The 288358-nt window shown below is 40.3% G+C and overlaps 10 protein-coding genes across 16 annotated transcripts in view; 7 read left to right on the forward strand and 3 right to left on the reverse strand.

The window, feature by feature from the left end:
* Positions 1-1826, forward strand: part of LOC119732229 (phosphatidylinositol 3,4,5-trisphosphate 3-phosphatase and dual-specificity protein phosphatase PTEN-like) — a 26844-nt gene extending 25018 nt beyond the window's left edge. Inside the window, exons 8-9 of the mRNA XM_038205664.1 lie at positions 791-997; positions 1497-1826. Coding sequence (XP_038061592.1) covers positions 791-997; positions 1497-1658 — 369 coding nt within the window. The 3' untranslated portion in view covers positions 1659-1826. The remainder of the gene's footprint in view (positions 1-790; positions 998-1496) is intronic.
* An 8837-nt stretch (positions 1827-10663) lies between these two features.
* Positions 10664-58854, forward strand: LOC119732047 (phosphatidylinositol 3,4,5-trisphosphate 3-phosphatase and dual-specificity protein phosphatase PTEN-like). Its single transcript, XM_038205413.1, has 9 exons — positions 10664-11535; positions 31345-31429; positions 35257-35301; positions 40623-40797; positions 42272-42379; positions 46707-46907; positions 55669-55770; positions 57280-57489; positions 58334-58854. Exons 1-9 carry the CDS (start codon positions 11457-11459, stop codon positions 58511-58513), a joined length of 1185 nt encoding a protein of 394 aa, XP_038061341.1. The 5' UTR covers positions 10664-11456; the 3' UTR covers positions 58514-58854.
* Positions 58855-68332: 9478 nt separating this feature from the next.
* LOC119732046 (nucleolar and coiled-body phosphoprotein 1-like) lies at positions 68333-74374 on the reverse strand. The gene is made up of 5 exons (XM_038205412.1): positions 74131-74374; positions 70614-72860; positions 69813-69962; positions 69296-69379; positions 68333-69103 (listed from the first exon to the last, which is right to left on the reverse strand). Exons 1-5 carry the CDS (start codon positions 74233-74235, stop codon positions 68945-68947), a joined length of 2745 nt encoding a protein of 914 aa, XP_038061340.1. The 5' UTR covers positions 74236-74374; the 3' UTR covers positions 68333-68944.
* Positions 74375-75573: 1199 nt separating this feature from the next.
* Positions 75574-88041, forward strand: LOC119732048 (ATPase family AAA domain-containing protein 1-like). 2 transcript variants are annotated; one of them, XM_038205415.1, is made up of 10 exons: positions 75574-75662; positions 77557-77793; positions 78667-78886; positions 80158-80315; positions 81910-82059; positions 82802-82891; positions 84381-84431; positions 84974-85110; positions 86027-86208; positions 86610-88041. In XM_038205415.1, the coding sequence occupies exons 2-9, from the start codon at positions 77620-77622 to the stop codon at positions 86166-86168; spliced, it is 1122 nt and encodes a 373-aa protein (XP_038061343.1). In that variant the 5' UTR covers positions 75574-75662; positions 77557-77619; the 3' UTR covers positions 86169-86208; positions 86610-88041. The 2 variants fall into 2 exon arrangements, with proteins under 2 accessions (XP_038061343.1, XP_038061342.1); XM_038205414.1 differs by having other exon boundaries at positions 86617-88041.
* An 11202-nt stretch (positions 88042-99243) lies between these two features.
* Positions 99244-106114, forward strand: LOC119732526 (transcription factor 7-like 2). The gene is made up of 3 exons (XM_038206082.1): positions 99244-99868; positions 99984-100074; positions 105876-106114. Exons 1-3 carry the CDS (start codon positions 99650-99652, stop codon positions 106097-106099), a joined length of 534 nt encoding a protein of 177 aa, XP_038062010.1. The 5' UTR covers positions 99244-99649; the 3' UTR covers positions 106100-106114.
* A 65050-nt stretch (positions 106115-171164) lies between these two features.
* Positions 171165-199860, forward strand: LOC119732565 (transcription factor 7-like 2). The gene is made up of 7 exons (XM_038206132.1): positions 171165-171327; positions 173700-173805; positions 174543-174743; positions 175098-175272; positions 176802-176967; positions 193424-193496; positions 194647-199860. Exons 1-7 carry the CDS (start codon positions 171198-171200, stop codon positions 195335-195337), a joined length of 1542 nt encoding a protein of 513 aa, XP_038062060.1. The 5' UTR covers positions 171165-171197; the 3' UTR covers positions 195338-199860.
* A 144-nt stretch (positions 199861-200004) lies between these two features.
* LOC119732567 (UPF0728 protein-like) lies at positions 200005-202472 on the reverse strand. Its single transcript, XM_038206134.1, has 3 exons — positions 202216-202472; positions 201260-201379; positions 200005-200768 (listed from the first exon to the last, which is right to left on the reverse strand). The coding sequence occupies exons 1-3, from the start codon at positions 202307-202309 to the stop codon at positions 200704-200706; spliced, it is 279 nt and encodes a 92-aa protein (XP_038062062.1). The 5' UTR covers positions 202310-202472; the 3' UTR covers positions 200005-200703.
* A 90-nt stretch (positions 202473-202562) lies between these two features.
* LOC119732566 (NFU1 iron-sulfur cluster scaffold homolog, mitochondrial-like) lies at positions 202563-212512 on the forward strand. The gene is made up of 7 exons (XM_038206133.1): positions 202563-202653; positions 204148-204281; positions 204829-204967; positions 206128-206312; positions 207582-207685; positions 209133-209267; positions 210038-212512. The coding sequence occupies exons 1-7, from the start codon at positions 202586-202588 to the stop codon at positions 210113-210115; spliced, it is 843 nt and encodes a 280-aa protein (XP_038062061.1). The 5' UTR covers positions 202563-202585; the 3' UTR covers positions 210116-212512.
* A 6234-nt stretch (positions 212513-218746) lies between these two features.
* LOC119732640 (tyrosine-protein phosphatase non-receptor type 13-like) lies at positions 218747-262818 on the reverse strand. Of its 3 annotated transcripts, XM_038206261.1 has the most exons (43): positions 262630-262818; positions 256131-256284; positions 255381-255562; positions 254438-254596; positions 253954-254049; positions 253381-253510; positions 252553-252678; positions 251260-251973; positions 250607-250884; positions 250172-250246; positions 249584-249758; positions 248747-248909; positions 247826-248117; positions 247008-247193; positions 246483-246556; positions 245878-245969; positions 244577-245419; positions 243888-244055; positions 243165-243401; positions 241899-242668; positions 240808-240901; positions 240124-240384; positions 239283-239686; positions 237987-238845; positions 237050-237261; positions 236010-236102; positions 235092-235424; positions 234791-234946; positions 233798-234312; positions 231787-232024; positions 231407-231592; positions 230340-230738; positions 229933-230100; positions 229651-229742; positions 228999-229201; positions 227226-227348; positions 225624-225763; positions 224639-224911; positions 224107-224197; positions 223405-223613; positions 222404-222538; positions 221534-221812; positions 218747-220621 (listed from the first exon to the last, which is right to left on the reverse strand). In XM_038206261.1, the coding sequence occupies exons 2-43, from the start codon at positions 256276-256278 to the stop codon at positions 220565-220567; spliced, it is 10428 nt and encodes a 3475-aa protein (XP_038062189.1). In that variant the 5' UTR covers positions 256279-256284; positions 262630-262818; the 3' UTR covers positions 218747-220564. The 3 variants fall into 3 exon arrangements, with proteins under 3 accessions (XP_038062189.1, XP_038062191.1, XP_038062190.1); XM_038206263.1 differs by lacking the exon at positions 252553-252678; XM_038206262.1 differs by lacking the exon at positions 227226-227348.
* Positions 262819-271309: 8491 nt separating this feature from the next.
* Positions 271310-288358, forward strand: part of LOC119732150 (rho GTPase-activating protein 24-like) — a 27024-nt gene continuing 9975 nt past the window's right edge. Inside the window, exons 1-2 of one of the 4 annotated variants that reach the window (XM_038205558.1) lie at positions 271310-271377; positions 276703-276806. Coding sequence is in view for 1 of the 4 variants with exons in the window: in XM_038205556.1 (XP_038061484.1) it covers positions 281701-281946 (246 nt within the window). In the remaining 3 variants the exon portion in view is untranslated. Of the gene's footprint in view, positions 271493-276702; positions 276807-281685; positions 281947-288358 lie in introns of those variants that run through there. The other 3 variants (XM_038205557.1, XM_038205559.1, XM_038205556.1) reach the window with 3 other exon arrangements.

Consider the following 288358-nt stretch of genomic DNA (forward strand, 5'->3'; position numbering starts at 1 on the left):
ATTACCAAAAAAACAGCCCCCGTCATTTCAATCAGTCTTCCTACTAAACTTAGCCCCAACAGCTTGAGAAGTCGGTAAAGTGAAGTTTCTTTTACTGTATCGTATCTTGTGTCTTTTAACCTCAACTCTCCGTGCATATTTTCTGGTGGTGTTTGGAGGAACTCGGACAGTTAGAGCTAAAAGTTGGAAGTGGATCGATCGTAACTTACACTTGAACCAAAAGATTTTCTGCCAGAAGTTCGGAACTGAAATGGTTCATGCATTGGGCTTTGTGCGCAAGCAACAGAGGGCGCTTTTTAACAATTCTGGGAGCTCTGTGGATGGGACACACTGAATGTACGTAGTGGTTTCACGCGCGTATGGCGCGAAGTACGCACGCCCAATATAATTCTGAATGTGCACAAAGCCATGACGTCTTTGCGTGAGCGTTAGACGTCGTCGACAATGCGTTCAAATGTCTCTCCAAGTGGTCTCCCCAAACTCTCCCTTTCTTACCGTTGAGGGGGTACTTGTGCACGGAGCCCATGTCGCATGAAGACACTTTTTCAATACAAGAGGCAAATTTTACGACTTGTTAAAATCTTTGGCAACTAATCACATAACCAGATAACACCAGAAAAATATACCGTTTAGAATTAAAAAATGTGTTCTTTCTTTCAGGACATTTTCTATTTGAATCAAAACCTAGTTTGACGTTATGCCTATTGAGAGTCACAACAGAGTCAGTCGAAGTATTGATCAGCAAGAATGAATCTTAAAAATTGTCCACAATTTGTTGTCCCCGCATCAGGATAAGCTGTACCATTTCTGGTTCAACACGTTCTTCGTGCCGAGGTGCAAGGACGTGGGGGCGGACTCCAACGGGCGGAGACCGTACCTGCCAGACGACCTCAGCCAGCTCAGCTCCCGCTACACAAGGGTCCTGTCGCTGAGGAAAGACGAAGTGGACAAGGCCAACAAGGACAAGACCAACAAGTCGTTCTCTCCAAATTTCATTGTGAGTCAGGGTGACTCTTCCACTAATCTTAGTCTGAGCGTGGATTTTGATTTTGTTCCCCCTAATGGTATGCAGCTGGTTCTAATGCTTAACAAGCTGGGTCAAGCCGCAGTGGAGGCAGAGGGCGCTACCAGCAAGATAAATCAAAACAAGGCTTGGGAACTTTGGCACCCCAACCCAAAAAAAATTTCCGGCAGAACATTTTGGCAGAATTCCAAATTTTAAACCTTATACATTCCTAGGTTTGATTTGTTTCTGTTCCAAGGTAGAATCAGGCTACTTTGCAAGTGTAGAACTGTTTGTTTTAAGTCACTTGTAAAAAAAAATTCCCCCAATACATAAAGAGGAAGATTTTGTATGGATACAAAAATCCATTTAACCCAACGTACTGTCCTGTAAAGTGGGTGAATATCAATTGAAATATAGATTAGACTGTTAACACAGCTTTGTGATATGGAAATATTATAAATTTAATGTGTCCTTCATCGTTTGTCCTCAGGTAACGTGTATATTCAGCGACGTGGCCGGCGAGAAAACGCGACGGACGTCGGCCGACAGCGGTCAGTCGTCGGGCACGGGAAGTGACCACAGCGACACAGAAGACATCTCGGACACCGACTCCGAGTCCGAGTGGAACCCGGCCGATATCACCCGCGTATGATGGCCCCGTTAGAGGAAGTGACGTCGCCCCCACCCCTCTCGAGTTGGCAGGCAAAACTGGAGGAGGGTTTGAGGAGCGCATCGTTGCGACAATAGAGGGCCTCATGGTGCGAGAGATTGAGTCTGTGAGACGGTATTCATCAGGGTACAATTTTTTTAATTTTTTTTATTTATTATTTGGTTTTTTTTTTTTTTTCATGTTAGCATCATTCCAAAATGCAATGTCATCATCCAAGCAGTATCTGACCAATAGAGGGCGCTGTCCAATTAAATATTTGGAGGTTCAAGCTATTTAAGGGTCAGAATAAATTCATATTTCATATTGCCAGTTTATAGATATTGGGATACATTTTTCTAAAACCTGTAATTGTATAATTGAAGTAAGTTATGTAAGGCGTCATATCATGGTAAATTTTTTCTCAAGATTTACATTTTTCAAATTGTTTATTTGGCCTCAGGCGCATTGCATTTTGTGTCGTTCTTTTCAGAAATAGTTGTGGTCTATCGGAGTTGTTTGCGAGTGAGAGTTGGCCACTACAGTGTTTTGTTTGTGGTTGCCATTGCAAAAATAAAACAACGAGTGAAAAACTTTATTCCTGGTTCAATTCTGGGGTAAAATGTAAACTGAACTGCACAAAGTCTGGCCGAGGTGCCTGGAGTTTTAGATTGGCCGTTTGCAGTTTCGAACAACATTCCTTCCGTGGTAGGGTTTGTTATACTGTCTGTTAGTCCCCTGGGGATTTATAAGTGGCAGAAACATGTCTGCTGCCCTCATGTGATTCACAATAAAAACTTTGCTGACCAACGTAATGAATTAATGTGTTTATGATGCGACGACATGGGCCTAACTGAAATCCGTATTGTGGGTAAATTGTTTTGCTGATATTTTTTTTACATGGACTTGAAGGTAGAGCAGATCATTTGCAGCTATCCAAAAAGTAGCCGACCAAATTATCGTTAAAGAATCTTACTTGGTTTAAAGATAGTAATGACACTAAACTCCCTGTGAATTTATTCCTTCTGGCAAGCTTTCATTTTGAAGAAAATATAAGAAGGTCATTTCCAAGGATGAGTCCAGTGATGCATTTTTGGAACTTTCTGTTAGTAGTTGGTGTGTAATAGGACGAATCTGTGAATGGGTGCGCGCAAGCGTTGACACGACGCACACGCATGCGTGCTATTATTCGTCGGTTCAGTGCGTGACATCGCGTAGCTGCAATCGGCTGAATGAGAACATTTTTTTAGATGCTGATTTCGGGCGCAATTCAAAATGAGGCATATTTTGAATTGAAATCGAGATCCTAGAATATTGTTTTCTCGGAATATACAGCATTCACAGAGCTAAGACTTCCTTAGGTTAGCTGTTAAGCACCCATTTTTACATTTTGAGCACTTTTGTTGCTTCAAACGAAACAAATGACAAATGATCTACTTTACCTTTAACGATGAAACCCAATAGTAGATTTTAAAAAGAAGACTTTAAATCATTTTTTTGTGAGGCCTTGACTTGGTTGTGAAACCACTTACTTAATTTCAAGTTGATTGGCAGTTTTATCTTGCATATACTTGTCCAATATGAATGCGCAAAACTGAAATCAAAGAGATGTCACGTTGTCTTTTTTTCTGAAATAGTAACATTTGTTAAATGTATGCTAATTTCTTGCGAGTCTTAACTTTCAAATTACAAAAAAAAAATACAGATATCTTAGACTTCACACAGTTTATTCGAAGAATCCAACGTCAGTAAAGAACGTTTACAGAGATATATGCAATTTTAAGGATACAAATTGTAAAAAAAAAATGGTGCTAGATGCATGTTTAAAAAAAAAAAAAAAATGTGGTACTTCATTGGCGTTTGAAACAAAACCACTAGGAAAATCTGATTCATGGTGCATTGATTTTAAGCAGTATGTTCTTTTTTTTGTATCAAATATTGCTTCCATGGAATTCGTAACATTGTCTTTAACTTAAGTTTCCATCAAAATAATTCATATCCTCCCCACCGAATCAACCATTTTTTCAAAGTTATGACCAAAATATCTCAGGAACTGATTTTTCCCACTTTGGTGCACCCTTTATTCCGGTAAATTTTTGTTCTGTTCCAAGAACGGTGTTGTAGTCGCGTCTGTCACAAGTCTTTTGATCGCAAGTCAAGTCACAACACTTTTCCATGTACATCTTTATAAGCCTAGAAGTAAAAGTGCTGACTTGGGTCATAAGTCCATTGGACATCTTTCGACCCTGTAGTTTTCTCATCTGGAATCGATCGCATCAAATCTGTCGCTGATATTAACGGTGCTGCATTTAAGCCTTCCTTTAACTTGTAATACTCACTGTGTTAAGTAAATTTCGGTGTCGGTTACCGTACTTTCTCAGCACCAGTTCCTGATTGTATGAGCATGGACACCAGTTGACAATGTGGCATATTTTTAACTGGTAACCTGTGGTGGACTTGATCAATACATGTCATTGCTGTCTTTAGGTTTTTTTTTTTTTAGCTGCATGCAGATTACCAGTTTCAGTCGCCACCTAAGTTCAGACTTTGTCGTAATTTCACTGTTTCAGATTTGTGTTGTAAAAAAGAAATTCTTCAGACTCTGTCAAGAACTGTGGTTTTTGTTAAACTCAAACATTCTTGGCGAAGGCTGATGATTGCTACTCAGAATGTTTGACACTATTAATTACTCAGATTTGTTGATATATTTACACTTTTATACCCAAAAATGAGCGAGTTCAGGGTGGCGAAAAAAAGGGAAAAGGGACACAATGAACAAAGGCACGTGGCCACTAGTCACAAGGACTTTTCTTTAGCCCACCCCCGCCCCATTCAGGGAATGGAGTGGTATCTCCCCTCGAGCCTGCCCCACCCCCTTTCCCCGCCCCATTCAGGGAATGGAGTGGTATCTCCCCTCGAGCCTGCCCCACCCTCTTTCCCCGCCCCATTCAGTGAATGGAGTGGTATCTCCCCTCGAGCCTGCCCCACCCCCTTTCCCCGCCCCTTTTCCCCGCCCCATTCAGGAGTGGAGTGGTTTACCCCTCCCCTCGAGCCTGCCCAACCCCTTTCCCCGCCCCCTTTCCCCGCCCCATTCAGGGAATGGAGTGGTCTACCCTCCCCTCGAGCCTGCCCCGCCCCCTTTCCCCGCCCCTTTTCCCCGCCCCATTCAGGGAATGGAGTGTTATCCCCCTCCCCTCGAGCCTGCCCAACCCCCTTTCCCCGCCCCCTTTCCCCGCCCCATTCAGGGAATGGAGTGGTTTACCCCTCCCCTCGAGCCTGCCCCACCCCCTTTCCCCGCCCCACCCCTTTCCCCGCCTCGGTCCTAATTTGCCTAACAATAAATAAAACTCCCCATAACGCAGTGACGACCTGCCCACCATCATTTTTGCAGTACACATACAGTGTATTTCTTTTTTTTTAAAGTCGAGCATCATTGCAGCGTTTTTACAGAGTGCTAACAAAACTCTGTGGTTTATTCTTAGTGTCTTCTGGAATTGCATAAATGAAAAGACAAGTGTTGCTTTCAGTTGAAGTATTTTCTGAACCGCAATTCCTTTTTCATCTGTGAGGCTGATGTACCATATTATAATTTTTAGTGTTGTAAATTGAAGCATATTTTGTTTTTTTATGTTAAAAAAAGAGTTAAAAAAACAAACAAAAGTTGTACGCAGAGTTGTTAACTGTAAATAGAGGTGTATTTTTGGTCTGCACCCATTTGTATATGTATGTATACATAAATATTTATCAAGTGTTGCAGAAATCAGTTTTAAAAAGTCTTTGGAAAGAACGTCTGCACTTTTGTAAATGAAAACACTCTTTAAGACAAATTTTACACAGTTGTTGCAATGGTGCTGTATTTTATATGCCCCGTTTTTGTGAAATTGAATTTTAAGGGAGTTTATTTGTCAAGATTTTTGCTATAAGGACTCAATTAGAAATCTTTTGTTCAAATTTCATTTCAGAGCTGAAAAATCTTAACTGGAATCACTTCATTTAAGACCAAGAAATTAACGTGACATCTTTATTCCTGATGTTTACACTTTTTTTATGTTGACCAACTATAAGTTGTCATAAAAGGAATAACCATTAAAACAACAGTGGTATTTATTGGACAGATCACAATCTGGCTTAAACAAAAGCTAGGCAAGTCTAGTAAAACTGGTCCTAGACCAATCGGATCAAAGGAGTGTACGTAGTCATAAGGCAAATTTTTGGCAAATTCTAAGGCAAATTTTTGGACTAAGCTTAGACTTTGGCCAGTCTGATTCACAAAATCAACATTGCTGCTTTTATGCAAAGAAATGAAATGAGGGAAAAAATACCAAATGTGCACAATTTTTTGTGTGAATACTTAAAACTAAAGTTAAATAATGAAGATTTCTGAATGTTCTGCCTTAAAGTGATGGGGTTTTTTAATTTTTATTTTTTTTAAAGATTTTTCCAATTACAACCAACTCATTTCCAGTGATTTCTATTTGTTAATTTGCAGGATAATTGCCGAGATGATTTTTTTTTAAGAAGATGAACAAGTGATTAAACAAAAGATGTTGTGTGATATACAATGGATACCTTTAATGTATAATAATATATTTTGTGGGAAAATAAAAGAGGATTTAGATAGAAATATACGGGGTTTATTGCTGCCTTTTATTATTTCAAACTGAGTAAAAACTGGATTTAACTCTTATGGAAATTGAAGTGGAAAAATGGGGGGGGGGGAGGCTGTTTTTGAAAAAAAAAGTGTTCCTGTAGTTATTACCACATGGTGTTACCGCAAACCGAAACTATATCGATACTCCGCAATGCAAAGCCTAAAACCTTATATGTATAATACACATTCGCAAAGTTGATTATACCCCGAACATGAATTCATATTCAAGACTGCCCAAATTGCCTTTGGTTTTCATCCCCTTCTTCCGCATCTTTTCCCAAACCAGAAATTTAAAAATGTATTTCGCAGTTGTCCCCATGTCCCCAGCCCCCACCCAAGTATTGCACATTTTCAGTTTACGTTGGAAAGGATAACCTTGGGTTAAGGGTGTCTGAGTTCCATACAATATCGGGGGATGATCCTACTTACTTTCAACCGTTGGCGGGAGGAAATATACCCACTCGCGTCCCCGTAGACCCCTGGATGCGTGGTGCCCCCCCCCCCCCCCCCCCCATCCCGCATCCCCGTGTTGAGACCCCTGGACGCGTGCCGGTGGTGTGCATGCTATTATTACTAGCTGGGGTAGTGAAGACCTGTTAATAGATGCTTTTCACCCTCGCCCCGCCCATGGAAGGGAAGAGGATACCGTTTCTTGCACCTTTGTTGTCCTTAACAAAAACAAAGATGTGAGATACTCGCGAAGTCGCGATGCATCCTTACCTTCAAGCATTTTTTTGTGGGCTGCCAAATAGTCAACGCATAGATGGACACCGAAACTGTTTAGAAATACAATCAGATGAATCAGTGACAGCCAGTCAAATAAATAATTGTCCGCAAGTTTTACCGTGATTGATTGTAATGTCAGCCTCAGGTGAGATGATTTTCATTTGCATGCATGCATCCTCGACTTGGTGTGGACTATGCGGTTTGACATCTTTCTCGTTCTCTCGACATTGCACACGTCATTCGCTCCTATGCCGTGATGGCAAGGTGCTAATTTTAGTCGCTGCGGCCCCGGCCCCGTGCGGGGAAAAAAGTGAAGATGAATTGACGTCACTCGGTGGCATTGCAATGCTCGACCTGGCCTGCTGGCTACGTATTTCTTTACAAAATGCTGACGATTCATGAGCTCGACTGACGTCATAATGACGTCAGCCCGGTGACAGCCCTGGATGTGGGAATCATTATGCTATTTTTTTTCACGCAGTATATGAATGAATGACTCCTTGTCTTTCGTGATTTGGGAGTGAAGACATTTTGAAATATGCAAGTCTGTCTCCCAATATTTTACTAAACAGAAACTTCGATTACTACCTTTAATTGTGCCCAGAATCCATAACCACATTAATTTTAGAGTTAGCGACGTTTTCCTTGCGACATTGCGGATTTCAATATTAAAACATTACAGATGCGTTTCACTCCGAAAAAAAAATATGATTATCTTTCCAGTTGCTATTTCTCTGAAAATATAGTAGTAATGCACTTTTGAATGAGACATCGAACGAACAAAATCCACCAACGTTTAGTTATTGAACTATTTCTTCACAAAAATCGAATTATTGGCTTCAAGACAATAACTCGGCTCATATCTAATTTTTTTCGACCAAGTATGTTTTTGACCAAATTTTGCCTGCATTAGACTGTGTAAATTTTTTTCAGTTACATTTTCTCATGTTGCTTCGCCGGGGCGTCGTCTGCAGCTACAGAACAACCATCTGCAGGAAGCCGTACTATACGCATGCGCATTTTCAAAAACTAAATGCACGTGACGTTGGCGTGGCCATCACAGGTGCCCTTGGCCTTTGGACAGCGTGTGGGTGTACGTTACGAGCGGGAAAAGGCCGCCAAATAATTGCGACCAAAAAAAAAATCCCTAGAAATGGCTTCCGTATCCAATTGTTTCCCGGGTTTCAACTTAATGAGAACGTAGCGTTGGTTTTAACAAGGTAAAAAAATGAAAGTGGGCGTATACCCCCAGCGGCGCGGCACACTGGGGGTGGGGGTGGGGGCTTCACAACCTCGTACCCAGGGCTTCGAGCAGTACGCGCCCATCACTACCTGCTCTCTCACCCTGATATTGGATCATTTTGCATGTGCAAGATTTTTGAACACGTATGCAAATGAGGAATAGTCTGGTGATGAGTTACAAAAACACGATTTTTATTCAATTAAACTGTTACGATCTTAACGAAACAATATGCAGTATCACATTTCATGTTAATATTAACAAACTGGAAAGGAAATTAATATTTTCGAGAAGGCGTGGACGAATGATCGCGAAAACACGTACTGCACGTTGTGAATAACAACACCAAGTACACGATAAAAATCCATTACTAGCCAATTGCGGTATCGAATCAGGATACAGGAAGAAAGTTTCCTATCCAGGGTTTACTATTGGAAACCGTGTTGGAAATAAAGTAAGCACTGGGGACGAGGTTGGGGGCTTCAGGCTTGGATGAGACGGGGGGGGGTATTCAGACGAAATTCAGACGGGCTGTGGCGTATGAAAACAATGCACACTAAAGTACTACGTCAGATTAAGTGCAGACCTCCCCTATCGAAGTTACCACGCCCGGCTGAAATTACCAGCGCTCTTGTTTCTTGAAAGCATCCTGTCTTCCTTTCTATACACCGAAACAAGATTGTAGAAAGGATATCGGGCTTTAAGTCCGGGTAATTTTCAAACATAAAGTAGGGGCTCTTAGTTGGGCAGTGGCGTTTGCAGGATTCTGGGGAGGGGGGGAGACCGTTCGTCCTTTTTCTTCGACTGTCGCCGCTTCAGTGCATTGCACAGTCCACTGACTCGTGCGCGCTAAAACATCACACCTCGCGCTAAGGACGATTCAAGATTAATAAGACTAGACCGGGGGCGTAGCTTGATCCTGAAAAGTCACATTCATTCGCGAGGTCGATCTGAGGGCCGGCTTTATAATGAGGCTATGCGTGGGAGGAAAACGTTTCCAGTATTTCAAGAAAGATTTTTTTCAAATTAATTTTGTTATAATCGGTGAACATTTAACGAATATTTATTTTGAGCGCCGACTGATGCCGATCGTCTCGTCGAACTTTAATGCACTACTCGGGTCGCAAAAAGAAAAATTCCGACTGAAATGTTCCCGACAGTTGTAGCTCAGGCGCAGCTTGATCCTGAAAAGTCAGTCGTCGACTGTTCTGTGTCGTTGCAAGGTCGACCTGAGGGCGATCGACTTAATGAGGTCACGCAAGGGAGGAAAACATTTTCATATTTCAAAAAAACACTTCCAGATGCTTCGGTGCAGTCATTCCGACAGTGCTTGGTATGCCCTGCACGCAGAAATATTTTGGATTCTATCTTGGGGTAAGTTTTTGAATTTGTAAATTTCCTTCTTAAAAAAAAATGGCGATTTTTTTTGTGTGTTTTCTGATAGATTTCAAACTCACTGCATGGGCCACGGCTGTGGCTACCATTACAAGTACACTTGCGCCTCGGCCCAACACCCTTGAACGCTAGAGGGCGCTATTTAAAATATTGTTAGCCGCTCGCGAGCCTAGCCGTCAACTTGCCTGAAGAGCGATTCAGGCAAAGTCGCAGGATCCTATTGAATTTTCTCCTTTTCTGTGCCAATAAGGATCGAGCAATTTTCTTACATGTAGCTTGCCTATTCTATAGTTCGCGGTCAAGTGATAGAGTTAATGACAGTAACTTTACGCACATCCTCTTTGCCCGTTTGTTTTTTTTTTGGTTAAGAAGAATATCAAAAGATGAAAGGTGCCGAAACTTTTACTGCACTTTCCTATACGGGATTGTGCCTGCATTTACACGTGTGCGCTACATTATAACACAGTACATTTTGCGGTTTCAGTCCGCCGGAAAAGTTGACCACGTGACCATAACATTGAATAGTGTAACTAAATCAGACGTGTAACCTTCCGCTACAGGTAAACTAATTCCTTCAGTTTCTTTGGACTCACGTTTCTTAACCTACGATTGGTTCAGAAACCAGCACAATCACGTCCGACTAAAAATCATAATGTCCCATATCAAAATATGGCTTTTTGTCATTAAAACTTGTCATTCCGAAAATGCAGGTCAACTCTTGCTTCGGGAAAATTGTTCCGGTAGCTAGTCTTTTTTCGAGGCAACTCACGGTAACAGTTTTGAAATGCTTCCGATTCACATCTCTAGATTTAAGAGGAACACTGCTAAAAAAGATGATGTTATGGTGTCAAAATACTAAATTATGATTGGGCTTTTGAAAAATATGGCAAGTTAAATTATAAAAGAATACAGTATTTGAGTACAAGTTAGTTTTTGAACCATAAACGCCAAGTGCGAGGCTAGCAATCCTTTTTACATGCGGAGCGATAATAAAGGGTGAAGGGTCAAATCAGAGAGCGAGCTTGACTTCCTTGCTAGCTAGCGGTGCATTGAGATAGTGGCGAATATCCCGGAAAATACCACTTTTTATTGAGAAGGAACCACAGGGAAGTCGTCTTCTTCCGGCTCTGCATAGGTGTGGTTGTTCTATGGGCTTCGAAAGTATCAAATGGTGGTGTAATTCCTCGGTAAGCGTGATTTTGGAGCTGCACGGGCCAACACACTCTCACTGGCCTGGGAAATTTTAACCGTGCATGGTGGATATGGAGGGCATGAAGCCGAAGCAGTGTGTTCGCTACAGCGGCGCTGCTGCAATGCTGCATCAAGTCTAAAGCCTGCAAATCGTGTATGCAAGGATGCATTGAATAAAGTTCTTCTTACTTTCTAGTGTGTTGCCTTGGAACTCGTGAGATGTAGGTGCACTACTCATCCAGTGTGACTGACAGGAAGATATTAGATAAATAAAAACAGGTCCATTTTGGCGTAACGTTCAAAGTGGTTATGATGTCTCTACCATACTCTCTTGATAAATTGACAGTTTTAAAATAACCATCGAAATTTGATTGGCTGTAGAAAATACAACATGGTGGGTTTGACATTACAGACTGGATCAGTCTTGACCAACACAAAACTCAAGGATTAGTCACCAGCATTGGCCCGTTTCAGGGTCCCTTCGGAAACGTGACTGCATTTTTTGTCGATGATGTGACAATTTTTCATTATCATCCTGCAGTCAGTGACTTTTTTTTTAGCAAATCATTTTTCAAAATCCCCGAGTGCCGCCGAGGGAAACATGGCGGCTAAGCTACGAGAACTTGTCAGCAAGAACAAGACCCGGTACACCGATGGAAACTTCGACCTGGATTTGACCTGTATCCTTTTTTTTTCTTTTATCATCTTGAATTTAAAGGAAGAGGGTTGTGTTCTGTGAGTTGTTAAGGTCGGTTCATACTTCATGACACATTTGCTGCAAAATTCGCCAGAGTTAAAAAGTGCTCAACTTTTGCAAAATCGCAGCACTAACACTTGTCGTGACGTCACAAAGTAGCATTCGCATTCGCTTTCGCACTTAGTATGAACCGGCCTTTAAACTGTGTTAAATTTTATTGGCTGTCAATGGAATGAGTTGACAAAGGTGTGACTTGCAGTGCCGGAACTGGCTTGCTACAAATAGGGGGGGGGGGGGGGCGGAGCAAGAAGAGAGAAGGGCCAAGAAATGGTGGCATGGTGTTAATAGATTTCCGAAATGCTTCTCAGTGGCTACAGAAGAGAAAAATGGGAAAGGAAGGGGGGGGGGCGGGAACGGGAATGGAAGGAGGTACTGGATATCATACGTCACGTGAGAGTGCTGTTGTACACACGTGCAATATTTGTACTCAACAGCCAATGTAAGTCCCTGCCAAAACAGTTTCTACTGTTAAATTTACTGCAGTATATAGTTGGTATTGACATAGGGTGAGTATTGAACTTGGGGAGGAAGGGTAAACTTGGGGGGGGGGGGGCAAGGGGAAAAATTATAGGGGACAAATGCCCCTTTGCCCCCAGTACAGTAGTGCAGCCATAGGGTATGAGTAGGTGGGTGTGTATGTTGGGTTAATCATGGGTCAGTATACATGAACGTGGTGTCCTATTCTGTCTGGAAGATACTGGACTCCCTTGGTTTCCGAGGCCCAAGATGCAGAGGGACACCATGACTATTGCACTTTGGTTTGAGTGGTGCAGAGGTCACGTGTAATTTTTTTTAGCTTGTCCTCACATTACCTTGGCCCTCAAACCCCATATTATTTAACCTTCTATGCAAACATACATTCTGTGCCAAGTAGTCCTTTCAGTCAAACTTTAAACAAGTGACTGTTTTCAACAGTTAAAGAATTCCCAGCCTACATAAAGCAGGATTGACTTTTTGGGACTGTTTAAGTAACTTGATGCAGCCGTGCTTTGACTCCGGGTGAGTGATAAAACAGCCGTGACCGCAACCTGCCTGCTTTGTCTGTTGACCCAGTTTGACTAGCCACAGTGCTTGCTAGACATATGATCTGACTGCTGGTGACTAGCCTGTGTTAAATGTATAGCAGGGGAAGTGGATGGAAATTTTGACTGTCTGTGACTGTTAAATAGTGGGAGGGTTAACGCCCAAACATCCCCCACCCAAAAAAGGGAGAAATTCTGTAACTCAGTGGTAAGGTTTATTTAACTGAGAACGCGATATTTAAACAGAAAGTACACTCATGGTGTCTTCTTTCCCAGAAAATTGGGAAGAAATCTGACAATACAAAATACACAAGTTGGTGTAGAAATGTATGAATATGTTGTATGTTTGACACATTGCAAGTCTTGTTTATTCGGATGGTTTCTATCCCTCTCAAAATAATTTTATTTTAACTTGTGGTTCAAGTATCTTTGGTGTTGTAAATCGTATTCTTCATTTGCTCATGATAGAAATTAAAGGTCACCTAGTACACAACCAAAATTTAAAGGGGACCAAAAAAAATAGTGTGGACTACGAGTTACTGGGAATTGGATCAATGTGTGTAACTCCATACCGTAGGTCTATTTTTGGTTTTTAATTTGGAGCCTGCGAGGCGTGTTTATTCAAAAGCATTTGCAGTGTACTGGAGTGCAGTAAGTTTAACCAGTTCGCGTCGGAGGACGTGATAACACACACTGGCTGTTTTTATACACGTCAAGATTGCCTCGACTTGCCTCCGGGTGACGTCTAAACACGTTTATCCCTCATGACTTTTGTACATGCACAGCAAGCCTGTGAAGTCTGTGGAGGCGGACCGTGTGTTGATCTTGAATTGGCCGTTGTGCACTGCCTATTGTACAATTTACGCTCCATTTCACACCCCGGAGTATTGAAACATATGAGGTTTCGACAAGAAATATCGTACAAATACTGTTGAAATGACTCTTGCGAATCAGTATTTGTGGCTTTGGATGTATATCAGAAGTTGGCTGGAAAATTTTGTCAGTTGCGAAAATCGAAATTTTTGGCAAAAATAATCCTGGCGCAGGCTCAATCTTGCTTCGGAAGGGAAAATCAAAGCACCCGTGTTGGGCTGCAGTGCAGAACCCTAGAAATACAATCATAGTGAGGACGATGCATTCAGCAAATTTGTAATGAATTGCCTAGTGACAGGCACTGTTTTGGACAGGGAGCTTTTTATTCTCATACTGTTTTACCAGCTAATTTCACATGAAGTGGAACAGATTTTGCCAATAGATTCACATGTGGTTAAATTTTCGGTGGTAAAACACATATTATCCTCCATAAAAGTACCGGAATTACATATGTTTGATAGATTGTCGTAATGATAGAGGGAACCCATCATGTGAATATTAAAATTTTTGAATATTTACCACATAAACCCTAACTCCCTAGGCCTTTTTGCTAGGATGTAGCCTCAATCCTGCAAAATCCTTCAATTGGCCTCATGAAAAAATAGCATACATGTATATAGCCTCAATCCTGCAAATTCCTCCATTATTTCTTGAATGTGGCCCGTTGAGGAGTGACCACTGCCTGAATCCTGCAAAATCCTGTAGCAGTGAGTGACTGTCAGTATGTTGAGGCTTGGCCAGTGACATCCTGGAGAAGTACAGGGGATTTCAAGCATAATCAAGGCCTATATTTATGCATGGCTGAGCAGAAACAACACAAGGTCGGGCCCAAGACCTTGACAAAGTGCATCCTACGAAATTAGTAACACACTTTTGCCATGTAACCTTAATCCTCCAAATTCAGCCACTTTGGCAAAGAGGATGTTGAAGGATTCAGGGCGGTTAGGGTTAAACTTCTATTGGGATGAACATATCAATAGCCACATTGCACATTGCAAATGTGGTTATTGGTTAAAATACACCATGAGACGGGTGTTTTTATGGTGACATAGTCAATGAAAGCGTTAGAAAAAAAATTTAAATAAAAAATGGAAAAACATATCTTGATATTTTGAACCCTTTCCATTTGATTTGGTACAAACATGTACCGGTACACATCATCTGTCATTAAGATGGGTGCAAGCCAGCTAGTCTGGTTCGCTGACCCGGCAATTCCCTGACGTTCTATAAATTGCTCTGTTTCGTCTGAAGGAGGGTCAGGGAACCAGACTGCAAGAACAGCATTTTTTCCTTGGTTTTTCCCAGCATCTGTAAACACAAAACTTTAAACTAATCAGTGTTACAATATTTGCTATAAAATACTAACCCCCATATCCATCCATTTCTGAAAATGTTAGCAAAAACAAATGTTGTTTATAATTATACCTTTTACTCAGTATAAGTTTATGTACATTTTTTTTAGGGAAATAGGATGCAGCCAATAGCCCCAATTATTTCTGTAATTAAGAAAGAAAACTTGACTTTCCTGATCCTGTGTATGTGCCTCATAATATAAAATACGATCGAGTGCAAAGAAAATGTGTATAAGTACACAGTATTGCACTATCCCGCAGTAAGTTAGGCCATGTAAAAAAATTAATCAGTTTCTCGTACCCGCCCACTTCCTTTTTTCATGGCTACCTTTTTTTTTTCTTTTCTTTTCTTTGTATAAATTCAATCATTTGTAATATATTTTGCTAGTATGTACATACATGTAGATTGTCTTTTTATTAGTTTCCAACAAAACTGTGGCTATGTAGAAATGGGTAATGGCTCCCTTGGACACAATTTTGTATCAGCAAAATAGTCTAGAAAAATGAAGAATCCATCTGCCATCTTGCAAAATCCGCCATCTTAAAAAAAAAGTGCCTGCCTCCTTCATTATTCAAAAATTCAGGACGAGAAACTACTTATTTTTGTCCTTGGCCGTATGCAAATAAACATACACATTGATTAACATCGACTCAAAATTTGAGAAAAACAGAAAAGTTAATTTGTTTGCATTGCCAGAAAATATGTAGAGGCTTCTCCCAGCAGAGCCATATTACAATTCTCTGAAGGAATGCCAAACAGAAAGACAAAGCAAAACTCCGAGGAAGTTCTGGAAACTGAAACTCCATTTGTTGCATTTCCTGCAAAATTGGCCAAGTCGAGTTTTCGTTCCTAAAAATAGGCAGCATGTCCACACAAAGTGGCGAAGTGCCTGTCTTTAGGGGCCTCCGAGGTTAGATTCACCTGTGATTTGAGAAGCAGATTGAGTTATAATTTTAGTTTTAATTTAATTTGATGTACCGAGTACGTGTGTGATTTAGCATTTGGTAAAACCATGCACTTCTGAGGCTAAGGTGTATTGTCATAAAGTGATTGCCATGCTTTTGCCGTTAGGCTTTTTCTTGGGAGAAATTTAGCTTGAGAGATAAACGGAATGCTCTTCAGCCTTTTTTGATGTTCTTGTTTTTTCACAAAAGCATCTGTCTAGTAAACGATAATATGTCATGAGTGTACGTGTACATGTAGTCCAGATATCACGATGGACCGATGGACTGAATTATTTGCTAACCGTGGATTATCCTGGTCACGAGATTAGACCATCAACTAGGCGAGTGTACTTGCATTCAATTGTGGATGACACTCTGTATTTCAGTGTCTTCCTTGCATGAGAAACCCGGGAGGGGGGGGGGAGGAATGGTGGATCTGTCAAGTTGAACTACCGGGTAGATCGCATATTATGGAGCTGCTTACGGGAAAATATTGTAAATTGTGAGTTTACATTTATTGTGCATTTAGTGCTACATGGATGTAAACATTACCAAAAAAAATCCAGTCACAAGTATGGTAGTATACATTGTACATGTATACACATGTACATATAACTACATGTATGCATCCCATGACATAATATAGTTCTCAGCTATGTTACAGTGTAGCAACTTATATCAGCAGGACTTGATCACATTGTATCTAGGCCTAGATTACTTCAGAATTTATTATATTTCTATGTATTAATATTTCGTTCTTACAGTGTAGCAACTTACAATGTACACATCAGCAGGACCCAATCATTGCATTTAGCCTAGATTACTTCAGAATTTGTTTTACTTCTGTGTATTTTAATGAACATAACACATGGATTTAGTCTTCTTTTTGTTTCTTTTTTTTTTTTTTTTAGATAAGTCAGATTTCTGGTCAGTCAAAGATACAATAATTATGAAAGATAGTTGTATATAACTTGTAAGGTTTTTACATTTTTTATGGCCTATTATTTATTAACATAAGTCAAATTTCTGGTCAGTCTATGTTACAATTATTATGATACCGGTAGCTACATGTAGTCATACGTATAAAGGTTTTGTAGGTTTGTTTGGGAGTGGGCACCAAATTTCCAATAGATTCAATCCACTAAGATGGTGAACGCAGTCCTCGCATTATAATTTTTAGTTGGACGGGTGCCTGGGCATCTGCTGGACACACTGTAGCCTACTTTTTGACACCCGCCTTGTTATGAACATGTAAAAAAAATGAAAAAAAGTAAGACTGCTGCAAACTGCTTACTGACTGGATGGACCTGAAATATATAAATCTAAAAATTGATGTGGCCTGACGTTGCGAACTTAGCAAGTTCTTCTTCAGAGGCTAAAACAGAAGAAGAAAAAAATTGTAAAAAAAATCACCAAAACTTGACACTTTTTTTCTGCCTCAGTTCCAGGTATAAGTGAACAACCTGCATGCTGACCAAAGCCTTCCTGTCAGTGGGAATGAGACGCAAGTTTTTCCCTTTTATCCTGAACCATCAACGTGTGGGCGTTGATGTCTGTACAAGGGAGGGCAAAATCAACCCTGCTACATGTATAATATCCAATGTAAATACGGAGCCTCCCCGAGCATGCTTACCCTCATTAGTATGTATGTATAGGGACTCCCAGCAAGAAGGATTCAGGATGTGCACATCTTTATCACGATTTCCTCGTCCCCTTTGTCGATTTCCTGACCACCGGGTGCCCTTTTTCTTCCATTTACAGAAGAAAAAAAATCAGGGGCCTGTCCCTTCATGTAATACAATCCATCACCAGCATGCTAAATAATTAATTAGATAGTACATTTACGAACATGTTGTTTTTAATACATACATGTGGATTTTATACATGTACATACCGGATATGTACATGTAAGCCCCATGTAAACTACATGTACATGTACCGGTACTTAACATAGAAAAATATACCAATTAATGTTCGCATTACTGCTTATAAAATTTTAAAAGGCAGGAAACATGTATCATGTATGTAATTCCAGCCGTGCAACTTTTCCTCAGATCGGCTGATTTCCTCTTTCTTTTATTTTCCATTTCTGCCATTCAAAATTGAATATCACTGTACAAAGTCTTCGGGATTTTAGAATTTCCTCTTTTTTGGGGGGTGAAATTTAACTGTTTCATAATGCCTGTCATTTGCACAGAATTCTGTGTGAATTCAGAACTTAAAATAGCAACAAGGGTTTAGCTGCCCTAGCCACAAAGATAATAAAACCAATCACATGTAAATATTTATAAAGTATCATTTTGGATTTTGATCATTGTGGTCAAGTTTTTTTTTCCCCATTACATACCGGAACATTGTGTGTACTGTACATGTACGCAGTAGTGAATGGTGCCATCACAGAGCACATGTTCCATTCAACATGTAAAATTGTCATGTTTGTGTACAATAATAGACCGCACACCACCAAACATGAAGCAATGGTACCCATCATATACCGTACATACATGTACTGTACATGGGTTACTCCATGAAGTTGGAATAATAGCTGATAATGCTGAAATTACTCTCTTTGTTATCAATTTGTAAAAAATTTAGTCTTTCAAATCCTTCAAAGTAACATTTTCCTCAAAGGATATGATGTTACTTTTAAAAATAAAATCAAATTAGGACTGTATCTGTCCTCAAATAATTTTTATTGGGCAATATGTGTGCAAAAACCACTAAAAATGTCAGTAAAAAGTGTGACATTTAAATTAACAGAAACATGTGTTTTTATTGTTTGTGTTTTGTTGCAAAAATGCCAACTGATCAATCCTTTTAAGTAATTTACTATTAGATTGAAGTCATATTCACCCATATCTATGCATAAAATTGTACAAAAGCTGCTCGTGTTGATATTACATGCATGTGAAAATTCTGTTACCTATGCTACATTTGGTGTCCACACTTTTTGTTTCCTGTAGCATAGGTACTAAGGCTTGCTATCTCCATACAGTACACTGTATCTGAAAGATTTTGATTTAAATATGTTCAACTCACTCCAAGTTGAGTTTTTAAAAAGTTGAATTCTCCAAACTTGCTGCTGTTTATAAGATGCAAGAAGAAAAAGTATCATTTTTTGAAATGGTGTCCATGTAGCATCGGTATTTTCAAACTAAAGAAACCCCTCAAGCAGAAATACCTCCACACATATTGACACATCTTAACCTTTGGTAAATAGTAATTGGATGGATATTCAAAATAAAACATGCTTTGGAAAATTGTTCTTCAGCAATTAAGATTTATGTTCCAAAATATAGCGTGGTGTCCAAATGTAGCATCGGTAGAAAATGTAGCATAGGTAAGAGAGTATTCCTTTAGTTGTGAAGCTATGATTGTAGACAAATTATTTTTTTAATGTTAAAACCAAGAAAGTGGTTAATTACAATAAATTAATAACAATTAGATACAGATGAACTCTATTTTACATAAGGGTTTGCTCCTCTAAAGTGAAAATTGATAAATAGGACACGGTGTCCATGTAGCATAGGTATTGTTCAAAACTCTATAATTCATACATACATCCAAATGATGTATCCAAAATTCAGCTTCTGTATTCGGTTTGCATGTCCACTGCCATAAAACATGATTAAGCCATTTTTTGCTTAATTTTCAATTAATTACTGGATAAATTGTGCTGTTTTCTACCTATTTACAGGACATGGTGTCCATGTAGCATAGGTAAAATTGACACATTGTCAGCCATATTTCTCAGCACGACGAGCAAAGGCTTACATTTTGAACATCATTTTGGAAAGATGGTTCACTGACTGTGTCATTTAAGTCAAACTTTTACTCATAAATGCTATTTTAGATCTCTTCTAGCTGATTTGGTTACTTTTCCCAAACAAGCACAATTTTGTCAAAATTACACAAAAAGCCTTAATTTACAATGGGTTGTATCAACTTATTTTGAGCATCTGCTGAACCATTTGTTTTTTCTTTGATTATACCCTAAAAGTTAATCTTAAACAACAAGAAAACTGACAAATAACCTAACCCATTCAAAAATGTTCAGAGCAATTGTTCAGATTTGGTGTCCATGTAGCATAGGTATTTTGAATTTCCCATCATGAATATAAAGATCAACCACAAATTCATTTTTATGTTTTGGGGAAAAAGCATACTATTTCCTAAAAATATAGTAGTTGAGCTATCAAAAACAATATTCAGATCAACATTTGGGAACTTTGACCCTATGTCACACTTTTTGCCCGAACTTCATGGAGTAACCCACATGTACATGTATGTACCGGTACCATATCTTGCTTTGGTTGCATTAGCATAAATCTCTTGAAATAAGTTGCTTGTGTACTTTTTTTTTGCATTTGAGTGATATTATAACACTCACAAGAAATACATACACGTACATGTACATGTACCACTTGTTCATGGCATCTGATATGTCATAATAAATACATACTGGTACATCACCCATGCTGCTTTGAAAGTTACTAGAAATTTGCAATAATCGTATTGTAATTTCCAACAATCATATTGTAATTTGCAGCAATCATATTGTAATTTGCAACAATCATATTGTAATTTGCAACAATCATTTTGTAAATTGCAACAATCATATTGTAAATTGCAACAGTCGTAAATCTGCAACTTAATTGTATTGTAATTTGCAACAATCATATTGTAATTTGCAACAATCATATTGTAAATTGCAACAATCATATTGTAAATTGCAACAATCGTAAATCTGCAACTTAATTGTATTGTAATTTGCAACAATCGTATTGTAATTTGCAACAATTGTATTGAAATTTGCAACAATCGTATGATAATTTGCAACAATCGTATTGTAATTTGCAATAGTCATATTGTAATTTGCAACAATCATATAATTAGGGAGTTGGGTTAGTGTAGCGGTACTTTCCACTGCTCTTGACCGAGGATCGATTCCTGCCTGGGCCAATAAATGTGGATTGGGTTTTCAGTCCCTACTTGATTCCGTGGGTTTGCCTCAAGAATATTCTTCTGGGGTTTTTCTCCCCCATCTCAATCTGTAATTTCTCCACGATTGTCTTCTCTCTACTTAGCCCCATGGGAGACCAGTGGATTCCAGTGAATGAGATACGCAGTTAAAATAAGAATTCAATAAATAAATAAATGCATGTTGTAATTAATGTCCTTTTTGGTTGGCCTCATGACCGAATAACTTTCATGACCGAATAACCTTCATGTGTACTATTCATTTACCTGTTATTCTTATTAGGAATAAATGAGGCCCGCAAAGTTTGTTTAACTTACGGTAACACTCTATCCTGGATCTTTTTTCTCATTTACTGCATGTACAATGTACATGTACTCCATCGAAAGGGAAAGTGTGGAAGTGAAACAAAACCTCTGATGGAAGTTTTATGTCATGTGATTGTCATGTTTGTACGCGTACATGTACCGGTACATGTACATGTACCGGCATACTGTCTGATTTTACATTGTACTGTACAAAATGCCATATACTGTGTACATGTACGGTATGACACTGTAGGTAACATATTGTACATGTGACACTGTAGGTAATGTACATGTACATGTACACTACATTTGTAATGCATTATAAGAAAAAAAATTGTGATTTATTTACAAATCGTTTTAACCCTCATACTGATAGAACTGTCACAAACTATAAAAAAAAAAAATAAATAAATAAAAAAAAAGACAGAAAAAAACCCCACTTCCTCTCCTATAGCTTGTGTACAGGCTGGTCACCAACTGCCTGAACCCTTATGGATAAACCACAACTGTCAAAACCTGTTGAAGGGGTTTGATAGATACGGTAGGGTGTCCTGGAATACTGCAATTCTATAGAACTTACATGCGTAGCAGCCATTGCCCTCCAATAGAGGGCAGCGCCTTTGTTTTTGCTTGGAGATGCATGAGTGAACATTTTGTGCCTTCATTGTTAATGAATTAAATTAATCATTGCTCAGCAGCACTTTGCCACAGCCTGTCAATTGTACCAATATGAGCCCAATTTACAAAACTGTTAAAAACTGTCACTTGATAGATTTTGACAGATAGGGTACATGTATTTCTCTCAATTTTGTCACTGAGAGAGGGAGGGTCAATTAAAACAAAATAAGTACATGCTTGTACATGTATCAGTAGTAGATTATGTACATGTATACATGGCCTCTACATACACATGTACGGTAGGCACATCAATTCTCATCAAATAAACATGGAAAGGTTGCATTCAAGCCAGTTTGTTTTAATTAGAGCATATCGAAAGTGAAAAAAAACCCAATAACTAAGTTTTGTGTGTACCTATTTAAAGTAAGCATAGAGACAAAAGAACAAAATTAACCGTTCATGTACATGTATGTCAACACTGTCATTCGCCATTGACACAATGCACACGCGGTGGTTGCTATAATTCCGTTGGTTCAGAACGCTGCATCGCATAGCCGCAATCGGCTGAATGAGAACGTGTCCCGGAACGCTGATTTCGGGCGCAATTCAAAAACATGACTCGGCAACTTTTTGATTGAAACCGAGATCCTAGAATATTATTGTTTTCGCGGAATACACAGCATTCACTGAGCTAATCCTTCATCAAGTTAGTTGTTAAGCACCCTTCTTTAGATTTTGAGCACCTCTTTTGCCACAAATGGAATGACAAATGATATACTCTACCTTTAAAATAGCAGAATTTTAAACCTGTCAATTTAACTGCAGCTTGAGTAGAGTATGTAAAAGAGAAGCACTTTCCTCTTAAATAATGTACAGTTTTTTGCATTACATGGTATAGTATAGTATAGTCACTGCATGCAATGTGCATGTCGGCTACTTTTCATGCACAGAACATGAAACCTGCATCTGCATACGTGTACAAGAACATAAGGTTCATATACCCACTAATTAAGGCTGCTATTCTGTAATGCAGTCCACAGAAACGAACTATATGCAGTGACACCTCACTGTTGAAAGTAGGCAGTTTCGTTTGACGGTGTGGTGAAAATTGCATTTCAGACTGCGTGGTGTCCATTTCACCCCAAAGTGTAAAACTGAAACCGCCCGGTTGATACCTGGGCATTAAATGATGCAGGTGCAATTGGTGTTTTACAGGTGCAAAATACTCGCACGTTCCCGTTCAGTCTGTTAAAAACCAAAAAATTCAGCAGTGATTTTTTTTTTTTTTTTTTTAACTGGTGCATATGAGAAATTGCCGAACAGCAGGTCGCACTGCAAACTGTAGGGCGACCTGCTGTTTTTTGTTTTTTTTAAAGTGACGCTTCCCTATCTTGTATTTGTGCCGCATTCTTCCAGTTGTTAATTCCCCGCGACCCAAATTGCAATGAACCGTTGGAACAAGGTTTTGAATAGCCCTCAAAGAACTCCACAGTTTTCAGATTTTTTTTCCCCCGACGAATTTGCCTTTCCCTTGACATATTCTCTTCCCTCTGACATATATTCCCGCACACGTTAACATTTTCTAATGTATTTGCCCTTTTATAAGGAGACGAAGGAAAAAAAACACACCTTGCCGTGTTTGTCTGCGAATGAAATTCAAGGCTTGTATGCCAAGCGACGGAATGGTTTTGTCAAAGAAAGGGTTGCTTTGGTATAAAAAAAAAAAGGAGGAATAGAACAAGAAGAAACTCGTTATCAAAGGTCTCATCATTCACACATATTCAAGATGAGGTGGGAGTATCGATAATCATATGAACCCAAAAGACATGTACGTGTACGTGTTTTTCTGTACTTTAGAAATTGCAGGGATCCTTATAAATAATTACGTAAAAAAAACATGGATGCAATTTTTGCTATAAATTGACAAGACACTACCAATAATTATCATGTGCATGAATTTACCCAAATGTCATCTCATTTATATTCCTAACCCATTTCAGATTGCTTTCGGCCAAAATAAACACAACTACCGGTACGGGTATCTTGGTCATTAATTTAGACACTAAAATGTGGACAGAAATTTTGCAACAAATTTCTGTCCATGTTAGGTGTACACGTAGGATTCTGAACATACATGTGTAAGACTCTGTGACGTCTTATTCAAATATTCAGTAGATTGTCTTGATTTTAGACAGGTAACAATAATGTGGGGAACAAGTATGAAAAGGTGCAATAATATTGTACAGCTACATGTAGTAATAACTTTCTATCAATATTAACAAACTTTCTGTCCATGTTACGTACTGTGCTGTACGTAGCATTCTTAGCATACATATCTTGTAAAATCTTCCTGGAAAGTCTTCAACTCTTGGCGAGCACATCCTCAACAATGGGTTGAGAATGTACAAGGGGAAAGTGGATTAACCATTAACTTGATATTATCTTGCTTCATTTCCCAATCCAACATATCACACTTTTGTACCCCTTTAGTGTGTCTAAAGATCTACATATACGTCATCAAGAATAGAAACTACATCACCCATGTACATGTATGCATTCACATTTATTAAAGGTCCAATTGCAAAGCCACTGCGCTTCCCACACGCATCAGTCCGAGCCTTTCATAATGGAGTGGTATATTCGTTTCACGCTTTGCGAACCGTAACACCCAAAAGCGAAACTGGAGATAAAAATATCCCTGTCTCCATGATCCTTGCAAGATGATACTAAGTTGCTCAGGGCACCAGACCAAGGAATACGGAGAAAGGACAGAAAAAATGGCAGGTTTTGAAAGCTTGTCAATCATTATGCGATATTTCCTTAAATATACAGGGACGTGTTCTTCTGAAGCCACGTTGGCATTTTTTTTTTTTTTTGGATAGTCTTGCACATTTAAAAAAAAATTCAAACTTGGCCTTTTGTGGAAGCAATTGTAATAAAAACAATTGAGCAAAATTGCAAGTGCTTCATTTTATTTCAAATGTAAAAATTGCTTGATTTGATGTCGTGTAATTCGTAGAAGATACCGGTACCATAATTTCAGTGTTTCTGTAAGGCCAAAAACAAAAATTATTCGGTCTCTGGTCAGACCAAAGTTCCGGAATTGACGTGGCGACGTGGCTTTTTTTTTTTTTCTTCAAGCTTGGATTGTACAGACAAGGTGGGGTACTACCGGTATTTTGCCTTTTTGGTGTCCTCATGTACATTGGTGTCCTCCATAATTTGCCTTGATGTGCTCTCGATCATATGCCTTGGTGCAATTTCCCATTCCTTGGTGCTCTTTGGTAAAAAAAATTGAGGAGGTGCCGCAATAGAGGGCGCTGTTGGAGCTACCGCGGAACATTTTGGGGAAAAAAAAGATTGACGCGCATGATTAAAATCGACGCGCGCGCTGACCAGAGACCGACTTAATTTTTTATTGGCCTAAAAAGCAAAATTTATGTTCGTCTTTTCAACTTTACCCATCATACTTTCTCCAGAATACAGTCTTAATTTAAAAGTAGCAGGCTTTAAAAAAAAGTATTACAGAAATATTCTCTGTATTCCAGACTGAATTTTGAATTTCTTTTAGTGAAAAGAAATAATTTTAGTGAAAGTACATGTACATGTAGAAGTGAACTTCAATTAAGTAAAGATGAATTCATAGTTCACGATTTCATGTACCAGAACATGTATGTTTTACAAAGTGTACTTCAGAATATTATTTGGGTGTTTATGTTGCATACATACAGAAATATTCTCCTTAATACTTGTTCAAACAGATATGTATACAATGTATACATATCTATACAAAGTGTGTATAGTAAGTATACACAAGTACATGTAATATATTTTAATGTTGATTTATTGTAATCATAAGGATGTGGGGTGTTAAATTGGTTTCCTGCTTTGAAATGGTTTCCTGCTTTTGAATTTGAATTTCAGAACCTCCTGGCCATTTTTCTTTTAAAACTTGGATTACAGATTTTTTGGGTCCCCGGTGTCGGGCGGCGAGCGAGGGGAAATTTTTTTTTGTGGGGGCGCCCTTTACAGCGCGCCAATAATGGTGAGCCCAGTATCAAGACAGGGTATTCGGACACGAAGGTGCTCAAACGAACCAGTCCAGTGCACGAAAACGTACAAAGTATGTACTCGAGGGCCGAGTGTGGATCATGTTATTCCTCCATGCATGGATCAAGTATCAAGGCGCGCGCTGTGCATAGGCCTTAAAAAGGACGGCGATTCGTTTCTCTATTTTTTGGTGCTAGACGCCGAGATTGCGGTTAAAAAGTGAATCAAAAGCTTGTGATTAGCCTACTTCTCCGACGGCAAGATTTTTGTTTGATTTAAAAAAGAAAACAATTGGTCATTAAAAGTGGAATTTTTGGGCGGCGATTTTTGTAATTTTTTTTCCATTTCCTTTTTTTTTTTCCGGCAGCGGATCCGTAATCCAAGTAATTTTAGTTCTTAAAAATGGCCTGAAAAAAGAAACAAGTGCAAGTGCACAATAAGCTCTGGCCGTGTTGCAAGAAGTCTTGCTTAAAAGTCTTGCATGAAATCGATCAAAATGATCCCTGCCAGAGCTGAAAAATGCGACGCCGATGGCCCATATGAAATGCCACACTTTTGGTCAACTTTCGGGACAGACAGACAGACCGACAGACCGACCACCAAGTGACATGTAGAAACCCCTGCCAGAGCTTAAAATATATAGTGATCAGGCGTGAGATTTTTCACACTTTTGTCTGAAATCAGACTTTTTGAATCGGAGAGGAGGACATTATTAGTATAGAAAGATGCGTGCATCTTTCAGACATTTTCATCAATTTTTTTCCCAGACGTTTTTAAATTGACAATGCATTCCCTGAGTGACGTCTGCTACATGTACATACAAACGCATTTTAACAATGAACATGATTATTATTTTATTCAACTAAATGAGAATCCCACAGAACCATCAACATCAAGCTCCGACCTGATCAATTTAAACTCAGGTTTTCCGTTTTCACTGCGCATCAAAAGCAAGCCTCGTGTTAATTCTCGTCCGAGCTTAGATTTGCTTTGTGTTTTCTACTGCGTTTCAGTCCCCAGTCCCACATCTCGTCACCTTGTGACATTCTCCCTACTCTCGCCGGTAATCGAGGCACGATCACGAGTCCATTGCCGAGCACCACTCCAAACAGGTCACCGGCTCCCCGATCAAAATTGAAGTTTTTTTTTTTTTTGTATTGGAGTGGCTGATGATGTGCTCACGTTATTGGGGGCTCGTGTGCAGTTCTGCATGCCGTGGTATAATGGAGAAGCCGCTTTGGGTCTGCCTAGGACGGCACGTGTGGCTTCAGATCAATTTGCCTGGGGGGGGGGGGGGGGAATAGGAGAGAAACCATGAGATCCTACCATGGATGTGCATTGAGAGTATCCTCGCAGTACGGGGAAAATGAAACATGAATTTTTTTTTTTACAGAACTGATATGCTTCTCTTGCTCTACGTAAAATGTCTTGCCAGTTTGGTTTTGTATACCCGGTAGTTTGGGTCACATGCAAAACCAGATGTTTTGAATATACCGGTAGTAAAAAGAGAAACGTAAACTTCTTTTCAGAACACTGCAAAAAAACCAAAACTTAAGACAAATTGGTCATGGTATCGTGCCCAATGTTGGTCAACAAACCAACTGCCGACAATCGTGGGCAAGTTCTTCCCGATAGTTGGTCAAGTTTTACCCGAATCAAGGAACAGTGAGGTGGTACCCGGTAACTCGTGTTGGGCAAATAAATATTGCCCAACAATGTTTTTTTTTTTTACCCATTTGCTAGTTAGTATCAGGGAAACAGTAGCCAGTGAGTTGTAGAGATGATTCCACTGGCAAGAAATGAGAAGATTAAAAAAACGCTGTAAATTGATGAAAAGAAAACCAGTTCACGTAGTCAGTTGGCTTATGACGCTTTGGATACTGTACCGGTAGGTTGGAGAAGTAGCCTTAGTTGCATATGCGCAACGTCAAGAACGTCAAGAGACTCTCCTTCTCCCAACCCATTATGGCATCAGGAAATTAAATCGACACCTCTGGTCTTCCACCGGTGTGCCTCCTGCATCACCCGAGACCTTCCGTACAGCAGACTTCTTGATTCGTCTCTCCGTCATCCCTCCCCTCCCCCCCCCCCCCCCCCCCCCCCCCCCCGGAAACTCAGAGCGCCACCGGACGGAAACCACCACCCTTTGTGTTTAGTGATTAAATATTGGTTCGCTTGTGCAGGGGCCGGATGTGAGAGCGTCGACTCGACGTAATTAGGCCGCGAGGCACCGCGCTTCCAAAAATATATAACCATTTGGGAATGATAATACAATGGAAAGAGGATAGTAGTCCTTTTGTTAATGTTACCGGACGCAAAAAAAAAATAACAAAATTAGTTTGATCGGTACTAGGCAGTTTCCTATGCTGTCCTGAAAGTCAGCATACTATTTCCGTAAAGTCATAATTTCACTTTCATGTTCTTTTTCCCGCTGAGGTTGAACTGGCCTTAATTTGAAGAGAGGAGAGAGATCGTAATTATTTAATTTTTAATTTTTAATTAAAGAGCATTTTGCCTATTTACCCCTGAGATTTACCCAATGTTTCCTGTACCGCCTAAACTTCGGCAAGTTGCCGAAACAGCCAAAAAATTTTTTAAATCACACACCGGTACATGATATTTCAATGGAAACGTTAACTTCCCCGTGTTGGGGCCCTATTCCTAAAGACCCTTTGACACTTGACAGATATGTGAGTTGATTCATAATCTATAAAAGAACCTCTTATTGAAAGTACCGGACACGATGTACGTCACTGGCGTTGGCCTGGGAATGACAGCCAAAAAAAAAAAAATTGGAAAAAAAATCCTTTTCAGTTGGCGTTCGGCAGCGAGAGATTTAATTTTGTCCCATTGTAATCGCATTCAGTAGCTTTTATTAAATACAGTTGTTAGTGTAGATTCCCCGGGAGAAGACGATTGTGGAGAAAAGCTTGTACGTAGTTTACGTGAGTGTAAGCTGATCATTGGGATTAGAAGTGCTGCGGGAACAATTTAGTGAACTTACAAAGTTTATTTTAAAATGTTGCTAAAGTACTGTTAAAGTTCTTGAAAGGGTTGGATGTTGAAAAAGGTAATGCATAGTACACACATGCACATGATAGAACACAATTTGATGATAGTACAGAGTTTGGGGGGGGGGGAAGCCATTATAAAATGTACCCGATATGTCAATGTGCTTGTTTTCATACATTATCTTTTTTATTGGACAAGTAACGACATTAACCCTCCTATGCAAAACATACATTCTGTGCCAAGTAGTCCTTTCAGTCGAAATCAATCAAGTGACTGTTTTCAACAGTTAAGAATTCCCAGCCTACATAAAGCAGGATTGACTGGCTGGGACTGACTTATGCTTTGACTCCGGGTGAATAATGAAACAGCTGTGACCACAACTTGCCTGCTTTGTCTGTTGACCCAGTTTGACTAGTCACAGTGCTTGCTTAACATTTGATCTGACTGCTGGTGACTGGCCTTTGATAAAAGTATAACAGGGGAAGTATAAGTGAATTTTGACTGTCTGTGACTGTTGAAATAGCAAGACGGTTAAAGGTAGAGTTAAACCGTATGCGTTTATCCAAAATGCAATTGACCAAATTGTTGTTACAAAGCTTACTTGAATTGCAGACAGTAATGGCACTAAACAGAATTCCCTGTGAAATTATTCCTTCTGGTATGCTGTCATTTTGAAGAAACCAATAAAAGGTTATTCCCAAAGATGTGTCAAGTGACGCATTTTTGGAAATTTCCGTTGGCAGAACGTTGGTTTGTAACTTGGCGAATCGGCAAATGGGTGCAAGCGCGTTGACTTGACGAGCCCACACGTGCGGTTGCTATTATTAGCGAGAATCGTCGGTTCCGTTGTGACATTACGTAGCTCGACAATGGGCTAAATGAGAATGATTCTCATTCGTGTCCCGAATGCTGATTTTGGGATCATTGTGTCATGACTCAGCAAATTTTGAATTGACATCGAGATCTAGAAAATAGTGTTTTCTGGAAACGCGTAGAGATAAACACGCTTCATTAATTCTTAAACATATTCTCATATTAGTTCTTAAACATCCGTCTTAAGATTTTGCGCACTTTTGTTGCTTCAAACGAGAAAAAAAATGCACCAATAAGGCCAAACAAAATAAATATTCGGTCTCTGGTCAGACCAAAGTTCTGGAATTGATGCGGGGACGCGGCTTTTTTTTTTTTTTTTTTTTTTCCTTCAAGCTTGGATTGTACAGACAAGGTGGGGTACTATTTTGCTTTTTTGGTGTCCTCATGTACATTGGTGTCCTCCATAATTTGCCTTGGTGCTCTCGATCATTTGCCTTGGTGCAATTTCCCATTCCTTGGTGCTCTTTGGTAAAAAAAATTGAAGAGGTGCGGCAATAGAGGGCGCTGTTGTAGTTTCCGTGTTAATTTGAAAAAAAAAAGAAGGTTGACGCGCATGATTAAAATTGACGCGCGCGCTGACCAGAGACCGAGTATTTTTTTTTTTTGGCCTAACAAGTGGTCTACTCTACCTTTAAAGTACAATGGAAACAGTAGAGTCCTAATCGAGTCAATCAAATGTCAAATTACAGTCAGTTAACGGGAAATGAATTTGAACATTGACAAATAGAGTTGCATTTTATATCACAGGTCATTGAATAGCTCAATCCTTGATTTGAGGCTGGACGGGCGTGTGATAGACTCTGATGACTTGTGGTGGCTTGTGTGATTGACTTTTGACGACTTGTGATGGACTGTTTGAGGGATTGTCATTAAGATGGCTTGCGATTGACATGTGATTTCTTGTGATGGCTTGTTATAGCTTATGATGGACTTTGGACTGACTTAATTTAATAATTCTTACTATAATGGGGCGACACTCCCATAGACTTGCACGCAAACCTAAACTGTCGCCTAACCCGAGTTTACCTGATCCTTTTCCATGAAATTCGGTATTTAGGCTAATTGGACAAGGAATCGATCTGAAAGGGTCGCGACAATAAAATTCCTTGTCCTAAGGGTCGTTTCATCAATAGGGCGACACCAAATTGTCACCCCAATGAGGCGTATCGCCCTAATCGAGACGACACTTGAGAAATCTGTCGCCCTATTGCAGCAATTCTAAATTTAAAAGGTATTTATGAAGTGCTTTTTAGCGGGGTATCAAAGCGCTTTACAATTATTATTACCCCTGTTCAACGGGCAAAACTCCTGAAATCTTCTCAACTCTCCAGGAGCCGTAATCAACCTCTCACAGTCACAGTAACCAACTCTGCCCTTGGAGGTCCCCATCTACTCCTGGGTGGAGAGAAACAATGAGTGACAAAGCGCCTCGCTCAGGGGTATACACACGATAACCCCGGACAGGACTCGAACCCACAGCCTGCAAAATTACCCGCAGACCACAAATTCAATGCTCCAGACCACTCAGCCACGGTTGATTGATTTGCAATTGATTTGTATGATTGATTTGCAATTGTTTGTGATGCATGTACCTTGTGGTATGGTATGAGTTATGATGACTTGGCGAGTAAGTTAAGATGATTTGAGGGTTTTACTTTTCCTATCCCTGAACATTTTTCCCCTTAACTTGATGACGGCCAGATATCTGTAACAATGTCATTGCGATGGGATTCCCCGCACAGAGTCTGGAGAGCGTCTACAGGAACGACATGGAATCTGTGGTCAAGTAAGTGTAACATGTGTACTTCTTCATACGTGTACCAGTACTTCACCCCAAATTTGTCCCTCATTCACTAGCTAGCGAGGAACACGTACCCCTCTCCAATCTTCTCCTCTGCTCCCCTTCCCCCCCCTCCCCTCCACCTTCTCCACACCTTGAAGAGAAAGTGTTTTCTTTTACAGTGTATATGTTTGTTTCACACTGGGTGATTATTACGATTGTTTCAAAATGTGTGATAATTGTGAACAAAGTGTTAAAACCAAGTGCATTGTGCGAGAGCGAAGGTTGACACGTTCTGTTTGACCTCGCGTCAACTTTTCGTGCACTGCAAATTTGCAGAAGTTGAACACATTTTGCCTCTGGCGAAGTTTTCGTGACATCAAATTGGCTTCACATTCGCATAATTTGCTCTCTTGCCAAAGGAAACGGAGCAGTTCTCGTCTTTCACCTTGAGCGAAACTGAATGTGGGCAGCGCAGCCCAACGACACGGATGTAATTAGACCTTCTAGAAAAACCTTCATGGATGAGATTATAACCTTGCGTTTACCTTCCTTCGTGTCTCATTTCCTTGTAGCAGTGCCATCGCCGATCAGGGCTCGTTGTGTTTTCCCCTTTCTGTTTTTGTCATTCAGAGATGCAAAAGTTAAGCTGGGAAGCGCTTTGTCTCTCATAGTGTGAGACTCACACCTGTAAAGTGTGTGCATGATTGTATAGCAGCGGACATACAACTGGTATGCGTAGGCATACGCACATGTACATACATGTCATGAATAACAGTGGCCAAGTACCGGTAGTTCTGGCATGGGCGGTTCCAGAAGAACAGTGAATAGGATTTGCAATAGGTAATCTGCTTTCTGGGCTGAATTTAGAACTCTTTCTGGAAAATTCTGGTTGATAAAGTTTGTTTAACAATTCTTGACTTATGTCATTCCTTTTAACCTGGAGGGTATACGTGTATGCTTGGCTAGATTTATAATTTCAACAACTCAACTCAATATTTTACTTTTGTTTATATTTTGTTTTAAGCAATTTTTGGTACATGTATATAAATTGTGATTATTCATTTTTTTTTATGGACAGAATGCTACATGAATGTATAAATTTGTCTATGTGTGTTTTTTTTTTAATGGACCTTGCATTCCCCCCCCCCAAAAAAAATTGAATTTGGTTTGACACTAAATTTTGTTTTTATAGTAACAAAACGACTTGCAGAACAAAACGGTTTATTTTTGTTTCCCCTTTTTCATAACGTTGTGAATTAAAATTGAATTTGAAACAAATTTTGATTTTCAAAAGCATAATATCTACACAGTGAAAAAAAAACTACATGTAAAAAACAACGCCAATTCGGAATTAAACACGTCCAATGTGTGTAATTAATTTTCCACTGAGGTTTGGAAAAAAAAAAATGTTATGAGTTCAAATTGAATTTGAAACAAATTTCGATTTTCAAAGTTATAATATCTACCCAGTGGGAAAAAAGGATACGTAAAATAAAAAAATAAAGCAAATTCTGAATTAAACACGTCCAACGCTTGTAATTCAGTTTCCACTAAGGTTGGGGGGAAAAAATCAAAAAAATCAAGGGTGTTTGGTTTCATATGTAAACATGTCATTTGTCAAAAACCAACGTACAGTGTACGGCAAAAAGGAAACTCGATACGTATTCGTGTCAGCTACGTGTGTGTGTGTGTACGCAGCGTGCATTCCACTGTGAATTGCGAAGTTTGCCCTTCCATGGGGGAGAAAAAAAAATCGCTGCTTTCGTATTTTGCAAGGATTTCCGTCATTGTCTGTGTCCGTGTCTGTGTGTGCGTCCTCGGTTTTCTCTCGGAAAATGTCACGGCCGTGTAATGACCTATCCTCAGTGCCCTGAGGTTCCGAGAGGGGGGGGGGGGACAAATAAGGCAACAGAATAGAAGCCCCTAGGCCAGGTTCTGTCTTTTGTACGAGGGGAAACACTGGCCTTTTGCTCTATCCCTGCACCATCTGCAAAAAAAAGATGACAGTAAGAGAAAAAATTATTCTGAACTAGTCAGATTAGACCTAAAAGCCTGGGTGCGCGTACGTATGTGATCTGCTTAATAAGGGCAAATCTACATGTACATGTACTAAGGTTGTGAGAGTGTGCACAATACAGTACATGTACATTTACATGTATTTATACCGGTACGTAAAATGTATGTATACATGTACATGTAGATTTTTTTACCTTTGCAAATGCATCATTGAACAATGTACATGTAGGTGTTCGCTACAAAAGAAGATACGGTGCGTGCACAAATCAAACGAAAGAAGTTGCAGAAAAAGTTACAGCACTTTACAGGAGAACAATGTAAAATGCGGTTAACTTGCTATACAATGTGTTACCATGCAGCACTCCAGACTCACGATCCATTGAGTTTCAAGAACATAGGTCCGGGAGCTAGATAAGCCAATGTAAAAGATTCCCAGAAAAAAAATTCTAAAAATAAATTATAAGATTTGAGGCTTTGCATGGTGGGGTATCGGTATCGTTTCGGTTTGCGGTAACACCATGTGGTAATAACTACTGCTTAGAAGATATTAGTTCTGAGAAGAACTTGTCCTGCTTATTATCAACTTTGCTAAGTAGTTTTTTGTTCTGTTAAGAACAGTCCTGCTGTAAGTTCTAAAAGAACTTGTCTTTGGTCTCCTGACGATGACTAGAGCAGGCTAGTCGAAACGTTGAGACCAAAGACAAGTTCTTTTAGAACTTACAGCAGGACTGTTCTTAACAGAACAAAAAACTACTTAGCAAAGTTGATAATAAGCAGGACAAGTTCTTCTCAGAACTAATATCTTCTAAGCAGTAGTTATTACCACATGGTGTTACCGCAAACCGAAACGATATAAAAATAAATTGTTCATCAAACACACACATTAACATGAAGACATGTACATGTAAATTGTTACACATGATACCTACCGGTACATGTACATGTATGTATACCTGAGAAAAATTTGTGAAGTAAATGTAACTGCGAATGTTCTTTGTTTAAAAAGTGTGGGTTTCAGTTTTGGAAGAAATGTTCAGGTATTTCTCATTTGTTTACATCTGTAGTACAAACATTTTGAACAAAGTACCATAGGTTTAAAGTTTCATGCTACTTATATTTCCTTCTTTCTATTCATTAGATGCATTTGCGTCGGGGTGATGTAAATCAATATTAGGTTTTGCCCTTCACCGACGTATAAACACTGTATACTCAGTGTGTTACATGTACCTCCCGAGTGAAAGTTCGAAAAAATCAATCGGGTGGGACTCGAACCCACAACCTCCTGCTTTCTAGTGCAGACGTCTTACCACTCGACCACCGAGCTTGCGGGATCGGTTGGCTGGTTCGAATCTGATGTGCATGTAGCAGCGGGTACCGCTATTACATGTAAACTGGTTTGCGTTGGGGTGATGTAAATCTATATCCTTCTTTCTAGTATGCCGCGCACGCTCGATCGCATAAGTCTATTTTTGTCCAAGATGTGGCAGTTCTGAGCACCACTCACGACTTTCAAAGCTTCACTTTTTGACCTCCCCCACCCCCACATTGTTCGTGAGGTGATCAAAATTGAATTTTTTTTGCTCAATTCTTGCAATTTGTCAGCTAAATAAGTTTCAAATCTGTGTCATTTTGAAGTATGTCACTTCCGGTACTTTCTACATTAACCAACCGTGCCCACGTTGATGCAAACTCAACTATTTTAGCATTCTTGCAAATCAACGAAACATACTTGGTTACTTTGTAGTCAAGTAAAAATGTAAAGTTTTGAAAACGAATTTCAACATTTTGCTCTCCTTTCCTTTGTCTCCCCACAGATTCCTGGACCAGAAACACCCACATCACTACAAAGTCTATAATTTGTAAGTACTGTCTGACCGAATCATTGACTGACTGTCACTTGCGACTTTGCCTGGGTTTGGCTGGTGAAGAGTGCAGGGCAGTGCTATTGTATAGGATCACCGTGTAATGGTCTCAATCTGGCTCATTGTTTTCACCATATGCATGAAAAGACTTCCAGTCTGAATCAGTTGAATAGGATTTTGTGCACTCTGGGACCACCCTTACCAGCTTGCCCTGTCTTGCTTAAAGGGAATGTACATCCTTGGCTTTTGCTGTAATTTTCAGGAATGAACTATTTGAGGGGTTAGTATAATAGATCAAATATTGTTACACTGACATTTTTGAAGTTTGGTGTTCGAAAAGGTTGGAAAAACCAAGAAAAACAAAAATGTTCAAGTAGTCTGGTTCCCTGACTCCACAAAAGATAAAATGGATCAATTTATAGATGATGGAAAATTGTAAGGCAAGGGAACCAGTCTAGCTGGCCTGCACCCGTTCATGAACATGTAACCAATAGCAAACAAAATTTGGACTGGAAAAAATGGTAAATTTGGAGCAGTAGTTGAAAAATAGTTAGGTTTTTCCAACGCTGGTCGGCCGACCACCGTTGGAAATGTTTACAAAAATACCATTTTCTTGAAAATGACTTCACACCAGGTGCCATAATTTTACAGGATGCTTTAGACTTTTATTTACCAACATCCTAGTAAGCTATTTCGTAAAAACTTGGTAGTTTTATTTTTCGATGTTTGCAAATGTTGTATATTCCCTTTAAGATTTGTTTCGCGGCCAATATCATTTTTTTCTTTTGAGTTCCCTGTCGTGTTCATTTTTCTGTTAGATGTTTCCTCACTATAATAAATCATTTCAGCCATGACAGCAGGTTTTTTTTTTTTTAAGGACTACTTGTACATAGTTGAAAGATGGAAAAGAGATTAAAAAGATGAACCTTCATTACTTAGGTACCGGTACATGTTCTGGTTACTTTGTGAATCCGTGCTCTCGACATAAAAAAAAAACCATGGCAGTTGTACTTGTATTTCATTTGATTGATTAAAAAAAGTAAAGGTAAAGTGGACGAACCTGTGTTCACAGGAACGGAGTGCCCATCTCTCTTTCGAAGTGATTGGGCCAGACTCGAGTCCATGAAATGCTGCTGTGGGGGGATCGCCACACCTCCTCCACAGCGAGTCTGTTACCTTCCCAGCATTGAATAATGCCGGTACCCATTTAACACTTGGGTTGAGAGGGGTAATTGAGGTAAAGCGCCTTACTCAAGGGCACAACATGCATGGCCACGGCGGGGCTCGAACCCACAATCTCACGATCGTGAGGCCTGTGCTCTACCGCTAGACCACACACGGCCTCCACTGTTTGACTGAAGTTTTTGAAATTGATCGTGTGTGAAATGGATCATGTGAAATTTGTTGTACATAAAAATTGGACACAGGATGAGTGTTAAAAAAGTGAACCATTTTATAAACAAAGAAACAAATATATAAAAATGAATAAGGCCAAAAAGAAAAATAAGTCGGTCTCTGGTCAGCGCGCGCGTCGATTTTAATCATGCCCGTCAATCTTTTTTTTTTTCCAAAATGTTCCGCGGTAGCTCCAACAGTGCCCTCTATTGCCGCACCTTCTCAACTTTTTTACCAAAGAGCACCAAGGAATGGGAAATTGCACCAAGGCAAATGATCGAGATCACCAAGGCAAATTATGGAGGACACCAATGTACATGAGGACACCAAAAAAGCAAAATAGTACCCCACCTTGTCTGTACAATCCAAGCTTGAAGGAAAAAAAAACAAAAGGAAAAAAACAAAAAAAGCTGCGTCGCCGCATCAATTCCGGAACTTTGGTCTGACCAGAGACCGAATATTTTTTTTCTTTGGCCTAAAACTGCTGCAAACAGCTTGCTGACTGGATTGACCAGAAATATTTATACAAATATGAAGAGAAAAAAAAATTGACGGCCTTACGTTTAAATCCTAGCAGAATCTTTGTCAAAGGCAAAACATTTTTAAATAAATAGATATTAAGCAAAAGTTTTGCCGCAGACAAATGTGCGCTTATGTTTGTTTAACGCCAGCACATCCTGACAGCATTAAATACACGTGCCCATTCATCCACAGAATGCACATTGACATGTGCACACACGTACATGTACATGTACATGTACGTTCTGTATACTCAACACACACACTTCAGGAAGCTTGCAACGACCCCGCGCATGTGAGTCTACATGTACATTTCTAAAGGTTATCGCAGGTTAAATAAGCTTATGCCGCTCTGTCGCGCTCACTTCCAGTCAGGCCAGTTCCACATTTATAATTTTGTAGGGCAGTGCAGGATTTATAGGATATGTGTCTCGTTTGTAGTGTAATTGACTTTGAGCGAATGTTGATTATGTGGGACATGTTCCTGTTAAAAAAAAATTAAGCGGAACTACAATGTACATATAGACGAGGATGTCGAATGTGATTTTATATACACAATGTACATGTACGTATTTTTAGGTTATTATGGGGGAATTCATATGAATTCATTGGTTTTTGTAATTGAACGGTTGAACGTTATGAATTTCAAAAGTTGGGATTTAATGAATATTAATGTTATGAATTACGATAGTGAGGAAGTATTTTTTTTAATTTTTTAATTTAGACCTTTTTTTTCATATTGAAATATTTGAGTTTCACATTTCTGAAACCCTAACCTTCTAGGGTGCGAAAAAAAAATTAATAATAATAATGAGAATGGAAAATTTGGGACTTTCAGGGTTAATGCTCAAATTCTGAAAGTAATGAAGATTGTGAAAAATAAATTTAAGTCATTAAACCCCGACCTCCTTGGCCTTTTGGGGTAGGGTGCATCCTCAATCCTTCAAAATCGTTCATTATTTCAGGGGTGGCCACTGCCTCAATCCTGCGAAATCCTCCAACAATCGCTGCTAATACCGGTACATGTACATGTACATGTACGTTGCGGCAGGGTAGATGATTTCCAGAAGCAGTGTGAATGATTTCAAGTATTATCTAGGCCTAAATTCATGCATGGCAAAGTATAAACAACACAAGGTACAACCTAATAAAACCTTGACACAATGCATCCTCCAAAATCAACTACAAATTTTGGTCATACAGCCTCAATCCTTCGAAATCTTCCACTTACATGTATGCAAAGAAGATTTTGGTGGATTTTGAAAGGCTAGGTTAAAGTGATACATGTACATATACAAGCCCAATTCTGTCCAATTAAAAAAAAAAAAAAAATTCTACAAAACTTTTATGAGCCCATTACATGTATCTTACATGAAGACGTCAAATAATGAAATACGATAATTCTGCAAATTAAAATTCATGAAGCATCTTTTTCTAGAAATTGATACCTACAGGGGAAGAATTATTCATGCGCAGATCAGCATCACTTTCAAATGCCCTGTGCCTGGGAACTAAGACTCCGTAGGGAAGGATCTTACAATGCGTGGCACAGGTTGTTAACATGTGAAAGACCTTTTCGCTGTCACTAGTGATCACAATGTACTGCAGTAGTAGTGGCAAGACAAGTGGCAAAAAGTGGCCTGTATGAGGGCACATGTGAGCGCGCCAGGGATATGCGACGTAGATGCCGATTAATTTGATCTTGCAGAGTGGCCTGTTTGGCTTGTGCGGTATTGGATTTTGAGAGTCCCCAGTAAACTGTCACAATAAAATCATGGTTTTCGGTATTAGGCCAAATAAAAAAAAACATGTTTAGCATCCACGCCCGCTTCCTTTTTGGAGGCGGCCGGCTCTTTTTTTTTTTCTTTTTTCTTTTTTTTTAAACCCAAAAAATTATAAATTTTAAACAGTGACATCATTTTGGCCTCTTTGTCTGTTGCATCTAGCCCATGGGTATAAAGCTGGCATGTCATTTCCTGAGTCAAAGTGACGGCCATTTAAAAAACAAAAAACCGGCGGGCATCTTGAAAAATAGCCCGGTCGGGCAGCCATCTTGGAGGGGGGGGGGAAGGGTCGCCTCCTTCCTTTTTTTCAAAAAGGCAGGACGCTAAACTTTTTATTTTGGCCTTATCAGGTACTTTTCTGGGCAGATTATTATGTATTGACAAGGGCGGATCCAGAACACAATTCTGGGGGGGCCAAAAAAATTTTTGGTCCCCCCAAAAAGTGGGTCTAAAAAATTACGGCATGGGGTTTGGGGCCCGCTAGGGCCTCGAAAAATTTTTGGATTCTAGATGCTCTGTGGTGCGATCTGAGGCAATTTCTGACCACTTTAACCAATTTTTTTGAGGAAAAGATGGTGGTGTACTCATTGCCTGCCTTTATTGCGATGTCACATTAAAAAGAAAAAAAATTGGTTTCGTTTTGGGGGGGGCCATGGCCCCCTTTGGCCCCCCCTGGATCCGCCCTTGTGTATTAATACAATAAGAAATGTGTTGATAGAGAAACTGCAGACAGGCAGTGTGGGCAGAACCTCAGAGGCCCTGCTGGATGTCTCGTAAGCACAATTTTCACCGTGACCACAAGAAATTTAACCCTCCTATGCAAACATGAGAATTAGCCTGTTTTTTGGCTGGTGAGGAGAGCCGGGCAGTGCTATTGTATAGGATCACCCGGTAATGGGCTAAATCTGGCCCGTTGTGTCCACCGGATGCATCACTTCCAGTGAATAGCCATTCAGAATCAATGGAAGAGAATTGTGTACACTCTGGGACCACATTTTTAAGGCTTTCCTAGTCTTGTTTCAAGTAGTATGTACCGGTACATGAAATTGTCTTACATTTTATTCAGTCTTTGAGTGTGTGTGTATTCAAGCATCATCATTGCCAAAAGGCGAGAACTTGATAAAATGAAAACGTTGTAATTGTACAAATGTACGTATAATTTATAAGCCAAATCGACGTCTGGTGCTAGCAAAGAATTGTCAAATTGAATTTAGGGTATAAAACCCTAGCTGCGGCTGTAAGCTTGTCTGTCATTGAACTAGGATCTGCGGCATGCACATGTATGTCTATGTACTGGTGTCCAAAAATGCTTTGTAAAGGAGAATTGGCACACATGCGCGGGTGAAACTTCAAATTGGCTTGGGCAATTCCGGCGTTATGCAATGTCCATGACAGAGCTGTTAAGAGCTCAGTGAATAAACCTGAAAATGTGTTTTTCAAATTGTATACATCCGTCATCTAGTAATGGTCAAGGAGATTACAGACTAGGAGTTTTGGATCATTTCTCTGAATCATTAATGAGATATCATGGTTAATTGGCTCTGTCGCAGAAATTACACTTCCTTTCGTAATGCTGGAATTGCCGCTTATTTGTTTTTGCTTTTGTATCTTTCCCTGCAGATGTTCAGAGCGCAATTACGACACATCCAAGTTTTACAATCGGGTGGCCCACTACCCGTTTGACGACCACAATCCGCCGAAGATCGAGCTCATCAAGCCGTTTTGCAACGACGTGGAGAGATGGTTGATGGAGGACAAAGACAACGTCGCGGTCATCCACTGCAAAGCAGGAAAGGTAAAAGTTGCTTAAAGGGCCCACGTACCGGTAGTGTGATTTTTTTTAATATGCAATCCAAAATGCACCTTTGAGTTTCATTTAACTTATTTTCAGTTATATTTTTGCCATTTTCAAGGGTATTTTGCTGCCTTTTGGGTATTATGCTAATGAAAATTTCCATATTCATGTGCAAAAGTGTGATGTCATTTCAGGCGAAAACCTCAAAAAAAACAACCGTTACAGCTATTTCGGCACCAAAAGTTGCCATACCGCATATACCCAATATTTGATCATCAACCGAATATTCGAAAAGCTTTTTGCCGGTTTGAATATTCAAAAAACAAAAGAACTACGCCATTTATACACACACACACATGACTGTGATGTTACTTTATCGTAAAGTTGCGGCACTTTCTTGTCAGGTGCCACTTTTTTGTCGATGGCGGTTCATTGTTCCCATCCTTTTAGCAGGTTAAAGCCCTTTACAGTTATAAAATACTTACTGCAAAACACTCCAGTGCCCCATATCGCTCACCGTACGCAAATTTTTTTAATGGGAATATACATCATTTGCTTTTGCTGTAATTTTCAGAAATGGATGGAATTGGGGGGTTGGAAATATAGAGCAAATATAGTTACACTGACTTTTTTGAGGTTTTGGATTCGAAAATGCTATAAAAACCAAGAAAAACAATCATTTTCCTGTAGTCTGGTTCCCTGACTCCATTTAAGAAGAAACAGAGCAGTTTACATATATTGGGGAATTGGAAGGTCAGGGAACCAGTCTAGCTGGCTTGTACCCGTTCATAGGTGTGTAATCGAATGCAAACAAGTGCGATGGTCAACTGAGGCCAGTATTTGGAAAAAAAAGCCAGTTTTTTCCAACGCTGCTCGGCCGATCAGCATTGGAAATTGATACAAAAATACCACTTTTCTTGAAAATGACAGTTTACCAGGTGCCATGATTTTACAGGATGCTTTACACTGTCATTCACTAACAGTCCAGCAAGGTATTTCAAAATGATTTGGTAGTTTTATTTTTTGATGTTTGCAAATGTTGTATTTTCCCTTTAACTGGCGCACTCTTCGTGCAACTTTTTTTTATGGCGCAGCACGTAGTTGCAGCTGGCAGTTCGAATATATCCGAATATTCAGTCAAAAACAGTTTCGTGTAATGGATACTAAATTATTTGAATATGGACAGTCCTAATTTCCTTGAAGATTTGATTCCAACAATTCTAAAGACGAGATGAGTTTGAAGGCTAGGCAAGTCTGAAGGAGGGGGAAAAAAACATATTTTTTCCCCCAGTTCTTTGAATTAGCATAAAGTACATGTAATCTGCATTGTCTGTGAAAACAGTTCGTCAGGATTGATGTACATAACCATGCGCTTGACAGAATATTCCCTCCCGTCATTTTTTGGAATGAATAGCAAATTTGCACTTCTGGCTAGGGCTATATTACTGTTTTTGTTTTGTTTTTGCACTCGAAGGGGAGAACGGGTGTGATGATATGCGCGTTGCTCTTACATCAAGGGAAATGCAAGACGGCCGAAGAGGCAATGGAGAAGTACGGGGAGAAGAGGACACGAGACGGAAAGGTGAGATGACTTCCCAATCTGACTACCAAAATGAAACCTCCACGTGTCCTTAAGCTGGACGCTTTACAGTAACTTTTCTTGAATCCTCTTCTTTATTAGTCAGTGGAATATCCCCTTGCACAGCAAGGGTCTATGATATGTGAGCAGATTCGGCGATTAAATATGCAAAACAAGACTGCGTCTTGACTTCGAGATTCTGACCATTCAGCGGGTTCTCCTTTTGTCGGGTCTTCCGTAACCCATTGTTGTATTACAAAAACATGGCAGCCAAAATTGACCAATCAACTGCTTAGTCCACATTTTTGATCGAAATGACGTCACAGTTTCTAAAGTCGACTCTGATTGGCTGGCGCGTGGGATCGCATAAAACTTGCATTGCTCACATGTATCAGACGTTGGTTACGTAGAGGGCTCAGTTTGACAACGGGTGATATGCAGACTATTCTTATTATGGCCTCAACAGAGAAAAGAGAACACATTGTGGTTAAGAGGAGAATATCCTACAACTTAAAAGAACGTGGTTAACGGTTACAAAGTCTGTGTCCTTAAGCATGATACTTTACAGCAATATTTTCCCTTCCTTCCCCGTCTGGGTCCGTAAGACGAAAAATGAGATTGTTTGTAGAGGTGATCATTGCATTCCAAGAAGCATTCCAAGAATCCTATGTCCCTAAGCAAGCCACTTTGTCTCATTATTTTGTAACTACATGTATACACAGTCATCATGCCCCTCTTTACATGGTTAAGAATTTGACATTACACTTTTATTTCATTTTTGTATTACTTCATTTATTTTCTTTCTATACATTGCGACAGTTTTAACCATTTTCCCACTGAACAGCACGGATTTAGCAAGTTTAAAAAAAAAAAAATTTGGTTTCGGAGGTTATTTTCCCCCGCGAGTTGACCAAAAAAAACCCCTTACTTTTGATTATCTTGTCGTTACACTTTGCTATATCGCATTGCACCATCCTATTGATGCACATTGATCTTCTCCAACATTGTTTCCCTTTGAAAAGGAAAAAGCAAATCCCTATTCCCACGGTTTTTCTCCCGCTAAAACGGGTCGCTCACCCCTGAAAGATTGCAGCATTTTTCATCTGACGCGTATGAATAGTCATATTCACAGGTGCAGACTCGGATTGTCTGTGTGGGTGCCTCTCATTCAGGCCCAGATAATAAAAAGGGACAAAAAGCTACATGTGAGGGAGAGTGTGCATGGTTAAAAATAGCAACAAAAGATGTGTCTAGGGGCAGGAAAGTTATTTTTAATTTCTTAAGTGTGCGTTGGTACTCGATGTGATCATCTTGATATTTCTGTCCAGTCAAGTTATGTAAGCCTGAACGAAACGCTTACGTGCAATATTAATAATTTAGCCATAGGCAGTTTTACTCTGTTGTATTATTTTCGGTTCAAAAGTTTGTTCTGAAGATTAGATTACTGCATCGTGCAGAAGATTTGAAAATCACGTGAAAGATACGTTTTTGATAATCTAGAACTTTGCCTGGAAAGTGATTAGAAAAGTGATTTTTGCTGTATTTCAATTGTAAATGCCGCCATTGTCATTATTGATGAGGTCAAAAATTAGCTTTTTATTTTTTTGACTTTGTTGGATTCAGTAGTAAGGAGAAATGTTGTTATTGTTTACATTGCACTTTGTTTCTTCAGTTTTCTTTTGCCCGACCCTTTATTAATCCGCTAAAATCCTCTTTGCAAAATGGAGGATTTTGCAGGATTGAGGCTACCTTACATGGCAAAAGTGTGTTGCTGATTTTGGAGAATGCACTGTGTCAAGGTCTTGGGCCGGACCTTGTGTTATTTATGCTCAGCAGTGCATAAATTTAGGTCTACAATAGATTACATGTATACTCGAAATCCTCCGCACTGCTCCAGGATGCTACTAGCTCTGCCTCAACATATTGACAGTGATTGCTGGAGGATTTGGTAGGATTGAGGCAGTGGCCACTCCTCCAAGGACCACATTCAAGAAACAGGATTTGCGGCAGTATGGGGATTTTGCAAGATTAAGGTTACATACTAGCAAAAATGCCTAGGGAGTTTTAATGATTTGCCGATATCACACCTGATATGCCGATATCACACCTGATAATCCTCATGTCCATCTTTTTCTGCGAAACGTCCTACTCATAAGCCAAACAGTGGTTATGCACACGCACTACAATGTAGCGGCAAGCGTACGAATGACGAAAGTGCAGATGAATGCAGTTACTTATACCGTCAAGGATCAATATATCGATGCGACTTAACCGTACCACAGCAAACAGTCTCTGCTCCTTCCTTCTGTCTACCCCCTACCACCCCACACCCCCCCCAACACACGCACACACTTTGCACAAAATTCAGCCTTCCGTATTAATGAAGATCACAGGCACGTGCTTCGACCATGCAAAAATGATCATCAATTTGTTTCGACGATTGAAGATTCTAGCTCAGTGTTTGTGCCGAAGCTTTTTCTTCTTTCTTCTTTATTTTTTTGGTTAACACAAAAATGCCAAGTTGTTCGGGTCAGTACGCAATCATTGAACTGCCCAGTCCCGTTGCGTCCACTGTGTAAACAATGTACATGTAGGCGCAGGGTACTACGCGTATTATGCATATATCCCAAAATAAGTTGTGCGGAGGTTTGTACATGTCCCAGTACATGTAGATGCATAACAAATGAGTTAGTGTGATATAAAGTTCACAGTGGCTGTCTAGATGTCGGTGAGATTTTTCAGATTTTTTCCCCTGATTTAAGGATTTTTTTTAAATCTCTTTTGAAATCTGGAGTTCCTAAGGTTTAGCATTTATTCATAAGGCTTGTTTTTATTTAATTTTTTTTCTTCATTGTGCCTTCCAAAAAAAAATGACCAAAAAAAAAAAAAGGAAAAGATGAAAATGAATTGTAGTCTTATTTTATATAAAGTACTTGGCCTTATTACATGTAACTGTTTGTTACAGATGCACCTGACTTTCAAACTTAGTATCTCTTTTTTGTCTTGGGCAGTGCTGAAAAGGGCGAAAACCTTTTATAATTTAGGGAAATACTTTGTTAAACCTGACTTTCAAACTTAGTACATGTATCTCTTTTTTGTCTTGGGCAGTGCTGAAAAGAGCGAAAACCTTTTTTAATTTAGGGAAAATACTTTTTTAAAATTAATGTAAGTACTAATAGCGTGGTCGGGTTGGCACAACATCATGTACCTGTCCTGATGTCTCTGGTGGCCGCGGTTCTAATCCCGTCCGCTGCGCTGCGGGGATTTAAGTTGTCATTCCACACTCCAAAAGCGTGGGTTCCCTGGTAATTAAAGTCTTCTGATCTATAGGGTAACTCCGGCGTATCCCTCAGATGGCGATTCTTTGCAATGTCCTCCTGGCTATCATGACTCCTGGCTTTAGGCCAAAAAAAATAATAAGTCGGTCTCTGGTCAGCGCGCGCGTCGATTTTAATCATGCGCGTCGATCTTTTTTTTTCCCAAAAAGTTTCGCGGTAGCTCCAACAGCGCCCTCTATTTCCGCACCTCCTCAATTTTTTTTTTACCAAAGAGCACCAAGGAATGGGAAATTGCACCATCTGGTCTGACCAGAGATCGAATATTTTTTTTTTTGGCCTTATCACAGAACTGTGATGATGCAGTTAGTATATCTCCAAAAGTTTTTTCACCCTGAAAATTTTTTTCTCTCAATTTTTTTTTCATTTTTCTAAATGTTATTTGCAACTCCAACAAAGCATTCACGTTTACTTATGTTAACTTTGGTCATTTGAGCTTATTTGAAATTTTGACCTCATTTTGACCTTGACCCCATGATGACCTTTGACCCCTTGTTTGGTCATGTGGCATGTTGGGGCTGGGCTACTGATACTTTGGACAAAGTTTGGTTGAAAGCGGTCCAAGTATGTAGGAGCAATAGACAATGTCAATGTTTGTTACTAACGTACAGGCTTACGGAGAGACGTGATGATTTGTTGAGCTGCTACCCGCAGCTACATGTAATAAATGTTGGTTTAAGTTGACCAGCGGCGTCAGTTATTTTGATAAAAATATAATTTTGCGTCTGACAAGGTATAACCGTTCCGATCCAAAGGTGCTATTTACACAAGTACGGTGTGTACTGCTACAGTGGGGGGGGGGGGGGGGGGGAGGTCCTCATTTATCCAAAAAAAAAAATCCCATTTGTAACTGCCAGAAGGGTCACTGTTATTTTTATGCGAACTCCCCCTCCTCGGCTGTCATTTCAGAAAATATATCTCAGTTTGATTTGACAAGCACCGACATTTATTTCCGTAAATGTTATTTTTTTTTTTTTTTTTTTTCGTCGCGACAGGGCGTAACCATTCCAAGCCAAAGGCGCTACGTACAGTACTACGGGGAGATTATCCGAAGCAAGCTGAACTACGAGATGGTCCCGCTGCTGCTCCAGAGAGTACAGCTGGAGACGGTGCCCATGATCAGCAACGGCTCCTGCACTCCCTACTTTGTGGTCTACCAGCAGAAAGTCAAAGTCCACACCTCGGAAGTTGTCAAGGTGATGCTCGATTACAATCCATTAATTTTTTTTTTTCTTAAAGGGGCACATCGTCCTGAAATCGACAATTTTTATGTTTAAGATTGTTTACTTATCCTATTTCAAAGGTCTGGTTGAAAAGATACTAACTAATATCACATTGTTCCTGAGAAAAGACGGGGGAAAAACCCGGTTGTTTACTTCTTGCGCAGCGGACATTTTGTAGCAAAGGCACACGTATTTCCAGCAGTAAATATAAGTCTCCTTCTACCCTAGCTTTTGTGTCCATGATGTCAGACGATTCAATGTACATGTCTGGTGAACATACCGGTACATTCATGTATACACGAATGTTGTTTCCTCACACGTCCGCAGCATGCATTGCTCTGGTGGAACATCGGCGAATGAAATCACGACTAGCATTCAAACAGTACGATCCCGACCGTGCGATTTTTGGCCCCTGAAATTTGTTCTCGTAAGAATAACCCCAAACCGGCCAAATTTTAAAGGATGGTTGTGTGGACGTTTATATTCTACTTTTAAATGCTCTTTCCAATTGATATCATTTCCTTGAAAATGAATTCTTTTTAGCCCAAAAGGGCACTTTCCGGGACATAGTGCCCCTTTAAACTTCCTGTAGCTGTTTTGCTAATTATTGGAGAGGTGTTCAAATTCTGTTGTACTGTTAAGGTCACTTTTCTGTTATGCCTGTGTCTGTTAAATGTTTTGTATATTTGATTGGTATTAGTTTTGCACACTTTGCCCCACTTACTGGCAAAAGGTTGAGAGTTCATCCTCCTACATGTATAAAGGTTCCTTTTCCTGCAATGTTGAATCCATCAAAAGCCCTTCATAAATATACAGGGGGGGGGGGGGGGGAGGGGAGATTTGTCAGAATATTCTTTTTCTGATTTCAGGGTTTTTAAAGTATCCTTTTTTAAAATCTGGACTCTCTGAGGTTTTACCAGAAAGGTGATTTTGAAGGCATAATAGCTCTCCTCTAAAAGTACAAGACACATGTAGTATACCCGGGACCGCGGTATCTTTCTCACGGTATATCAAGGAATTCGCGTGGCAACATAACATTTTTTTATTGCACGGAGCCCATAAGAGTGTAAAACGATCTTGTTGCTTGTCGCCAGTTTTAAGCTATTTCTTTTTGGGGGGGGGGGCACAAGAACCTAATCCATATCATCTGCTTCTACAAGGAGCTTCGGCCAAAGTCATCTAAAATGAAAAGAATAATGAGAACGTAAAGTCTGATTTTTTATCTTCTCTTGTGGACAACTTTGCACAACATTAAATTCAAATGGAACGACAATCCAAGGGAATGTTTTTCAAGCAGCCAACACTGTTCCAAATTTGACGTAGCAGTTAATATCAGATCTTCATCAGCAGGGAGCCTGTCGCATGTTCCATATATCGCACAACATTTTGACTGGTAACCTGTTGACGCTGTATCGGGAATTTTTTTTTTCGGCGCAGAGCAAAACTGTCCTCTATGCCCGCTCCGCGAACTCGTCCCCTATGTCCTGTGGGAAATGCAGTAGCGGATTAGCCAAGCTATTTCCCCTTAGTCCGAGAGGACCGATGCGCGTGTTTGGAGATTTGCCGGTCATTGCCCCCTTCTGTTTTCTAGGAAGACTCCATGGCTTGTTGATCGATAGATTGCAGTTGGCTTCATTTGCATTTTTTCAGCTTGCAAACATGCACCGAGTTCACGCATTCGTCCTTCTTCAGTAAGGGAATACGGTAGATATTGTTTTAAAGGGAATATACATCATTTGCTTTTGCTGTAATTTTGAGAAATGGATGGAATTGGGGGGTTGGAAATATATAGCAAATATAGTTACACTGACTTTTTTGAGGTTTCGGGTTCGAAAATGCTATAAAAACCAAGAAAAACAATCATTTTCCTGTAGTCTGGTTCCCTGACTCCATATAAGAAGAAACAGAGCAGTTTACACACATTGGGGAACTGTAAGGTCATGGAACCAGTCTAGCTGGCTTGTACGCGTTCATAGGTGTGTAATCGATTGCAAACAAGTGCGATGGTCAATTGGGGCCAGTATTTGGAAAAAAGCCAGTTTTTTCCAACGCTGATCGGCCGACCAGCGTTGGAAATTGATACAAAAATACCACTTTTCTTGAAAATGACGTATACCAGGTGCCATGATTTTACAGGATGCTTTACACTGTCATTCACTAACAGTCCAGCAAGGTATTTCAAAATGATTTGGTAGTGTTATTTTTTGATGTTTGCAAATGTTGTATTTTCCCTTTAAACAAGAACGTTTAAAACCGGCTTTGGGCCTGGACACTGATAATGGCTGGAGCCGTGGGCGAGGGCTATTATCTGCAACCAGGCCCCTAGCTGGTTATAAACGTGCTTGGTTAATACCGGCCAAGCACATATTTATTCCCATTCATAAATACCTTTTGGTCAAAACAAATAAAAAATTCACGAATTTTGTTCAACAATTTTACCTCGTGTTCTGTGAAATATCCCGCTTGCCATATCTATGGTACATGTGCCTCACATGAATTGTGCTTAAAAATCTCCTTTCGTGGAAATTGGCATGCGCGGGGCGCATACTGTGCGATGTGGCGCAGAATGCAGCGGTGTTTTACCCACGGTTTAAAACCACCCACGTAACGAGCTCTCGACCAATAGGAATGGGTAAACTGTCTCAGGTATTTATGAATGATATGAATTACTCAGTGTTGAGTTTCTGAATGCATGTAAAATCAAAAATAACAATAGTCAATCTCATGGATCATTTGCATATATCCAAAAAGTAACCTGCCAAATTATTATCAAAAAAGCTTGTTACCTAGATTAAACATCTGTGAAATTATTCCGTCTGGCTTGCTGTCATTAAGAAGAAAACAAGAAATGTAGGTGATTTCCAATGACCACTCGATTGGCAGATTTTTTGGAATAAAGTCATGTTTCGAACAGTTGTGCACGGTTTTTCACTTTTTTTTCCCAAAAAGTGTAGTCTCCACTGCAGCTGACATTTCAACAGGTTAGGTTTTAAACATTCCCCAGATTTTGAGTTGGAAACCAAAAAAAAAGAAAAAAAGAAAAGCAAACGATCCTATATGCCTTTGAACGAGACAAATTGTTTTGACTTTCTTGAAAATGGTGGCCTTGTCTATTGTGGAGACTATTTCTGTACTCACTTAGACATTTTCATAATCATCCTAAGGCTATCTGCTTTTAGTTTACATGAAGTTAAATGTATGTGTTCAAATCCCATTCGATTTTGACTGTTCAACATTCTTTCTTTAAAGCTATAGTGCATCATTTGCAGCCATCCGAAAAGTAACTGGCTTAATTATTGTTGAAAAACATACTTGGTTGAAAGATAGTAAGGGGACTAAACTCCCTTTAAAATTATTCTTTCTGGCATGCTGTCATTTTGAAGTAATCAACGAAAGAAGGCCTTTCCAACAATGCGTCTTAAGACGCAACGTAGGAAAATTTAAATTAGTAGTTTGTTTTGTTATTCGGCAAAGCGCGTGCAAGCATTGGCACGAGTGACAACGCACACGCACGCGCGGTTGCTATAATTCGTCAGATCAGTGCGCGACATCGCGTAGCTGCAATCAGCTCAGTGAGAACGTGTCTCGGACGCTGAATTCAGGCCCAATTCAAAACATGATTCAGCAACTTTTGATTTGAAATTGAGATCCCGGAATGCTGTTTTTCTCGGAATATACAGCTGAAGCTGAGCTGAAATTCATCAGGTTAGTTGTTCAGCACCCCTCTTTAGATTTTGAACACTTTTGTTGCTTCAAACGAACAAAATGCACAATTTACAAATGATGGACTGTATCTTTAAATTATGGTACATGTTGTAGGCCTTATTCATGAGTCGGCCATATTGGATTGAAAGTTAAGTAAAATCTTTATTATTTTTTGAACTGCAAAGAGAAATGAAAGAAAATTCATTTATAATAAATTCCAGTCTGCTTCAATGAATAATTGAAAATTTGTAATTGAACGTTCCCCAATGTTTAAAGCCATATTCAACAAAAAAAATACAGTAAAATAAGGCTGCATTGTGCCTGTATAAATAATTAATGAAATACAGTCAGGGAACTCAACAAAAATGGCCAACACGTGAAAAAGGCCCATATACCGTACAGTTGTACAACATTTTCTTCTGCTGTAATGGCGCAGAATGCAGCAGTGTTTTACCCCTGGTTTAAAACCACCCACGTAACTAACGAGCTCTCGACCAATAGGAATGGGTAAACTGTCTTAGGTATTTATGAATGATATGAACTACTCAGTGTTGAGTTTACGAATGCATGTAAAATCAAAAATAACAATAGTCAAATCTCATGGATCATTTGCATATCCAAAAAGTAACCTGCCAAATTATTATCAAAAAAGCTTGTAACCCAGATTAAACATCCTGTGAAATTATTCCGTCTGGCTTGCTGTCATTAAGAAGAAAACAAGAAATGTAGGTGATTTCCAATGACCACTCGATTGGCAGATTTTTTGGAATAAAGAGTTCTATAGACAAAGTCATGTTTCAAACAGTTGTGCATGGTTTTTCACTTTTTTTCCCAAAAAGTGTAGTCTCCACTGCAGCTGACATTTCAACAGGTTAGGTTTTAAACATTCCCCGGATTTCAATTTATGATATTATTGGAAACCAAAAAAAAAAAAAAAAAAAGCAAACAATCCTATATGCCTTTGAACGAGACAAATTGTTTTGACTTTTTTTGAAAATGGTGGCCTTGTCTATTGTTTCTGTCTCAAAAAAGTCTTAAAACCTTTTTAAGAATCCATGACTTGTAAATGCTACCTTGGGGAGACTATTTCCGTACTCACTTAGACATTTTCATAATCATCCTAAGGCTATCTACTTTTAGTTTACATGAAGTTAAATGTGTGTGTTCAAATCCCATTAGATTTAGGCTGTTCAACACTCTTTCTTCAAGGTACATGTTATGGGCCTTTTTCATGAGTCGGCCATATTGGATTGAAAGTTAAGTAAAATCTTTATTTTTTTTTGAACTGCAAAGAGAAATGAAAGAAAGTTCATTGATAATAAATTCCAGTCTGCTTCAATGAATAATTGAAAATTTGTAATTAAACATTCCCCATTGTTTAAAGCCATATTTAACAAAAAAAATAACAGTAAAATAAGGCTGCATTGTGCCTGCATAAATAATTAACCCTAACCCACCTCACTCCTCCAAAATCCTCCTGGCGGTTTTGGAGGATTCTAGAGGATTGAGGATGAATGGTGATTGAATCAAATGAGGATTCTGGAGGATTGAGGATGAATGGTGATTGAAGCACATGAGGATTTTGGAGGATTGAGGATGAATGGTGAATGAAGCACAAGAGGATTTTGGAGGATTGAGGATGAATGCATTTTGAGGCAGGACTGTCTGATGATTTTGAAGGATTTGGCGTTGGTTATCCTTCATTTAAACACGAGTGCAAAGTTTTGGGATGAGGAGGATTTTGGAGGATTGAGGATGAATGCATTTTGAGGCAGGACTGTCTGACAATTTTGAAAAATTTAGGCGGAGTTGAAAAATTTTGGAGGATTTTGGAGGATTGAGGATGGTTGTAAGCAACAAGGGCCTAGGGGGTTAGGGTTAATGAAATACATTCAGGGAACTCAACAAAAATGGCCAACACGTGAAAAAGGCCCATATACCGTACATTTGTACAACATTTGTTTCTGCTGTAATGTTCAGAAATAGGATGGATTTGGGGATTAGTATTTATTAGCAAATATTGGTACACTGAACCAAGGGAAAAAATTGTCGTTCTTGTAGTTTGGCTCCCTGACCCTACTTCAGACGAAACGGAGCAATTTACTATGAATTGACGTCGGGCAGTTGTCAGGTCAGGGAACCAGACTAGCTGGCTTACACCCATTCATGGATGTGTAATCGATTGCTAACAAAATGTGGACTAACTTCAATTTTTTAAACTGGGGGCAGTATTTGAAACAAAATAGTCAGATTTTTCCAATGATGTTCGACCGACCATCATTAGAAATTGATACAAAATTCCACTTTTCTTGAAAACGAAAGCACACCAGGTGCCATGGTTTCACAGGATGCCTGAGACAATTATTCACTTACATGTACAGTCAAATGAGGTATTTCATAATAATCGGGTAGGTTTTTTGTTATGTTTGCAAATGTTGTACTTTCAAGTTACATAATGGAAGGTCAGTTATGTAACATCATTTTGCCGATTCACGATATCTTATTCCTGCGGGAGGAAGTAGCATGAGTCACTCAAGACAGTCAAGACGGTGGGTCTATTTTTAAAACAAGACGAGGCCAACCTAGTCAAGATGGCCCCAGAGTGCATGAAATTCTGTTCAATTGATTCAAAATGGCCTCTCACCAGAAGTCTGTACTTGGATCTGCTTTTACATGTACACCATGGGCTGGATTGAGCCTATTTGGTGGCGTTACTGAGTAATCATTATGTGGCCTGTTCTGTCAAAAGCAGACGCTTCTGAGCAGAGGTTGAAATTGAGATAGGGCCAAAAAATGCTGTGTGGGGTGATTTTTTTTTTTGATTTTCTAATTTTTGCATATTTGTAATCTTGAACATGTCTAAAATATACTATAAAAGTTTGAAACCCTAATTTCGAACTCTAAATAAAGTATTTTTGATGATTTGTTAAGGTACATGTATATCAGTTAAAGAAATGTCACTTGAAACAGGTCTTAAAATAGACCCCAAACTTTAACTGCCGTTTTCTACTTTTTGACACGATGAACTTCAAAATAGCATAACTTTGCCCAGGAATGACCGGTTTCAAAAATTAAACCACCTATTAAAAGGAAAATGTACATATTTTAACAAAATGCAAAAAATCTCATTTTTGACCTTATGCCCAGAAAGGTCTGATTTTGACAGAACAGGTCACATATACGACAGCGCTACCCGGCTCAAACGCCAGTGAGTCAGTAAGTCGGTCGGTGAGCAAGAAAAAAAAATTTAACCAGTTCACGTCGGACGACGTGTATACCGTACACGGAAAGGTTTTTCGATATTCGGAACGAATGATGGATAAACACGCAATGAGCGAGGCTGGAAATATCTGTCTGCTACCCTCGCAGCGAGCGAGGCCGGAAATATCAGGGTGTGCTACCCGCAGATGACGGCCTGAATCCGTCTGGCATCATGGTTGGTAAAAAAAAACAATTCCGCGCCAGGGTCCGGTCAATGTTAAAATATTCCCAGTGCAAACTGGTTAAGGGCAAGATTTGTCTGTCTCTGAGCAAGATAGCCACCTCTTCCCCCCCCCCCCCACCCCTTCTCATGTACAAACAGAAGAATCCCTTCCCACCCCTCAGCTGGTACCAAAATGGTTTCTTTCTTTGTTAAGGTTTGGGTCTATGTGGGATGGGGATCGTCACTCATCCTTGGGGGGGGGGGGGGGGTCATTGATAGACTTGCTCCCAGTCATCTAATTACTTCCAGGAAGGAAGGGCACGGACACATAATAAATCTCCATTATTTCATTAGCCCAATGAGGTGGGCAGGCCTTTGTCTCTTTAATTCCATTTCCTTGTCAAATTAATTTGACAGGGCCCATCCCTGCTGACATCCCCCAGGGGCCCCCTGGATGCCAGGGGGCCAGGAATTGTACATGCAGCTCAGTAACAGTGGACACAAAAATGGACAACTCCGTATTCAAAATCAGAATTGATAACTTTGTGTTGAGGCGTTGAAGACACCCAAAAATTCAACATTTCTACGCCCAAACTCACATGATCCCTGACTACATGGCATGTACATGTATGGTTTATGGCTTCTGACTAGCGCCCCTTGAACATAAACATTGACAAATTTGGGAACCGCCAACATAGGGCTGGATAGCTCAGTTGGTAGAGCACCGGAACGGCAATCCAAAGGTTGCAGGTTCAAATCATGCTCCAGTCAATATCGTCGGTCAACTTCAAATTTGTTTTAAAACAACTTTCCTATTATGTGTATAGACACTTTTCCATTCAGTAGCCATCTTTGTAGCCCTGACCAAGGCTGTCTACCTCCAGGGGTGTAAAATCTCAGCTTTAAAGCTGATTTCAGCTTCTTCTTTTTTGTATTTCAGCTTTTTCCCTCACTTGTTGTGTACAAAAGTATAGGAGATTTCCGGAGTTCAGCTTGTTTACACCTTTTTCAGGTGTTTTCAGCTATTTTTATCAGTGGTTACTCACACCCCTGTACCTCTTCCCTGAACGAGCGAGTGGCCACTACCGTACAGCTTAGGCTGATTTGTCCGGTACCCATTGCACTGTACTTGCGACGGCACACAGCGCCGCCTACACTAGCCTCAACGATCCCCTTGCTTGCCTGCATCGGATGCCCCCCACACATTTCCGTAAAGAGTACGAACAGTTAACCATTGCCTAGTCGAGGCCTTGATTCATTTATAAGAAAACAAGAAATGTTGGTGATTTCCAACCATCAGTCAATTCACTGATTTTTGGGAATAAAGAGTACTATTGACCAAACACTTGTTTCGTGATCAAAAGAATGTGCGTGCTTTTTCACTGTTACCTCGAAATACATGTGTAATATCAAAAAAAAAAAAAATGAAAAGAGGCAGATACATCTACATGAATCTTCTTTTTCTGCTCAGTCGTATGACTTTTTTGTCTCGCATGCCCGGAAGTTTGATTGAGTTGATTCGATTATTTCCACGTAATTTGATTGATTTGATGGGATTATTTTATATGTAATTTGATTGATTTGATTTGATTTGAACATTGTCAGGGGATCAAGAGAGGGGAGAGGATTATTGAGTTTGACATTCCCACCACGGTGCCGGTCTGCGGCGACGTCAAGGTTGAGTTCTTCCACAAAACATCCATGCTTGTGAGTCCTCTATCTTTACTACGTTGTCCATACAGGTTTCTCACACAAAAAACGAGCCCTCAAAGCTCCCTCTTTTTCACAGCTTTTAAAAAAATACATCACAAATATCGATAGACATTTAGAGAGAATACTTCATTAGCTTTTCAACACCAAACAAATCTTTCTAATCAGGTAAATATTTATTAAGTAATGACCAATTTATAATATGTGCTTTCTTTAATGTCGCTTTCTTTAATGTTTAAATATTTCTTACTTTATTTGGTTCATTTGTATTTTTTTTTAAACAATAGTCATTTATCCTTTTGGAAGTAACAGTAGTCCTGAAAAGGACTGTTTGGTTAACTTCTTAGATGTTTACTGTGCTGCTCTGTCTCTGCCCTCTACTTGGTAGCCTTTTTCACGAATGTTACAAACCGTGTTCTTATTGCGGCAGTCAAAGTATCAGTCACCGTGGGCAAAGCAAAAAAGCAGTACTTGTATTCAATTGGTCATAACTCAATAAATATTTGCCCGATTGGAAACATTTTTTCGGTGTTGAAAAGCTAATGAAATATACTCTCTAATTTTTTTATACAAGCTGTGAAAAGAGGATGTTTGGAAGGTTTTTGTGATACACCCTATATAAAGATATTTCCTTCATGTCAGATATAAACTGCCATTCATTATAACTGTGGCACATACATGTACAGAAATTCTCATTTTACTGTGGTGCTTAGTTTTTGCATTGTTAGACCTTTTCAGTTAGTGTTTGATAGGTTTTACCCTTCACCAAGTGAAATTCATTAGCACTGTTCACTCGGTGCTGTCCGAGGGCTTGCGAGAAACAAAATCCACAAACTATGGGTGGGACTTGAACCCACGACCTCCTGCTTGCTGGTGTAGACATCTTACCACTCAACCAATGAACTTGCCAACCACATTCGAGCCCTCCTACTGGTTGTCAAGTCGAGTAAGCCTGGTTGTCAAGTTGTAAAGATGTCTGTACTACAGGCTTTCAAGTATTCCTACTTTTCCTACTTTTTCCAATATTTTTTTTACCTTGCTCCTACTTTTCATACTTTTTTTCTTGTAATGCCTACTTTTGTCTACTGTTTTGTCCCACAACTCCGGAAAGGGAAATCTCATTGAATATTTTTCATAACAGTGTTACACACTGTCATATATGTAAATCACACAATGAAGGGCTTTGGCGCAGGAGTACTGCAACTGTACTTCCAAGAGCTTAGTTGAGGATGGAGCACAAGTGTTGTGAGTATACAGAACATGCCAAATGAGGCTCATGATGCTGTGGACATGGGTGAAGATCAAAGAAAACTACTCCTGAAGGCCCACAAGAGTCCTACTTTTATCCTGATTTTGTCCTCCCAAAGTCCTATTGTCAAGGGTTTTTGGTGAAAGATGAAAGCCTGGCTCTAGTAGCGGGTTCAAGTCCCACATGTACCAATGATAATTTAGTGTTATCCGTTGTTATTATTACATGTATCTAACCACTTCTGTCTACAATTCCAGGACAAGAAATCATTGTTCCACTTTTGGTTCAACACATTCTTCGTGGTCCACCCCGTCACGGAGCTGGGCCGGCCCGGGTCCGGGACCTGCAACACGGAGACGGTGCCGCTGGCCAACGGCAGCGAGGAGCTGGTCATGGGTCTGAACAAAGACGCCCTGGACAAGGCCAACAAGGATAAGACCAATAAACTCTACTCCCCAAATCTCAAGGTAAAAAAGGGAATGTAGGGCCTTTTCAAATGCCGGCTTTGTCTTCGTCTTCATCTTTGTCTTCGTCCTCATCTTTGTCTTCGTCTTCTGCTTCAGAAGATTTTAGGCCCCCGAATCACATGTAGGCTCTGGCACAAATTTGATATGAGTCAAAGGTCCGAAGATTTCCATTTGGTTTGCGTTTAACCACTTTGCGCCGGGATTATTTTTGCCGAAAATTTCAATTTTTGAAAAAGGCAAAATTTTCCAGCCAACTTCTGATATACAGCCAAACGCCACAAAAACTGATTCGCAAGAGTCATTTATTTGTCAGCATTTGTTCGATATTTCTTGCCGAAACCTCATATGTTTTAATACTCCAGGGTGTGCAATGGAGCGTAAATTGTACAACAGTAGGCTGTGAACAACGGCCAATTCAAGATCAACACACGGTCCGCCTCCACAGACTTCACGGACTTTGTGTGTTTGAACAATAGGCACGAGGGATTAATAGCGTGTTTAGACGTCCCCCGGAAACGGGTCGAGGCAATCTTGACGTCTTAACCCGTCAGCTGTGCCTGTGTATAAAAACAGCCAGAAAAAGCAAAGGTTTCGAAAACTCTCTTAATGCTCACCAGTGTTGTGGTCCGGCCTAATCACAAGTGTGGTCACAAGAAAATGCACATGGGAAAAACAGCAGAGTCACGTTTATCAGTTAACAAAATATGCAATTTACACTGTTGAAAGACGGCATTTAAATCTTTTCCTATCACCCTGAACATTTCCTGAATGTGAACATTTCCTACGAGCACGAGGTTGATTTGACATGTGATGTATGAGTGAATTGATTTTTCGTCGACCACAGATCCGGTTATACTTCACGCGGGGCAACGAGGGCGACATGGACAAGCGCTCGCCGAACCACGAAGACAACCTGAGTCCCTGCGGCAGCTCCAACGACCTGCTGGAGATGGAATCCTCAGAGTCGGAGGAAGAACCTTGCGAGGACTGGCCCTGCGAAGACGGAACCATCACGTTGGTATGATGACGGCCACACGGTCCCCCCCCCCCCCCCTCCCTCTTCCTCACTCTCCTCCCCTAGGTGCGGTGCACGAACTCCCTGCATACACACATTCTACCGTCTGTGCATGGACAGACATCCGTGTTTGTGTCTCTCTCCCAGGGTACCAGACTATCTCGGTTAGACTAACAAAGACAAGCCCTAGGCTTAGTCACAATCTCCTGTCTAGAGCTACAGTCTAGGATTCTGGATATAACTACATTGGGATCATGGTAGCAGTAGCCTTAGCCATAGGAACCAGTCCGCATCACCCATTAGTAAATTCTTCCTAGGATTTTAGCCTGTGATGGTTGATTTAAAAAAAAGGAAAATCAGGTCTAAAAAGGCTTATCAAAGGGCATTCTGATGGTTATTGAGTTGGCAAGACAGGGTGTTCGGTGTTTTTTTGAGAATTCAAAATAGTCTGGTGCCCTCCGAGAGGCAACATGTTGAGAAGCGTCAGTCGTTATCATGTGTACAGATCTGCAAGGTATCAAAAGCTGACATTTGGACAGGCACAAAAAATAAAAGGATTTATATTGTATGTAAAATGTTTATATCTATATATCATGGTACAGTACTTTTTATTGAATTTGAAGCAGCTGTTAGCTTCTTTGGTCCTACTCCCTCTGTATCTTCGCACCCGCCCGCTGTTCCCACGCACACCCACGCACGCGCACCAATTTGGTGGATTGTCTAAGAGATTGTACGCAAAAACGTGTCAGTTGTAACAAAGAGATAAATATGACAGGAACGTGGATGTAACTGCTATCATGCGCACACTACCCGCGCATAGGCACTATCGGTTTTTTTCGTACTCGGCGCCATGGACTCCCACACTAGTACCCCCTCAACGGTTACAAAGGGAGAGTTGGGAAGACCACTGTGGAGAGACATTTGAAGGCATGGCTGATGGCACCTGATGGCTCACGAGGAGACGTTAGGAGTTTGTGGGCACTCAGAATAAGATCAATTGTGCATACTTAGTCCCATACCCACATGAACCAGTGCATGCATATTATGGGTGCGTTCAAGTGGCTGAACCGGATCGACTCGGGTTAGCCCCGTGCTGTTCAATTAGCTCTGACGTCATTCTCAGGACTCACCTGTGTCAGCCACCACAGGCCCTGCTGTTGGAGCAGAGTCAGTGGTGGAAATATGTCACACGCATGAGTTGTTCATTTCAAGAAACGTAAAAATATGGCGGTCCGACAGCGGATAAGCTTAGTTGGCTTAAGCTTTAACCTGCGACAGAAAACCTGCGAAATAAATTTGCGCAATTTCTCCTTTTTCGTCTGTGTCCGTTTTGTTTCATTGCGACTTTTGAGGCTATAATTCCAGCCCAACTTTTTTGAGTTTTGCAGTAAATCTCAAAGTAAGAGGGGCATTTTGTCAGTGGCTACGGCCATAGCTATGGGCGTCACGTGAGGATCCTGATGGCCCGCGGTTAAGCATTTTACTAGCCCGGTTGTCGTGGCTAACCCGTCTGCCTTGACCCGAGTTGATCCGGGTGAGCTACTCGAACGCACGCTATACAAAGCCATACAGCATCTTCTTCGAAGCATCAGTCGTCGTCGGCAATGTGTTCAAATGTCTCTCCCGGTGGTCTCCCCCAACTCTCCCTTTCGTACCGTTGAGGGGGTACTTGTGCACGGAGCCCATCAGGGCTTTCAAAAAAGACCCTATAGTGCAATCAACTGTTTGTGCTCACAGAGTTCATCCATGTACATGCATATAAACATGTGAGCGCATGCGGTGTGTTCTGCAAACATGGGCCTGCTTGAGCAGCCACACTGCGCGTCTTTGTTCCTGCACTGAGTCCACGTTGTACTTGTAGATGGCCAGTCGTTGAGAATCATTTGGTCCGTACTGCTAAAAAAAACCTGCTTTTGGAAGTTTGTCTGAAGTTCTTCAATCCCCTGAAATTATCTGGCTGTGCGTTGGATCATCCAAGTCAGTCCCAGATGATCCTCTCAATACCAGGCAGTGGAGGGGCTTTAAATCGTTTCTCTCCAGGTGTGCGTGTGTAACAGGGAATAGGATTGGTTCACAAGATTGCCCTGCCAAAGTCTCGGCCAATGAGAAGGCTTCTTACTTTTACCCTGTGCATCCTGCAATGCAACGGTCACGATATAGCATATAAAAAGTAAAAAAATAACTCTACATTGTTGAGAAAAAAAAAACATGTACATGTAAGACACTTGTTCATAGATTAAAAATAAAGGAAACTGTACATTTCTTGCACCTTCAGCCCTAGTTTTTATATTTTAAAATAAGGAGTATATTATTGCATGTGAATACTTATATATTAAGCTAAGTTAAAAGCTGAAAGAGGGACAGAAACCTGCAAAATAAATTTGCGCAATTTCTCCATTTTCCTCTGTGTCCGTTTCGTTTCTGTTTCGGGCGTGGCGACTTTTGATCAATTCCTTTTGTTGAAAACGGAGGTCGGACGGAGTTTGGGAGAGAATGTCGGGAAATGGTGCAAATTTTTGCCAGATTTTTGTCCTCCAAAATTTCGTCAGGGAATGTACACACTTTAAAAGAGCTTTTACGAACAGTCGTACTGTGTCACAGCTAAATGTGTATTAAAACGTTAAGAGTTTAAAAACTAGTTAACAATTGCCAAAGGATTTTTAATATCACTGTTGTCATTATAAGTGTGTTTTTACATTATTGAGAGACAGGGGAAAACATCCAATGTACAATGTTTGTTAAAGTCATTTGTTAATTGATTAATTGGTTTTTTTTATAGATAAACTAAAAAACCTTCCACTGTAGTGAGTACTTGTAATATGAAATTTGTGGACGCCAATGATAAGAGTTTGCTTGACCGGAAATACTCCAAACGCTGCGAAGGTTGTAAGTGATAGTGTCTTCTCTGGAATTTTTTTGTTTTACATCGGTTGTTTTGGCAAATTGCCAATGTTTTCATCGGGAGATTGGTTTAAGGATGTCAAGCATATCTCCTGATACATTTTGCTTGAATCGTGTGGGCCGGGATTTTCAAGCGTGTTTCAAGGCAATAGTGAATGGAAAAACCAAGCGAGTATGACGCGATAAACGAGTTTGACATGATAAATGAGTATGACTAACGAAACACTATAGAAATTCACTTGCCAGAAATTCACTCGTGTCAAACTTGTTCATCTGCTGTGATCTAACAGGACTTCCCGATTAAAAAAAAGAATTTGAAACAGATACTGTTTTAATACTGACTGCAAAGGATTAATATCCCATTTCCTGAGAAAACAGCTCTTAAGATAACATTTATTCTATCATGCTTTATAAAATGATAAAAGTTTGGTACATGGTGATAGATTTAACTTCTAATGAACTTCCACTGTTTTTTTTTCATGCTTCTTATCTTTTGGGATGAGTCACCAGACTCCCCAAGGCAGTTCCACTAACTGCGCAAAAGGTTACCACCAGGGACCAGTCTACTGCTTCTCATTTTAAAAAATCCAGGTGACCATAACAAGTGACTATTGTACATTTTTTTTCCTCTCTAGTTTGTCAAAATTGTGACCGGAGAAGTCGTGTAGTTTTTAGACACTCATTGTCAAGTCAATCCTCCAGTAGTAAATTTACACAGATGTAATTTTTGTGGGCGAGAAAATTTGAGGAAATTAGCTATACTAGTACGTGTACCCACATGTTTGTGGACTGCACCCTTTTTGCACTCGTAAAAGCAAGGGTTTGTGTCTAGTGACCCGATGTACAAACAGAAAGAAATAAAATGCAGTTTACATAACAGTAGCTCTTGTGGGAAACTTGTAATATAGAATATATGTATAATTATGTACATAAAAAAAAACACTGTGTATACATATTGTATAGGGGGGCAAGAAAGAAATGTTCCAAAGACTTTATCGACCTTGGTTGACCAAAACTAAACAACAACAAAAATACGCCCGTGTTTTTCAGTATTTTTTTCTTTTTTCTGAAATGTTAGGAAGTAACACTTTTTTTTATTGCAGATTGTGTGACTGACGGTTGTTACATTGTTTGGTTTTTGTATGGTATGGTTTGGTGTCCATTTTGTCTAAAAAACGTGAAAAGTATTTGACCAAGTTTGCATTGAGGGGAAAAAAAGGTGAAATTTTGACAACGCAACTCTCTGGAAGTGAAAAAGAAAAAGAAACAAAATGTGAGTCAAGTCCTGGACTAGTTATGTGACTGCTAAATAGATTGACTTAAATTATGTATTTATTGTTTAAATCTGCAACTTTTTTTTTATATATATATTTTACTGCAAATTTAACTGATATTTGAGCAAGGTACTTAAAAAAAAATACTTGTATGTTTTCCTGTAAAAGTGTACCAGGGTAAAGTCCCGAACCACCCTTCCTGAAAGTTGAGATTTGTTGTAAATATTTGGCAGTAGTGACAGTTTGAGGCATTATATCGAGAAAGGAAACATGTCACTGTTCTTCGATAATTGGATTTTTTTCACATAATTCCCTTGAAACTCAATTCCTTGGCCTCTCAATAAATGTATTACTACGCAGGTTAATGATATAACACCCACAATTTTGAAAAAAAAGGCAAAAAAAGTAATATTCCATTCAATTGTACTTTATTTATAAAAAGGTAAAAACCAATCAACTTTCTATACTAAATATTGAAGAAAATTTGTTTGGGAGTCATTTGGGCTGCTTCGTAAAGCAGTTTCTGTTTGTTAAAAACACCAGCTATGTTGTGGAGAAAATATGTGGCAAAGTGGGTATTGTGCTGTCCGAAAAGTGATCGCAGCTTCCCTGTGTAAGGTTTTTCAGTGGACAACTTAATGAGTGGTCTCTTGGTCCATTCTGTAGGCCTGGTGGGTTTTATGTGATGAGACATCCCACAGTTGTTGACATATTGTGGCCAATTATCCATTCTGGCAGCTTAACCCTAACCTACCCAACTCCATCAAAATCCATCCCCCCGCCCAGTTTGGTGGATTTTGGGGGACTTGGTCCTGCAGGCCTGGTTTGACTAAATATTGATGGAGTATGGTGGACTTGGGCCTGGAGGCCTAAAGCAAAGCATGCATAGGAAGCTGTGTGATTGATGGATTTTGGCGGACTTGGTCCAGTACTTAGTAAAGGACAGTAGGGAGTTCAGGTTTTAAAGGCCAAACAGAGATGGTCTGTGAGATGACTAAGTCAGAAATGACTTTCGAACAAGAATAAAATCATATGAATAACAAGTCTGGCCCACATGTCATTTATAATTTGCATAGGAAAATGTGATAAGGCCACCTTTCCTGTTTGGCCACTTTCCCATCATGACCAGTTGTGGTAATTTGTCTAAAAGTGGCCGGTAGTCCAACTTGCCACTTCGGCCTTTGAAAATCCCAAATCAGGAATGTTTTAGTCTCACTTTGGCTGCTGACAGTGTAGCAGTCTGTCAGTAGTGACCAATTTTTGTTCTGTTCCATTGTGGCCTCAGTCCTACAGTAATTCTCCATTTGATTCTGGCCACTTGTCCATTGGTGGCCACTCTGTAGTTGTTACTTCAGGAAAAAAAAACTTCTGTAATGTCCTGTATCCCATACCTTACAACACTGTCATTAATAAAATGAAAACTACTTCAAACTTTGAAACACCTTGTCATTTTAATACTTAGACTAAAGCGTGCACATGTAATTGTGTGAGCAGACCAGTACAGCATATGTGAGGGCCTGTCATGTTTAACCTACTGTAGCTGTACTTTCGATATAGAACGACACAATAATTATGGAACTAGCAGTGCATATATTGTAAGTGCTTCAATCTGTATCGTGTTGAACTAGCAAAGATTGTGCAGCAAGCCATGTAATGGAATGTGGTCAGGATTCTAAACTTGGCAAAGTAACTCCATGGCCAGGGTACATTAATATTGTATCAGCGACATATTGTCAACACAGAGTTCTTTGGAAAAGGTTATTTGGCTTACTATATGCCTTTGTACTGAGGGCCTATCAAGGGAGCAATAGGTCTTATTCTTGAGCAATTGAGGGCGCCATAATGACATCATTATGGGATATAATCAGACGTGAATTCAAGGTTATTAACAATACACAAATTTCAAAAGCTCAACAGTTACTTTTTAGTATTTAAGTAAAGGTACTCAACTGCTTCGATGAACAGTTTTCTTTTTGATTGTACCCAGAAAATGGAGTGTGACAGCGCCCTCGCTTGCTCAGAATTATGGCATATTGATACCATGGCCATTTTCGAATTCCAGGCTTTGTCTCCAGTTTTGGTTTCATCCCATTTCTCCAGCGTTACATTGAAACAGAAAATAGTTAAATTGAGCTGTCGGCTTAGTGGAGGGTCACAACTTAGGGGCCTAAAACATGAAGCCTAAAGCCTGGAGTAAATGCTGCATGGTGACAAAACACAGATTTGAAAAACCTCCGTGTCAGAACATGGGTGCCATCTTGTCAAGAAGTGGACCAGTTGGTTGGCTTAGTAACCACATCTTCATGGTAACCAGTAGTAAATCTTTTTGGGGTCATGGTGGGATGGATATATACATTTGTTCTTTGTGTGCCATGATGCTAACTAGTTTTGTCAACATGTTGTCTATGCAGCCAGTTTCTGAACACGAAAATTGTAAACCACAAGTTCTATGGGAGACACTGCTGTCAAATGCATAGACTGCTCTCAAAACATAAAGAGCACCATGCAAGCACTAATTCGAAAGTAATTTATGACTCAAAAAGTCTAATTCCTCATAAATTGCTCGAGGTACATGCACAATTGCACATGCATTTTGTAACTCTGATATTAAGGAGTTGAAATTTTTTTGATAAATTTGAATTTTGCCTGCCTCAATTTTGGTCCTATACAGGCAGTTGATAGGCTGGTACCAAGTTGTGAATGCATGTCTAACATTACATCCCGGTCAGGGAGCCAGACAAGATGGCAGCCAAGTACAGGCTCATAAATTCTGTAAGTAAACATGGCTTGCTCGTTTCTGTAATGAAATTTTTGATAGAACATTTTCTGTTGCACTGAATTTAGGGTAGTTTGCCACGTAATTGTTAAAACAATAGTCCAATTTGTCAACGTTTATATTTTAAATGTACTGAGAAGCAAGTCCCTTGAAATCTTTCAACCCTCGCTGTACGAACCAATTTGTATATGTATGCACAAACTATGAACCCGAGTCTCGTCATTATCATGTGCTTGTACATAATGATAGTGTAAGCCCTCAAACTATGGCCACATATGAAGAATAAAAAAAAAGGTTTATTTTGGTCACAAGCGTCTGTGTCTAACATTGGTATTAAATTATGTTTGCTTTTATTTTGTGTTCTCTGTTTTTTGCATGTAATAACGAAAGTTAACATGAACAGCACGCAAGTTTGAGCGAGGACTATTGTTAACCTAGTCCAAAAATTCGGGACTCTCAATTCGCTCTTTTCACACTTCCGCCATGGGCATGCAGAGCCTCGATCTGGCAACTTTACACAATACATATAGCCGGTTCAGTGATTCCCGCGTCAGGGTTCAGATCACTGAACCGGCTATTTTTATTGTGTGAAGTTGCCAGATCGAGGGTCCGCATGCCCAATGGCGGAGCATGAAATTAGCAAATACTACTATGAGAGTCCCGAAACGTAAGATATTGAAAACATGCAATACAAGAAAATAGACTGGCACATGAAACAACCAGTCCAACACCCCCTTTTAGTACTTTATCAATCAACTGTGTCAAAAGAAACGTGGTACCTAGCTCTGTTTCTACACATTCTCTATGGTCATGCCACCAGACTACTGAAGGGTCAATCGTCACAAAAAAGTTGAGCATGCACAAGTCTAGTCTTTAGCTTCAAATTGAAATCACTTGGCTTCACTCTCAAGTGCAAACTGTTTAAAGAAAAGTCTCCTTTAATAATTAAATTGAGACCTTTGACTGGTGAAATACCGAGGACCTTGCCTTTGCCCCATGAAAATTTTGGAGAATTTTGTAAGCTGAGGAGTGAGTAAAGTTGGTGTGATCTTGTTTTGCATGTTTTTCTGCACTAAAGGTCGCAGTCTGTGGTTAACCATAATTTGACTAACTTCACTTGAACACTGGATGGATGGACTTTAGTTGAGTTTTTGGAACTGGAGCCTGGGGGGGGGGGGGGAGGGAATGGTTCCATCACTGGTTACCAATAGCCTCATGTGTCATAATGCATAGCAGGGAGCCAGGAACAAGAAGTTTTACTGATGACGTTTTGATCAGTGTTTGACTAGAGACATTTGTAGGTTGCTTTTTAGTGCGCAAGCATAAGTTACATTTCAAATCTACCACTAGTCGACTTATGGTCCTTGCCCAAAATTGCTCCAAGATGTTCTTATGGCACAGCATTACATCAGCTGATGAAAACATCTTTTCATTTACAATGTAGTATGTGCGTTTTCACCGGTTTCAATGTCTTGCTTTTCAGCACTCCAGACTCAAGAACAATTCAGTTTTGTGAAAATGGGTCTGGGAACGAGACAAGATTTCAGAAATTCCTGAATGTCAGCGCCAACTTATAGAAAGAGGACCAATTTGAACTTTCCCGTGCCCAGTTGGAATATTAAAACGGTCTTTATTAAACTTTTCACTGATGAAATAACCTCAAGTGCAAGAATTTGCACGTCAATAGTGTAAACTCTAAGCTCAATAACGCGACCCATGATGACTCTTAAAATAATATCCTGTTCTTTTTATAAAGTAAAATTGATTGATCACAACTCCACATGTCCGTAGTAATTCCTTAAACAATCAACTCAAGCCATTATATATGCAGATGTAAGTCGTTAGTTAAATTTACATGAGCTTTTAATAGTCATCCTCGGCTGGAATTTATCTTGTACACACATTAAATGTTTACTAAAATCAATAACTTGTTATGTTGTAATTTTTTAACAAATGTTAACACACACAAAATTGCCGAAAACATTGAAAAGCTCAATACGTTTTGTAAGTTGGGAGACAAAATTTTAACAGCTCATATATGTAAAACAAATCCTAACGTACTCTTCAACAAATTACTTTATTTTTACATCTCTCTCTTATTCTCAAATGAGAAAAAGGAAAATTACTTTTGTCCCAGAACTTGTAAAACAAAATACATGTAATTAAAATATTAGATTTTTCTACCTACTACTTGAAATGATGTCAAGTTCACTACAAATACGTGGAAAAAAAAGTCATAAGAGTTTTGAATGATTATTTATATACAGTTTCTGTACAAACTCATTCAAGAAAATTGAGGTTAACATGATCTCACTAACCTGAGGAACAAAAAATACATCGTGTATTTTAAGTTGATTTAGTCTTTCACACGAAATTAAAAACATGTCAACACTTTGCCAACATAATCACTCCTGTACAGAATATTGTACATATTTTGGTAATCAAATTTTTGAAAATTAATGTGTCGCACGTGAATGACGTGATGAATCACAATGTTCCTCTCAAATGCGAGCCGTTTCTACCAGGTAAGTTCCCAAAAGGAAAGAGAACACAATCCCCCAAAAAAGAAGAAATATACATTTGGTTGATAAACACTTGACCACAATGAGTTCACGACAGACATTGCAAAGCATGTGAAATAACATGTACAATGTGAATTGTATACAGGGCGAGTCCGAATGATCTGGACCCAAATTAAAGAAAACATTAAAATTAAGTAGCAATTATCAAAACAAGTACAAATGAGATACATGTATGTAATAGGCTGGTATTTTGGACATATTTGGTGAAAGTTTTGTGTATATCCATTGTACCGTTTTGAAGAAAAGCGCTAGCAAAGAACACACGCTAAAAAATACTCTGACCACGGTTCCACAAATGTATTGAAATTGCGTACCGATGTGAAGGAGTGTAATAAATAGAAACCTAGTCACGGTGACCGACTCACTTGAAGTTATTGACATGCTGCTCGCTTGGAGAATGATTTCACCGACAAAATTGTTCGGCTGTAACTTATAAAAAGGTCACCAACTGCCAAAATCATGAAATGTCCAATGAAAAATTTCCCAAAACGGGGGAAAATCTAACGTCACAGTGCACAATATCCAACCAACACTGCAGAATCCCATTGCCATGGTTTCAAATGCCTCTCACAACTGAATACAACCACAACTCGCTGTTGTGTACCGGTAGTCAAGCCCATCACAAGTCCAGTCCAGTCACGAGTAACACGAGACAAAAAATAATGTTGCGGTCGTCTTGATTTTTTTTCCAATTCAAATCAACGGAACCAAAATGAGGCTGGGAGAAAAAATAGTCTGGTTCCTTTTTGCACAAAAAAAACATTATCATTCAGTACTGTTATTGGATACAGGAAACATGACTGAAATGGTGTCAGTATGATAAAGGTCTACGGGTGACGACTCGTGACTGACTAATTTACAACTCCGCAGAAAAAAAAAGAATAAAAGCAATTTCTGGTCACGTTTTCTAGTCGCTGTCAAACTTGACCGAGTTGATGGCAGTGGAGATCGGCCCTCCCTTGTAGCTGCCCCGCTTCTTTTTCGTCTTCTCGTGGCGGAAGGCTTTGCCGCGGACCACCTTGAGATCTTTGTTGGCCCTGTCGCCCCAAGAGCCCCTCGAACCCCTCTGTGTCGACAAAAAAAACCAAAAGAATAATGAACTCAAAATGCACGCAAGGCACTAGCACTAGCTTAAAACTTTCATACATTGAAAAGTTAGTAGTATAACCACCATGGATCTTGAGTGCTCAACAGAGATTTGTATAAGGTATCAATTGTTCCACCCAAAGCAGATAGCCAGATGCGTTTTATACACTACCTTTGCCTCGAAGGAATTGTCCTGCAGTCTTGGGTCAATTTCATGGTCGCCTTCTTTGACACGTCTGAAAGGTTCAGCCTTTTTCTGTAAAGAAAAATAAAATTAAAAATTGCAATTGAATACACAAGAAAACACAATATTTGTTTCGAAATGATATTGAGAGACGGAAAGCAGAGGAACTTAATTTGGGGGGAAAATGCTAGTCTCGCATTCAGATCTGGAAAAATTTAAAACAATGTTGGCATCTTGAAACCTTGCAAACAGAAACTTCATGGAAACCTATAAGGCAGCACGGCATAATGTCACCCGATGGAAACATCTTTTCATCATTAGCAAGGTACCATTTTTACCATTTAGCTCTGACACAAGAACAATTCAGTTTTATGAAAATGGGTCTAGAAAAGACATAAGGAGATTTCGGAAGTTCTGGATGGCCGCACCAACCTATATTCCTTTACTGAAGTGTTTGGGCCTCAGGAAAGGAACAGCCAATCATAGGTTTATAATGTCAACTTACCATTCTGGGAACAGTCGCAGGGCTCTGTTTGTTCTTAGCCTGGGCCGGTGTGGTACTGACTGGTAGAGTCTGGTTGCCTGGTTTGGTGTCGTCATCATCATCGTCGTCGCTATCATCACTTGAGGAAGAAGATGATTTGGATGGTTTCTTCTACAAATTGGAAAAAGAAATTGAAGGGAAAAATGTTCCAAGCTGTCAAACTTCACATGAGGGCTAAGGTGGCGATGTGTCACATTTTGATATAAGATTTAAGGCTTTGCATGGTGGAGTATCAATACTTGTGTCACATTTTGCACTTTTCAAACGGCATCATTCACTTTCGTAGTTTCTTAAACAAACTAGACTCAATGTAGTTTATGCTTTTCCTCTATTGCCTCAACCGCCGTGCTTGTTACATTTACCTGTACCGCCCCAAACTGCCTCAGCACTGTTTAAATTTATGGATTTATCAGGAAATATATATAATGTAATACAATTTAGTACATGTGCTAATGGGTTTTACAGCACAGAATATGCATTTTTGACAACCCAGATGATGTAACCTACATTGAAATTTAGGGGAAAAATCATACATGTATGAGACAGTGTTTCGGAAAAAGTAGACATGCCATTTTTGTTCGATCGTAAACTTAACCACACCACCATCCAAAAGTGCCAAGCAGTGAATTTTTTTTTTATTCCAGGGGAATAAATACAATGTAATACAATGTATTACAATACAATGTAGTGCAGGTGCTAAAATGGGAAATGTTCTCTTTTCTGAAATTTAAACATTTATCTCTTTTTTTCCCCTGGACTTACCTTTGTCAGCACTTTTTTCATCACCACTTTCTCTTCCTCGCTTTCTGAGCTCGATTCGTCTGAGCTGCTCTCGCTGCTGTCTTTGCTCTTCTTGGATGCCTGGCTAGGCGTGGCTTTCCCGTTTGTAGCTTTCTGCGTTGCCTGTTTCACCGGTGCCTTCTTTGTCTCCGTTTCGCTCTCCTCCGAGCTTGAATCGTCTGAGCTCGAGGAATCGTCTGAACTCGAAGAATCGTCTTTACCGTTCACTGGGGCCGGTGTTGGCGTTTTGGCAGGGGTTTTCTGAGTCTGTGGTTTAGAGGTTGGCTTCTTTTTATCTTCGTCGTCGTCCGAGCTTGAACTGTCTGATTCCCCACTGCTGGAACTTTCGGCTGCTTTCTGGGTTTTTGGAGTTTGTGGTTTGGAATTCAGAGCTGGTTTTGTTTGCTTGGTCTCTGGCTCACTGTCTTCGTCAGAGCTTGAATCGTCTGAACTTGAGGAATCTTTCTTGGGTTTTGCTGCCGGAGACTTTGCAGCCGGTTTCGCTTGGCTGGGCTTTGAAGCTGGGGTTGCTGGAGCTGGCTTCGTTTTAGCGGGACTTTCATCCTCCTCTGAACTGGAACTTTCTGTGTCACTCTCTTCCTCGGAACTTGAGGAGGCGCTCTTTTTAACAACTTGTGGTTTTGCCTGCTGCACCTTTTGCGGCTGTGCAGTGGGTTTCTTTGGTTCTGCGCCGCTGTCGGAATCTGAATCAGAACTTGAATCCTCAGAACTGGAAGCTTCAGAACTGGAAGCTTCCTTGGCCTTCGATGCCGGGGTGGCTTGCTTTGGGTTTGTTTTTGCAGGCGGTTTGGCTGCTGGTTTGGCTGATGACGCCGGCTTTTTGGACGCATCATCTTCATCGCTTTCTGACTCGGAACTTGAAGCCTCAGAGCTGGAGGACGACTCTTTGGCTTTTGTTGCTTGTACTTTACTTGGTGCGGGTGTCGATCGTGCCACTGGTTTTCCGACAGTTTTAGGTTTTTCATCTTCACTGTCCGATTCCGAACTGGAGTCTTCAGAGCTCGAAGAATCCTTCCCTTTAGATGGAGTTTTAGCTGGTGATTTAGCAGGTGTTTTTGTTGCTTGTACTTTAGTTGGTGTTGGTGTTGATTTTGAAACAGGTTTTGCAACAGTTTTTGGTTTTTCATCTTCACTGTCGGATTCAGAACTAGAAGAATCCTCAGAACTTGAAGAATCCTCCTTTTTCGCCGGAGTCTTGGCTGGCGTTTTAGCTGGTGCTTGTGAGTCTGCAGCTGGTTTAATTAAGCCAGCGGGCTTTGAGGACTTCTCTGTCTCGGATTCTGAGCTGGAATCTTCGGAGCTTGATTCCTCTGAACTCGAAGACTCCGCCTTGGTTTTAGGGGCCGGCTGCACTTTGGGAGACTTTGCCTGGGTTTTGGGAGCTGGGGATGGCTTAGTGGCAGGCTTCTTTGCTTCATCATCGCTGTCCTCTGAGCTTGAACTGTCATCACTGCTGCTTTCTTCTTTCTTCTGTGCTGGTGTGGGAGTTACTTTCTTGCCTTTCGGGGTCTGGGTTTCTTTCTTTACAGGGGTTTTGGGTTGGTCTTCCTCACTGTCACTCTCGGAGTCAGAGCTGGATGAACTGCCGTCGCCGTTTTGTAAAGCTGCCCCTTTAGAAGGCGTCGTAGCAGCTGGTTTTGTGGCCTTTGCCGGTGCCGGTTTCTCATCCTCCTCATCAGAGCTTGAGCTCTCCGATTCAGAGCTGCTGGAGGCATCCTTGGTTGGTTTCTTGGCAGCCGGCTGTGGTGTCGTCTTCCCCACAGCTGCTTTCTTAGCCTGGGGCTTCTTGCCCTGCTTGCTCTCCGCCTCGCTCTCGCTAGAACTTTCACTGCTGGACTCTTTCTTCCGCTTAGTTCCTGTCCCTGGCGAAGTTTTCCCCTTTCCCTCCAGAGCCTTACTTGGTGTTTTCTTCTCCTTTTTCTTGGACACTGTTTTCGTCACTGGTGTTTTGGAGGGCGTTTTCTCGGTTTTTGCTGGTGTCTTTTCAGATGTTTTAGAGGGTGTCTTATCTTTCGTCTTCACTGACGTTTTGGACGTTTTGGGTGTTTTTGAAGCCGACTCCTCCCCCTTCAGCTTCTTCTTTGCGGCTGGGGATGGTGTGTCATCAGGCTTGGCTTTGCGTTTGACCGCACCGCTTGGAGAGACCGTTTCGTAAGTCTTCAGAATCTCAACCAGGTCAGGATCTTCCGGTTTTGGTGCATGTACCGGCTGAAAGGAAATAACGAAGACAAGTTTTATTACCCCAAGTTGCCATAAAACATGTTCGAAACAAAGCATCTTCCCCATTTTGTTCCCGCAATCTTAATCACTCAATTTCTTTATCTTGAATCAAAGAACAGTTGTCATGGTTGTAGCTTTGCAAGGATACATTTTTTAACAATGGTTGGTAGGCCTAAAAGTATTAATTTAATAATATTTAATAAGGTGTTTCACGGTATTTTATGTACACCATCTTATCAGATCTTGCCAACCATGCCAACGGGGCAATTTTACATGATTTGCTGTGTATGCATCGTCAATGAAAAACTTTGGCGCTTCCAAGTCATCATGCAGTCATTCTGAAATGCGCCCGTGTCTAGCAGCGCGTGTTCTTTTTGCCCCGTGAACAAGATGGCACATATTACAGTGAAAAACCTTATTTCTTTTAAATCCGATTAACATGATTAAATCATGATTAAATTTAATTTTAGGCCTAGGGCCTTAATCTTTTTAAAGCGAAAAAGTACAAATGAAGTAAGAGGATTTCCACAAAATCACAATGATTTGTTTTTAATTCAGCCAACTACAATATAATTTTTTTTAAATACAACTTTATAAACATAAATTTTATTGTGAAATAGCGTCAAGTTTATATTTTCAGTAAGTGTCCGGAAACTGGGCTCATCCGGATGGCCACTCACGGGTCCTACTAAAGCGCGTCAACAAGCGTCAACAAGCGTCAACAAGCGTCAACAAGTTTTAGTAGTCGTTAAGTGCGCGTCAACAAATTTTGTATAGGCCTTTGAACAATAAAAACAGCTTTATATGGTAGAAAAAGCAATAATGAACATCTTCTGCATATCAATTAAAGTTAAAATTATTTTAAAACTTGGTTTTTTTAACGCGAAATGTACGAAGAATTTGTCGATAAAAGTAGGCCGCCATCTTGTTTGGATGGCGCTGTAGACTTCGCGCATGCGTAGTATGGCTCTTTACACTTCACGCATGCGTAGTACGGCTAGCTACACATAAACAAGATGGCGGCCAACTTTTATCGACAAATTCGTCGTACATTTCGCGTTAAGAAAACCAAGTTTTAAAATAATTTTAACTTTAATTGATATGCAGAAGATGTTCATTATTGCTTTTTCTACCATATAAAGCTGTTTTTATTGTTCAAAGGCCTATACAAAATTTGTTGACGCGCACTTAACGATTACTAAGACTTGTTGACGCTTGTTGACGCTTGTTGACGCGCTTTAGTAGGACCGCCACTCACCGATCCCGTCTCCTTCCGCAGCGATTTGGCCGTCTTCGTCAGCTTGTTCTCCCTCAGAAAGCCGTAGATATACGAAAACAGCTTACTCGGAACGGTGGAACTCATCTTGGAGTTGTGTTTAAGATTTCAATCTACCGAAATCTCTTCTTAGGGGGTTGCCCGAGGCTGACGATTGCAACGAACTACACGTGGTACCGCACATGTGGAAAATTAAACCCAACGTGTTGTTGATTGTTGCTCTTGAATGTCGGACACTTCGCCCCATTTCCACGTCGCCCCATGTCACTTCGCCCCTAACCACTTCGCCCCATCCCCACTTCGCCCCATCCCCACATCGCCCCATCCCCACTTCGCCCCATCCCCACTTCGCCCCATCCCCACTTCGCCCCAGCCGTTACATGTAAAAAAAAAATCTCATCTATTTTTTTGGCTTAAAAAAAAACTATTTCAATAGATTCACTAATTGCTAACCAACGGAAAGAATTAACCCATCACCAAATGAACAATTCATAACCAACCTCTCAAGCTAGGCTCTCCCCTACCGAGAAAAAAGCTTGAAGTAAAAGATCCAACTTTGTTCCCAACCCGGCTATACCAACCCGTCTCCCACTTATCTGAGAAAGACAATACCTTTGACATCCTAATTTCACTCTTGGAGGAACCAATCTCATCAATGAAGTTGTAAGTCTCACATATCAGACAAATTTTGACGGAACATTTTCCTCAAGGCAGTGAGTTCCTTTGAACTCACTGACCCATACCTACGGGATTCTTTTGAATCCAGCGGCTGATGATTTTATTTAAGCCATCATTTCTCTCATCTGTGTCTCGAGCACCTCATCAGAGAGTTTGTATTTTTCCTGAGTTTCTAGAATTGGGAGCATTCATTATCTGGGGTCTTTGGCAGTTTATTTGGTCTGCACCCCTAGCCTTCCCTTTTTTATACTACATGGGGCGAAGTGGGGATGGGGCGAAGTGGGGATGGGGCGAAGCGGGGATGGGGCGAAGTGGGGATGGGGCGAAGCGGAGATGGGGCGATGTGGGGATGGGGCGAAGTGGGGATGGGGCGAAGTGGTTAGGGGCGAAGTGACATGGGGCGACGTGGAAATGGGGCGAAGCGTCCGACACCCGTTGCTCTTGATTAGCGCCCAATCGAGAACCTCAATGTCGATTCTAATATAATAAAAAAATCGATTACTTTGTACGATGTGAACATTCATAAATTCAAATGAAATACCAATTTATTCCCCAAACAGGTAAGTCGATGTAAAATGAAATTAATTTCACTGCATGTAAAGATTAAATTCTGGACAATTACTGTTTCAAATATAATATTTAGCTTGAAATCTACTTTATCGATTCCATCGATATGTAATCGAAACTCGCTTCTACAAGCGAGTCGTTATTTCGCAATCACAGGAGCCAGAATGCGCGATTTCTTTAGCCCAATTGATTGAAGCGCCCTCTCGTGACCATTTGTGTTAAGCAACCACACTTGTGAAAAGGAGAAAACTTGAAAAGGAGAAATTTTGGTAAGTTGAATATCGACCAAAAAAATCATAATTCTAGGCCTGCCACTAGGAAAACAATTTTCTGATTATTTCGGAAACGAAGATGAAGACTTTCAATGCTACTTTTCTAAAGCTTTGACTAGCATGTAGATTAAAATATAGCAGGAAATGTGTAGCATTTACTTTGGTGATTGGGAATGATTTTTTTTGCATTATGTCACTCGGATCGGAGAAATGGGAATTCCCCGCGCGTCCTTGCGCAATTGTGTGTCCTTTGAGCAAATTTGTAAATTAGTAGGAAAAAATAATATGAAAGAAACTCATCTTGACAAAGGAATCGTGCTCATTGATCAGGAAGGTATTTGCACACACCAGCAGTTTTGGGTCAAAAATGTAAAGGATACACAAAACGAAGTGGCTATCGTTACGGCACTCGTTGTTTAGCGCCCTCTACGATATTTTTTTGATACGCACGCAGGTATATAATTATTTGTTTCCCCACGTTTTGTCGAGCAGTGCGCCAGCTCAGCCGATAGAGGGTAGGATTTTGCACCGCGAGGTTGCGGGTTCGAATCTCAGTTTTGCACTCAATTTTTTTTCCTTTTCTAACCTGAGGCTTTGGAGGATTTTTTTTAAAAGGGAAATAAAGTCCGAATTTCATAAAGTTCAAATTCACTTTTTTCCTTCTAATTTTATATTTTCTTGTCATGTTTTTTTATAAAAGTTGCCAGGTTGCAGTCTACCGTAACGATAGAAAATGGGAAATGCGTTACGGCTGCCGTAACAATAGCCACTGCCTACACAAAAAGAGGTCATTTTGCTTCATCTAAATTTATTTTAAATTTAAGGGACTTAAAAATGATCTTGTCATGACTTGCATATTTATGTGTATGGAGCTATCTAAAAAAAAAATACTGAACGAAGTGCAAATGTAGTATTATTATTTAAGTTATTCAGAAAAGGGATATTTCTGCAGAGCAGCAGTAAACAGTAATGAAATATTCTCAGCTTTATACATATAGTCGTGTTCCCTAAGGTGGCGCACTTCGAAGCTTATATACCCAACTTTCCTCGTGTAGTGTTGCCAAACCTCTTTGTTGACAAACCTCAAATTCATGCAGTAACATACTGGTACCTTTACCTTATTAATGCGTGCTATTTAACCTCTGTGACCAATTTTGGTTTCATAAAATTTAATCCAAAATTCAAAAACGGTGGCGTCCGGAAATTGGGCACAAATTCGCGGAGTGTTCCCTAACGTGGCGCACTGAAATAAATCTCGGAAAATTCCAAATTAACATTTAAGAATTTCTGTTAACTTGATAAATTCTGATGAATCATTATTATCTCTACTTACATACCCAGCCAGATGTTTGTCAGAAAATTATTTTCTTATTTTTTCGGGGCATTTTCAAAGTGTTCACTTTGCACTTGAAAATAAAATCGGAAAATCACGCCAAAATAAGTTTATCTTCTAACTTTGTAACGGGTAAATAAACTCGCGATTTATGAACGGGAGTGTTTGGAACTTGATGAAATGTCACTTTCTGTGAAATTTCAGTTAAAACTTTTGCTCTAGCTAGGCGCTACAGGCGAAAAATCAAAGTGCGCCACGTTTGGGGCCGCGCCACGTTAGGGTACATCAACAATATACGTAATTCAATTTTTAGGCCCAACGTTACGTAAATTAACTGATATAAAAGTTACAAAATCACACATTTCTACTTGCTTCTTAAATATTAGTGAGTAAATGTTGTTTGCTATAATGCCAAGTTTGCAGTAGGTATTGCTACATCGGTTTGTTACAAAAAATCCAACTTTTTGTAGTTTTACGAGAGATGCCATTCATAGCTTGCCTCGATCCTTACCACTCCATTTACTAAGATGTTGTTATCCTGACACCATCTTCTTGCAGAAGTATTCCAAAAAAGAGAAGAAGAAATTTTCAACCACCAGCATCAAGAATTCGCCTTCTGCAATGCCCGGTGGGGAGGAATCAGTGCGTTCGGTCAAACTGAGCCTGTCAAAGAGTGAAATCTTCGGCCTGGTCTTTCGTCTGGCCGTGCTCGGCGTCTCGACTTACTATGGAGTCAGGTGGATTGTCAAGGCCATGGATCCGACACGGAAACAAAAACAGGAAGCTCAAGAACAGGTAACAAAAAAAGGACTTTGGTTATTTGTTTTTCTTCAGATCACTGATCACAAGTCACTACAAGTCTTCACAAGTCAATTACAAGTCAGCGAGTTCTTCCTTATTCCTTACAAATGCAGACTTCATGGCTGAAGATAAACGCACTGCCAGAAACACTGAGGCAAACTCCTTCTCTTAGCAATAAGTGTTAACTGGAATCTTTTACATGCATTACACAGCACGCGGGACCTACGGCTTTACGTCCCATCCGAAGGACGAAGCAATAATGGTTGAGTGTCTTGCTTTAGGACACAAGTGTCAAGACCAGGACTCGAACCCACGCTCTGCTGATCAGAAACACCAGAGCTTGAGTCCGGTGTTCTTAACCGCTTGGCTATGACACTCGACGTTTCAAGTCAAGTCACAAGCTTTTTATGAATGAAGTGTAACAAAGGTATCCTTTTGTCATTTTTCATCTCCTTCTACTTGTGGCCTAATTGACTTGTGATTGACAAAACCGGCAATTTTATCCATAAATTTGGGTCTCAAAGGTTTTGTGGTATTCAGAACGGATGACAGATAAACATGCAGGAAGCAAGGCTGGAAATATCAGATATTTCAAGCCTCGCTCCCTGCGTGTTTATCAGCCAGCGACCCAATCGCAACAAGCGAGGCCAGAATATGAGTGTGCTACCCGAGGGTGATGGCTTCAACCCACCTGGCTTGAGGTCGAGTGAAAATAAATCCCGCGCCTCGTTACGTTCTTGTCAAAATAATCCAAGCTTGAACTGGTTGAACACTGCTTTCAACGTGGCTTGAGACTGGGTTGTTCGTGATGGACTTGTGATCTGTAGGACTCGACTTCAACTCTTGAATCTCCTCTTTCCTCAACAGGCCCAGAAGTTGATGAAGAGCATCGGAGTCAAAGGCGTCAAGCTCAGCGACTACGAGATGAGCATAGCGGCCCAGCTGGTCGACCCCCTGACCCTGTCCATCACCTGGGCCGATATCGGGGGCCTGGAGACCATCTGTCGGGAGATCAAAGAGACCATCCTACTACCCATGAAGAAGAAACATCTCTTCAAGGACTCGGTCCTCCTGCAACCTCCAAAAGGTTGGTAATGTGTCTGTGGCGTCTTGAGTGGAGACTACCTGTGTTGTTTTGACCTTGAATTGGTCATGGTGTAGTGGCGTTAATGCACAAATACTCAAGTTACCTTTAGATGTAAAAGATAATTTGTATGTGTTTTAGCAGTGTGGAAGCTTGACCAAACAACTACAGTGTCAGTCTTTGGCCATTGTGTCCTTGGGCAAGCCACTTTACCCCCACTTGCCTCTCTCCACCCAGAGGTATAAATGGGTACCGGCATGAAGCCCGGTTCAAACTTCACAAGAAAGCGAAAGCGAACTGAAATTTGTGAGGTCAACAATACTTTCAAGGCCCGTCCACCATTGTTGACGACATGAATTTCACTTTGCACTTGCTTTTGTGTGAAGTATGAACAGTCTTGAGCTGGGGAGTAACCTGCAATGGACTTCCAGGGGGAATAGAAATATTCTCGGTCATTTCATACCAAGGAAACCGGAGATAAACGCCGGCCCGATGGGCCATATTGGCTCGTGATAGATTTTACTATTTTACTAGATGAGAAACATTTTTTTCCAGGACAGTAGAATGCTGCTTTAATGTTTACCACAACACCAAACATGTGGCCATAACTAATATCTCTTTGGCCCGGACATATGTGACCTGTTCTGTCAAAATCCGACTTTTCTGGGCAAAAGGTCAAAATGAGATTTTTGCATATTGTTAAGACATGTTCTTTTTCTTTTTAATAGGTGGTTTAGTTTTTGAAATCGGTCATTCCTGGGCAGAGTTATGCTATTTTGAAGTTCATTGTGTCGAAAAGTAGAAAACGGAGAAAATGGCCACGAACGTCACAAAACAGTAATTTCTTTAACTGATATACCTTAACAAATCATCAAAAATACTATATTTAAAGTTCAAATTAGGGTTTCAAACTTTAATATTATATTTTAGACATGTTCAGGATTACAAATATGCAAAAATTTGAAAATCGAAAAAAATCACTCCCTCAGCGTTTTTTGGCCCTATCTTAATTTCAACCTCTGCCCAGAAGCGTCTGCTTTTGACAGAACTAGTCACATATTATGTATACTGAGCATTGACAGCTGAAAATAACTGTAGCAAACCCCTCTTCGATGAACGAATCTGGGCAAGTGATCATTTACGCTCATGAGGTTCCCTTCAAAGGAAAAACCATGTGCATTGCCCCCTCCCTCCACCTCCCCCCCCCCCCCCCCCCCCCCCCCCCCCCCCCATAGAGTTATTTTATCTGAATCAAATGCTGCTTTCATTGTCAGGTGTGTTGCTGTATGGCCCGCCTGGCTGCGGTAAGACCATGTTAGCCAAAGTCATAGCCAAGGATGCCGGCTGTCGCTTCGTCAACCTCCAGGCCTCAAATCTCACCGACAAGTGGTACGGTGAATCCCAGAAACTGGCATCGGCCGTCTTCTCACTGGTAAAGAAAACATTCACCTTTGTACTCATCGACTGTTTGTATGGGCTGTACTGTGGAAAATATCAACCGAAGAACATTAAACCCTGCCTCTCTCAGTCACAAAATGGAGTGAGATACCCTATCTGTCAAAATCTATCAAGTGACAGTTTTTGACAGTTTTTGTATATTGGGCTCATATTGGGACAATTGACAGGCTGTGGCAATGTTGTCAACATGAAGGTACCGTCCCTTGACTGACATTGATAGATATGGCGGGTTTAAATACTGCCGAGTGTCTGGCAATGATTGATTTAATTCAGAAACAATGAAGGCACAAAAGGTTCACTCATGCATCAAATCGGTACATCAAGACGTCTTTTAGTGGCTTGGCTCTATCCTCCTGCATTCTGCAAGATAGTTGATTGTAACATTATTTCAATATTAGGTTTTGCCCTAGTGATTACCCGAGTGATTGTGAGAAAAAAAATCACTCGGGTGGGACTCGAACCCACCACCTCCTGCTTACTAGTGCAGACTTTCTTACCACTCGACCACCGAGCTTGCCGGGGTCAGCTGGATGGCTCGAATCTGATATAGCAGCGGGTACCGCAACCAAAACTATTCATATAAGATGGAATTTTAAAAATATGTCGGTAAGGGCAAAACCCAATATTGAATTAACATCACCCCAACTAAAATTGCATCTTATGAATAACTTACTTTACACATGTAAATATGGGCACTGTGGTCCATGGGTCCGAGTGCGTTAGAATGAGGCTGATGGGACGATGGGGAGGAGGAATTGTCACTACACATACACTTAGCCACTAATCCACTCTCAAAAGCTTTGCGGGTGTTGGCAGTGGCGTAGCCACAGGGGGGGGGGGGGGGGGGGGGGGGGCGTGGGGGCAACAGCCCCCCATGAAACCTTGTCGCCCCCCCCAGTCGCCCCCCCCCCCTCCCCCCCACTGAGATTTTGAGTTTCTAAAAAAATTATCATTGATCTACATGACGCCATGGGCGTCAATCCGGGGGGGGGGGGGGGGGGGGGACAGGGGACATGTCCCCCCCCAACACACTATCAAATGTCCCCCCCCCAGATTTTTGAACTCGTGTCTCATTTACAGGGCCCTATTATGTACTACAATGTATCTTTTGCTTAGAAAATATTGGTTAAAGTGGTCAGAAATTGCCTCAGATAGCACCACAGAGCATTTAGAATCCAAAATGTTCAACCTCGAAAACGATGTTCAAATAATTATCTTTTGCTAAGAAAATATTAGTTAAAGCATGGAGGAAAGTGGTAAGAAATTGCTTCAGATCACACCACAGAACATCTAGAATCAAATTTTTCGGGCCCCGAACCCCACGCCATGAGGGCTTTGCGCTTCGCATCAGTTCTGATCAAGGTATGTCCGCCCCCCCCCCCCCCCACTTTTGAGAAGCGATTGACGCCCCTGCATAACGCCCCCCCATGAAATGTTCCAGCGCCCCCCCACTGAAAAATTCCTGGCTACGCCACTGGTGTTGGCTATCCCCGTGTCCAAAGTCAAGTCTTTGTCTAGTCTTAGTTTGGTTCCTCCTCATTGTACCATATTCGTTTCTCACTTCCCAGGCAGTCAAGTTGCAACCAGCCATCATCTTCATCGACGAGATCGATTCCTTCTTGAGGTCACGGGCCAGCCACGATCACGAGGCAACGGCCATGATGAAGGCACAGTTCATGACAATGTGGGACGGGCTGATCACTGACAACAACTGTGACGTAAGGTTGATTTTCGTAGCATGGACTGTTTTGCATGGTCCCGTTTATTTGTTCTCAAGCTTTATTTTGTAACCATTGGAACGCTGTGGTCCAGTGGTTCCGGTGTTTGCCTTGCATGCCGTGGTACGTGGGTTTGAACCCTGGCGGGGAACATGGTGCTTGTGTTCTTGGGCAAGACATTTTACTACAATTGCCTGGTTCTACCCAGGAGTATAAATGAGTACCTGTGAAGAATGTGCTGATTTCGAGCTGCTGCAGAAACTGGTGTCATGGGCTGATTAACAGGCTTAATAATTGTGAAGTGTTTTTGAGGCCATTGGTATAGCGTCATATAAGCACCGCATTATTATTTTGGAGGTACATTTTTTGTACATTTTGCTCAGAAGTATTTGGCATTTTTCACAGATTAAGCCTGCTGGTTCCTGAAATAGTCTGAGTGAATTCATAGTTATTCCAAATGGAAATTGGAATTGAGCGTGTTGCTATTTGTTAGATATCTTATAAAGAATGTTCATACTTCCTCTTTTCAAAAATCAATTTCAGCATCAAATGATGATGTCATCATGACATCTGTTCAATTTTGAGCTATGAAATTTTATTGTCGATATATGTACTATATTTCAGCCCAATCAGTCATGTAGTTTCTACATATATGACTATTAAAAAAATACATTTGGCATCACATGACTCATGATATTATTATAACAATTTTTTGATATCCTGGCTCGTATTTTTTCACCAGGTGATCCTAATGGGCGCCACAAACAGACCCCGAGATGTCGACCCGGCAATTCTAAGAAGAATGCCTACAACATTTCACATTGGCCTGCCTGTAAGTATGCACAGTCTGAGAGTCATTTTTTGCATTATTTGATTGTCTTGTCTTGTCTGGTACCGCACAAATTGCTTCAGGTGGCTATCAACGTACAGTTGTCCATCATACATGTACATCACCATCATACATGTACATCGTTTTTTACCCCTCAGCCGAGAGGCTCGAGGGGTATTGTCATCGCCTAGGGCGTCCGTCCGTCCGGATGTATGTATGTCTGTCCGTCCGTCCGTCCGTCCGTCCGTCCGGGTAGCTTGGTTTCCGGATGATAACTTGAGTTAGAAATGTTGTTTGGGGTTGTAACTTCGGTAGGGGGTTGCCCTTGGGAGTAGGCAAGTTGGGATTGGTTTTGAGGTCAAAAGGTCAAAGGTCAAGGTCACCGTGGTGAGTTAAAGGTAAATGGTTTCCGGATGATAACTTGAGCTAGAAATGATATTTTGGTGGCTAACTTTGGTAGAGGGTTGCCCTTGGGAGTAGGCAAGTTGGGATTGGTTTGGGGGTCAAAAGGTCAAAGGTCAAGGTCACCATGGTGAGTTAAAGGTAAATGGTTTCCGGATGATAACTTGAGTTAGAAATGGTATTTTGGTGTCTAACTTTGGTAGAGGGTTGCCCTTGGGGGTGGGCAAGTTGGGATTGGTTTGGGGGTCAAAAGGTCAAAGGTCAAGGTCACCATGGTGAGTTAAAGGAAAATGGTTTCCGGATGATAACTTAGGTTAGAAATGAGATTTTGATGTCTAACTTTGGTTGGGGGTTGCCCTTGAGAGTAGGCAGGTTGGGAATGGTTTTGGGGTCAAAAGGTCAAAGGTCAAGGTTACCGTGGTGAGTTAAAGGTACATAGTTTCGGGATGATAACTTGAGTTAGAAATGATATTTTGGTGTCTAACTTTGGTAGAGGGTTACCCTTGGGAGTAGGCAAGTTGGGATTGGTTTTGGGGTCAAAAGGTCAAAGGTGAAGGTCAGCATGGTGAGTTAAAGGTAAATGGTTTCCGGATGATAACTTGAGTTAGAAATGAGATTTTGATGTCTAACTTTCGTAGGGGGTTGCCCTTGGGAGTAGGCAAGTTGGGATTGGTTTGGGGGTCAAAAGGTCAAAGGTCAAGGTCACCGTGGTGAGTTAAATTTAAATGGTTTCCGGATGATAACTTGAGTTAGAAATGAGATTTTGGTGTCTAACTTTGGTAGTGGGTTGCCCTTGGGTACAGGCAAGCTGGGATTGGTTTTGGGGTCAAAAGGTCAAAGGTCAAGGTCACCTTGGTGAGTTAAATGTATATGGTTCCGAATGATAACTTGAGTTAGAAATGAAATGTTGGTGTCTAACTTCGGTAGGGGGTTTTCCATCGGTACAGGCATGTTGGGACTGGTTCTGGGGTCAAAGGTCAAAGGTCAAGGTCACCATGTTGAGTTAAAGGTTAATGGTTTCCGGATGATAACTTGACTCTGGCTGAGGGGTTTCAACAGCAACGCTGTTATTTTTTTTTTTTTCTTTCAGGGACAGAGGGAACGAGAGAGCATATTGAAAATAATTCTACGCACCGAAAAGGTTGGTAAACTACATTTACCATATTTACTTCCATTCGTTGTTAGGCTTCCATGTCATTGGAGTGCCATGGCCTCATGATCTGGAGCATTGAATTTGTGGTCTGTGGGTAATTCTGCAGGTTGTGGGTTCCAGTTCAGTTCAGCCTGGGGTTGTTGTGCGTGTGCCCTTGGGCAAGGTACTTTGTCACGCATTGCTTCTCCCTACCCAGGAGTAAATGGGTACCTGTGAGAGCAGAGATGGTTGTTGTGATTGATTGTAGCTGCTTTGCGCCGAAATGGCAGCATCCAGCTGTATACTCCCGGAATGTTTCAGTGTCCCAATGAGCAGAGTAATAATGATGTAGCGCCTTGAACACCAATAATGGTGGATACGTGCGCTTTATAAATTCCCATTATTAGTATTATTATTATTTTTTAATGCAGTGTTCTATTGCATTCCACACAATCGCTATGGGAACACAGACCACTGCAACCATATAGTGTTGTAACAATTTATGGTACATTACCGCACGATATCTCATTTTTTGGTTTTCCGATGTGTAGCTTGCAGACACCGTCAATCTATTGGAGATTGCCGATCAGACAGACGGATTCTCCGGTAGCGACCTGCGGGAGATGTGCCGCAATGCTTGCATCTACACAATGAGGGACTACATGAAGAACCAATCAGGACTTAACAGGTCAGGGGTCAAGTTTATGCACAGAATCTCCCCACCCCCTATTGCCCCGCCCCCTCAGTACTACATCTTTAGAAATCAGGTGTCATTGCTGAAACTATGGCTCCAGCTCTGGCTCCTGTAGCACAGAGGCCGACTCTCATAGACCCCATTGGTAGAAAGTGTACCTTTGCAGATTAATGTGCTCGGCTCATATAAGCTGAGAACCAGTTAAAGGGATAGTAGTATACAACACTACTGCTATCACAAGGTACCAGTTTTACTTTTGGATCCAGGAAAAATAAATTGTCGTAAAGTATCTTGCTCAAGAACACAAAGTTGACTTTGGCTGGCTAAGATTAACCGCAACCGAGTGTGACCTGGAAAGATTTTGGTTGCAAGCACCGTGGCCACTCATCAAATTTGAAAATCCCAAGATGACCGCAGAAAAATTCCCAAGATTTCCCAAAATATCAGCATTATGTATCAAAATAGCAGCACAGACCCTATTTTTATGCAAATGGGGCCCACGAAGTGCAATTAACATGTTGCTCATGTGCAATCCGTACTTAAGTGTGCTCTCAATAGTACGAAAAAAAATCCCAAGGCTCAGCGAAACATTCCCAAGCCCTGGCCTAAATTCCCAAGATCTTGGGAAAAATCCCAAGGAGTGAACACGCTGATTGCAAGGCCCTGTTTCCTGGAGCTGCTTAACCCAGAAATTCGCTAAGCACAGAACATATTTGCTAAGCAAAAACAGGTTACCAGCTAAACCAACATTGCCATGTACACCTCTGTTACTGGTTCTCCGCTGGCTGTTGCTTAGCACAAACATTTGATTAGCAAACAACATTTTCCGCTTAGCTACTTCACGAAATAGGGCACGGGTCACACAGTGCTGGCTGAATTTTTAATTTTTTTTCTTGCTTATTACCCGTAGCGATGAAGGTGAAGCTCAATCAGCAGAGGAGTCGCTGCGTCCTGTCTCCATGGAAGACCTCAGCACCTCGCTGCTCAAGACCATCGAGACCAAACAGCTGCAGCCTGGAGGTGCCAGCAAAGCTGCACTCCCTCTGGACTAGAGTAGGCGGTACCATACCCAGTGGATAGTGGGCATTTCAGGTCAGATGAAATGGGATGTAGGGCAGATTTAGAGTCAAGTACATGCAATTTATGACAAATGATACCGAAAACAGTTGTACTTTTGTATACGTGCAAGCTGTGGTTCACACTCGCCTTCACGTATACGAAAGTGCAACTGTTTTTTCGGTACCATTTGTCATAAAGTGCATAGTTTTGTACACATTATCACTGTTTTGGGCCAAACAAAGAGTATATGGCTAGATTGCTACGGAATTTCTGTACTGATCAGTCGCAATTTGAGCAAGATGTGCCCAGTAGTTTTTGAGTTGGACAAAAAAGTATTAAGGGGGACTTTCTTTTTTGGTTGAGTGTATAGTTCAAACTCGCTGCCTTTATACATTTTGTATGATAAATGTTGTTTCGTTTTGTTTCCCCTCCAATCTACAGGAATGGAGATCTTGCCAACTGACAAATATGTCTGTTCAGTCGCTGACAGTACTTGCGCTCATATAACTGACAAATGTTGTACTGGTCTTGAGTCTTGTCATGAAAATGTAAAGGAATTCTGTTCTTGGGAAGATGTAAAATGTACAAAAGTGTTACAACATGAGCAATATTTGTGATATATGTATATGCAACTCCTGTCCATCTGTGAGTTGAGAAGATGTGGATACTGTTTTTAATGCTGCGAAGCATAAATGTATACTTTGGAGAATGTATCCAAACAGTTTGTGGCATAGGTAGCTACAGTATTTTGCAAAACCAAAAGCAAAATTCTTCAGAAAGCAAATTAGGTAACAGCAGTAATTTTCGGAAAGTCAGTAGTAGTTCAAAACCCCTGCACATGCAGAAAATTCCCAAGTATGGTTGATATTATTCTTGTTTAATGTCATTTTATATGCTGTTATTGAGCAGCCAAAAATGTTCAACCATATGCGTGTAAATAACAGTTCATGTTTCTTTATTTTTTGTTTTTTAATGTACAGGGTGTCTCTCAAAAAAAAACACTCAAAGTGCCTTTTTTTTACAGCTTTATGAAGCATAAGTCAAATTTGTTTTGATTTGTCCGTAAACCTAAATTTGTTAGCTTGAATGTACTGAAAACATAACTTCAATCGGTTCAAGACTTGTTGGGTTGTGGCTAATTAAACAAAGACATTCCTTTTTCATTTTGTCCACGGCATCCGATGTTTGACTGCTGCAATGAGAACAAGGCCCAAACTTGCATCCATGAAACAACCAAGTAGAGGGCAGAACAGAACAGTAAACATCTAAGAAATAAAACAAAATAGTCTTTTTCGGGACTACCATTTCTTCCAAAAAGAGGAAATGACCATTGTTACCAAAAAATTAACATAAAAAAGAACCAAATAAAGAAAAAAAAGATTAGAAAAATTAAAGAGAGTAAAACTACCCTCACCCAAATTCATTACATTCCTAATAAATGACAATTAAGACGGTGGACAAAATTAAGAAGCGACATTTTTTGAATAAGCCGTAACTCAATAAATGCTGTTCCGATTGGAAAGATGTTTTTGGTTGCTGAAAAGCTGACGAACTATACTTTTCAAATAACGGTATCAATATTTCTGATATATATTTTAAAAGCTGTGACAAAGACGGTGCTTTTAGGGTGGTTTTTTTTGGGGGGGGGGGGGGAGACACACCCTGTACAAAACAGTGATGTGTGCAATGGTCATCGTACGTGCTACCAACTTACATATAGGAGACAATTTGTTTGAGACATTGTTTCCAGATTTTTTTAAGACTAACGTAATGCGTGTAAATTGCAAGGGTGTAAAATTATATTTGCCACCTTCGTACTTGACAGACGATAGTAATAAATGAAAGCATTCTTTGCCAGCAAATTTATCAGAATTGCCTTTCAGTTTTTTGCAGCATTTAATAAAAAATGGGCTCATATGCCCAGCCCACGACAGATTTCATTTGCAGTACCTAGGATGATGTACGCTTACAAAGTAACGTGAAATATGTCAAGAACTTCACTTTTTTTCCCTCAAAATTTATCATCTCCACATTCACATTTCAACCCTTGTTACAAGTTTAACCAACGCTGTTTAACATTTAACAACCGTAACTCTCCTCAAATCCTCCAAAAAAAATCCTCCAGTTGGGTTTTCAGGGATTTTGGAGGATTGAGGCTGAATGGCAAAAATAAAGAGTTGGTTGATTTTGGAGGATGCATTGTGTCGAGTTTGTTTGTAGGCTGTACCCTTATGTTCAGTCATGCATAATTGAGCCCTGCATTATGCTCGGTATCATCCGCGCTGCTTCTGAATATCATCTGCACTGCCTCGAGCCATTAACAGCGATTGTTGGAGGATTTTGAAGGATTGAGGCAGTGGTCACCCCTCCACTGAATAAATTCAAGATAACAGATGATTTTGGAGGATTGAGGCTGAATCCAATTTTTACAAGGTGTAATTGGAGGATTTTTGCAGGATTGAGGATGGTTCCTTTTGAAAGGGCCTAGAGAGTTAGGGTTCACCAAAAATTATCACCAATGTCGCACTCCTCACCACATCATCAGAGGCATCACCTATACCGGCATCATTCTCACCACAATTCTTTTTCAAAAGTGTATTTTCCTCAACCCCCCCCCCCCCCTTATACATGTACACCTACTACTACATCATTAATATAAATATCATCTTAAATTTCTTATCACCACCACTTCCCTCGACATCCAGGCCTTTAGTTCAAAAAGGGGAGAAAAACCTACTAAGCGCGCCAGAATTATGCATCGAGGGTAATGGGTTCATTTTCGGTGTCGTCCCCCCAGCTTTTAAAAATTTTCTTCCGGCTGGCCGCGTCACCAGGCGAGGCGCTAGATCTCACACGCCGACCGCGACAAATTTCATCGGCGAGGCGATGACCAAATGGCTTTGTCGCGGCTGAGTTATTAAGACCGGACTCAGAGAAGTGGACCAGGGGACAGTGGCCTAGTTTTCAGAGTCCGGGAGGAAGTTCAAATTTTGCTTGACTTTCTCACCATCACTACCCCTGCCCCCTCGCTAAAAAAAAAACACACATTGATTCGTAAGTAACATGGAAACAATTCGTTTCTACAAAGTTTGTGTTCCAAGTTAGCAAGAGCTTATGAACTTTCTGTCTTAAAGAACGTCTTCTGAGTAGCTGATTTTGAATTTAACATTTTATTGAAAACGTAATTTTTGGCCCGTCCATGTCAACTTGGACATTTTAGCACATATCAGTTATCTGTTTGCAATGCTGTGGTTCCATTTTGAATAGCCTGTTTTGATAGGAGTTGACAAGTTAAATGTTAAAAGGTAAAAACTGGGTTGTTAAAAATGCACATTTTTAATAATATTGGCATTGGGAAAAACGTTGCAACCGGACGCCAGTTTTTTCTTCATATGTCATCTCAATGGAGGTCATTAAATGCAAAAATGATGATAAGACATGAATCTGGGACTGAGAGACATTTCCAATTTTGTCAGGAAATAATTAGAAAATGTTCTTGACTCTCCCATAGACTTTGTACACAATCGCGGAAGTGGTGTCAGGTTGCAACATTTTTTCCTCGGCATTTTAGTCAGTTCGTTGAAAGCTGTCACTCTATCTCCAATTTTCAAAAATTAAATGGTCAGTTTTGTATTTTACGCTATTTTGGTTTTTCCCCCGTTGACCCACATATGTATATTTCGGTCTGTTGGCCATTTTTCTATGCTCGGTCGGTTGTGTAGTTGGTTGAAGGCTGTGTTGCCGGCCGGGCGCATTGGTTGGCCGGTCGGGTACGGTCGGTTGACCGGTCGGTACGGTCGGCTGGGCGGTAAGGTCGGATGACCGGCCGGACGACAGGCAAGTCGGTAAATGAATAACACATTTTGAAAACAAAATTAATGTAATGCAAAATGTGAATGATGTACCGTCTGTGCTATTTTGGGGGAGTGTGGCCTAGTGGTTAGGGTTTGTGACTAATGATCAGAGGGTCGTGGTTCGAATCCAGCTGCTGGCCATATGTTGTGTCCTTGGGCAAGCAACTTCATCCCCACTTGTCTCTCTCCACCCAGGACCATAAATGGGTACCGACATTAGCTGGGGAGTAACGTACCTGCGATGGACTAGCATCCCATCCAGGGGGAATAGAAATATTCTCAGTCGTTTCATGCTACTGAAACTGGAGATAAACGCCGGCCTGATGGGCCACATTGGCTCGTGACAGACTTTACTTTTTTTACTGTGCTATTTTTGAGTATCACCCCGAAACAAAAATACTTTCTTTTTTTTAAATGCTATTTTCTAGCAGTGAAAGGGTTATTCACTTTTGCATAAGACATCGAACGAAAATAAAGTTATGGAATTATAATTTGGGACCCGAAAATAACTCAATTATCGCAAGCCTGGTTCCCTGCCTCTAATATTACTAGAATCGAAAACGTAGTTGGTAGAACACTGCTATGCTTGCGTGTTCCAGAGTCGCTGGTTCCAAATCCAAAGCAATATTGCACAATTAGCATAGTATTAATATTCATGAGGCTGCACGTGCGCCATCTCTGAGGGCTAATTAAAAGGTTGGACTCGATTACGTCACTGAGTTTTTACCGGTTCACCTATTACCGACTTGACGATCAAAAATATGACCGGCCAGCCGGAGGCTAAGTTATTGTACGAGAAAGATTAGCCAAGGCGGCGGTCCTTTGATGACAACACGTTTAAGAGAAGTAAAAAAAATGAGAAAAGGCACTGAAGAACATCGCCCGGGGCCTTCAGTGTACCATGGACAGCGGGAGTTTTCCCCTTGCCTTTTTGTGTACGTGTCTCTTCGATTTCAATTTCTTGATTCAATTAATAATGTGCGGGGATTATTTATTCTGTGGTCAAAATGAACAACACTCGTGTAGTTATGAACTTGAAAGTTGAAGATGCTTAGATGAAATTATGGGGAGAGGAAAACAAAGCTTCTCCCCAAAGCAAAAACAAAAAAAAATATTTATGAACAGAAAAAAAATCACTTCACTCCACAAATTCATATTTATTTCGTAAGTTCAGAACATGTGATGTTTTTCCGTATAAAGTTGTATATGTAGTTTCCCAAAAGGATGCCAACCCTGGTGCCATGTGAAATACGGATTACTAAGAAACATGGTCATTATCTTAAATGGCTCTTAACTCTCACACGTGACTTATCATCACTGTCCAATGATCTTCACTTAGGGATGCGCAATACAACTAATGAGTCCGTATATCTTCAAGTCAAAATTTCACACTGCACAGTTGCTTCTGTACGGAGAGGAACGGAGAGGCCCAGTTTTCTGAAAGGGTGAAAAAAGTTTCAACATCTGGCAAAGTCCAGGGACTTCTTCTTCTGCAAAATACCTCACAAGAACCTCCCATGTGCAATAGCGTATGTGAAACAGACGGCGTTCATTATAATTCGTGGTTTGTGTACAATGTTCTTATTCTTCCATGATTTTAACTGTTTTAGAAATTGCTCAGTGTTGCCATCTACCCTTTATGCACATGTCCAGATTCATCTGAAGCATTCTCAAATTCAAGATTTTATCTTCGCAATTATTCCTCACCAACCGCTCTCATCGTTCATCAGAAATAAAGATGAGTGATTAGCTGAAATGATTCCAATCAGCACATTGTATAATCATGCACAGCTAATTAGGCATGCCCGACCGCTAGGTCGGGTTCATGGACAATTAACGTGCAACTCGATTCAAACAACAGCCCCCCCCCCCCCCCCAGTCGTAATACAATCATCGCACAGATTAGTCCCCAATTATATTTCATTCAGCAAACGTCGTTTGTCAATCACGGGGCCTTTAGTGAGGAGAGACACAAGCGCCCGAAACATTCCACGTGACACGTCCCTCTCTTTGTGGTGAGCGGTGCCGACACTACCATATTTGGGCACACAAAGGCCGCGCCGCCCGGCAACATCAAAGGCCGCCGGTCGCCACCACCTCCGCAAGAGAGAACCAACCGGCCCCGCCCACTTGAAAATGGAATTTCCCCCAAAGGGGGGCCAAAAGGGTCAGAGCTAATCAGAAAAGGTGGCCAGAGTCTTTTGTTGTTCAGAAGTGTGAAGTTTGCCGCTTTTCCCGTGTTTTTCTTTTGTCATTCATACCTGCAAATGCAATGGGACGTGATATTGTTATTGCACGTACGTTGACATAATTACGGTACCAATGGAACGATTGCTCGGCGTACATGTACCGAATTATGTGCCCCTTGCGTCGGTGGGTTAACGAGGCTTCGGCGCACCGTCGATTGACCCGAGCAGTGTGGCTATTAAGTTATTTGTTTCTTACCATGTGCTGAACACAAGCTACCTCGCCTGGCTAAAATCAATGCCCGCTATGTACTTGTTTACACAAGAAGAAAATATCGATAATTCCCGGACAAATTTATTTTTCCTGGAGCACGAGATGATTTCAGCATGATTGCGTGATATGTTCGGGCCCGGTGTTTCCAAGGCCAGGATGGTTGGTAGCTCCATGAGCTACGCCGTGATGGGGAAGTTTTTTGTCCTTTTTAAAAGTCATTAATTATTTTTCTGGAGTTTTCATCACGGCAGTCGCCAAAATCATCTGTCGTTTATGGACTTCGTGTTTACATTTTGTTTTGCATATATTGTTGTGGTGAATGTTTAGATGGTTTAGACATGTAGGCTTACGTTTTACACGACGGATGTGGTCTTGTTTTCCCAACACTCAGATCAGTGGGAAACAACCAAAACAATTTTGTCTTTCTTGCTATTTACATCAACACGAGCATCAACTGTTTATTAGATATCACCCTAAACAAACGTTGAAGTTACAGAGTGGTGACTGAAGGATGCAGGCAAACAAACAAGCAGCAACGAAGATGGTGGTATCACCATCTTTCGCCGTGGTGAGCAACCGCCTCATAGGACACAAGACATCACCACCATCACAATTGGCATCATTAGACAGCAGGGCCACATCTAAGATCAATTTGATCACCACAATCACAGATCACCATTATCAGCACCACCACCCATCACCCATACATCATTCAAGTTAGCAAAATCACCAGATCTATGATAAACTCCACCATCCCCATTGTGTATCACCATGCATCAGCATCACTACCACCGACCTCAAAATCACCACACAATCACAAGATCAACCTGCCATGATCACCACAACCACTAACATACATCGCTAGCTAGCATCAGTGTCACCATTGTCAGCCTTTTCATCATCAGCACCGCTGCAAGATCAAACTGATCACCTCAGTCCTACATAACTATCATAATCATTACCACCGTCACCCTTGGAATCACATTAGTACCACCATCACAATGTTCAACATGATCACCATCAACTTATCACCCTGACCCCTATACCATCAGCATCACCGTGCTCAACATGATTACATGTATCACCACCATGACCTTTGACATCATCTGCACCACAGTGCCACCATCCAACATTAAATCCACGATAACCTCTTAATTTTAAACCTTCCCAAAGATCTCCCCAGATCTCCTCATTGCTCACCTCTGTAGCTCTACCCGACCTTCCCCCCACCCCTCCCTCCAGCCTCCGGTCGATGCCTTTTGAGTTTCTCCAAGCTCTATTCGCACGTCTTGCCAACCCTGCATTCAGCACCAGCTGCCTGGCGGGCGCGAGGCTTTCGATCGCTCCCTCGGACTCCGATATCCGCCCCTTCGATTTGCACTTTGTCGGCACGTCGCACTGGGTGTCTGACCCCTGCCGTAACGTGGAAAGAGGACCGAGTCTTAACATTTAGATTGAAATTTTCAAACGTCGCGCTGTGAGTATGAGGTGTTCCATACTAATAATCGAACTCTATAAGCATAGAAATTGGTATCGTTCAGAAGTGCCAAGATCAAGCCAGCAAGATCATAACATATAGGTTGAGGCATCATAAAACCTGGATAGAACATCCTGTTCGATTTTAATTTGTTCACCCTTTTAATATAATCCTCTCACTATAATATCCACAAAACACAAAATAATTTCTCAAAAAGTACGTCTACATACAATATCTACACATCGATCATTAATTTCAATGTCAGTTTTGAAAAACCTACTATACTTTTGTGCGTGGCTTCTGTCGTTCTCTGAATGAATACAAAAAAGCAAAATGTTCCTTCAGTTGTTAATTCCCTGTTCAAACAATAGAATAATTGACGGATTTGTTGGGTTTTTTTCCACACCGGGTGATGTGGTGATAATCCATTAAGATATTGAGGTAGTGCAATACGAAACAGAGCTTTATTTTCGATATCAGATTCCCCTTATAGTTTCCTTTCGAATTTATCGCAACACTTAATTATAGTGCTTCGTTTTGATGGGTCATCGGCGATTATTGTTTGAGACAGTCACCTTAAACTATTAGTCACTGTCAGAAGCTTGTCCATGACGGTCACGCAGAGGACGCAGAGAAAAACAACAAACTGCTCCTTTAAATGAAGCATGATAACACCATGCAAATCTCGGCAGAAGTGACCCCTCCCCCCTTTCTCTGACAGTCTTCGTCACTTCTTTTTCTCGCCAGGCGCCTCGACGTTGACACCCACCGTGCGATGCCGGGCTGCACCCCGGTGTGCCGGAGCCGCTGTACGGTCAGAGGGACAAGAGGAGTCCCGTCTGTCAGGGGAAAAAAACACGTACTGACAAACCAGCTCTTCAGCAGGGAACAACAATGGACCCAGGGGTGATATCGAGCGATGTTTTTAAGGGTGATTCGGGCGTATGCTGCGCGGGCTCATCTTGTGGGGATAATTTCAAATACGATTATCTCTTTTCTTGTCGACTCGGAGTGTACGTCATACTGTGATGAGTGACATGGGAGCATACAGATCGTCGTTTGCAATAGTCCTCCGTGGAGCAATATATAGCTCCATGATTTCCCCAACACAGTTTGCTGAAGTTCAAAGGGAATGTGCCAGGTGGTACTCTCCTCGTCTTACGGTCAACTAAAAACCACCTGATCTTTGCACTAAAACGTCCCCATTAATTTGCTTTGCTAAGCCCTGGCTTTCTGAAGCTTCAGATTGTTTTACAGAAGGCACTTTTGGGTGGTTTTTTTTTACAGAAGGCATTGCGCATTAGGAAAAATTGCAAACCAATCGCAGACAATCACAGACATAGTTTAACTCTGATGGTGGCATTTGTGTTTTTTTCTGCGATGTCATCTTTCCATTGATGCTATGTGTAGTCCTGCATCAGATCACAGGACAAGAACATTAGAAATGGGAATGGAAACCAGACTGTGCCTAAATGACGGTCTGGATACACCAAAAATCATGGGAACCACTATACAGATCATCTTCCAATCGTCATCCACCATTTTCACCTCACCCCACCCCCAATTAAAGGAGTATAAGTATACATTGGATATATCTCTTTATGCAACAAAGTTGTTTCTGCAGCTCGGCCGAAACACCTGTCTTCGTTAGGATTCTTCTTCCCCTCCCCTAAATTACACGATTTCGAAGTTTTATACTGGAGGCGAGAAAGAAAGCTTGACTGATAACGATGTCACAGCAAACCCGCTCACACGTGAACTGATGCTACTGATGAGGCAGCCGCCGGTTTGTGCCGCTCACACACCGCCAAAGCATCCCCTCAACCCCCCCCCCTTCACCCCGATGTCTTGTCTCGTGCTCCCGTCCTGATATCACCGGTTATAACACCATCCAACCCCGCTATACCCCTCTCCCACTTCGGGTCATCGACATCGCAACCTCATCGATTTTCCCCCTCCTTTCCATCTTCCTCTCGCCCTCAGATCCAAGCCAGTTTCCTTTTTTCCCCCCATCCTTCAGTCATCTCGCAGTCTCGAGCCCCCCGTGTTGTTTTTGGCTTTTGTGCGCCGCACCTTTCCTCCCGTAAGTTCGCTCTCGTCTCCTCCGTTTATACTTCACAGCGCCGCATCGACTCGCAATTTTTGTCCCCCCGTCTTGCGCTGGAGTGTTGAAAAGTACATGTCGCCCCGCGAACACACGGCCCGTGTACTAAAGACTGCCGTCAGTTCTGCCCCGTGTCTTTCTTCGCGATGTAGGTCTATCTATGGTCAGTGATAATCGCCATCATGCTTCATGAAATATGACGCCTAATTGGACTTAGACGCAGAAAGAAAAGAGACCGAGCAAGCAAGAAAGACGGAGGGATAGCGAGACTTTATATATGCAGCCCTGGAGCTCCTGGTGGGGTGTCCGCACTGACAGGCAGCGCTATGGGACCCATTACCACCATTAGACTTTTCCTTCTTGTAATCGCTCGCACCGCGTGAAATTTTCCTTTACCTATAGACATCTTTCCTTTTGTTTTTTTAATTACAAATTTTGTAATATAAATGAACACCGTGTTGTTCTCTCTTCAATGTATGAAATTACATTTAAATGTCCTTTTATTTCTTCGAAATAGTTTCAGAGTCGCTGCTATTTCAGCTGTTTTGCCGTTGGTGCAATTGAGATGATAAGTTCACAATTCACAGTCAATCGAAAAGAAGAAAATTCATCATTCTATCTAATGAGAGCTTGAAGTTGAAGAAATTAGCCGCAACCAGCGCCTTGAACACAGTAATCAGGGAAAGTACTTCCTCTGCATGCAAAGCGAGAGCAGATTTTCTCCACGCACAAATGAAACAGCGCCCTCACTCGCTTCAGTCATTCTTTGCTTTTCCTTTGTGTACCGCCGTGCTACGAATACACTAATCCTGGTTGACAGGTAGGTATACATCACGCCAAAATAAACAAGTAAATACTACTGATAAATATCTGTAAAGAAAACCTTTAAAGATATAAGTGAAAAGGAAATTACGGGAAAGAAATATTCACATTAACGGAAAGTAAAAGAAGACGTCCTTTTGATGCCATCAAAATAACGAGAAAGTGACAAAATCATTATTGAATATCTGGAGTTAGTATCTGTGAAAATATAATCTGTTGCAGTGCAATTGGAAATCCAAGTTTTACGGAAATTAAACATTAAAATACAACAGTCTAACACTATACAGAAAGCAATGATACTATCCTCTGTTCTTAACATTTTTGGGTTTTATATAAAAGCGAATTAATAGTGCAACTTGGCCAGCAATTGCCGAAATAAAAAGTACACATCGCACCCTAATCTTTCGGGTAGCACCCAGGGCGATACCGGACCAGAGGCGATTTTTGGCCCTCCGCCTGCCCGGACCCAAGCAGCTTTCTCCCCCCGCACCCATCCACGCGCCGACCCGCTCGCTTATGCCAATGCGAATTAATTTCGACACACTCCATCCCCGCTCGATAAATAACGAAACTCACTCAACCAAAAAACAACCAAAGCGCCAACAACAACGACGAATGGTGAAGAAAGAAAATGGAGAAATGGGGAATATTCGGAGAGGAAGGAATTATTCCGTTTCGTTCAAAAGAAAGAAAAAAGGGTTGAAGTTGGGCTTTTAGAAATCGGGTCAACAGAGCGTGTGTTGTAGGCGGGTACAAAACAACGGGTTGCAGTGGAAATGGCCCAAGTCACGGATTCACAAACCCTTTAATAATGTTGTTTTAATCTGATTATTGCTTTGCCAACAATCGAAATTCAGCCACTTTTGGGTGGTTTTTAACTGGGGAGGAGGGAACACCAGCTGGAGATATTGTCTCCATGTGTGTGTGTGCACAAAATGACAAGAGCTTTTTTTTTGGTTTGTCAACGCAACAGGGAACCATTTCAAGCAATTGCAATTTTAGATTGTCAAAATTTAAATGGAGGTATTTTAAAATGGTTCCTTTTCACGGGTTGTAAGACACTCATCATTAGTACCTTAGAATATAAATCTATTATTTACGATTGGCGTGGAAATATAATTTCGTCATCTTAAACATTTCTCAACAAACTGATTTAGTGAGTTTTATTTGAAAACGATCCTTTAGTTAAATTATACAAACTAGTAGATAACAATTATAAATTTTAAATTGAAACAAAACAACAGCTGTTCCGAGACATTAACAGGTGTAACAAATAGAAAGAAATACATCATCGGATTGAATCAAAAGTCAGTAACATGTATTTATTTATTGCTCATCATATTCAGTCTAAGTTTAATGCACTTTGAATAATTTTATCATCACGGGGAAAAAAAATGGCAATCCTTAAAGCAACAATCAAGCATTTGACACCAAAACCACAAACATTTGTGGAAATGAAATGCCATGTTAGTCGTAGTAATTATTTACACCCTCATTGTCTGGCTGTCACGGGTTGATCCTTAGATATTTTTGATGACATTAATTAAAAGCAGATGATGTAATGGTAGAATTGACAGCTCCTTTTATGATAATTTCAAAAAAGTTCACTTGTAAATCTCAAATTTCTCTAGTGAGCTTTATAAATACAAATTTGTGTACTCCTCCTGGGAAATAAACTTAGTGACCATTTCTATAAAAAAAATACAGTGGTCATGTGACTAGACGCTAGTTTTCATCTTATAAATCCTGCATGTCCATTACGTTTAAGCTCAGAGCTGTGACCAAAAAAATCCCCTATCGCGCCATACCAAATCCCGACTACCGAGATATGCAGGCCGATAAGACCATGACTGACACGGCGCATGAAGTGCTTTATGTCTGTTTATTTCAAGTTCATGCGCCACTGCCAACATCCGGCCTAGTACATGCACACACACTGCATGGGGTTGTTGTACACTGTATTTTTACTGTGTGATCCTTTGGGGGGGGGGGGGGTGTTTATGATATGTACCCGACCTGCCAGACTTAGCTAATCAGCTAATTTGCCGATGGGTTTTAAAGCGTCTCGGGTCATTATAATCACACCTATACCAGTTCATTGCAATTAGCAGGAATTACCTAGTAAGCCATTTCGATTTCGCCCAGCACTCACTTTAAGCAGTGCTGTCAAGCATTTACATGTATTTGCATACGATTAGCACCCTAGTGCCGCTTTCCCCCTACAGAAGAACACCTTGTTTATTTTCTATCGGCCCGATGTATAGTATCGCGCCATCTCGACACAAGACATCCGCAATATATAGCGCACTGGAAATCACTTGTTTATCTAGCAGGCGGACTGGATACCGCGTGTGCTGCTAGTATAGCCCTAGCAGCGGCCGTATCAGGGGCTAGGAATGTCTGGAATTTTACTCCATATTCATTAATAATCCCACATAAATCAAGCTGATACGGTGCGCGATTGGTCAGTTGGCCTTCAATCGCGGCGGAAATGTAGTTAATATTAATCTGGTGTGCATGACATCACAGAATGCTTCGTTAATTGATTGGCTACACTGGCCCCCAGCTGACACGGCTGGCTGTCAATCACAGGGCGCGGAGTCTTTTGATGTTGGCCGGTCGCCTTTGCGTCTGTACACAACTGAATGGTTGGGGTTCATTGACGTGGGACGTGGAAAGAAAGTGGAGTCAACTTGAAACGGTTTCGCCGCGATTTTTTTTTCCACCCGTGGATTTTTTTAAAACCCGGGCCGTACAATGCCACAGCAGCCCAGCCGTGGTGGCGAAGACGATGGGCCCCCGGACGAGACCAAGACCTACCACACCGAAGGAGAACAGGAGGAGAAAATCAACGAGAATGCCGTGGGAGTCCGGGAATCTTTCGACCATCTCAACGACGAAAAGTCCAGCCTGGTGAACGCGTACGAGGGGGAATGCTCGAGCAGTGGCTCCAACAAATCCAGCTCAAGTTCACAGGTACGTTTACCGTCTCCCACACACCCCACCAACTCCCCAACCAACCCCAATCGATTCCTGACATCCTAAACGACCTTAAAACCAACTTGTTTTTGCTTGTTTCCCTCTAAAACAGAGGAATAAACGGCTAGGACCGAGCGAGTATGCCGACTCGAGCAAGGACGGCCGGCCTAAGAAACTCCATGGTGTCCCCGTTGTTGGTGAAGGTGCGTAGTGTGTGTGTAGTACTAAGCACGCCGTGTTTTCACGGCGTTGCACGGCTATTGGATTGCATGTGCCGTACAATAATACCCACTGTGTTATACCGTAATGGCATAGTATGACTCAGTAAATCTGGTGACCTGGTGGTTTTGGCGGCCAACAGCACGACCCAGGGCATTCCATTTTGCACGTGCATGTCATGGAGTGGCATGTCCCCTGGCTTGATGGTCGGCATCGCCATTGTGCGGTCAGGGAAATGGCGAAATTTGAGCCCCCGTGCGGACATGAATTGCTCAAAATGGCCGTACACTCATGCATGCCCCTTGCAGTACACAAATTACATGCACCCCAATGTACCCATGTGTGATGTGCATTAGTTACAGTGCACACAGCATGCATTGTACATATTTTGTCTTTAATTGCTGAATTGTCAAATTTGCACCCTCTTGTGTGTGAACTTGATTTTATTATGGTTTCAAGGACATGATTATTCTCAGACCATAAAAATAGTAGCAATCCACTTACAATTAGGCCTACATGCATGTACTATGTACATGTATTAAAGGCAAGAAACACACATATTAAAACAGGGTCAACATGGTCAACTCAATCTATGCTGGATATTAAAATGGGCAAGCAGCAAATTTTATTAAAAGAAGCATTTTGTACTGTATCTAAATTGGGGATTAATTATCATATTATTGGGAGTTTTGGGACAAATACTGGATTGACTAAATCGTGAAATCCCCCCACACAAGTTCGACGAACTACATACATGTGTGTAATCATTCATCCCAAAACAAACAGTTTGCAGAAAGCGCACCTCAAATACATTTTCAACAACCATGCTATACACTATATATTGACAACATTCTGATGTAATTTTGGCAATTAACAAAATTGTTGTTGAAAAATGTCCTTTTGGAATAAACTGTCAATTTTGTCTCATTTGCCCTCATAGCTCAGCACATGTCTGAAGGCCGGTTTGTACTTTACGTGAAAGTGAAGCCAATTGCATGACATCAAAATTTGAAGTTAAAGTTTCATTGTGACGTGTCACTGTTACCCTAACTTAGCACTGAAATTTGCGTGGAGTATGAATCAGCCTTTACAGTTGTACACGTACATGTATTTACCATGTATGCGTATACATGTAGTTTGTTCCTAAGATAAACAGTTAAAGGGAATGTACAACATTTGCTTTTTCTGCAATTTTCAGAAATAAATGGATTTGGAGGATTATTATGTTATAGCAAATATTATTACACTGACTTGTTTCACGTTTTGGGTTCGTAGATGCTGGAAAAACCAAGAAAACCAATCATATTCTTGTAGTCTGGTTCCCTGACGCCACTTAAGATGAACCGGAGCAATTTATAGACTTTGGGGAATTGTAAGATCATGAGAATCAATCTAGCAGGGTTGTAGTCTTCACAGGTGTGTAATCAATTGCAAAGAAAACGTAGACGAACTATATATGACAAATTAGGAGAGAAATATGAAAAAAGCCAGTTTTCTCCAACGCTGGTCGGCCGACCAGCGTTGGAAAAATACACTTTTTCTTGAAAATGTCAGCACACCAGGAGCTGCAACTTTTAAGGATGCTTTAGGCTGTCATTCCCTAACAATCCAGTGAGATATTTCGTGATAATTTGATCATTTCGTTTTTTGATGTTTGCAAATGTTGTATCTTCCCTTTAAGACAGTGCTATAAAATTAACAGCTGCCACATGTACATACAGTACACAGTTGATGTCAATTGTACATGTGCATGATAAAACCTGCAGCCCAGCATATTATTACATGCATATCAAGCAAATCATAAATTTTTACTACCGTCTGCATCATTGATGCTGTCATAACGCTTTGTTTAACAGCCTTACTGATACCCAGCACTTGACCTCGATTCACACCGATAATTCCACAGTTTTCCGATCAGGCACATGTAGCAGAAACAGGGAGACGTGGGTCAGATGAGGACACAATGGGAATAAATGATATTTAGTGTGGGAACATTCAAGGTGGTATTGTTGTTATTAAACAGAAGGCTTCGTGGGCACTGTTTCAGAATTGGAGATAAAATTTCGTTGTAAAGTCTGCTCCCTGTCCTAGTCTGTGATCTGCTTGCATTGCGACAAAAGGTATCTTCGCGTTACAAAACGATCCTTTGCAACGTTGGTGACAATTGCTTGCTAATTTTACCATGTTGCTACACTATATTCATTGCCAAAATCTTTAGGTGCCGTATCCGTTTAACAGACATTGGAATTTGACATTTTACCTCAAGCCTTAAACATGTCTTTTTGTGTGTGTTGGGGGGGGGGGGGGAGGGGTGATATTAAGAAATACATCGAGCGTAACTTTCCAACATACACCGTACAATCTGTGAAGGCGAACAGTGTGAAATGTGAAAATCCAATTTATGCAAGGTGGTCACTTTCATGTTTCCTTTATTAGCCTTCTCCGAATGGCGTGCTGCGAAATTTGTATCGATTGGATACGTTTCCGCTTTTTCAGTAAAGACCATCACGCACTCATGCAAAAGATTGGAGCTTTTGCAAATCCTCAACCAACTGATTATTCCTGCAATTATAGCAAAAAAAATACAAGACAAATACAACTGTAGTCACAACTTCCTTTTTGTGCAAGCACATTAAAATGGCACACAACATTTTTCGGCTCGCATTTTCCCTCTTGTCTGCAGTGAAAAATGAAAGAAAAAAAACCGGAAAAAAAACCATAACAGTCTCACACACTTAATGGAAATTCTTGCGACAGCCGTCACACTCTGGAGATTTATCCAGATGGATGAACGAGGAAAACACGCACAGGATTTGCAGGGAAGATCGCTAGTAATTTCTTTTTTTTCCCTTCATTCTCTACATGTGCAAAAAACATTCCAAATCAGTATCTGTGTGCCAAGGCCAGACGGAGTTTGATATTTATTGCATGATCACCGAACCCTGGTTAACCGAAAAACCACATTGGCATGTCTTTTTTATTGCATGAAAACCTTTGAATTTGAACTTGGATATTTTTTTTGGCAGTCTTTCCAAATGTTAATTTCTGGTATGGCCATTTGGTAAAAGGGCATACTAAGTGAAACCATTTTAAAAAATTATGGATGGAATTATAAGTGATCCGTTAAAAAAAAAAGCTGTCATTGCAATTGCAATACAGTGCTGCCATTTTTAAAGTTTTGCCCCCCCCCCCAAAAAAAATGGCACCACCTAAATGTGATCCGTGTTTAAATGTAGTCCACATTTACTTCAAATTTTGATCAAAATGGTGTTGATAAGTTAGGGCTGTATATTAACATGGTAAGAAGTGTGCCGCACAAAATTGCTCAAGATTGCAAAAGTTTTCAAATTTATATCATTTATTGTTTTTGAAGGCAATGCATATCTAGTTTTAGAACACAACAACTGAATTGCGCAAAATATTTTAGAAGATTTAAAATAAAAGCACTGTCTAGCCTCCACCAGAGTCTAACTGCTTCAGGCTATCAGCCAGAAACCAGAAGGCTTTTGTGGCTACTTTAGTTTGTTACGCAAATTTATTGATGTAAAAGCAATTGGAATTCTAGCAACGTTTGACACCCTGTTTTGCTATTCAAGCCAATTTGAACACCAATTTTTTTTTCAAATGCTTGCTAATACACTGAACTGCATGTTTATGTTGATGGCCAGCACTGGCATTTGCGAGTTCCCATAAAAAACCCAGTATGAAAAAAACAGTATGATTGGCACAATATTGATGAAAGCCAGAGTTCTTTGACCCTTGCTTAGGGGCAAGTGTGCACACCAATAAAACACCTGCTGTACACAATAAACCCCAGCAGGAAAAACCCTTGAATTATATGATCTTCATTAAATGATCCTGATAGCAATAATTGATTGGTTAACAAAAAAATCTCAACTAATGCCCAAGAATCTGTGTAAATACCAGTGATTTAACGTAAATCAAATGGATTCACAATTCACGTTTTTTTTTTTAATGTCCGTCTGTTGAAGAAATGTACAGTACATTTAACAAAAAAAAGACACATTTCACAATTTCAAGCATGCGCGTGTCTGCATCGTTTCCCAATGAAAACAAAATGCCAGGCAAAAGTTTTTGTTTAGGTTTCCGCCAATTTTTTTTTACCCAACTCCTAGTCCACAACAATGGAACACTCAATGAAATACAAAAAACTTTGAAAAAAAATCTCTGCTAACCAAGCAGTTCTGCAACTTGCATGTGGGGGCAGTTTGGTAAATTTGGACGTACATGTCAGAGTCAGACACTTTGATGAACTGCTGTTGGAAAAGTGAATGTGATACATCACTAATATGTGACATCTAATGAGTTGAATACAATAACAGGCCAAACTACATATACCACCACCGTAATGCATGACCTTGTACATCATGTTGTCGGATGTACGCAGAGAAGTGAAATTTGACTGAATTGCCTGTATGTATTCTGAGCTTGCAGCATTAGCCCAGAAATGTGCAGCATGTGTCCTTGCTAACTCGGAAACCAGAATTTTTGTCTGCATCCATAACGGAACATTCTTCAAAATATTGTAAGCTGATCTACAACATTTGGTCTAGGGCAACAGACTTCATTGCCGGAGAAATATGCAAAAAACTCTGTTTTTTTGGCCAGCTCAAGAAACAACAATACAATAAAATCTGAAGCGGGTTATAAAAAAAACTAAACTGTTGAAATTTCAGCTACATGTAGCACTAAATTAATTTTTTGAGAAAACTGTGAATATGCATTCATTTTTTTTACGCAAAACATAGGTTTCTGTAGAAAGCAAGAGGATTTGCACATTGCAACAGTGGATTCTGTTGCATGGTGCATCGAGCCCCGTGCATACCAGCCTTGGCACCAAGCAGTTGCCATTCTAAATACAACCAAATGCAACAGTGGATTCTGTTGTATTGCCTTGGCACAATGAGCAGTTACCCTGCTTAAAGTGCAACAAGATGCATAAGAGCACGGGAACTTGAGTTGCCTGCTTCATGCAACAGTATGCAACAACTTTTTACCTTTGTTGCTTTCTGTTGCATTTAGCAGGATAAGGGTAAAAAGTGATGGAGTTTACTCTTACATGGGTACATGAAGCGGAAACAATAAAAAAATATTCAACTTTATATTTTTATCCAAAATTACAATATAGGCCGGACTGTAACCCTTCGTCCTGGGCCAATAGGGCCCGGACGTCCTTCACAAATACACACAGATACATATTTTTGTTATTGATACATATCTGCATTGATGCATGACTGGGAAATTGAATTGCCCTGGGCATTTCCTGTCACCTTACTCTCTCTGTAGAAGGAGATTCAGTGTGTAGTTTGAATTAAATCCCATTGTAACCCTGGACAGTGGATCGATTCCCTTTAAAAAAAAACTTTTTTTGTTTACAAATCTAGAGTGCTGGGTTACAGGGTATTTGTATACTTTCCAATCCTGTTCTTGGTGAAATTTTGTTACTTTTTTTTTCCAGGGAGAATATCCACTTGGATTTACATACATGTACGTACATGATGTGTGTACATTGTAAATTTGAATTATTCCAGATATTCCGAAATGAATTGATCAAGTGATTATGAAATTCTCAATACCCCTCTGTTCAGCTTTAAAAAAAAACCTTTTGCCAATGGCTATACAAAATTCATGATCGCCTTTCTGAGAGAGAGAGATACAAATTTGAAAAGCATGGATATTTTGTGCTAATCTCCTCTCTGTACCTGATCCCAATACCTGTACCTAATCCCATGAATGATTAATCTCTCTGGATTATCTTCCTCAGCCCCTGCGCTCGGATTGAATGGATTTACCAGTCGATTTGAAAGTTCCCCGTCCTACTCGACCCCAGGGAGTAAAGCCGAGCATTTCCATGACATCGCCCGGTTTGCCGCGTACAACAACCTGGCGATCATCGCCGGCGGATACCATCCAAATGGCTCCATGGTACCCGGCTCTTCGGTAAGTCCCCATTTAATTTGTTTTTGGTTCAAATTTTCTCGTCTCTGATCAAAGCACTTAGCTTCTCTTGTCAATCCCGTTTTAGTGTTTCCTTTTTTTAAAAGAAAGACATGCACTTGTTATTCTGCATTTTCAGTTTTTGCCCGATAAAGGACGTTTCCTGTTTAAAGGACTGTTTTCGTTTCGTGGTTAAAGGTTTTCCCTTCCTTGATTTTCTCATTTATTAATATTATTTATACAGTAGTACCTTTTACTTAACAGAAAATATTAAGGGGAAAAAGTACTCCTGTAAAATGATCAGCTTGACCCATATTCATGTGTGCATCAAAGTGAGTTAGCAAAAGGAAAGACGAAAAAAAAACTTTGACAACTTGCAACCTGTCTGCCAAGAACCCAAAGTTTTGATGCCTGTTCCAGGCGAAGAGAATACACCCCGAAATTCCAGCACACACACAGACACGGTTGATGAATTGTGGACATTCCATCCCACGCACCTGGTGCTTAGGCGCAGCGGGACAGATCGACTATCGCCGCTCCCCCTTGTCAGCCCAAGTCTGACACCGACACCCCTACATCTTGAGTGATATCCTGGCAGCGACGACGTTATGCCACCAGGTCACGTTGCAGTTGCCTGCAGCGGCGACAGTAGGTGGAAGGTTTGGGGGGGGGGGTTTAAGGCGAGACCTGCAGTACATGCTGTGGTCACTCCTTTAAGGACCTTTGTCACTTTGGACTCGATACCTCAACGATTTCTCAGTGCTATTGGATTCGTTATCTAGAAGAAGAAAAAAAAGTACCATTGGCAAAGTTACAGGATTCTGCAGAGAGAGTGTTAGATTGTCTGTAGAGTTCTAGCCGACACCTGTTGGACGGGCAGCGTGAATATTCCACACCTCCTAGGCATGGGGCGATGTGTTTCCTTTTGCACCGTAAACTGCAGGAAAGGTTTCCCCCTGCAATTCTGAATACAGGTGTTGGAGGTTAGGAGGCCTAGTGATGGATGGTGCTAATTCTGGATCGTTATACTGTAGATATTGTGGGGGCGATGCTAGTTCCGATATGCATACATGGAGCTGCTGGGAAAATGCTGCAACTCTGTAAGAGCAAGACTGGCCGTGATATTTGAATAGAATGGCCAAGACCATATTGTATCAGATTTGTCTGAAATATCGAACTTGTTATGAAAATTTAATTCTGTTTTCTGTTTTATGTTAACTCTCTAAATGAATTTTCCAAAAATTCTGAATAGTACTCTGTCATTTGCTAGCTAGTGTAAGGTAGACCACATGCGTGACTGTGCATTTTATGCTTCTTAACGATGTGTGGATGCGTGCCGGACCAATAGTCCCAAAACAACCTGTAATTAAGGGGCATTGATTTTGCGAGTATGAACAGTGACTAAACACACGTCGCCAGTCAGCAAAATTCCCACATAAATTAGCACATTTCTGCGTGAAAGGAAAAAAACCATGCTGTTTAAAGTTTAATCGAAGACCTACATTTCACAGTGCAACACGAGTGTTTTGTTTTATTAAATATTTTTCCTGCCCACGAACTTGGCCGCGCACTAACTGCCGACGCGCATTGCTGCGATGCCAGCCTCTGCACCTAGCAACTTCCTCATGTCTCTCTCCCTTGTTCTTTCTGTTCTCTCTCTGCGGTCCGATGTTTGTTTGTTTATATTGACTGCCCTGCCAGACACAATTTATCAAACGCAGTGGAACTGAAAGTTTGCATTCATGACAATTTTGTGTGCACCATACGGTTACTCTAGTTTTTTTTTCTTCTTTTTTTCTTTTTCGCTTCTCTATTGCTCTGCGGTTTAGTTTCACTTGTGTTGCATTTTAAAGGTCTACAGCCCCACATAAACATGTGGGAGGGAAAAAAGTGCCAGCGAAAAAAAAAAATTCATTATGTTACATGTATGCTGAAATAACTATCGCATCATTTATGGTCTGGTGATTCTGTCATTTGTGTGTGTCGGTGTGTACCGGTACATGTGGGGGGGGGGTGGTCTGGTAGACTTTTTCTTATTCACAAAAATTAACGATACGTGTACATGTTTAGTAACAATAAAATGACCTTTAAATGCACATATCACGTGTCAGTTAAAGGCTAATGATCTAATGATGGGCAAAGTGAAAGAACAATTTCATTTACCATTAGAATTAAAAATTGGGAAAAAAACCCCAAAAACTCAAATTTTTGTAGAAACACGTGCATAAACGGTACAGGGTCAATGTCTTCCAAAAGCAAAGCTGCAATTCCCATCATTAGTGATTCTGAAAGTTGACACTAGTAAAGCAGACCTGATAAAGGCATTAAAAAATTGGCATCCCAAAATTAATTTACTCTGACTCAACAATACTTTATTACTTACAATACAGTGTTTTGCAAATTATTTTGTCCATTGTTGCTGTGAATGCTAAAGTTCATGTATCGTACATGTGCCTACATCTCAACAGCAGCTTTGAAAAAGTTCCATATTTCCCAATAGTCTTCTCTTTCCTTTTAAAATCCAGCTATGAAAATATGTCGAGTGGCTCCCATGTTGCCAACCTGTTCGCAAAAATTCCCATTGAAGACGATGTGCCTTTATTCTTTACGTATGTCATTGTTGAAAAATTCCTGCATTAGTCAATTGATACGCATCACTGTACCGTAACCCAGTGGCACATTTCTTGCGCTTGAAGTTGGGACATCAAGGCTATCAGATTCCACATGAGAAAATTCAGGACAAAACGTGCCACGAAAATGGATTTTGAAACTTTTTCTATTTCTATACATGTGGGACTGAAAAGTATTTAGTTTTGACAATGTACCGTACATGGTAGAATAATCATTGGATTTCGTGCTGATACAGAACATGTAGTTGATGTAGCGTCCAAAGGCATGGGTTCTCGTTTCAATGTGGACATCCCCAGTTACATGTACCTCTGCTTTTTTAATAAAAGAAAAAAAAATCGGTCGGTTGGTACCGGTAGGAAGTCACCAACAATGGGCCATTGTCTTGGGTTGTACAGGTAGGCAGCCAACCAAATTCCTCGTAAAAGAAGGCCGGCCCAATCGGTACCCCGCATTGTGGCCCCAAACAAAAGGTTGTCGCAAGTGGCCCCTGACAGATATTGAGGGAAAGTTGTGTGTTCCTCTGACTGATGGCAACAGAGAATCAATACAATGAATCAACTTGCTTTTACCTGTCATCGGAAAAAATAGCACTGCGTGTGTACTTTGGCGCAGCTACATGAAGTGTTAAATCCGGACGATATTCCCAGCGATTCTGGTTGACTTTGAGGAGGGTTAAGATGTGTGTACTTTGTTAGCTTTTAGCTTTTAAAACTTGTGGTTTGGAGGAGCTGTCACGCGAACTTTGCAAAGTTGTCCATCAGGTTTAAAATTTAATTGCTTGCGCAGTGTCGGTTTGAAATATTTACCACTCTTTAACATGATCAGACTGTTGAATCTGAGTTGGTCCTGTTACTCAGTCTATCACCTGTTTGTGGAAATCTTGTATTAATCTTTTTGATCGGCGTCTTTCCCCTTCGTACTCCCATTACAGATTGCAATGGACAGCAAAAAGAGTTTTCACAGTATACACTGTACATGTACCGTACGTGCGGTACATTTAAATAAAGTTTTGCATTTAAATGGACATTAACCACTCATACATGTGCGTACATACTTCCCTTAAGACAGTATTATCGGTAATCTTTCCTGAAATGCACACGTCCTAAAACGGGATAGCATGATCCCAAATAGGTCATAATTTTTAGCAAATGGAGACGCTGAAATGACTTCATCTTTTTGGTACGGTACATGTACCAACACTTAAAAGATATCCTTTCAGAGCATTTTAGTAACTAAATCTGAAATTTGAAGATCATGAAAATATAATTTTTGAGTTAAGTAGTAAAGTGTAAACTTGCACCAATAATTTTCAAATTCCGTCTGAAATACAAAAAAATTGGGTCATTACGGTGAATTGAAGGCCTATTTCTTTGGACTGTAACTGTCAACGAGCATCAACTGATGTAAACCGTTAGTAGTAAGGTTCTCCACGTACCACTCCACATCCCTTGATGTAACCTAGAACCCCCGATGGATTTTGGAGGATCTAGGGGGTTTGCTGTTAACAAATAATTGTTGTATACAATTACAGCATGCAGGCCGGCATTTGAACCTGCACATGTACTTTCTCCCCATGTTCTGTCCTGTACATTGTACGCATTGGCGCTGTATACATGTATGCACCTGTACTGTATATCGTTTCTTCCCCAAAAAAAATTAATGAAAAACTGTTTTTGAGTGGCAGGAGCTGTAATCGTGATCTGTGAATTAACTCCAAGCCCGGCGCACAAAAGCTCTCGAAAGATAACATGAAATTTTTTATTGTCGGTTGATTGATAGATGGCCTGGGACTGGAGCCAGGCCGTCTGAATAAAATTTCTAAATTGTGCTCAGGAGAAATTAAAAATGGAATCAAATTGAGATTTCAATGTAGAGAAACCAGTCACGCTTGTAAACAGTGAGGGAAATTCATCCGTTATAAATTGACCAAATTGGCACACGTTGGAATCACATGAATATCTGTTAGGCAACCATGGTGTGACCGGCTTGTTTATATTATCAGTTCAACGGAGGGGTTCCAAAGTCGGTCCCCATTGAACATGCCGCCCGTGTTTCAATCTTAAAGCCAAAGTTCAAAGTTCACATATGTCAAATTTGTTTTTGTCTGAACGTTCATTCAGTTTCCCCGAAAAATGTTTTACATTGTTTTGTTTTAGGCATTTGGTCTACCCTATCTCTTTATTTTCCCTACTTAAATTTTTTAAATTGAACGTTGCTGGTTATTTGGACTTTTTTTTACTCAAATCACTGACCATGTCTTTACCGAGTCAGCAGTAAAGTTCACTGTGAATTTTTAACACTGGTGCCAGCTTTTATTCCCTGACTTTTTTCTTTTCCTTTTTTTTCTCCATTGTCGCATGCCCGGTCTCTCTCTTGGCAGTTTTCCATTCTTTTACTTTCCCCGGGAGTTGTGTGTCAACATGAGCCAGTGTGCTGTTAAAAAAGACCCCACCGCAACCCCCCCCCCCCTAAATTGTCCCAGCGCATTGTTTTGTTGACATAGCTGTGCTTGAAGACTCAATGGGGGTGACCCTTGACCTCCCTTGGGCTGCCAACCGGTTCCCCCACATTTTGTTTGTGTGTTCTATGTGTGTCGTCTGATGACCCCGGTTACCAACCTGTGCCGGTGCCATTGCAGGATTGACAAGTGAACTTGGTGGCCGGGGCTTGACTTGGTTTAATACTAAGTCTTTCTGTCATGCTGGGTGATGTCTAGTCTGGTTTCCACTACCCGCAGGCCACATTGTCTATTCTTACTCACATTAAAATCACAAAATCAGCGAAATGACATAAACTTAAATTGTGCAATTAAACAGCCATGCTTTTCCACCTCAGTACAACTACAAGGAAAATTTGCCAAATCAGGGCAAATTTGTTTTTTTTTATTGAACAAATGTATGACAGCTTTTCATCAAACCCCAGTACACTATGATGTGTAGTTAAATCATGACTGAACTGTTCACAATCAAGTTACACTGTAATACTATAGACCTTATGCTCGAGGAAGCCATTTTGAATCGTGTTCCCCGAATCTATTTTATAAATTGTCAACTGTTGAATGGGATGGTACCAGACTATCTTATGATTGGCATGCGTTCCAAGCCTCACTTTAAAAAGTTAGGGTATGTTTAAATCACAAATTTTAAATTATTCATCAGAGCAGACTGGTATTAATTTGCAATGAACTTCTATTTCATTGCTTTGATTTCTAGTCGCAAGTTCCAAAAATGAAGAGTTTACATCAAAGTGAATTCCTCGTCCTCGGTAATAAATGATGTAATTATATATGATGCTTAATATCAACTTCATACTACCGGTATGACCATATAGTGACGACCTTCATGCCTCGTAAATGCAGGTGCACACGCACTCGCAAAATCATAAAATGCCCAACACCATAACAGGTTAATTAATCGAATGACACAGCGCCTAAAAAAATCAATTCTTATTAACTTAATGCACAATCCAAAATTTTTTTTTAGGCTGTGCCCAAACACTGCATTTAGCTGTTGTCAAGACAGATTGAATCATGTATATTGTGAGTGATGACAGTACGTACAACCGTTGACATTAAAACTAGATTACAAAAAATCATTGTTTTGATATTATTCCTTTTCATACTTGCTTTTAATTTGTGGCTGCTAAACGTGTTGGAAAAAAATTATACATTTAACTTTGCCCACCCTTCACACTATCAAAAACCTTGCTCAGATAACAACAAAACTAAACATAGAGTACATGTATGTGAGAAAAAAAAATTCACTTGAATATGTTTAATTTTTCGTTGGATATTTACAAACCATGTGGTTTTGCTTTCAATTTATCAACGCAGGTGTTGTGAGTGTTTTTGTACTAGTGCTGAACCTGTTCAATGTTATGCTTTTTTTTTTAGGACAACGATTAAAAATTAACCAGGGCAGGGAACGAGCACACGTGAAGTGTCCACACAGCAGTGCTGTAGTGAACGATTAATGTTGTCCAGTGGAAAATAAATGGGAATTGCTACACATCGGCTCAAAAATGAGCCTTAAATTTGTACACCCCCCTCCCCTGCCCCAATATGCAATACCTCCCGAAAGTTACTTGTGTCAGCCCCCTAAAATCCTTTCGCTACTGCTGATTAAAAAAAAAAGACTTCGGCACACCTTGTACTTAAAGCTGGTCTACCAATTTGGTCTATGGGATCATAAAGGTAATTTACAACATATGCAAACGTAAAAAAACAAAACAAAGAAAAACGAAAAAAAAAAACTACCAAATTATTATGAAATACCTTACTGGACTGTAAAGGAAAAATAGTCTCAAGCATCCTGTGAAATCATGGCAACTGGTGTGCTGCCACTTTTCAAAAAAGTGGAATATTTGTATCAATGTCCAACGAGAAAATACTGACTTTTTTCCTCAAATTCTGCCCCCAATTTACCAAATTTAGTTAGTCGACATTTTGTTTTGCAATTGGTTACATATCCATGAACGGGTGCAAGCCAGCTAGTCTGGTTCCCTGACCTGACAATTCGCTGACATCTATTAATTGCTCCGTTTGGTCTGAAGTAGGGTCAGGGAACCAGACTACAAGAAAAGCATTTGGTGGTTGTTTTTCCAGCATTAATGAACACAAAACTGCAAACAGGTCAGTGTAACAGTATTTGCTATAAAATATTAACCCCCCAATACATCCATTTTTGAAAATTACAGCATGTTGTATATTAGCTGTGAGCACGTCTAATTCACAAGTGACAGTCAGTCAGTCAGTGTGTGAGTCAGTCAGATGAAGCGAACTTTAGGCTGGCCCTCTGGGACCAGCAAAAAAAAAAGACGGAGAAGAATCTGTAAAATATCAATGGACATGTATTCTTATCGAGAGGCAAATCTACGCATGTATACAAGAACCGAAACCCAAAGAGAATGCCCCTGTGTTGACTGAAGGAAACGTGATGTTGTTTAGTCGCCTGTGGAGACTGGGGTCCCAGCCTGTATGAGGGGTTATCGGGCGGTGTGGCTGGTAGTCGTGCTCTGTGACTATTCTATGTTTGCTGAAAAACCCTCCCTGGGATGTGTACATTGAAACCAAAGGTTTAAAGGGGCACACCCGTCTTAAAGTGGCACACCCGTCTTAAAGTGGATAGATAATTCAGGTATTCATACATGTAACATGCAAGTTTTCCTCTGATCGGCTGATTTCCTCATTTTACACTTCAAACTTATGCCATTAGAATTGAAAAACACTGTACAAAGTCTTGTAATTAAAAGCTTGGAATTTACTCTTTTTTTTGGTTACTTCCCAGTTGCAACTTGCATACCAGTACCTGAAAATTTGGCAAGGAAAAAAATGCCGCATTCTTATCAAGAGTCATTTTTTTGACGTTTAGGAAATTTAACTAATGGCCTGTTTTTTCTTCCTTTTTCAACTAATATACATTTGTAAATGACACTTTAACATTAGTAAGGCAGTTTTCTCGGGAAATCGGTATTTTTACTTTATGTGCCATTTAATAAGATTTGTAACTTGGCATGGCAGTTGTGAAGCGTCGAGTTTCACAACCAACCGGTTCTTTTCGGAACTACACATCTTCTCAAAAGAGATTCTTCCACATGGTGTTACCCCAAACCCTCACCAGTTTATTTGCCATTTGCAATGGTTTAGTTGCCATGAAATTATGTCTTCATGGAAGGAAAATGTTTAATGTCCAGCACTCCAAAACTTAGATAAATTTTTTGGAACTTTGGCTAGACGTCAAGACCACTTTTGACAAATTGAAGTGTTGATTTTCCCAACTGCTTTCTAAGCACTGCACTGTCCATTCCCCTAACTTTATGGCAGCTTTTAATGGGAAAAGAGAATTGGTCAATTTACCGTGGGATGAAAATAAGCTGAGGCTACACTATGTACTCCTTATGAGTCACCTTTGCCCATTTGCAAATGGGCCACAGGAATGATTGACAGGTTGTTTTCAACCTTTGACCTGTTTATTTTCTTAATTGGGCAGCAGGTTTCATCCCAGAATGCAACCCCCCCCCCCCCCCTTGCTCCCCTGTTTTCCTTGAAACTTGGCTTTGTGTTTGGCCAAACCACAAGAACCGCACATCAGCGCACACAGGCTGACTGTACCCAGAGTTACCGTACTCTCCATTTTTGTGTAGGGTAAATGGGCATATTGTCTGTCTCTGACCGAAAGGTGTTCACTTCACAAAACAGTGGTGGAAAGACCAGGTCCTTTCTCCTGATCATTTAGGGGGTATTGTCTGAGGAAAACCAACAAATGGCACCTCAATTTTGCTTCTAAAGGCTCAGTTTAGTCTTTTCTTGGAGTTAGGACCATAGCCAGGAGTTTGTGGTCTCTCCCTTAGTCACAGTACATGTACTCATATTAAAAAATCCAGGGAGGATTTTTTTTCTCCACAATCCATGTACAATACTTGTAACCATGTACTGTACTGTTTTTTTTAGTTAAACATACTGGCTAATTTTCTTGAGAAAAAGGTGGTTTTTTTTTTTTCGTATTTGTTTTCTGCTACATGTAATGGTAGGTGTCTTTTACAGTTGTACGTAGGATTTTGCCTCCAAAACGCTAGACAGCTTTCTATTTGTTTATTTATACAATGTACAATGTACATGAATGTGTAACAGTACATGTTTGAAGTCGGGACATCTGTAAATTGTAATATTTTAAAACTTGTGGGAGTCGGTACTGAGGCATCAACCGGCATACCGTACTAGTGGATTTGTTTTATATTTCCCCCTTTTAAACAAGAAAAGCATGCAACACACTTATTTGGTTGGTTGGATGGAACTTTGGAAAATGTCTTAAAAAAAGCCGGAGAAGACAGCCATGTTCAGTTTAAACATGGAGCTAAAACAGGTTGTGTGGTCCTGTTGGAGAGAGATTTTGTGACTGTAGGCCTCTTGTTGAAAGAGAATGGTGTCCTAGGGTTGTACCAATACCGGTAGGTTGGGCTGGATAATCCCAAGTCTAGGTCCTTGATAGTGGAAATGAAATCTTAGATTGATCTTGTCTTGTACTAGTAAGAGTGGTATGCGGATGATGATGATGATGATGATGATGATGATGATGACGATGATGATGATGATGGCCCTAGAACTCAAAGAGCACAAGCAACATAAAGTCGTCCTCGCCACCCTTTCCTGATAAAAGTCTAAAAGTTGTTAAACCACAGTGACCCTAAGTTAGGCCTCGGTGTCATATTTGTGAAAGAATCTTTGTGGTGGCTCTGTGCCTTTTGGATGACAGGTATAGTGTCCTGCTTGATTGGCCCAGGCCTCAGGTCCCTCACTGAGACCAACATTGTCAGTAGGCTCCCTGGCTTCAAAGTGCTTCAACTGACCCCTGCCTTTTTTCCCTTCTATTTTGTGGCGTGGTCCAGCAGAAAGCAGAATGGCAAAACAAAAGCCTCCCGTCCACAATCTGCCTAAACACACTCTCAGTCCCCCTTGCCCCCCCTTGTGTTTGTCCCTCCTCTCTGGTTTGTATTTTCCTTGCCGAAACCTGGAAGGACCTGTACACACGAGTGGTTTGTGTGTGTGCGTGGCGTGGACTGAGCAGTGGCTTTACTTAGTTTTGAGTTACCAATGCTTTCCTGATCGTGCAAAGTGAATGGATTTTTTTTTTGGTTGGTTGGGGGGGGGGGGGGGGGGGTTGAACTGCGTTCAAAGGCCCTCCCGTTCTGGGGGCATTGTCTCCCGAGATTTTGTTTGTGCTGGGCAAACGGTTTGATGGACGGGCAGGGTCCCTTTGAGTCGGCCTGGCCGTTGCTCGGTGTCGCGGGGCAGCGTTATTGTTTGAAGCGGCGGGCGCTTTTTTGAGTGAAAGGGGAGAAAGAAAAGAAGGAAAAAAGGGGGGGGGGGGTGGAAAGGATGAGAGGTTAGATTTGAGTGGAGGGTTCACCGGTCCATTCTTGTGGCACGTTTGGACGCTGCGTGTGACTGCCACAATGGGTTTTTTTGGACGGCGGGACTCACTGGGCCAGACTTTTCTCAATCTCGTCGGGTACATTAATTAATGCCACGCGTGACAGAATCCACCAAACCCATTGAACGTCGGCTCTAGATTCATTCACAGGATTTGCAGAGTGCACTCAGTATGTACAGCATATTATCTGAACATTTCCGCAAATGCTATAATTTGTAATTTTCAAGTTATAAAGATTTTAGAAATTTTTTCGTTTTATGAAAAACGCTAAAATTTAGAAAAATTAATTTTTACATCTAGCGGTCCACCTGGCTCGCTTTGGGAATTTTCTCGACTACAAATTTTTACCCCTCAGCCGAGAGGCTCGAGGGGTATTGTCATCGCCTAGGGCGTCCGTCCGTCCGGATGTATGTATGTCTGTCCGTCCGTCCGTCCGTCCGTCCGTCCGGGCAGCTTAGTTTCCGGATGATAACTTGAGTTAGAAATGTTGTTTGGGGTTGTAACTTCGGTAGGGGGTTGCCCTTGGGAGTAGGCAAGTTGGGATTGGTTTTGAGGTCAAAAGGTCAAAGGTCAAGGTCACCGTGGTGAGTTAAATGTAATTGGTTTCCGGATGATAACTTGAGTTAGAAATGAGATTTTGGTGTCTAACTTTGGTAGGGGGTTGCCCTTGGGAGTAGGCAAGTTGGGATTGGTTTTGGGGTCAAAAGGTCAAAGGTCAAGGTCACCGTGGTGAGTTAAATGTAAATGGTTTCCGGATGATAACTTGAGTTAGAAATGAGATTTTGGTGTCTAACTTTGGTAGGGGGTTGCCCTTGGGAGTAGGCAAGTTGGGATTGGTTTTGGGGTCAAAAAGTCAAAGGTCAAGGTCACCGTGGTGAGTTAAATGTAAATGGTTTCCGGATGATAACTTGAGTTAGAAATGAGATTTTGGTGTCTAACTTTGGTAGGGGGTTGCCCTTGGGAGTAGGCAAGTTGGGATTGGTTTTGAGGTCAAAAGGTCAAAGGTCAAGGTCACCGTGGTGAGTTAAATGTAAATGGTTTCCGGATGATAACTTGAGTTAGAAATGAGATTTTGGTGTCTAACTTTGGTAGGGGGTTGCCCTTGGGAGTAGGCAAGTTGGGATTGGTTTTGAGGTCAAAAGGTCAAAGGTCAAGGTCACCGTGGTGAGTTAAATGTAAATGGTTTCCGGATGATAACTTGAGTTAGAAATGAGATTTTGGTGTCTAACTTTGGTAGGGGGTTGCCCTTGGGAGTAGGCAAGTTGGGATTGGGTTTGGGGTCAAAAGGGCAAAGGTCAAGGTCACCGTGGTGAGTTAAATGTAAATGGTTTCCGGATGATAACTTGAGTTAGAAATGAGATTTTGGTGTCTAACTTTGGTAGAGGGTTGCCCTTGGGAGTAGGCAAGTTGGGATTGGTTTTTGGGTCAAAAGGTCAAAGGTCAAGGTCACCATTGTGAGTTAAAGGTAAATGGTTTCCGGATGATAACTTGAGTTAGAAATGCAATTTTGGTGTCTAACTTTGGAAGAGGGTTCCCCTTGGGAGAAGGCAAGTTGGGATTGGTTTGGGGGTCAAAAGGTCAAAGGTCAAGGTCAGCATGGTGAGTTAAAGGTAAATGGTTTCCGGATGATAACTTGAGTTAGAAATGAGATTTTGGTGTCTGACTGAGGTAGGGGTTTGCCCTTGGGTACAGGCAAGTTGGGATTGGTTTTGGGGTCAAAAGGTCAAAGGTCAAGGTCACCGTGGTGAGTTCAATGTAAATGGTTCCGAATGATAACTTGAGTTAGAAATGAAATGTTGGTGTCTAACTTCGGTAGGGGGTTTCCCATTGGTACAGGCATGTTGGGACTGGTTCTGGGGTCAAAGGCCAAAGGTCAAGGTCACCACGTGAGTTAAAGGTTAATGGTTTCTGGATGATAACTTGACTCTTGCTGAGGGGTTTCAACAGCAACGCTGTTATTTTTGTTGTTGGTAGCACTGTCTGTTCATTCACAGGCTTTCTCTAAATTCTGATAATGTTTACTGTCACCTAGGCGTATTAAAGTGCAGTAGCATATTAGTCATTGCTATATGCCCCAACACGAGATGGACTGGTGGGTAAGGGGGGGGGGGGGTGCTTTCCGTGTCATTTTATTGAGTTGTTTCGCGGGTTCGGTTGGCCATTAAGGCTCGTGAATGAGGGAAGCCACTGCACTGTGTCAAGCGTACGTGTAACGTGTAATAACCTCCCCCCCCCCCTTTACTTCTAGAAATGTAGTGTGTACTCTGACACTCTGAGCTAATGGTTTGCCCTGGCTGATGGCTGGTGGTTTGAAGTGACGAAAGTGCACAGGCCGCGTGTGACAGTGGCACGGTGTCGGGGATTCTGAATTGGACTGCCTGGAAAAACTAACATTTGAGTCCGCTTTTGAACATGACTCTCTGCGCCCGCGAGATGTGTTCTGTTCGATAGGTTCAGTTTATGTGACGTAAATGCATACCCACTCCTCCATCCCGTTTTCTGGAAACCTTTAAACTCGCTGGAATGCTGTTCAGTTGGAGCTTCGTCAATCAATTCGTTGGATATATCAACAGAGCTTACAAGAAAGATAAAAAAAATAACCGGAGACGGCAAATACAACGTCGGCAAATAGGACGTCGGCCCGAAAGGCCCATGTCAAATATGCACATTTGCAGTACAATCTTTATTTCTCAAAAAAAAAATGTCCGCGTGTCAAAGTGGCGTAGCAACGAGAGTGGGGTTGTCAAAACGTTTCCACTTCCTTCAAGCAAATGGCTGACTAACAGTGACATACATACATTGTACCGGCATGCCAGCAAATTCAGCACGTACACATCTTTGAAAGCTTGAATTTTGTCGGGATTTCTTTCTCGATCTGAAAAATCTTTTTTTTAATCCGTCAAAATTTGTGATGCGATCAATCGAAATGAGTTGTTTGTCGGGAACTTTCATTTGGAGATTCAGGCCAAAATAGGGCCACTTCATCACATCACTTCATCACATCTCTTGGTGTTCCGACTTCCATAATTTGTTAACTAAAGATGGTATCAGCATGCGGTTTTCACAGCAAAAATGCTGAGATTGTGCTCTTTTCAAATCTGTAAAAAACAAAAAACAAAAGTGACCAGGGCTGACAAACGACTCACTTAGCTTGATCGCATCACATTTGTAGTTGACACCAGATATTATGTTTGTATTTAGTTTCTACTTTAAGTATGGTAAAGGTACCACATAAATACATGTACCAGTACATAAGTGTGTACAATGTATCATGTAAAGAAAAATCATTGAAATATTATTCTGCGAAGCAACCCAACTCTTCAATTTGGTGATTTACATATTTCAAAAAAATGAATGAAACAAATAAATGGAATGAAATGGAGTACAATGCCCCCGGTTTTTATTCTTGATATGGAATCCTCAATTCTAGAGTTGTGGATTTTTTTGGTGTGTGTGCATGTTTTGTGCAAAATTAGTCAAAAGTGAACTTTATCAAGTTGTAAAGCCAAACTTTTCAAACCCTAAAGTACATTTGTAAGGTGGAGAAATAATGAGAGACTGGCCTATGTACATGTACATGTATGTACGTGTACATATGTACAAAATGCTGGTTCCAACGAACAGCATCAAAAACACCACATGCTCTTCAGTAAGTTCACATTTGCACAACTAGTAATCCCCTACTCCACAAAATTGTAATCACTCCAGCACGGACAGACAACTCCATTGTTAAACCCCTGCGACCAGACACAACTATTTTTTTCCCTTTTAAGAAGGGACACCGTATCGTTAGGCTCAGCACCCAGCCAAGTCAGCCCAACCGTGCCCACATTGGCGCTGGCCGACCCGACCTATCGGATTTCCGCTGGGAACCGAGGAATCCGCTGGTATTTCACCAGGAAGTCGGCTGATTGAATTGGACGGTTGGGGTCGGAGGTCAGCCGGGAGAGGTCAACTCTGGTTGACCCCACTCCCAGCAGCCCTGCGTTGATCATGTACGACGGGTGTAGTTTGCATAGCAACAGCTAAACACTGTACACTGGGGGTGATCACATGTACATGTACATGTACATGTACATGTACATGTGCTTCAAATGTCGAGCATTGTACATGTACATGTGACATGTACGTTGTACACGTACATGTGTACCGGTACTTGTACACAATGTATGTATGCATTTCATTAAAAAAAATTCCCTTAAATAAATATATAAGTAAATGAAACCTACATAATTAGGTACATGTGCATGTGGAGTGCATGTTGTAAGGTTGTCATTGCTGTTCTGTTGAATGATTTTTTGCATTGATCTTCAAATGTTGGAATTTTTTGCCGAAGGGAAAAAAAAATAGTACAATGTATGAATTTCGAATGATGGAATTCAAAAACGTTTTAGAAGATCAACACTTAAAAAGACATTTTTTAAAAGAATATCGTGTACATTGTCCATGTACACATGTATATACCGGTACATGCATGTACGTAGCTTCAATTAACACATAGTTTTAAAGTGTACAAATTTAGATGTAACATTGTACGATTCTAGTGCTGTAATATAGGCATCCAATGCTAAGTAATAGACCACATAAGAACTCTGATTTAAGCAAACTTCACTTCACTGTTATTCTTTGTGTTGTTCCACAATGAATGAACCTCAAGTATGTTTTTTTTCCTCCTCTTGTCCCAAGTCAAAGGCACATTGAGCGCCCTTCCATTAGAGGGAGTTCGTGGCTTCTTAAAAATCTCAGGGATGCTCGCCTCTCTTAAGTAGCCCTCTCCAGGAACAGAATTGAAGAGCTGTGAAAACGAAAGTGAAAGAACGGATTACAAAACTGTGTTCCGCCGCACGTCCATTACGAACTCTCCGAAAAATCACATTCCCGACCGCGTGACGTCATTTTGCTACATGCACAATGTAGTTGCTTGTAATGTCGCTTTGCTGAATATTGACTTTAATTTGGGACGGCTGTTTGGTCTAATTATGCAAATTATGTTAGAACAAGTGTATGCACAGGTAGGCGGTTTCCCTCAGCAAATGCTTTTAACATGGCCGTCTTAATTTCTATGTCCATGTGTGTGTGTATCGGTGATGGTGACGAAACTCCAAACAAAGCATTCGGTCTGTGACGGGGAGTTTGTTTAGCCCCAAATCCCCCTTTAAGCTAACATGTGTGCGGAAGAAGACCGGCTTGTTGTTGTGGTTTCCTACGTGTGTAGTACGTGTTCATTCCATTCTTGATCCCTAAGCCAGATGAGACACTTGGAAGTCGTCCCGGAAAAGCCATCCAGCCATGGCTGCTCATTGAGGCTGGGGGATTATCCACGCCCTGTGTGCTCTCTTGCGGCTTGGCTCTCACCTATCCCCCCCGCCTAATCCCCCCAACTATCATTTAATTGCAACTCCGGCCGGTCCAGTGAAAGATGTTAAAGGTTTTGCAGAAATTGCAAAAAGGAAAAGTGCTGCAATGGTTCTGAAACAATGAAGAATTTGTAAGATGTATTTTCTTTGTGTCAGTAAGTTATCGAGGCATGGGATGGAGAAAATTCCTTGAAGCCCGTCCACAAAAAAACCCAAGCCTTTCTGACTGGACATGATGATAGGAAAAGAACACATTTGTACTGTAGTTTATCAGCCGCTGGTACAATATACAGACAGAAAGATGATTGATTATTCCCTATTACTGTTTACGTTCAATTTGCAAGGGGAAAAGAGAATCCTGTTTTAGGAATTTAAAAGTTTCATCGCACTGAAAGGAAAAAAAATTACAATTCTGCTGGGTACCATGAATAACGTACATGTGTACATGTTTAACTGGATACCTATGTCTACCGGTAAATTATGTAATTTATTAGACACGAGGCATATTTGTTATGGTTTGAAAGTGACACTGGACCCATTTATTCATTGTCTCAAGACAGTGCGCCAGCAACATTCTGTACAGCAATGCGGACATTTTTTTGTCTCTCGTCTTTCCTTTTTAGCTAACCTTTCGAACGGTTTGAAATTAATGACCTGAACATTGGTTGAAGATTAAACCGTGCGGTCTAATTACTCTCGGCTGTGACATGATTCGGGGGGAAAAAAAAGGGGGGGGGCTAAAATACCCACGGCCGACGTGAATATTTAATGGCTACCAGGCCAGCGAAGTCATTGATTATTACCACGTTGAGTGCGCGCAGGGAGCGCCTTTAATTTCCCCGACCTTGACTGCGACGTTTTTTCGCCTTGGAGTGTGTCGGAGATGTTGTTGCACTTTAACAGATGTGAGTTTCTAATCATGAGAGATGCGAATCCCCTTTTCCTTAATTAACAATCGGAGTTATCTCTCTCTTGGAAGATAAAACCGAGAAAAAAAATTATGAGAAACAGTCAATGGGATACGCGTGTGTGTAACGCGGGCCTGGTGAGAGGGTGCGACTGGATTGATGACTGGGAGGTGGTGGAGTGTGTGCATGAGTTACGGCACGCGTAGAAAGCAATTAAGGCAATGTTACTGTGCTCAGAATCAGATACAATGTACATAACTTTACTGATACAGTGTAACAACATTTACTATCTTGACATAGGCAAGGGGTGGCTACAGTCTTCAGGAAGGCAAATTTTTTTTTCAAGAATGCAACACCAATGTTACAAGCTGCTTTATTTTTTAGACAAATCTAAAAACCTACAAATATTTTTGAGATGAGAGATGGTTTCACACTGTGTACGGCATTAACCCTAACTCTCTCCCTGGGGAATGTGAAGCAAAATTCAGATTTAAATTGGAGGATTCCGACGGTTAGGGTTGAGGATTTTTTATTTTGTTCAAATAAACAGACTTCGTTGTCCCCAAGCTTCTAAACATCTCCTCAAATCCTGCGTGTTAATTTGTCAAAATAGGGACTTTAATACTGGTATGTAATATGAGACCTTGTTTTATATATTATTGGCTCGGTTGCAAGGTACCGGTTGTGCGACATTTAGAATTGTACGACACATTAAACAAATTTGTATCAACCAAATAATCAGTTAAACTCTGCAATACTAAGTGTGCCTTTTATAAAAAGGCATGCTTGTCAAAATCAGCGTAAGGCATGCAGCGTTTACTCGGATCAGCTTATTTTAACGTTTTTCTCTCCACACTTAAATGTGTGGCCATTAAAAATTGGAAAATCACAGGCTTGTAAAGCATGGAATTTCTGCTTTTTTTGTGTGCCTAATTGCGTACTTGCTTATTTGAACAAAAGTTTCGAAGTAACACAAAGTGTAGAAATACAATCCTTACATTGTGTACTACCGAGCCAACTAACTCCAAACAAATCTTTAAAAGTTTGCCTCCAGAGAAAACAAATTTCTCTTTTCTCTCAATTTTTTTTATCAACAGTTTTTATCAACCAAAAAACCCTGCAAGGCAAATCACCAACAGGCAGCCATCTTGAATATATATTTTTTTCACCCAGACCCCGAGCATTGTGTGGATTTCCCAGTGTCTGCGGTCGTTGAACTTTCCCCGTTTGGTTCCCTTTTCTTTTCTCTTTCTTCGGTTTCTTTTCTTTAACCTTTTTTCCCCCCTCCTCCCCAATGCACCAAGGCAAGAAGAGAAGCACCATAGTTTCTTGACAGTGCACACACACAATGCTCCACAATCGCCCTAATGGAATCCACCCCCCCCCCCTTCTCGCTAGACGCACAGCTTTTCAAATGGTGTGTGCATGTTACCACCTACATGCACGTCCGAGGCTCAATCAAAGCATGCAGCTAATGCCGTGGTTTCCTACCCAATCTTCCCACCGTTGATGTAATTCTCCACTTCATTTTTTTTCCTGACCACTTTAGTTGCCGATCAGATAGTAATTCCCTCTTGACTCTCATTAAAAATGGAGATTAGGATACTGATATGCAATTAAGTACACAAAAAAAAAGAAACGTCTTTAAAAGAAGCAATTGTAAGCTGTAGACTTCTACGCTGACTATTCAGACACGCTCTCAAAGAAAGATTATTTTTTTTATCGTCAACATTTACGTGCACAAAGTCTGTTTTTTCCTCTTGATTTCCAGCGAGAATTTTTTTAAATATATATTTTTTTTGGGGGGGGGGGTTTGTACTTGAAATGAAAGACAAGGATGTTTGGGAATTCCGGCCCGCTTTTCGAGATACGTAGCAAAAGAATTTGAGCATTAAATTTTGAAGAACAAAAAAACAAAGTAAAGAATTATCAAGCACCAATAGAGAAACCAATTACAAGTTTTAAGCGCGCACGGATTTCTCGTGCGAGAAATTCAGTAGGGTGCAACTCCCGGGGCCTGCAGGTATCTCATCGGTAGGAATTTTAATTTCTTCCGAGGCCCAGAATAAAAAGAAAGAAAGGAAGAAAAAAATTGGACAATGTTCAGGAAATTAAGAAACAGAAGGCCCGACCGGGGTTTGTCTGCTGTTTTGGCCGTCAGCGACAAGGTATAAACAGAGTATAAAAAAGGGGTTTTGAGATGTTGCCACGAAGGATAGTGCCAGAAGGATATCGTCAGAGTCCTAGAGACTTTGAAATTGGAATTTTGCGCTTTTTGCCGCGGAACGACTTGCCGGGGACTACTTCAACTTATACGTATCATGATTACATCCTCCTATTTTTTCCGTCACCCGATAATAAACTCTGCGGGGATCAGTTTGCCGTTGTCGGAATACGTGTAAGATGACGTAAATTCTGGGCTTTTTTTTCAGGCACCGTTTCTTTCTTTCGATTTGAAAAATCATTTTCAACTTCTTAAAATTGCGGTCAGGTGAAGTGACAAAGGCTTTCAGATTTTACGTAAAATATGGAAAGCTAGTTCAAAATGGGGGAGAGATTTATAAATAATAAAAATAATAAATTTCTCAAAGATATAAACTTGTCATAAATTTAAATCTGCATGTTGTTAGATGTTACCCAGATTTTTTTCCTCCAAATGTTGGATCATGAACTATTTTATTTTAAAACTGTGGTTCAGTAATAATTCACAAAACGAAGAGGGAATATTTCGGAAAGTATTTCTGCTAAGTCTGTTTTTAAACATTTTCTCCTTTACATGTACAAATCTCGACAGTTTCAGATAAACAATATTGCGTGCTTGAGGATTTGATTTGCACACGCCCGAAGCGAAAAAAAAGCAATCGAAAAGAAATTGCCCAAAAACAGTTGTGAAGAGTTGACGATTAAATTGTGTATTATTATTGTACTATTTTACTTCTAATACATTCAACTGTTGTGATACATTGTATCACTATATGTATACATCAATTTGGGAAGGAATTGCTCAATTCTTTCTCGATTATTTGTGTTGAAATCCTGCCATGTACCTGTCAAGTGAATTGGTATTGATATTTAATTGATAGCTCGGCGGCTCTAAGTTGGCGCTCTGCTGGACTGGTTCCCCAACCTGTCCCGCCTGATTGATAGGCATTCTGGTTGAACCAGACGCTTGTAATGACCCTGATCAAAGGGCTGAGGGGGGAGCACCGCCGCGCGATGCGATAGAGAACTCCTAGCTTTCCCGGGCCCAGCGAGTGCCAAATGAATTGGCATGATTGGATTCTAATTAAGACAAATAATAACGGCTAGTCTTGCTGGGCAGCCATTAAGGGAACGCAGTCTTGCGGTCTGTGTGTGTGTAAGGGAAAGAAGCGGGAAAACAAACTGCAATATCTGTGTGTGGTTAGATGCTTGGGATTATGAGGTCGGCTTAGAGCACTCATTGGATGCTTTCACTTTTAGTGGCAAGTTTTGTTTTTGGTTTTTTTTCTGGCGTTTCTTTCAGATTCGGAATGATTTTCAGGCATGAGTGAGGTCTTTGAAATTGAGAGGAAAACTGAGAAAGACATTATCAATGCAGAAAGTAGAAGTGAATCTTTCAGACCTTTTAACCAATTTTCAGCCTTTTTAAATTTGAATATCAGCTCTATTTTTTTTAGTTGCATGTTTAGCATGTAAGTCTCCCAGTGTCTGGTTCCACATGTTTAAAATCAAAGTCATAAAAATGTTTGTTTTTTTGGAAGAATTAAAAACAGTTTGAAGCTTTCTAGCAAATACACCTCTAGAATTTGTCTTAACCAGTACATAGGCAATTAGGCCTATGCCTGTAAGCTTTAGATTTAAGTAAAATAATCCTCAGGGACTAGCCTATTGAAAATGGTTAAGGTACATGTAGTCCTCCCTGATTTGTAAACTTAAGAAATTGCTTCAGTTCAAAATTGTGTTAAAAACCAAACTTGGACTTATACTGAACCAAAATGCGTAATCTGTGACTTCAATGCAGTTGTCGTTAATGATTGGATCTTTTTCCACAAGCAACCGAAAGCAGAAGAAGAAGAAAAAAAGACGATGAATAATATTCAATCTCTTGATCTGGGTTACCGGGTTAATCATCACACAGTACATTTCTTCATGTGCGTCCTATCGGGCGAATAATTTCCAATTCATCAAAATTAGATTGGCAACGTGATTCTTTCTCAGCATCAGACCGTCGTCAAAAAAAAAAAAAAAAAAAATCCTGAAATTGCATACCACATGTACGTAGGTGCTCAAAGATTAAAGAAATTCTGCCTCCCCTTTTCTCGAAACCCTGTTCGATTCCGAGCATGCCCGTATCATATTTATTCCGGGATGTACACTCCGACAGCTACAAATGATGGATCAGGCGCATCGCACGGCCCATCATTACTTTGGGAGCTTCGCTTGTAATTTACATTATCTCATCTCATACGATCGCCGGCCAAGCGTGAACGAGAGGCACTGCACTATCCCGCTTTTTTTTCTTTTTCCTGTCTCTCCCTTTTCGCAGTCTAGCTCGCCGTACGCCACATTTATAGTTGTCGTTGTCGTCATTGGACTGATGACCTGACGACCGGGCTTCGTTTCTCACTCCCCCACCCCTACCCCCCCCCCCTGATTTTTTTTCTTTTTGCTGAAGGGGCAGAGTTCTAAACGAGGAACCTTAGATTTAATCACCTGAGCATGTTTGTGTTATGCTCCTCGTGAGCCGTGTATTAGAGTGTTTGAGGGCGTATTGATGACTACGATATATCTAGGCCTCTGATATGTTTTCTGTTTTTCATTCTGGTCCCGTTATTTTTACGGGTTAGAGGAGATGGCGTTGGAAATCATGGATGAGGAAATTTTCTAGCTCGGAGGTGCTGTTATTTTTTTGGGTTAATTTTTTTTAATGTGAAAACTCAGCTTGTTTTGATTAGGTTTATACTTGATATTTTAAATTTTTTTCCCCGTAAATTTACGTTCTGCCAGAAGAATTTTTTGGGGGCTGAGGGGTGCTGTCCGATTTTTTTTTTTTACATGTTGGTTTTTCTATTGGACGAAAAACACAAAATTATGGTTAAGGAAAGGCCTTAATAAAACTAATATTTTTTGCAAGTTTGTAACTAATCTTGCATGGTATTTAATGCATGTTAGTATTCTAAAAATTCCGTACAATTTTATAAATGAACTACCCTCTAAATGAGATGACTCAAAGTTGTAGGATTTGAATTAATTTGATTGAAATACCCCAAATGATAACAATAAGAATATTATCTATTTGTGATAGTGGTCTTACAAAATGGGTGACATTATGCATTCATGCATAAATTAACCAAGTTTAGACATGCAGAATACATATGTACATGTGTAAAAGTAAAGAGATAGAGAGACCTACGTACAATGTACAGATAGACCTGTAGCCAATAATGTACATAAAACCATGCTACACTGGTCCCGTTCTTATTTTCTTTGCCACCCTTACTTGCCTGAAATAGGCACCAGACCTATCTTTTCCGATGATAGACATCAGGATTCTCCGCCAGTAAATCGGATAACCTTGATGAATAACAAAATTTATTACAAATGAAACGGAGAAGGAGAACCCACACTTTAACCATATTACTCCATTTCCACTTGCGGGGGGAAATAAAAGAAACAGGCATAAAAAATTATATCCTGAAACATATTACCTTTCAATTTTTTTCCATTAGAAAAGACACCCTTACTCAAGTAACACCGAGGAAAAAAAAGCAGTATTAAAACGTTTGATGACTTTCCTACTTTTTTTTTTTTTTTTTAGTATCGTTCGTCTTCTTTCCAATTTTTTTTTTTTAAAGGGGGGCACTAAATATTATCAGCAGATTAGGTTGCAGCGAGGCTTTTTGATTGTTATAGTCCTAGTTAGCGCACTTTTCCTAAAGCGACGCTTCTCAAGTTGTACCAGTCGCGACTGGATAGAGTATCGCGATCGGAAACATAGCCCGTAGTAATCACAATCCAACCCAAAACTATCCATTTGTCTCGGCGCCCGACAGTGGATTAAGGTTTCAGCCCTCCGTTGATGCAGCTTTTTTTTCTTTTCTTTTTTTAACTGTGCGATTTTTTTTTTTCCTTTTGGAGCACGAGGATCTGGCAATTTTGCTGGGGCGCGCCGTCACACTGGCTGAGAGTAGCTAGCGAGCAGACAATAACGGCTCGTCGTGGCCTGGCACCGACGATCGGGGAAGCGATCTCTTTTGCCGTCAAGGGCTTTTGAAGATGAGGGCGGGCATAGCGGGGGGGCCTCCGCGAAATCGAGTGTCGTCGGGAGTGGGATGGGTTCGTTGGAGTGCGACACGCGAGCGCAGTTTGTTGCAAACGGCGACGCAACAAATGCGGTTCTGGAAAAACGGTGGTTGTTTGGGTGGCGAGCACTGGTGCAAAATCATGCCTGCAGCATGCAGGCAGCCGGTTGCAAAGACATGAGAGCAACAGACAATTTATCTAAAATGACCAAATACCTGTGCTTGCCAAAAAATCTCATGTACCGGTACATGTACACATGTCATGCTCTTTACGAATCTCCCACCAGTCAGCTGGGGTATTTTGAAAGGATTGTCCTGAACAGTTGATCAATCAAGAACAATAATAGTGATGTAACACAACTAGTTAAACTTTTCCATGCCATGTTTCAATCCGCGCTTGCTGGTCAAAATCTGAAGCTGTCTTGTAACCAGCTGTGATGTAAATGTTGATTCCATAAAAAAAACTTGAATTTTTATTTTTTTAAGATCCCTGCAAAATATGCTGAAGTTTTGCTCAGTGAATGTTTTCAGTGACAAATTTCGTGAAGTAGCATTGAGCTTAAGCCACTCCAGCTACTGTTACTTTGTTTCAATTCTTTGTAAACTTCCGAGTGTAAATGGAGCATTACCAGTATCTGCTTCTCCATTAACCCAAACTCCCTAGGCATTTTTGCTAGAATGTAGCCTCAATCCTGCAAAATCCTCCAATTGGCCTCATGGAAAAATAGCATATAGCCTCATTCTTGCAAATTCCTCCTTTATTTCTTGAATATGGTCCGTGGAGAGGTGACCACTGCCTGAATCCTGCAAAATCCTCCGGCTTTGACTGTCAATAGGTTGAGGCAGAGGCAGTGACATCCTGGAGCAGTGCGGAGGCTTTAAAGTACAATCAAGGACTAAATTTATGCTAGGCTGAGCATAAACAACACAAGGTCCGGCCCAAGACCTTGACACAGTGCGTCCTCCGAAATCAGCAATGCACTTTTGCCATGTAACCTCAATCCTGCAAATTCCTCCAATTTGCAAAAAGGATTTTGGAGGATTCAGGGCGGTTAGGGTTAAGAGATGTGAGCTTGTGCCTATTAAAAAAAAAATATGCGTGAATTATTGTGACTAAATCTGATTATTTGGCTATATAAGGATTTGCCTAACTTTTTCTAACCCTCCTGCTGTCTGAACAGTCACAGACAGTCCAAAAATCAATCCTCTTTCCCTGCCTTGCCCTTTACACAGGCTAGTCACCAACAGCCAGCATTGTGACTAGTCAAATTCAGTCAACAGACAAAAGCAGTCAACTGGTGGAACAGCTGTCTTATCAATCACCTACAGTCAAAGCACAGCTGTATCAAGTTTAATAAGTAGTCACGGCCAGTCAATCCTGTTTTATTTAGGCAGGGACAACTCAACTGTTAAACCAGCTCCATGGTTAAACACAGTCACTTGACTGATTTTTCTTTTAAAATAAGAACTTCTTTAGACTGTAATTTTCCATGAAATTTAACACTGATTTCAAACATCAAAATCAGTTGAAATTTTTTTGTTTTTTTGTTTTTTTTACATTTTATGCATTTTTCCCCTGAATAGTCCTCTGTTTTGATTGGAAAATCTTTCCTTGTTTTCATAATGAGTTATGCCAATATTTTAAAAAGATTTCCCGCAGGTCCACAGGGACAAGATGCTGGCAACCATGTTCCCAGGAGATAACTCTCCAATATTTAAGAATTTGCAGTAGTCATGGGGGATTTTATTTTTAAGCACGTTGAGACGTTAATTCTGGGATTAAGGTGAAATTTCTCTCCGAGTTTGGGGTCCCGGCAGACCTGAGGCTTAGGTGTGAAATTTTTAAATCATCAAAGATGTAGTATGTTTAAATCCGCATTTAATTTGTTAGAAGATTTGCGTGATTCATGCCCAAAAAAGAAAAAAGAGAAAAAGTAATGCAATGTATAGAAGTTATTTTTTTGTTGATTTTTTTGAGGTACTTTTTTTCTTGTTTAATGAATGAAATGAGATTTTTGCTAAAGTATTCCTACAGTATTTGATAAACATAGGCCTAGTGTGTGAAAGTATAAGGCCCATTTTTTATCTATTTTTAAAACGTGTGTTTTCCGACATATTTATAAAGTTTTCTTGAAATTGAACTTACAGAAAATTCGTGCAATTTTAAAGGACTGGAATTTGTGTGCAGGTCCTTGAAGGAAGTTCGTTCAAAATCTAAAACAAAAAGTTCCGCCGGAATTAGGCAATTCAGTTTTTAAATTGCTGTTAGATTATAGAATTATTGCTGGTTGAAGGAACGAATTTTAGTGGCAGATTAATATCTTTCTTCCCCTTAAAAAAAAAAATTAATTTGATTTTTTTTTATGGCCAAACCACCCAATATTAAACTGCATGTCCAAGAAATCTGGGACAGCGAGTTGGAGGGTAAAATAAAAAAAAAGAAACTGGTCGCTTTCCACTGTGCGTTGAACTTTGATTAATTACTGTCGGTTATGGAAGAAGGGGGGGAGGGAGAGGGGTGGGGGACAAAGTGAAATAGAGGGGGATAGGGAGAGAAAGTCATGCCTGGACCCTGCTGTTGATGGTCCCCCAATTGATATGTCACGCTCGTGCAGTCCCATTGTGCCACGGTCGTGCGGGAGGCGCGAGCACGTCTCGGCCCATTGTGGGGAGGCGTGAAGAAACGTTTTTGAAGGGTGCTTGGGAAAGGTGTCGCACCAGCCTCAAATCAACGTTGAGCGGGGCAGGGGGAGGGGGAATTGGTTTTTTGCACAGTGAGAGGTATATATGGGATAACGTCTGGCTCTTTGAATTTCATTTCCCTATCATGTACAGTGTTGATGGATAATTGGCCGACAGATTTTCGCTCCATGTATGTAACTTTTCAGTCAGGAAATTGAACATTTGTGGCTGCCTTCGGGATTGTACAATGTATGGTTGTGTTGCTTCGATATTACTACATGAATTTAGTTACTGCATGGTTAGTGCTAATATTTGTGAATTTTAACAAAATAATTTGTGTTTGTTTGTTTGGAGTAGAGGGTTGGTGTAATTTATAGATTCAGAGTGCGGAGACTAGGGTTGTCCATTTTCGAATAATTGAATATTGGATTACTCGAAACTGCATTTGACCGAATATTCAGATATTCGCAACAATACTGCCAGCTGCAACAAAAAGCTATATTCGAATATTCCGTTGATGATCAAATATTCGAGTATTCTGTATATTCGGGACAGCCTTACCAGAGACCTAGCTGACTTCCCTGGTGCCCTGATCCTTCACTGTACACCAGAAGATGGGGCACCAGCTGAAGAAGAGTGAAATGAACTTGCAGTGTTGGTGCAAGAAAAATAAACACTGGGGGGTCGGAAGGACCATTTTGCGGTCAGAAAACTTTCATCGGGAAGATTGTTGGCCTCGTGTCTCTCTGTGTTTCTCTCTGTCAGTTGACGAAAGCAAACCGTCCTCCAGCCCTTTGCTGCTTCTGCAAACAAACAATGGACACGCTGGAATAATGACAACGTCACTGCTTTTTCGGCAAACGATATAAAGCAAATAAAATATTTGTTTAAAAAAACTTGAAGCTTCCTTCAGAATGTTTTCTTTAGAAATGAGAGAAAACAACATCATTTGTGTTTCAGATGGCTTCCTTTAAAAAAAAAAAAAAATTCATGGAGTGATGTGTTAGAAATTGCATGATTGGTTTCTAATTGGGAAATAAATTTAAGAAGAACAGACTCTGTTTTTGTGTGTATAAGGTCGAGTATTGATTTATGTGCGTGTGTACTTTGTGGGTATCAGTCCAGACAATTTGAAGTACAGAACTTAGTAGTGGAAAATACTGTATGTTTGTTTATTCAAAAGCATTGGCATGGTTACAGATAGTACAGTGCATTGAAACACTGCCTGAACGTACTTCATTCAGTGATAATTAAAGGGAAGATACAGCATTTGCAAACATCAAAAAACAAAATGATCCAAATATCACGAAATACCTTACTGGATTGTTAGGGATTGACAGTCTAAAGCATCCTGTAAAATTGTGGCTCCTGGTGTGCTGACATTTTCAAGAAAAATTGTATTTTTCCAACGCTGGTCGGCCGACCAGCGCTGGAGAAAACTGGCTATTTTCAAAAACTACTCCATATTTCTTATATTTAGTTATTCCACATTTTCTTTGCAAAATTACTCACCTGTGAACGGGTACAAGCCAGCTAAATTGATACTCTGACCATACAATACCCCAAAGTCTATAAATTGCTCCATTTCATCTTAAGTGGGGTCAGGGAACCAGACTACAAGAATATAATTGGTTTTCTTGGGTTTTCCAGCATCTACAAGCCAAAAACTTGAAACAAGTCAGTTTAACAATATTTGCTAAAACATATAAATCCTCCAAATGCACTTATTTCTGAAAATTGCAGCAAAAGCCAATGTTGTACATTCCCTTTAAGTGGAAAAGAGAATACATAAAAAAAAAAAATCAAGTGATGTTAAGTTGTAGTCATGGTCAAGGAATTTCTGAACCCAGTAGTCTTTATCAGCTGATTCATCAGCAATTTTCTTTGGGTATATTAGAAAACTTGTTCAGTGGGAATTCCTAGATCATTTGGTTGGATTGCTTTGTGAAGAATGTAATGAGAGAAGGCCAGTAAAAAGCAGCATAACAGACAAAATCTTGACCACCCATCACATGGTTTTGTGATGCATTTATTCTTTCTCTTACCAATATAAATTGTTCTCAAACTGCATGCTTCCTGTTTCATGAAAAAAAAAAAAAGATATAATAACCAGTTTGTGGGATTAAATATATAACGTTTTTTTCTAGTTAAGTATTTTTGCACTCACTTAAAAAGGGAAAAAAGAAAATGTGAACGATTGACTATTTTCAACTTTGTAACCCGAAAAATCACATTTTTCTTTTTTTGCCCGGCTGAATCTAATTTCAGATTTTCACCGACATCAACAAAAACCAATCCCTCGCAGGCTTTTCGAGAAGCGGCCCCCCACTTTTGTGCGTGCGTGTGTACATTTTCCTTTCGGTCGCCTTTTTTGTTATTGTAGGTCCGTAGAGACTGTACGTAGGACCATGAAGAAAAAAAAAAATCTGAAAGAAAGAGAACCGCTTTATACGCAACCATTGTAGACCATATTGGGTGTTTTCGTTTCGGGGGGAACCCTGCAAAAACGATAGGCTTTGTGAGAAACGGTCACATAAAAAAAAAAAAACTCAGAAAAAAAAAAAATCAGTCTGCGCTACCTCACCGGGGAAAAGGCTCGTCCGCAGTTGTCAAAATAGGAATTTTGCTTCAGATGCGGTAGAGAAAGCGAGAGAGAATAAAAAAAAAAAAAAAGGAATACAGAGAGAATGTTTGCACGTGTATTATAATGAACCCAAGTTTGTTAATCTCCCTAATACAGCGTGTATGCCCTGCAGCTTTCCGCCAAGTATTGCCTGGCTATAATAACGGTGCGCGAGTGCAGATCTTCAAACTTTGTCTTGATCACGGCGTAGGCAGACAGAAAGAGAGAGAGTGAGTTGGAAGGGGGGGGGGGAAGCCCTCACTGCTTTTGTTGTATACATTCACAGCGAGTATGAATGGTTTTGATGACTAGGACATTGAATGACGTGCTTGCGATTTTCCTTATTTGACTTGAGATTATAGTTTGTTTATAAATGGGGAAGATGTAAATCAGAGGTTCCCGTGCTGTGACAGTCCATGTTACCGAAGTCATCTTGACAAATATGGGAGGTTGTATTTGCTTTTTACCCCTTATCTTACATCCTCGATCTTAATTGCCTTGATCATCTTTTATTCCGTCTACATAATGTTGTCTTACAACTTTACGGTGTCGGTACTATACAACATATACGAACATCAAAAAACAAAACTGGCAAATTATTATGAAATACCTTACATGACTGTAAGTGAATAATAGTTCAAATTTAGCTAGTCCACGTTTTGTTTGCAATAAGCCATTTGGGAATAACCTGTACCCTTTGCGAGTTAAATTTGAATAACATCTGGTACACTGACCTGCTCAAAATGCTTGGCACGTTTTAACTTTGAATTCTCCAGACCAAAGACGCTGTTGCTATATCACATGATTCGGGGCAAGCTCTTGCATAGTTAAGTAAGAGACGCTCAGCATCAATACATTGCTCACAATGGGTGAGAATGGCACAAAGACACCAGACCATTCTTGAGCTGGGGGTTGCTAGCATAAGGCGTGCCCCGAATCACGTGATGTAGTAACAGTCTCTTTGGTCTGGAGAATTCAAAGTTAAAATGTGCCAAGTATTCGAGCAAGTCAGTGTACCAGATGTTAGTCGAATTATATTCGCCAATGGCTTATTGGTTACACATCTGTGAATAGGTTCCAGCCAGCAAGTCTGGTTCCCTGACCTGACATAAGTAGACCCCAAATTCAAAGAGTGACCCATGTACAAATAATTCACAACGATTGTACGATCTCCCTGCATTATTATTGAATGTCAATTGTCCACATCAGGTTCCAGGACATATCTTTCCTGTTATTTTGGATGGACTGAATATTCCCTTTAAAGCCCACTAACCTTCTACTAAAGCAGTCAAACTATTAAATTCTAACCCTGATTATCTCTGACAGTAGTTGAGTGTCCAACGGGCACATCAGTGCAGCAATTCAATTCAATAGAAGACAACAACTTTTTTTTAAAGAGCACTGGTAGAGTGTCATCAAAGCCCACCAATAGGTCTCCTTTTACAGATTTATGGGGACATCAAGCTGTCGCATTACTGCCATAATATTGTATTCTCGGATCTCTCTCTGTGATTCATGCGAGGTAGGCATGAAGACTGTCCGGTGTGTCACACGATATGTGCCATCGGTTCTCCATAATCCAGATTTCTAGCTGGCTCCGTGTGAGCCCTGAATCTTGTGTTGCGTCGGCGAATATTGGCGGGGATCAATTTCTGATCTTTCCCCCGACAACCACCGTGAAACATCACTGGATTGGGAGAATACTGGAAAGCTTGCAAGTTCTGAACGTTTTTCTCCTCCAATCTGCCTAAGTTCCAATGTTGTCCATGCACGTAGTCCTAAATCAGGTTCATTTGTAAAAATGTATATAGTGTGGTACCATGTACTTACATTGTATTTAATACATTTACATGTAGGTGAAGCATTTACACAAAAAGATTTCAATTTCTGAGTTTCGAAGATGCACAGACTTGAAACCCCCCCCCCCAAAAAAAACCCCTTCCCCCCTACCCCCCCCCCCATTCCCCCCCCCCCTCCCCCCGGAAAAAAACACATCCCAAACCTAATCTGAGCAATTTTTGAATCAACTGTAGTGATTTCTGCTTTTTAGAAAATTCCTTCCATAGTGCCTGCAGGTTCATGGTACGTAATGCACAGATACATATGGTACAAGTTGAAGCGAAGAAATCCTCAATACGACTTCTAAAAACTATTTGCATTTTATGAAATATATATACAAGTCCTTTTCAACGTTTTCACAGAATTACCGAAAGCTGCAGCACAGATCACTTTTTATGCAAAAAATCTATCACAGGACCCTTTCCAATAAAAAGATATGGGAAAGAGCAATACAGGTACTCCTAAAAAGTCCATATCTAATTTAGGCTAAAAAACATATTTTGATAATGATGTTTTTACAGCTAAGTGATCTGGGACCACTTGGTTCACCCTTTTGTTCAATCCCGTAGCAGCTGTGAGCATATATAGAAAAAAAAAGTCTGCCCCCCCCCTAGTGACCGACCCCCTCTCCAAATTACTTTACACCATTTGATTTGGTTTATGACGGCGGTTCATTTGAATAAACCAATTAGAAGCGGGGTCCCTGTGCTGAAATCTAATTGGCAGACTGCGCCTTGGCCCCGTTGCCTAATGAAGCAGGCTGGTTGGGGTGACGGAAGTACATTCACCGGGGAGTTCGGAAAAAAAGGGGAAAAAAAAGTGAAGAAGAAAGAAGAAAAAAAAAAGGACTAGAGATGATACACAGAGGGTGAGAAAAGATGAGATACAGGGAGAACTTGGCTTAGGTGGGAGGAGGGGGCAAGGGCCCGGTTTTTTTTCTGCAGTTTGGGAAATTATTGAGATCAAGAAGGAATGAAGGCAGGTCGTGTCATGAAAGGTCGTCCCCGCTGCCCTTTTTTTGGTTGGATGGATGACCGAGAAAAAGTTTCTGCTGTTTCGAATGGTGACTTGATGAGAAATCAATATGAACTCATGCGAAGGTTACTGTGAAATGTTGATGATCATGTGCTGTGTGTAATTGAATTAAACAGAGCATTGGCCTATTTGGGCGTCAAATTTAGCTTTTGCGGGTGCCAAGATACATTTTGATTCATGGTGATTGTGTAACAAAACTGAGCAATCATTCAAGGTCTTTGAGATCAGGATCTAATTGAAAGTTACAATTTAAAAGTCTATAATTTGGGTACACTCGTACAGCTCCGTACAGCTTCATTTCGCTAAGAACTTGGGGAAAATTATTTAAAATTGGAAGTTGGTTAAGGATAACTTAAAAAACAAAACATGCTAATAACATCAATAAGTTGTTCTACAAAATTTGAAGTACATTTTACATGTACATTACTTTTTAAAAGCAACCTGGCTCCACATTCCTTGAATCCACCAAACATTGCCTTTTAGAAACAACAGCATAATAAGACTTCCTGCTTTTTTCCCAAGTGTGAAACAACCCACTCACTATGTACATGTAGACTACATTCCCAGAACTACAAATCCTCCTCTTGCATAACTTTTCGTTGAAAACCACCGTGCACAATTGTGGGCTACATTCCTTAGCCATGCCTGCATTATCCTTCACACATTAGGCCTAGTTAGTCCTAAAGAAAAATCTTCACCCTGACCTGTATTGACCATTCGCAGAAAGATCATCAGGGTCAGTGACCTGGTCTTGTTTACACATCATCCATTTTTTTTTCTTTTTCATCCACCCTGGCCACCACAGCGACACCAATGGCTGTAAGCGGCCGGCCGGCCGGCAGGCAGCGGATATAGAAAGGATTTCCTGTGGACAATAGTCGGGTAGCCACATTAATGGAATGATGGCTTCGCTGGGGGGATTAGTCCGGGTGCCAGGTCTTAGCCGGGTCCTGATTGATTGTTGCCGTGGTAACGGGCAGTGGGATTGACTGATTGTCGGCGCGGAGTTATTTTTGGTTATCAGCCTCTTTGTGGATTGTTACACAGGTTTTGATGTAATCAATGTGGATATCTCATTACTACAAATTGTGAAATTCGCAGGCAGGATCGTAACAACTGGAAATTTCACCATTGGAAATGACTTTGTTGAAAATGACCTTTGTGTATTGCACAATGCGCATTCTTTAATTTTGAATGTACAGGTATATTTTTAAATCTTCACTGATATACATGTACATTTACAGCAATAAATTGGGGAATTAACAAACACGGAAACAGTTCAGAAGTTTAAAATCATGGAGGAAGGAACACAAAGCATGTTGAAATTGAATCTGAGAACTTTGAACAACTTTTTAAAATACATCAATTTTAAAATGAATCAATTTATTAGTGTATGGACTGAGGGCCTTTGATTGAAATTGATACAATGTGATTTTCTATTTTAATAATCTTCTTTTAAAGAGATTTGGTGCACTTACATGTGCATGTAAAGTTGTAAACTGCCAAAAATGCATTCATGTTATATTTATTGTCTTTGTTTGTCTGCAGCAAATCTACACCAAGTATTGAAAAGGTCGTAAATCCGCCGTCAATAAATAATACACTCTCACCAAAAAAGTCAAATAAATAAAACAAATAAATAAATCTGTCACATTGTTGGATATTGAACTCGTCGTGGACAAGTTTGCGTGCTCATCCACAGATCCCTCCTGAGTTGAGGGATAAACAAACGCTTCATTGATAAAACATACTTGGAATAGTTCGGCTGTTTGGCACACACGCAACAGCCTGCGCGAGTGATCAAATGGCACATCGCTGGGCGTGCGCGGAGTAGTTTAAAAGGTGGCGAAAAGGAGGGTTGGAAAAATGTGATTAAATTCTTCCAACATTTTTGTAACAGTGTCGTACACATGTACTTTTTTTGAGTGGCTGCAAGTTTAGTGTCATTTATTGTACCAGCACATGAGCAATTGCAGCATTATGAAATGAAGTGTAATGTCCATGACAGAGTTAATTAACCATGATATGTGATTAATGATTCAGAGAAATGCCACGCTCCCTTGGTCTGTAATCCCTCTGTTGTGTTTCTCCTTCCACCCTTGCATGCTTGTGTGTCCCCTACATGTTTGTTTCTTACTCCCTGTCATTTGCCTCTGAAGAAGGTCTCGTTAAGACCGCAAAGTCAGGCCAGCTAACTTTGTTGATTTGTATATTTCACTTCAGAAAATCACCAGTTTGCAGGAGTTTAATTCATTTGAATGATTCAGGAAAATGATCCAAACTCCTAGTCTGTAATCTCCTTGACCATTACAAGATGGTGGATGTATTTTTTTTTTAAATGGGGCTTATATGTAGCGCTTTATACCAAAGGTTTCAAAGCGCTTTGCAATTATTACCCCTTATAAGATGGATTTTTTTTTTTTGCGTCGGGGTGATATAAATCAAATTAGGTTTTGCCCTTCACCGATGTTTTTTAACACTGTATACTCAGTGTGTAACCTCCCGAGTGAAAGTTGGAAAAGATCACTCGGGTGGGACTCGAACCCACGACCTCCTGCTTTTTAGTGCAGATGTCTTACCACTCGACCACCGAGCTAACGGGATCGGTTGGCCGGTTCGAATTATTACCCCTGTTCATCAGGCCATGAGACCAGTATTTGCAGCAGCTCGACATCAGTGCAATTTACCTTCACAGGTACATGTACATTGTACCCATTTATACTCCTGGGTGGAGAGAGGCAATTGTAGTAAAGTGTTCTTGCCCAAGAACACAAGCATGATGTTCCCCATCAGGGTTCGAACCCACGTACCACGGCACGTGAGTCGAACACCGTAACCATTGGACCACAGCATTTTTTTTTAAGATTTAAATTTTTTTTAATACAATTTAAGGTATATTCACTGGGCTCTTAAAAGCTCTGTCGCGGATAGTTCATAACGCTAGAGTTGCCCATGTATTTAAAAACAACTGAAATTCCAGTTTTTAAATCCCTTGTATTTTTTTCTTCAGGTTCTTCCTTCTCATTTTTACTTACAGAATGTATCTACCGGTATGTTTCATTTACAGTTTGAACAATGAATTGACATTTAGAGTTTGCACAATGAATTGACATTTAGAGTTTAGTGATTGCATTTTTTTCGGTGGTTCAAATGTTTGCAGCTGGGTGTTCCATTTGTGTTCATGGACTAGTTTGCTTGAACCTGACTCGTTACCAATCGCTTTCCCGGGTTCTTGGAACTCCCCCCCCCCCCTTTCACCCCCTCTGTTAATCTCATCAATGTTTCCTTGAACTTTTTCTGTCAGGGTTAAATTTCCTGTGATTTTAGTCTTGACTTTAGTGACTGGAAAATGAGAACTGACAAGCGAGGGGGTAAAAAATTAAAGCGGGAGCCTGTCCGTCAGAAATTAAATGTTTGCTGAAATTAACACAGTCAGTCCATTGTTGTGTGCCCAATTTATTGAGATCTTGGCTTAATTCACAAAATAATATTAATATCATCATGAACGTAGTAGAAAGTTTGAGATCAGAGTATCTGCATTCTGTTTTGGGGTACTACAAGTATATGTTTATCAACCTGCAGCGACATATGTACACATATAGATCCATCATTAACCCTAAAACTCACTAGGCATTTTGGCTAGGATGTAACCTCAATCCTGCAAATGTAAAAATAGCACAGCCTCAACCCTCCAAAATCCTCCGTTATTTCTTGAATGTGGTCCTTGGAGGGGTGACCACTGCCTCAATCCTGCAAAATCCTCCGGCAGTCACTGTCAGTATACGGAGGCAGAGCCAGTGTCATCCTGGAGCAGTGCAGAGGATTGCAAGTATGGTGCAGGCCTAAATTGATGCACGGCTGAGCATAAACAACACAAGGTCTGGCCTAAGACCTTGACACAGTGCATCCTCCAAAATCAGCCACACACTTTTGCCATAATAGCCTGAATACTGCAAAATCTTCCATTTTGCAACGGGGGTTTTTGGAGGATTTGGGAAGGTTGGGGTAAAAACAAATTCATTTTTTTTTCTTTTTGAAAATTGTGTGCAAATAAAAACTTTATTTTAGCCCATTTTAATAGAAAACACAAATTAGTTCTATGTCACAGATTTGGCAAACCCTTCACATTAGGCTTTGTTTTCTGGTTCAGCCAGTCTTGAATTCACACCTCATTGGAGGGTTCCTGAACTTGCAGCATCGGCAGAGAGAGAGACCATTGTTGATGTCTCTGTATTCCACAACGAGGTTGGGATCATAACCCCTCAGTCCATTCCTCTCCTCCCCCCAGGTCTAGACTCTGGTCGGCTCACTCTCCAGCCGACAGACAGACAGGCAGGAAACCACAAAATGCCTGCATGGGGGTGGAAGGGGGGGGATGGGGTTGAGCCAGAGAGGGTAACAATATTGTACCGTGTGCGGTTCACGGCTATCGGCCGGGTACGCTGCGAAAGAACGCCCTCCCTTGTGTTGGATACTGAATTACACACTTTGCTACTTGAGGCTGCGGCGATGGCCCACTCGAGCGCACAAGCACCATCGTCGCGCTATCATCAGGAGTCTCGACTGAGACAACCCACCACAAACGTCTTTAGTTTCATGCTACTTTCGCCTCCGAAAAAAAAGAAAGAGAAAAGAGTCTATCTTTATGCACGCTTAAGACAATCTCTCTATCGGTGAAAAAATGTTGGCAACATCTGCATTGGGATTTGGAGAGATGCTAGTCTTACAGCTGACCGTGAACGGCCATCCCTGACAGAAGTGGGTCTGTCGGGGGTAAAGAGGCCGTAGCCTTGGCAAACCTCCGTGTCCATCTCATGAGATCCTCGTGACATCTTCACTGGAGGCAACCAGGCCAGGATCTCTTGAAGTGAGCGACAGTGCCTTCTTGCTGCCCACTCTAAAATAAGAAAAAAAAAGATAGCATCTCTCAAGAGAGTCTAACATTTCAGGTCAGAGAAGGAAATACTTGAAATTAGAAATTTGTTCGGCAATTTCTTTTTTTAATGATCCTTGCCAACCGTCTAAAAGTGAATTGTTTGAAATATGATTATGGAACTCTGTTATTTAGTCAGTGAGATTAGCTGCGACATTCTAGAGTTTGCTGCTCTAGATTGAGGTTACAATGTATTTCTTATTATCACGTAAATGGATATTTAAAAAAAAACTATTAAGGAAGTAAACCTTTCTAAGAATTTATTTTTGAAACATTCTTGTGAGCCCATACGTGAACATGTATTTAGTGGATGATAATAACTAATAATAATGAACCGTGCTTACAAAGCGCATTTCACACAGGGTTCCAATGCGCTGTACAAGAGAAAAGCAAAATTACTGATACTTTCCTCAGATAAAAATTGCATTGGTCAAATGGATGTTACTTTGTTAGAAGATTCCTCGTTATGCACATCCACAAGATGCTGACGTTTTCATTGCGACAGTCGCAGAATTTCAATTACAGAAGCTCTCAGAAACTCAATTGTTTTTTTATCCTCTTTTCTAATTCTGCCTCCTTTTCTCAAACCCTCTTACTCACCGTATGCCTGCTGTGCCGGCCTCTGCACCACGCGGTACTCACCCCCCTAAACCGTTTTCACCGTCGCGCATTTTTCGCTCTTCCCAACACACTCTCGGGCACTATTTACAGTCGGCCAGATCCGTGCCGGGTTTAATCAGGTCCTATTAGCAATTAAGGCCTAATGCCTTCCGCGCTGGGGTTTATTTAACGCTTCCCGACCCCTCACAGTAATAACACATGGGGGCAGGGGCTTTCAGGGTTGTTAGGTCTACGAACCATAACTCCCCCCCCCCCCCCCTCCGACACCCCCCCTCCCATCTTGCTCTTATAAGTAAACGTTCCTTCCCCCCAGTCGAATGTAAACACATAAATGAGATCAGGCCTTTCGGGCATTTGTCCTCATTTTCATCAACTGTTTTTTTTCCCCCCTGAAACATTTTTATCTGATAGCTTTTGCTCTCAGACATACACCACAATTGGACAAGATTATGTTGATGTTATGTGGGATTTATTAAAAATTTCATTCCCCACCCCCTTGGTACAATATGGTAATACACTGTATTTATTTTTGGAGATCATTATTGTACAGGGGGTCGTTCTATCAATCTGGGGTTCCCTTTTTCCCTGTCCCTGTTACATCTGACATCTATGATTTGATAATTCTGATGCACTCTTTAATGCAGTCATCCTCCAAGAGTGATTATGAAAAGCAAACTATGTGTACCTACCCCACCAATAAAAATATCATTCTTAATGACACTAGAATGGCAAATTACAAAGTACCAAGGTAACGGGCACAGGAAAAAATGTCACACTTTGGACCCTAGGTTTATAGAATGACAGACACATATTGAAATACAATGTATACCGTAGGAACATCAATTATTTAACCAAAACAAGTTTTTTACGTCGCATGTCATATTCCAAAATGATGGCAATATACTGGTACATGCACATTCGCAATTAAGCAGTTGCATAAGTTTTACATTGTACATGTCTACGTGTATATATACAATTTTTTTTGTTCATGCACACGTACACCAATTTTTTCTAATATTAGTACAAATAATATTTCATTGACTTGCAATAAAAGTTACTGGAGCATAGTTCCCAGAATCAAGGACTTTCGGAAATTAAATTCAAGTCGGCCCAACTAAGTTTGCCCTGCGTTTTGTGCATTTGTATTCAGAGTCTTTTGTCCCCTGCTTCACTGGTATATTTTTGGTTTACAATGTACAATGTATTTGTACGTGTGTTTGAGTTTGGTTTTTAGATTATTTTTCTCGCTTCAAGGAATAAATTTCTTTGCAGTGTTTTTGTAGTTGTAATCTACTGTAATAATATAGTAATGTAATAAACCAACCACAGCCCTGCTAAGTACCGGTACATGCTTTTCTGGTAACAGGGCTTCCATCTATTTCATGGCGACTGTAAGCAGTAAGTTCGTGCACAGCAAAAAAGCACGCTTACAGTATCTCAGAGGAAAAAGTTGCTTAAATCAGTAATGTTTCGATAGAAATCTCTATGCGCTTGCAACCATTAGCACATCCATGCCATGAAGCAGCACTTAAGCTTAGCACAATTTTCTGCTATACAGGGCCCAATTCATGTCTCTGCTTACTGTAGCAGAAAATTTCGTGCTTACAGTAAGCGTGTTTCAAGGGTTAGCGAGGACTTTTGGCTTCTGCGCATGCGTACATCCTGTAACTAAGGATTCTGTACTTACAGGGTTAGCACAGAATTTTTTCTGCTAGCGTGGTTAGCACAAAACAGTGATCGTAAGCACGAAATTCTGTGGTTAGCAAGGCCATGAAATTGGGCCCAGGTACATTTGTAGTAAGCACAGCTTTTCTGCTTACTGTGAAGCAGTGGCATGAAATTAGGCCCTGTAGTTCAGCACAATATTTGTGTAAACTTGTACCAGTAATCTGCTTAAATGCTGAGTAAGAACTGGGCCCAATTTCATAGCGCTGCTTAACAGCCGACTTTATGCTTAACGAGCCTCCATCTATTTCATAGGGACCATTAAGCAGTAAGGGCAGCAAAAGCACGCTTAACCCCAGAAGAAAACTTTGCTTAAATCAGTGACGTAACAATAGAAATCTCCATGCGCGCGCAACCGTTAGCATGAAATAGTGCTTAAGCAGCAGCATGATTTTCTGCTATAGTTAGCACAACTTTCCTGCTTACTGTTAAGCAGTAAATTGGGACCTGTCTGTGCTCATTGCTTAGCAGCAAATTTTCTTTTCGATGAAAATATTGGCTCTGGTCTTGTGGCCAGATTTGGTCTCCGGTAGTTGTTGGGCTGGCCTTTTGGGTCATCCAGCATCACTTACGTCTGTCAAGAACCACATGTACACAGAGTGATTTATTCACCTCGATCAATTCAGAAGCTGCCAGTGCCCCCACTGCTTAGTAGAGCCCCGGGAGGAGGTTAAATCCACTAATGATCAAACTCATTTATCTTTAGGATAATCTGGACACTTCCACTTTTTTTTGTCTGTCGTCAGTTTCTTTCTCGCAGAAGTTTTTTGTACAGTAATTGGGTGTGGTTCAAGGGGGTGGGGGATAAATGTCAAATAATTAAAAAGTTTAGCTTTCATTTCATGAAAACTTTGAACTATTGCATAAAAAAAATTCTTCCATAATTTCAACATCGAAATTCAGAACTTTGATTTCTTTAACAAAATTGGAAAGTTTCTTGAGTTTAAATCTTTATAAACTTTGAAAGCATAATATTGGACAAATGTAGTATCACGGTAACATGTTAATTAGATAAATTATTTTTCACAAAAATCTGATGCATTTGGAAGTACGAATACAACTACTTACTGGTACATGTACCAGTATGCATGTAACGACAGAACAAGAAAAATTCACATGTACGTTTCTGTTTTAAATTAATGTATGTCCTCTGTAAAGAAAGAAAAGCAGTTGACATAAACTGAAAGCAGAATTAACCCCCCCCCAAGAAATTGTGAATGAACCCATAAGAAAAAAACCCTTGCTGCACATTCTATGTGAAAGCTGTTTGTTCCCCTCATTGGATCGTCACGAATGCCACAAGAATGGACCCGACTCATTAAAAAATATTAATTTCAGCGGCGGCCTGCTAGCCCAGCTTGTTTGCCCAGCCCTGTTTGCCAGCTTAATGTTTAATTCCCAGAGTTTTTAATATCAAGTAACAGTAGCGGACGTGACTTCATCAATGCTATTTCTTAATTTTCTTTTCCCTTCTGTTCAATCCATTGCTGGGCCAACCCTCCACCGAAAAAAGGTTGGATGTACTGTCGGGAACCCTTCCAAATCTTTTTTTTTTAATAAATGAGGAGAAAAAAAATTCCTGAGCTGATACATTCTCCAGTAGATCTCCCGAATAGAGGAGGGAATTCTATAGCCACGCCGGACGACGGTACACTAAACGGATTTACACATGATCTGGGAGTAGGCTCACTGTTTGGTTTGTAGAAAACCTCCCAGTTGTCATGAACAGTCCGTGTTCAATTTGCCCTTCACCGATCGGCTTTCCCCCTCAGACCTTGGGTGCGTGCGTCTCCCCCGAGTCGGCTTTCATGTGAAGAGCCGCCGACCTTGGACTTGTCTTTTTTATAATGAGTCAGTGTTTAAGATGCCGTAGTAGAGGGTTAGGAACTTTTTTTAAGTGCATCCAGAAAGAGAGAGAGAAGATGATGACCATGATGAAGATGATGATGAAAAAAAAAAAAATAGTGTGATGCCCCGGCTGGCTAGTCAATTAAGAGACGGTAGCGGTATGGAAAGTGCATTGCTGTACTGCCGCTTGTCACCACTGATTCTGCGGATTATCCGTTACGGCTGCAGCTTGAAAGATTTCACATTTACCAGGTTTAATTCTCTATCTCTCTCTCTCTCTTTCACTCTCTGTCTTTTTTTTTTCAAGACTGGTAGAGCCTTCCAGTTTATCTTATTTGCTTGTGTGTGTCGTGTGTATCTTGCATGTGGAAATTTGAAGCTTTCAGGGTTCATCGTGATTTTTGAGATATGATTCGGTTAATGCGGAATTTTATCATCTTATTTAGAACGAGGAGGGAAACGCTGTGAGAGCAATCTTACCGAGGCGCCGAGTGCATTTTGTAGAGTAATGGGTATTCCTACTTGGGCATTCCTATAGTTCTGATTCGTTCTGTACTTCTCTTGATTTGTTCTGTACTTTGTGGTGGCGGGTACATCTAAGAATTTCCCAAGCTCAAATGACCACTATCTCAAACGGTGCTAACCAAAAGTCCCGAGCCAGTGAGTTCTAATTGGCCCAGTCTGTGTCAAGACAGACTGTGATTCATTGTAGCGGTTACCAGCCAAAAACAACATGCAGAATGTACACTGCTTGTAACTGGTTCTCGACTGATACCTGCTAAGCTTTAATTTCTGTTAAGCACATTTATAAAATTGGGACTTGCTTGTTTTCCAATCTCATTTTCAACAAACCCCCTTGAAAAAAAGGGGGAACTGTCGGCAACGGTAATTGGCCAGGAGAAATGGAGGCACTCGAGTCAATGGCTACATTTTATCTCCCACTTCCACCCTGGCGGCACACGGTAGAGAAATGCTGAGCCATCTCCATCATTTCAACACCCAGTCATCGTCAAATCGTGAAAAGTTTTTTCTGAAGTGCGCTGACACAATCTTTCATATTTTTTTTTTTTTAGTGGTTTCATTAAAAAAAAAGTTCATCCAACAGTGGGTCATTTCCAGGCCTCCTCGAGTACGTTTTGTTTTTTTAGTGTTTAGTCAGGAGGAAATAGTGTGGAGTGCGAAATAAAATAAATTTGCATTTTTTCCCCTCTTTTTTTTTTTAAATTTCGGACTCGAGCACACGGCAGCCCGTTAAGTGGGCATTTGATATTTAACCAAAATGGAAAATAAATTTGTGCTCGGCGTGCGTGCATTATCTCCGGCAGTTCCTGTCGGACACTTAGAGCGAGGAAGCCAGCGTGTGATTAATGGTGAACAGGGTGAACATTGAACTCGCGCAGTACCTGGTTTTATTGCACCCTAAGTGGGCATTTATCATGTAAACTCACGCTCCCCTAAGTGTGAATCGCTTGAGAGGGTTTTTGTTTTGCGAGGCGGTTATTATTATTGTTATAAATATATCTAATTTCTTTTTTTTTTCCTCATTTTTTTTTTTTGGTGTCTTGGGTTTAATTTGGAGGATCTTTTTGTGTGTGTGAGATTGTACTGTTTATGTATGTGGAGGGCGTTAGAGATAACTGGTCGTTAGGGGGAAGACTGAAGTAGGAACTTGGGAATTCTTGGCTCTGGATACGCTTTGAGTTCATTTGTACGGTAAACGAACGTAAATTGGCAATTCCACAGATTTATAAACCACCAATGTTACAACTTAAAAAAATATATCCAAATGCCACACAACATGTATCAATGTTGAAGCTTATTATCTGTATTTAATCTCAGGTTATTTTTAACAATGTTCAACAGTTCAACTATTACTGGTACTCTTTTAACTGAAAAATTAATAAGTACACAAAGCATTCAATTTGTCCGTGTATGTCCGACACCTTGGTGTTTCAAGCCGATTTCTACTAAAGCAAACAAGTTGGGGGAGCAATTTCTTTTTTTTGAATCATTGTACATTTACACTAACTAAATGGATACGTTTTATCAGAATCAAAACTCAAGTTTTTTTTATTATTATAACTACCGGTACATGTATAATTATATATGCACACTGTTGAATTGTCCAAATGACACTGTGAAACTGCCCAGGAGTATGAATGAAATTCAAGAAATATGCTTGAAAGAAATTTTGACCAAAACAGCAGAATTAAGGTTATATTTCACCTTGTTGGAAAACAAGGAAGGTTTGAGCTGTTTTTCACATTGTTCCTACATCCTTCTTGTGATGGATTACAATGCTTTACGTGTAGTATCAAGGCCATACACAAAATTTACGCATGCATAGAAATATTTGCAGTGTAAGTAACTTTTACAAATCAAATAAAAAATATTTTTAAAAATATTATCTGAACAATTTCATTAACCCCATCAGGGCTCATAAACCTCATACACTCTACGTTCCTTGACCTCAAATGACAGTGACCTACACTCCAGTGGAAAATTACCAAAATAATTGGTCCTATCGGCCTCATCAATTTGTACAATGATCATCGTTGGTATGGTATTATATTGGAGCTTTCAGTTCACTGGCATAGATACTGGTACGGTATCTTTGCCCTTTTTTTGCATCGCAAACCATTTGTTATTTCAGCATCAAAAGTAATTTGCGGCCATTGTCTCAAAATTTTGAAAAACCGAGTGATGAATGTGAAGGTTGTCTTAAGAAATGATCCATGTTCCTGTTTTTGGTGCTTTAATACTTCCACATAAATTTATATTGGTTTTCAGGGGTCTCATTTCTGCGGGCGTCGTTTAGTGGGAATTCCCACTTAATTGCCATTAACCAGGGATCAGTGGTCCGTGCCACTGACAGACTCACCCCCGGTCGCATCTGTCTTTTGTGCCGTAAAACTTGAAGAAGTGGTGAAAGGGGATGGTTTATCTAAGCCAGCATAACAAGCTTTTATACACGAGGATTTTTTTGTTGGTGGGGGGGGGGGGGAGAAATAAGATGGATGGTTGGTTTGGGGAACTGATGATGAAGTGACTGTGATTGAGGGCGATCAGTGTGGATTAGCCGAGACCAGGGAGTCCTCTGTTTGGTCCGTTGTTCTGGTTTCCTTGATAAAAAAATAGACAAATTGCAAAATTGCGTTCACAGTTCTGTTGGCCTTTTGTTTTGGTTATCAGTGAATGCAATTTGCAACTTTCCGCATTTTTTTTATCAAGGAATTCAGAACAACAGTATGCAAGTCATTTCAAAATTTTCAGTCACTTCAAAAAATTAAAGTGTTAGACTGAAATGTGGCTAATACCAGTACCTTGAGTAGTCCTATGGTGAATGTAGCTTATAAATGTTGTAGTGAGTATTTAGTCGAAGTGGTCTGTGGAGTTGCAACGGTAAAGTAGGGGTATGAGATTGCGCCGGTGCGATGTGGCGTTGTGTATTTTGTGGATATTTGCCATGTTCCCTGCAGGAACAAAGTCTCAATGGAATGGACCCACTGTGGATATTTGCGTATCAAGAAATGTAAAGAAAATGCTTAAAAGAAACTGTTTTGAAAACAAAAAAAGTGCAAGATTTATTTTAGCATTTAATGTTGAAAGAAGGGAACAGCAAGTAAAAATAAGTAAATTTGGTAAAAATGTGCAATGCAAAAATAAGGGCTTCATTGGGAATTTCTAATGTTGATTTCTTCACTGTTGATGACAATTAATGGACAGACCTGGAAAAAAAAATAAAAGTTCTGGAAATTTCTCTTTAGCATTTCATCAGATTAATAAACGGGTACAGATTTTTGTTTTATCTCTTGAGTCTGCTCCTCGCATCCAGCGGGCTAAACAAAAATAAAATCTCCGGGGGTGAGTGTTTTCACTGATGGCACTGCTGAATAAACCAACGACAAGAGAACGATTAGCAAATAGCCCCTGAGGGCGCTGCCTTGAAAAAAAAAAAAAAATGATTGGTAGAAATGGCCGCCACAGCGGGCCGATCATTTCTAGCCAAATGCGGAGTTTTTTTCACCATTGCCCTATTCATTAGTTTCGGCCTGAGGGCACTTTTGGGATTTTTTTTTTTTTGTGGAAAAGGAAGGGATTTTTATTTTGTTGTTGACCTTATGCAGTTCCAATTACGTTTTTCAGAAAAGTGTGTTTTTGTTTGGAATGAGAGTTAGACGGCATAGGTGTTTAATTAACAGGAAGTTGTGTTCATTTTTAGAAAGGGATGGAAGATACTTATTACTTCAATCACTAAACATCTGCTTGAGAATTTGCGAGTAGAGAACATTTTCTTGTGTATACATGCACAAATATGTGTAGCCTTTACTTCACATGAACTTCAGTTATTCTATGTTTTTTTAATCAAATTGGCTTAAATGTTTGCAAAGTTTGATTCATTGATTAAATGGAATCCTGCATGCAGAGCAGCACGCATATGGCAGTCCGGAATTTAGGTTTGGGAAATCCCGAAAGACATTGCTGCAATTTTTTTCATTGGAACAGATTGGAAAAGCAGACAAAGAGTCACAAAAAATCTCGGCCCGGGACACCTTATAGACCACCGAACAAAACCAACACCTCACCCCCCCCTTTTTTATAATCATAATTAGCGCTCGGTAGCAGGTGAATGGGGTCGGATTTACCTCCCGATAGATCAAAATGAAAAGTCAAGTGCAGTGGTGGAGTGACACGAAGGATTTATGTCCGCACGTCCGTTGTTTATCTTTCCGCTGATTTACCCGACTTTTTTTTTTTATCCTTCGCTTCTCTTCTCTTCTCGGATCCTATAGTACCGAGAAGCTTGTGTCAGTCAGTCGGTACCCCGTCCCGCGCCCCGGTACGCCTTGACGGTTAGACACAATGAAAAGTACAATGACTTGAGAAGAAAAAAAAGGGGGAGAGCGTTAGAAGAAAAAAAAAATCTGGAGGCAGGTGGAATTATGTAGACTCTGTGCTATGGTGGTCCTTGTCAGGAAGAGATGTGTGGAGAAAAGCTAAAAGGAAAAGGGGGGGATGGAATGAGTGAGACGCGAGCGTTGGAGTGATATCATTTGGCCTGAGGGTGTCGCATGCGAATCGGCTTAGAGCCCTAGCCACGGTCGTTTCATTCCTGGTGAAGTGCTTGGGCCCTCTCTGATCTACTTGAGGTAAAAAAAGAGAGAAAAAGATGCGCGTTGTGGTGTGGAAGAGGGTTATGAGAAGAAGGAATTGAAGGGGGGGGTGGTTAGGAGGTGGGAAGGGCACTTGTAGTATGGACGCTTAATAGTACTGGTCAGGGTCCTGACATTAGTGTTGGGTGTAAGATTGAACTGCCCTCTGGATTAGCACCTATTAATAACAACGGAGTGAAGACGAGCTGGACTGGACTGGATTTTTTTGACAAATTGGGTCATTGGGTTTGTCTGTGCACCCTTTCCTTATAATTATAAATTACAGTAATTTGGGAGAAAAAAACAAGAAGAACGAACTGCAAAACTGGAAAATATGTTTATCTGTTCGTGGAGAGCTTGCAGTAAGTTTGTAACAGGATTGTGCTGCCTCTGTTCTTGTCACTTTCTCTTTACACAACGCCTCGGCTCCTGGCGTGATTGGAATCGAATATTTAACCGGGGAAAATAGCAAGGGGGAAATAAAAAAAAATCGACCAAACATTAGAGATCAAGCTTTCTGATTAGACGGGGATGGTGGCAACCATCATTGGCCTAGCCACCTTCTTGGCTTGCCCCCCCCCCCCTTCCCCCGAACTGTCTACTACTTCCCCCCTGTCTCATGTTATTGGTTCATTGGGTTTGTATACCCAGGGGGGATTGTGCCAAAGCGTCAAGAAACCGCGAAAGAGAAAATAACGTTTGGAAGAGTAGAGGAAGGGGGTGGGTTAGTCTAGAAGACACCAAAAAAAAAAAAAAAAAAAGAATAAAGAAAAAAGAAGCAGCATTTTTGACCGGGTTTGTATCGATCCAGGGAGCGCGGCCGATGCAAGCGTAAATAATGCTAACTGAATTAAACCTGGGTCAGTAATTGAACTGTCTGGACACGTGGTCCCGATGGGCTGACGGGATAAGAAATATTGGGGAAAACGCAAATTTCTTATTTTTTTTAAATAAAATGTTGGTTCCAGTTTTTAATACGTACAATTTGCACACAATTAAATATTTCTTGTGAGATAGGGGAAGGATGCATACGTGTATTAAAAAACACCATATTCATATGATGGGAGCCAGTAGCGCGCATTTAAATACGTGAGGAAAACACAGAAAAGAAAATATGGTGAGGAAAACAAAGCAAAGAAAGTAATTTGATATTCATATCTTCCTTTATCCAATTTTTAAGGTCGTTCACACAAAGTTTCCGTGATTTTTTTCCAGCTCGACTGTGTTTTCTTACTAGGGACAATTATGTGATGAGATCATACTCGAGTGTTCACTGACTGTTTATCTATTAGAGTGATGAACAAATTTTACCTTAAAAAAAAAAAATAGAGAAGAAATACGTACTCGTCTGTTTTGAAAATAGAGAAAATAGCCCCCGGCACGTTAGTGCTGGCTCCCACAATACCAGGAGTACAACTGCGCACTAAATGCACTTATCTGCGCTGCCCCAAAGTGTAGTGAACTAACAGTGGAGTTGACAGTATACGGCTTTTCTTTCTTATCGAGTCTCAGCGGTGGGGTATTGTGCAGGGTTAGGAGGGGGTACCCTTGCTTCATTAGAAGTGACTGTGGGGGCAGGTTTTGTTTCGTTCGGCTTTTTCTATCTTTATCGACGTCCACCAAAAGTACACAAAGGGGTAGGGGTTAATGGGGGGGGGGGGGACTCTATAGGACACCATTTTTTTCTATCCTTAAGGGCTTGCGTTTTAGTGGGAGGGAGGGGTTTGCTTTGCGTAGGGGATAATCCCAGATTAGCTTTGGTAATCCGACTCGGTTTTGAGATAATTCCAACCGCTGGAGTGATTGGATGTGTTGTTGATGGGGGTGATTTTCAGTGAATTGGATTTGTGTGTGCGATGTGCATGCAGTTACCACAGTACTTTTATTTGCCTGTGTCATCTTGAAAGCATGTGGCATTTGTGGTGTTATCGTTTTTGGTATTTAAACCACTGTAATTTGTAAAGATGAAGATTATTTTTTTTTTCTGAGTGGTGTTTTTTCCCCTGTTATTATTACAATTGATTACCGAGATAAAACAACATGTGTACATTGATAACAATGACAAGAAATATGTAATTGATTAAAGATATGTAATTGAAGATTATAGAATTATACTGGTCGAAAATTGTTGTAACCACAGTTGTGGACACAGAAGGCTTATACCGTTTTTAAGATTTTTTTTTACCTGTTCTTGGCTGATAACTTAAACACATTTCAGTATGTTGCCAAATGAACTGTATGTTCTTTTTTTTTCTGACGGATCTGTAAACCTTTTTATTCAGAAGTTAATATTTAATACTGAACAGCTTAATAATAGAAACATTATTTTGTTGAATTTGAACGGCTTTTCCTCAAATCACTTAGCTGTGATCACACGTATACATGAAGTGGCTGTTGCCAATTTTGTGAGAAAAAAAACGTGCATTTCTAAATGTTAAGTAAAACAAGTATCAATTGTACTGGTTGATTGTAGAATTCGCTGACTGCATTAAGAAGATCGCTGGTCGTGAATAATTTCGCAGTAAAGCCGTAGTTGGTTGAGCACCGACCAAATAAAACAAAAACAATAGGAGTCCATGCCCGACTCCCGACCTGCCAGTCACCCCACGGATTGTCTGTGAGTCACCCCCGATCAGACCGAGTCACCAGCGGGACGACCGGCGCTGTTGACGATGACGACGATGATGATGATGATCACGACCAATCCGGTGCCTTGGCACCCCCCGCGGCCCGGGGACCCCGGTGAAGTCGGACGAAACAAACGCAATTGTGGCCCCCTGCCAATGGAATTGCCACCTCGTGTGAAGTCGGACGTTCCGTCCGTCGGGCAGTCAGTCGCTGGCATCGTGCGTTTCCACCACCGATACCACCAACCTCGGCCCTGGTTAAATTTTTAATTGGCCCGCACCGTCAGCACAGAACAATCAAAGTCGTGAAGGCGGCAAAAAAAAATTAAAAATCCGCAACTAGTCTGGTCTGATTTCCTAGCTACCTTAGCTCTGGCCCATTGCCACTGAAACACGTCTCGGGGAATTGCGCTCGGACGATGGTAAATTGGCTTTGGCCTAGTTTGAAGATGAGCTGGGCTGGCCGTCAGAGAATACCGGACAATTATGAAGTGGAGGAGTTGTTGGGGCATGAAAGAGATACAAGCAGTCCAATCATCTAGGTCATCAAAAACCAGCCGAGTGGCTAGAGAGAATATGTCTTCATTCGGGAGGGAGGGGGGGGGGGGATTGATGTGAGGACAGATATTAAGAAGTCGGTCAATTTCAAAAACTTCCTTGATCGTATGGATGATCTCCAGACTGGTTGTTAAAAAACAATGGTAAGAACGTTTTTGATTTGTCTGCGCCAGTGTTTTAGTCAAGACCATCACAAGTCCCTGCGAGTCCTGGCAAGTCCATCACAAAGTCCTCCAGTCTCAATCAAAGTCACCCCCCCCCAAAAAAAAAAGGAAAGAAAAAAGAAAGATTAAGAAGTAGTAAGAGAGAGAAATGGTTCGGAATGGCGTGACAGTTTTTATTTTTTCAGTGGTGAAATTTTAGTTCGAAAAAACAATAACCAACCTCATTATTGCTTTCACTTAAACACTGAACTCATTCTTCCTCTCTTTCTCTTTGATTCCGATCGCTGATAAAAATCTCTCTTCCTTGAAGAATTCTTTGAAATCCCGTAAAATAAGGGTCGCCAAAACAAGATGTGCCTCCAGTAATTCGCAATAGAACCAGAGCAATGCTACATCACTCTTACGTTTTCTTTTCTATTTTTTATTTTAAGGAGCTTTTTCTTTCTCTGTCTTCCCTCTGTTCTGTTTTCTTCTTAAACTCTCCAGACACTCAGCGCCTCAGATCATGCCAATTTTCCAATGCGCCATCAAAGAAGCTTATTGTTGTCAACCCAGAACATGTAGTTAGAATATCATCTTTCTCTTTTTGCTTAGAGTGAAATTACTCAGCCTGTGAGCTGAGAAAGTGATTTTTTTCCCTAAAAGGAGCTCTTTTTGAGTTTAGCCTTGGCATTTTGTTTTCATTCTTTTGCAGGATGGACACTGGGATTTGTTTCACGGCTAGATTTGGCCTGAGAACGGAGTAGCAAATTTGAAACATTTCATTGTAGTTCCGAACCAAACTCTTAAATTTCTTCCAGTAGTATGAAAGATGCAGCAAGACTTGTGTGCAACTTCACTGGTCAGCTCTTCTGTAGTGTGTAGTGTGCGTGGGACTGAAAATGGACCGAAATTGCCTGCATGCAGAAGTAGGGCATGCGCACTAGTTTCCCCCATTTTTCGAGATTTTACGAAGTTCCCTGGACGTTGTTCCTGACAGGTTCGTGGGTGATATTGGTTGGTCGTGATAACGCCCTCTCGCGGCGGTGGGTTATCCCGGCAGCGGGTTTTCGGGTAGCAAACCATAACAACATTTAGACCCTAGACTACACTTTCCAGAGCCCAGTAGACGGGACACACCGCGTTCGCACACCGAGGTCGAAGCAATGTGTTCAAATGTCTCTCCCAGTGGTCTCCCCCAACTCTCCCTTTCTCACCGTTGAGGGGGTACTTGTGCACGGAACCCATACCAAGCAGTGATTTCTTCCTCCGTTTCATGGAGACCATAGTAGTAAGCCCAGCAAAGGGCCTGCTTACTCCTCCTCAATCTTCCAAACACATCCTGGCATTTTTGGAAGATTTTGGAGGATTGAGGATGAATGCAACATACAATTTTGGAGGATTAAGGATGAATGCACATTCCGTACCGGTTGATTTTGGAGGATTGAGGATGAGTGGTGTTTGAAGAAGAGGAGGATTTTGGGCGGTTGAGGATGACTGCATTTTGAGAGGCAGGACTGTCGGAGGATTTTGAAGGATTGAGGCAATGGGTGTTCTTCATTTGAACACTTGTGCACAATTAGGGAGGGTTTTGGAGGATTGAGGATGGTTCCTAACAAAATGCCAAGGGGGTTACGGTTAAACTTAAGAGGTACATGTAAAATTTGCTTCAAATATTTATGGCACAGTAGAAATTTCCACTTCATGAAATTTGCAAATTAGTGCTCAACTTTTCAGCCAGCCATCAAAACAGCTTCGTGAAGTTGGCCCTTGTTTGTGGTTTGAAATCCACCATAAAAGGTCGATGGGTGAACTACATGAATTGTACTTCTAGGACAAATGATCAAGCCAGAAAATTACTCAGAAATCTAAGATATAGTTTCCGCATAGTAGTGTCTTGGATAGCAAAAGAAAAAAAAATTCAAAACATCACAAGGGATTGAAGGGAAGACTCCATGTAGCCATCGTGTCTCGCAGCAATTTCATCACAGAGTGAAGTTTTCTTAGATCTGTTGTCAACATTTTTCTGCCATTGCAACGATGCGCTGCACCTAATCTGTTTTTTTGCCCCTGAACTCCATCCTCTCCGCCAGCCATACTTGACCGAAAAAATCACGGAGGATTTGTTGCCAAAAAAAGAAAAAAATAGCTGTCAGTTGAATTCAGCTGTTGGAATGAAACTGTCTCCATCTTCAGTGCATCAGTATACAATGCACCACAGGTCTTAGGTAGTGCTGTGCGAATGGTAACATTCACTAGTTCTGTAGTTTTGTTATATAAAGTTGCGACTACCCAACTAGTTAGACTATTTGTCATGTGTAGTTATTGGGAAATATCTCCCATGAATGGAGCATTGCATTGATACAGTTGGGTCTGTGTCTGCTAAGAAAGCATTTTGAACAATTTCGCACTCGTCCTGTTTCTTGTCGGTGGAGTTTTATTCCGGTTTTAACGGAGCTATGTTGTTTGGCGAAACGTCTGTTCAAGTGATCCTTTCATGGATATCCAAATGTACGAATGAACTTGTACGTTCTTCTTCCGATATTAAACTTTCATCACAAGTGAAACCAAATATGCTTTTCAACAATAATCTCGTCACTTACTTTTTGGATAGCTGCAACTACCATTAAGCACGCGTACACATGGACTCTCAAGCTTACTCCAAAAAAAAATATGATCACTATAATGTCCCTTTCCCCCCTCAACATGCTTGTAATGATTCCCCATCTGGACTGGCCCTGATCCATCCTAAATCCTTCGGGGACCAGAAATCAAAATTCCATCGGATGTCGGCCCTGCCAAGAGAGGCAGAGAGATAGATGCCAATTATTTCTGTGAAACATTAGCGGGGAGATGCATTCGGTTTGTCTGGTGTCCTTTTCGGAGATGCTGTCTGATATGTCAACATGTTCGGCCCCTCCCCAGAAGATGCCAAAATTCTTGGCGGTAATTACGAGCAAAATACTTTGCCAGCTCGGAGGATGCTACATGTATTTTCAACTGGAGGAGATTTTTTTTTAAGGCGGTTTTGTTGTATTGGTGGGATTAAGTAGCCATACATCTTCAAGGTTGCACTTTTTGAGTTAACTTATTAATAAATGTACTCTTACATGTATGTAATTTCATTTTTTTTTATCAATAGGCAGGAGGCCCTCTCCTTTTCAGCTTTTGCAATATTAACAAATAATATTTTTTGTTAGTGTCTTTGCTAGAGTAATCTATTGACTAGAAGTTCAGAATGATACGGTACATTGTATGAACTTGTAATAGAAAAAAAGACAAATTGTATTCATTTCTGTATATACTTGTAAGGAAGTGTTACATTGTATTCTTATCACAGTACATTGAAGTGTTTAGAGAAATGCAAGTGAATGAAGGTTTGACCATTGCTTTTAGGAAAAGAGATAAGAAATGGTTGCAAATTGCCTTGGCACTCTAGTCTGGGTGAGCCTCTCGGGACCACATAATCCATTTAATAACTTCCATTACCATGGCAACCGGGGAAGCAATCACTGTGTCAATTGGACAGGTGCTTGTGATGGTGGTTTGGAAGTAATTCATGAAAAAAATGGCCGCCAAGCGCCTTTGGACAAACAGTTAAACTTATGAACTGGCTGAAAAAAAGGAAGTCTGTGGATTTTTAAAAAATACTTATCAAGTAGTGACACATTACGCTGTTCTGTTTGTACATTATGTATTTTTATATTGAGGGAAAAAAGCATTGGGGATCATTGGTAGACATGATTGAGCATTTCAAATCTCAGTGCTGGACTGAAAATATGGTACAGAGCTTATTTGTTTTGTCCACTGCAGTACAAAAAATCATTGCTTTTGTAAATTATAAAATTCAGAAACATTTATTTTAGTTGATCACTCTACATGAATCTCTTTTTTTTAGTGGTGATTATTCAAAAGTAAGGTCATTCAAAACATAGTTTTCCTCTAAATTAAAATCTCAGTGTGACACCATTTCTTTTCATTCTTAAACTGTGCCACCACATACATATATATTGTTCTCAAGATCATCACTGACTTGCCCTCAGTCAAAACACGAGACAGACATGTACTTCAGAACTAGTCTCTCAAGTTTTTCTGTTGTTTTCAAAAGAACTGCACTCCCATCCATAAACAATCCTCGGTTTTCTTTTCTCGAGTAAGGCCTCTCTGTTGAATATTTCGCAATTAGCCTTGGCTTTCATTCCTCAGGAGAAAAAAAAAAAGGAGAAAAACAAAATGGCCGCAGTGACCTGGGCGCAGCAGTGGCTATTTATTTTGGCCGACCTTTCAGCTATTAAAGGAGCACTCCTGCTGGGGGACCAAATACCAGCGGGGAGAAAAAATGGTGCAACACGTCACTCAGGGTTTAACCGGACCACGAAAGATGGGCAATGGACATGTCGGTTGTCAAAATGCATTTCCTTATAATTTGGTAGGGGGTTGGTTAAATACGCCCTAAAAATGCAAAACAGGACACCAAAAATATGGAAATGCACCCATTGCACCCAAAATGTAAAAGTGCACCCATGACTATAATATGTTCTTTTAACCCCAACCTTCCCAAATCCTTCAAAATCTATTCCCCCATTTGAGGATTTTGGTAGGCAAACCATGAGTACCAAGTCCATCAAAATCCATAGCAGTGGTGGTCTTGTGGCGGATTTCAGCAGATTTGGGCCTAAAGCATTATGTGTAGCAGGGTCTTTGATAGATTTTGGCGGACTGGGTCCAGTACCTAGTAAAAGCACTATAGGGAGTTAGGGTTAATATTTTGTTCAACCATACACTCACACTTTTTAGTCTTCACTTGATTTGTCATGTTTTTCCAATTTATTCCCAAGTTTGTCTCCTTTCCGCAGTGTCTTCCAGTGTCTGTTCCTCACTATTTGATTGATTCATTTCCTTTGTTCTCTCTGCTCCGATTCGAACATGGCTGCTTCGTATTGGCCCCGTTTCCTTTTCTTATGATTGGAACAAGGCACGGAATTGTTTTTCTCGGCAAACGTTTGGGAGATTTGCAGAGACAATGGATCATATACACATACAGTGCCCGGCGATTGTGCTAGCTTGAGGATCTCCCGTTCAGTGTGCATGTACATGAACGTACCGGGTACTGTCTAGGGCATTGACTCATGAGAACGCAAATAAACGTTGCCTTAATTTTTCCCAGACGACGCTGCGACCAGCGACTGAAAATTAACTAAAAAAATTCCAATTAACATTATATGCGAGATAAAATAGTTTTGTGGACAGGTCCTTATCGAATCAGACAAGCACAATAATATTTGTGATGTACAACTTAATTTCTGTGTGGGAATTTTTTTTCTTCTCTTTTCTGGTGTTAATTGTGCCTCGCTGGCTGGGCCGAGCGTTGTACGAGCGCCGTGGCTTACAGCCCACGTGTGCGTTACGCGCCTGTCTGACTTGATTAACTCTGGCTACGAGATTTACCAACAAACCAGTCGGAGTCTGCCGAGTAGACATAATGGGTGCACGGACCGTAACGTGTGAGAAAATTGAAAAAAAAAGAAAAAAGAAAAAAAATGATAAATCCTGACTCGTCTGCAAGACAACCAGTGGATGACAAAATTCAATTTGAGATAAAAAAATAGATCAAGTATTGAAATTTAAAACAGTGCATGGTGCTACTGCTTTCACACCCACCCCTCCCAACTTTTTTGTAAGGTTCAATAATATAAATTAATTTCTTAAACATTTATTCACGCGCAGTCGTTCAGATTAAAAACAAGTCCCCAATAGAAAACGTGCATTCTGAGCCGTGTTATTCACTTGGGTCAATATTGGTCAAGACCCCCATTGGTTTGTTAACAGTATGGCAGGAGGTGAGGAAGGAAATTTTGACCATTTGTGACCTCTTAAATAGCAGGAGGGTTAATGTGTATACATATATTCAATGATGCATTGTGGGGTCGGGTGATGAGTCAGCCGTAGTGGCTATGCACAGATTTAGGCAATGTCCGAAACAGTCATGGCTATCTGTGGCTATGGCTGTTGAGTGTTGTGTGACAATCGCCAAAAACAAAAGCCGTGGCCTGAAAACGCCTATTTCGGATTGGGCCACAAGTCCGCACCAAACACTAAGATTAATATGTGACATGACTACACCAGCCGACTTGCTGTTTAAGTCATGCCCACCCACTCGTGCGTACCAGTTAGTATATTGGCAGCCAGTCAGCGGTGAAATTTTCTTGTCACGAGCAGCCACTTCTACCACCCCCTCCCCTCCACCCCGACCGAAAAGGGGGTGATTGAAAAAGAAGAAATTAAATCCACATCTCGCGGTTAGAATCCTCCTTGCAATCATAAGCTAGGGAAGGCAGGAGGGGGGGGGGTGCTCTGAAAATGCACTTTTCTAATTGTGATTAAATTGGTCGTGACGAACAATGCCAAAGATACATAATTGGCTTTGGAGGAGACTACCTCGTCTTCTAGATTTTTTTTTGTTTTTTTGCTGCTTCTTTTTTTTTTCTCCCATTTTTTTTTGTTGGTTGTCTGGCTGGCCCCGTTGAACGTCAAGACAGCGAGCTCAAATCTTTAATCAAGTTAATGCAGGGTGATGGGTTTGGCAGCCCGTGGTCAGACCGTGCGTGAGTAACGTGTTGAAAATAGCCAGAGTTGTGATTGGGGATAGGGGAGGGGGAAAGGGGGGGGGGGTGTTTCTTTGTAACTGCATTGACAATAGAGGGCAGTCTTCATCTTTTCTCTAGTTGTGGAGTCCGGATTTATCGACACAAGATCGTCCAGTGGGGCATGTAGTCTTGTGTCAAGTGATTATTCTTATGACTTAGTAAGTTAACCACTTGTTGTTAACAATTAAATAAAACCTTGGCCGACTTGCCCTAAATTTTGGTTATTTATTTACCTCTTCATTTCTTGTTTCCACTGCCAATTTTTTTTAATCCTGCAAACAATACAAACTTTATGGTTGCTCCCAGCTAGTGGATGCTGCGCTTCGTCCCGCTAGTTGAATAAAATGTCCTTGCACTCGTACATATGTAGATTTGTGGCTTGGGATTCTTTCTGTTTTGGCAGAAATCAGTAAAATGAGTACATATGAAAGAATACACGAATCCGTGTTGCGTGGTGGTAGTCAAAATTAACAAGTGCTCTTGATTGTCATCGACAGGGGCAGAGAAATCACCGTAGGGATCAATTGGAAATTGGAACCACACAATATCGACTTTCTAAAGAAACGTGTAGATTAGGTTTACGACTGGGAAAAGCGGCAAAAGTGGGTATCTGGCTGTACAGTTTGCAGATCATATTAGGAAATTATTGATCATATTAAAATGGTTAGCTGAGCTTCTAAATCCTCTTAACCGTTTTAATTCATAATCCTCAATGAAATAGGAAGCCGGGGTTAACATTAATGAGAGTTAGCGTGACGGTAGGAAAAGAAGTAAAAGGTTGAAATTCAGCCCCAAAACATGATCCAGATGTGCACGGAGGCGCTGGATGCGCAACCCGTTTAGTCCGGGTCCGAAGCCGGATTGGATGGCATTTGTAATTCACTTTATTCAATGTTCCCCCGTTTTGTACAAGTATCATGTGTGGGCATCGTCGTATTTACGCTTGAAATGAAATACACATCTTTGGATGTACATGTTTATAATGTACACTCCGCGTGTTGGCATTAAGGGACGGATTATTTTTGGCCGAAGCCGTAAATGGCCGAAGTGCGGATGATTTTTGTCATAACCTAATTATGATTTTGTCTCGTACATGCAATTGAAGGTGCCTAGCCCCTAGCCAGGGATATCTTGATACACCAGGTAGTGTTCCAACCCCTTCAAATTAACACGTATTAACTTTCATTCTCTCTGATTCAAATCACCGACGCGCCGGCATCGCGACCCATTTCTGTCTTCTGTTTTTCCTCCTGCTCGGCGCGCGGTAATGCTGGTGGTTTTGGGCTATCCCTGACCTTATTCTGCTCAGCCAGTCTTAAGTTTCGTCTTGAGTTTCACACTAAGTCCTCCCAGTCTCCCAAACTCTTAAGGAGCAATCTCGTCGACGGCGAGCCAGCAGTTCCGCCGAATTGAGACAGTTCAACGACCACTACCAGCAGACGACGATTCCGGGTTTTTTTTTCTTCCTCTCTCTTTCTCCCTTGTGTGTGGAAACATGACTTGCACCAACAGATCCGTATCAGATAGTCATTGATGTCAACAGGAGATATCTTTTCGCTCCTCATCTTGCAACGGCGAAATGGCGCGAGACGATTTTCAGAGGGATTATTGGCCACTCAACGGGGGCGGGCTGCGCGGTGCGGGAGTCGCGCAAGCAGACGTAGTGGCTCGTCTTGGGGAGTTTGTTATTATTTTGTCTTCTTTCTCTCTCTGGGAAAAAGGGAGGGTTGTGTCTCCGTAGCAGCTGATGGATTGATTGGAGCTTTTCAACGCCGGGGTTTTTCCGGTCGGTGCTCGTGGCGTCTTTGATGTTTATTTGCTGCTAACACAGCGACTTGTGTGAAGGGGGCTTTTCAGTTGTGTTGCAGTTGTTGTTATTGGGTGAAGTCTTGAAAATCCAATTTTTTTTTTTACTCCTCGTCTTGTTGAGTCCATGTCTACTGATTCATCAGCGAGTTGCATTTGCTTTTGAGTCATGGTGTCTGGTGAGAAAAGTTTTCTCTGGAGTTGAGCTACAAAACATATCTGTTTTCATTTTTCAGATTCAAAATAACAAGATATTAAGATATTTGAAAAAAAATATATCGCAATTTGTTTGGACAGTTTGATTGCATTAAGTCTATTCTTGAACTGAGTGATGGTAACACACCGGAGTTGACGGCCTGAGGCCCCAGGTTCATTTTCTGGTGGTGTCCGATTTTTAAAATGCATTTAATATAAGGGTCCTACTATAAATTTAGGGTCCAAAGTGTGACATTCGTTCCTGTCCTTGTCACCTCTGAACTTTGTAATTTGCCATGTACATTGTAAGTGTCATTAAAATGACTTCAAAGTAATTTTGATTTGTTGAGTAGGTCGTTTGCTTCATATAATCACTCTTGGAGGAAGAATTCATACATCGTGGAGTGCATCCACAATTCTAAAATCGTAGATGTCAATGTAAACAAGGATAGTGAAAAAAAGTGGACTCGAAAAATTATAGAATCACCCATATTGAAATCCGATTAGAATTTCAAGTTTGAAAACCCAGCAACATCTCTACAACATCATTTGGTGGAAAAAGAGATTTTGTCTGATTTTTCCTTTGCCTTTCTTAATCATGAACATCGTCTTCCTTTTGCCGGTCAGTCACCCCGCCGTTTTTATTTCCGTTCCGTCGTCAATAAAATATGGCGAGGCGAGGAAATCTCGACACCATAGGTGGCGAGCCATCTGAAAGATCGGAGGCTCAGATGCCTCTGTTTGTCGTCCGTCAGTGCGGGGCTGCGAGTTACGGGGTGGTGGGCTGTCGAGAGGCTGGCCCTTCTGCTGACGGAGGATCAGGCGTCGGGACGCCAGGCCGAGAACTTGAGATGAAAAGCTGGTTCCCTTTGTTCGGCTTGTAAAATCAATACAACATTCGCACTAGCTGGGAGCACGTCGTCATTTTCTTCGCTTGCATTGCCGGGTTTGTGCTGCACTCCAAAACAGTGTATCAAAATACATGTAGCTTGATGATTGGCCAGAAAAATGGTTGAGGTCTCTGTGATTGGTTGGCCAGAACAAAACAGGCATGCAACTTTTCCTTGGATCTGCTGATTTCCTCTTTTTTACTTCTCATGAATGCCATTACAAATTGAAAAACACTGCACAAAGTCTTGTGTGATTTGAAATGTCCTTGTTTTTTTCTAAATTCCCAGTTGCATTCCTGACAAAAGAGATGACACTGTGGCTTTGTATTGTATTATTTTAAGCCCTTCAAATATCAAAAGAAATGTTCACAAGATTGGTTCCTGGCACTTATTTTTAATTTCTCATTTAAAAGTTATATCAAAGTTAGGTTAAAGAATAGAGGACTTTTTAAGCATCTATTGCAACTTGTTAGAAATTAGGATAACTTGAACATTTTTTGTTATTAATTTTAAAACTAACACCTCAAATATTACATTTCAAAGCATATATTAATGCATTGCCAAGTTGTTTGTACATTGTAAGTTCATGTACATGTACGCGTCTATTCTGTGCGAAATAATCTGGGCCCAAGTCGTTTCTCGTGAACAAGCGTCGGGGGAAATTTCACAAAATTGTTTGTAACCTTTCCCTCTAAATCTGCCCCAAATCCGATATGTACTGTGGCTCACTCGTGTCAGATACAATACTCAAGAGCCCAGCCTCTATCACTGTACTTAGGACCAAGATTCTGGCAAAAGATTTTCTATGAAAACGTCAAGGTGATTTCAAAGGGACAAGGAAATATTTTTTTGGGTTTTATTTTTTGGTAAAGGGAAGAGAAATTAACTTATTGACCAGTTACAACTGGTTAATGTCTTGGGATGGATCTTAACTTTGTCCGTCCAGGGGTCATCCTCTGTATGCAAATAAACAGCAGATAAATTAACAAATGGGCAAGGACTGGTTATCACAACTGCTTAGAATGTTTCAGGTTTTCTTCTTTTAAGATTTGGTTAGGGGAGGGATGACACAACACAGTAGTTTAAGTAACTTAAATAATCTGAAGTTTGACCCGAGGTAAATCATCTCTAGTCAATTCTGGGAACTGTTTCAGCAGTGCTGTGTTCTTGTTCTAAGATGCGGTACGAAAAAGGATATTGTTTTTTTATATTGTGGCGTCATTTTACCAAACCATTTAGTCTTGCAGCAAGTTCTTTGTTTGACTTTAACCCAGTGATTGATTGATCACAAGTTGAGGTTAAATTTTTTATTAATTTTGTTTAGCTGTCAATTCTCCAATATTTTCAATACGTTATAAATTGTAGGTCTCATTTTGATATCATAAAATCACTTTGTTGCATTTTGTCAGCTTAGCCCAGTCAGAAAAACTGCATATTTTGCCCCTCAAAAGTACTTAAAATGTGGATGTTCATACATGTATGGTATGTACACAGTATCCATTCTGGTGAATTTGTTTAAGGTCCGCTTGCATACTCAGTGTACAGTATTATGTCACCCACCGGTAGCAGTAACATGAGATGTAATAACAGAGATGTAATTGAAAAATACACGCAAACTATGATTAAGTTACGCATGAGACTAACAATTACGGCATGTGTAGTTAATGTGAAGCATTAGTAAGCCCTTAACATGATTAGACGTGAACATGAAAAAACCAGGGAAAAAAATCAGAAAAAGGAAAAAAAAAAAACGCTAGATGAAGACGATAACAAGAATTGCAAGCTATGACATCAGTGCGTTTGTAATCCCCACACAATGCGCATCCTGTCCAGTGAATGTCTAATGTGCGTACGCAGGGCGGAAGCCGTAGTTTTTTCTCCCCCGTCTTCTTTTTGTCGCGAACATCTTAGCACAGCTGGATTGACTGTGATTTACCTAAGGAGATTGGGGGATTACAATCGCTGGGGCTTTGCCCGGTCAGAATTTTTTTTTTTTATTTATATTTTTCACCAGAAAACACGTCTTAGGCGTCAAGGTCGATAAGGTTATTTTCTTATTTTATCCGTACTCAATTTTATATCTATATATATTTTTTTTGGTGGCTTTTGTGATTGCGTGTACATGTACATGCCGGTGTCTCGCGCTGCAGCGGTGCTTTCGCGCTGGCTTAGTACCAACTGTGTTTGTTTTGATAATGCACGGAGGAAGCCGTACCAAAAAAAAAATTGGCTTTGTTGGGGCGGGTGACTTCTGGCGGTTTTGGCAGTCAGCGATTACTTCTGCTTCTACTCCCCTGTTCGTGCGCGTTAGTTTGAAGAGCACGGTTCACCACATTTTGAATGAGAAAGATTCTTTTTGAATTTATGTACATGTAGTTCATGTTCGCTTCTTTTTTTACCGTTTCTGGGTTTTGAGTTTTGTTGGGCTTTTTTGTACTTGTACCTTTATGCCATAAATGTGTACCTTCTTTGGGTCAGTTAGCTGTTTTGTGTGTGTTTTTTTTTTTATGAAAGGACAAATCTGAACAATGCTTGCATTTGATTTTTGCCCCCATTGTTCACGGATGCAGCTGGCACGAAATAATGTTCTTTTTTTTCTGGTCACATTTGCCGCTGTGGGCTTTGGCGAACTGTGGCATGGAGACATTCTATTGAATCCGACGGTGTTGTGATTTGAATTTAGGCGGGACTACATGTTACTCAACAGAATATGCCAAATTTGCGACGCTGTCGAAGCGGCAGAAAAATATTTTAGAGAATGGCTGATTGAGGTGGTGGTTTTGATAGCCACTTTATAGACTTCCGTGTAGCAAGTTACTGGTTCATTTGCGAGTCACACATATATTGCTAAATCATGTATTTATTAAAAAGTTATGTTTTTATCTGCTTGATCTGCGGTTACATTCACTGGCCTGGAGGTTGGAGGGAAAAAATTGTTTCTTCTTCGGTGCCAAACCGGAATGTCACGCAAACGCACACCAAACCCCGTGCCCTTAAGCAGGCTATTCAACGGTCGCGCTCCAGTGATCGGTTGAAAAATACATGAGATGGTGGGACTTGTGACTCGTTCGTCATTCAGGGACGTGTTTCAATTTGTCAGGGGTTGGGCTGGCTGGCATGCATGCTGGCTGACATGAGCTCGCAAGAGCAAATCCATTCATGAAATCCATTCATGGTCTGATTCAGTTTAAGTTCAAGTACGCTCGGATCAGAACAAGTGAGATTTTTTTTTTAGAGTTTAGAAACGTGAGACACCTGTATGAATCATAATTGCTTTTTGGGGTTTTTGAAAACCATTGATAATTGAAATCGAATTCTCAAATGTATACTGTTATTTGAATCTGTAAACCTGAGAAAGGAAAATACTTTAATACTGATGTTAATTTTTTTCTCACTTACTGATGTGCAGTGGTGTAGTGAGAATTGTTTAACTCTAACTTTTGAGATTAACCCCTTGAGTGATTTACTAGGAACCTTCCTCACTTGTGCATAACCCAACACCATGTTGTAACTCAACACCAGAACTGTTGGACTCTGATTATGGTTGCATGCCTGACACCGTGTGAAGCATAATCAGTTTACTAGTGCAGTACTCACTCCAACAGATTCCAACAAAACATGCAGTTGGATCTTGAAGAGTTGGGGTGGTTGGGGAAGATGAGGGGTTCACCAAATGTCTTTCCCCAAAAATTTGAATGTGCCAGACAACCGTGCTGATGGTGAAACCCACATTGACATTACAGTGCGCCACACGCAAGCAGGTCATGTGCAGAGAGCGCACCAAGCGCGTTGATCAGATACGTGGCTATACTTCCCTTCATTCCCCCTCCCTTTCCCTAACTCTTTTTTTAAAGACTTGGTCATGGGGGTGGGGTCAAACCCCCTCCCCCGCCACTGCCGATGTGTCACAGCATAGAGTAGATTTTAGAGAAAGTTCTCACAAACTTTATGGGGTCTTTTTGTTACTCGATCTCAGTTCATTAGGCCACCATCTGTACAGCGAGCCACACGTCAATGTTCCCCGACAACATTCACCGAACATGAAAAGTGCAAATGTTCACGGAAGGTGCAAAAACGTGGAAATGGTTGAACTCGGTTCACGCAGCGCTGCCATTAGGGCTCGTCTGTGATACGCCGGGAAAAAGAGAGAAAAAAAAGGCAGCACAGAGTCAGATTGTGTCAAGTAACTGGAAAGAACTTCCGCTCGCCTTGAAGTAGACAACAGAACGGTGCTGCTACAATACAAACATGGGAGAAGGGTGGGGGGGGGGTGACAATGAATGAAAAGTCAATGTCGTCGGAGCTACGGTTTCGCACAGCCGGTGCTGGACGATATTTTATATTGACAGATGTGCCATGTCATTGCAGTTGAAAGAACCCAACTGCGCATAGCGGGTCCTTCCATTCTCTGCATTGTTGTCCCTAGCATCCCCCCTGCGTGCTGCGTGATCAGTGCTAACACCATAAATCAGCTCGCTGTGCAAAGAGCAAAAAGTGTAAAAAAAAAAGAAAAGAAGAAAGGGCTTAAAAGTTCGAAAAAGAGAGGAGCTGTACTTTCACTCCTGACGCACCATTAAGCTAAGAGATCAAAAGTACAGTGGGGTTAATAGTGGAGAAGGCATTCATGTAAAAATGTGGCTCTACCAGTACCTACCGGTAGCCGCGAATGCCAGACTAGAGTTGTATAAATTTCAAGTTCAGACCTTTGTCATATTTTTTGTGCCCACCAACTCCTGACAATGTACCGCTTACGGTATGAGCGGTCGGTTTTACCATTGTTTCCATCCACGGCAATCATTTGCTTGAAAGTTACCCTTTTTAAAAGTTAAGCCCTCTGTTTTTTTGTTGTTTGTTTGTTGAAGTGCCAAGCTTGCCAGTCGCACATGTGTGGGTGTGCGTGTTTTGTGTGTGTGTGTGTTTGCAGAGGTTGAAAAGATTTAAAATTAACGACCCCGAAATCCATGTTGATTCTACATTGTAAATCCTGGATTCGGCATAAATCATGACGTGCACAGATGGTGCCATGAGAAAGCAGCAAAGCACTTTAAGAGAGACATCATTGTCAAGGATATGAGAGTTTATATTGATCGAAAAACTACTGTCACCTGATTTTTATTTATTTAAAAAAACCAAAGTCACCTGTTAAAAGATTAGAGGCTACTTACCGGTACCGGTAGGGTTAGAAGCCCAAGGAAACAAAAAAAATAGACATGTTTTTTTCTTCTTCAAAATTGGCTTCTGATGCCTCAAGTTGACTTCCTGTTGTTGTACATGTACTTTATTTCTAGACGAGTGTCGTGATGCAGATTTCCGTATTTCGATACTGTATTCGATACTTGCGTATTGCGATTATCGTAACTTGTGATGTACATTACCCGGTACATGCACAAACCCTAGAAACGAATGGACACAGAAAAGGTGGAGTCATCACCATGTCTTTCTTAGATGAGTGACTACCTCATAAAACACAGACACGACAACTTGAGGAAAGTGCAGAAAATATTGTACAGCGTGTGTCATTAAAAACGCAGGATTAGAAACAAAAATATTAAGAATATAAACCACCCCTATTCATCATAATGTTAACCCTCTTTTCAAAGTACCTTTCCTTCTCTTCACTATGCTTTTTATCCCATCTCATTTGGACAATCCTGTCCAGAGATAGAGTACATTGAAGAAGGGTTATAAATTCCAAGCTGGTCTGATTTGTGAAATCACACATACCTAATGAAAGGTGTGAATTCAGTACAGGTGAAAGTATTTGTGGATCACAAAGAAGGACATGTGTGGCAGGATTAGGCTTACATAATCCTTCAGTCCACAATCAATGTTATTAGTCAATAATTAATGTGCTTTGAAACAATGATAGTCCAGTTATTAAATTTAAGTGATACTTATCATCAGTTGTTTCAAAGAAAGTTTTGTTCTGGTTTAATTGTCTTCAATGCATACCTGCATTGTACATAACTGGTCGTTGTGTTAAGGTCATTGAATCAGACCAACCCGCTTCAGAAGGGCTTCACAAAATTTGTCATAACTTTTGAACCAAAAGTCCAAATTCCACCAAACAAAAATCTTGTCAAAGATGAAATTATGGACAATCAAATCCTTATCAAATTAGGCACACCAGTAGCATAATTTTCTCAGAAAAAAAATCGCTTTGAATCCTGCATTTTTATTGACACACGCTGTATACTTCTTAAGGTTGTTACTTTCCCTTTCCTTTTTGCCCGTGTCTCTTTCTGTGTCTGATGGTACTACCGGAAGTAAATATTGAAATGGGCAATTCAACGATTACTCATGTTACATTTTTTTATGTACTTTTTGAGTTTCCTTGGGCTGTAATTACCTTACTGAAAAGGTTTAATAACTGTTGTCCCCATGGTAGATAGAGTAGACCTAGACCTACCTAAGCACCAAAGATGACATCCAGAAAAATGTGTTATGTATGATAAACAAGACGCACAAAATCGGTTTCGTAACGTGGAATTGCCCAAACGAAAAATGAATAATACTGCTACCTAAACTGCTTACTGATGACCGCATTGACCTGAAATACAAAATGTACACGGTATACAAATCCAAAAAAAAGGTTTTCCTCTAGAAGAGTTTTTCACCCAAAAGCAAAATCAAAATTCATTTTGCATGTTAGTGTCATCTTTGACTTATGAGGAATGTTCATCTTGATCTCTCCTGTACAGGCGAGCAAAATCTCCATGGTGCACCCCAGCGGGCCGTACCCACCCTCTCTGGCCCACCTGATGATGTACAATCAGGACCACTACCCGCCGGGAACTCCTCCCCCACCCCATCTGGCAAGCGCCATAGAAGTCGACGCTAAAACAGGTAAACAAAGTCATACAATATGAGTTCTACACATGTATTTTATTTCAGACAACTACATGATAGATGTAATAATGAAAATGGGCAAGATTACCATATGCGAAGTTCACTAATTTTCCTCTGTATTGACTAACAAGCCCCCAGATAGCAATTTCATGTCATCAAAGTCAATTTGAGCAGTGAGAAAATGCAAGCATTTTCTTAGAAAACACTTAGAATTTTTCAGTTCACTCTCATAGGGTTTGTACACAGAGTGTTGAGTGAACTTCGTATATATATGGAAATCTTTCCATAAAATGTTACTTTTAATACCTCTGAAAGAAACAAAATGGCTACAACATTATCATGTGTGCATCAAAACAAACTCTTTGAACTTCAGTCATTTTTAAATTTTTACCTTGTCTGAGTGTGCTTTCATTATTTCATTTTTTGGTCTGATTAAACTCCATACATTTTTACACTGTACATGTACATGCATGTGCCCAACACATAGAGCCTCACCATAGACATGTGTATATTCCACCATATCCTTAGATAAATAGCGGACACCGATGTTGTCCTACAAGAAGCCAGTGTGTGCAATGTCCAAATGCTTGCATCTCCTAGTAACTGAGGACCTTCTGGTCTGAGAAGGGTCCCGTGTCATTACGATACGAATTAGGCCACAAATATTTGATTTCGTGCATCTGTACAATGTATGTGTTGTTCTGCGGCATAACTTACTGTTTGATTCTTTTTTTTCTATGGGAGTCTAGACTTTGAGCCGAACGTGTCATTAAGGATTTGGCACAATTATTGAATATTTGAGCTCTTTTTTCTTCTCTAAATCTTTAAAATGTGCAAGTTATATCAGTATGGCTTAATTTTTTTTTAATTTGTTGAGTCTGTGACTCGTCTATTTCACACACAAAAATTTGTTTGTGAAAATTGTGATTTGCAGAATTGAATCTGCTTAAAGCTACGTGTGTTTGAAAAGTTAGAGTACCCACCCCCCCCAAAAAAAAAATTAATCATTCAGTTTGTTCTTTTCAATGATTGTATCAAGTATTTTTCAAATTTACACTTGAACTTGGGTTGCTTCTACGATTCTACAACTGCATTTTGTTGTAAACATTGGATGCAGAGTTGCCAAATTTGTACAGATATGGGGTGGTATTTTTTTGGGGGGGGATTGGGGTTTGGGTTTTTGGGTGGTTGGGATTTTGATGATAGGACTACCGGTACTTTTGCTAGGGTGTTAAGAAAAATGATGCGTGGAGACCTGGGTATAATATGGAACAAAAGATTGTAAAGGTCTCCACAAGACAATTTCTAGAGGTGAATAGGTTAGGTCTCCACAAGAACTTAACCAAATAGATATGGATTTTACTCAAAAACTAGGAATTTACAAGGTGTATACTTATCTGTCACAGGTTGAAGTATTTTATGTAAGGGATATTGGGTCGGAATTTCAACCCAGGCAAAAACATTCTGGTTAAAATCGGAGCATTTTGAAAATAACTTTCGACCCTCTCTCGATTTTGTACACGAGGACAAAGCGATGTCTCCACAAGGATACAAATTTGAGTACGTGTGTACTCTGAAATAAACATTTTTCAAGATATTTGTTGAATTTACATGCAATCATTCCTTTTTTGTGTATATGTATGTTTAAAGACAGTCATATGAAAATTTGATTGCGCATGTCCCAAAATTCTGTGATGTATTGTCGTTTTTACTGGCACCCATTCCTATGTCATTAACCTTTGCTCCTCTTTCAGCAATTGCAAATAAAAAAAAAATGAAAAAAAAAAATTCATTTAACATGTACGTGCTCCAGTGTGTGCTTCATCACACGTTGGAGGGTCGGCCTGTTTCTAGAGAGAAAAAAAACCCCAGGATTTTGTCATCTATCAAATTGTTTGCATAGATGTGTGGGGAAAATTGCTTGGTGAATCAAGTGGGTTTTTGCTGTCATTAATTTTGTGTTCAGTTCAAGATATGAAAAAAAAAATATGTTGCCATTTTTTTTTGATGAATAAAGGCATTTCCTGTGAAGGCATTTCCTGTCATTGAGAAAAAAATAACAAAGTATCAAGAATTTGAAATAATATAATGCTTTTCACCATTCTTTCACACCCAAGAATTACCAGTTTTCCAAGAGTATTGATATTTTCATTAATTGAAATGTTTTATTTTAATTAATATGAACAACAATGGTGAATCCAAATATGAAATTATCCGTTACGTGTACAAAGCTGGTGTTTAGTTATTGGCTTGAACAGTGAAAACAGGAACCTCGCAAAATACTTCATACCGGTCTCGTGATTGGCCACAACACTCCCATCTGTTGAAGTTCCAGCCAATCACTTTTCTCCTTCTTTAACACCAAACAGGTATTCCAAGACCCAGACATTCATCTGAACTTCCACTGTACCATCCTCTGTCTCCCGGCTCGTTAGGCAACGTACCACATCACTTGGAAGTATACAACGTGCCTTGGTGAGTATTACCGTTGTTGGAAATGTTGTCACCCCTCCCCCTTCCCATCCAACACCCACGACGAACCCAACCCCCACCACCAACCACACCCTTACCCCACCCTCCTATCTCCAACCCTTCCACGCCCTCCCATCCCCACACCCACCCATCCCCACCCCACCCTTTTTTTAAGAGCCAGAGTAAAGAGGTGCCGCTTTGCTTTTCAAATGAGCCAAAAGTTTTTATAATTTAATATCTGTACCCATTTTACTCTTGGGTTGAAAAGGCAAGTAGTGATGAAATGTCCGAGTAACTTGATCATTTTTATAAGATTTTTCGTCTCCTGATGATGACTAGAGCAGGCTAGTCGAAACGTTGAGACCAAAGACAAGTTCTTTTAGCAGGACTATTCTTACCAGAACTAAAAACTACTTAGCGAAAGTTGATAACAAGCAGGACAAGTTCTTATCAGAACTGAACATTTACTGAGCGACAGTAGTTATTACCACATGGTGTTACCGCAAACCAAAACGATATTCATTATTTTTATAACCGGCCAGCCGACCCCTTGCAAGCTCGGTGGTCAAGTGGTTAAGACCTCTGCTCTTGTAAGCAGAAGGTCGTGGGTTCGTGTCCCCCCAAGCACAAGCTTGTGAATATGCAAGCTTTCAAACAGAGCTGAGTACACAGTGCATATAAAAATAACATCAGTGAATGGCAAAAAAATAAATATTTTGTCTTTGTTTTTCCCTTTGTAGGCAAGGCCAACCCTTCTACCCCCTCACAGGTGCTCTCAGGTCCCCCTACCCAACTCTCATCAATGCGTCAAGTATGTCGCGCCTCGGCCACCCTGGCCTGCCCCCGCCCCACCACGGTATGGCCGTCACCGGTATCCCGCACCCGGCGATTGTCACGTCCGGCACGAGGCAACAAGACACACAACAACAGAGTAACGACAGGTAAAGATGACTTTGTTTTTTGTATATTCTCATTTATCTTCATTCTGTAATTTTTTTAAGAGAAGTCTATAGAAAGACTGGAAGTTTTTTCAGGTCACTGAAGCAGACTTTGGAGTTTAACTTCCCTTTAGCTTAGTCAAAACTACGCCAAAAATCACTCGGGTGGGGATCGAACCACAGTAAGGAGTGTCCTGAGGCTGAACCAACCTACTCTGAAAGAAAAAGGAGTCCAGGCAACACCAACATTTAACACTAACATAACACCAGCATAACACCAGCAAAATCAGGCAACCAGTACACCAAAGAGGGTTTCTTGAATGTCCAATCACTCCACTTTCTCCGTCCGTCCATCAGACAACCCCCACCAAAGGAGAAGGAATCCAAGGCGTCGGAGAAGCTGCGGCGCCCGCCTCACATTAAGAAGCCGCTCAACGCATTCATGCTGTACATGAAGGAGAAACGGGCCAGCGTGGTCAAGGAGTGCACACTCAAGGAGAGCGCTGCGATCAACCAAATACTGGGCAGGAGGGTGAGTCTTTGGTTTCTGTGGTGTTCGTGTTGTCTTGTTAAAGAGGTTGTGGAATGCTCGAAGACATTTCCGTCATTTTTCGGGTATATGTAGCCTAAGGTGTGATGAAATAAAAACGACTATTGTTTCTGTCATGAAATGAATACAAAAGGTACTTTTGAGAGCTGTTCGGGTCGAAACAGGACTGTTTCGGCCCGAACAGTTTGTGTAAAAGTCGTCGTTGGGGGCAGCAAACAAAACATAGTAAATCGTGATGTAATAAACAGGACTCCCTATGCAGCGTAGTATAAACGAGTCCTGTTTATTACGTCACGATTTAGTATGTGTTGTTTGCTGCCCCCAACGGCGACTTTTACACAAATTGCACGTTCGGGTCGAAACAGGACCTGAAAACAGCTCTCAAAAGTGCCTTTTGTATTCATTTCATGACAGACACAATAGTCGTTTTTATTTCATCACACCTTAGGCTACATACATGTATACCCGAAAAATGACGGAAATATCTTCGAGCATTCCACAACCTCTTTAACTTCCAGATACAGGGAATTTGTTTTGTGGAAGTGTTTTGTTAGAGTATTCATGTACACCATTTGGAGCATGCTACCCATGTATTTTCACAGAAGCCCCCTTTAATGGCAAAAGCATTGTGTTAGCCATTGTACAAAGCAACTGTCCCTTGGCAAATTATCTGAACAATAGCTAGCACAATGATTTTTCCTCCATTAAAGGGGGCAACCGTGAGTTCACAGTGAAGCTCGGAATGGTCTGTAATTCTTTCTCAATTCACGTTATTGCTGCTGTGCTTTATTGTTCAGTATAGTTGGCCTTTGGTTCGTGTGATTCACATTTTTTAATTTTTTGATTGTAAAATCAAGTGTAGTCGTCAGTGAAAACAGACTGCATTAATTATTGAGTTAACACTACTGGTCCTTTTATGTGTAGAAAAATGTCACTCAAGTTTTCAAAGAAAAAATATACCTGAAAATTTTTTTTTTTTATGGTTCCCCTTCTTCCACTGTCAAATTTTGCTAATTTTGCACCAGAAACTAGACAGAGTTCAAGAAGCTTTTGAGATTCAACACAACTCAATAAAATGAAAGTGCTGGATTTTCTGACAGCTCATGCGATCACATTTAAAAAAAAATAAAAATAGAAACTGCACTTTGAAATCCACAGAAACGGGAAGTCACTTTTTGTCTTGAAATTGAACTGTTTGGACACACAAACAGCTTGATGCCATTCATGGGAGGTGGACTGCTTGTCACTCAGTCAATTAAGCTGCACTTGTCGTCCCCAGCATTGTCCTCGACCACGCACAAACTCCATAAGAAGGGAATTTACCGTGAATACTCCCAACAAAGCCGGGCAGAGTCTTGAAAGACCCCAAACGTCATTCCTCCCGTCCACCTTTTGTTCTGGCCACCAGAAACCTTGACGCAGGGAAATTGATTTTTCGGCATTGTGAAGTACGTAATTCGATTTTTCTCTCCTTTTTCTCGTGGATATCTGATCGATTTTTGCGGGGACAGTGGCACGCGCTTTCCAGGGAAGAGCAGGCCAAGTACTACGAGTTGGCGCGCAAGGAGAGACAGTTGCACATGCAGCTGTACCCCAGCTGGACGGCCCGAGATAACTACGCAATACACGGCAAAAAGAAGAAAAAGAAGAAAGATAAAAACCCTAGTGACAACTCAGGTATGATCAATTACTGGTTTTTTGTATTTTTTGTTTTGATAATAATAATAATAATAATATAATTTACTCTTTTCGCCCCAATAGGGTGACTTTCCCATAGACTTGTGCACAAACCTAAACTGTCACCTAACCCAAGTTTACCTTATGTTTTTTCCACGAAATTTAGTATTTATACTAATTGGACCATGAGGAATCGATCTAGATGGTTAGCGACAGCAAAATTCCTTGTCCTAAGGGTCGTTTTCATAAAAGGGCGACAGTTATTTTGTCGCCTCAATAAGGTGTATCGCCCTATTGTGGATGGAGTTCGCAAAACCTGTCGCCCTATTACAGTAATAGTAGTAATAATAATACCAGAGTCTTACATGTATATAGCGCACGTATCTACCAGCAATTAGGTACTCAAGGTGCTGGTAATTATGTCTATTTTTTTTAAAAGCAGGACTGTTCTTATCAGAACAAAAACTACTTAGCAAAAGTTGATAATAAGCAGGACAAGTTCTTTTCAGAACTAAATATCTTCTAAGCAGTAGTTATTACCACATGGTGTTACCGCAAACCGAAACGATACCGATACTCCACCATGCAAAGCCTCAAATCTTATATCAGGTAAATGAAGTTTATGAGAAATGTGAGACCCATTATGTAGCACCTTTTATAAAGGATAAACATGGTGCTGCGGCGCATATTGCAGCCACTGCCAGAAACACCGGGGCCAACCCATTCTCATAGCGATTAGTGTTACTGGGTTCTTTATCGTGCGTTACACAACACACGGGACCTACGGCTTTACGTCCCATCCGAAGGACGAAGCAATAATGGTGTAAAGTGCCTTGCTCAAGAGCACAAGGACCATGTTCCCCACGGCACACGAGTCGAACACCGTAACCATTGGACCACAGCCCCCAACAATGATGGTTGATGGTTGTCCTTTATAATTTCCAAGACTTTCCAAAACCTCCCAACTCCCAAAATTTCCCAAAATCTTGGTCACCTTTCGCTCCTAAATGCTTGCGAAAATAATTAAAAATGAAACCTGCTGTTGTGAAACACTAGCTGGTTCTCTTGACACGTACCCATAAAAGACAACAGCCAAATTCTTGGGCAACTTCATTTTTTTTTCTGATCAGACCTCTCTGTTTATTCATTAACACAGACCCGGAACCATTTAGCGTCTAGCAAGGGGCCGGCTGTCGCCAGTAGGGCTTAATCATTAATTTCATTACGGTCCCGAAAATTGCCAAAGACAACCGAACGGCACATTCACATACACACTCGCACACACACACACCAGAGAGGGAACGCTCAGCACATTAACTTTGCATTCTGGAGTTGTTAATGTAGTGGGCTGACGCCAGTTGGTCAAGTCGTCTTCAACTTAATTTCTCTTTTTTAACTATTTTTTTCCCAAACCTGACCGTTTTTTTTTTTTTTTTTTAATCAAGCATGACCACCTTTTCATCAGACAAATCGTATGCGAGCAGGAGATTCTCGTAATGTTAAAGTAATTTAGCAGAGACAGCGTGCAAATGTTGGATATTTTTCAATACAATGTGATCCACGTTATTACTCAACCTACATTTGGAAAACCAAAGAATGACAGATTTTTCAAGTGATGTCCATATTTTTTTTTCTGTGACAAGGCCAAGTGAAGCATTGTTGCCTCAGTTATTCCTAAAAACTGTAAAAATTGCCAACTGATAAAAAAAAGGCCCGTACCCATGCCAGCTCATGCTCATGGGGTGGTGCTGTGGTCCAATGGTTATGGTGTTCGAAACCTGACGGGGAACGTGGTCCTTGTGGTCTTGAGCAAGGCACTTTACCATTATTGCTTTGTCCTTCGGATGGGACGTAGGTCCTGTGCGTTGTGTAATGCACGTTACACGTTAAAGAACCCAGTAACACTTAGCGCTAAGAGAAGGGGTTTGTTCCGGTGTTTCTGGCAGTGGCTGCAATATGCGCCGCAGCACCTTGTAAACCCTTATAAAGGTGCTACATAATGGGTCTCATATTTCTCATGAACTTCCTTTACGTGTCCTTAGAAATAATTACCAGCGCCTTGAGTACATAATTATTGGTAGATACGTGCGCTAAAGACTCCGGTATTATTCTGGTACCAGCCCATGCAAGACTGAAATTAAAGACACAGCTGTTCATTGGCTGTATCATTGTTTGTACAAATTTACACCAATTTCAGGTAAATTAAGACAATGTTTGGCATTAATTTTCAGCAACGACTCTTGCGTTTCACAGTTGCTTCGGTTATCAAAATCACCAACGTCACAATTACGACACTGTTAAATGAACAGATGGTGTTTTGAAAACAAATAGCGGGTATAAATAATTATTTCTGGTGTCAAGTTGGGGAACTATCAGTATTGTACATATGTAATCAAAATAAACCATACATATTTTGTGTCGACATCGACAATCTTTGAAGGTGACCTGAGTAAGAAAATAGTTAGATATGCCACCAAGAGACACATGATATTGACTTATTAATAAATACCCACAGACTGTTGCCAAAACCGAAACCGAAAAAAAAAATTAAAAAAAATAAAAATAAAGTGTTTTTATCTAACGATTTGACGGCACCCTCAGATTTTTTGCAATTCATTGATTCTCTTAATCAGTGGAACCGATGTGGATAAATCCCGCCACGAGTAAATATTCCCAGTTGGATAATTGCTAATGCAAACCGTTTAATTGAGTTAGTGGATGTTTCCCTTTTTTCCCTCACTTAACACAGTGAGGGATGTTTTAATATTCATGTTTCTCTAAGCGGTTCTTTGAAATTTGTATTTGGATTTTTTCTTTCTTTTCCCTTTTGACCAACAAGGTTATTTATGGTGTATAAAAATCTTTGACATGCATACATTGTAAGAGCAACATGTCAACTTACTCTGTTGTTCAGTTTAGACTATAGGTACATGTACATTGTAATAGAGCCATCATAGTGTTCATTACCAAGCAGAAGGTTGTTTTAAGAGCAGGATTCTCCATCAAGTTTTATACAGTGGGGTCTAAAAAAAGTTCGCACTTTTTCAGATATGCAGATTCCTCAAAATTGGGGAGACATGTTGAAATTGTTTTCAGATATTTTTAAACTACCAGATCTTGTATGGTGAAAACGGCGTTGAAAATAAAGCCTTAATTTAGAAATGACGGCCATTTACAGAAAAATGGTCAAAAATCAGTTTGTCCACATGCAAGTCTACGAGACTTTGTCAAAACAGTAGCACTGTGTGCACAAAGAAGTGCAATTACACAATTATGCGCTAACCCGGTAAGCACAGAATCTTTAGCTATGGGATATACCGGTACGCATGCGCAGAAACCAAAATTCCTTGCTAACTCACGAAATACATCTACGCTTACCGTAAGTGCGGATTTTTTGCTTAAGTAAGCAGGGATTTTTCGCTAACTGTAAGCAGAAATTGGGCCCTGTAGACTGGCCCTCTGGGACCAGCATAAAACAACAAACCAAAAAACAAGTAAACAAACAAAATCTACCAACAAACAAATAGTACAAGAAAAATCTTGTGCAACAATATTTTCCTGATTTGATGCTTGTGCGTATGTTGTTTTTCCCCCAAAATATGTGATTAACAGTGCTTTATTTCTGCGTGGCCGCTGTGAGATTTTTTCTTCTCCGAAGCTTCTACATTTGTGCGATATGCAGGGTGTTAAATATTTCATATAGAAAGGGGGCCCTGGGGGGTGGCCAGCGAAGGGGTGAACAGCCCACTAATCTCACTATTAATCCTCCCAGGAAAAGGTTACTCAGGGTCAGTCTTAAAATAAATAGATGTAACTTGGGGAGAAAAAGAGTTATTTGTGTTGTTAGATGTACCTGGTACATGTGAATAGTCAGTGGTTGAGGCATAGACTAGAGATTTCTTTTCTCATTTGTTTGTCTGATCCGAAATACAGGGCGAGAAAAAAAAAAAACAGAACCAACTGTCGGGACTATTGTTTGAGTGAAGTTCTGCATGTAGTACTTTCAAAGTCTAGGATATGAAGCCCAATTCATAAGCCTTCTTTTTAGTACAAGAATCATTCAAATCACTCATGTAATTTTCAAGTTACAGAATTTTAAACACAACCACCGTTTTAAAGTTCTGTCCACAGATCACAAAAAGGTAAGTGTCCTTTCAGCAAAACGAAAACAAACCACATAGGGATGTGTGTGAAGTGTTTTCATTTTGCTGAAAGAACGCACCCCTTTTTTTTGGTGTGATCGTGGACAGAACTTTAAAATGGTGGTTGTGTTTAGAATTCCGTAACTTGAAAAGTACATGAGTGATCTGAATGATTCTTGTACTAAAAGAAAGCTTATGAAATGGTCTTTCATATCCTAGATTTTGAAAGTGCTGCATGCAGAACTTCACTAAAACAATAGTTCCAACATTTGGTTTTTTTGTTTTTTTTTTAACTCGCCCTGTAGATCTACGGTACACAATAATAATAGGTTGAGATTTCTTTAGGGCTGAAGGATTGTTGCTGTGCCTTCAATTCTGGTTACAAGTTTTCAACAATTTTGGTTAAGGTTTTCAGGGTTGGTAGAGATTGTGGTTCTATTGATTAACCAGTAGGTTAGAGGTCTTGGGAACTTGGCCCATACCGGTACCCCACACCAGCCTTATCCAGTGGTCTCACCACAATTCTCCTTCAGGGTGGGGAACTTTTAAAAATGGTGGCTTTTGGCATTATTTTGGGGTGAGAAGATTTTTCTGTAAGGATGGAGAAAGTAAAAAGGTTTGCCGGAGTGATTCACCATTTCTTCAGTGAAGCCGGGGAAGGGGGGGGGGATTTTCCAGTTGGAGGAGGTGCCACCCTTAGGTATATCTTGTGAGACCGCTGACCCTATCCCACACCAAACCCAGCCCAGCCTTTACAAATGGGGAAATTGAAGCACATATATTCTTTGAATTATATGCAGCAAAACACCTCGTTAGCATTCCAGATCCTAATCTTCAAAAATTTGAAATACACAAAAACTCAAACGAGATCACTTGAAAAACACTGAATAATTATGTGATGCAGATTGTTCAGTCGCAAACTCGCTCTGTCTAAATTTCTTGGAATGCTGTTTTTGTTTTACTACAGCATATGTCTTTTAGGTCTTTTTTTTTGGGGGGGGGGGGCAGCAGGGGTTGGGGGGGGGGGTAGCTGAAAGGATTCAGGATATCTTTATATCCCAAGCCCGCTTTTGTAGAGCTGTGCATAATGAAAATGCTACTTCATCCGTCTTACATAGATAGTTCCTGTCACTTGATACCCGATCCGTAAAAAAAAAGAAAAGAAGTTTATATCCTTATAAAAATGAAAGGTTGACAACGGGGAAATTGACCAGAGGCAAGCGATGATAAGATAAGAAGGCCAAGACGAATCTTGCCGGAGACTGGGGTCGAGGGGGACAAGGGGTAGAGAGAGAAAGAAGGGGGTAAAGGGACGGAGAGAGAGAGGAACGGAGACAGGACAAGGACGACAATGATGATGAAAAATAGCCACAATGCTTCCCCAGTGTTATTCACAACACAAATTGGGGATCAGTGGTAGATCTTCAATCTTACGCTGCCCGCCGCGTCAGAGCCCGGGCGCTACGTGGAATTTTTTGTGTGTGTATGTATTTCTCTCCTTTCCTGATTCCTTTTGAATAATCCAACGGAAATCGAATCGTGCGCAAAACCAACAGCCATCCATCATAGACCAATCTCCTCTCCTGTCCGTGGCCTGCGGGTAGTTTGTGGAGAGAAGGGGGAAGATGAGTTGTTTCACAACTCATACTTCTCTCTATCTCTCTTTTTTTTTTCTCTCTCCTCCCCTCGTACTCATTTTTTATTCAAGGGGTGATAAATTTTGTAACATTGATTTGTGTGCTGGTACAGTGCGGACGTGTGAATGTGAGATTTGAAGGAATGGGGGGATTGCATAGAATTTAATCTATTTCCTGACATGCATGTACTGGTACATGTACTAGGGCACATGTGAAATTTGTCCCGAAACTTTTAAATGGATCATTCTATAAATTTAGCCCTAACCCTACTGAATCCAACAGGATCCAACTATATCATAAACCCGTTGGAGCCTGTTGGATTGAGCAGTAAATCCCTTGTACAGATGTACATGTACATATTCATAGTCGGATTCTGTTGGGTACTGGTAAATAACGCCAAGTTGCACTCTGTTGGATCCAGCAGACAACTAAAATTAGGCGCAGTTGGATTCTGTTGGATTTAGCAGGAAGTAACCGTTGGACCCTGTTGGATTTAGCAGGGCAGTCCTGAGGAACCGTTAGGGGGTTAGGGGGTTAGGGTTTTAATTAAGGTCCAAAGTGGGACATTTTTCATGTCCCTGTTACCTTGGAATATTGTAATTTTCCAGCCAAGTTACATTAAAGGGACATTACAACATTTGCAAACATCAAAAAACAAAACCACCAAATTATTATGAAATACCTTACTGGACTGCTAGTGAATGACAGTCTAAAGCATCCCGTGAAATAATGGCACCTGGTGTGCTGCCACTTTCAAGAAAAGTGGTATTTTTGTATCAATTTCCAACGATGGTCGGAAAAAGCTGGCTTTTTTTCAAATACTGCCCCCAATTTACCATATTTAGTTATAGTACAGGCATTATGTGAAAAATTAAGGGGTAACCTCAAACAAATTGCAACAGAAACCATTTCAAAAGGTTATTACTCAGAAAAATCTCCTCTATAACATATTAAAAGTCTTAAGAAATCCGAGTGGTGGAAAGTAGTTTTCTAATGTGTTTCTTAACTACACCCAGTACCACTTTTTTGCTACTTTATAATGGAATATTTAGTGATGCTGCAACAATATATTTAATACTAAACACAGAGAGTTGATCGTGTTTTATTATTGAGATGCCCATTGACTTCAGAAAAGATCTGTAGCTAATATATATATTATCTGCAATATTATATTCTATTATATTATTATATTATCTGCAATGTATATAGTTAAATATCAAAATAGCGCGTTTACATCACTTTTAAAATTACATGGCAAGTTTCGTGACTATCTAATTGGCACTAATCGATGTTTGCACTGATGAACATCGACTTAAACATAATCAAATTACTTAACATATATATGTCACTTCCAATTATTACAAGTGAAATGTTACTTTAACAGTGACGAAGACAGTAAATAAAAAAAAAGTACACTGATGTTACTTTTAAGCAGCTTTCTTGTGAAGCCCTTACACAGTTACTGAAACAACTTGAAGAAAAAAACATGAAAATTACATAATTATAAACAAACAACTGGTAATGAATAAGTTTCATTATGCATAACCCAATTTATTGAAAATAGCAATGTTCAGTGGTTCAAAATGGCCACTAATGACATGCTTTTTGATTTGGCCATAACTCTTGTCCTGCATTGCTTTTTGGAGTACTTTGAACAACAAGTTGTCCTTTGACATTGATTTCATCATCATTCCAGTCCGAGGTACCTTTTGAGATCCTATCTTTCCTATGGGGTATAATATTTTTTGTTAGGTGTCTAGCTCTTGTCAAAGTTGGTATAAGTGTTGGAAAATGTGATATCCCTGTGTCGCAGAGCGAACCCTTGCGCCGCGCTACTCAGACCGAAAATCAAATCAAGAACCGCAAAACTCAATCCGAAAATACGTGGGCGAGGGTTTTATACCCCTCCCGAATGGGTGCAAGCCCGGAATTGGTATGCAACAAAGGAAAAAGGAATTACGATTTGCATAATTTTAACAGTCTTGTGACACCCTGTACATAAACACATTTCAGGGACAAAAAATCCCTACTTTAAATCCGCTAGTACACTGCATAGGGATATCACATTTTGCAACACGTATGCCAACTTTGAGATGAGCCAAAAACCGAACAAAAAATATTTTTCCCAAATTTTTGATATTTTGAAGTGAACATTTTGGGGTTTAATTTTCATCCAAGTTTGTCTCAATTTCGGGTGCTCCACTAGGTCAAATTCAAGGTCAAATTAAAGGTCATAATGTCATTATACTTCAAATAACCCCGACATGAAAAAAAAACAATGGTAAATTTGGATTTCTCATGATGTAACCTTTCAAAAGAAACTAAGATTAACAAATTTGGCTCACAGATTATAGAAATATGGTCATTTAAAACTGGCAGCACTGTCCGTGTTGACCAAAATTGCCTGGGCGGTAGCGCAAAAACTGTTTGTCCGATGGTGCTAAAACTTACAATTTCGGCTTTTCAGCCGAAATTACCCCATAAACTAAATATGATCCAATTTGAAGTGGTTGGGGTTTCAAATTAAAAAGTTTTGGGGGTGATTTGACACTGAATGGCCCCAATGTCAAACGACAAAATGTTGATTAAAGTACTCCGAAAAGCAACTTAGGACGAGAGTTATTACTAGATAGCATATTATGTCGTATTTTTGGCCACTGCATTTTTCTTTGCTAAAGAAGGAGTTTTTCCTTCCTAAGCTGGAAATCCATTAGTAACATTATTTTCTATCTACCATGTGGCGGTCATCTTGGAATTCAAAATGGCCGCCATTTCGGGCCTAATTGGTTTCTAACTTCGGACCTGATTGTCATATGAATTTCAGTTTGGTGGCAATTAAACCCCATGTTTTTGATACCAAGGAACCCAAGAAAATCATTGTTGATGGGGTATACTCCCAGTGGAGTACCCCATCAACAATAATTAACTTGGGTTCCTTGGTATCAAGAACATATGCAGTTTGCCACCAAAATGGACTTCATAAGACATTTAGGTGCCACCTTGTTATTTAAATGAAATCCAAGATGGCCGCTATTTTTGAATATCCAATATAGCTGCCATCCATTTGGGATGCCTAAATGTGCTAATTGGATTCCCTGGTATCAAATTTATGGGGTTTGCACCGAAATTGACTTCGTACGCCATTCGAGTCCAAATTTATTATGCAAACAAGTCGAAAATGGCGGCCATGATATATTTGAAATATCCAAGATGGCTGCCATCCATTTGGAGTACACCATAAACAATAATGTACTCAGGTTCCTTGGTATCAAAAACATGGGTTTGCCATCAAAATGAACTTCATGTGACAATCAAGTCCGAAGTTATGATACAAATTAGGCTCGAAATGGCGGCCATTTTGAAATCCAAGATTGCCGCCACATGGTAGCTGGGTAAAATGTCTCCAATGCATTTCCGGCTTAGGGAGGTAAACGCTTTCCAAATATGGCAAAAAGGCCTTCTTAAACAAAAAAAAGCAAAAGTACATAACGGCCTATATATACTATTATGGGCAAATCATATGAAATCATGCAATTAGCGGCCTTTTGAATTTATGCAAAATAGGCATATTTTTACCACTTGGATTTTTAACAAAATTTTTTTAGGGACCTTATAGCAAAGCACTGTGAAATTTGACTTGGACTATCAGGGAAAATTCAATTGGTACATGTCCACACATGGCATCCATTATTTTAACTTTAATTTAGGTAAATTGATATACGGCATTTATGCAAATTATACGGCATTTGGAAAATTTCGGAAACATGGGGATCTTGGAATTTACCTAGGACTAGAATAATGAGTAAATCAAATGTGAAAGGACTAAAACTGTTGTTTAAATTACCTCCAAAATCTACCTAGTATGAGAAATATTACCAAATCAATGCGAAAGTCCTGACATATGCGGCCATTTTGGATTTATGCAAATTAGGCATATTTCCACCACCTCGATTTTTTAAGACTTTTAGTATGTCATTTCAGGGACCTTATAGAAATGCACTGTGTTGAAAAAAATTCTGTTGCAATTTGTTTGAGGTCAAACCTTATATTGCCTGTACTATTAGTCCGCATTTTTTTTGGCAATCGATTACACCCCTATGAACGGGTACAAGCCAGCTAGACTGGTTCCCTGACCTTACAATTCCCCGATGTCTATAAATTGCTCTGTTTCATCTTAAGTGGGGTCAGGGAACCAGACCACATGAACATGATTGTTTTTCTTGTTTTTTCCCCAGCATTTATGAACCCAAAACTTCAAACAAGACAGTGTAACAATATTTGCTATAAAATACCCCCTCCACCAACGCCTTTTTTTTCTGAAAATTACAGCAAAAGCAAATGTTGTATATTCCCTTTACTTGACTTCAAACAACTTTTATTTATTGGGTAGGTAGTTTGCTATTGCCGTTTTCCCCTGGCTTCCCCCTTCTACCTTCCCCCTTCTACCCCCCCCCCCTTTTGCCCCCTTTTGCCCCTCCCCCTACCTCCATGAACTCAACTGAACTTCCTGTGTACAAAATATGTGAAATCTGAAGGCCACAGGTCTGAAAAATATTGGTGTTTTCCCCCTTGCTACTCTTTAAACCACCCAACCGAATCAAGCAATCAACCTTGAAGTCGGCCATCATCAACTAAAATGTGACCTATCAAGCCCGCCTGCCCTAACCCAATCACTTTTAAAATATTCAAAGCCGCTTGCCAGCGCTCGTTTAATTATTCACTGTTTTGAAAGACTTTAGGCATTTCATTCTTCTTCTTCGCAGTAAGTCCACTAGGCTGATTGAAAAAAAAGTCATACAATCAATTGTAATCGTGTTCAGTCAGGATTTTTTTAAGAGGGAAACGTAACACATGTATTGTAATTTCTAGCCTCCTGTCTTTGAAATTGCCATGATTAATCACTGTCATTTTTTTTTAGCCCGGCCACATTTCAAATCAAGGAGACAAAGTGTTCCCCCAACCAGGCGTTGTGTTCAATGAGGCAGAACAAAAAAAACTCAGATGTCCGTTGTGCCTAAAAATATCTGGCAAAACAGAAAACAGGTGGACATTTAAAACAAGATTCCAGTCAGTTTAGAACTAAATTAATTTTTTGTTTTTTAAATCCACTTTTTAAAACTTCAGATTTTTCAGTTAGAAATTATGACAGACTCATTTGGAAAAACTGTGGAGGTGATAATTAAATACTTGCTAAGAAAAACGTTTAGATGGAAAAAAGAAACACATAATGAGGACCTTTTTTTACTGAACTTTCATCTGTTGCTTTTTTCCCCTGTTTTGGAGGTTTTAGATTGGAAAATGTGTGTAATTTGTTTTTTCTTCATTTCATCTTCTCTTGGAAAGTTGTTTTTTGGTTAACATTTACTTCTCTTTTGTGGCGCATCACAATTTAATACCTTGAAAGAGTGAGTGGGTGGCCAAAAAAAAAAAAAAAAGGAAAAATCCTCTTAGATTATTATTTTTTCCTTTTTGTTCATTTCTTTCCGATATCCTGCGTCCTTGCACCGAGGAGACAAAACGAACAAAAGAATACAATTTTTTTAGTCCCTCCGAGGAGGCCTTTTCCGTTCCTTTGATATCCTCGTCCCGGCCATTGGCAAAAGAGATTTGTTTTATTGGGTTAAGATGTCGTCCAATCTAGGTTATTCCCGCTCACGAGATTCCTCCCTGGAATATGGCGGATTGTTGTTTTTTTTCCCCCAATTTTTTTCTTCAATTTTTTTTTACATTTGCCTTCGGTCTCTTATTCCCCAAACTCCTTCTTTTTTTCCCTTACCGGCATTTCCTTCCCACTGTTTTCTCTTGTTCAACCTCTCTCTCTTGTCTTGTCCTCGCACGCTCACACAAAGAGACATTTGTTGCGAAAAAAAGGAAAGACGGAAAGAAAGAAAAAAATTGTGCTGCCGGACACGAGAGCCGGCTGCACACCGCATGTGTCATCTCTCCTTTTCTTCTCCGTGGTGTTTTTCCAACCTCGGCCTTATGGGTAATCTACGCTTAGAGGGATCCGCCCGAGGGGAGTGGCCACATAAAGCGCTGGAAAAAAAAAATAATAAAAATGAAAGAAACAACGCGAGAAGTGGGAAGGGAGTCGCATCCTACTCCCTGCAGTATCACCTTACCGGGCCTGGAAACACTCTGTTGTTTTTGGTGCATGGCCGTGTAATTTCCAAAACCTGAACGAGTTTTTTTTATTTTTTTAAATATTTTTTTCATTATTCCTTCCCCCCCCCCCCCTCTTTCATCCGCTTTTTATCAGTCCGAAGAATCCCCGTGTTTGGCAAAGAGATTGCTGTCTCATTCTGCCCGGGCGCGTTTGTAGGCCTACCGGAGGAAGGGGGTAATTTGTGTAATGTTTGCTTGCCCGTGGCACTACCTCCACTGAGGATTTGCTGGCGACTATTTAGAAATGAAAGCACAATTACTAAGGGGGTTGACATAGGAATTGCTTTATATGGCTGGGCCCCTGTCTCGCTTTATCCTGTATGCATGGGTCGTTGTTCAAGTCGGGGCTAAGTTTCGAAAGGGGGGGGGGTGAAGCAAGGGGATATCCTGCAGACGTGTGAGTGGGTGTATTGTTTTGTACTTGCAAGACAAATTTCGGAACAGTCGGGTTAAGAAGTAAATTGAACGTATCTCTTTTGAACATGCTGAACGCATTATTGTCGAGAAAAAGCCATTGGAACTTTTTTTTTTCTTCAAAACTTGGATCCTAAGTCCTGTTTCAGACCCTCATTTGTTTGTTTTGGGGTTTTTTGGGGCAAAGTAGTTGTAAGGCTTTGGCTCCTGAAATTGAAAATGTCATGTACATTGTAATCCAAGAACACTGTTTCAGGTGCTCACGTAAAAAAAAAGGATATAAAATAAATTTAAAAATAACAAACTGGAAGAGGAAAATCTTGTGATCAGTCACCATCAGTGATTCCACTTGCAAAGTTGACATGTGTGGATAATTTATGATGGGTCTGGCTAATACCGACAAAACAATCATCCACAACTTTATCCTCTTGTGATTGATCATGCAGTCTGTTTTTGAAGAAAACTTTGAAAGTTTTTTTTTTGGTGTGTGTGTGAGTGTTGGTTGGGTTGGAGGGGGGGGGGTTCTTTTCTTCTGTAATTGGCTGGGTGTTGAGCTCTCTGTAGTAACAACTCATAATCGGTATTAATAGACCCTTTTAAGTAATAACAAATCTTGTTTGAAATTAATTTAAAAAAACCCAGCTTTTCCCACCTTTGGATAAAATTTGTTTTCCTGTTTCATTTTCGAATGCAAAATAATTATAAATTAGAGATTTGATCACCACTACTCCCATAGACTTGTGCAGACTTTGCTGCATTGAAGTACAGATAATCACAAAATGTACTCCGTATGTAGTGTACAGATGCAGTGCCAATTTCGCTAATTATTTTAACGAAAGCGTGGGATCTTTCCCACCTTGTCAAGAACATAAATCCATGCATTTGAACTGGTCCCCTTCATCACGGTCACCAGTTGTTGGGGTTGGGCTTTGTTCTCTGTGTGATTGATGAGGTCGGGAGTGTTGATTGGCTGTTCCTGAGCGCCACCTGTGATGGTCCTGTCTCGCCAGTGTTCCCAGGAACCCACTGACAGATTTATGGCGGCGCTTGTTGTTTTGTGTTCACTTGCGTCTCAGACACTGTAAACCTACACTTACGTGATTTTGACACTTGCAGAAAATTCCAATTTTGAATTGGCCATTCTGTGGTTGAGGTGACAATTTCTAGTCAACTTTGTGATTGTTACTATCAATTTACAGTATTACACAGGGATGGGATTGGTCTGGATTTTCCAGATTTGTGGATTATAAAAAAAAATCAAAAATGGGGAAGTTTTTTGTGACTGCATTTTTTCTTGTACATCAAAAGTTTATCTGAGAGTTTTGCAATGGGCTGTTTGTAGGAGTGTCTTTTTATGCAAATTGTAGACCCTGTGTTACTCTGGGGCTCCGCCAAATATTTTTCATTGATTTTTTTAACCCCCCCCCCCCATCTCAGCCCTGGTTTTTAGAGAGTTCCATGATAACAAACCATCTCCTTCTTACAATATGTTTTTTTATTACATGTGTATATCCTATTAAAGCTGTTCTTGTATTATTTTTTAGGTATCTGTTCAACACCACTTTCTTTGTACTTTCTGCATTAAGTTTCTACAGCAGATTTTGGCACAAAAATAAAGACCTGTTTCCCAATGTGTGAATTAAAAACAATTTAAAGAAATTGCTTTTTGTGGTTAAACAGGCAGAGGGAAAAGAAGTCCATATGTTGCTGTTGATTTTATTTAAGAAAAAAAAAGTTTTTGCTTTATCAACTGGCACAGGTTCTGTAAATTGGCCCAGCGCTGTGCCGTGGGTTACGCACGGTTGACCACAGCAACTGCATCAATAGGCCCATTATTGTAATTATGGGCACAAGGACTGTTTACCTCCAAAAAGAAAAAAGAAAATCGGGGTGCTAAAAAGTACAGTCGCACTTTTACTAAATTATCAATTTGAAAAGATTAACGTCAAATTGTAGACTGATTTATGGTCTGTTCATTTGTGACAACTTGAGCCGCCTTTTTTATCACTCTCTCAGACCGGTTGATATTTTCATTTCTGTCGGCTTTTAATGATGAGGATCACCTGTCACTGTGAGAAAAAAGGGGCAGAGCCAACGAAAATAGTTTTGGGGGGTTAAATGTCATTGTACTTTTGAGATGTGTGAGTGTGCACTCTGATGCATGGGCGACTTGTTTGTCCAAAATTCTCACCATTTTTATTTTCTTTTTCTTTTTCCAGTTTGTTCTTCATGCGTTTGTTTATGCATGTTTGTGAAATTCTTTAATTTTTTTTTCTTTTTCAAATTCCTGTCTTTTGTAAGAGTTTTTAATGCCCCAAGGGATGTCACGGTTTAGTAAAGATGCCTACTTTGCAAGAAATATTGGACACAATTGGTTGCGCTCACGTCCTGGCACTTAATTTTTTTTTTGTTATCGCTTCAACGGTGAGCGCTTCCGATGGCCTTGTTCTTCAATGAATGGAGAAAAAAAAAGCAGAAAAAATTGGCAACAGTTTATTTTAATAATATCCCCTAATGGCAGCCTTATCAATTGACGGTTCGGTTGGGCCCCCAAAACACCCATTGTGTAGTTGTGAAAGTGGGTTGGTGTGTTTCATTTATTAGGTGCAAGCAATTTGATACTTATTATAGGATGATTTAGAAAGGACGTTTGCCCATTGAGTCCTGAATCAAAAAAGTGCAAGTTTTCAAAACAAGCCACCTTGATTTCTAAGTACATGCATTGCTATTGCTGCAGTAGCAACGGCTTCACTGTCCTAACCCCATACCCAAACCCACGACCTTCCCAGCCTAGTTTTTATTCAAGATTTTATTTTACTTGTCAGCGGTGATATTTGTCAGGATTTTTTCCTCGATTTTGGGATTTATTTGTCAGGATTTGTCCTGATTTCACAATTTTTAAAGAATCCCTTTTGAAATCTGGAATTTCTGAGGTTTTACTGTAAAGGTGTTTTTACCAGTTTTATATACAGTTTATATACAGGTAGAACAAAAGAAATGGGTATTTTTAGGGCTGCCTTGAGGCAACCCTCAAACTTTCAGACGATTATCTCACAAAAGAAATTAACCTTTGTACCGGTAGTTTCCCTCTATCAATATGAAATGGCAGTACATTTATTTTGGTGGTGTTTAATGTCTGGCTCCGTATTGATGTTGTGCATCGGGTCGGGTTAACCAGGCCAAACCGACCCGAAACATTACAGACATAAACCGAATTCAATCTGAAACCGATCTGAACTCCCCGAATCCGACCCGACCCGACCCGAAACCAAACCAACAGAAAAGACCCAAATATATCTGGCTTTGGCAACTGTGTATGCTTTTTTTGTGCCTGAACGTACCCATGTCGCATGGTAATCGTCATCTCTCAGTAAAGAGTCATACCGTACCGTGAAGACTCATAACGTTACCCACTGCTGGGCCTACGCATTTGTAGACTGTGTGATAGCCGCAAACCACATTCGCATTCGCCTGGTGGGAACTGTTGGTCTTACCGGTACATGTCACATTAACTCTGCAGTAATATTGCACAGCGTGAATTTCCGAACTGTTTTGTTTTGTTTTTTGGGGGTTTAGTTTGGGTTTTTCACAAGATGGCTTTACCGACCCGACCCGACTTGAAAATATTCAAATATTCAAAATCGACTCTGACCCAACCCGACTGAATTGATGGTCGGTATAGGTTTTGGGATGGGTTGCACAACATTATTCCGTATTAGATTATATCTCAACTGATGCATCTATTTTTCATTGACCCGTCATGGCATGATGGCATAATGAATGCACATTGACAATCATTATCTAAGTTGAATGATTCTGCCCATCTGTGCATTTTAACGTTTTTTTTTATTGAAGAAATATGTAGATCTGCAGATGTGTTTTTCTTTTTGTCTATGTTTTTTTTAAAGATTTGTCAGGCCTGAAATATTGATTAAGTTTCTAGCTAAGCATATTGACAATCACCTTGATACAAAGGTCAAGGAGACTTAGGTCAAGGAGACTTCGTTTTGCAACATTGTTTGAAAGGATTTTTGACCATTTTCAAAGTTTTCTGGCTCATTTAAAAAAAAATTGTATTATTGTCTGTGATTATTTCAGAACCGTCCACTCCAAAGAAATGTCGAGCTCGCTTCGGAGTCGACCAGCAAGAATTCTGGTGCAAACCTTGCAGGTATGTGTTTCATTTTAAGGCATTTTTAAAAAATCTCTTCCTTTAGTCATGTAGTGAGGAAAGAGGGTTTAAGACTAAGTCTGACAAAATCAGGAATTAGTGAGAAATTCCATATTTTTGTGTGTGTTTCTTCATTCCATGTATTGCTACATGTACCTTCCATTTACAGTCATCAATGTTAGTTCCTTTTGTTCAGCCGTCCAGCCACTATACCTGAATCTCCTTTTCCAGTATTTAACACAAGAGGGGGCTATTTGTAGTTACACAGAGTGATGTTGCCTTTTAACAAAGCTTTATAGAACACGGAAGAGTTTTGTGGAGCACTGTAACGGATCAATGATCAATCCATGAAAGAAATAGTAAAACACAGACTCCGAGCGAATGCTGAAAAACTCATCACAGTGTCATTTCTTGGAAAAATCTGTAAATAGAGAGTATAGTAATTAAAGGAATAAATAATAAACAACTATAATAAAACAAAATAATAAACAACTAACGATCCCGTTAGCTCGGTGGCCGAGTGGTGAGACATCTGCACTAGAAAGCAGGAGGTCGTGGGTTCGAGTCCCACCCGAGTGATTTTTTCCAACTTTCACTCGGGAGGTAACACACTGAGTATACAGTGTTTAAACCTCGGTGAAGGGCAAAACCTAATTTGATAAATAAATATGTGCTTGGCCAGTTTTAAACAAGTATATTTAAAACCAGCCGAAGGCGAAGGCCATTTTTTATGCACGACCAGGCCCCTAGCCGATTGTAAACGTACCAGCCAATCACATATTGATTCCCATTCATAAATACCTTTCAGTTAAAAAGTCGCAAAATTCCAAAAATTTCCAACAATTTTGTTCAACAATTTTACCTCATGTTTTGTGAAACACTCCTGTTGTGCCATGTTGTTCGATGTTGGAATAAAGTGTTTAAAACCAACCAGTGTTTTATCAATGAATATCAGCCCTTTAAGTATCAGCCATTTAAAACCACCCATGTTCGACCAATACATGTACCAGTAGGAATGATTAAACTGCCTCAGGTATTTATGAATTTTGCTTTAAGGTAATTATTATTATTATCCACAAATCATTATTAATATCCACAAATCATTATTAATTATTTTCCTTTTTTGTGATAATTTTATTACACCAACTAGGAGAAAGAAGAAGTGCATCCGGTACATCTGCTCGGATGAGAACGGCCAGAACAAAGACGACAGTTGCGACAGTGACGATGAGCCCAGCTTCTCCCCACCCGCCTCCCAGAGGATGCCTGATAACGGCCTGGGCAGCAAGGAAGGGCCAGAGATCACCAGGCCTGCGACCTCTGAACCCATGCCCCAGAGTTCCTCAAGTCACAACCACGCCCCGCATGGCGAGCACACCAACGGCCACAGTCACCACCGGGAAAGGGCGCCCTCGTCTTCGTCGTCATTGTCGGAGCCGCGAGCACCACCCCCGCCACCCCCACCACTGCCCCACACCCAGGCGTTCTCCAACGCGTCATCGTCCGCCGTCGTCAGTACCCATCAGCCCACAATGCATCCGTCGCCTTCGCCGATGGTCTCGCAGACGTCGCCGGCGATAGTACACCTCCCCCATCCCTCCATCGCGCACTCGGGTCACCCCATGTCCTTCACGAGCACGCCGCCCATGATGGTGTTCCCCTCGCAGTCTTCGCTCTTCGCAGCTCACGCCACCTCCCAGGCGGACATGCTCAGGGGACCGGCCTTCCCGAATGGGCTGACCCACCACGGACTCTTACAACTCCACGCACAATCGCGGCCGCCTCCCACACCCGAGATGCCGCAAGATCTCAGCATGAAATCTGCGACGGTCACGGCATAGTACAAAAAACAAAACAACAAAAAACTTGTTTCATAAATTAACAATTGTACATAGAGAACTTATTAATGAATAATTAACGTAAACGAAGAAAAAAAACCACGACGAAAAAGTACCACCGGCCGTTCATCCAGCTGCCAGTCTCTTGGGTTTTTTAAAGAGCGACGGGAAGCGATTGTGATACCTTGATGTTTTTAACTTTTCTTTTCTTGAAAATAAATAAAACTGTCAATAAGAATGTCTGTGTCTTCAGTGCGTCGGAGGATGTGCAGCTATTTAAGCAAATGGAAGACGGGAGTTATGTTGGTAAATGTTTACCTTCTTTTCTGTTTTCGTCTGATGTATTCGTGCTGCAAATTAACACAGAGTAGGTCTGGTCTAGTGAAACTTTTAGCTTGGAGATAGAACTGATAGACCCATGGAGGTGGCATTTGTACAAGTCTGAGCATTGCTCAAGAAAATTTACTGACATTGGAAAAGAAGGCGGATTGTGTCTGACTTGGATGAAGCTGGTGTAGCTTACAACCTGAAGCTTCCTCCCTCCGTTGATCAACCAAATACGCACCAGCCTCATAATTCCAATCCACAACTTTCCCAGCGTGTGGATATTTGTTGATGCAGTTATATACCCATGGTACTTGTGTAGTTGATTCAACAACCCAACTTGCTGACAAGCCAAGGAATTGTAGTTTTTACCAAATCAAGATTCCCGCACCTGGGTGTAATATCAAACTTTGGGACACTGCAGTGCATGCTGGGATAGGGTGAAAGAACTTCTTTAAAATGTCCCGAGAAGACAGGTTTCATACTCGGCGTGAAAACGAACAGGAATGCAAATTTGTAATGTCATGGCAAGTTTTCGCGCTGCAAATTCGTTTACAAAAAATGAACGTGTTTCAACTCCAGCGAATTTCGTAGCAAACATTTTATGACGTCAAAATTCGCTTTGTGTTCTCATTTGTGTGAAATGTAAACCAACCTTAATGCGTTGTAACCGTGTTTTGGAAATGCTGCAAGAAACGTCTCTCTACACTTTCATGGAAACACCGAGTAGCAGAAAGGGATTTGAGTTTGGTTGTACATTTTATGTATAGCGCCCTCGCTTACTCATGGATAAGGGTAAATGCTTCACTTTGATTGGCTGGCTACTTTCAGGAAAGACTGTTATCTTGTCCCTCGCACACCATTCTTTCTCGTTAAAACATCAAATTCACTTTCAGACTTCCAAGATGGAAAAAAAAAACATCTTCTGTATTCATCAAGTGATGTATTTATGTCAGTGTCCAAAAATGACCTTTCAAAGACAAAATCCAGTATTGATATTTTTTAGTACCTGTTTTGTAACTTAAATAGATACCCCAGACATGTTTTTAAAGATTTTTTATGCAAAACAAAGTTAAAACTGTTGAACTGCCATCACCAAAAAAAATTAGTATCTGTTACCTGAAATGTTCTGTCAAAATTGTTTTCCTTGGGTTTTGAAAACTTTCAGGATTTGTTCGTTTTCAATCATGCTAAGTTTTAATATATCAGTGTTTGAATTCCTGTTGTCTGGAAGATTTGAAAACCTGGAAGCTACTATGAAAATAAGATACTCTGATAAAAATTGAACAAGTACACTTTTTGAAGAAAATTTTCCAATGTTCACATTTTGAAATCCTTCAACTTCTACATTACGTGTACTGTTTACTAGAAATGTCATTCAGTGTGTTGAGTAGAACTGGCCAAATCCTTTTATCTGACAGAGACCACTTTTAAAGAAAGTCAGTTTGGGATCCTTTCAAGTCCGTTTTATGTGGTTGAATATCTACAACGTCCAGAATCTCTTTCCTTCAAAAAGAAAATAACTCGCTTTTCTCCAAGGTTTTAGTCAGATAATTGCTCCAGCCAAAATCTACTTACAAATTTCGATCTTCCAAATCTTCAACTGTCTATTTTTAAACAAAAAGATTATGATCGGGTCATTCAAACAGTCCTTCAGATAGTTTAGATCAAACCAAAGATTTTTATCGCAAATTATGCACCGTTGAGACAAAGAAACTGCAATGATGGATCCAGGATAGTCTTGAGAAATTGAAACGGGATTGAAGTCTTGCAAAGTATTACTTATGTAAAATGTGGTAATGTAAAAACGGAAAAATAAGGTCAGTTGGTGAAATTTAAGGAAAGATTTCCTAAAAAGGGTACAAAAGTTCTCTGATTTTATGATGGTTTTGTACATCTTGTTCTTCAAAATCTGATTCAGTCGTTAAGAGAATTTCATTAATTAAAAGAACTGTTTCATCAGTTCATTAATTGAATCCTAAATAGAACGGTGTATAGAAAATGTGCACAGTGCATTTTTACACTGTTCATGACATGCAAGGGGAACATATCCTGGCATAATTTGCCCACCAGAGGGCAGCAAGCAGTATCATTGCTGAACACCAACTAAATCTTCCAAAAGAATTTTGTAAATTGTAGTTGGTTTGCTTGAAATTTCCAGCGTACTAGGCTCATGACATGGGGAGATTCCCCATGTTCTGAGCCTAGTTAGCTGTTGCTAGTTCAAGGTGATCTTCTTAGTATCATCCCATTCTGATAGAAGAAGTCTCCAACAAGTAACTTTAATGAACAAAACAAATTAAGAAATGTACCACCAAAAGTTTTTCCCCAAGCATTTTTTTACTAGAATACTTTTGATAACATTTCAATGCAACTTTGAATTTTCAGTGTTTGAGGACACAAGACAGAAAACATGGTCCTTCGGGAGCGTCTGTAACTGTGCAGATGATGAACTCCTCTCTCACCGATATGACAGAGAATTGTTTTGTTTGTTTGTTGGCCTGGGTATTTTGAATAAGAATGGTGGCCAGGGTATTTAGAAGAATTCTGAGACACACCACATGTCCAGTGTAGCCTGGATGACATACCATAAAAGAACTCTTGGGTATACTAAAACCCTGTTTGGTTTTACTCAAAGTGTTTCGGCACTTTACTGATCTGGTCTTGTGCGATGATTGGTTTATTGTTGCGATGGGAAAAAAAAAATGCAATTCTGTTTACAAAAATCACAAATGTTTCAGCACATATTCAGTGCCGTTACCTAGATGTGTCGGAAGTTAATTTTGCCACTTGTTTTATTTTTAGAGTGTGTCGAAATTTAGAGTAAGTTTCTTGCGTCCAAGTTCCATTTCTAAAATTGTACGTCCTTTTGCAAACTGACTAAATTCAGCATTATTAATTCATCCTACATTAGAAATGTCAATTTTAAATTATTATTCCCAATTATGAAGAGCAATTTGTATTTTTCATATCAAAATGAATCATGAAATATAAATTTTCCGTCTTCGTTCATCTCAGTGGAATTATTAAAGTTTTTAAATTTAAGGATATATACTTTGATTTTTACTCTCCCTCCCCCCCCCTTCTTTGTCTGAAATTGATTCAAAATCATGAACGGATAGAGGAAAACCTATGTGTTGGGATTTTTTTGAAATAATGTTTTAATGTTTATTACTTACAAGATTATATATATTGTCAGCATTCAGAAGGATTTGTCTTGTTTCCAGGTGATGTGCATTGTTTCCCTAAAAAGAAAAAAGACTAAAAAATGGCACAGCTTTTAGCCAAAACTTATTTATTGGCTAAATATGTCCTTAATTTCCAGTTTTAAGGTCAACCCACATTGAATACCGTCAAAACACTGACGCAATGGTCCAATACAATTGTTGGTTGTTTTTTTCCGCAATTGTTTCCCAAAAGATATTGCCAAACCAACCTATTTTGAACAATTCACCTATTAATTATGGAATAAACTTGCTTTACTTTTGTTAAAAAACAGGAAGTTATAAGTATTCAGTTTTGCACTGCATTACGTCGTGACTGGCCTCAAAAGTAAAATGAATACCAGCCAAACGTAAGGGCACATTACTATGTAAAATTGTGGCTAGAAACCGGTGATAAGCAAATTCCGTGATAAAGCCCATCAGTAAACTGAGAAGTTGACAAGGGGTCGGCTAGTAGTTTGATGATGTCATTGGTCTATTTTAAGAACCACGTCAGCCAATCCCTGTTCAGTTCAACCTCCTTGTGCCATATTTGGGGTTTTTTTTTAGGGGAACAATTCTGACAAGCTCACCATTTTGGATGGAAACAGTTACTATGTCAGCCAGCAATAGACGTCATTGTCTGGTGTTTTTGAAAGAGTGTTTGCAACAGAACACTCGCCGTTGAGAATCTTTCTTTTTTATTAGCAGTTTTATATTTAATAGTGAAACCGATTCGAGTAGTTTGGAGACAGTTTTGTTTTGTGTTAATACCTCATTTGACAAGTGTTTGAAACGCTTTTTGAGTTATTTTTGTTACAGTTAATAATACTCCCATAATTCTCTTCCGTTTGGTTTTTGCACCGTGTGTAAACATAACAGCGTTATATTAAATGTACGTATGTTGTTTTTTTGAAATTGTTCATGTACAATGGACGGATAATTAATATGTATGATAAAATAAATTTGTTCAGTTGGTACAAAAATGTAAATAGAAAATGGTGTGTTTTGGTGCATTTTTTCTAATAGATTTCAGCTCTATCCATTCTGTTAAAAAGTGCAACTACACAAAGAAGGCTTATATTGCTTTGCAGCTTGGTTGCTTCAGATAAAAAGAACCTAAATAAGGTTACAAGAAGACAATAGTTTTCTATTAATACAGTCATTTAATTACAAAATGTACAAAATTTACATTTTTTTTACAAGAAAGGTAACTGGTTTTTCTTTTACCCAACAAGTGAAGTAATTTTCATAGTCTTTTTAAAACGGCCTTTAAAATAAGATCAAAGGGGGAACCGATTTGAAAGTAAAATCCAAAGCAACAGAATTGGTCATAGTAGATAGAAAAGCTAACTGAACATCTCATTACTGTGCAATTAACCGGGTCTGGTGCCCTGAAGCTGTGATGAGGCCAATAGCACTGAATGTAGATGAATGCTACCAGACTCGCTCACTGTTCCTTGTAGCCTCAGTCCTATAGACTAATTGGGCGGCAGCCATTTTCTGCGGTGGCACCGGGCTCACGCGAGTCGTGCTCAGGTAAAACGCATGCACTCTGGGCTCCTTTGACAAATAGGGGTTCCAAGATACATGCCCGCCTAGTCCTTAAGAACGCGTGTGCGATATGTGCATGAGCGTGACAACACTGCAAAAAAAAAAAGGGTTCTGATTTTGTTCAGCAAATTTCATTATAGACTTGTATGCACGAGAACCAGGTTCTCGGCCAAGCAAAATCCAAGAACACATCCTTATCGGCCATTTGTCTCCAATTTGTCCCAGTGTGTTTGGAATTGGATGCATCTCCATGCGTACTGCATGTCGTATCCCTCCTGATGCAGAGATCTAGAATGCCTTCCTGACAGCTTCCAATGCGTCGTGACATAACTTGTCCAACTGACCGTCGCTCCCTGCAGCAAGGACAGAAAATTAAGTACAAATGTTACAAAGTTACACTGGTTTTTGCCCCTCTGGGTCATTTTAAAATTGAACTAAGGTGCATTCCACTTGGAAAAACAACTCAAACATTGCCAATGTTTGCAATCTTTTTCATGCATATTCAATGGGAAATTATTGAGAAAAGTTTGCAGTTGGTGTAAGTTGGTGCAGTTGTCCTTGCTTTGCATGCATAATGCTTCGTGTATTAGTGTCTCACAATAGGAAAGTTCTTATTTGGGATGTTCCTTTTAGGAGCACAGAAGGTATGGGAACTCACTTCGTTTTGCAAGGCGACTATTCTTAAAGTTTTGGTCTTAAGGCTGTGGATAGTCACTGTACTATGTCAATGCTAAAAACTGAAAAACTGTAACCACAGCCACAAAACAGTCAATTTTGACACAGCCTCAACATTCACTCACACACATTAAACAAGGACTTCCAAGATTGAAACGTGTCTACCTACCATAGTCCATCTGTGTGATGTCGCATCGGTACACTGTCTCCCCGTTCACAATCAGCTCTACTTTATTCCAGTCATCGATGGGGCACAGCTCCACGGTGTGACCGTCTCCTGACAGCAGAGCTACGAGAAGAAGATTGGTAAGTGGTTTGGGGGATATCCGATTTAGGCCTAATTTTTTGTGTTACTGGTAGTGATCTGACAAAAGTTCTTTTGCAACAGCACTGGTCAGTCACCACCGTTTAAATTGCATCTGTGCCTGCTTTTTTCAAACACAATTTTTAAGACTGATTTCCTGCGAGTGTCGGGAAGGGTAATCGCAGACACTGCTTTTGTGAATTTGAATGAAGGGCCCCCAGGTAGAACAGTTCATTGACAACTGATGGGGCTATAACACGAAATATATAAATAAAAATTAAACTGAAAAACAAGTAGGTCGAAGTGTGAAGAGAAAAGACACAGATATTGCCCCTTTTCCCTTCCCACAGTGAGACAATGACATGCACACTTTGAATTTAATTAGTGGCTATTGTTACAGCAGCCGTAACGTAATTTTTGTCTGCTATATATCGTTATGGCATTGCAAAAACACCATCACAAATCTATATATTTATAACTGCCCCACCAACCAGAGTGCTTTGGTAGCTCGATTGGTTAAATGCTTGACTACCATGCAGAAGGTCCTGAGATTGTGGGCTGCCGTAACAATAGCCGCTGCATTTAACCTACTTTCATCGTCACTGAATTGAATCTTACTTAGGCAATCTAGTCTAAGCAAAACTTGTCCAGTCAGTGGGGACGCTAAGTAATTCGCATGCATCTGCATCATGCCTGACAAGGTCTTGGTCACAAGTATGTGAAGGTATACGAGTAAAAGATGGCTAGGCCCTTGCCTACTGGTACTGCGATTTCAGAAAAAAAAAACATAGGCCTAGTTTCACACGACCACGGTAGCCTACCTTGCAAACCTTCCAATCGAGATGTTCGGTGTTCAACGATGCCACACGCTCGATATGGGCCATATCGCACCGTAACTAGTGCACTTTTCGGCATATTTAATCACTGTGTATTCAACTTCAATATTCTTTCACACGCAGTTCTTCGGAATTTTGTAAAAACACCAAGTTTCTGAAGTAGAAATGCGGGAAATTGATAGGGAAAATGTGTCCTGTTGTCTAGATACGGATCGTTTGTTGTGCTCAGCTGTCATTACTCCACCAAATAGTAACCGCCCCACACCAAGAGAGGGCGCCCCAGGCCTCGCTCGCGATATGATCGCAAGAGGGCGCTATAGCCCGAAGAAGGATTGAGACTTCTACCGACTTCAAGATGGCTGCGTACAGGAGAGGTTTGACGCAATCGTTGCGAAGAATTTATGTAATCAATTCCACTCGAGTGTAAGTCGCCATACGATACATATCAAATTGAAACAGATGCTAGGCTATATTTTGTTAAGCCTGTGACAGGTTTTTGTTACTAATACTACTAATACTAAGCCTTGTACAACTAAGTAGGCCTAATTGACATTCCAAATATGCTTGCTGCCGAACTGGTCGACCAGTTGAACATGTTGATGTTGAACTTTGGGAAGGGGGGGGGGGGGGGTGTGTGATGGGGTGGGGATATTTAATGACTAGTTTTGGAGAAAAAAAATGTTGCAACCTGACGCCACTTCAGTGGTTGTGTACAAAGTGTATGGAGAGTCAAGAAACTTTTCTAAGTATTTCCTTACAAAATTGGAAATGTTTCTCACTATCTCAGTCCCAGATTCATGTCTTATTAGCTGGAGTTACTCTTATCATTTTTGCAATGACTGACCTTCATTGAGATGATAAAGAAAAAAGTGGCATCAGGTTGCAACATTTTTTCCCTAGTTTTTTATATTTAATCCTGATGCCAACTTTTTCTCTATTTTCTAAGGCAGTGTATTTTGACCATGAACTGTTCCCTGAATTTTTTTCTCTCTTGTACTTGTAGCCTACCGGCACTGCATTGGACTTGCGCAGTGACTGTTTTTTGGGGGTTTTTTTTGGACTCGGACATTTTTACTTTGATGAATCTTCGTCTGGTGCCTTTCTTACATTGTCATTGTGCGATCGCCTTCAGGAGATGGGAATGAGACCTATAACAGTTCCAGACTTTTAAATACTTCCCTTTAAAAAAAAATCCTTCAGAGCTACAAATCATAAAAACCCAAGATATTCTGCAATTAAATATAGGATTCAATTTAAAACAATAAAGGAAGAAAACTCATACTTAAGTGACATGAAATTTTTTTTAATAACAAACTTGGGTCACTTGGCCCTCACTCAGTCCAACGCCTTACCCGACAAACCATATGTTTGCTCAGTTCAAACGTGGGGTAATTTATTGTCCTATGGATACAGACAGTACTTGTATAAATGTGCTTGTGCAAAGTAAGTGCCGACACAAGAGCAGAAATGCAGGACCGGTTCACGGTACTTTAAACACTTCGAATTTATAACCACAGGATTGTCATTAATTTGAAATACGATAAAAGAAGAACAACTGAATTAAATTTAAAAAATGGACTGAAACATTTGTAATCTTGCTAGAAAATACATTTACTTGAAAAGTAGACTCTGTACACGATCACGAAATGGCATCAGGATACTATATTCCTTCCAGATTAAAACAGTTATACAATGCAATCCCAATACTCTGTAGTTTTCTCCAGACAACAGTCAAATTGAGGTCAAATTAAAATAAGTTTATTTTCCCTTCACTGTTAAACCTTGCGACTACGGCTTCAATATCTATGTTGCAATTTACGGAGGCTTAGAAAAAGTCATAAGTAGGTTGCACTATGTATTCATATTTATCCCAATTTTTTTCTTCAAATTTTCATTTTGTACTTTCTTAATTCACAGTGCCAATGGTAGAGTGCAGTCCGAGCCAACAGCAGTGCGAGGCATTCACATTCTTCAGTCTGTAAATACAACCACACAAGGGAACTCCAAACAGCTTCTACAAAGATGGGCTCCGACACCTAGCATTCAGCAAGGTAGCTTGACATTGCATTGGTCATTTGTTCTTCAGGAAATTGCACTTTGTTTAATTTCTGAATGTTTTTACTTTGGGAGTCAAATATCCAGATTTGTTATTAACCCTAACTCCCCAGCCTAATTTACTAGGAACCATACCCATTCAGGCAAATTCCAACACCGACATGGGAAATTGTACACACACACTGTTGGACTTAGTTTCTGGAGGTATGCCAACCCCAGTGTAAAAGACCATCAGTTTAGGGGTACTGTACCTATCCCAACAGATTTAAACACAAACCTGCTGTTGAACTTTGATGGGTTGTGTTCGGTTAGGGTTAAGTTATAACAAGTAAATTGCAAGTTGCCTTAAGGCGGTGGTTTCTAAGTTTGGTCTGTAATTGTTTTCTACTCATTAGATGTCACATTATAAGTGATGTATCACATTCACTTTTCCAACAGCAGCTCATTAAAGTGTCTGAAATGTACATCCGAATTTACGGAATTCCCCGGATCAATCCCTCCATGTTATGCTTTTTATGTGTTGTCTCTGTTTATCGTGTACAGCCAGGAGTATGTTCATTCAGACCCAGGATACCCCTAACCCTAACAGCCTCAAGTTCATACCAGGCGTCCCCGTCCTAGACCAGGGAGGGACGGTAGACTTCCCCAGTGCCAGGACAGCTCACAACTCGCCTCTTGCAAGGTAAACTTAGCTTTTGTGCTTGTAGGTTACTTTGTTAGTATGGCAGGGCCAAGTTTTACTTGTAAAATTTTATATGAGCAAATTGAAGGCTGTTGAAATTTAAGCGATCGTCTTCATTTCTGTCCTTTAACCCTAACCCCCTAGGCCCTTCTTGCTTACAACCATCCTCAATCCTCCAAAATCCTCCAAAATTTTGCAACTCCGCCTAAATTTTTCAAAATTGTCAGACAGTCCTGCCTCAAAATGCATTCATCCTCAATCCTCCAAAATCCTCCTCATCCCAAAACTTTGCGCTCGTGTTTAAATGAAGGATAACCAACGCCAAATCCTTCAAAATCATCAGACAGTCCTGCCTCAAAATGCATTCATCCTCAATCCTCCAAAATCCTCTTGTGCTTCATTCACCATTCATCCTCAATCCTCCAAAATCCTCATGTGCTTCAATCACCATTCATCCTCAATCCTCCAGAATCCTCATTTGATTCAATCACCATTCATCCTCAATCCTCTAGAATCCTCCAAAACCTTCAGGAGGATTTTGGAGGAGTGAGGTGGGTTAGGGTTAACATTCATTCTTTGGCTTTTGAAATATAGATGGAAGGGCAGACATAAGGGGGTTTGTTTGGCTGGCATACCACCCCCTTTCACCTTTTGTCAGACCTATAATTATTGATATAATATTACTGAGGAAATTCCTTCCTGAAGTTACATCATGAAAAAAAATGCAAATCTTGTTCACTGCTTTAATGTGGCCTTAGTTCTTGGTATGTCTTGGCTTCAACACTTCACCCCCTCCACATCTTCCCCACCCATGAAGAAAATCCTGCACTTCAGGCCCCAGCCACCCCCTTTGAAAATCTTGGAGCCACCAATTGGATCACGAATAAGAAATTATAAACAGATTTAACATTTTACTGAAGTTTGACTCTTTTGAACTGGCAACCATGCAAAGGGCACCTAACAATTTCAACCCCCCCCCTACCAATTTGCCTTTGACAAAAGTCCTGCCAGGATCGAAACGTTAGGCCCTGTAAAAAGTGTGACTTGTGTAATCAGGTCAATCCAATCAGTGAGCAGTTTGCAGAAGTCTTATTGATTTCTAATTTTCAAATTTCCTCAAACAAACTATTCAATAATGTTGCAACCTTTTATTCTGACAGACTGCTATTTCGCATTGATGGTGTCAAAGGCGTCTTCTTTGGCTCGGACTTCATCACCATCACAAAAGTCGACGATGACACCACGGAGTGGGCCGTCTTGAAACCGGAGATCTACGCCACCATCATGGATTTCTTCACCAGCGGGCTACCGGTGATGACTGACGAACAGCCAGCGGCAGATACAGGTATTTCACTGGTTCCCAATGACCTTAAAAAAATTATGACATTTCAATGGTAGCAAGTAGGAAGTGTTGTGGAAATATTGGAAGATATTCAGAGGAGATGAGGCACTTTGGTTGCACATTAATCAAAACATGTTCATCATGAAAATTAAACCAAGATATGGAAGATGAAGCAGTTCGCATAATTAGGTTTAAATCTGATTTAAGTTTCTACTAATCCTATCAAATAAGGTTTTGCCCTTCACATTTATAAATACCTAAGACAGTTGACCCATTCTTATTGTTTAAGAGCCCGTCACGTGGTTGGTTGATAAAACACCTTTTTTTTTTACCGACACTGCTGCATTCTGTGCCACATCGTACTACTCGCATGAGGCACATACCATAAACAGAGATCGAGGGGTGTTTAAAAAACATGAAGTAAAACTGTTGAACAAAATCGTTGCAAATTTATAATTTTTGACTTCTTGGCCAAAATGTATTTATGAATGGGAATAAATATGTGCTTGACCCCGGTATTAAATAAGTAAGTTTAAGACTGGCTCAGGGGCCAGGTCACCAATAACGTCCCTCGCCTTCGGCTTGGGCCATTATAAGCGTCAAGCCTCCCAGCCGGTTTTAAACGTACTTGTTTAAAACCTGCCAAGCACATATTTATTTATTCCCTTGTAAAATGGGCAGTTGCCATAATCCAGAGCATAAAACTGGTTTGCAAACTGGTTATTTTGGCGACTTTTTACCGTGATCAGAGAATGTGCTCTTGTTGGAAAAATTGGGCAACTCCAAAATGTTGAGTGTCCACCCTACAGCATGTATTGGTGATATGTATAAAACAGTGTCATTGATCCTAACCAGTTCAAAACTATTCATAACTCTAGTTATCCTGAGTTCACGATAGTTTGTGATAGTTTACGGCAACCACAAAACTGGGTCTACCTTTTCAACTCTGGTTAAGCAGATATTTATAAAACAGTTTCATTGATCCTAACCAGTTCAAAACTACTCGTGACCCTGGTTACCACGAGTTCCTGATAGTTTATGATAGTTTACGGCAACCACAAAACTGGGTCTACCTTTTCAACTCTGGTTAAGCAGAGAGTCATGAAGATAATGATGAGACAGCATGTATTGGTGATATTTATATTGTGTCATTGATCCTAACCAGTTCGAAACTACTCTTAACCCTGGTTATCCTGAGTAGTTCACGATAGTTTATGATAGTTTACGGCAACCACAAAACTGGGTCATATCTTTTCAACTCTGGTCAAGCAGAGATTCATGAAGATGATGACGAGACGGTTGCAATGATCAAAGAGCTTCTAGACACACGGATCAGACCCACGGTACAGGAGGATGGTGGAGATATCGTATACATGGTGAGTTGCAAGATACTGAATAACTAACCAGATACTGTCCTTACTCTAAGGAATCATCTTAGAACAAGTTCGGGGGCGAAATACAGTTAACCATAGCTCGACTAACTTTGCTCAAATGAAGAATGGTTGGACTACTGTCGACTATTTGGAACCGGACAACGTTGCACCGTCCCATCACTGGTTACCAATAGCCGCATGCATCATAATGCACAGCAGGGAGCCAGGATCAAGAGGTTTTGTGGTGACGTTTTGACCAGTGTTTGACTAGAGACGTTCGCACGTTGCTATTAGTGCGCAGGCGTACATTACGTCACAAATCAACCCCTAGTCGATTAATGTTCCTCACCCGAACTCGCTTGTCATAATTCTGGATAGTTGTGGGGAATATGTCCATGATAGGGTAATTTTGTTTCATTTATTCTGAGATTCTGGCAGAGAAGTTCGATTATAGACACTGCTTGACTGGGCAGAGCTGACTATACAGCAGAGGTCCCAGATATTACTGACCAAGATATAATCAGCCCACTAGGTCAAATTTCTCCTAAAGTTCTGGATTATTTCAAAGATTACTCCAAACCTTACCTTGTCTTGCAAAATCCACTCAAAAAGTTTTGTTGGCCTTTGCAGGATGTACATGTGCAATGTGAAAATTAATCGATCTCTACTTTTCATAGGTGAAAATCTTTCTCGTAATTTCTCATAAAACAAGTAGTTTAATCTGAAAATTTATTATCGAGGTGCCAAGCCCAAAATCATGGGCACACAATTTTTAAAGCTATAGTCCATCATTTGTTATTTGTGCATTTTGTTCGTTTGAAGCAACAAAAGTGCTCAAAATCTAAAGAAGGGTGCTGAACAACTAACCTGTTTCAGCTCAGCTTCAGCTGTATATTCTGAGAAAAACAGCATTCTAGGATCTCAATTTCAAATCAAACGTTGCTGAATCATGTTTTGAATTGCGCCTGAATTCAGCGTCCGAGACACGTTCTTGCTGAGCCGATAGCAGCTACGCGATGTCGCGCACTGATCCGACGAATTATAGCAACCGGGAGTGCGTGTGCGTCGTGCCAATGCTTGTGCGCGCTTCGCCAAATAACAAAACGAACTACTAATTTCAATTTTGCTACGGTGCGTCTTAAGAAGCACCGTTGGAAAGGCCTTCTTTCGTTGATTACTTCAAAATGACAGCTTGCCAGAAAGAATAATTTCACAGGGAGTTTAGTCCCCTTACTATCTTTCAACCAAGTATATATTTCAACAATAATTACGCCAGTTACTTTTCGGATAGCTGCAAATGATGGACTATAGCTTTAAAATTTATTTAGAGAAACACACCTGAATGTGAATGTACATACAGTCTCTCTTATATTTAAACCACTGCTGTGTGCTCATGCACAGAATCCATTCCTCCTAGAGACCGCCTCGAACTTTGTCTTTGTAATTTCAGGGTTTTGAGGACGGCATCGTTAAGCTCAAGATGCAAGGAGCCTGCACCAGCTGCCCCAGCTCGGTGCTGACACTGAAGAGTGGTGTACAGAACATGCTGCAGTTCTACGTGCCAGAAGTCATCGGAGTTGAACAGGTAAGAGAAAAAAACACAGAAAATCTTTCAACACTGGCAGAGCAGGGAAAGATATAAAAAGGTCTTAACAGCCTTGTCAGATCAGGGAACCATACTAGCTAGCTTGCACTCATGCAACTTTTCAACAATGGTCGGCCGACCAGCGTTGGAAATTGCTACAAAAATTCCACTTTTCTTAAAAATGACAGCACACAAGGGCCAGGGTTTTACAGGATGCTTGAGACTATTATTCACTTACAGTCAAGTGAGGTATTTCAAAATAATTTGGTTGTCTTGTTTTTTGACGTTTGCAAATGTTGTATATTACTTTTAATGTGCCACACATTTTGCTGAGAGTGTACCAGGAACAGAGATGTTAAGATGTACCTCAAGTTAATGTTTGATCTTCCACTTAAAAAAACCAAAATACCTCAGAAAAGATGTCACAACTCCCTGTCATAAGTGAAATTATAATTTGGACTCAATTTGATGTCACTCCATGAATTCACTGTGAAACACTGCTAGGATTACGAGCAGGTTTTAAAAAGAAACAAACTGTAAGTGTGACTAGGGCCAGTTATTTACAGTTGAAGTGAAAAAGAGAAGTTATGCAGTTGCTCTTTTGAACGAAAAAGAAAAGTCAGCACTTAAAGCAAGCCCTTCCAACAAGATTCAACTTCAATTGCCAAACATACCTAATATCACAATTTAAAAAAAACCCCTGTTGTACAGATATGACGTACAGATATTTCTTGTTTTAAATAGAAATTTCATTTCTCATTTTGTTTCAGATTGAGGACGAGGCTGATCACGTCACCAGCGAGGAATTTGACAAATTGGAGAAGAAACTTGGGGAGGAGCCGACATGAGCTTGAAGACTGATGAGGGTTTGGTGAGGAGCAGAAATTGGACTTCACTCTGTTGGGCACAGTTATCATCCCGTCAATCACAAGTCAAATCACAAGTCAAATCACAAGTCAAATCACAAGTCACTGAAACGCACAATGTCAAAGAAATGCCTTTGTTACAATTTATAGTTATTTTGAATAGCTTGGTATTTTAAACCTTGGACCAATTTCATGGCTCTGCTTACCACATAATTCCGCGCTTACGATCACCATTCTGTGCTAACCACGCCACGCTAGCGGAACAATTCTGCGCTAACCCTGTAAGCACACAGTCCTTATTTACGGGATGTACGCATGCGCACAAGCCAAAACTCCTTGCTAAAGCGTGAAATCCGCTTATCGTAAGCACGGAATTGTCTGCTATAGTAAGCAGGGATTTTTCGCTAACTGTAAGCAGAGTCAAGAAATTGGGCCCAGGTGACTTGTGACCGACATGTGGTGAGCTGTGACTGCCTCGATTATAACTGCTTTTGGTATGAATGACTATGTCATCTAGGGCTGTCCTAAATATATTGAATATTCAAATATCCGATCATCAACTGAATATTCGAATAGCTGTTTGCCAGTTTGAATATTCAAAGAAAAAAAACTGCACACACACAACTGTGATGTTATTTTACTCGTAAAGTTGCGGCGCTTTATTGTCAGATGCCAAAGGCGAGTCAATTACTTTTAAAATATGTCGATATACACATGATAATCTTACAACTTCAACATGCACATGCAACTCTCAATCAGCGGCCCATAATATCGATCACTGCATGGAAATTTAACCCGGCGTGTTTTGCGTGCAACTTTTGATCGGTGCGGCACACACTTGTAGCTGCCACGTTAAAACTTGATCGGTGAGTTTCAAATATTTGGTCAAATGCACTTTGGAATAATCAAATACTAAATTATTCTAAAATGGACAGCCCTTATGTAGTCGTGTTTTCGTTAACAACCTATATTATTTGAGACTTCCGTTTGCCATCCAATGCATCCAATGGAGAGTTCATATTTGTTCAAACTTCTCAATGCACACCTGCAGTATTTGTAACAATATAACTTGTTTAAAGTGCCAGGCATGCTACCGTGCTACTGCTAGTCAAATGTTACTGGTTATGTTTTCTTGCTGGCTGATGTTTCCACATGGTGTCACATATTCATTACATGTTGAAGGCAATAGATCTCTCTCATAGGACGTCATCTTCATTTGAAAATTACAACCGTGTATCCAATGCAATCAGGTGTGTATGCGCGCAGTGTGCAAAATGTTCTTAACATGCACGCTTGTTGCTCAAAATGCGGGGCAGCTGATGCACATCACAAAATTTCGACGCCAAAAATGCCGATGCACGTGGCCAATCTGTTGGAAGTAACGTCATTTGAGAGAGACCTATATAGCCTTGTGCTTTGGTGCTGAAAATTCAAGAACTTGTTAGAATGTTGGCTTATATTGGGTGTGAGTCCAGCTAATGGATTGAATCAATTGTGGAACCCATAGAGCTGAGGTTATTATAGCAATGATTTATTTGCCTTAAGAGCAGGGTAATAATTAGTTATCAGTTTTTGCTCATGTGTATACTTTGTAAATACAAAAGAACGGAATTGACAAACGATCCTTATGAAACACCACTTTCGGGAAATTGACCAGTGAGGTCTATTGTAAAAAAAACAACCTTTTTTAATCTAAAATGTATTTCATTTACGTGTTCTACTATAGGCATTCTTTATAAGATTGTTATTATTGTATAAATGATCTTTATTTATCAGATTGTTATTGTAAAGATTATCATTATCATTGATACATCACTTGCTACACAAACAAAAGACTTGAGACCCAATGACGTCACACTTTGTTTACATGTGCGCTTTCTGATGGGAGCTTGGTTGCTCTCGTCCCTCCTGGCCCCCATAGGAAAGCGCACATGTAAACAGAGCGCGACGTCATTGTCTTTCAGGTCTATTTCATGTAGATTTTGGAGTCAAGTCCTGTTCCGAGGCTGAGAGGTAAACTGAACTGAATTTTGTTGGTGGTATGTAGAAGAAATTAAGCACTGAATGTATGACTGCACAGTCCGTGTACCCAATACATGTACATGTAGTTGGAATCACATTTAGTTAACGTAATCTCAGCTTGATGTCTTCTTCTTGTGGACTTGGACTTGATTTGCAATGCTGGAGCGATGGCGTCATGTTCTGATTTTCCACAGAAGCTTTAAAATCAGTTGTTAATCAGTAAATGTGTGGCTGAAGCAATGATTAAAATAAAAGTGGAGTCATTTTTATTTAATTTGGGCAGTCTAGCTGCCTAGAGGAGTAATGATGTGATTATTGAAGAAATAAAGAGAAACAAAATGGAACAGAAAGATTTTATACCTTGTGTGTTCACTTTATTTAGCATTTGTCCAAGACTGAAATAGTAATGCATGTTAATAGCTTAAAATAAGAGCAAGATGGGTTATAAATGAATATTGATAAGAATGAATATTAATGAATATTCATAAGGAAAAAGAACGATTTAATGAATATTCATAAGGAAATTAATGAATATTCATTAGGCGGAATATTAATGAGTGAAAAAAAATGAGAATATAGTTGAAAAGTGGTAGTACCTCCCAAAATTCGGACCCAAAATTCGGACCCAAAATTCGGACCCAAAATTCGGACCCAAAATTCGGACCCAAAATTCGGACCCAAAATTCGGACCCAAAATTCGGACCCAAAATTCGGACCCAAAATTCGGACCCAAAATTCGGACCCAAAATTCGGACCCAAAATTCGGACCCAAAATTCGGACCCAAAATTCGGACCCAAAATTCGGACCCAAAATTCGGACCCAAAATTCGGACCCAAAATTCGGACCCAAAATTCGGACCCAAAATTCGGACCCAAAATTCGGACCCAAAATTCGGACCCAAAATTCGGACCCAAAATTCGGACCCAAAATTCGGACCCAAAATTCGGACCCAAAATTCGGACCCAAAATTCGGACCCAAAATTCGGACCCAAAATTCGGACCCAAAATTCGGACCCAAAATTCGGACCCAAAATTCGGACCCAAAATTCGGACCCAAAATTCGGACCCAAAATTCGGACCCAAAATTCGGACCCAAAATTCGGACCCAAAATTCGGACCCAAAATTCGGACCCAAAATTCGGACCCAAAATTCGGACCCAAAATTCGGACCCAAAATTCGGACCCAAAATTCGGACCCAAAATTCGGACCCAAAATTCGGACCCAAAATTCGGACCCAAAATTCGGACCCAAAATTCGGACCCAAAATTCGGACCCAAAATTCGGACCCAAAATTCGGACCCAAAATTCGGACCCAAAATTCGGACCCAAAATTCGGACCCAAAATTCGGACCCAAAATTCGGACCCAAGCGTCTCTTACTGCGGGGTGCAGGACTTGAACCCACAACACCTGGGTTCCCAGTCGGAACTACTAACCAGTGCACTACTTGGGTCCCCCCACTACAATTTCCTTTTTTATTAACTTAACTCTTAGGTTCCCTAAATAAATTTCAATTAAAAAGGTTCTGCATGGGATTGAACCCACAACCATCCAATTGTGAGACACAGTGCTTCCACACTAAGCCACACACAACTCTGAAAGTCTCTTACAAATTGTAATATTTCAACTTCCTGTTATTTTTTTGAAAAAAAAAAATCAACCTTCCAGATTGCTCTTTTTTTTTTTGGACAAACAAAAAAGGCAAACAATCGTTGTTTTTTTTTGAGGTACAAATCAAATTGTTTTGATCCAAACATATAATGCATTTGAACTTAACAGATCATGTTTTTCAGCTAGCTAGGGTTCAATTCCACACATCTCGAGAGAAGACGCAATAACAAAAACGAGTTACACTCGAAGAGTTTATTTCCAAAATGCGATATTTCAATCCATTCTTTTTTAAAGGGAGACATTTGCATGGTTATGAAACTTGTAAAAACAAACTTCTAAACTTCATTTTTGGCTTTACTCTCTTCTTTAAATTGGGTTTAGCTACATAACACCCATCGAAACTGACCTGGAGCAGCCAGGAGGATTTTACCTGGTGTTTATCGCTTTTTGGAAATCTCTTCAATTGTTATTGAAATTACTGATGACTGATTTGTTTTATTGAAATAATTATGACCGACAGAACAATTCATACACAAGAGAAAAGTAAATAATAACAGGAATAATTTGTATAGAAAACCACTGCCTTGCGATGTCATGGATAGTTAGAAAGGCAGTTTCAATAATGTTACATAGTACAGACTTCATACATTGTTAGTACGTACTCTGAAATTATTCTACAGTACTATTTACAGCTATTATACAAATGTGCATAAACACAGCATTGGTAGTTTATTTTAACAGATAATTTCAATAAAATCACTTGAAATACTTCCATGTGTGGCTATTGTTGGTCATTTTTGGTCCATAAAATATCAATCCTCCACAACAGTGTAAGATTTCAACTGAAAACTGTCCCGTTCATTATTGGTAATTTCCTGTTAACGTTTAAAGGCACAATTTTGCATGTTTCGCTGAACAAACAAATTTATACATAAAACTTCACATTACTGTTGATTCCTCTGACAAATGCACTTAGTTTCTAACATTAGGTGTTTTCCAACTAACCTAAAAACTTTGACGTTATTTTTTTCATCAAAAATCAAACATAATTTCAGTGTTATCCCAATAATAGTTTTCTTCTCTAGACACTTCCCTTCGCATCTCAGAAATAAATTTATCTTTTTTTCGTTCAAACCATGAAACCACAGATACTCTATAGTTTTATAAAACTAGAGACTTATGAAATAAATAATTTTGGAATCTGTTGAAGTCTGTGGTGTTGCATAACCATCAGAATGCACATCTATCAGCCTCGTTTCAACAATATGGATGACTGTATGTTACACAATGAGTGCGTTTGATTACTTCCCCCAGCTTACTCGCGCCTGGCTCCTCGCGTGATGACAGACATGCAGAGTGGAGCTAAATAAACGAACGGTTCCGGGTTAAGTTTTGTGCAAGGAGCTGGAAAGTTGAACTTTGACATGACACTGAGGCTGCATCTGAATCAACTGTCTAGAGCTAGGTCTAGGTCCGCGCCTATTGAAAATAGCGGCGGGGACGCGCTGACAATAGACGTAGCCGTGTCTCTGGAAGCCTGTTTCGGACACGGCCTGAGGTGCCCGCCGGACGTCACGTTGGCAGCCATGTTTATTGTATGGCCTTATGGGATACTTACCCAAGTTACCGGCTCGGCGAGTCAGTTACTTGGGCAAAGCTTGAGTAAGCGCGAGAAGACACGTGAGAGGTAAATCGAACGCTGTCGCGCTTGCACGAGTAAGCGTGGGGGAAGTAATCGAACGCACTCAAATTAAGCAAAGCTTACCTGAATAACCCTTAAGTAGCGAAAAATGGTAAAATATCTGTACAATAAAAGCATGTTTATAGATTACTAAAGTTCTCTGATTTCTTACTTAAGTACATTAATTCTTATAAGAACACTTGAATATGAGTAACTGGAATTTATACTGTACAAAAGAAAAAAAGAAAGGAAAACAGAAATGAGATGAAAACCGCATACCCTGTCTTTCTTAATGCTTTAGCCAAAAAAAATAAATTGTTCTGCAAACACACCAAAACCAAATGGATTTCAAATATACAATTTTTAACCTGTCAGAAATTGTTGCAGACATAAAGTCCATCATTGGTCACTAAACAGTCTTTCTTGTATTAAAAAAAGTCAGAAAAACCATACATCTGAGTCGTTACTCAATAACAATTGTTCAATTATTAAACGCAAAGCAGGATTGGCTGATTCTTTCAAGCACTTTCTTTTTCATTTTACAAAATTCGTCCAAAATTTCTCAAAAAAATACAAAAATTACAACTCATGTGCCTACATGACTTATCATGTACCGCTTTTTATGCAAATATAACAATGTTCATTAATTTTCTTTTAAGGCTTTCGTATAAATTCACGGATCATTCAGTTCATCAGCCATGATCCTCATTTCCGCAAGGCAAGAATTTTGAGACAGTTTCCCAATTAAAAGCGACTGATCAAATAAGTAATCACTCTTTTCATATCACAAAAAAGAAGTAATTATCACACATTAAATGGAATGAATACAGAATTCTGAATGAATAATTACAAAAAATGTCTGATTAAACTCTATATTTACACTTTTTACTCCCTAATTTCTGAACTTCATATTTAGAAAACTCATTCAACTGAAGAATGGTGAGATCATCTTGTAACAACATTTTGATAAAATTTACCAAAAAAAAAGAAAACCAAACGACACAAACCTAACCTTTTGTTTACCTTGTGTGTGTTCCATCTACCATTTATCTTTCCTTTTTTTTGGGGGGGGGGGTTGATAAAAACGGCTCTACAAAAAAATTATTAAATTCATATGCAGCAATAGTTAAATTTTCATTAGCAAGTTTATTATTTCATTTTTTAGGACGGACATCTCAAAAATATATAATGTTCATGCAACTCCAACATTGTCCAAAATTCGGACCCAAAATTCGGACCCAAGCGTCTCTTACTGCGGGGTGCAGGACTTGAACCCACAACACCTGGGTTCCCAGTCGGAACTACTAACCAGTGCACTACTTGGGTCCCCCCACTACAATTTCCTTTTTTATTAACTTAACTCTTAGGTTCCCTAAATAAATTTCAATTAAAAAGGTTCTGCATGGGATTGAACCCACAACCATCCAATTGTGAGACACAGTGCTTCCACACTAAGCCACACACAACTCTGAAAGTCTCTTACAAATTGTAATATTTCAACTTCCTGTTATTTTTTTGAAAAAAAAAAATCAACCTTCCAGATTGCTCTTTTTTTTTTTGGACAAACAAAAAAGGCAAACAATCGTTGTTTTTTTTTGAGGTACAAATCAAATTGTTTTGATCCAAACATATAATGCATTTGAACTTAACAGATCATGTTTTTCAGCTAGCTAGGGTTCAATTCCACACATCTCGAGAGAAGACGCAATAACAAAAACGAGTTACACTCGAAGAGTTTATTTCCAAAATGCGATATTTCAATCCATTCTTTTTTAAAGGGAGACATTTGCATGGTTATGAAACTTGTAAAAACAAACTTCTAAACTTCATTTTTGGCTTTACTCTCTTCTTTAAATTGGGTTTAGCTACATAACACCCATCGAAACTGACCTGGAGCAGCCAGGAGGATTTTACCTGGTGTTTATCGCTTTTTGGAAATCTCTTCAATTGTTATTGAAATTACTGATGACTGATTTGTTTTATTGAAATAATTATGACCGACAGAACAATTCATACACAAGAGAAAAGTAAATAATAACAGGAATAATTTGTATAGAAAACCACTGCCTTGCGATGTCATGGATAGTTAGAAAGGCAGTTTCAATAATGTTACATAGTACAGACTTCATACATTGTTAATATGTACTCTGAAATTATTCTACAGTACTATTTACAACTATTATACAAATGTGCATAAACACAGCATTGGTAGTTTGTTTTAACAGATAATTTCAATAAAATCATTTGACAAACTTTCATGTGTAGCTATGGTTGGTCATTTTTTGGTCCATAAAATATTAATCCTCCAAAACAGTGTAAGATTTCAACTGAAAAGTGTCCCATTCATTATTGCTAATTTCCTGTTAACGTTTAAAGGCACATTTTTGCTTGTTTCGCTGAACAAAAACAATATAATGTACATTATTGTTGATTCCTCTGACAAATGCACTTAGTTTCTAACATTAAAGTGTTTTTCAACCAACCTAAAAACATGGACTTTAGTTTTTCATCAAAAATCAAAAATGATTTCAGTGTTATCCCAATTATAGTTTTCTTCTCTACACATTTCCCTTCGCATCTCGGAAATAAATTTATCTTTTTTTCGTTCAAACCATGAAACCACAGATACTCTATAGTTACTTATAAAACTAGAGACTTATGAAATAAATAATTTTGGAATCTGTTGAAGTCTGTGGTGTTGCATAACCATCAGAATGCACATCGATCAGCCTCATTTCAACAATATGGACGACTGTATGTTACACAATGAGTGCGTTTGATTACTTCCCCCAGCTTACTCATGCCTGGCTCCTTGCGTGATGACAGACATGCGCAGTGGAGCTAAAGTTTTGTGCAAGGAGCTGGAAAGTTGAACTTTGACATGACACTGAGGCTGCATCTGAATCAACTGTCTGGAGCTACAATGTAGGTCTAGCTCTGCGCCCACTGAAAATAGCAGCGGGGACGCACTGACAATAGACGTAGCCGTGGCTCTGGAAGCCTGTTTCGGACACGGCCTGAGGCGCCCGCCGGACGTCACGTTGGCAGCCATGTTTATGTATGGCCTTATGGGATACTTACCCAAGTAACCGGCTCGGTGAGTCGGTTACTTGGGCCAGGCTTGAGTAAGCGCGAGAAGTCACATGAGAGGTAAATCGAACGCTGTCGCGCTTGCACGAGTAAGCGTGGGGGAAGTAATCGAACGCATTTAAATTAAGCAAAGCTTACCTGAATAACCCTTAAGTAGCGAAAAATGGTAAAATATCTGTACAATAAAAGCACGTTTATAGATTACTAAAGTTCTCTGATTTCTTACTTAAGTACATTAATTCTTATAAGAACACTTGAATATGAGTAACTGGAATTTATATTGTACAAAAGAAAAAAAGAAAGGAAAACAGAAATGAGATGAAAACCGCATACCCTGTCTTTCTTAATGCTTTAGCCAAAAAAATAAATTGTTCTGCAAACACACCAAAGCCGAACGGATTTCAAATATACAATTTTTAACCTGTCAGAAATTCTTGCAGACATAAAGTCCATCATTGCTCACTAAACAGTCTTTCTTGTAGTAAAAAAATTCAGAAAAACCATACATCTGAGTCGTTACTCAATAACAATTGTTCAATTATTAAACGCAAAGCAGGAATGGCTGATTCTTTCAAGCACTTTCTTTTTTCATTTTATAAAATTTGTCCAAAATTTCTCCAAAAAAATACAAAAATTTCAACTCATGTATTTAGAATTATCACGTACCGCTTTTTATGCTAATATAACAATTTTCAGTCATTTTTTTTAAGGCTTTCATATAAATTAAAGGATCATTCAGTTCATCAGCCATGATCCTCATTTTTGCAAGGCAAGAATTTTGAGACAGTTTCCCAATTAAAAGCGACTGATCAAATAAGTAATCAATCTTTTCATATCACAAAAAAAGAAGTAATTATCACACATTAAACGGAATGAATACAGAATTCTGAATGAATAATTACAAAACAAGTCTGATTAAACTCTATATTTACACTTTTTACTCCCTTAAATTCTGAACTTCAGATTTAGAAAACTCATTCAACTGAAGAATGGTGAGATCATCTTGTAACAACATTTTGATAAAATTTACCAAAAAAGAAAAAAAAAAAATGGACGCAAACCTAACCTTTTGTTTACCTTGTGTGTGTTCCATTTACTATTGATCTTTCTTTCTTTTTTTTTCTTTCTTTTTATAGATAAAACGGCTCTACAAAAAAAAATATTAACTTCATATGCAGCAATAGTTTAATTTTTCATTAGCAAGTTTATTATTTCATTTTTTAGGACGGACATCTCAAAAATACATAATTTTCATGCAACTTCAACATTGTCCAAAATTGTTGGGTCCACTATTTCAACATTTTGATGGCAAAATTTTATATATCATTAAAGATCTCATAAAATGAGCAAAACTATATTTCGCTAAAACGTCTGCAAGGTGTTCTTAATTTCTGAAGGTTTATTTTTTAATCATGCGTTAAATATTTATATGTAGTCTTTTGGTTGAATGCAAAAAAAAAATTGATCTTTATGCAAGTACTGAAAATGTCCATTAAAAAAAAAACACTACAATTAATTATATCCAATATGGCTGGGTAAAAGTAAATTCATGGAAATCCATCTTGAAATAAATATAAGGACGGGTACTGAAAAAAAATAAGTCTCTGCTAAATCTACGAGTATGATAAATTAAGTATCTTGTGCCGCAGTGAGCAAATAATGCTTTCAATACAAAAAAAAATCTCCAATCTGAGAATTCTTACAGCATATCAAAATAAATACAGCTTCCTTTACAACTTCCAGGAAATGAATTGTTTTTCTTTTAGACCAATCAGAATCTAGAATAGTCTGGAGGTATTAGAAAAATGGAAGATTGACCAATTAACACCTTGAGACACTCACCGAAACTTCCTCCTTTCTGAGACATCCAAACTCTCTAAACGAAACCAAGCTTTGTGTGAGCAGTCTTCACATAGGAATGATTCTCCCCACCTTGTTTTTTCTGTCACGGACTCATTCCCTGCATTGTTCAATATCACCTTCAAGATTTTTCGTAACAACATCTCTGAGAAGAATACTTGGCGTATCAGACGAGAGTCTTGAGCAGTTCAATGGCCGCCTTGTAGCAGAACAGATACTGGTCCTGTGATGAAGAAAATAAAGAAAATATGGATGACAGCCTAAATACAAGTCCGATTTAAAGTCCGTTACCACATTACCATTATCCAAAATCAAACCACCTCTGTTATGAACAAAAATCACTGCTATACTGTAACGCGTGCAGGGTCTGTGTGTGAGTGTGTTCTGGAGTTGTTTACAGATTGATCTCATGTAAAGCTGCCTCCCTTTGAAGCAAAAAAGATGAAGCCTCAGTTTTGTGATTGGTGTCAAAAAATGTAATGGTATTCAGCATCACAATTATACAATTCTGAAGTTGAGTCCTTTTCCGAAAAAGAAGTTGGAAACAAGCCTAAGCACCATGGCCTTTTGATGAAGTACTTTGAGCTGGAATATATGTGGTTAGACACACAGTCTCATAGAGTTAAAAAAAAATACACCAGGGATGTAAAGTGGACTCTGACTTTTTTGCCAGAAAATTTGAGGTACAAAGGAAAAATATACAGACATGTACGGTACCAATATGTTATTTTGAATTCGAAGAAAGCCTAAAATCAGGCAAGTGCAGAAGGACTTATATCCCTAATGTGCAAAGGTATTTACAAAAGGACTCAGACACAGGCTTAACTTGTTTTGCAAATTGTTTAGACATTTTCAGCATACTTTTTTCCCCAACAGCTAAACTTTCTTTCACAATTTTTTTTTCTATAATCAGATACCCAGTCTAGTTTCTCAAACCTGATCTGTACTATGTGATGTTATATTTCTAAACTGATTGTACTCTGAAAAGTATGTGACCCTCATGGAACTGCATGAATCTACTAAGACCTTAAAGTAAACTGTATAAAAAAATTCAGTCTCAAATGGTTGCCATTTCCCCCCCCCCCCCACAAAAAAAATCTTTAGATACTGGATAAGGAAAACTCAAGCCACTAACCTTGGTCTGGATCATGCCCTGGCGTTGGGTCCTCAGATCCCTGACGATATTGACAATCTTGAACGGCTCGTCCCGATCGATCAACGCCATGAGGGTATCGATGGTGATCAGCGTTCCGGTCCGGCCGATTCCCGCGCTGCAGTGGACGATGATTGGCCCGTTGGCGTGAATCTTGCGCATGTACTTGGTGTAGCGCAGTAAGGGGAGGGCTGAGGAGGGCACGCCATGGTCTGTCCAGGTGGTGAAGTTGAGATGGGTGACGTAGTGGATGGTGTTGGTCTAGGGAATTAGAGAAAAGTAAGGACACAAACCAAAAAAATTGTGAGTAAGATTTGAGGCTTTGCACGGTGGAGATACTAAATAATGAAATGAAAGGTTTGCGGAAACACCATGTGCGAATAATTTCTCAACTAAGAGAAAGGTTCTGAAAAGAACCAGAGGTATAAACTCGACGTTCCAGGAATTGTGAACAGGTAGCACAGGTAGCATATGAACAGTTTTTAAGCACGAAATATGGTTGGTGTCAGTTTCATCACCAAATCCAAGTTGGCTCCTTTTGATGTCATTCGCAAACCTATTTCCAGTCCATTTTTCATGTCAAAATGCAAAAATGAAAGTTAAGAGATATTTATGACATCAACAATTGTGGTTTCATTGAGTTGTTCACCATTCCAAAATTTAATTACTTTACTTTGCGTAAAGTATGAATTAGGTTACATGCTGCACACAGAAACGTGTTTTTTTTTTATCAACATCTGGAAAATAACCAAAAAAATTTACTATGATGTACTGGTATTCACCCTGTGACTGACTCGACTAATTTTTACATAAAAAAGATGAATGGTAAGAATTCTGCCTCCTGTCCAATACCTTCATATCACTCATGGATATTTTGCGGATGTCAAAGTGGTCCAGCGTCTGCATGCTGTCCAGTCTCAGCTGATAGCGGCCGGCCACTGTGATGGGCGTCTCCATGGAATCGGGCCAGTAGCGGTCACACTTTACCTGCATCAAAATGAGCAAAGAAACATGTGATGCAATCAAGCTAGTTTGTTGACCCTGGTCAATTTTTTTTTTTACAGATTTGAAAAGAGCACAATCTCAGCATTACTGATGGGAAAACAGCATGCTGATGCCGTCTTTAGTTCAAAAATTATGGAAGTCGGAACACCAAGAGATGTGATGAAGTGATGTGATAAAGTGGCCCTATTTTGGCCTGAATCTCCAAATGGAAGTTCCCTTTTTCCCCGTGTTATGCATTATGTCCTTCTGCTTTAAATAGTTCAGACAGTGAATAAAATGCTTGTATTGATACTAAAGGTAAACGTGGCAAGGTTTGTCAAAACCAGGCTACGAATGGAAGAATGCCCAAGAGACGTGTCAGTCAATTTGTACCAAGTTTGAGATTTTGAGGAATTCATGATTCCAATTGTCTCGTTTTTCATCCCAAAGTTCTGAAATGTATTGCAGACTTAAATGAAGTGTATTTTCAGACCATAGTTTTTCTGTCATTTAACTTCAATCTTTATATTGCAATTTCTAAATTTTTGGCTTCGAACTGCAAATTTCTTAGAAGTGGCTATGGAAATGTTGTTGTTTTAATAAATATATTTGTTAGCAAATTGCAAGGTGTCTATGTTAATGGAATTGTTATAACTCAGATTTGATCTGTAACCAAAATTCAATGTATCTGGTTCGTACATTTCCTGCCACAAGTTAGATTTACTTACACTTTTAAACAATTTCATAATAAGAGTATTAAGAATCTTTCCAAATTGTGTTTGTTGAAAATATACTATCATGGCTACAGCAAAATAAATACCATAATAGCAATGCACATTGTGGCAAAAATCTTCAGTTTGAAATCTGACCTTGCCACTCTCAACAGCCAGCGTCACCATGGCGACGACATCCGACCTCTGCTCCCAGACCATCTGCCAGAAGTCGCCGGTAGTCTGCGGCAGTGGTCCCTGGCAGGCAATGTAGCGGTGGGTGTCCTTACCCACCAGGACGTCAATGTGACTGGCGTTGATGTAGTTGCTTCGGCCGGCCTGCTCAATCACAACTCTGGTCTCGTCGTCTGAAACAAAAACCAATCGAAACGAGGAGCATTTAGCAACACAGTGTCCAACTGAAATCATTTGCTTTTCATGCATTTTGTTTATTACCAATAATAAAAAACCACTGCAAATCTAAAGAAGAATGTTCAAAACCTAACCTGTTGAAGTTTCAGATCAGTGGATATTACTTTTTTTGGAGGAAACAGTGGAAAATCATGCACAACCTTTCAATCACAGCACTCTGTATTTCCAACAATCAGTCAATTGACTGATCGTTGAGAATCACCTACATTTCTTGATTTCTTCTAAATGACAGCAAGCCAGACGGAATAATGTCACAGGGTGTTTAGTACCAGTACGATCTTTAATCCAAGTAAGCTGTTTGATAATAATTCGGTAGGTTGCTTTTGGGATAAACGCAAATGATCCTTACAGGCTTACGTAATAGAAGGCACATTTCGACTTAAGGGCCACCTCAAAAAATCTTACTTCAAATAAAAAACCACAACTTACATGGAAGTACATTGCGGTATCTGTTCTTGTCTTTGTTGACGGCTTTCTTGGCTTCCTCACAGTTGTCTGTTAGTTTGACGTTACGCAGCACCTACATTTTCACGAAACAGTTGATAACATTTGTAAAAATGGACACAGAATATGGCCTGCATTAAGACGTTTTATGCCGCCTTGGGTGTTACACGTTCACTATCGTGCACAACATATGGCTGGAGACATTCAACCAACATGCCAGGATTGAGAGAACTCTAGTCTATGACTTTAACTCCAGTTTGATTTTAGTCACATTTTCTGTGAGTTGGACAGTGCTCAATTAACAATAGCTCAAATTGTGCTGCTTGTCTGCTGAAAAAAAGGTAAAATAGAAGTTCTTACATTCTTATTTAATTGGCTCTACATCAACAACATGAGCTAAAGTAAAGATTTGTTGCCCATTTGAAAGTTTACCAGCAAAAGAAATTCATGAAATTTATGTCAAAATTTAAAGAAAAAAAAAATTGTTCTCTGATCCATTTTTTCCTTCTGAGCTGACCTTGAATTCCTCAACAGGATCCTGCTTGTCTATCTGCTTCTGCAGCGCCGCGATGGCGTTGCGCAGCGACCTGCCCGAATAGCGCCCTCCCGGGGCCGGTCTGGCCAGCGTCATGCGACGCAGCTCGGCATCGCTGATCACGCTCAGGATCTTGTGGCTGGGCGTGGCCCGAGTGGAAGGGGTGTGGCCTCGGCCGGATGAGAGGGGGATGTCGGCGTCGGAGCCCCAGGAGCTAGAATCGTCGTCGCTTTCGGGGAGCATCTGGCCACGAGCCTGGGGGGAGAAGTGAGAAGAAATTTTTTGTTTATATTTCGACTTTAATACTGTTTAGAAAACAAGTCAGTTTTCAAACCCACAAACTTATTTTCAAGACGCAGTTAACATTTCCATAAAAATCATAAGTAAAAGGCAAAGGAAAAGTCCCAAATGCCCCAACAATTTGCATTGGAATAGATGATCAATTTTTACACTATGAAATGTAATGTGATCTGTGAAAACCCTTTTCACTGTCAAAGTTCAGATTTTAAATAAATGACCATTACATTTAATTCTTCTGCTTTAGATTCATAAAAACAATCTTTATCTACTTATAATGTTTGATGTGGTTGCTGTCGGAAAAAAAGTAAAAAGGAACTCTAGAAAGTACTCATTGTGAAGGCTTTTCTCAGTTCGCATCACGAGTCCATGGATGTGATTTCTCTTTTCAAAATGGAGTCAATAACACAATAGCATAATAGATTTTCAGACCAGAAGATTGTCTGATACGTGTAATTTTCATGATGACTGCAAACTGAAAACGTCAAATTCGGTTGAGCATTCACTTGCCTACATCAGAAAGGACATATTACAGTCAATCTAAAACAAACATCTGTTTTCCTCTTTGAGCAATATTTGCAGTCACATGGTCTCCCTTGCCATATTTTTATCGACTCCCTATCCCAGTCATATTTTTTTCCCAACTTCATTCAAGAAATCTTGATCCCACCTTCAAGGCTTGTCCAAACTTCAAGGCCGGTAGTCGGCTGTCGCTGGCAGACGGCGAGCTTCTCTGCGTGTCTGGGCGTGCTGCCCTCGAGTCATCAGGAAGATCCATGGTGTAGTCCATATCGTCGTCCGTGTCGTGACCTTTGGGGTCAAAGGTCAGGTGGAAAATGTACTATTATTCCTGGACTGTGAATGGTCCTTTGATATACACATTGTTTTCCAGTTCAATAGAAAGAAGATCAGATCAAATGAAAGGAATGAAATTCTCTGACACTATTTTGATATTTTCTGATTTACCATTTGCTACAGTTTACACGTAACCTCACAGTCCAAACCAATAATGCAAGCAACTTAATTTCTGACTAGTTGAGCACAACACTTGTTTATGTATGTATTACAAAATCTGATTCTGAAACAAAAACTCAAGCGCATGAAATACAAACTTACATTAAAACTGCATTTCAAAGAAAAACATGAATGAGCTCTTCAACAAATTCAAACATGACAAATATATGACCACATGAAGAATAAGACCTGACTTTTTCACATCAAACAAAAAGGAAAACAATCCTTTTTTTTTTGGAAAACCATTTCACAACTCATTCAAAACAATGGACTTTCAGCTTTCATGACATGTTTTTGTTTCATGACTGCTGCACGTGAGAAACATAAATGATCAAAACTATTTCCACAGATGTGTCAGCATTTTAAAAATAGCTTAGTTTGTGTATTACCCATTTTTTTTTATGAAACAGTATTTCTGCTTTCAGTTTGTGTCCCTGCCAACTCAGCATTCTATTTTGACAAAAACTTGACACTTTTTCCTCAACTGAAAACATTTTTTTTTCAAAAGCACGACAAGAAACAACGTGGCCCAGTTAAGGGAAATGCTAGACTGGACGATCTGTTTTTAGGATTTTAGGGTTGTAGTCCTTGCAAGTCCATCACAAGTCTGTCACTAGTCCGTCACAAATACTTGAGTCTTAAGCAAAAAGCTCTTCAAATAATCAGTGACAAAAAAACTGTTTTTGTTAAAAGGCACGAAGGATCATTTGCATCTATCCCAAACGTAACCTACCAAATTATTATCAAACCTAGATAAAAGAACGTAATGGTACTAAACACGCCGGGAGATTATTTCGTCTGGCTTGCTGTCATTTTGAAAAAAATCAAGAAATGTAGGTGATTTCCAACGATCTGCAAATTGACTGACTTTTGGAATAAAGAGTGCTATTGACAAAAAAACTTGTGTTTCATGATCAAAAGCTTGTGCATGGATTTTCACTGTTTTCTCTCAAAGTGTTTTTTTTCTCTTAAAGTGTAGTATCCACTGAGTTGAAGCTTCAACAGATTATTCTTATTTTAGATTTTGAGTGGTGCCATTACCGGAAACGTACAAAATGCATGAAATACAAATGATCGTATATATGCCCTTCACGTTCCTATGTTTGTGATTGGACTTGTGTAAGGACTTGTGCTTTTCTTTGGACTTGACCACAACACTGTCAGTTTTGCTCTTGAGGTACCAGTAGGCAACATTTTCTTGGCCAGATTTATTAGAAATTGTCGGTTGGTCGGTTGGGGTTGGCGGAGTTGGATTTACCTGAGACATAGCCGGCTCGGAACCCCGGGGGAGGTGGGGTGAAAGCCATGGAGGACACACCACCCAGGGGCAAGGAGTGAGAGTCAAAGTTGAGACTTGTGCTTATGTCAAACTCGGACAGATCTGCATGCATACCAATGAAGGAGTGCCACCCGATGTGTGAGGGGAAGGGTGGATATGGGGTGAGGGTGGAGTGTGACAATGGGTGTGATGATGGGGGAGGGGGTAGTTGGAAGGTTAAGGCGGTGGGGTAGTTGGAGGCGGTGGGGTAGTTGGAGGGGGTGGGGTAGTTGGAGGGGGTGGGGTAGTTGGAGGGGGTGGGGTAGTTGGAGGGGGTGGGGTAGTTGGAGGGGATGGGGTAGTTGGAGGGGGTGGGGTAGTTGGAGGGGGTGGGGTAGTTGGAGGGGGTGGGGTAGTTGGAGGGGGTGGAGTAGTTGGAGGGGGTGGGGAAGTTGGAGGGGGTGGGGTAGTTGGAGGGGTGGGGTAGTTGGAGGGGGTGGGGTAGTTGAAGGGGGTGGGGTAGTTGGAAGGGGTGGGGAGTAATCATGTGGCAATGAATTTCAAAATGATACAGTGATGCAGGTACAGAAGCAAAAATAAATGAACAGAAATTGAGACATGACACGGAGCAGATCAGCAGAGTTGAGACAATAAGAGACAGACACGTAGGTACACAAAGGGTGACGGACACAGTGGTAGATACAGGGCAAGACACAGACAATGACAAACCAGTAACACAGAAAAGGAAAGTCAAAGAGGGAATGAGGTACATGTAAATAGAAAAGAAAAGGTTGTTTTACAAAGTTGAAGCAAATAGATGAGAATGAAAGCATGGATATGAAAAATGTTAAAACCAGGTGAAATGAAGGAGAAAACAAAACACAAGGAAAACATCTGTGAAGTTAACCACTCAAGCAAATAAATCATGTGAAATTTACAAAAGTAGAAGCCAAAAGACAATGGGGTTTAATAAAGTTCAAATTAAATTCACAAACAACAAATCAAATAGCCATCAACCTTTCAATGGAAAAACAAAGTCAAAAATTGATCCCAAAAATGTGAAATGTGCAATGAAATTAACATTTTTAACAAACGTGAATTACTGTGATTTGTGATTTGTTAGAGAAATTAAAATTGCACACATGACATTTATCCAAATAAAAACAACCATGTTATTAAAATAAATAGTTCAAACAATGTGCACTATGTGAATACCCAAAACGCAAGTGCAAGATTATAATGTGCAAAAATATATCACAAAATATATGTTTATAAATATCACAAATCATTTGGAGGCGCAATGACACAATAAACTGCCGGCTCAATGTAATAACAAATAAAACCAATGAAGCAACAACAACGTGGAATTTATTTTGGGGGATTGACAGTTTTCAGGTTGACACCAAAGTGGAAAGGAGAACCTTCTTAAATCAAGTACTATTGAAAATACAGTTATGCAACTGGAAATTTAGGGGAAAAACGAGGACATTCAAAACCACACAAGACTTTGTTTAGCTTTTTTCAATTTGTAATGGCATTCATGAGAAGTAAAAAAAAAAGGAGGAAATCAGTGGATCCGAGGAAAAGTTGCATGACCAAAAAATAATTATTTGTCTATCTTCCTGATTCCCACAAAATCTTCAACAATCTGAAAATCTGTCAGAAGTGGCAGATTTTGAAAGGAGAGTTCGGCTAAAAGAAATAATGTGATGTTTGCAAACGGAACCAGATGGAAAATCCGGGGGAACTTTGGTCTGAACTCAAGACACCTACCTGCATCCTCTAGCTCAGCGTCCCTGGCCGACTCGGTGTAAGACTGGGCCTGCGAGTCAGCTCCTTCATTGGCTTCGTTGTCGTCATCGTCCTCGCTGTGGCGGGGAAGGTTGAGGGCAGGCACGGGGGACTCACGGACAGGCAGGATGGGGAGACGCTTGGGCTGGATGGGGGTTGAGTTACTACTGGATTTGGTCAGTTGCCTGGATTGTATAAAAAAAATCGAAACAAATTTAAAAACAATTACACAATCAGTGCCCATTGACAACCAATTGGGTACAATTCCATCCTTAAAAAAATGGGACTTATATAATAGCTTATGTTTTGAGGACCTAAGATTTTTAAAACAAAATTGAATGTTTGAAAGTGGATGAAAAAATCACTGAATTATTAGAAATGTTGGGAACTTGGAAAATCAGATAATATTTAAGGGTGTACAGAAAATGGGAGCTTGTGACTAACATTTCTTTTTCTTGGGAGGAGAGGGAGGGGGAGGGGGAGGGTAAGAAATAGATTTGTTTGGATCGTTGGACGGAACATAAAGCTAAAGGCTGCATTTAGTGGATAATTGGACATTCAGAGAACCCAGGCAACATGTGACGATATTTGGATACGGAATATGCACACTACAAAAAGATGATGATTATAGTACCTTGTAACGGCTAATCTGACGACCCCTTTGCTCTTCCTCAGAATTCCGACCGCTTTGTTCTGCGTCATGCCAACGAGGCTTTCTCCATTCACCTAAACAGTACAAACCACAACAAAGAAAATTAAAAATAAATATGAATGTATGAGCCACAGACAAATACTATACTATACATTATTAAAAAAAAAATCAAATATAACTTGGAAATGGCTTGATGGCCCTGTCTTGAGACAAATTTGATATGATCGATTTGACGCGGGGAGAAAAATGCCTAAATATACTGACCTGTAGAAGCCGATCGCCAACTCGCAGTCTACTGTCGCTCTCGGCCACGCCCCCTGGCGTGACTGTCTTGATGAAGATACTGGTCTTCCCGCCCTTCATGGCTCCGGTCAAACTAAACCCTAGGCTCCCATTGGCCGGTTTCTCCAGATCTATCCAGATCACTCCGCCCTATTGGACAAAAGCGGCATGTATATTCATGAAGTGTTTGCAGGTTTTAGTTTTGCTTTTCCCCCCAATGACTGAGTGGACAACTGAAAAACAACAAAATTGGAGGTCCATAATAATTCTACAGCCAAAACAGAGACAAAGCCAGAGTATCGAAAGCCCTCTCAATGCTTATCTGTAATCTTGTTGCTAGGCTGCATACTGCCCTCACTTATAATGCACAGACAGGATGAAAAACTAACCTCTGACTTTTCAGGATGACCCTCCGACTCGTGGTCTGTCTCTCCGACGGTCGACGCCTTCTCGATGATTCCCACGCTGGCCCTGTCCACGGTGGGTGCCTCGCTAGGGGTGGGGGAGTCCACCTCCGAGGGTGGGGCAGCCATGGCGACCCCTGACCCCCCGAAGGTGATGGGTGATTCCACTTCGGCAGGAGGGGGTGAGAAGGGAGGGCTTGAGGGGACGTCCGGTTGGTGGTTGGTATCGGGGAGAGTGGTTGGGGGAGGGGAAGCAGGTGGGGTGGGGGTGGGGGAAGGGGTGGCAGGCGGGGTGGGGGTGAGGTAAGGGGTGGGGATGGGGCTACTGTACGTAGGGGAGGGGGTCCGTGGGGGTTCATGTTCATCGGCTTCGTCTTTTTCAAACTGACGGAGTAAGAATTAACGGTATCATTAAAGTGCATGAAAGCATCAATTTATGGTTTAACTGATCCAACTGCGTGTTTGAAATGAATGAACTGAAGAATGCTTGTTTGTTTTTTCTTTGATGTTTCCTTCGCAAAAAAAATAAGAAAAAAATGTACTCTTGGTTGCATTCAAAATGATCAACATTCAAAGAGCAATGGTCTTTCGATGGTCACATTGGGGAGAAATTGCATCTGAAGTGCCTTAACTTAACAGTCATTGCAATTTCACCATTAGAGATTTACTGTGCTTGCAAAGCCCATAAGATCTGCACTCACGCTTTTGACAAAGGAAAGTTGGTGCAACAATGCTTTGAATGTGTTATGCACAGGTAGAGTACCAACCAAACTCAGGGTGTTTTTCAAACCTTGGTCTTGTTCGCCAGCTGTGGCTCCAGGAGTCTCAAAGACCCTTATTGTAGGTAATGTAGCTCAAAATTGGTCCATGTTTTGGTTCAGGAACATCATATCAGGCTGAATTATAAGGCCAAAGTTTCAAGTATTTCATTTAGTTTAGATATTGATGGCTTTTAGGTGATTCTTAAAGACCGAGATGAAGCCACATCTGTTAAAGTAACCATGTTTTGGAAAATGCCCGAGTCTTGGGGTGTGTTTCTCTTAAATACTCACCTCCAGAAGGTACTTTCTCGGGGACTGTTCGACAGACTTGGCTGTGATCTGAATAATGGGGACATCTGCTGGACGAGGCCTGTTCTCCTTGATCTCATCTGGCAAGGTGATGTTGTGCTCTGCTTCCAGCGAGGCCAAGATGGCGTCAACGTCGTCCAGATTATCTTTTTCACTTTCTGAAACATCCTGTAATATTAACCCACAAATAGGTGATACCAAATTGGTGAACTTGTTTTTTTTTTCAGCTACCGTTTGGCATGGATTCGTCCATGTTTTCCGAGTCCACTCAAGTGTCCATTTACAACTTTGACAGGTCAAAATATTCGGACAAAACTGAAAGGACCCAAAATAACAGACCATTTAAAAGTTTGGCTCCCTACCTCCCAGTCCGTTTCCTCCATCTTCTCCGAGGACAAGTCTCCGAGATCCAAGTCCAACGAATCCATCACTCCCTTCATCTCCTCCTCCACCGATATCTCCCCCTGACTGTCCTCATGAAGGAGAGGCTTGTCCTGCCTCGGGTTGCCGGGCAGGAGGATCTTGGGGACATCCTTGGTGGAGTTTATCGGGCTGCGGGGCGTGGGGAGCCGTCTGCATGGGTGCACTGGCTGGCCGTTCCTGTAATCACGATCCAGGTCAACAATTGTTAATTTTGTCCATACATCAATCTGCAGTTGCGTTTTTTCCCAACTATTTTTGAAAAGTGTAACAAAGACATTGACTGGAGTGGGGTTTGAACCTGCGACTTCCTGACTACCGTTCCAGTGCTCTACCAACTGAGCTTTTCCAGCCCTATCTTGGCGGTTCCCCAATTTGTCAATGTCTTTGTTCAAGGGGCGCTTCTTTTAACTACAGTGAAGTCTTGATAAGTCAAACCTCAAGGGAACTGGTTCAAAATTTGACTTAAGCAGAGTTTTGAGTTAAGCAGGGTTGTATATCAATGTTATACTACTGAAGGCAATGGATTCTTTGACTTAACAGCTGTTTTGAGTTATCAGAGTTTGACTTATCAAGATTTCACTATAGTGTACTTTCTTCGCTTCTATGATTGCATAGAGCCAAACCTTTGCTCTTCAGAATACTTTCAAGAAAGGTGCATTCTAATATGGACACCGAGTTGTTATGCGCATTGTTTGATATATTGTTTACTGTGATAACTCTTATCGCTTTAGCAAAGCCACCATTACCCTGCTGTAACAAATTTCAACAGTTGAATTAACTCCAATGCTTTTTTTGGACAAAAGTGCGTAAGAGGTATCCAGTTGTCCATGCCCCCAATTTATGATATGGAGTGCCATTTGTTGATATGATAAAAAAGCTTGCAGTCAGACAAATGGGACTTCATAAGGGATAATGCACAGAGATGAAACTGGCATATGGCCAAAAAATCGGAAAATATGCCGCAGAAAAATACGTGTCCGAAATCCGGGCCGCGCTGCATTACACACATGCATGTACAATACACTTCATGCCCAATTTACAGACACCTTTTCCTGCTATATTTTCGATTCAAGCAAAATTTTACGATGAAAAACATGGTCTGTGTTTTCATTGCATAAAATGCCCAAATTACAGTTAGAGTAATGGAGTCATCAATAAAGAATTTCACTTCTTACTTGAGACCAAAGTCTAGGGAAAAGTCCGAAAGACAAGGGCACCGTCCATGGTGCTTCATGTCCATTCAACCACACACCACCACTAGTCCTACTCCACTTGCATTCATACGTGGGGAAAAATCAGGCATTGTCGTCTTTCTCTTCTAACAAATGGCAAATGCCAGTGAAATGTTTCGCTAATGCTCTCTTCGCTATCCGAGATAATCATCACGATTTTTAAAGCATTGCATTTTGTGTAACTATATTTGAAACCTCCGAAAATCGCACAACACAATGATTTTATCCACAAGGCTACCCGTTCCCGACCGGCCATGTGCTAGCGGACGGCACGGTGCGGTACGTACGCTGGTACCATTGCATATTCGCACGCACGTGCGACACAGTGATTTTTCCATGTCGCCTGTCAATGTTTAACCTTTTGTCCAGCCGGAGAAGGCTCCAATCAGTGTTATGGCCTGTGTTTCTACCGTTGAAACACTTCAATAACGACTGGTGAAAGAGATTAAAACTACGTTCGCGATGATTTTAACGTGCCAGTTCCATCAACTTTTCATCGACTTTTCTTCGAAATTATGATTGAAGTAAAATGACATTTTGTGAGAAAAATCCATACAAAATCAAATTTTGTGGGACACACTGTATAAAAATCGGAAATTTCGTTGGAAAATTCAAAAAGTCGGTTTTCCGATTAAAATCGGAAAAGTTTCATCTCTGAATGCATAACTTCGGAGCTCCACAAATTTAAGAAAAATCACTGAAGAATCACAGAACTGACCTGGTTAATTTGAGCTCCACTGTATTGGGAGCGGTCTCCAGCAGACGCCTGGCAGCCATCAAGCTCATTCCAACCAAGCTCTTCCCGCTGATGGCGTGGATGAAATCCCCGATCTGTATGCTGCCCTCGCTTGCCGCCGGCAGGCCAGGTATGACGTCGCTCACCACGATCCCAGACCGGCTGCCCTTCAGGTCAAGGGTCAGGGACAGGCCGAGTTGTCCGGCCGAGTTGCGTTGGACCCTGACGATGGGGAGCTGGTCCACGTTGACGACGGTCGTGACGTCGGACCGCGACGAGCTGGAAGGGCTCTGGGGGGCTTCGTACGCGGGTCTGTCAGAGTGCAAGGTAGGGGAGGCAGGGGGTGGGGACGTTGGGACAGGAGGGGGTGCTGGGGTTGGGGTCTCCGTGGGACGTTCCCTGAGGCGTAGGACCTTGATGGTGACCTCCTGGGGGGTCATGCGCAGGAAGGAGACAGCGTCGAAGTGGCTCATGGCTAGCATGTCATGGTCGTTGACCTGCAAAGTGCAACAGAGAAAGCAAAATTAATATTATATGAAAAACTTACCAACCGGAACATTAATGTCTGATTCAGACATCTACTCAATGAAACAAGTCTCAAGCCTATCACTTGTAGTTTCATTTCCTGATATTACATGTGGGATGCGTAATTATTATGACCAATTTGCTTCAGAACTTTGACAGTTAATCATCAATCGGAACTTGTTGACTAAGCTCTTGGAACTGCTATAAAGAAATCCGCTACACGAAATTGACCCCTTGGCCTGTCTTCAGTGAAGCAACGACAAAAAAACCACTAAGCATGTTTCCCACTACGTGAAAATTAGCTGGGAACCAGCTTCAAGCAATACCCATCATATGGCATTGTGGCTGGTAACCCAGCGCTTCTAAGCAGAATTTCTCTGTGCCAAGGCAAATCTGCTTAAAACTTCCATGAATGTAGCCCCTTGAATAGAGATCTTCCAAGTCACAGACCTTGATGAGTTTATCTCCTTTTTTAAGTCGGCCGTCAGACTTGGCTGGGTCCTGAATGACATCCTTGATGTAGCAGCCGCCCGAGTTGGCCCCGCCGGCCACAGTGAATCCTAGACCGCCCTTGGCTGGCTTGATCAGGGTCACCTCTACGTACTCCTGAAGGCACAAAAATCAATCTAATTGTTAAAAAATGGCAATAGAAATTATATGAAGTCCACTTCACAAGTCTCAATCTAGAGAAATTTAATCAGAAAACATTAGGAAACAGTTGCTCCATGCAGGTTGCGACATAAAAACCTACCCCGCTTGACGGATCAGCGAAAGACTTGATGGGCGAGCTCAGACTACTGTTTGGCGAGGTCAAAGGTGACATCACAGGTGACCTCACCTTCACCTCGGGTTCCCTGGACGACGGGGGAGCGAGACTGAGGGATTGGGCCTCCGAGGGGTCCAGGGCGAGAGACGGGGACTCCGGGGGAGAAGACGGGGACTCCGGGGGTGAGAACTGGTCTGTGGTGTTCAGCAGGGTAGGGAAGAAGAGGGATGTGGGGGCGTCGTCCTGGGTCTGAGATTCCTTGGTGACTTTAGGGCTGGACGAGGAAGACAACTTCTGCTCAAACGTCTTTTCATCCTCCTGAATATAAAAAAAAGGGGGGAAAAATACATTTTTGGATCGAGTCCTCAATTTTTTTGGGGGGTATGAGGAGGATATTTTAACAAGTGAGAGGATTATTTATTCAGTCTTTCAAAGGCTCATTTACCCTTGGCAAATTAGGCATTATGCTTCTCCCTTGCACGTGCCATTATGTGAGATCAAAGTAGGTTGGCCTGTTTGTTAATCTTCCACCAGAGTGGAGACACCGCAACATTTTCATGACTGTTGAGTACGAGTAGCAGAAGGAGTACTTCCAACATTGCTAAAACATAAGCCCTACAAAAAAAAAATGTAGCAATTTTAATATTGGGTTTTCTTTCACTCCCGTTTACACCAGCAAATTTGGTGGTCAAGTGGTTAAACATCTGTTTGCATCTGACTACAGTAAGTGTGTAAAGTTGTTTATTTTCCTCACAAGCTCCAAGAAAGCATTGAGTATCCAGTGCTTATCTCTTTTCATTGGTGCAGGGCCAAACCAACACTGTGACTTCGCAAAAATTCCATCCAAAATCAATTACAAGATACAAATGGCAATGTACAACCAGGTTCAGATGGTATTCTTACGTAAAGGGTGAGAAGGTCCAGTTCCTCATCGCTGGGCCGACAAAGAAGCAGGCGAACATCTTGGGGTGCTCCCCTCAATACCGCTACCGTCTCCTATGAAGGACCAAGAAACACAATCATTGACGGACATTTACACGTATTGCACTTTGTCTACGTCTGAAGTCAAGTGAGAACATGCATGCCACATATTATTTAATCAAATGTGATGAGAATCGTAGCAAGGCATTGAAACACATATGTGACCTGTTCTGTCAAAAGGAGACCCTTCTGGACAGAGGTTGAAATTGAGATAGGGCCAAACAATGCTGTGGGGGTGAATCTTTTTGATTTTCTAATTTTTGCATATTTGTAACCTTAAACATGTCTAAAACATACTATAAAAGTTTGAAACCCTACTCTGTACTCTAAATATAGTATTTTTGATGATTTGTTAAGGTATATCAGTTAAAGAAATGTCACTTGAAACAGGTCTTAAAATAGACCCCAAACTTTTAACTGCCATTTTCTTTGGTTTCTACTTTTCGAGACGATGAACTTCAATATAACATAAGTTTGCCCAGGAATGACCGGTTGCACAAATTAAACCAACTATTAAAAGGAAAATGTACATATTTTACCAATATGCAAGAATCTCATTTTTGACCTTAGGCCAAAAAAAAAAAATATTCGGTCTCTGGTCAGACCAAAGTTCCGGAATTGACGCGGCCACGCGGCTTTTTTTTTTTTTTTTGGCTTTTTTTTCTTTTTTTCTTCAAGCTTGGATTGTACAGACAAGGTGGGTACTATTTTGCTTTTTTGGTGTCCTCATGTACATTGGTGTCCTCCATAATTTGCCTTGGTGCTTTCGATCATTTGCCTTGGTGCAATTTCCCATTCCTTGATGCTCTTTGGTAAAAAAAATTGAGGAGGTGCGGAAATAGAGGGCGCTGTTGGAGCTACTGCAGAACATTTTGGAAGAAAAAAAAGATCGACGCGCATGATTAAAATCGACGCGCGCGCTGACCAGAGACCGACTTATTTTTTTTTTTTGCCTTACTTACATTATGCGTCATGTCATATACAGGCTGCTCATTGACAGTCAATATGATGTCTCCTTCCTCCACCAGGCCGCTAGCCGCAGCCTTCTGGCCGGCAAAGACCTTCTTGATGCGCAGCAGGCAGGCCTTGAGATCCTTGTGGCTTCCCCTGCCACCCTGGATGCTGAAGCCTAGCCCCTGGGTGCCCTTGGTCAGCTGCACCTCAAAGCTGTTCTCTGAAAGAGTGGAAAACGTACAAAAGGTTATCAAGTTGTCAACTGAGTAAAAGGCATTTTTTATTGACACAGTCCGAAAAAAGTTTAAAAAGAGTTTATAAATGCCTTTAGAGATTGGCAGATAAAGGAAAAATGCTACAAATGGTTCTGAAACAATGACAAATATTGCAATGTGATATAAAATTAGTGGGTCAAATTGTGTTTCAGTTATTGAGAAAGTCTTGAGAATTTAAAAAACACCTGTCGTACATGACGTCACTGGCAAAATTACACATACAGTGAAATCTTGGTAAGTCAAAACTGGCTAACTCGAAAACGCTTTTAACTCAAAGTAAGAACTTCTTCCCGTCTATTGTCGGTTGTTGAAATGAAAAACCATTTGCTAACTCAAAACTCTGCTTAACTCAAAATTTGAGCCCATTCCCCTGAGGTTTGATGTGTACAAACCTCATTGTGTTTGCGTTTACATTTTGGTTAGAATTTTGAGCCCTCTTTTTGTTCTCAAAGATATTGTTATGAATGAGAGATGGTAACCACTTTCACACACATCAATAACATTTTTAGACGATAATTAAATGAATGTCTGATAAGAGTATCTCAAGTGACCAGCAGGATTCAAGAATATTAGAAATTGTTTTTAATCAACTAGTTATCATTTTGTCATTTTAAATTCTAAAAAATATAAAATTTCAAATCTGCGAAAGATCATCAATGTTTAAGCACACCTGGGGTAACGTAAGGCAGATCAGGAAGCTCAATGTTACCCTCCAGTCCCATGGTAGACATCATAGTCTGAGTCAGGGTGAGCGCCCCTACGCTGCTCATCGATGACGTCGGGGACGGCGATTTATTGGGCAGCTTGAGGAGCGAATCGTCCGGCAGGATCAGAGGAGGTAGATCAGGGGTAGCGCTCCGACTGGTCCCGGACACGTCACTGGGGAGCGGGAGGGTGCCGTCAAGGGAAGGGAAGGGGGACTGGGAGTTCAGGGTGTCACTGCCGCGGCTCGGCGATAGGTTCGTTGCAGCAGATGGTGATGTCATGATGGTCTCTGTCCTGATATTTGGAAGTTCAGTGGATTTTGTACTGATGACCGTGTTATTAGCAGCTTGGTGGTCGTGCATGATCGGAGATGGCATTATTTCCTCATCAGCGTCATCACTTATGAACTCATCGTCGCGTAACGAGCGACCGTCAAGGGATGGTGAACGCGACCCGTACTCCGTGGAAGGAGTTGGCGACCGCTCCTCGTAATCGTAATCCGTCCATTGATCTGCACTGGATCGTTGATCATCGGTACTCTGCTCGTGTATGATGGGTGCGGCCCCGCTGCGAAAGGAGGCGGACTTGGCACTCCATAATCCCTTCTCTAGCCCCCCTGTTGGGGTGCTGCGCCAGTCTAGGTGAGCAGTAGGGGTCAGGGTATCAGCCTCGCGGGTGCTAAGGACAGGGGAGGCGATTTCAGGGTCAAACCCCACCCCAATGACAGAATGCTCACTGGGGATGGGGGACTCGGACCTACTGCTGGTAGGTTGACTGTCAACTTCGCCGTCACTCATAGGGGTGGAACTTGGAAGCTCATAGTCCTGTAATATCACAGCGAGAAATTTGTATAAATTAAAAACCTTCACATGCTGTTTGACTCCATAGCCATGTTTTGGTATGGTGAAATGCATATAAATTGAACACATTTCAACCAAACATTTGGCTTCAATGATCATCCTCTTTGGTTCCAAAATTTGGTGTATAACTCTGCTGAGTACCAGCAGCTGAAAAACATTATAATGACTGACTGCTATTGGGAAATGATTTTGTGGCGGCCTCTGTGTTCGTCAAAGCAAAGTTCTACTTACAATTGATCAATGTACAAATTTGGCAAGCAGAAACTTTTGGCAACAATGTCTGACTATGAGTGAAATATTGCCAATGGATTTCGTCTGGGAGAAAGATAAGCCAAAGTAAAAAATGCATGTCCGTGCCCATCTTTATGATGAATAATATAATGAAGGATGGTTAGCCTTACCTTAAAAGCTTGAATAGTAGGTGTGGTCCCTCTGGATTCGCCCACACCATCGTTGATACTATCAACGTCATCCTTGGGCTCTTCCCTATCCAGTGGGTCCAAATAAGCTCTTCTCACTGTGGACCCCCTGGAGGATGTACTGTGCACCCAATCCTCATCATCTGACACTGGGGGTGGGGGAGCGTTTGACATCAGGGGTGGGGGAGCCTGTGACATCAGGGGTGGGGGAGCCCGTGACACACTGGCCGTCACAACCTCATCCACTGGGGACGCTACGGCGGACGACGGGATGGGAGTGGTGTCGCTCTCGCCCCGGGGTGCGTCACTGGATGCGTCTAGGGTTCTGTCCAGTGGTGTCTGGCGTTCGACATCAGTAAAGGATGTAACGCTACTGGGCCGATCTCCTGTTTAGCAAAGTTTTGTGAATAACAGTAGAAAAGATTTCCTTGCAACAAATTCAACAGCTATCACATTTTGAATTTTAATTGAATTTCCTTTTTCACTTGTATAATTTGTTTGATTTGGTCAAGCTTGTGGGGAGGGGGTTGTTTTCTGCTCTGTCCAGGGGTGTCGACTTGTGGTTCAGACTTTTTAATTACTATAGTTTTATGTTATCAATTTTTGAGATTTAAAATCACATTTTTAAATTTAATATATATTCCTTTTATTTATATAAATTGTTTGATTGTAAAGCGCCTTGGAGCATTTTCTAATGGATTCGGCGCTATAGAAATTTACATTATTATTATTATTATTAATTCATATTCAACATAAACAATATTGGCAATTAAAGGCTTGTTTATGAAAAAAAAGTCAAACGAGGTAAATTTCTTCAACGTACCTAGCTCTGCATTGCCACGAGAGGGTGCCTCAGCGTTCACTTGCTCCCTGGTGCTGGACATGATCATGGGCTCCCCGTTATCCCCGATGACTACCAGCGGGGAGGGGACCGGTGTCGGGGGCAGGTTGCTGGCCATGGAGGGAGGGATACCGCGCTCTATGACCAAGGAGCTTGACTCTGGAGCGCGACGCAGGGTCTCGACTGCCTGGCGATGGGTCACACCCTCCAGGGAATCCGAGTTGACCTGCAGGACACGGTCACCTGAAACAAAGTTGGACAACAGAAGACAACTTAATTATTTGTTACAATTTATAGTCCTGTTAACAACATAGGATTTTTTAGTTGTTTGTTCTAGCAAATGAGGTCACATGTGAACCCCTCTGTGAAAACATGTCTGTTTTGCTTCAGATCTAAACTTTTTTACAGAATGATTCCAAAGCACTATTTTCATTCCTTTTTGTCATCTTTATTTTTTACATTTAGCATTGAAGCAATGCGGAAAATAAAAAAAAACACTAGAACTTTTCAAATTTTACTGACAAAACTTAAAGCGGTTGGTCCAATTGTTGAGTTGAAACTGAATGTAAAGCTGTGCAACTTGCACAATGCCAGCACGCAATGCACAGGGACATTATAATGTGATGGAGAATGAAAGCGCCAGAATTGTTCAGCGTTGGAACTCACCGATTTGTATCCTGCCGTCCGTGTCTGCTGCACCCCCATGCACCATGGACTTGATGTAGATGCCACCGTGCTTGACACTGGTGTTGACGCCACCCTGAGAGAAACCAAAGATACAAAAATGATCATTCCGAAAGTTATAACACACCAAGGCCCTTAACAAAAGAAAACTCTGGTCACGTTTTCGACGGTAATTTTGACATGATACTTCATGAGACAAATTCACAAAAGTTGACGCACACCATCTTGGAGGTAGAACCTTGATTCCAATATGCTCAACATTTTCAATTCAACATTTTCAATTCAACATATAATAAGCAAATCTTCAAGAATTTTTTTATATTTTTACAATCCCTGTTTCAGGTAGTTTTAGACACTAAGGCAAAAAAAAAAAAGTCTCCGGTTTCTGGTATGGAGCTTGTCCAAAAAGTGGTGCAGCGACACGGCTTTTTTTTTTTTTACCCAACTTTTTTGCTTCAAATGTCGGCTGATGACTGCAAATGGTGCCCGACTAAACTTAGTACAAATAGGCCTATATGGGATTGGGAGTCCAGAGAGGCCACATAAAGCTTATTCTCGACCATAACTCATCTAAAAACACATTAAAAATGTGCAGCAGCAGGATTCCAGTCAAACCAGTGAGTTTGGCGGTTTTTAGACATCATCTTTCATTGAAAAAAAAAAATTTTCATTTTGCCGACGCGCATTGCTACAGTGACGCGCGCGCATACCAGAAACCGGAGACTTTTTTTTTTTGGCCTAAGACATGGATTTTTAATTTAATGAGAACTTAATTTGAACACATAGAGCATAAGAAAGTTTTAACTAGGAATGAGGAAAATGGTTTTTACGCACTCATCATTGTATGGCACCCTCACTGTTACTACTATTTGTCCATTGGGTGAAAAGTTAATCCACATCACAACAGTCAACAATGGCATAGTGTTACCCCGATCACAGAACATACAAATATCACCACTTGGAGGTTATGATTTTTATGTATAGCAATTGGACAGCTTGTGCTTTGTAGTCATGGAAACCAACAAAATATACAAAATCATGAAGGTTTATTTGTTAGAGCATCTGAGACTTACCGTGACACTGATTCCCAAGCTGTTGTTGCTTTTCTTCAGCTGGACCCTGTAGACATCGCCAAGCTTCAATTCCCCCTGACCTTTGACCTCCACCCCCTGACCCGCCTCTTCCTCATAATCGTCCTCAGCCTCCGTTTTGGTCATAGCGTCCGTGTTATCCACAGCCGAATCAAGGGCCTCGGCAGGAGAGGTGAAAAAATCACTCAGAGGGGAGTTGGCTGAGGCGGACAGTGAACCGTGGACTAGACGAGGCTTGGCTGAGGATTTGTGTTCGTCGGGGAACAGGTCGTCCAAATCCGAGCTTCTTGGGGTAGGGACATCCTCCTCATCCGAGCTGAAGTGGACATCACTTTGGTCAGCTGGCGAAGCCCTACTCTGACTTTTATCTCGCGACCTAGAACTATCTTCGTCAGCCACTGGCTTGATTTGATTATCGTGTGCGTTCTGATTTGAGTCTGTAGATCTTTGGGGTCGGGCGTTCTCAGCCGTCAAGAGCATACGGGCCCGGGTAGCCTTGGGGTTGGTCTGCGTAGCACTGCCATCACTTCCGTGACTCGCGTCTGACAACGCCAAGCTGTAGTTGGAGCCGAAGCTCTGAGGTCTTCGCTGGGGCTTACGCGGGGGCGTGTGCTTGCGTTTCTGGGTCCTGGGCGTGTCGGGCTGGTTGCCGTTGGTGGGCGGGAGCTGCAGCTGGGCCTGTGATTGGACGGCCTGGGTCGGAGTGATGACATCATCATCCTCCATGGGAACCTGTCGTTGCTGTTTGGAATCTGTTCAACAACAAGTATATATATATATAGCGATATCGTTACTGGTTGGCAATACACCATGTCACAACAAATTAGACTGAACTGCAACACAGATCTATTTCAAATTCCAGTTTGAATTTCTTGGGTGTGATAAAAAAAAATGTTTGCCTGATACATGTACTTGCACTTTCATTCAGAAATGAAAATATCAAACAGGAAAATCAACTCATTTAAGAATATAACAAAATAAACAAGCTAACAAACAAACAGAAAAAAATCGACTAACAAAACCATAAACTCAAATATTGCTAAGTACATAGTTAAGCAAAACACTGTGTTCGTTCTGTACAAAATCTATATGTTATTGCTAAGTTAACTTTAAGGGCCTATTTATACAGAATTGGGGTAACTGAAAGCGAAAACGAAAACTGAGATATCTCTAGGTAACAAACGATTACACATGGCTCTGCAGTGCCCAGATAATAGTTTAGACAATTTTTTTCCCACTGGCTCTTACCAGGACTTGATGACTTTGGCTGGGACACTATCAGCTGCACCGTGGCCGGAGCGTTGCTCAGGATGTCCACAGCCACACGGTGACTGATACCTTCTAGGCTTTGACCGTTGATGGAGATGATACGATCTCCTGGACGCAGCCGGCCGTCTCGGTCAGCTGGCCCGTCGGGGATGACCGACTGGACAAAGATGCCCAGGTCCAGACTGCGTGAGTTCTCACCCCCGACAATGGTCACACCTGAAGTACAAAAAATTAAATATAAAAAGTTTGATGTTATAACATATTCACTCTGAAAATGTGCGAAATGTTGCCAATTCCCAGTGCCAACACTTGCCATAAATGTTACAAATTTGCATTCAAGTTTGATCAAGCGCCAACTTAATTTTTTTCAAATGAAATATTGCATCATCAAGGACAAATAACAACGTCACATGGTAGTTGTTTGAAGTTCATTAATTCAAATTTAACCATCCACCCATGGCATCATGAATAGATGTCATCTGTTTAAGGCAATTTGGAGATTGAATTTATCACTATAAAAACATGTAATTTAAAATTGGTTTATTGAAAAATAAAATGTTTGAGTTGTACAAACCCTGAAGTTTCAAACACCAAGTAAGCCATGACTACCTGGACTAATTGTTTACCTACAAAATCCCCCAAAACCTGGTGAATTTATTTGGCAGGGATTAGGGTTGAACCACTTCTAGGTTAGCCACATACCTAGTCCATGACTGGAGTCCTTCTTGAGCGTGATGATGGAGATGTCTCTCTCAGGCTGCTCTGGGGGTGAGAGGTCATCGAGTCGCTCCTGTAAGGTCTCGCTGATCACTTCTGTGTGGTCATCCAGCGTGCCAGGACGGGTACGCTCGTGAGTGCGTATACTGGCATCTATGAGACAAAACACGAATTACGATGGCTCTCGCAAGACTAAGAGACCTATCTGCCTTTGCCACGGATTTTGCATCTAAATAATTTAAGTCATTACAAAGGCAAAAGTGTTCTTAGTGGCAAGTGGCCTGCAGTTGGTATTTCTGAAACATTACAAGTTGGCTTATAATATTCAACTTAAATGTATACATAGGTTTGGAATACTGACATACTAGTGTGGAAACTAGTGAAAAGATATTTGGAGAAAGACTTGTACATGCACATGATTCAAGTCAATAACTAAAACAAATGACATGAAGCTTGTCATGAACCTTAACTGAACACAAATGGACAGAAATAGGGCCTTCAAGTGACTTGGAAATTTTAACACAAGCAATTATTTTCATGTAATATTACTTTCTCTTCAGGATGTGTTGAATACATCATTCAAAACATCGAGTAAAGCTATGTTCAAATTGATTGAGAACTACATAAATTTGGGTAAACTAGAAACTTGAAGGCATTATCAAAACTGTACTTACCGATGACTTGAGGCATATCCACCTCATCCAGGCCTAGGATCTCCCGCCCGTCCTCATCCATGTCTTCACTGTCTTGAGAACGGTGACCTTCCTGTATCTCCATATCTGCCACGGTAGCGTAGGGATTCTCGTCCTCGTAGGCTTGGCGACCAGACTCCGAAGTCACTGCTTTGGGTTCAGGGGTACGGGCTCTGGCTCGGGACGGTTGACGCTCCTTGTCTGGTGATTTCCGGCTTGGTGTGTGGTTGCGGCTGTGGCTATGGCCATGGTTGTGACCGTTCTCCCCCTGGGGGGAGGCGTCATTGGAGCTCCCACTGTGAAAGCTCAGGTGCTGGTTCTGCCGCTCCAAGCGGCTGCTTCGCGACTCCGACAGCCGGCGTCCCTGCGACGCCTTACTTGACGACCTGCCGACCTTCAGCTCGTCGTAAGGGATCGTCTCCTTGCTGTGGTAGTCCTTCCCATGATGCCTGCTGTTCTTCTCATTCCGGTGATTTGGCAACGTCCGGCTAGGGGACTCATTCCGCTGTCTCCGTTCTTGACTGCCCTCCCTCTGGCTTTTGGGAAAAGCGGGCTGATTCTGATAGATCGGTGGATCTCTCTCCCACCGTCTGTCTGGTGAAGATGATGATCGATTCTGATTACCCATAGCAATCTCTTCGTAATCTGGCACGTGCTGTTGTTGTCCGTTGACATCCTCTTGGCCTTGGAGGAATAGGCTCTCGGGAACTGAGTTTTGAATGCTTCCGTTGTCATCGTCGTCAGAGAAATCCAGTTCATCTTGGTAGTCATTGTATGCTGAGAACCGGAGTGAGTCGGTGAAGGATTCTGCCTCCACGGGAAAATCTTCAAAGGAAGCACAAAAACAAAAGATATAATACAGACGCCACAAGAAGAGGGTGCTTTATACCAATCAGAAGCCCCTCGACCACAACTGTTCCTATAACTTGACATCATCTTTAAACATCTGGTTCTGTGGGACCATATTTAGTAACGTCCCCACTGATTAGTGTAGGTAATTCCGATCTTGATCTACAGCACCCATATTAGATGGGCATCTTCAAGGTTTTACAGGCAAGGTATCCATCAACTTGTCCAGGATCATAACAATAAATTACATTTAACGATGGTTGTTGCAAAGGCACCAAATGAATGGCACTCACACAAATTAATATACAAAAAAATAGGACTTCATCTTCACTTTGGATCACAAGCTTTGAGATTGTTTCTAGAAATTACGTCTTTTAATCATCCCTGATTTCCATGGCAATTCAATCTATTCCTCTGGATGGCGTAACGTTTACCTTGACCAAACTTGCGGGAGGTGTTTGCCTTCAGACGCATCGCCATCTGAAACTTGTGCTGGGACTGGCAGAGCTGGAGCATGTACCGCCCTCTGTTGGCGAGAACAAACACAACATGAGCATGAACCAATTTTAAGCAATTTACCGAACAAGACTTTTAGTTAGTAGCTGTTATTGTACAGCAAAGATATTTTTGTGCTTGGTCCCAGACAATCCTACGTAATGTCAGGAGTGAGAGATTAAGAGTTGCAGATACAATACGAATATATTCCTTGTAGGCAGGGATCGTAACCTCTTGCCCAGAACCACTGTTTTGGCCTTTGACATTTACAAATATGTGGAAAAACACTGACAAGAGACCTTTAAGCATCTAGAATGGCTACCAGTAGGGATATGGTCAGTGGTTAACATTTTGTTCTATTCTAACCAGTGCTTGCAGAACAACTTATTTAAAGATGTACTGTCTGAACTTCTTTCAAATTACACCACAAAAACAAATTGCTTTTTCACTTTTGAATGAGACATCGACTGCAAAAAATTAGCCCACGTTTCTGTCAGATTGACATATACAACAAATGGGGGAAATTAAATTAATATCCACTTACTTTTTGTAGTTTTCGGTGTAATGGATGTATTTACTGGTAGTTCCGTCATTCGCTTCGACGGAAAACTTCTTTCTCTATTTTGGAAAGAGAAACACGATAAACAGTTTCTTTAAGATATGCTGTTTTGTTAGTATGATACTCAAAGCTTAAATCAAAGTTTAAAGTAGAAATTTGAGTTATCTTGGGATCATTAATCGAGTATGGACACTTCCAGTGTAATGAAAGGCAGAGTAATGTCCATAACAGAGCCAATTAACAACATCTAATTAATGATTCAGAGAAATGATCCCAAACTCCTAGTCTGTAATCTCCTTGACCATTTCTAGTTGACGGATGTGTGAGATTTGAAAAAAATATATCACATTGTCAGGTTTATTCACTGAGCTGTTAAAAGTTGTCACAGACATTACATAACGCTGGAATTCTAACTTAATTTTCAGATAATGAACATCAAAGCACTATTCAAATCTGCAATCCATGGAGCACTGTTCTTATTTTATGATTTTAAGATTTCATCTGTCTTACATTGAAAGCAATCTTCCTGGTCAGGTGCCATGGGTGTGCATGGATCTGTTGTCGCACACTGCCATGTTTCTCGTAGACAATGATGCCGCGGGTGCAGATACCCAGCCAGATGGAGGCGCTGGGATCCTTCTTACTGCGGGAGGCACGGTGGAAATGGATGCCGTACTCCTGTAGTTTCCTCGCTTCCTAGAGTTAAAAAAAAAATCAACATTTCCAAAATCTTTACGGTTACAATCTTGGAACAGCTTCTCATCAAGGTTGAATTTCTTTAAAGCTCTCCCAATGCTGTTTTAGTGTCACCCTGAAAACTCTCCCTTTTTAAAATAAATTTCTCTATTCGAGCAAAACGATAGCTATTCACTTTTGAATGAGACATGGAATGTAAAAACTCGGCCCACATTTAATTATAGAATAATGACTTTACAAATTTGCAGACCAGAAATTTGGTCCGTTTAAAAAGAAGGGAAATTTGAAGGACAAAACCAAATTTAAATTAGGTTTTGCCCTTCACCGCCGTTTTTAAACACTGTATACTCAGTGTGTTACCTCCCGAGTGAAAGTTGGAAAAAATCACTCGGGTGGGACTCGAACCCACGACCAGATGTCTTACCACTCGACCACCGAGCTAACGGGATCGGTTGGCCGGTTCGAAAACCAAATTTGTTTAAGCACTTTACAAAAATGTCAAGAAAAATATTATTTTTATTCAATTCTTACTAATTTTTGGCTAACATGCTTTTTGTGTTATTGAAATTCCTACCAGAAAGCATATCAATGAAATATGAATATTTAAGTAAAAGGACTCCAAACAAACATACCATCAAAAACTCCATCTCAGCTTGCAGCTCCCCCATGCCGGAGTGAGTGGCGTGCATGGGGGGCAGGGACTGCCTGATCCGCGGGACGCCCACCGTATCAATGATCCCCGAGGGAACGTAGTGCTCTGGCAGAAAGTAGTTCCGGCTCATGGTCTCGGCGTGGTAGTCCCCCATCTCGGCCTGCAGTGCCAGGGAGGCTAGCTGTAGTGCGGCCCGCTCGTCGCATCGCGTCCTCTCCTCCAGGATATCCCTCCGCAGCTGCAAGTAGTACTGGTGGCGGGTGAGTTGGTCCCTGCACAAAGACACAGTTTCATATTACACAGGGTTAAACTGGTTGCCCTACAATATTCCTTTGCTGTATTAACCTTATGGGTCATTTTATAAATTTGGGGTCGAGTTTTTTCCTGTCCCTGTCACATTTGACATCTATGATTTTATAATGCTGATGCACTCCATAATGCAGTCGTACTCTAAGAATAGCAAATTACCTACCCATCAAATAAAAATCGATCGATACCTGAATAGCGATTTACAAAGTACCAAGGTAACAGGGACCCAAAAAATGTCTCTCTATGGACCCTAAATTTAAAGAATAACCCACATGCATTTTCCACCTGATGGATGGTTCATCATGTGAATACGAATATGAAGCAAATATGAGGCAACAGAACACTCCTAGTGGAATTTCCTGGAGTTCAAATGTGGTCAATTCTTGCAAATTCCCAGCAGGAACACTTGACTACTTTGTATTTGCATTCAGGTAACCTGCCCTTAAAAGGCAACACTTTTCTTCTGCTGAAATAGGCACATACACATCCACTGTGTTGATTCTGTTATATGATGGTGGCAGTGCAAAGTAATGTTGCCACTTTTCTGCTTTTATTGCATAGGAGAGTCATGTGGGAAACATTTACTACTCACTTCAACATGGCCGTGTTCTCCAGATAGAACTTGATCCTGAAAAACAGCGTGAACTTGTCCCTAGCAACAACCTTCTTTGACCCCTTCTTGACCTCTTCCTTCCAGGAGTCTGGGCCCACCTTGAACAGCTTCACGTCCGACTCCAGAAAGAAGTACTCCCCATCTGATATTAGATAAGATAATATCCAAACCCTTGAGTATTGGGTTACAAATCATTTTACTTGTATTCTGACTTGTGCCTACTGTGTAAAATGAGCTTAGAATGAAAACAAACATGCCACAATTGTGATGCGATCAAGCTACATAAGTCGTTTGTCGGGAACTTTCATTTGGAGATTCAGGCCAAAGTAGAGCCACTTCATCACATCACTTCATCACATCTCTTGGTGTTCCGACTTCCATAATTTTTAAAGTAAAGATGGTACCAGCATGCGGTTTTGACAGCAGTTATGCTGAGATTGTGCTCTTTTCAAATCTGTAAAAAAAAACCTTTTACCAGGGTCGACAAACAACTCATTTAGCTTGATCGCATCACAACTGTTGACTTTTGTTTTCAATTTAAGGTTTGATCAATAGTTCTAGGATCCAGTCTTGGGAACTTTGGCACTGAGGCCCGAGAATTTCTAAGTATACCTCATGCGTGCTGCATTTAAGCTAATGAGGCCCATGAGGCATGCTCAGAATTTCTTGGATCCCAGTGCCAAAGTTCCAAAGACTGGCTTGCCGGGAATTGTGACCAGCTGTCTAACCAATCTCTTACCAAGACAAGTTCTGTTGAAACTTGTTTCAGAATGAAATGAACTTGTGATTGCTCAAGATACAAAACCTTTAATGTACCTTTAATGTAGGCTAGTCCAAAGTACACCTTCTCGCTCAGTCCAATGTGGGACGTGACGATGTCAAACATCTCTTGACCTTTGGTCCCGAGGTCACACATGAGGTCAAGCCGGCGGCCGTTCAGGAGCACCACGGTGACCTTCTTGCGGTCAGGGGGGATTTTACCCGCTTTACACTGGATAGAAAATGTAGAAGTTCATAGGAAAGATGGAGATTGGTTACAATTCAAAATTAAAGTAGTCACTGGAGCTATGCCTGCCTTTCAAATGTCTCTAGGTGATTTGGCATGGAACAATCCATACAATTTCATTTTGTAGGATTTTTGTAGCAATATAGGAGGGAAAACTGGCCATGTGGTTTAGAGTTTATGACTCATGATTGAAGGGCATGGGTTCAAATCATGCTCCTTGCCAGATCCTGTGTGCTTTGGCAAGCCATTTGACCCTACTTACCTCTTTAACTAAGGACTATAAATGAACATCGATAGTTGCTAGGAGGTACTAAAATAAAATTGTGGAGGCAGGTCACAGACATCTCATTATATTAGACAATAAATTAAAAGTTTTGTCACAAAGCAAGTGTACTTACCAGTATGGAAGGGGACATGTCCAAAGATTCGTTGGCAGTACTGCTCATCACTACAAATTCCGGTCCAAAAAATTTCTGTAAAAAAATATTCAAAAAAAAGGGTTGAAAATGGCGGTATGTCATACCAATCTTGTCATCTCAATTTCTATAACAGTGTGGATATTTGAGTATTATTTTCCTTTGGGTTTTTTTTTTGGGGGGGGAGGGTCTTTATGTAGATTTTCACATTAAGAAATACAGTAGTTATTGCACCCTAGACAAATGCTTTGTTACAATGATTGTACGGAAGACAATTTACTTACATAACATTAAATTTTTTTAATTAGATTTGCACAGCCGCCATTAAAACTTCATACTGTTTGGACTTCTGTCATGAGTCACATTCCATCTGATTTTCAAATGATGCATCAGTTTGTTTTTTTATACTTTTCTTACCTTGAGTTTCCTCTTTCCAGCAGGAGGATCCCTGGTACCGTTGCGTGCTGGCACCGCCTGGCCATTCACTGGTACTCGGTCAGGGGCTTTACCATTCTGCTGCCTGGGGGCGCTCTCCGCGCGCCGCAGCGATGAAGGCTTGGAAGTCGGTTGGGAGGAGGGGCCTGACGCTCGACGCTCCATCCCCTGGAGTTCGGCCCTGCGGTTGCGCGACCGGCCGCGGTCAGTTGACAGAGAGTCTGATGAGGCATACTGCTGCTGGTCAGGATAGAAACTTCCTAAAAATGCAAATACATCAATTGAACAAAACATAGATGTGTTTTTAAAGCATTTTATACCAAAGTCTCGAAGCACTAAGGGTGTTCATCAGGCCATGTAAGCAGATTCTGCAGCAGCTCGAGATCAGCGCAATCTGGTCTCAACCCTCACAGGAGTCCATTTATACTCCTGGTGGAGAGAGGCAGTTGTAGTCAAGTGTCTTGCCCAAGAACACAAGCACCACATTCTAAATCAGGGCTTGCACCCACATACCATTGCTCAAGAGTTGAACCCTGTAACCACTGGACCAGGCACTGCTGCCACTAACACTCAATTTCCTCGCAAGCGCAAAAGTGTGTTTGACACTCTTTAAAAAAACTTAAACAGATGCTTACCCTCCTGAGCAGACTCCATCGAGGTCAATGACTTGAGTGACCTGGCCCTGACCTTTGGCTCATGACCTGCATCGACCTCACTGCCCTCGTCGCTTACAGTCCCCCCGTCGCTATGGTAACCAAGTAACGGTCTGCGGATGTCCAGATCCCGGTGCCTGATGCCCAGCTGCTCCCTCAGCAGACGCAAGCGTTCCCGCCTCTCGTAGAGTCTGTCGTAAACCGCGTTGGTCTGAGGGTGCCGGCTCTCTCCCGAGGGCGGCGAGCGCGTTTTTTTGCTGAATCGGTCCGTGGAGCGGTCCCGTGACCTCGACCTCCCCCGCGACCTTTCCCTTGACCTGTCTCTCGATCTGGACCGGTCTCTCGATCGGGACTGATCTCTGGATCCCTCCCCCGAGGCCAACGTCGGGGTGAAAATGTCAGATAAATGGTACGACCGGCCAGTCTCCTCTACTCCCGTTGTCCGGTACGTCCGGTGCGGTAGCTGGGAGTCACGTACTCCTCTTGCATCACCGTAACTATCTTGGGAGTCGACAGTGCTAGTGCTGATATTCGAAGGATGGTGCGCGGATCGCGAGCGGCTGTGATGGCTGCTGCCATCTGGGGGTTCGTGGTGATAGTGCCGACTATCTTTGGCCGAGCGGGGCCGCTTGTTTGACGTAGCATTGTTGTTTGAGTTTTGGTGATAGCCAGGCCTCTTGCTTGGACTCAAACGCCCTGCAAAGGAATCATTGTCAAGTTACTGATATCGCAATGTGATATGCATGTTGAACCGTTCAAAATAGTAAACGTGAAGGTTGTTGTCATTCTTGTGTTTTTCTAGGAAGTATCAGGTATTAAATACATATTAGGCACAGCAATCTTTTTGTTATCCCAAGGTATAACAAGACCACATCACAAATAAGTAAAAATGCCAACGTTAAAAAAAAAAAAAAATCAGTACACTGCTTGTTCAATCAGGAACGCCTTGTATCAGCTGCTCCTGGTCCATACATTATCAATACTGATTGTGGGCGGGAACCAGCCTACCCAGCAAGAACAAAATTATTGTCACTAATTGAAACTGGTAAAATAATCATTTAATAACTAAACACTGGCAGATTTTTTTTGGTCGCTGTCTCATTTAAAAGTGAAAAACTTTTGTATTTTTCTAAAAAAATAGCAATTAATTTTTTTTCGGGATGAATCTCGAAAACAGCAACTTTAATCCCTCTGTTGCTGTCAGTGATAGCCCAAACAGCGCCCTCAATGGGGAATGCACAGAGCAGATAGCCCGCTACCCGAGGCCAGACTTACATGGGCAGTATGCAGGAGAGCTGCAGGAGCAGGGCCGGAAATCTCGGAAACGGTAAGGAGGAGGGAAGTTTTGATAGAAGGGTTGCACGTCTTGGTAGGTGAGATACGGTAGGGCAAAGAAAGAGTCTTGAGACAACAGGGTGCACAGAAAGAAGAGGAGAGACAGAAGGTGATTAGTTTACCACACCAATAAAATAGAGAAAAGAAAGAAAAAACTTAGTTGGTTAGTCCAAAAAAACACCACCAGTTGTGTTAAGCACTCAGAAACTGTGAACAGAGTTTGTACTAACAATATTTGTTATAGCTGGCTCTCAACTAAATTTTGCTGAATGAATAAATTGGCTAAGCTGCAATTTTTCTGCGTAGCTGCTTTCCGAAGTTACAACATCCCACAAAGTCTAGAATCACATAGCCTTGGTCTTCTTCTTCCCATCCCTTGAACTGAATATTTCTAGGTATTTTCAAGGAAAGAATGTTGCAACCTGACGCTACTTCAGCGGTTGTGTACAAAGTCTATGTAGAGTCAAGAAAATTGTCTAAGTATTTCCTAACAAAATTGGAAATGTTTCTCAGTCCCAGATTCATGTCTTATCATCATTTTTGTAAAATGACTGACCTCCATTGAGATGATATATTAAGAAAAAAGCAGCGTCAGGTTGCAACATTCTTTCCATTTTCCAAAGTAATTGTAATTTATGCCGAAGCTTGAAATAAATTACATTTTGGATGAATAAGCTCCATTTCAATTAAAAACGCTCTTTGTGAGTAACTATTCTGAAAGGTGCAAAATGCTAATTGATAAGGGAACAGGTGTTTTTTTTAGCTTACCAGAGTTTCTGTGGTGTTCCGGGGGCCCGCCATTCTGCACATAGGAGCCACTTCCATTGAGAGGGTTACTGCTGTTGAGATCAGCATCCACCTCATCCCCAGGGCTGTATGGATGCACCAGCTTGTCCAGCTACAATCAAGCGAGGAGATGTGTACAAGTAAGGACCAAGTAGAGTTGTGCTCCTACAGTCAGGGCCAAGTTCGGGCAAGGACCATTAGTCGACTAGTGGTTGATTTGTGACGTACCTTACGCCTGCGCACTGATAGCAACGTGTGAACATCTCTAGTCAAACGCTGGTCAAAATGTCATCGTAAAACTTCTGGATCCTGGCTCTCTGCTAGCGTTATGAATGCGCGCAGCTATTGGTTACCAGCCAAGCAACCAACCCCAGTAGGCTGGTTCCAAATAGTCAACTAGCGTAGTCAACCACCGTTGACTAGACAGAGTTCGGGCAAACGTTAGTTAACCATTGGTCAACTATAGTCCTTGCGCGAACTTGGCCAAAGTGTGTTCGTCACACTTGAATGTGCTACTGGTTGTGAATTGTAAAATCTGAATTTCTGACTACATACCTCATAGACACTGCCCATGACGATTCTGCTGAGCTTCATCACGTGGTGTGCGTACGGTAGCCCTGTGTGTGTCTGGCGTGCATGCAGTGTACATGCCTGCGAAAAAATACAATACAATCAACAAAATTCAATTTGCCGGATGACTTCCTGATAGAGTTTTACGCTCAAAGTTATCCTCACCATAAAAGTACAGTGTGGCTTTGCTTTGTAATTGTGGACATTTAGTGTTGTGCATTTTTGAATAATTTAGTTTGATTTGATGGAATATTTGACCACTGACACCGAGGTAAATTTATGATTATATATTTGTTTTCAACTTAGCTGACTAGCTGATATTTGGCATATTTTAAGGACGCAAATTACAGCTAATAATCCACACAGAAGCTCTAAAATCATGTGTTTAAATCAGTTTCACACAAAGACTTTGAACAGCACAGGTTCTCATTATTATAGCAAAACTTTGTGGGGAGGAGTTGTGATTTACCTCTAGGATATGTATCAGCGCCACTCTGGCGTCAGCATTGGCGTTGGTCATGGCAAGCAGTATGGACTGGAGGTCATGGGTCAAGGTTGGCCTACTGCCTGCTGGGGTGGAATACTCTGCTGCCCAGAACAGGGTCATCCCTAGAGAGTACACCAACATCTACAAAAGGAAAAGGGAAAAGAAAAACAGTATTATTTATAAATCAGCGAATGATATTATACAATTTTTTTACAACAAACCTCCATACGTTTATTTTGTATAACAGAAGCACATTTTTGGCCGGCAAACATTTACAATTTTCTCACGTTTTGCATTGCAAGTCACAGGGAATTGTTGACTGTAAATTTGAATAGACAGAAAAATCAAAGGAATTTTCTCATGATATCTGATTAAGATACAATATAACTATAAACTGGATTAGAGTATAAATTATTTTGTTATACCTCTGTCTTGAATACTGTATTTTCATTGGCCTAGAACGATCACGTGTTAAGTTTATGAAAAGTTATGGCACACTAATCCAAGGAATCCAAGACAGATGTATTACAAAACAATTGTTGACTGCTGTGATGTGGGATATGACTTTTTTAACACCCTCGGGGCGCATAGCAGCTGAGGCGATGCGCCCCTTGGGTGTTCAAAAGGTCATATCCCACATCACAGCAGCCAAAAATTGTTAAACAGACAGCATGGCCTCTATGGCGACCCAATAGCAAGATTATGACATCTGCAAAGATATCAGCCTGGAGGTAATATTTCCTCTGAATGCTTATGTACACTTTTACACAAGAATTTAAGAGTTAAAGGTTTAAGCTCAGCATCTTTCTATTTTCAAGACTATTGTGATCGTCACCTTGAACTGGACAATAAAATTAAGTTAACGGATGTGCTGGTAGACATGCTGTGTGAGCTGGAAAGGTCTGAAACCCAGTCTCCTACCAACCTTTTCCACAGCGGCATCGGATGGATTCATGTGGCCAGTCAGGACCTCTGGGGACAGGAAGTTCCTGATATCGGGAAGGGTTGGGTCAATCGTCTCGGCGAACGTAACGCGTCCGCTGGGCGTGAAGTGAAGCGTGTAGGGGCAGAGAACAAAGCGCGGTGTGCCCTGGACGACTGCCTCGCCTGTTATGAAAAAAAAAAAAACCGGAGAAAGAAATTTCAAACAAGGAAAAATTGGAAAGATTTTGAAATTCACTGTGTTACGTTCAACTATTTTCTATAATTGGAGAAATTGTAAAAACACATACGCCCATAATTAGCCCCTATCAACTGCACAGTGCTCGAAAAGTGCGTGGGTATTCAATTTTGCATGCCCACATGCATACAAGCACTGTTAGATCGATATTCCCTGCAGTTCGTTTCAGGCAGTGCAACATTGTCACACAGCAATTTCGACTTGCAAGCTCTTTAAATTTGCAACTTTTCAAATTGCATCATTTTTCATCAACCGTTGTCAATCTTGGACAATTTACAGTCTTTGGTAGCAAATGGGTTATCAAAATGTAGCTAACAACATTCCCCAAAGGTCTATATAAATGACGTCATCATAAGACGATCTGATTCAAAATTATGACCCCTCCAATGAGTGTGGACTTTCTTTTTTTTGCAGTGTTTACATCCCTGCAAAGTTTTATCAACTGTCCATGCACTGAGTCCACAGTGTCCAGTGGCCTGTTAGTTTCTCACTCACCTTGCAAGAAGACATCCTGCAGGGCCTTGGCGCTCTGGCACAGCACGCTCCAGAGTTCCTCCTCATTGAGCGGCCCGCTGCGTACCTCCAGCACATCGCTGACAGAGACCTTGACTGTCCCCTGAGACACGAGGCTCGAAACCGGCATGGCTGCCTGGAGAAAACAAGAGAAACACCATCACAATCAGAACTGTTTCAAATTTCGAAACGACATACAGTACATGTACATGTGCATCTATTCCTACCTCCATGATATCAACAATTTTGCAGTTGCTAAAAAATCTTCGGCTTAAATCTGCATCAAACTGTAATAATTTTTTTGTCTAAATACTGCACTTGCAATTCAATTCGGAACTAAATCTAACTGGACTGAAACAAGCCTTTGAGGGGACTCTAATAAAAGTTGATAATATTGACTCATTGTTTGAGTCCCATCCGAGTGATTTCTCCAACTTTCACTCAGGAGGTAACACACATAAAGTGTTTACTTGTCGGTGAAGGGCAAAACCTAATGTTGAATATTAGTTGGGTTGAAATACCATTAAAATCAATGAGGTACAGGGCACATTTGCGATGCCCAAATACCATTGGCATCCCCGTATCTTTGGACCCCCCCCCCCCCCCTATCTTTAGTGTTCCATACTAGCAGGAAAGAGAACATCACCTTAAACTAATACATAAAACTTTACACAATTTCACCACTTGGGACACAGTTTGCATAAAGCGCATTAATTTAAGCCACCCCTGCCTCCAGTACCAGTATGTACATGAAGAAGGCGGCACACTTAATCTGTCTTTGGAGCGTTCGAAACTCCACAAAGTGACACAATGGAAGGAAGCTGCTCAGTTTCTTATTGTCACCAGATTTTCTTCTTCTGTCAGGACTGTTAAGCTCATTATCTGGATGACAGGCCACAGCTATTGAAATCTCTTCTCAACAGATTTTTTGAAAAGGAAAGCCGTACATGTACATGTACATGTACATGTACATTTACATGTAGAACAAATTCCATTCAAACTACAGTTGGTTAGTACAGTTTAAATGCTTCTTGTTCTTTCAACATATTCATGTTGCGTGTGTAATGTGACTATACATGTACAGTACTTGTAAATCGTTATCATTATAAAGAATTTGGTCAATTTGCACAAGGTACCATACAATGTACATGCACACGTACATGTATACATGTATACATGAACATGTTCTTCATAACCCCCAGACTGACACACAAAGGGAGAACAAACAACAGATCCTTTTCAGTCGTCGGGCGTTGGGTCTTTTGTTCAAAACTGTCCTCTGAAATAGGTTTGTGTGCTTAGTCTAAGGGAGAGTGTTATATTACAGGGACAAAGGGAAACACAAAGCATTGTCCTCGGGAGTATTGTAAAACAAGAGTGTGTGTAATGGTACAAGTTTGCACTAAGTGGTGTGGCTATACGTGTACTTGTAACCAAACATTGCTTTCGTACCGGTATGTACCCATGTACTGTATTTTACCAAAATCAAGTGTGACCCAAGCCCCCAAAACTAGCAAAGTTCAATGCCTTGCCAGAATTTTGTTTTCAATAACTTTAACAATTTAAGCAATTTTTTTTTTTATCCTGATTGATTCATTTTACATGTACAACTAAAAAAGATCCTAGCAATTTAAAAAAAGATCCTAGCAATTAAAAACATCCTGGCAATTGAAAAAGATCACTGTTGATTCTGTGAAGTTCACAATTTCAAACCCTATTAACCTTGTCCTCACAGTGATTCCTTCCCTTTCATTGTATCACAGTGCAAGAATAGTCCCAACGCCTGTACAAGAGGCGATAAAGTCAAGTTGGTCTCTGATTGAACTTGTCATTGTCTGCCGATAAAAAGGAAATTCAGTATCTGAATCACCCCCTGACCTGCGATCACTCACCCTTGACATAACACAAACAGTGGTGGGCCCGTTACCATGGTACCCATGGTAGAGTTAAAAAGCTGAAATGCACTACATGTATAATAAATTCGTCGTGTTTACGTTTTACGCTGAACTCACTATCATCAGGAATTTGACACACTAGAGCTGGAGCAACAACTACGTTATAAAAAAATAGATCGTAAGAATCCCGAACGACGCGACCGTATATCTCCAGTGAATAACAAAAATGGTCCCTTTTCCCTCTATTATCCCAACCCAAATTCCACAATACGTACCTCATGTACCGGTACATGTATGTAGCTCAATTGTACATTGTCAAGCTTGTTTTCATGCAGACGTTTTTTTTGCCTGGGCTTTTGTACAAGCCTTTCTAAGCGAGTTTACATATACATTGTGCCGTAGGTGGTTAAGATGGCTTTAAATAGTCCAAACAACATCATTAGTATGTCAATATTCAAACTGAAAATAGGCATTTTTTAATAAATCTTCTTCACAAAACAGTTGTTTTATTCTATGTTACATGTATGTATGTCTGTGTCACAATCGTGTTCAGGAAAGTTTCAAATATTCTTGATGATACATGTATATAATCTTGAACTGTACTGTGGGTCCAAGAAAGGACCCTAGCCTTGATTAACATGTAATGATGCCGAGTGCCTTTTCAGTTTGTACACATGTACACGTATGTAATCCAATAATAATTATGTAGTAATAAATGTAAATCTATATTTACATGTGAGCTCTTAGAATGATTACAAGGACTTTAGGTACAGAATTTGCCTGACCAATTTTTTTTTACAATTCAAAGAAAAAATTATGCCTTCCTACCAACCATGACAAACCGAAACTGAATTTGTTTTTTCCTTCAAAATCAATACGAAAAGAGACAAAAAAAACTGTATGCAATGGCTTTTTAAAAGTACACACGTACAAAATCAATAAATTTATCATCAGCTAGAGCAGTGTGGGTGGTGTGTACATATAATTATGATGAATACAGAAAACACTCATTTTGGGTGTGTCTGTATGACACATTTTTAATGAAAAATTCCTGAAAGCAATGAATTGTTTGTAAATTCACTAGATGTAACGACGATTTACTCAACAGTAATATGAATGGTTGTGTTTATAAACACACAGCACCCAAGATCAAATTTGGTAGTAAACTCACATCAAAGGTTTCTGTAATCAATGATGACTGCTGTGGTTTGGTTGTGTGCATTTGAGCAGATGACCTACTGTGCACGAATGGCACACAAGGCCACTGTGTGCAGCAATAACAAGATTAGCATAACAAAAGCACTTCACACAACCAGCTTACTATGATTCAATACACAGTCATTCCTGCATTATTGGTACTTCAGAACACACTACTGAGATACACATATAATAGCCAACACTTACATGTATGATGTTTGATCTAAAGTTACATGTACATGTACGGTAGCTGATGCACCGAAATGTACAGAGTGCAGGCCTGACAGAGTGCCTGTACATAAGGCTGAACAAAGCAAATAGTTCTGCTTCCGGTTTCCCTACCTACCCTATTCTGACAGTCCTACCCTAACTTTTTTTATGGGAAAAATGAGGGAAAAAACACCCAAAACCATCAATTACTACCTTTTCCCTTTAACTACACGCAGATGCCTCCATATGATCAAGACAAAAAGTCCCCCCCCCCCAAAAAAATTCCCTACCAACCTACATGTACCTACACCTATTTTCAAATGCCATGTAATCGGAAGCACACATTTTTTTTTGGCCTAAGGGGTGTGTGCAAGGGAACCTGGGAACCGGGTACCCAACTAACCCAAGTACCCGACCGCTCATGTCAGGAACTGATTCCAGGTTTCTGTAACCAAATTTACAAATTATTTAGTAACTTCTCAGACAATAATAAAGAAAGGGTTTAATGACATTTTTGGGGGGACTTTTTCAAAATGAAAAAAAGGTTTCATGGACAACCAACAAAAACAGATTTCACGTTTATACTATGCATTTTTAACACACAACAGATTACACTCTGAAAAAAATTGCAACTTACACCGTAAATCCTCAGACAACTTCCATGATTGGAGTTTTGGGGTTGGGTTTATTTTACAGGAACCCGGGTACCCGTGTTTTACTTCAATAGGCTACCCAGTTCCCGTACTAAAAATGCACACCAACAACAAACAGTTGAGGTTCAGAAGTAGGTAAAAACCCAATCTAGAAATTCATTTCAGCCATACAGCAGGGCAAACTTGCAAGGAAAAATATAAATGAGCGTATTTGGGCTGGGGTTTTAATTCTTTATAGCGGGAGCTTAGAGAGAGAAGAGACCATTCATAATTCTGTGTTTCTGTAATAATTTTCATTGAAAGACCAATGAATTGAGAGCTTTTCGAGGTATATATATGCATCACAAAAACACAAACCTCTTTTCAGGGAAAGACCGCAAATAAGGAGAGTGCGTTGAAAAAACTAAAACGGCACACCGTGTACAGTTAATGGCGACCCCAATTGCCAATCAGTAGACTTGTCTCAGTGATTTTCGTTCTCCTTTTGGGGGAGGGGAGAGAAATCATCCTGCAGGCATATAATCTTTAACTTGAACATTACAGGGAAAATATATCAGACTTTATTCAGGGTAGGCCCGTGAACGTGGCTTGTGGGATTTCGAACCAAGTGAAATCGTCCCTCCATGACACAAACTGAACATTAGGGCCTACTTTACCGTGTGATAAGTCATGTAAGTACTCACAAACATACATGAAGCTTTCTTGAAAGTCTTTCTTGCTCTTATGCCAAATCTTGCATTTGAACGAAATTTGAGGGAAAATCTGGCCCCAGATCTCGACGTCCTGCAACCTCCTGACTGACTGGACTCAAACCAACCTCATCCCCGGTGCTTACTTTATTTCCAAACTTGTTTCCAATAGTAAACAGGAAGTGGAGACGAGGTTGGACTTTCCCCAACTGACGATGCGCATTGTATTATAGCGCCGTTTCGTATGATTCGACGGCTGTTTTCTGTCGCAGCTAAAAATAGACATTGTTTTAGACAAGTTTCCAGTCCTTTCCCTCTCTCACCGCACCACATGGGGCGCACTGCTCGCCGCGACGCAAAAATAAGAGGAAATCTTATTTTTATTTTTTCTGAACAAATAACAAGGACCTACTTTATAACTACAATGAATTCCTAAGCAAAAACTGCAAAGCAAATTTAAACCTTACTTTTAAACATTTAGTTCTTGTGCTAAAATTTATTGAATAAAAAAATAAATAATAACACAAACAGGTGGATCTGGCTTCCTATCAATTGAATTCATCAGATAAGAATATTCTTGTCTTTTCACTTCAATATCCAAATTGTATTATAATTAAGTTTAAAAAATGCAGTCATTACACTTTTCACCTCTTGTGTCATTTGTTGGCAAAACTGGACAGTTGCTCTTCATGCTCTAGCTTACGCCTGCTACTAAAGTCAGAAAAAATAAATAAATAAAAAGGCCAGGCACGGAAATGATCCTTGCTGATCTTGTTGGTGAACTGGGATACAAAGACGATCCATAGGTCTTCTTATGGTCAAAAAAAGATGAAGTAGCTGTCCTCCTCACAGGATCTAGATGCAACATGAAACAGCTGTCAATCTGTCCAAGCGACAACCATAATCGTATGCTTCACATGAAGCAGACGGGTAGCTCGGAGGGCTCCGATAATTTTACACGCAAATGACGCTGGGTACCTGTCCAGTTAACGTTAGAATCTAATTTCTACACGTTAGTATGGGTCTTCATTTTGGGCAAATTGCTTCGAAATGACACATCCTAAACGCACGTGCAGGCACACATAGATTTCTAGGCAAGTACTCAACCTGCATACGAAATGACACATCGATTTCGCTAGGTTCGAAATGATACCAGAGCGTGGCGTTGTATACAACGCCACGTTCACTGGTCTATATTTAGGGATGTTTTGGTCAAAAATTCAACTATGAATAAACAAGTTGAGATCATTATAAAAACCACTTCCCGCCTACCGCGATAATAGCGAGCCCACCTCCGTTCGCTTACTCCAAGCATGTCTATTTTCACAGGCATCGTACACAAAATAATCACACCACCATCGGGTTTGTTTTATATCAATATGAAAAGGACTTAAACAACACAAAAGACAGGGCAATTCGGGAAGGTTAGACATGTTAGAGGGCAATCTTCATTCAGAATGAGAAACGTGATAAGTACCGCGATAATAATTAATATGGCGTCCCATCCTAATTTTAATTATTACAATTTACAAACAAACTTTGTGAATTTCTCAAAACCTGACACACCACACTACACAGGAGTTCTTCTACATTTTTTGATACATGTTCCAAGTGTGGCCTTTATTTACGGAGGTAGTCCAGTAAATTGGCCACCCACCCCCCTTCACCCGAGTATATTATCACACTGCACGTTAAACCGCACGCAATGTATACAGAATTTCCTGTATACACTGCTGTGCAGTGCCGCACGCAATGTGTGCATGGCTATGCACACTGACATTGCCATTGGCAGCCGAGTTCCCATTCGAAACCTGACCAAAAATGTGTTAATACTCACCTTTTACAAGCAAGTTAGGTCACCAGAGGATTCTCAGGTATGAGTGTCATAGTGCCTATCATTATCCAGAATATATTCATCCAAGAAAGTGACTTTTCATGTTGCTGCATCCTTCGTAATTCCTCGCATAAAATTCTCACCAACCTGTTTCACAGGTGTTTTGGGTATGTTTTTCAACATTTCAAAGCGTCAGTGAGGCAGCCATTGGCCACATCCATTTCATCAAGGGGGATAATGTAAACAAAACAAATATGGTGTCCAATATTTTGAGTCATAGAAGACGAGATCATTCACTGTTTAAATCATTTATTTAAGTACAATTTATTATCTATTTCATCGTGATTCCATCCTGTTTGAAATTCAAAAGGAAAATGTTGCTTTTTTGTGACAGATTTTACTTAATTTTCCACCTAAACAAAATGGAACAACCCACAGGTAACGTTAATCAATTACTAAACTGGTTGCCTGTCTTCAATGGCAATACATTCATGCAGAAAAGACTTTTGGGTGTTGTTAGAAAAATAGTGGCCTTTGTTTTTCTTCCAGCGCAAAAAAAACATGAAAACAAATCGAATGTTTTATTTGAATGTGATAGTGTTGGTTTCATTTTTAAGCATCTGAGATTATTTTCCTTCCTCCATAGTTGACATCGTGCAAACTGTATGTCCCAACACGTATACCCGGCCACCACGTACAGCCCTATGATCAACTTTAACTTTGAGCTACATGTAGCTGTAGATAAACAGGCCGAGCAAGAGATACTTTTGTAGCATTTATCCCGGAAACAAGCAACAAGAAGTATTCGCTCATACCCCCCGCCCTGGCCCTGCAAACAGTTTGCAGGGCGGGTATGGCGTGTCAAACGTTGCAATATTCAATATTTTGCAATATATATGTTGGATGTTCAATATGTGTTTGTTATCTTTTACATTTATGTGCGATGTTCAATATAAGTGTGCGATGTTTTTCATTATTGCTTTATAAATACGATTGGGAAAAATTAGATGTTCATGAAAAAAACTTGCATTTTTTTTAAAGCAAAATAGGACACAATCAGATGATTCTGGAAAATTGCAGATTGTTAGGGCTTAACCCTGTATTTCTAGCAAAATTGGGCAAAAAGAAATGTTTATGAAAAATTTTAAATTGTAAGAGGTGTACCTTGTATATTTAGTAAAATTTGGCAAAATCAGATTTGTATGAAAAATCTAAAATGGTAAGGGGTTAACCTTGCTTTTTTAGCAAAATTTGGAGCATATTTTACTAAAATTGCGCAAAATCAGATGCTTCTAAAAAATCCAGATGTAAAGTTTCCACAAAAACAGCTGTTGAAAAAGAGCCCAATGTTGAACTTTACTGAGTCTTCATGAGGTCTATCGAGGGGACGATCCTTATTTCAACTCCCGGAGATTCGCTGACAGTCTCTATTTTTCTTTTTAAGAAAGTCGAAATAGCTGAAGAGGGAGGTGAGAATCTATATGTGCCCAGATACAAAGAGTAGAAATCTACGCGTCTGCCTTTTGAAAATACACAATTGCGGTTTTTATTGTTGCGTAATGATCCGCCTAGCACACGACTGTTTTGCACATTAGGCTGTGTTATGCAGCTTCCTAACAAACCAAACACACTGGGCTCATTATATCGACTTGTTTTTACCCATTAAGGTAAAGCAAATGGACCCAGTAATCTTCCTGGCGCGTTTGCTCACCTATAAAGACAACTTTTCTCAGTTTAAGGAAAATTCTAAGGTAACGAAATGGCCGAGTGGTTACGATTCGTCGTCCACGGTTAGCGGGGTCCCGGGTTCGAATCCCGCTGGTGTCTTTTTGGTTTTTAACGAATGAGTTCAATTATTCACTATAAGAGATTTAATTTCCCGTCGTAAAGTACCAACAGTACCTTAGCTTAATCGGTAAGCACTGCTGCTGGTACTGTCCGCGAATTCCAGGTTGGCGCCTTCGTACAGGTTCAGGGCATGTGGTCCACTCGGAGGATCAGGGCTTAGGGGCCGCCCTGTTCCTCCCTTAGCTCTTTGCTTTTACATGGTGCCTGGCCCTCCGGGGTTATATGGATGGATAGGGAAGGAAGTGTGTATTGGTCGGGGACGCCGAGACCCCGGAAGAGAACTAAGGGATCGGCTGGGGCATTGTTATGGCTCAGACCGATCCCTGAAAGCTTGACTAGCACATAACTTTTTGATTTTTTTTTACCCTCTATCTTTTATACTTTGGTTTAGTTTGATATCTACAGCTGCTCGGCACGTCTACAAGTAGTATCAAAATTGAAACAAAGGTGTATGTCATAAATCAATGAATATTTCATAATTGACTATAATCAAAACGGAGTTTCGTTTGATCAATTTGACTATCATTATATAATGACGCGATTGCCAATTGACGTAAGAAACGCCATAAATTATACCGGGAAAGAATAAAGATGTACATTGTAATATAAATATATTTATACATCTTTCAAATAACGTGTCTTTAATTGTGAACATTCCAAACAATACAGTAATTCGCAATAGTAATAGAATGGTATATGATAGCACGATCAATGCGTCTCTATTTAATTTACAAAAAAATAATTTAGGCCCCCATGTGTGAAATATTCTTTGATTGACTATGAGCATTCCATACGAATGAGTTAATTCGCAAAATATAGCAACAACAAAAGAGAAAGGAAAAAGAGAAAATTCTTTTACCCTAAAAACTGGAAAAATAATTTGTTTTAAAAAAGTCAAATGGGACACTTCATGTATTGATTTAACAGTTTGCAAGGGGTTAACCTTACATATTAGCAAAATTGGGAAAAATCAGATGTTTCTGGAAAATTGCAGCTTGTAAGGGGTGAACCTTGCATTTTTTAGCGAAATTGGGCAAAATCAGATCTTTCTGGAAAATTTCAGATTGTAAGGGGTTAACCTTGCTTTTGTAGTAAAATTTGGCAAAATAAGATGTGTATGAAAAATTTCAAATTGTAAGGGGTTAACCTTTCTTTTTTAGTAAAATTGGGAAAATTTAAATGTTTATGAAACATTTCAAATTGTCAGTGGTTAACCTTGCATTTTTTAGCAAAAAAGGGCAAAATCAGGTGTTTATGGAAAATTTCAGATGGTAAGGGGTTAACTTTGCATTTTTAGCAAAATTGGGCAAAATCAGATTTGTATAAAAAATCAAAAATTGTAAGGGGTAAACCTTGCCAAATTAGGGCAAAATCAGATGTTTCTTGAAAATTGCAGATTGTAAGGGGTTAACTTGGCATTTTTAGCATAACTGGGCAATATCAGATTTATATGAAAAATCTCAAATTGTAAGGGGTGAACCTTGTATTTTTAGCGAAATTGGGCAAAATCAGATCTTTCTGGACAATTTCAGATTGAAAGGGGTTAACCTTTCTTTTTTAGTGATATTTGGCAAAATAAGATGTGAATGAAAAATTTCAAATTGTAAGGGGTTAACCTTGCTTTTTTTAGTAAAATTGGGCAAATTTAAATGTTTATGAAAAATCTCAAATTGCAAGGGGTGAACCTTGCATTTTTGAGCAAAATAGGGCAAAATCAGGTGTTTATGAAAAATGTCAGATTGTAAGGGGTTCACCTTGCATTTTTAGCAAAATTGGGAAAAATCAGAATTGTATGAAAAATCAAAAATTGTAAGAGGTTAACCTTTGCCCAATTAGGGCAAAATCAGATGTTTCTGGAAAATTGCAGATTGAAAGGGGTTAACCTTGCATTTTTAGCAAAACTGGGCTATATCAGATTTTTATGAAAAATCTCAAATTGTAAGGGGTGAACCTTGCATTTTTAGCAAAATTGGGCAAAATCAGATGTTTCTGAAAAATTTCAGATGTAAGGGGGTTAACCTTGCTTTTTTAACGAAATTGGGAAAAATCAGATTTGTATGAAAAATCAAAAATTGTAAGGGGTTAACCTTTGCCAAATTAGGGCACTAAAAAAGCAAGGTTAAGGCCCCCCCCCCCAAAAAAAAGTCTCCGGTTTCTGGTATGGAGCTTGCCCAAAAAGTGGTGCGGCGACGCGGCTTTTTTTTTTTTTTACCTGACTTTTTGCTTCAAATGTCGGCTGATGACTGCAAATGGTGCCCGACTAAACTTAGTGCAAAATGTACGGGAGTCCAGTGAGTCCACATAAAGCTTATTCTCGATCATACCCCCATCTAAAAACACGTTAAAACTGTGCTGCAGCAGAATTCTAGTCAAACCAGTGAGTTTGGCGGTTTTGAGACATCATCTTTTATTGAAAAAAAACCTTTTTCATTTTGCCGACGCGCAGGGCTACGGCGACGCGCGCGCATACCAGAAACCGGAGACTTTTTTTTTTGGCCTAACCCCCTTACATCGGAAAATTTCAAATTGTTAGGGGTTAACCTTGCATTTTTAAGCAAAATACGGCAAAACCAGGTGTTCATGAAAAAAATTCAGATTGTAAAGGGTTCACCTTGCATTTTTAGCAAAATTGGGAAAAATCAGATTTGTATGAAAAATCAAAAATTGTAAGGGGTTAACCTTTGCCAAATTAGGGCAAAATCAGATGTTTCTTGAAAATTGCAGATTGAAAGGGGTAAACCTTGCATTTTAAGCAAAATTGGGCAAAATCAGATGTTTCTGAAAAAAATTCCGATGTAAGGAATTAACCTTACTTTTTTTTTTAGTGAAATTTGGTACAAATTAGATGTTTATCGAAAATTTCAAATTGTAAGGGGTTCAGATTGCAATTTTCCAGAAACATCAGATTTTTTCCCCAATTTCGCTTAAAAAATACAATTTGAAATTTTCCATAAACATCTGATTTTGCCCTATTTTGCTAAAAAAAATGCAATCTTAACCCCTTACAATTTGAAATTTTTCATAAACACCTAATTTTTACCAAATTTCACTAAAGAAAAAAGTAAGGTTAATTCCTTACATCGGATTTTTTTCCAAAACATCTGATTTTGCCCAATTTTGCTAATATATGCAAGGTTCACCCCTTACAATTTGAGATTTTTCATAAAAATCTCATTTTGACCAATTTTGCTTAAAATGCAAGGTTAACCCCTTTCAATCTGCAATTTTCCAGAAACATCTGATTTTGCCCTAATTTGGCAAAGGTTAACCTCTTACAATTTTTGATTTTTCATACAAATCTGATTATTCCCAATTTTGCTAAAAATGCAAGGTGAACCCTTTACAATCTGAAATTTTTCATTAACACCTGGTTTTGTCGTATTTTGCTCAAAAATGCAAGGTTAACCCCTAACAATTTGAAATTTTTCATGCACATTAAAATTTGCCCAATTTTACTAAAAAAGCAAGGTTAACCCCCTTACATCTGAAATTTTTCAGAAACATCTGATTTTGGCCAATTTTGCTAAAAATGCAAGGTTCACCCCTTACAGTTTGAGATTTTTCATAAAAATCTGATATTGCCCAGTTTTGCTAAAAATGCAAGGTTAACCCCTTTCAATCTGCAATTTTCCAGAAACATCTGATTTTGCCCTAATTGGGCAAAGGTTAACCTCTTACAATTTTTGATTTTTCATACAAATCCGGTCTGATTTTTCAAAATTTTGCTAAAAATGCAAGGTTAACCCCTTACAATCTAACATTTTTCATAAACACCTGATTTTGCCCTATTTTGCTCAAAAATGCAAGGTTCACCCCTTACAATTTGAGATTTTTCATAAACATTTAAATTTGCCCAATTTTACTACAAAAAGCAAGGTTAACCCCTTACAATTTGAAATTTTTCATTCACATCTTATTTTGCCAAATATCACTAAAAAAGCAAGGTAACCCCTTACAATCTGAAATTGTCCAGAAAGATCTGATTTTGCCCAATTTCGCTAAAAATACAAGGTTCACCCCTTAAAATTTGAGATTTTTCATATAAATCTGATATTGCCCAGTTATGCTAAAAATGCCAAGTTAACCCCTTACAATCTGCAATTTTCAAGAAACATCTGATTTTTCCCAATTTCGCTTAAAAAAGCAAAGTTAACCCCTTACAATCTGAAATTTTCCATAAACACCTGATTTTGCCCTATTTTGCTAAAAAATGCAAGGTTAACCACTGACAATTTGAAATGTTTCATAAACATTTAAATTTTCCCAATTTTACTAAAAAAGAAAGGTTAACCCCTTACAATTTGAAATTTTTTATACACATCTTGTTTTGCCAAATTTTACTACAAAAGCAAGGTTAACCCCTTACAATCTGAAATGTTCCAGAAAGATCTGATTTTGCCCAATTTCGCTAAAAAAATGCAAGGTTCACCCCTTACTATTTGAAATGTTTCATAAACATCTAAATTTTACTAAAAATGCAAGGTTAACCCCTTACAAGCTGCAATTTTCCAGAAACATCTGAGTTTTCCCAATTTTGCTAAAATGTAAGGCAAACTGTTAAATCAATACATGAAGTGCCCCATTTGACTTTTTTAAAACAAATTATTTTTCCAGTTTTTAGGGTAAAGGAATTTTCTCTTTTTCCTTTCTCTTTTGTTGTTGCGAATTAACTCATTCGTATGGAATGCTCATGATAGTCAATCAAAGAATATTTCACACATAGGGGCCTAAATTATATATTTTTAAAATTTAATAGAGACGCATTGATCGTGCTATCATATACCATTCTAATACCATTGCGAATTACTGTATTGTTTGGAATGCTCACAATTAAAGACACGTTATTTGAAAGATGTATAAATAACATTTATATTACAATGTACATCTTTATTCTTTCCCGGTAAAATTTATGGCGTTTCTTACGTCAATTGGCAATCGCGTCATTATATAATGATAGTCAAATTGATCAAACGAAACTCCGTTTTGGTTATAGTCAATTATGAAATATTCATTGATTTATGACAGACACCTTTGTTTCAATTTTGATACTACCCGTAGACCTGCCGAGCAGCTGTAGATATCAAACTAAACCAAAGTATAAAAGATAGAGGGTAAAAAAAATCAAAAAGTTATGTGCTAGTCAAGCTTTCAGGGATCGGTCTGAGCCATAACAATGCCCCAGCCGATCCCTTAGTTCTCTTCCGGGGTCTCGGCGTCCCCGACCAATACACACTTCCTTCCCTATCCATCCATATAACCCCGGAGGGCCAGGCACCATGTAAAAGCAAAGAGCTAAGGGAGGAACAGGGCGGCCCCTAAGCCCTGATCCTCCGAGTGGACCACATGCCCTGAACCTGTACGAAGGCGCCAACCTGGAATTCGCGGACAGTACCAGCAGCAGTGCTTACCGATTAAGCTAAGGTACTGTTGGTACTTAACGACGGGAAATTAAATCTCTTATAGTGAATAATTGAACTCATTCGTTAAAAACCAAAAAGACACCAGCGGGATTCGAACCCGGGACCCCGCTAACCGTGGACGACGAATCGTAACCACTCGGCCATTTCGTTACCTTAGAATTTTCCTTAAACTGAGAAAAGTTGTCTTTATAGGTGAGCAAACGCGCCAGGAAGATTACTGGGTCCATTTGCTTTACCTTAATGGGTAAAAACAAGTCGATATAATGAGCCCAGTGTGTTTGGTTTGTTAGGAAGCTGCATAACACAGCCTAATGTGCAAAACAGTCGTGTGCTAGGCGGATCATTACGCAACAATGAACAGACGCGTAGATTTCTACTCTTTGTATCTGGGCACATATAGATTCTCACCTCCCTCTTCAGCTATTTCGACTTTCTTAAAAAGAAAAATAGAGACTGTCAGCGAATCTCCGGGAGTTGAGATAAGGATCGTCCCCTCGATCGACCTCAGACTCAGTAAAGTTCAACATTGGGCTCTTTTTCAACAGCTGTTTTTGCGGAAACTTTACATCTGGATTTTTTAGAAGCATCTGATTTTGCCCAATTTTAGTAAAATATGCTCCAAATTTTGCTAAAAAAGCAAGGTTAACCCCTTACCATTTTAGATTTTTCATACAAATCTGATTTTGCCAAATTTTACTAAATATACAAGGTACACCTCTTACAATTTAAAATTTTTCATAAACATTTCTTTTTGCCCAATTTTGCTAGAAATATCAGGTTAAGCCGTAACAATCTGCAATTTTCCAGAATCATCTGATTGTGTCCTATTTTGCCAAAAAAAAAGCAAGGTTAGACCCCCCAAAAAAAGTCTCCGGTTTCTGGTATGGCTTTCTTGGTCTCTTCTGGTGACGGCGGGTTTCGTTCAACCTCAGTTGTGTGATGGGGTGGACGTGGCCGATTGGACTCAAATAGATCTACAGCATACTGATGCCAACGCTGTATTTCTTCTTCAGCTGTCTCCAATACCAGACCGTTTGCATCTTTGATGTTCACCACATCGCAAACATCGAAAACATCGTACATATACATCGTCAAAAACATCGCACATATAAATTGAAAATCGCATATAAATGTAAAACATCGCACACATATATTGAACATCGCACATATATTGTAAAACATCGCACACATATATTAAACATCGCGCAATTAATGAAAAACATCGCACACTTATATTAAACGTCGCACATAAATGTAAAAGATAACAAACACATATTGAACATCCAACATATATATTGCAAAATATTGAATATTGCAACGTTTGACACGCCATAGGCGGGGGTTACGAGCGAACAAGAAGTATTGACGATTGAGGGCGCAGGTCATGTATGGCAGGGCGCCGAGGCTTGGCTAGTTAAGCGCTAGGGTAGGGGCTCTAGGAAGTTGAGCTGAGTCGGCTACGTTGCGGAAGTAAACTGGAATCGTAAGTAGGTCATGCTCTTTGCCATTCCAGTATATTATCTTAAATAATCCGATTGCATGTTCAAAGTGTTGGGAGAAAATTCATAACACTGGTTTGTGTTTCAGCGACGGTGCTGGTGAGTAAATCCCTTGATTAAACTGATTGATTTGTCGGTGGAACTCGGGATGTTTTCAATCTTGAGGCTTCCTCCTTGTCCAGTTAAGTTGCCAGTGCACTAGTGGTTTGGTTATGTTGCCTGTTGGAGCTTTGGGAAAAGAAGGCTGTTGGGGAAAGAAGGCTGTTGGAGCATTGGGGAAAGAAGGCTGTTGGAGCATTGGGGAAAGAAGGCTGGAGGCTGGAGAGCCCCAGTCATACACTTAATGTAGGACTGATCATGCATCATGCATGGGTCCCCGCTAGCTATTGCACATCTCTTTCAGAACCATGTCATTTGCAATATATTCCTCAAAACGGAGAGAACTGTCTTAAAACCTGGATAATAATAGTTGCTAAACTTTTTCCAGTACTTGAATGATAAATAAAACCAGAGATGTTCACTTCTTACGTATATTTTGGCTGAAACTGAGGAGACCTTTGTTACAAACATGTCAACAAATACGACTGTCTTTTCATTGCCTCATGCATACACATTTTCTTGCTGGCTTAAACATCGCCACCATGCAGTCACTTCAAGATATTTGGATTGTGTCCCCAACCCCACAATACCATCCAGATTGTATACGACTGTTTCATGTCATATTCTGATATATTGATTGTGGTGCCTAGCCCCACGAGTGTGGCCGTCGGTATGCTGCGCTGAACCTTTGGCCACACACCGTGGTACCACGCGCTACTGAGGACGAAGTTTTCATAAAAATTCAGGGCAGTTTCTTACATTCTTAGTTTCTTACTTTCTTATGGTTGTATTCTATGATGTCTCACCTGTCACTTCTGGGATGCTTAGGTCTAATGATGTTCCATTTTCCGAGATATTCTTCAATCTTTCTGGAGCCCATATGCACTCGTGAAACGTCTGGTGGTGGCAGCCATTTTGAATGTGACAAGAGATGACCTCAAGCTGTGACGTCGCGTTTATGCAAATTGCTTGTCGAGCGCGCGAGGGCGCGAGTTGCAAATGCGACGGCTGTTTTCTGTGCCGTAGATCCTGAATAGAAATCGGTGCACGTGGCCCCCTGACGATAAATGCATGGTACAGGAAACAGCCGTCGCATTTGCAACTCGCGCCCTCGCGCGCTCGACAAGCAATTTGCATACACGCGACGTCACAGCTTGAGGTCATCTCTTGTCCCATTCAAAATGGCTGCCATCACCAGACGTTTCACGAGTGCATATGGACTCCAGAAAGATTTAAGAATATCTCGGAAAATGGAACATCATTAGACCTAAGCATCCCAGAAGTGACAGGTGAGACATCATAGAATACAACCATAAGAAAGTAAGAAACTGAGAATGTAAGAAACTGCCCTGAATTTTTATGAAAACTTCGTCCTCAGTAGCGCGCGGTACCACGGTGTGTGGCCAAAGGTTCAGCGCAGCATACCGACGGCCACACTAGTGGGGCTATGTGGTGCCCTGACGTGTGTTGTGATACTTATCTCAACTAATAGCAACATGTAACAGTCGTCTGGTATACATATTCAACATGGAAAACAGTGGCGGTGGAAGCGCACCCGACCATTGCTTAGCGCTGGTAAACAATGCGTGCTACTTAATGCAAAGTACCTTGCGTTGACCTGTGACGTGTTTACACTCGACAGTCATTTTGAGTGTGCTTCAGTGTGAGTTGACAAAAACAGACCTCCAAAAATTATCTGGAAAAACGTGAGTTGTCAGTATTTTACTATTCATCTTTTCATCATTTGGTGCATTATAGGTCTGTACTTCATACTGTATTAGTATAATACTTCAATATTGAATATATTATTAACCTTTTCGTATCTGAAAAAAATTGCCAGTTTTGCTATTGTGAGTTTCCTAGCGTTATGCATAAACATAACGCTAAAGATCATCCTAGCTAGGGTCCCCGCCAAAAACAGTACTTTGTTTTGATTGGGTAGTCGTGTAGTAACTAGTTTACCATTGTTTACGACAAAAATATGTTTTACAAGTTCCTAGCTTGACCTCTAGTTTCTAACTCGAAATCCTGATGAGCTGGAGAAGCTGTTCTCAACATCAACAGGTGTTTATCTAAACATTTCAGACAGGTCGATGCAAATATTACATCGTTCTGTCTACTGTCTACATGATCTAGTTTGATTGTCCTCATACACAGTATTGTGAGAGTCCCAAATTTTCGGACAAGGCGCATACTTGTATTTTTTTTAAAGCAGTATTTCTTCCACGTTTAGTCCTGCATAAATTACTGGAAAGATTCCCATACCTGGCCATCACTTGTCACCCTGTGCATAACGCTAAGGATCATCCTAGCTACCTGTGCACAAACCCTATGGGACTGGTCTGAAAATTTTTAAGTGTTTTCTCAGTAAAAATTCAAAATTTGTCCCTGCTAATTTTGACTTTTTAGGACATATTATCACTTTCTGATGGCTGATAGATCATTTAAGGGAAAAATTACTGATGGCCATGTATGGGACTCTTTCCCAATTACTTCCCAAAAAGAACGTACAATGCGGTATCCTGACGTCCCCTTTTGGGTTTTTTTTGCCAAGAATCTGATTTACGTACCATAATATTTATTCATATATTCAGGTTTGCTTTGTTGGATTTTTGGATCGTTACGCCCCAACTGGACCACAGTCCCAACTTCAAGGCAGAGTGCAGGCGCGGTTCTAGAGCCAATATTTTTTTTTTGGGGGGGGGCTAGCAAGGTGGATCCAGAATTTTTTTCAGGGAGGCGTGCTGAAATGTAGACAGGTTATTTTCTCCGGACACTTAGGCCTCTGAAAATCAATACGTTGGGGGGAGGGGGGGGGGGGGGGAGGGGGGGGGGGGGGGGGGGGGGCTTGTGCCAATATTTTCAGTGGGGAGCGCTGATATAATATCCTACAATCAGGCACACTATAGTAAACTATAAGTGTTAATGCACCCTTCTCATCTAGGGGAGACTGTTCCCTTGTACGTCAAGTTCTTACATTTTGCTAGTGCATTTCTTTTTTTTTATGGAATTTTTTTTGGGGGGGGGGGGGCTAGACACAATTTTGGAGGGGCTAAAGCTCCCCTTAGCCCCCCCCCCCCCCCCCCCCCCCCCCCCCCGTAGAACCGCCACTGGCAGAGTGGACCATTTGCAGCTCTCCAAAAAGTGACCGACCAAAATATTGTTAAAAAGCTCACTTAAGTTTAAAGTTAAAGATAGTAATGACACTAAACTGCCTGTCGGTATGACATAATTCCTTCTGGCAGGCTATCATTTTGAAGAAAACAATACAAGAAGGTCATTTCCAAAGATGTGTAAAGTGACACATTTTTGGAAATATCTGTTAGTAGTTGGTTTGTACTTGGGTGAATCTGTGAAAGGGTATGCACAAGGGTTGACACGATGTACACGCGCGCGCAATTGCTAATATTTCCTTGCTCTAGTGCGTGACATCGCGTAGCTGCAATCGCGAATGAGAACGTGTCCAAGATGCTGATTTCGGGTGCAATTCAAAATATATGACTCGGCAACATTTGACTTGAAACAATTGCAAACATTGCAATTGGTCCACTCTGTCTTTAATTAAGCCGGTGTCATATGAAAATAGGCCTGGTATGAAAATCGGACTCTTTTTCCCTTTAATTGGTTAAACCCTCTCACATGACTGGTTGCTCTCCTAATTATCTATGCATGAGCATGCGCAATACCACCAATGAGTCAGTATTTCATAAAACCTAAATTCATGCTACACCGGGACAGTCCCGAGTTAAGTGTTCCAGTTGGAACACTAAGGGACAGTCCCAACAAGTTGGGACCAATTATCTACATGTAGTTGGGACATAACAGGATTGTCTGGCTCAGCCACAAACCACTTCATGTCATAAGGGATTTAGAGATTACAAGCACTGAATTTTAAACGTTTCAGTTTAGAAGATTCCATGCAGAAGTACCTAGGGCTGGAGGAAATTGGAGTTTTTGAGTTTTCAGAGCTCTTTAGCTACCTCAGAATGTATTACTTCCTGAAGAATCCAAGTAGTACATGTACATGTAAGGGTCTAATTTGCGCAGTAGGCTGTACAAAGTTTGCCACTTACCTGTGCTTTGAATGCCAAAAAACAAAACAAGATTAAGGCCCCCAACAAAAATATTCGGTCTCTGGTCAGACCAAAGTCCTGGAATTGATGCGGGGACGCGGCTTTTTTTTTTTTTTGGCTTTTTTTTTTTTTTCTTCAAGCTTGGATTGTACAGACAAGGTGGGGTACTATTTTGCTACTTGGTGTCCTCATGTACAGTGGTGTCCTCCATAATTTGCCTTGGTGCTCTCGATCATTTGCCTTGGTGCAATTTCCCATTCCTTGGTGGTCTTTGGTAAAAAAAATTGAGGAGGTGCGGCAATAGAGGGCGCTGTTGAAAAAGAAAAAAAAATCGACGCGCGCGCTGACCAGAGACCGACTTATTGTTTTTTTTGGCCTAATGCGGTGTCTAAAAGACAAACTTGCAGTGATAAAAGTAAAAACCATTCAGTCATATAAAATTTATTTCAAATACGGTTTCAGGTATATTATAAGTATGTTTATTTTTAGCATCATATCTAATTGTTTTCATTTCAGTTGCATCCTGCATGGGATAATTTCTTCAAGCCACAAGGATAAATGTCAGATGTCATGTAGATGTGCATCAGGGTTGCATGACAGGTCCGCAAAAAAAAATAAATTCCTGAAGAATCCTAGAGGTACATGTACTTGAACATGGACCAACTGGTATGGGTCTAATTTGCGCAGTTGTACAAAATTTGCCAAATACCAGTACCCGTGCTTTAAATGCCAAAAAAAAAATAAAAAAATTAATTTGGTGTCTTGAAGACAAACTTGCAGTGATAAAAGTAAAAACTATGCAGACATTTATATTTATTTCCCATATAAAGCTTTACGTATCGTATGTATATTTAGCATCAAATCTAATTGTTTTCATTTGAGTTGTATCCTGTATACATGGGATATTTCTTCAAGCCACAAGGATAAATGTCAGATGTCATGTAGATGTAGATGTGCATCAGGGTTGCATGCCAGGGCCGTCAAAAAAAAAAAAAAAAAAAATCCCAGAAACTTCCTGAATATCTAGCCAAGCGAAAGCGTCATGTACTTCAACTTCCTTTGTTGAACTTCACATTGTATACCCGATGTACAGTTAATTTTTCCTGCAAAAATATTATTCATTTTTTTTCCTTGCAGAATTGAACGGCATGTAAATTTGAATGAGGAACACTTCTTCGTGGATGAACCCTGGAAGAGTACAACAGTGATTGTCGTTTGACATTTCAAGCAGTCGGCTGCAGGTATGTATAATTTAGGGAATCAGTGTAGCACTAACAGACCTGGGGCCAATTTCATAGAGCTGCTTAAGCACAAAATTTGCTTAAGCACAAAAACGTCTTGCTTAATAAAATCAGGTTACCGGCCAAAACTCCATGCGATTGTTATGCTAAGTAAACAACCGCTGAATACCAGTCACAAGCAATGTACATCGCATGCAGTTTTGGCCGGTAACCCAATTTTACTAAGCAATGTTTTTTCGTGCTTAAGCAAATTTTGTGCTTAAGCAGCTCTATGAAATTGGGCCTGCTTAATTTCATGGCACTGCTTGCATGTAATAACAGTAAGCAGAAAAGTTGTGCTCAAATAATAGCAGGAAATTGTGCTAATCTTAAGCACTATTTCAAGTTGTGGATTGCCGCTGGGCGAGTAACTCGAATACTCACGAGTAGTTTATGATGTTTTTTTAATCTACTGAGTACTTGTCCTGGCGCGAGTAGAAGCAGGGACTCACGAGTAGCAAATTAGGGTTTAGGGTTCACTGCTTAAAGCTATAGTCCATCATTTGCAGCCATCCGAAAAGTAACTGGCGTAATGATTGTTGAAAAACATACTTGGTTGAAAGATAGTAAGGCGACTAAACTCCCTGTGAAATTATTCTTTCTGGCAAGCTTGTCATTTTGAAGTAATCAACGAAAGAAGGCCTTTCCAACGGTGCGTCTTAAGACGCACTGTAGGAAAATTTAAATTAGTAGTTCGTTTTGTTAGCACTGGCAAGACGCACGCGCGTGGTTGCTATAATTCGTCGGATCAGTGCACGACATGGCATATATAGCTGCAATCGGCTCAGTGAGAACGCGTCTCGGACGCTGAATTCAGGCCCATTTCAAAACATGATTCAGCAACTTTTGATTTGAAATTGAGATCCTAGAATGCTGTTTTTCTCGGAATATACAGCTGAAGCTGAGCTGAAACTTCATCAGGTTAGTTGTTCAGTATCTTTTATTAGATTTTGAACACATCTGTTGCTTCAAACGAACAAAATGCACAAATTACAAATGATGGACTATATCTTTAATACGTCCCGTGCAAATGGGGAATCACTCCCTCTACCTCTCTCTGCCTGGGATTCCATTCGTCCACAAAAAAAATGACCCAAAATGTCGCACAGTAAGGATGTCTCAGTGCTAACGAATGTGGTGTGACTTGCAAGTAAATTGCTCGCAAGTTACTTCACGTCATACTAACGTGTATAAGTCATTTTCCTGCTTTTGTGGGAATTTGGTTAACTACTCACGAGTACTCAACTACATGTACTCGTGAGTAATTTCTTTGCGAGTACTCGAGTAGAAAAATCCACAACTCGCCCAGGCCTAGCATGGATGTACAACAGACGTTGCGAGTGCAGGGACATTTCTATTAAAGTTTTAAAGCAACTTTTTCCTCTGACATGTCTGAGGTAAGTCAGCCGTTTGCTGTGCTTACTGCTTACGATTTCCATGAAATAGACAAAGGCTCTGTAAGCAGAAAATAGAGTAATAGTAGCGGCATGAAATTGGGCCCTGGTCAAGTTGGTTTCCTAATCGTGGTAGCCTGATTTAGTCCATACGTACGCTGGCAATCAGAACGAACTGTGTTTATTTGTCATGTTTGTATAAACAGGAACTGAAAGTGCAGTGGGTTACTCAGAAACTGTTCACGTCATGTGTGCACGTGTGTGGAAATCACTGCCAACTGGTATCAGGAAAAACGTATTGACTGATGTACGTACATGTACCAGAAATCAAAGTGTATATTTTGGTAGTCCACGAAATACACAGTATACCTGTAACAAATGCAGTGTGTGTACACATTACACCAGGATGTACATGAACTGTACTTTGTTGTACATGTTCAAAGAATCTCTAGTTGATTTATCCTGCAGTACTGTTCGCTTGCGACTTGCTAGCTCAAGCAATTTTCACACACGTCTGTATATCCAACGTTATTGGAGTGAAAAATGCAATGTTCTTGACCACAACGAACAACTGGCAATATTCTACGCTTGTTTAACCACTTCGCGCCGGGATTATTTTTGCTGAAAAATTTCGATTTTTGCAAAAGGCAAAATTTTCCATATGTGCAGCCAAACGCCACAAATACTTATTCCCAAGAGTCATTTCAACAGTATTTGTACGATATTTCTTGCCGAAACCTCATATGTTTCAATACTCCGAGGTGTGCACTGGAATGTCCAATACGTCGTGCTCAGCGGCCAATTCAAGATCAACACACGGTCCGCCTCCACAGATTTCACGGACTTTGTGTGTGAGTACAAACACCACCAGGGATTAGCGTGTTTAGACGTCACCCGGAGGCAAGTCGAGGCAATCTTGACGTGTATAAAAACAGCCATTGTGTGTTATCACGTCCTCCGACACGAACTGGTTTTAGTGTGCATGTGTAGCATTTTGAAGGAAAAGGCTCAGATTTTACTTTTAGCAAGACCTTCCTGACAGGACATCCCTGTGTTCATCACATGCACAATGAACAGGTGGAGCAGCCTTCTGCATTGTGGCCACGATGTAAGTTGAAACCCTGCACTGAGGGATTATGGTACTTATGTCCCAGAGCAAGTTCGGACAAGGACCATTAGTCGACTAGTGGCTGATTTGTGACGTACCTTACGCCTGCGCACTAATAGCAATGTGCGAACGTCTCTAGTCAAACGCTGGTCAAAATGTCATCGCAAAACTTCTGGGTCCTGGCTCCCTGCTGTACGTTATGAATGCGCGCGGCTTTTGGTATCCAGCGATGCAACCAGCCCCAGTAGGCTGGTTCCAAATAGTCGACTAGCGTAGTCAACCATCGTCGACTAGACAGAGTTAGGCTAACTTTGGTCGAAAGGCTAACTTTAGTCGAACTATGGTTAACCATTGTTCAACAATAGTTCTTGCGCGAACTTGCCCCCAGCAGCAAGACATTTTCCCACAATTACTTCATACGATTTATTATGACCCTAAGGTATCGGCTTGATATCAATTGTATTTTGTTTTTAAAGAGAATATACATCATTTGCTTTTGCTGTAATTTTCAGAAATGGATGGAATTGGGGGGGTTGGAAATATAAAGCAAATATAGTTACACTGACTTTTTGGAGGTTTTGGGTTCGAAAATGCTATAAAAACCTAGAAAAACGATCATTTTCCTGTAGTCTGGTTCCCTGACTCCATATAAGAAGAAACAGAGCAGTTTACATACATTGGGGAATTGTAAGGTCAGGGAACCAGTCTAGCTGGCTCGTACCCGTTCATAGGTTTGTAATCGATTGCAAACAAGTGCAATGGTCAATTGGGGCCAGTATTTGAAAAAAAGCCAGTTGTTTCCAACGCTGATCGGCCGATCAGCATTGGAAATTGATACAAAAATACCAATTTTCTTTAAATAACAGTATACCAGGTGCCATAATTTTACAGGATGCTTTAGACTGTCATTTACCAACATCCTATTAAGGTATTTCGCAAAAACTTTGTAGTTTTATTTTTCGATGTTTGCAAATGTTGTATATTCCCTTTAAATTCTAGTATATCAGCTAAAGACTATTAATTCCATAGGCATAATATAAGAGTATTTAACCCTAACCTTCCCAAATCCTCCAAAATCATCTTGGCAAAATGAAGGATTTTGCAGGATTGAGGCTACATGCATGGTAGAAATGTGTGGCTGATTTTGGAGGATGCACTGTGTCAAGGTCTTGGGCCAGACCTTGTGTTGCTTATGCTCAGCCGTTCATACATTTAGGCCTAGATTATACTTGAAATCCTCCGCACTGCTCCAGGATGTCACTGGCTCTGCCTCAAACATATTGACAGTGATTGCTGGAGGATTTTGCAGGATTGAGGCAGTGGTCACCCCTCCAAGGGCCACATTCAAGAAATAAGGGAGGATTTTGCAGGATTGAGGCTGTATGCAATTTTTACATGGAGGTACAGGTGGTTGGAGGATTTTGCAGGATCGAGGTTGCATCTTTGCAAAAATGCCTAGGGAGTTACGATTAAGGACTTGCATATCATTGGCATTGAAATGTATTTATATGTTCCCAAAATGATTTGACTGTTACCTTCAAATAGGAATATTCTAAGCCTACAATACATTTGTAGAAGTCACGTACATAATTGTACATTGTACACTTACCTTCTAAACTTCTGTAATTTATCAGACATTTGTAGATGGGCTACAAAGCCCTCAACAATTTTCTCTGGCCCAGCCATGGAATACTTACTCATTTCTCTGTAGTTTGATCATTGTCATCTCTAGAGTCGTCATGACAGTACGGTAACAAACATGTTGGGTTGCCCATGAGTTTGTCAAGATTAGCCTGGTTCCTGTCAGCTGGTAGCATGGAGATCCCAGTTCAATCGACTGAATTGTCCTCCGTAACACTGTGCGTTGGGTCCGAGGCACGTCGCTCATAGTGCGTTGGCACATTCGTGATGATGAACGTCACACTTGTCGCGCTGAGCGTTCCAAGTTTCGAGTGCATTCAGTTGCCTCGCCTTGACCCCTCTGCGAGTTGATCAGGGGTACCTGAGCACGTGTCTGGGAGGGGCCAAAAAAACAGCTGCCGACCACTTCCTCCATACATTAACATCACAGAAAAAGAGAAGCTAGGCCTTTGTACTCACTCATCCTGAAGGGGGAAACTCTTCATTAGACGGAAGCATGGACTCCCTGAAGTCAGCTTCTATAGTAGCTCCCGTGGGACGCGCTGCCCCATACACTCTGCCCTCCTCAGAATCAAACGATCCGCAAAGTTAATTAGGATTTCCTGTTCCACATCCGCGTGAGTGCCTCGCAGCGTTACCCTTGTGCATCAGGGGAACTCTAACAAGGAAAGGAGAAGTCATCAACACCCCCCCCCCCAAGACGTCTTGAGACATGCTGGCCAGACGGAATTCGTCTCGGCGGAGCTTCTACACTAAGAGCTCGCGTCCCAAGGAGCACCACATTGCAACGATGGAACGGGTCAAGCCACCTCGCGCCCCCAAGTACACCCACCGGCGGCAACGCAGCGATGAGACGTGTAACATACAGACCAAAGTGCGCAGCATGACGCTGAATAGCCTGGGCTTTGCCCCGCATGTGCGGCACGGGCACCACCTGCGGAGCTCTCGTAGGCACAAGGTTGGTTCATCAACTGTGCACGCCACCATTTTAAAACCTCACGTGCGTGTACATGTATACTTACTGTATACTTATGTATACATGTAGTAAATGTACCGGATATACTCATTACAAGGTTTGTTTTGTCAGTGTCCATGTTCATATTTGACAAATGTGTACGTCTAGTGTCTTTTATGGTTTACATGTAACTATGTGTCACATGTTTTTCCTCGCAGTTACATGTATAATTAGCTCCGCCAAGGAGGTTATGTCTTTGAACATCAGACTTGGTTAGGCTGTTGGTGAGTTGGTTTGTTTGTTAAAAAGATAACTCAAAAGTTATGGACGGATTTGCATGAACATTTTGTTAGGGTGGTCCTTGGTACAACTACAAATCGATCAGATTTTGGAAGTGATCCGGATCTGGATCTGGATCCAGGAGTTTTTAAAGGATTCTTCACCATTTATGCGAGTATTTCTTTTGGGTGTACTGACAATATGGCGGGGAATTGTTTAGCCTTGGCGGAGGTTTGCGCTCTCTGAGTGCTTTATAGTTTTGAGCTGTATCACTATAAGTGATAACAGAGACAACCTGCGGTAAATGTGGTGTCTGACTCAACATTTTGTTGACGTGGACTCAGACTTGATGAAAAGTTAATTGTTCTCGAGATGAAGTACCGTACTCAAACTTAGACAGTAGACACACAGTTTATGGCAGGGAGTGGTGATACAAGGGCAGAATCCATGATTACAATTTCCAAACCTGGATTAAAAAAAAAATATTGTGATTTTTTTTTCGCTTTAATAAATGAAGTGCAGTTGTTTAAATTGGATCTTACAGTTTCTGACTTGAGGTACATGTACATGTAATGGTATTAATCTTCTATAACAAAATTTAAAGGAAATCCTCAAGATTTAGTGAATCTTCAAAACCTATTGCATGTAAAATTATTTCCAGGGGAGCAAGTGCACAATTTGCTGTTTACTTTTTTCTCTGTTTGCTTAAAGGTAATGTATAACATTTGCAAACATTAAAAAATAAAACTACCAAATTATTATGAAATACCTGTCTTGACTGTAAGTATAAATCGCAGTCTAAAGCATTATGTGAAATAATTGTGCCTGGAATGCTGTCATTTTCAAGAAAAGTGTTGTTTTTTTGTATCATTTTCCAATGATGGCTCGGCAAAACATCGTTGGGAAAAAAAACAGCTTTTTTTCAATTGAACAAATTTAGTTAGACCAAATTTAGTAAGTCAACATTTTGTTTGCAATCGGTAACACACCGGTACCCGTGAATGAGCATAAGCCAGCTACCGGTAGTCTGGTTCCCTAACCTGACTATTTTTGGACGTCTATAAATTGTCCCATTTTGTCTGAATTGTAGGGTCAGGGAACTATACTACAGTACAAGAACAGCATTTTTTTTCTTGATTTTTTGTTCCTGGCATCCATGAACATAAAATTGTAAACAGTTCAGTGGAACAATATACATACAAATAACCCCCAAATCCGTTCATTTATGAAAATTATAGCCAAAAAAAGGGTTGTATATAATTTAAAGCTGCATGTGTAGGCTATTTTACTGTACAGGAACACGTACTGTATGAGAATTTAAATAGAATCATTGCTGTCCGTAAATTTTTCTTCATTCGTCATTCAGAACTGTGTAAACAAGCCTGTGACTTTTATGCAATTTATAATGATGGTTACCATAGTGCTTTGACGTGACTACACTATTTTTAGAAGGAATTTCAACTAAACTTTTACTTTTGTCGCAGCATATGCCAGGCATTGTGAAAACCTGCTAGGATCTGTTCACAATCACCCGGAAACGTACCAAACAAAACATTTCAGGAAAAATCTTGCATGTAGTACTTGACGACTGGACAGGTACAAAGCATCATGTAAATTATTTTTTTTTAACCATTTTATTAGCCATCAATTTTGTGTGTACATGTGTATTTATAATTAAAGGGAATGTACATCATTGGCTTTTGCTGTTATTTTCAGAAATGAACTATTTGAGGGGTTAGTGGTATAATAGATCAAATATTGTTACACTGACATGTTTGAAGTTTTCTGTTCGAAAATGCTAGAAAAACCAAGAAAAACACAAATGGCGGAGTTGTCTGGTTCCCTGACTCCACTAAAGATAAAATGGATGAATTTATAGATGCCGGCAAATTGTAAGGTAAGGGAACCAGTCTAGCTGGCCTGCACCCTTTCATGAACATGTAACCAATAGCAAACAATATTTGGACTGAAAAAATGGTGAATTTGGAGCAGTAGTTAAAAAATAGTTAGATTTTTCCAACGGTGGTCAGCCGACCACCATTGGAAATTTATACAAAATTACCATTTTCATGAAAATGACTTCACACCAGGTGCCATAATTGTACAGGATGCTTTAGACTGTCATTTACCAACATCCTAGTAAGGTATTTTGTAAAAACTTGGTAGTTATATTTTTCAATGTTTGCAAATGTTGTATATTCCCTTTAACAAGATATTTTCCATTGCTACTTCATTTTAAATGTTGTCACATGCCTCAGTTAGACATTAGGCATTGACTATAGGCTGTGCCGAGAATTCTGAAAATACTCAAATATCAACAGAATATCCAAAGAGCTTCTTTATTTTCAAGTCAAATATTTGAAAAATGTGGGCGCCCCGGTCTGATGGAGAGAATGAAAAACGTATTTAAGTGTAGCTTTATTGTTTGTCAAATTTCTGCCACACTTTTGTTGAAATATATACCACTTTTGCGCATGATTTTCTTTTGATGTTCTTTGTATTATTTTTTACAAGCTCTTGGTCAGTTGTTGACAAGTTGCTGGTGCACACAAATCTGATCGGCGGCCAGTTTTTAGGCTGGTGCATGCATTTCAAAATCGAATATAATAGTCAAATATTTCTTTAATACAAGTTGGAATTTTTTTTTAGCATCCTGGTTCAGACTTCAAGTTCCTTTGTTCCTGGAATTGGTGTTTGTAATCGAATGAACACATGCGTGATCCGTTAGAGAAAGTACATGTAGATTTCACTTTGACAAATGTTTGAGCCCCTGCAGTCAAATTCTACACACGTTCCATTGAAACTTCCGGACAGCTGGATCCAGGCATTACGAAACATGGACTTGCGTTAAAAAAAAACAAATACATGTACATGTATACAAGAACATGTACATGTACATAGCATTACGTGTGAAGGAGCACGGATGTGCAATAGTAGTCCACAGAAAGTTGGATACATGTGATAAATCATGATTCATATTTACATGTAAGTAGTTTTCTTTGTGTGAACAGGCACATGTGTACATGTACATGTACTTTTCATGCAGTAATCACAGTAAGAGTTTATATACATGTAGATGACCTGGAAGTTTAAGTGCAAATGGTTGACTGGAGATGAATGCACTATTTTTTTCCTAGGTACTAACACCTTCGCTAGCTTTGTCAGCTTTTTTCTGTAGTTTTTATTCGCTCTGACATTTGATCTCTGAGAGAAACCAACTTTTCAAAAGCTTTTTTTTTTGGGGGGGGGTCACTTGAGTATCTTGCACTGCACGCTTATTAACAACAACAAAATCAGTGTTGCAAAGTAAATTTAGTTGTTAATCCCTGAAGAACACAGTTGATTGACACAGTTCAATTTTGCATGTTTTCATGTCATTTTAAATTACATAAAAAAGTATGATCTACAAAAAAAATTGCAAACTAGATTTCGGGAAGGAAAATATAGGCCTACAATGTATGTATTTGATTTTCATTTGTAAAGACAAAAATATTGGAACAATAACATTACTGTGCCTTTAAAAAACAAATCATAACTTCCTCATAATTTTCACTATAGAACATACCAAGTATGTATAATTTGATTTCATGACTTTGTTTAGGATATATTTTAAGGACTGAACATGTATATGGCAAATTCTTATAACAGTGGCAGTGTGGTGTCACAGGTAGGACGGGGGACCGAGTACGTACCCTATTGAAATAACACAGGAAACTGGTACCCTATTGAGGTACAAATATGTATGTAAAAGGTACATGGGTACCTGTTAAAAGAAACCCAACCCCAAAATTCAAATCCTGGTAATTATCTAAAGAGCTTTAAAGCTATAGTCCATCATTTGTAATTAGTACATTTTGTTCGTTTGAAGCAACAAAAGTGTTCAAAATCTAATGAAGGATACTGAACAACTTACTTGATGAAGTTTCAGCTCAGCTACAGCTTTATATTCCGAGAAAAACAGCATTCTAGGATCTCAATTTAAAATCAAAAGTTGCTAAATCATGTTTCAAATTGTTTTGAATTGCAGCTTTATGCGCTGTCGCGCACTGATCCGACGAATTATAGCAACCGTGCGCGCCTGTGCGTCGTTCCAATGCTTGTGCGCGCTGCGCCGAATAACAAAACGAACAACTAATTTAAATTTTCCTACGGTGCGTCTTAAGAAGCACCGTTGGAAATGCCTTCTTTCGTTGATTTCTTCAAAATGAGAGCTTGCCAGAAAGGATAATTTCACAGGGAGTTTAGTCCCCTTACTATCTTTCAACCAGTATGTTTTTCAACAATAGTTACGCCAGTTACTTTTTTGGATAGCTGCAAATGATGGACTCGGGCTTTAAAGGGAATATACATCATTTGCTTTTGCTGTAAATTTCAGAAATGGATGGAATTGGAGGGTTGGAAATATAAAGCAAATATAGTTACACTGACTTTTAGGAGGTTTGGGTTCGCAAATGCTATAAAAACCAAGAAAAACGATCATTTTCCTGTAGTCTGGTTCCCTGACTCCATATAAGAAGAAACAGACTAGTTTACATACATTGGGGAATTGTAAGGTCAGGGAACCAGTCTAGCTGGCTCGTACCCGTTCATAGGTTTGTAATCGATTGCAAACAAGTGCAATGGTCAATTGGGGCCAGTATTTGAAAAAAAAGCCAGTTGTTTCCAACGCTGATCGGCCGATCAGCGTTGGAAATTGATACAAAAATACCACTTTTCTTGAAAATGACAGTATACCAGGTGCCATAATTTTACAGGATGCTTTAGACTGTCATTTACCAACATCCTATTAAGGTATTTCGCAAAAACTTGGTAGTTTTATTTTTCGATGTTTGCAAATGTTGTATATTCCCTTTAAATACATGTAGCTTTACAGAATACATGTAAACTGCAACTTTTGCAAGCGTCACCTGACACGAGTTAAAATGCACATTAAACATTAAATCTGTTTTTGGTTTTTCATGTGGCCTGGTTTTCATTTTGGAAATTCCCCACAAAATAGCATTCAAAATCTTTCTTTTTCGTTGTCTGTGAAGTTCCTAAATAATTTGTAAAGTTGGTTATGGGTACCCGATTCCATAATCTGGAACTGGTTCCTGACATCAGAGGTCTGGTACCCGGGTCTACGGTTCCGATGCACACCCAAAGTATGAGCCCAGCATTATGAAACAGACCTTACTAAAACCAGCTTTCATTGCTTACGCGGCAGTGGTGCACTGTAATTTTAACTCTTTCAGTGCCCGCGAAATTTGAAAAGTTTAACCCTAAAGTGCCCAACTTCGAGCGTTTTTGTTAATTGTTCAAAATTCTGTAAAAAAAAAAAAAAAAGTAAATAAGTTTTACTCACTAAATTTGTTGTTGCTGCTCTCTGGTATATCCTTGGTATATTGGAAAGTCAATAGTAGTCGCATACATAGTGATACACCCTGAAACACTGTCCTGCACACAGGGGAATTCCGCACTTTTTGCAGAAAATACGAGTGTCAGCGCTGCCCCCAGTGAAACAAATAAAAACAGGTCGTATAACTGAATGAAAATGATATTATTAGAAAGAGCGAGAGCGACCTCGTACATGTACGAGGTTTGGCGATTTTAGGTACGAACATTATTTTGTACATGTACGAGGTTGGCGATTTTGAAATAATATACCTCGTACATGTACGACTTTGGCACTGAAAGAGTTAATATGTGTACATTCTATTTGTTCTCAGAAGGTACAGTGCAATGTAATGATTGCTCATCATATTGTTAACCCAGCCTTTTATGCAAGCCCCCCCCCCCCCAATCAAAAAAATAAATATATAAAACGGTCCCAAATGCGTCATTTCACAATTGATCCATTGGATCTAATTTTAGCCATGCGGTATGGGTGACCTCTCTGGTGTTGAGAGGGTTTTTCCTGCCTAGGTTTGTTCGAAGGACACCCACCGGCATTTATTCATGTGGACAGGATTCTTGCAATTACTCAGCCTAGATTTGAAAATGTCCTACCCACAAACTTGCACTTTCAATTGCAATCATACATTGGATAGTTGAGGGTGTTTGTAACTGCTCTTAGTGTCACTCATCGATGTTTTTGTTTACATGTACATGTAGGTTTCAGGTTTTGTTATTAGGTTGTTTTTTTTTCAGTAATTTA

Source organism: Patiria miniata, unplaced genomic scaffold (assembly GCF_015706575.1).
Source record: "Patiria miniata isolate m_02_andy unplaced genomic scaffold, ASM1570657v1 HiC_scaffold_24, whole genome shotgun sequence".
NCBI lineage: Eukaryota > Metazoa > Echinodermata > Asteroidea > Valvatida > Asterinidae > Patiria > Patiria miniata.

Bases quoted from the DNA above. Each gene is read 5' to 3' on its own strand.
- LOC119732047 (XM_038205413.1), top strand. From the start codon at position 11,457: ATGGCGGCTAAGCTACGAGAACTTGTCAGCAAGAACAAGACCCGGTAC. The intron at 35,302-40,622 runs GTAAGTACTGTC...CTTTCCCTGCAG, and splicing joins CACTACAAAGTCTATAATTT to ATGTTCAGAGCGCAATTACG. The intron at 46,908-55,668 runs GTGATGCTCGAT...GAACATTGTCAG, and splicing joins ACACCTCGGAAGTTGTCAAG to GGGATCAAGAGAGGGGAGAG.
- LOC119732046 (XM_038205412.1), bottom strand. From the start codon at position 74,235: ATGAGTTCCACCGTTCCGAGTAAGCTGTTTTCGTATATCTACGGCTTT. The intron at 72,861-74,130 runs GTGAGTGGCGGT...ATTTCCTTTCAG, and splicing joins TGCGGAAGGAGACGGGATCG to CCGGTACATGCACCAAAACC. The intron at 69,104-69,295 runs GTAGTGTATAAA...TTGTCGACACAG, and splicing joins ACAATTCCTTCGAGGCAAAG to AGGGGTTCGAGGGGCTCTTG.
- LOC119732048 (XM_038205415.1), top strand. From the start codon at position 77,620: ATGCCCGGTGGGGAGGAATCAGTGCGTTCGGTCAAACTGAGCCTGTCA. The intron at 77,794-78,666 runs GTAACAAAAAAA...TTTCCTCAACAG, and splicing joins AACAGGAAGCTCAAGAACAG to GCCCAGAAGTTGATGAAGAG. The intron at 82,060-82,801 runs GTAAGGTTGATT...TTTTTTCACCAG, and splicing joins TCACTGACAACAACTGTGAC to GTGATCCTAATGGGCGCCAC.
- LOC119732526 (XM_038206082.1), top strand. From the start codon at position 99,650: ATGCCACAGCAGCCCAGCCGTGGTGGCGAAGACGATGGGCCCCCGGAC. The intron at 99,869-99,983 runs GTACGTTTACCG...CCTCTAAAACAG, and splicing joins AATCCAGCTCAAGTTCACAG to AGGAATAAACGGCTAGGACC. The intron at 100,075-105,875 runs GTGCGTAGTGTG...TATCTTCCTCAG, and splicing joins TGTCCCCGTTGTTGGTGAAG to CCCCTGCGCTCGGATTGAAT.
- LOC119732565 (XM_038206132.1), top strand. From the start codon at position 171,198: ATGGTGCACCCCAGCGGGCCGTACCCACCCTCTCTGGCCCACCTGATG. The intron at 175,273-176,801 runs GTGAGTCTTTGG...TTGCGGGGACAG, and splicing joins ACCAAATACTGGGCAGGAGG to TGGCACGCGCTTTCCAGGGA. The intron at 176,968-193,423 runs GTATGATCAATT...TGATTATTTCAG, and splicing joins AAACCCTAGTGACAACTCAG to AACCGTCCACTCCAAAGAAA.
- LOC119732567 (XM_038206134.1), bottom strand. From the start codon at position 202,309: ATGCCGAAAAGTGCACTAGTTACGGTGCGATATGGCCCATATCGAGCG. The intron at 201,380-202,215 runs GTAGGCTACCGT...TTCTTCTCGTAG, and splicing joins TCGATTGGAAGGTTTGCAAG to CTCTGCTGTCAGGAGACGGT. The intron at 200,769-201,259 runs GTAGGTAGACAC...TCCTTGCTGCAG, and splicing joins CATCACACAGATGGACTATG to GGAGCGACGGTCAGTTGGAC.
- LOC119732566 (XM_038206133.1), top strand. From the start codon at position 202,586: ATGGCTGCGTACAGGAGAGGTTTGACGCAATCGTTGCGAAGAATTTAT. The intron at 202,654-204,147 runs GTAAGTCGCCAT...CTTAATTCACAG, and splicing joins GTAATCAATTCCACTCGAGT to TGCCAATGGTAGAGTGCAGT. The intron at 204,968-206,127 runs GTAAACTTAGCT...TTATTCTGACAG, and splicing joins CACAACTCGCCTCTTGCAAG to ACTGCTATTTCGCATTGATG.
- LOC119732640 (XM_038206261.1), bottom strand. From the start codon at position 256,278: ATGCCGGTTTCGAGCCTCGTGTCTCAGGGGACAGTCAAGGTCTCTGTC. The intron at 242,669-243,164 runs GTAAGAGCCAGT...GTTGTTGAACAG, and splicing joins GCCAAAGTCATCAAGTCCTG to ATTCCAAACAGCAACGACAG. The intron at 235,425-236,009 runs GTAAGAATACCA...TTTTATATTCAG, and splicing joins TGGACCTTCTCACCCTTTAC to GAGGATGAAAAGACGTTTGA.